Raw genomic sequence first — 288358 nt, 5'->3', positions numbered from 1 at the left:
TTGTGGGTTAATGTGTCATCCGAACCAAGGCACTATGTGCACGTGAACTGAAATGTCTTGCAACAGGCTGCTCCAGTTTTTTTGTGAAGAATCGCAGATTTGTGGTTACAGAATCTTGTTCTTACGTCCATTGTAGTTTTCCCTACATATTGCATATGCCATCCTCCTCCTCCTCCTTTTTCTTTTTCTTCTTTTTCTTTTTTTACATTCACTTAAATAAACCACATTAGTGGAAGTGAATGTTACCAACTGACTAAGCAATAACCTTTGTTATAAACAGTGCTCCTGAAAAAGGTGGTTTCTTAGAGGTAACTGCTGGTAATGCAATGCACTGATTTACATTGGTGTGATCCTGTGTTGCAAATACCTTGTTTAAGTGCAGCTTTAACTAACAATTTATGCAATTTCGGTGGTTTTCTGAATGTGATGCATGGTGGAGAATTAAAAGCTCTCTCTATGTATTCCTTTATCCATTTGTGTCTTTAACATAATGCCATTACAACCAACATACATCTAGAAAATGTTGATTGTTCAAATTCAGTTATGATGAAAGTGATTTTTAAAAGCCCTGGCACACTCCTAGCATATTAATATATATTACTGTCATTGAGGCAAAACCCCTCAGCTAAACATTTCTGTGTACGTTTACTCAAAAGTAATTCCTCCTGATTTATATGGGGCTTATTCCTGAGTAAGTGGGTAAAAGATGGCAGCCTCAATTCAATAAATCTTATATTCCGGCTTGATTACTGTGCATTTAAGTAACATGTGTAGCTCTGTTCTCTCTCTCATTCTCTCTCTCTCTCCCTCCCCCTCTCTGTATGTGTGCCACCCCATCTCTGTGTGCTACAGGAAATTAGGATAGGGTGGCCATGCATTCATTTTACAGAGGACAGTCCTCTATTTTGAAAGCCTGTCTGTGGGCAGTCCTGTATTTGGAGTTGTTATCCATTTGAAGGGCTGTCCAGTCAAAATCCAGCTGAAAAAGAAAACAAAGCCAAGAACCATAAGAAGGCTGAGCAGAGACTTTGACATCATCTATCCACTGTTAACAGCACCTGGACAGCAGACTGAGCAAGCACACAGGTTACCTGGTCACAGTCTTCCCCACTATGGGGGGATGGATTGTATTTCTATGTAAATTATAGATGTTACTTCTAAATGTGGATATATACATATACATTTGCAAGGGATTCAAATGAGTCCAGATTTCTATCTATCTGGCCTGCAGATTCCACAGCAGACTGACTTTTTCTGAGTGACACAGATTCCAAGGACTTGCAGACTGGTTTTACACTTTTTGGAAGGGATTTGCGTTAATTCATATCAGCGCAAGTGCGCATTAGCGCTAATACACACTTTTTTACCTGCTAATGTGGATCGGTTCATTTGTGCAAGTGCACATTAGCACTAAAGCACACTTGTGCTACCTCAAATTAGTGCCAATGTGTATTAGCACAAGAAGAATGCGATTCTGGCAAAAGAAAATCCAATTCCACCGATGAGTAGATGATACAACAAGACACCTTTCAAGCTGCAAAGCTCAGTTGGAACAGACTTAACAACATCTACACATCCCTACTGACAATACATAGTGATGGTGAGGAGCTTCCAATGTAAACAAACAACTTTCTTCCCCCTGAGCTTGATCCTTGAGAAGAAGTCTGCATGCAATAACAATGTACTTAGTGCACTTTCCAGAAAGGTGTGGCGCCTACTTTGATGGATGTCTAGACTCTCCCTTTAACTCTGAACTCTTTTTCAGGGACTTTTCTCACCCCCACCCCCTGTCTGTTATTTTCTTTTCTTTTCAGATAGACAATTTTGTAGTAAACAAAACTGCCTTTCCTGGGTTTCAGTTACAAAGAAAATGGGGTTCATGAACTCTGACAACTTGAGCACGTTCGCCAAAAGAAACATGATTTTCTGGCTTTGGAAACTTCGTGATGAACACAGATAGACACCAAACATGTAGAGAGAGCAGGGTCTTCCTCCCACACAGGTTCCCTCAAAAGCAGCCAAAAGAACTGTCAGTCTTCCCCCGAGGCTGTGGTATTCAATGGGTGCTGCAACGAGGATGAGAAAGCAATGTGTAAGCGGTAAGGAATTTATCTCAATTAGGAATGAGCTAAATGTTCTTCTACAAACCTTCTCAGTCAGCAGGAGGGAGGTTTGGGGGAGAACGTTTTTGTGAAACTGTCACATGGCTGTTATTAATACAATTCATAGAATAGGGTTGGAGGGGGCCTACAAGGCCATCGAGTCCAACCCCCAATTAATAAAGTAACAATTAATAAAATAATAATAATAATAATAATAATAATAATAATAATAATAATAATAATAATTTTCATAATCGACATCTGCTACTACCACCACCATGCATTTTATGACACTTTGAGCTTCTGGGTGCCCTAAGGGTTGGCAGGCACCATCTACCCCCAAGCTGTCCCTAGAGCAGAGGGGCTGAAACTCAGGCTCAGAGACCAAATTCGGCCCTCTGAGATGCCCCAGATAGTCATGCCTCCTTCCCATAGCCCCACCCCTTCCCTTGACCACCAATCATTTGGTGGTTTACTGGCTTTTTCCTTCCCCCACCCCATTCTAAAAGGTTGGGATGCTTCCCCTAATGCTTAATTAGTAAGACCTGTATGGTAAAAGTTAGGATGTTGGAGAAATCCATTTGAGTGATGCAGTTCAATGAGATTTCCTAGACTTGACCCCCCTCCCTGGACTCCATTTCAATTCCTGCTGTGGCACCCATCTCTGTCTGCAGCTAGGTGGGCTAGTACATGGATTTTCTGGGAATTTTGTGCAGGGTGGGGAGGTGCTGCAACCTGTGCCAATTTCTGAGCAATTTGCGCCAATTGTGGCTGGATTTGCATAATTTGCACAAATTCGGCTGTAATTTCTCAAATTCATTTGTAATTTGCACAAATTTGGCCATAATCTGTGGGAATGGCTCAGAAATTTGCAAAATCGCAGAACTTTATATGTGTGTGTGTGTGTGTGTGTGTTCAAAAAGGTTCCTGGAGTTTGGAGAACAGCCTACAGATTGGCTTGCAGATGGAAAGCAAGTCATGCATGCTGCGGAACTCCATCTAACCAAAGAAGTATTGGACGTCCCAGTGACAGACATTCCTCACTAAAACAAACTGGAATTTCTTTTGTATTTGAGTCTTGCCTCCTTTGCCCCTCCTCATTTGTCTTTTCCCCTGCCCAGCACTGGAATGTGGCCCCTGAGAGTCTCTGTGAAATGGAATCGGGCCCTCAAGCTGAAAGAGGTTCAACACCGCTACCCTAGAGCGAAAATAGGAAGAAAAGCCCTTTGTTGGATTGTCTTCATGGCAATGCTACATGATGGCATCATTACGATGCCATTAAGCATGAAGGCAGAGCATCCCGCTCTCTTTCCTGGGAATTCTGGGGGGAAAGAATAAGGCCCAACAGTTGCCAGGACTCCCAGGAGTGCCATCGGTGCTGGTGGTATGTGCCAAAAAGGGCAACTAAAATGATCAAGGGGCTGGAGCAACTCCCCTATGGGGGAAGATTATAACACCTGGGATTGTTTAGCTTGGGTGGTGGGAGGTGAGTAAGAGGAAACACGATAGAGGTGTGCAAAGTTATGCATGGTGTGGAGAATATGGCTAAGGAAACATTTTTCTCCCTCTCTCAGAATACTAGAACCCAATAGGGTCATTCCCATGAAGGAGATTGGTGGGAGATTCAGGACAGATAAAGGGAGGCATTTCTTCACAGAGTGCATAGTTAAACTATGCACTTGGCTACCACAAGACTCAATGATAGTCACTAATTTGGGTTGCTTTAAAAGGGGGACTGGATAAATTCATGGAGGAGAAGGCTATCAATGGTTGCTAGTCCTGATGGCTATGTGCTACCTCCAGTATCAGAGGCAGTATGCCTATATACACCAGTTGCTGGGGAACATGGGTGGGAGGGTGCTGTTGCACTCATATCTGGCTTGTGGGTTTCCCATTGGGGCAGCTGGCTGGCCACTGTGTAAACAGAATGCTGGACGAGATGGACCCTTGGTCTGATCCAGCACAGCTCCTCTTCTGTTCTTATGTGATCATTTTCCCAGGTTTTCCCAAATTGCCAAAATGCCAGCCCACCCCACACCACCATTTTTTTCAGCATGAGAAATTATGTTTGTTTGTCATAATTGGATTAGATGCTAGAGTCACAACACTACATTTCCTCCTCTCCCTCTCCTTTCTCCCCAACTTGGTGTTTTCCTTATATGGAGAGCTTGTGGATAAATGTATCCACTTTTGGAGACACACTGCCTGGGCCTTTGTGTCCTCTGGGCCTGGAATCTTCAGTAGTGTTCAGATCTGGACTACTTCACAGGAACCCTGCTTCCATTTGGACATCTCCTGAATCCATCTGAATCAGCCTGATTCAGTTCTGAATTCAGGATGTGTCCAAATCCACAACATGCCCCTACTTGAAAGTATGGGAACACCCGCTGAAGTTTCAGAAATCAGAAAGGTGGCTTAATAATTGGGGTGAGGCTTCAGTGTGCTACACAAAGCTTCTCACATCTTCACATGAGTAACAAATCCAGGATTAATTATACAGTCTAGAAGACAAAAAGTGGAATGAACAAAGCAACAATAAGATACATTATGCAAGTCCATTTGCATGATTTAGACAAGATGGAGAATGCAGCTTTTCTTGGCACAGGATATGGTTTACCTGGATACATTAAAAAAAAAAGTCATAAAGCCCAGCTCTCCCTGTGTATGCTTGTAGATGCAGCTTTGAAATCACCTGAAACTGATCTTCTTTACCGACCTTCAAGTCATTTTTAAACTCCAGTAGCTCCTGTCAAAAATTCCACTCTGTTATCTCTACCTCTTGCCTCAAGTTTCATGAAACATCATAGCTAGCTTTACTACTATGAAACAGAATGTAAGCAGAGTTAGGGCTGGTGTCAAGGGTAGGCACCTCAAGGGTCAGGCACACAGGGCAGCAGGGAGAAAGGGGAGGGAGAGGGAAAACATAGAAACCCAAATTCATTTGAATCCATTGTGGATTTCTCCAACATTCCTAGGAGCAGATGTCACTGCCTGCTCACTCACTAGCTCTCTGCCTGTCAAGCAAGTAAGGGGTAGAGATGAGGAGAAAGAGAATGAGGCATAAGAGCAGTGGGTAGTAATGCTGGTGAGAAGGTACACTCACTGAGAGAGGGAGCCATTGAGGGCATCTTGCCCAAAGGTCCTCAGAAACTTGGATCTGGCACTGGGCGGAGTACCAACATGGAAGAATGGAAGACATTTTGATCTGTGGAGATGAGGACAGTAAAAGCTTTCTTCTGCCATGTTAAATATTTGTTATTTTATTATTTGTTTTTTAAAAAACAACAACAACAAGGTCACATCCTGCTTTTCCATATTGAACACCCAAGGCAACTACCAACAGTAATCACAACATTACAAGAGAAGGGTTGTAAAGTGGCAGAACCTGTTATAATAATGTGTCTGCTCTTGTGTTATGGGTGGACCAAGGGCAACAGTCTTAGGTAAACCAGGAGCCACGGGACAAACCACAAGTCAGAACCAAAGACCAAGTCAGGGTGGAAGGGCAAAGTAGGAGACAGGAGCAAGGAGTGAGCCAGAAATCTGGTTCAAAGAATGACCAAGGATACAGGAACATACCAGAGCTGAAGACCATGTTGCTTAAGCAAGGCTTGACTAGAACAGGAAACCCTTTATACCTCTTCCTCTCCAGAAGAATCGAGTAGCCTGGCCAACCTGGGTTGGTGGAGTCAATCTCGGGCCTGAAGGTACTTCACCGAGAAGGCTGCCACCTGCAGTTCAGCAGTTCACCATATGGGGCAGCCACACACAGACCCAACAGCTCTTGACATGCTGCCAACTGCCTTTCCATCAGGCGTTGCCAGAGTGTGGAAGGTGAGAGAGAACAGACCAATCAGCAAGCACATCGAAATTGCTGCTGCAGCAGGATAAAATACAGAAGGTTTCCTACAAGCAAATAGCCCCAGTTTAACATGGTTACATTTATTTGCGTAATTCATTTTGTAACAGCCTGTGCACTAGGGATGTGCATCAGATGAAGCCTGAACTCTGAGATGAACCAAGCCCCTTCAGAAAATTTCTGGTGCTCCCAGAGGTGAATCAGACTTTCCTATGAAGCCACCAGAACAAAAGCTGGCCCAGAACAAGGCTTTGTTAATGTGGCATACTGAGATTTCCAGACATCTTGCCTTTTCTTCAAATGGTGTCTTTTGGTTTCCTTTCTCTAAAATTCTGATAAGCAGGGGAGGAGGGAGAGAGGGAGTGCAGTTGAGTGACTGATGGGTCCATTTTCTAATCCTAGGCCATGTTTTATCGGGGGCTCTCCAATCACTCTGCTTTGGTGGAGGGCAAGGATGGGACCATGAGAGGGCCATTCTTCCAATGCTGCCAGGTTTAAACTGGTTTTCAATCATCATAGCAACTTAGCCCCTGCTTCTATCCTTCTGGAGGTTCATAGTTTTTTTACGGATGTCATGGTGTCTGGCTGGGGCTCAAGACCTGGCGAGAAATTGCCAGCTTGTCCCCCAAGTTGGGCAAGCAGAGAGATCCCCGATCCATCGCAAGCTGCAAAATGGTGGCTTGGCCTTTTACATAAAGGATGATTTTACGCAAATGGTGGCTGTAAAGTGACCATTTACACAAGATTACTGGTGTTTTACGCCTGTGATCTTGCATAAATGGCCGCTTTACAGCCGCCATTTGTGTAAAATCAGCCTTTATTGAAATGGCCAAGCTGCCATTTTTATGCAAAATGACAGCTCAGCAAGGGATTGGGAAGCTGCACAGCATTCACTGGGCACTCATGGACCACCTGGTGACTTGCTGCACATGGCAAGCAGGGGTGGCTGGCCGGCAGGGGTCCGGCAAGCAGCACGCAACTGGGGAAATGTATTTATTTATTATTTATTTGTTTCATTTCTATACCATCCAAGAGCTGAAGCTGTCTGGGCAGTTCACAAAAATTAAAACCACAGAGTGCAGCATAAAACAATATAAAATATGAAAGCTTAAAACCACAATATAAGAATACAACCAGAACGAAACCTAGCAGCAATGCAGAGATTTGAAATACAGATTTAAAACATCAGAGCTAAAAGATTAGGAAGCTAAAATGCCAAAATACTGGGAGAATAAAAAGGTCTTCTCCTAGAGCCAGATGGAGTACAATGTAGGTGCCAGGCTAAACATGAGTTTGCCCATCACTAAGGTTTCTTGCCTGGGGACACCTCTAAGATGTGTGACATTTGCATACAAATCCCCCCCCAAAAGAAAACCCAAGTGGGAAGCAAATCACCCCTCACAAAAAAGGATTGAGGACTCTCTTTCCATATGAACCACTGCACCTATCCTTCTGAAACTTTGCAGTTTTCTTACTTAGGGACACTCAACCCCCTTCCTCCTTCCTACCCCCTCTCCCTCCTCATCAGCTTCTAGAGCAACACAAGCAAAAGACACTAATTTTGGAGACTTACAAACAAAGTCTTGTGCAGGGACTGGCTTTGCTTCTGGTCTCTTCAGAGGGAAGCCTGCTTTGCTTCAGAAAGCACAACAAATACTCCAAAAGGGCTCAATCCAGCTCAGGCTTTGGCTGAAACCAATGCACATCCCAAATTAAGACTACAGTCCTGACCACACTTACTTGGAGGTAAATCCTGCCGAAATCAACGTGACGAGCAGTGCAATCCTATATATACACATATAGATTCAGAAGGAAGTTCCCATTGAATTGGGTATGTGTTTGCGTAGGATTGCAGCCTAAGCAACTTCGACTAACTGGCTAGGCATTTATAGGGCAGGGAGAGATGGGAGGGTTTTATTTGTTTTTTAAAAAAATCAAAACAGAAACAAAACTTCAAAAGCTGTTTAAATGCTTCCTGCATTTTAATCAAGTGCTCTTCCTTACAAGGAACAATTTAAAAAAATCCTACCAAGTCTGAAAAAGGTGTTCCTGCAGTAGCACGTTTGTTGTTGTTACTTTTTCTTTCTTTTTTTTAACCAATGGCTGCTTGAGATGTTAAATCTACTTCTATGGAAAGTTGCTTTAAAAAAGAAAAGAAAAAAGCAATCAGCATTGAAACTGCTGTTGAAGCGGTAGGGATTTCTGAGAGTTTTGTTTGATTTGTGTGTGTTTTATAAGAATGTATCAAATTGCCAAATGTCTTCCTAAATGGGACAGAAAAAACTTGACATTTTAAGAGCACAATCCTATGGGATGTGCCCCCTGGGTACTCTTAAACTTTCAAGCTCAGAGGCTTATGAGTAGCCAATGCAGAGTGGGAAGTGCGTATTTTAGCTAGACGGGCGATTTTGCTTGTCTAGCAGAGGTTTCAGGGAGTGGGGAAAGGAGGCTGGGGAGAGCTGGGAAAACCTTGTACCACCACATCCCCATTCTCCGCCCCTCCTCTCCCCCAGAATGCCCCTATTCAGCCCCTACATGCTCACATTTGCAAACTCATAGCAGCAGGGTGAGGGTGTAAGGAAGGGTGCAAGGAACACGTTTTCTTGTCACTGAGCTCAGAACCGGGAAACTGAAATATCCTGTGTCTCCCCACCCCCACCCCCACCCCCCAACACTGTCTAGGACACATAGGATGCTCTCCCCAAAAGTGAATGTCAGAGGAGGCATAATTTTCAAATTCCTCCATCCAGGCAGAGGGCTTTGAGAGACCAGCTCTTCCAAGTCTGGCTTTGAATCCCTGCGTATTCAACCATGTTGCTACTGCCTCCACTTTTTGTCTGTCTGTGTGCTTGTTTATTTGTTTGTCTGGTTGGTTTTGAGGTTACTTGTCTTTAACAGCTATATGGCAGGCAGATACAGCGTAGACTTCTCCATGCTGGAAATGACTGTGCCTCCAGAATTTAGCCAGTGCAGATGGATGAGATTTCATTGGCTAAGAACTTACTAAAAGAACAGTTTTAGTACTTGATTCTGCAACTGGTTTTAATTTGGCTTTGTGTTGTTGTACTGGTTTTATTCTTTGCTGCTGAATTTGTGTTGGTTTTATCCTGCATTATTTTTTGCTTGCTTGCTTGCTTGTTGAAATGTCTGTACTTTTTTTTTTTTTTTTTTTACTGTATGGCACACCACCCAGAGCACTTCAGTTATTGGGCAGTTTAAAAGTACAGCAAATAAATAAAATCCACCAATTTCTGCATCAGTGGGATGGAAAGAAGAGTTGGAAGTAGGAGAAAGTGAAACTGACAGATCTCTCCATCCCTACTTGGAAGTTGGAACTTGTTGGCTCTCGTTCTGGTAACCCCCCAAAAGGTGGCAAGCAAAGGGGCCCTGACTCCGTCATATGTTTTGGCGGTTCCAACTCCCTTCTGTCCTCTTTCCAAAGCACCAGGGGGAGAGAAGAGGAAGTTAGAGATGGCAGCTTTTTCAAAGGCTTTAGTGGATATCAATTCATTAATGAATTAAATGGGAGAGAAAGCGAATGAGGGTGTGGGGCAGGGTGCAGAGAAGTGCTGCCTGGGGAAAAAAAAATATCACTGCCATCTTCATTAAAATCAAGTCCTAACAAGCAACAGCTTTGGTGCAGGGTGAGAACCGCATAGGAATGTGATGTGTATGCATTACAAAGCAGTCCTGAATGACTTTCACCACCCTCCTGACCTTTCTGGTTTCGTGCAATGCAGAACAAACAAATGTGGGGCATTGTGTGGGACAAACTACACATTACTGTGAATGTGTGGTCACTGATGTCCTGTATCTCTTCCCTGCATCACCTGGCAAGGTAGAACCATGGGCGGCCCTGCGCAATCGTAGCTTCTAGACTTTACCATTTAGATTTGAGAAACTTTAAGTGCCTGTAGTGTCTTGGAATCAGTGCCAGGCCCATGTCATGGAGGGTCCTTGGGCAAGACACCCACAATAGGACTTCTCCCTTGGTGAGTCTCCCTTCCCACTTCCAATGTCACCAGCTCCTATTGCTCCTCTTTCTCACCCTTGCTCCCACGTACTTGCTTTACTGGCAGAGAGCCCATGAGCCAGTAGGCAGGGGCATCTCCCAATCCTCCTTCTCACCACAAGTATTGCCTTGGCCAGAGGGAGAGGCAGATGAACAAGCAGGTTGTAATGGTGAGGAGGAAAGACAGATCCCGGGGACTCTTGTCAGTAGGTCCTTGCTGGGCCGTAGGCCCATGGCAGGTGCCCCAAAATGCTTAACATTGACACTGGCCCTGGTTGGAATGGCTGGTTTTATATATTGTTTGTTAATTTATTTGAACTACATTCATTCATTCATTCATTCATTCATTTCTATACCACCCAATAGCCAAAGCTCTGTTATATACCACTTCCTATCCTAAGATCTCTACACGCTTTACATAAAAAAAAAATACACAAACCATAGAGATGTGCATCACTTCAGTGCCTAATCCAAATCTCAAAGTGAATCAGGGTGCTTTGGGAGTGCCTTGGTGTGATCAGAAGCAAATCAGACAAGCACCAAGGTGCTCCAAAGCGAAGCGAGTCACCGACAAAGCGCCTCCATCCGCCTTGGAGATTTGGAGCTATTCTGATACCTTCTGAAGCCCAGACAGCCTGTCTCCAAAATGTATCAACTTGAGAAAAGTCAGGGAGGGGAGAGGAGAAGGGAGGGAGGGAAAAGGGGAGAGGAGGAGGGGAAGGGAGTGAGCTTTGGTAAATGGCAACTCTAGTTGCCAAAATAGGTCTGAAAATAACCCAGCGGTCTCCAATCAGTGACAGCGGTGGGAGAGATGGGGGAGGATACTGTATATATTGGAGAAAAAAGCCTGTGTTTGTTCATTGCAAGAGACAGAGATCTGATGGTGTTATTTGGCTAGATCTGTGGTGTGTGTGTGTGTGTGCGCGTTAGGGATGTCAGAGAAATCCGCTGCAGATTCAAATGAGGCTGGATTCTTTAGTATCTGAGAGGCTGAGAGGTTGCCACATTTCATGTATATATCGTGAAAAAAGAAAAAAATATGGCTGTTTCTATTTTCCCATGCAAGTCAATGGGAAAACATCACATTAGAATGATTCGGATATCTGAATCTTGCTTTGAATCCAAATCTGAAGCAAAGTGGATGGGGTCCAAATCAGTCTAAAACAAAGTGGGACTGCTTCAGAAGGTTCAAAGCGGCATCCGAAGCAAAGCGGAGTTTCTGTGCACAGCCCTAATTTAAACTGGATGACATGCACTGGCAGAAGTGGACTTCCCTGTCCCCTCCTTCCCACAGGACCCCCTCCAGTCTCCTGAAAATGCGACACAGCATCAGGAGATCCTGATGAATGGGGTGAACTGTAGTGTGTATGGGGAGGAGGTATCCCCAAAAAATTAGTGGAGGGGTCTTCCATGTGTAGAACCCTTCTTCTCAGGGAAGGTCCCTTCTTCTCACTGAAGGCAGATCCTGGATCCAACCCACTATGTCCTGCATTGATGATCATTTGTGTACTGTGTTCTCATGGTTTTTCTTCTTTTAATGTCATGTAATCCTCCCAAGGAGCTTGTTGTTGGGCAGATTAAACATATACTGAATAAATATAAATAAATAGCCACTGATAACTGCTTAAGCTCCTGTACCTGTTTGGAGAGACCTGTGGGTCTGACAGGTGGCCATTAGGTATAGTGGCCATGTGTCCTGTTTTACAGAAGATAGTCCTATCTTTGAAGGGCTGTCAGAGGATGGTTGCCTATTAGCTACTGAGCCATGTTCAAGGTTCTGTTGTTGACATACAAAGCCCTAAACAACTTGGGACCGGGGAACTAAGCAAAGCACCTTCCACTATATACACTCAGCTGATCTTTAAGATCCTATAGATTGAAGGCTTCCTCCAATACACCCATGCCATGACCCCAACCTGTCCCCTTCTCACCTCACCTGATGTCAGAGCTCCAATGTTGGTGAGGTGGGTAATGCAGACATTTCTGGAGAGTCTGGGAGGGACCCAAATCTGGAGCTCTTCCTCCAAACTCCGAGGGGGGAATCAGCTATATCCTATGGCCATAGGATTGCACTGAAAATATAAGTATTGGTAATTATATTGTGATGGAGAAGTCATTTATGATGAGCTTTCTTTTTCTCCCCTTCTGTCTTCTCATTTTATTTTAGTTTCTGTAAGTTATATTGAAAATGAATATTGAAAAATAAAGTAAAGGAAGACATATTAAATATTGGGAATATTATTTCCTATCCTTTTTCTCGTGATCCTTGCATGGTATTAACCTTTTTTCACGTGTGCCACGCACAGGGCCAACTGTATTTTGAGTCTGGGCTGTTCTGCAATGAGTTCTACTAGGGATGGACAGATCCATCAATTCTGGATTCCCTCGGTGTCTCAGTCTCTTTTTTTGCCCTGTGTTGTATGCTCCCTCGAGGGGACCCATGGGAATATGTAAGCCACTTGAGGTCTTTGGAGGATGAACATCCCATAAATGTCATTCTTCATCATCATCATCATCATCATCATGCATGGTGATGATGAAAGAATGTTTGGATCCCTTCCAACAGTCTGGAAAACTATTTCACATCTACAGTACCTAGCGGTAAGGATGAGTGAGAAATTTGTTTGGTTCTCATTTCAGTGTGAACTTATCAAATTCACACTTCCTGAACCTAGACATAAAATGCTGTTCTGTACTTTTCAGAAGTCTCTGATGCAGCTTGAACAAATAGATTTTTTTTTAAAAAAAAATTAAAATGCATACACTTGAACCAGTGCATACGAAAAAAGAAGAAGTGTATCTTCAGGAAAATGTGCACAAATACACATGTATTCAAAAGTGCACTTTATTCCATGGAAACATACAAAAAAATGTACATTTGTACATAAGTTGGGAAATGTGTGTTAAAAGACATGTGGGTTTTTATGCAGACCTAATAATAATAATCCCATTCCATTGTGGAAACAGGAAGGAACAAACTGAGAAGAAGGAATATGAGAATCTGAGTGAAACTGAGCTTGACAGATTTCTCCATCCCTACCTACCACTAATAATTTTCAGAGGTCTATTTGTTTCTGCCTTGAGCAATTACTGGGTGCAGCACCCAGATGAAGAGGTGCCATTAGGCTCATCAGAAAGGTGAGAAAATTGAAGAGTCAAACCAGATTGCCTCCAGGGACAATTCTGCAGGTTTCCAGAGCCAGAGTCTGGCACTTTCACAATAATACAATGTACTTGCCTGTGACTGCAGGAGGAATTGCTGGTCATGAACATTCAGCTTTCCACTCAGCAACATGAGATTAGCAATAATAATTGCCCCACCCTTGCAAAGTGCTTTGTAAATCTGTGTATTAAGGAGTTGTTGGGAGATATGAGCGGTTAGCCTTTCATTATGCCTTGACATGTCAGAGGGTGGAATGAAGTTGCCTCTTTGCATATGCAAGAACACTCATCTGGAAGATGGATGAATATGTTTGGACTGACTCCATCAGGTGCATGCAGAAAGAAAGTAACTGCACTCTGGGACTCAGAACCGGTGAAGTCAAGGGTGCTTGTCTCAAACAAAAGGTAGATTATGGAAGCCATCAGGAAGGCTTCTTTTTAGTCAGGGCCACCAAACTAGAAGGGATGGACTGTCTTTAAATATGCCCAAATCACAGGGGGGGAGGGGTCAGCTTTTAAAGCACGGGTGGGGAACCTCAGCCCTGTGGGCTTAATCCGGCACACCTAGAATCCAAATCTGTCTTTCTGAGGTTCTCCAAATGGCCACACCCCCTTTCCTTGTTCACACTCCTTTCCCCCAACCACGGATTGTTTGGTAGCTCCCCAGCTTTTCTGTACACAGTAGGGATAGACAAATCGGTCAATTTTGTTTTCTCTCAGTTTCTCATCCCCCTCCCACAATCTTAAGTTCAGTTTGTTTCAGACTTTGAGCTTCTCCAGTCTTGAATTCAGTTTGTCCCAAAAAATTGCCAAAAGAGCAAAAAGGTTTGCATGAGAATTCGTAAGTGCTTTTGTGCATATTGTCCTCATGCATGCATGTTTTTGGCAAGTAATTTTCCTAATATAGAGCAAAGTCTCCAACATTTTGGGGCTCAGAAGCACATTTGGCATTTTGAAAAGGCACCCTGGACAAATTAGGTGCTGTAGGGGTGGGGACAGTGATTGGCCTTCCCTTATCTCTCTGTTTTCGTTCGTTCATTCGTTCATTCGTTCCTTCCTTCTTTCCTTCCTTCCTTCCTTCCTTCCTTCCATTTTACTGGCTCCTCTCTCTCTCTGACTCTTCCTTCCTTCTCTCTGCCCCCCACTCTCTCCCCCTCTTCTCTGCCCCCAGCCCCAACTCCTCTTTACTTTTCTCTCTTTCTCTGGCTCTCCTTCCTTCCATCCATCCATCCATCCCCCTCTCTCTCTCTCCTTTCTCTCTGACCCTTCCTTCCTTCCTTCCTTCCTTCCTTCCTTCTCTCTGCTCTCCCTCTCTCACTCTTCTCCCCCAACCCCTGACTCCTCTTCTCTCTCTTTCTCTGGCTCCCCTCCCTCCCTCCCTCCCTCCCTCCCTCCCTCCCTCCCTTTCATCCATCTTTCCATCCATCCATACATCCATCTCTGGTTCCCCCCCCCATCAAAGCCAATGGACAAATTGCTCCATTGGTTTTAATAGGGAGAGGACCCCCTCCCCCCAATAAGAATCAGCTGGAGGGGAGTGAAGGTCACAGAAAGAGAGAGAGAGAGAGTGAGAGAGAGAGACACCTGTTGCCCCAGGAGTCATTGATGGGGGGGGGTGGACTTTGTTCCCCCTCCAGCCGTTTTTCAGCTGGGGGTATCTTTGGACTGTAGAACTCCTTTGCAAAACTGGGAGAAATGCAAAATTTGATGGATAACTGATTTTTTCTTCTCAAAGTGGTTCAAAGTTATGAAATTAGATAAGTTCACATTAAAGTTGAGAACTAAATTAATTTCTCCCGCATCCTTCAAACACACACACACACACCAAAGAGCAGCAGTACATAGCGTAATACCCAATTTATTAAGGATCACCATGACCACAATCCTAGGCATAGATATCTGGGAGTAAGCTCCATTGAAGTCAATGGTGCTTACCTCTCTGACTGCAGAGATTCAACTTGTAAAACACATTGACCATCATCAAAAGATCTTCAGCTGACTGAAATGTAACCTTTTTCACTTCTAATCAGAAATTCAAACAGCCTTGCACAGAACTGTTACTCCTTAAACCGCTAGCATGAAGTAGGAATGCCGTCAAATAAAAGGAAAGTAATTTCCAGCTTCCACTTGTTTCCCTCATTCTTGGACTTCCTCTGCACTAATATCACACACACACACACACACACACAGTAAAACTTGAAAGCCTCATTATCCCCTCATTCACTATCCCCAGTTAGGAAGTCCGATCAGTTACCCTGATGCTCCAGCAGATGGTATCACCACTTGTGCTCTGAATAAAACATCAGATCCAGATTTAGACATCTTGAGAGTAGACATGGGGTAGGCAACAAAGCCCCAGGGTTACCAATGCAGCCCTGGACATCTTCCTTGGTGCCTAACAAAGTGCCCTACCCCTCCCAGCTAAAAAACAAACAAACAGATTTTCCTCCCCTCATCTGGGACTGATGTGAAATCATGTTCTGTTGGTGCTGAAAACTATGGGTTCATAGGAATTCCTTAGAGTGCTGGGGCTCAGGCCCCCACCTCTGCCTTGTACTCAGACTTCTGGGCAGGTGACTTGTATTTTGCCATGCCTCCTATGACAGCCAAAACCCAGGACAGTTTCTCAAATTGCCAAATGTGCCCACAAACCAAAAAGGTTGGGTACCCCTAGAGTAACCCATGGAAATCAATGGGAATAAAATTAGTCATTATTAGTCAGAGCCTGCGCTTCGAGGTTGGGAGAACTGACCTTCACCCCCTCCCACGCTGCCTCATAGGCAGCATGGAATGGCCCCATGCCCCGTGCTCAGAAGAGGAGCACGGAGCAGCAAAAATGGGAGGTTCCTGGGGGATTGCCAGGGTGGGGAAGTCAGAAATCCAGTATGACATGTCCAACATGTCATCTGGCCACCATTTTCCATGCTCCGAAATCGGTTGTCTAGCCACAAATGCAGGGCTGCTGAAGCATAAAGGGGACAATCTCCTCCACGCTTCTCCTGCCCTGCATTGGATAGGCGGTCACACTCACCTCTGAGTTCGGAGGCGGCCGCTTATCCCAGTAGGATTGCTCCCTTAAGTCCTATTGTTTTCATTGGGTCTACTTTTAAGTATGACTAAATTTGCATTAAGTATGACTAAATTTGCAGTAGGGCCACGGTGGCTTAGTGGTTAAGACACTGAACTGCAGACTGGAAGGTCGGCAGGACAGCAGTTGGAGACCTGAGTGCTGCGTGACAGAGTGAGCTCCCATCTTCAGTCCCAGCTCCTGCCAACCTAGCAGTTCGAAAGCAAGAAATTGCAAGTAGATAAATAGGTACCTCCTCGGCGGGAAAGGTAACAGCGTTCCGTGCACCTCGGTGTTCAGTCATGCCAGCCACATGACCACAGAAGCGTCTTCGGACAGCACTGGCTCTTCGGCTTAGAAACGGGGATGAGCACCGCACCCTAGAGTCGGACACGACTGGTTGAGGACACCTTTACCTTTACCTTTACCTTTAAATTTGCATCCAACCTACAGTCCAGTCTGTGAGCTGTTCTCCCCTATGTTGCTTCTCTACTACATGGCTGGTCTATAAGTTGTTCTTGTTGCTTGCCTTTGCACAACAAAAAAGCCCTAAACCAGGAAAGAGCAGAATTAAATATGATACATCATTTTAGACTGGGGCTAAGATGACCGTGCATGTGTGTGTGTGTTTGTGAAGAGGTTGCTTTGTTTGTTGTTTAGGAGAAGGGAGAAGTGACAATTTTAAGCACAATTCATCTGCCCTATATACATAATTTAAGACAAAATGGGGCTTCTCATGTGACCCCTTCAGTAGCTGCTTTAATACTCCTTGGCTAGGTTCTGCATCTCCAAGAACAAAGCAAGCTTGAATAAATCCACTTCAGATCACCATACGACACACATCTATTTTCTCTTGCATTGCACTCATCTGGGTATTTCTGGAGCTGACATAAATGGATGTCCTTCTCATAATTGTGTTTACTAGCTATAAGCACCAATGAGCAAGGTAGAAAATGACATCAGAAAAGGTCCAAAACTAATATTATCTAGTAAGAATTCTGACAGGCAAAGAACAATCCTGCTGGTTTCTCCACTAGATGGCACTAGTTAGCACCTGCAAGGGAGAAGCGCAAGTTTGACATGTGAATAACACAAAATATACAGCACTTAATACACATGTTTTAACTGTCCTGACTTTCTGCTCCCTCTCCCTATTTTTGCCTTTTTGTGGATTCTCTAAGAAAAGAGCAAAGAAAGCCATGTTAGTACATGAGGGAGAAAAACCCAGAATTTGGGCACTACCACCAAGAGAAGAAAACCTGTCTCTGGTAGACATCTACCTAACTTCGGAAGGTGGGGGAACTTTGAGAAGGGCCTCCAATAATACCTCATTTGACTACGGATCTCGTAAGCAGGGCCGGCCCTACCGTTAGGCAGAGTGAGGCAGTCACCTCAGGTGGCAATACACTGTCCCACCATCAGTGGTGAAGACAGATTCATCTCCCAGTCCAGTTGGCTTTTTGTACATGGAATGAGAGGGCCGACCTCTTCTTCACCTCAGGCAGCAAAATATCTTGGGCCAGCCCTGCTTACAGTGGAGGCTGGCCGCTCTGATATCAGTGGGGTGGTGAATCTGCTCTGGGTTTCACTCAGAACTAGTCAGCACTCTAAAGGCTATCAAGGTGCCATAAGAAAGTAAATGGTCCTTCAGATACCCTGGCTTCTTGGCCTTATCTACAAGAAGAGAAAAGGGTCATCCCCCACCCCTGCAATAAATATATAAGCAATTCATATAAGAAGTGGAATAAAGTCTAAAGACTTCCCAATCAGATAGTGTAATTTCTAGGCAGGAGGGAGACCTGGCACCAAAACTGTATTATTGCTTCTCCAGCCAGTGGTGCAGCTATGGTTGGACCTTGGGGTGGAACTCCAAGACACCACAGCCCCCTCTCCTCCCATAAATAGACACCCAGAAAGTGGAAGGTACAGAAGCAAACTGCATTTTATCTCTGTCATCATGATGGTCCTTTTGATTTAAATGAGTTTAAAAATGCAAAACTGCTCATGCTCAGAGTACTTTTTTTATTTATTTAATCAGAGTTTGCAAACAGTTTTGATGTTATTGTTCTAACTAGGAATTTTGTAAAAAAAAAAATCCATTCCATCTGCATTTCACAGATTGTCAGGTGCCTTTCGTTGGGTCATCTACTCATGGATGGAATTAGACTCCTGCCCCCCAATTTCCTGAATTTGCACAAATTCACACTTACAAAAATGTGCAAATCCCCCCATGCACCCCCTCAATATGCATTTTCATGTGTTGGCCTATGGGGGAAATGCACATTTTCAGCCTTTTTAAAAAAAAATCTATGACTAAATGTGTGTAAAATTCCAGAAAGTTTTTTTTTAAAAAAAATGGTTTGCAAGTCCATGGAATCCATGTGTTTCCAGAAAAGCTGATCCATTGCAGAATCCATGGGTTGAATTCACAGAAATCCAAACTCATTTGATTCAATTGTGGATTCCTCCAACATCCCTAGTTCTAACATATCAGGACACAGTTTCAACACATGGAATGGCAGCTGGAGGGGAGGAAAATAGACATATTAGCTGTGTGCTTCACAACTGAAGTAATACACATGGCTGCCTAAAGGGGGGCCCCATCAGACCATGAGGTCCAGGTCTAAAATCCCCTAGGAGCATCACTGCCTCTAGCTTGTGCACCCGTCAAAAAAAAGAAAGAAAAGAAAAGTAGTCAACCTCAGAAGAGCTAAAGTTTTCACAAGAATTAGGAAAGCCTATGGCACATCATCTGCAAAAATTGGAAATGGTTCCATCGATCGGGGTTTAGAAGACCCAGTTTGGGCCTGTGTTTATTCACCTCAAAATGGGGGGCCTCCAGTGTTTGATCACCAAGCCTGACCCCTCCTCCCACTTTGCCCTCAGCCCCCACTGCAGTTCCTTCCCTAATTAATTTTCTGAAGAAGCTGGAGTCTGCCTCAAGTGGCTGTCTAGGGTGACCTCGTCTTCGTAGAAAGTGGCCCTCTTGTGAGTCCAGAGCCAGAATAATGGACCTGGCATTCTTAAGCAATTTCCGCTTTACAAATAGCCTCTTCTCCATGAGGAAGAGAAAATGAAAACACAGCCTTGGGAGCTCTTAGTCATCCAGGGTCTGCGCTTTCCTCTCCTTTGTTGCAAGAAGACCTGCCCGCCACTCAGTACTTCTGTTCCTCTCATCTAATTAGCTGCTGTCTGTTCAAAGGAAGCTTTCCTATTCCCTCCTCCTCCTCCTTTTTTTGTTTATTTTTTGTTTGTTTTTTTGTTCCCTACCATCAGTACTTCAGTTTCAGACTATACTGGATATAATTTAGGGACTGGAGCACAAAAGCAGACAGCAGGGCAGAGGATAAACCTCCATGAGAAGAAAAGTGAGGACCTTAAATTGTGGTCAAGGCACCCAACTAAGGGTGGGGATATTTGGAAGCTTTGGCATGGCCCAGATTCTCAAACATGCAAATACAGCAGAGGGAGAGGATTGGCTGACTGGCTACTGATGTCACAGCAGCCCTTAGCACTGCATTCTGAGAGCCCTTTTCCTTCCTGCTGTTCCTAGGGGAGTGGGGCATTTGTGGGGCATTCGCAGGAATGGGAGGAGCTGGAGACCTTCAGGCCTTCCTCTGCTATGCTACATAGTACTAAAGGTTTCAAGTTTGGAGCTGTCTACCAGCCCCATACCTGAGCCTTTTATAGCCTCAGCATGGGTGGAACAATTGGGCAAGAAACACAGATGGATCCTAATATGGAAGAGATGGCTCTCAAAACTATAATATGATCAGTGGTGTGGCAGTGAACTTTGAAGTGCAGGAGCTCATCTAGACAACCTCCATAGCTACATCACCAGGAAGAGTCCACTGTCACATTCCCAGGACATATATATTTATAACCTGCTTTTCTATCATTTATATTCAAAGGGGTTAAAAGCACCATCATAAAACACAGGCATCCAAAACAATGACTGCAATCCTATGCATATTTACGTGCTAGTAAGCTGCATGGAACTGGGTGGTGCTTACCTCTGACTGAAGAGGTCCAGCTTGTGAAACACATGGAGCTTCAACAGAAGATCTTCAGCCAGCTGAAATGCAACCTTTAGCTTTCACTTAGAAGTGCAAACAGTCTTGCAAATAAGTGCTACCATTGAAACTGCTAGCATGAAGTAAGAACACCATCAAAGACTGGATGGTCTTATAGGCCCCTTCCAATTCCACTATTCCATGATTCTATGATTCGAAGGAAAAGAAAGGATTGTTTGGCCTCTGCTTGACTATTGTTAAACTAGCAATGATAATGATAATGATAGAAATCCTTGTTATCACCTCATTCACTTGGCAGGGCAAAGAAGGTCCTTCAGGTAGTCTGCCGCTTTGGCACATGACATCACTGCTTCTGCTCTGAAAAAAATCCCAGCACTGCATTCCCTTGCATTCCCGCTCCACTACATCACTGAATAGGATACAAACAAGGTACATTCCACATTACAGCAAAGACGTTGGACATGTTCAGCATAAATGGGCCACCAGAGGACTGACCTCTATTTTGAAGGCATCCTGTATTTGAAGGACTGTCCAGTCTAAGTCTGGTTGAGAGATAAAGAAACATCACCTGTGGTGTATAGTACACTGCAGTTTGGCACATGCAGGGCAGTCCGGAAAGTTTTTTTTTTTTTTTGGTATGGGGTTGATGTACTTCTTGATCATCCCAGAGTGCAGGACATGGAAGAATGGGCTCAAGTGACAGGAAGCCAGATTCCAGCTGAACATCAGGAAATACGACCTGACTGTTAGAGCAATATGACAATGGAACCAATGACCTAGGGAGGTGGTGGGCTCTCCCACACTGGAGGCATTCAGGATGAGGCTGGACAGCTACTTGTCAGGGATGCTTTGACCTGGATTCCTGCATTGAGCAGGGGGTTGGACTCAGCCTTATGGGCCCCTTCCAACCCTACTATTGTATGATTCTATGAAAACAAAAAGCTAGGCCTTGCAATTTGATGGCAGCATCTGGATCGCAAACTGAGCAAGACACACAGGTCACCTGGTCACCATCTTCCACACTATGTTGAGATGTACTGTATATCTATCTAAATTGTAATAACCATTTCTAAATTGCATCTAGGCAAATAAATTAGCATATGCAAATGTTATGCAAATCAGTTTCCTGTTTTGTCCTCTCTTCGGGAGATTCATACATGGCCACCCTAATCAGGAGTGATTTTTTGTGTTTGTGGTAAGGAAGTGCACGCCATTCAGTTCTGGGACTCAAAACAAATTCCAGCACTCAGAAGTCCTTAATTCTAAGTGCATGTCTTTTATACCAGGCTCTAGTTGGTAGATCTTGGAGTACCAGTAAGACATACAGTAGATCCCTCAAACTTGACATCTGCCCACCCCGATGTGGAGATTTGTATCTGGCCTGAATCCTGTTGCCATTGTCAACTTTCTTTGATGTGCATATCTATATATATCTATATTGCAGGGAAAGCACAATTAAGCCAGATGTCAGACTTCAGCTATTTTTTTAAAAGTCCAGCATTATAGCAAGCTATGCTATAATTTTATTGATGGCTTGTTTGTACACTTTTAATTTCACCCACTGCTTTCTATTCTTTTGTTTTGGGAAAGTGGAATATTCATGATAAATGAATAAATCCAAAATTGAGTGCTGAGAGAAATAAATTAAATAATTCAAGACTCCTGGGCAGTGTCAGCTCCAGGGGTTATTGGGGGTGGGGTGGGGTGGGGTGGGGTGGGGGTGTCCCACCTTGCCACAGTCACCACTGCCCATTTGCTTGCCCCCCTCCCTATGGCCCCAATCTGCACAACTGCCCCCAAAGGGAGAGCAGGAGGCAAATGGAAACTGACGCTCCTTTTCCTTGTTTTGGTCACTACTTGAATGCTTGGAGAAGGCCAGTGAATAAGTAGCGACAGCAAGGAGGAGCAGGGCCAGAATGTCTTGGTAATTGGCCCCCTGCCAGAGTGTGTGGGCCTCAGCAGGTGCCCAATGATGCTGACCTCTGACGCTGGTCATGCTGCCGGCATCCCTGCATGATCAGCTGCTCCAATTAGCCTCTGTCCAGTTATCCTCTGTTGGGGGAAGCAATCCTTCTTCTGCTTCTGTACATCAGGGGGAAATGGACTATTCAGTCACTCCTGGTGGTGAGTGCAGTCCTCTCACAGGAACATACAAAGCTACTGAGTTCCCCATCCAGCCCCAAGCTTCTTCTGCTAGTTATCAGAGATAAGAGAGTATTTAACGGCATTGAATACTCGACGTGCATAGAAGCTGTTGCATGGAATTGAGCGGTGTTCTTGCACTGCAGGCGTGGAAGCTGTTGGAGACATGGAAGCCATTGCATGGAATTGAGCCATGTGCTTGCAGGCATGAAATGTGACCCTCAAGAAGTCCTCCAAGATGGAATTTAGCCCTTGGCTTGAGAAATGTTAGTCATCCCTGCTATAAATAAGTCAAATGATACATCAATAGAATGATAGATCAACATCTCCCCTTATTTTATTTATTTTAAACTGTGGAGGAGGGAGAAAAAGGAAAGGAAAAGAAAGAAAAGGTAATGAAAAAAAGCTGTTCTGTTAGGTCCACTTCTTCACCACAACAAGGACATATGCTGGATGCTCATTATCAGAGTTGATAGGAGCCACTGGAAAAAGCAGATACGCCTTCACAATTTCTGACACTTCTTCTTCGTGTGTTGCACCATTCGGGGGGCGGGGGGGATAAAATGATCTGGACTCTGGATAGCACATTAAGCAATGTAAGGAATGGCTCCCTTTCCCCGACTTGAGGCCCCCTGTCAATTCAAATCAGAAGCCAACACCCAGTGCATTACGAGTGGGGAGCTGGATATATCTCAAGCTAATCTCTCAACTTCCGGACAAATTGCTGGCCATCGTGGCGTCGCGAATTCCCCCAAAGCCCTCTCAGAAAGAGCCCCTTGAAAGGTTTGTGGGCAATCCTTCTGCTTGGCAGCATAACTTCCCCTCCCTGAAATCACCACTTCCCCTCTGGAAGAATTAACATGAAATGTTGAGGAGTTTAACCCTTTTAGCTGTCTTGTAGTAGCTTCTAAAGCCTTCCAAATTACCTCTGCAGACATAAAGGGGGGGGGAGGGAGAAAAAAAAAGCCTACACAGTGATCTTGCCAAGGGCTGGGAAATAGGCCTCCTACTCTGTAAAGCAGTGGAGTTTCCTTTTGCGCTCCCCCCTCCACAAACAATTCTCAGTTCTTAATGAGAGCATGTCCCTGCTTAGATAGAACAATGGGACTTTCTGGTGAATAGCCAAGGCAAAGACAGTTGGAAAAAAAGTAGGACAACTGCTTCCCTTTCTAATTTCAACAGTCCTATCTTTGATCAGACAAATCTGGAGTATGGCTATTTCTCTCCTACCTCAATTATTTATCTCAACTTATCACAGGCATTTAAAGGAAGGTAGAACTGGCTTCTGTTTTAATTGAAATCGCTATTTAATTGATAGTGTAGGGAGAAATCCGCAACAGATTCAAATGAATTCAGATTTCTATGAATCCAATCTGCAGATTCCACAGCAGACTGGCTTTTTTTCTGAGTTCTGTGGATTCTGCGGACTTGCAGACCAGTCTTTTGTGGGAGTGGGGTGGGGGTGCGGTTTGCACAAGGGCACATTTGCACAAATGCACACTTTCAAATGCAAACACAGGTTTGAGAAATTGCAAAATATTCCTGAGACTTTTGCTCCTACTTGTGTTCATGTTCAGGGATGGAACGGGGCATGTTTACATGATTTGCAAACAGGAAAGAACAATCTCACACATCCCTAAGAAAAATCTGATTCTACTATCAATGTGCAGACAATGGAACAAAAGACACTTGCCAGTCCACAGACAGAATGGATTTAACAAAATCTGTGCATCCCTAATATAGTGACACCAGTGCACACGCTCCTTTACAAAGGATCACAAAGAGGGGGACGGGGGTGGGGGAGAAAGAGAGAGAGAGAAGGACCTTACAATCTAAAATTGAACACTGTCATAAACAATGAAGGATGGTAACAGAACTTACTTGCAAGTAATTTGGCTTAGGAAGATTGCAAACATTGTGGTACAAATAGGGATGTACCAACTGTCCAAAATCCACTCCATCTGTGGATGTACCAACTGTGGATGTACCATCTGTGGATGTACCAACTGTCCAAAATCCACTCCATCTGTGTTTTACAGAGTGTCAGACACCTTCTGTTCCACCATCCATTCACAGATGGATGTGATTTTTTCCCATCATGCAGAAAAAGTTGCAAATAATTATGTAAGAGCTTTCATAATGATTTACATGATTTGCCTTAGTATGTAACATTTAGCATATTGTCCCCCATTTCAGTCAACTTTTCCAGAGCAGAATCTTGTGTATTTCCCTATGAATAAATATACATAGATTTCAGGAAAGTAAAACAAAAAACAAAAAACTGCAAGGCCAAGGACTCCACGCACCCTGAGAGGGTCATGCCACAGTGGATTCCATAGGTTGGATTTGTAGAAATCCGAGCTCATTTTTGTCCATCTCAAATTTCTTCAGCACCCCTAGGTACAAGTTCAGAGAGAGAGAGAGAGAGAGAACGACCTTACAATCTAAAATTGAACACTGTCATAAACAATGAAGGATGGTAATGGAACTTACTTGCAAGTAATTTGGCTTAGGAAGATTGCAAACATTGTGGTACAAATAGGGATGTACCAACTGTCCAAAATCTACTCCGTGTTTTACAGATTGTCAGACACCTTTTGTTCCGCTATCCAATCACAGATGGATGCGATTTTTTTCCCGTCATGTGGAAAAAGACACAAGTAATTATGTAAGAGCTTTCATAACAATTTACATAATTTCCCTTTGTATGTTACATTTAGCATATTGTCCCCCGTTTCAGTCAACTTTTCCAGAGCAGAATTGTGTGCATTTTCATATGAATACATCAATTTCAGGAAAGTAAAAAAAAAAAAAAAAATACAATCTGAAAGTCCACAGACTCCATGCACCTTGAGAAGATCACATTGCGGTGGATTCCATGGTTGGATTTATAGACATCCGAGCTCATTTTAGTCTGTCTCAAATTTCTCCAGCATCCCTAGGTACAAGTTCAGAGAGAGAGAGAGAGAGAGAAACTACTCTGAGCATGTGCACGTTTGCATTCCACATTCATTTAAATCAGGACTACAGAAAGAAAATGGAGTTGGCTTCTGCTGCCCTAATGCTTAACACATTTTCTTGGGAACAAACACCATTATGTTGCAGAAAAGGCTAAGATATATTTTAAATTTAAACAGAATATAATGAGAAAGAGTGCTGTGGTGAGTAGCATCAGCTTCTGTGGGCCTTGGCATGCCAGGGCCTGTTTGCCACTGCTCCCATCATCTGATCTTCTCAGGGCGGGGTGCGTGGGCTGTTCTCTTGTTTTCACCACGCAGAGCATGGAGTGCATATAGCAAAGGGGATATCCGTAAGGAAGCATCTGGGCATGGACTGCCCTTGCTAGATTGGGTGTGAGAGGTGGGGGGAGGTCTGGAGTCTGGATTACATCAACTACTTTGGGCAATCTTCAATGACCAATCACTTAGATTAACTGTTCCAATTGCTGTTTTGTTATATATATAATTTGCAGTTTACTTTGTGTATTGCTTATCGAAAAGGATGGGAAGGCTGGTGTCAAGAGTGGGCATGGTCAGGCCCACACCCCAGCAGGGTCCTGCTGACAAGAGCCCCCTGGAGTTGCTCCTCCTCTTCTCCATTGCATCCTACGTGTTCACCTGCCTCTTCCTGTGGCCCAGACAATGGTGGTGGAGAGGAGGAGGAGCAGGAGATGCCACGGCCCGCTTGCTCCCTGGCTCTCTGCCCATCAAGCAAGCAAGCGATAGCAATGATGAGAAAGAGAATGAGGAGCAATAGCAGCTGGTGGCAATTGCGGTGAGAAGGTAGACTCACCGAAGGAGGCGGGGCATTGAGGGTGTCTTCCTCAAGAGCCCTCCTTCCAACATAACCATGAGAAACACAGCTATGCCTGCTCCATCTCTCTTTGCCCTCCCTTTCTCCTGGTCCTTATGTGCAGAAAAGATAAATATTGCACTCATGTCCTGCTTGTGGGCTTCCCAAGGGCAGCAGGGTGGCCACTGTGTGAACAGAATGCTGGACTAGATGGACCCTTGGTCTGATCCAACATGACCCTTCTTATATTCTTATATTATGCCATTGCCACTGGATCTGATATTGCAGGAGTCAGGACCAGTGCCATGGATAAAACATAGTTCATCCAGCTTACTTTGGCTGAGCGTGGTGGAAGGCCTTCATTATTAGGATTTATGGCCTCATCTAAGACCCACTGAGTTTTCTAGTATTATTAAGTGATTTCCCCACTCCCCCTCCCCAGTGATATCAGTCATTTCTTGTGAAAGGATGAGAAGGAGGAAAGGTTATTCAAAATTGGGCAAATGTAACAGATGGCTTTGCTAAACAACAAGCAAGCCACTGTTATTTTAGATGATATTGCATTATCTCAACAGTGGATCCCAAGTGCCTGAAATCCAATTTATTTGGGGTGAGCTGATTTGTGGAGCTGGTTTATTTAGAGTGCAATCTTATGATTCCTTAGACAGAAACAAATCCTACAACTCCCAGCATGCCTCAACCAGCCATGCTGGCTGGGGGATGCTGGGAGTTGTAAGACTTTATTCTGTCTAAACATGCGTAGGATTGAGCCCTTGCTTATTTTAAGTATTTTTATCCCATGCCTCAGCCAAGAAGCCTCCTGGAGTGGCTTACATATAATCAGTGAATAAAACAGTCCCTGCCTGCAGGCTTACAATCTAAAGGAAGGCACAACCCACAAGGGAAAAGGCATGGGGAGGAAAGAGGAAAAACTGAAGTAGGCTGGTGGAATGGCCTCGTGTTGACTCTCATCTCCCTCAATAAAGTGTGCTGCTGCTGGTAGATGTTATTCTGGTCTAATTCTGCAGAGCTAAATTATACTGAAACAATATAATTATTCAAAGGGCTGGATGATTGCCTGGCAAGCCACTCTTCAAGAAATACCCAGGAATAAACATTATTTTGGCAGGGGGTGTCTTGTCTTGTTGTATTACACCCATTGTTGCTGGCTCCTTATCTTAACCTATGTAGCACTTTTCAAGAATTTGAGAGGCGCCGTGGTTGCAGCCTGCCTGGAAGATGCACTCTCTGCCCAGGCACTCTGCATGTGCTCAGAGGCTGGTTGTTCTTGTTGTTTTCACGTATTCTAAAGATGACTTTTGGCAGAGGATGAGATGGCTAGATAGCATCACTGATGCAGTGAATATGGACTTGAGCACGCTCCTGGAGAGAGCGCAAGACAGGAAGGCCTGGCATGCTATGGTCCATGGGGTCACGAAGAGTCGGACACGACTCAACAACAACAACAACAACAACAAAGATGACTTTGAAATTAGGTTCTGAGGCTCACTGTGTAGTTCAAATTAAAGACTCTCCACCCACCCATGACTCTCCACCAGCATGTATGGTAGAAAGAGAATCCACAGATGTTGCCAGGTTAATTTCCTATTTGTAGCATTTACACACCATGACCACCAGATGGCAGTATAAGAACAGTTTGCATGTGAAAACACACAAAACACAACTCGCCCATGAACTGGTACCTCTTGCTTGGCGCCTGTCCCGTCTTCGTGCAGGTACGTTGATTTATTTCCTCTGCAAAGAGCATTGAGATCTCCGTGAACCTTGGTTGCAGACTCTGAGAGGTACAATCCATTATTCTATGACCTGATTTATGGGGCAGGGGGATTGTCAGTGCCATATATGGCTTTGGAGTGGCATAGTCTCTGAAGTGAGTCTCACGGATCCCCAGTAGCTCCATCTTGATCCAGATGGAAAAGACATTGAGGCCAGAATCCTTCTTCCACTGACTTGGGATAGTACGCCCAATTAAACTCAATGGTACTTCCTTCTGCATAGATGAGTATAGAATTACACTGTCATTTCGTGTAAGCAAGTTGGCTGGAAATATGCCTTCTAGAACAGTTGCCCAAAATCCAAATTTGGATCTTCCGACAGTGGTGGTAAATCTACTCTTACTCAACTTCCTCCCTCTCTTCAACTCGCCTCTCTCAAGATATAGATCATGTTCCCCAGCCTGTTGCCTTCCTGATATGTTAAACTACAACTCCCATCATGACTGGCCAACACAGCTAGTGGTTGGGGATGATGGAACCTGTAGTACACAATGTCTGGAGGGTGCCACATTGGGCAAGTGTGAGGAACATTTGGCCCTCCAGAAGTTGTTGGACTCCAATCCCGATCATCTCCAGTCAGCATGACTCAGATCTTCAGGAATTAGGGGAGCTGGAGTCCAAGAACACCTGAAGGGTCACAGGTTCCCCACTGCTAACAGTTGGGTAAGGTTGGTCTAGACTGTAACTCCTTTGGGGCAGAGATCTGTCCTTGGCTTATATTATTCTGTAACAGGTCACCTACACTGGATGAATAAGAACAATAGAACTCCTTCATTGAGTTGATTATTCAGTTCAACTAATCATTGCTAAACATTTTGATCAACTAAAAAAGTGGGCTTGATTCATCAATAAACAGGTTTTTCAAAAGATTTCAATTACTTTTAAATAGAACATCAATAAACCTATCAGTGGACACTTTAACCTCCCCGGATATACAACTAGGGGCTTCAGGGCGGCAGTTCTAAAGAAATTGAAATCAGGGGCTTACTTGGAACATGTGACTGCAGAACAAGAGATAAGAAAGAAATTTGATTGTGTTAATCGGGGACTCAGCGGGGAGTATGGTTTCTATGCACATTGTAAAGATTCTTAAGGTGCAATCTTATGCATGTTTAGGCAGAAAAAGGCCCTATCTCCCAGCATGGGAGTCAGAGGCCTTTTTTTGTCTAAACATGAACCCTTAGTGCTTTGTAATGGTGGCTTTAAGAGAATAGGATGCTTCCTGCAGATCTACCTGTTTAACTGTCTTTTCAGACTCAAAGCCTCCATTTCCACTTACCACATCTAATGAAGAGGGCTGTAACTCATGAACACTCATGCTAAGTTATTAAACTACCTGAACAACTGAAACAGTCTATATTTGTGCTACACCTTGAGTTTTTAAACAGAAGTATTTCTAAACACTATGGCTCTACTAGGGAAGTACCATCTTACCTTTGTGATAAAGAAGGGAGAACACCTCTTCCAAAATACTGCCTACAACTGTGCATGTTTGCATCATCTTAATTAATAAATAAATACATATTTTTGTTTTTATTCTAGAGTTCTTGTTTTCTCATATGCACATTTTATTAGATTTAGGTTGCAATCCAATACATCACATGTGGGCAATTTGTGGGATATATATAGCCCTTGGAGGCCTTCACTGTAGCCTCCACAGATGCTCAAGCTACCCCCTTGCCAATTTCCCCAACATCATCACCAATTTTTGCTGCCTCCCCTTGTAAATCACACTCATGCTGTTTGGTGGCCTCCCCAAGATGGGGCAGATGGCTCACAGGGAATGTTATACAGACATGATGTAACTCATACATAGTCACCTGGGAATAAGTCCCATTGAACTCAATGGGAATAGCTTCTAAGTAGATATGCATAGGATTGCAGTCAATTGATTAATTCATAAATCTACTAGGGCTGCATTCCTATACGTAAATTCCTGGGAGTAACTCCATGGGACTTACTTCTGAGTAGTCATGTATTGGACTGTGCTACTGTCATCAAGGGTTGGATCCAGATTTTTGCTGAAACAACTTTGCTGTCTGAAATGAAATGCTCTACCTCCTCCTTTCTTATACAGAGAGACAGGAGACCCTCTGAATGGGGTGAGCTGTGATGTTTGGGGGAAGAGAAGGGATCCCCAAAAGGAGGCAGAGAGACCTTATGTGAGCAAACCCTTCCACTTGCAGAAGATCCCTTTATCTCACAGAAGGCAGATCCTGGATCCAACCATATATGATGAATCAACTATAATTTATTTGGGCTCCGATTCTATGCTCACCTACCTGGGAGTAAGCCTCATTGAAGTAAATGGGATTTACTTCTGAAGAGACATGCATAGGATTGTGCTGTGAACCAGGTGAGAATGGCAACAGCATGATAATTACAATAACAAAAACAGGCAACACCAATGCTAAAATGCATATATATATATATATATATATATATATATATGGTGAGTAATGCATCTATAACCATATCCCAACTTCTCACTCACCACAGTGCACGTATAAGCAGTTACACTTGACAAGCTAGTGTTATAGAGTGGCAAATACCACCAGGGATCTTGGGGAAATCCGCAACAGAACCAAATGAGTTTAGATTTCTATGGATCCGACCCACAGATTCTGGAGCAGACCGGCTTTCCCAAGTCACACAGATTCCATGGACTTGCAGACCAGATATTTCACTTTTGAGAATTTTATGCAAATTTAATCATAGAAAAATACACAAATTTAAAACAAAACAAACAAAAAACACCAGCCGAAAATGTGCATTTTCTCCTACAGGCTAAAGCGGGAAAATGCACATGGGGGGGGATTTGTGCATTTGGGGGGGGGGATTTGGGCATTTTCATAAGTGTTAATTTGTGCAAATATAGGGATGTCAGAGAAATATGTAATGAAACCAAATGAGTTTGGATTTTCTTGAATCAACCCATAGATCCTGCAGTGGACCAGCTTTTCTCCTGACAGGTGGATTCTGCTAATTTCCAGAACAGTTTTCTAACTTCCCTGAATTTTGCATAAATTTCCTCATAGAAAAACATGCCAAGTAAAACAAAAACAAAAACGGCCAAATATTTGCATTTGACACATAAGCTAAAGCATGAAAATGCACAGTTTGGGGGAATTGGAGCATTTTCACAAGTGCGAATTTGCACAACTTCAGGAACAAAACAAAAATCCAATTCCAGTGATGGGCAGATGATGGAACAAAAGGCTGCTGACAATCTGCAGACGGAATGTATTTTACACAATCCATACGTCCCTATGCAAATATGAATTTGAACAAAGTTGGGAAACTGGAAAAGAAAAATCTGATTCCACCAATGAGTGGATGATGGAATGAAAGGCACCTGACAATCTGTGAAATGCAGACAGAATGGATTTTACGGAATCTATACATGCCTAAGTAGCACTTGCCTGGGCTGCTTCCTCTGCTTTCTGGCTGGAAATTGCTATGATTTTCCTCACTGCTTCCCTGGAGGACAATGCCAACAACCAACATAACCAATGCACATGGTAGAAAGTCCCCTCTTGCTACCATAAACAGTCAAGTGTATTTGCTCAGAAAGCATGCTAAAGAAGGGTGGGGCAGGATTCTAGCCAAAGCTTAATCCCAGAGGTAAACAATTAACCAGCCTGTGCAGCCAGTTGGGAGAGGAGGAGGAGGAGACAAAAGCACCAGGAGATGTCAGTGCTGAGGAAGGGCTGGAGAGCTGTTCTAAAGAAAGAGTTGGAGGCTAAAGCCCAAGAGGGAGTTGAGGCTTTTGAGTCCTTGCCAGCAAAATAGCTTGAGCTAGAATGAAATATATGAGGATAGGTAAACAAGAGGAGTGGTGTGGGATATGCAAGAGGAAGGGAGAAACAGGGCATGCATCAATGGTAGGCACATGGGCGAGATAATGTCATGGCCACTCTCACAAAATGGTTGCCATTGGGGTGGGCTTGCCCATTCATAAAATGGCTGCCATGAGAGGCATGGACAGTCACAAAACATTCATTTCCCAGAAGGCAAACTGGTGAGACTCTAAGAAAAGTGGCATGCCCAAGAATCAAAGTATGTGGCAGAGCATTGGATCTGAACTCCAAAGCAGCCAAAAAAATCTATTTTGAACCCAAATAAAGATGGTAATGGAGGGCAGAAGAATTTCACTTTGCAACATGCCAGCCACCCAAATTATAAAAAAGGCTTAAGAAATAAAATAAAATTAGGAGGGGCACGAAGCCAAGTGCAATGTCAGTGGGCATTAGTACCATGTTGGAGACCCCAGAACTAATGCAAACACTTGGTTCCAGTTGATGGATCCCTCCAGGACCTAGTACAAACAAAACGAAGTTGATCTAGCAACCCTGGTCTGCCCATTCATGATGTAGAAGGTATTATTATTGTGGAAGGAAGGAAGGAAGACTTTAAAGCATGCTGCATACATGTATACTATAATTGCTAGGATATATAACTGTTATGATACAGTCATAATATATGTTTGTGTAAATTCATACACAATGTGGCCCCATATTTATCCAATACTGCAGTTGCCTCATTTTAGACTCTGGACTTAATTGTCTTAGGGCACAATCCTATGCATGTTTAGACAGTAAAAAAAGTCCTACAAGTCCCAGGATCCCCCAGCCAGCATGGCTGGCTGGGGGATGCTGGGAGTTGTAGGGCTTTTTCTCTGCCTAAACTTGCATAGGATTGCACTTTTATTTTGCTTGCTTCAACATGTGATAAGCCAGCCCTGCTGCACTTGCCCCCCCCCCTGCTTATTTTGCTGACTTGGGCCCTGGGCTTCTGCCCCCAAATCCAGTCCTGTTGGCACCATCACAGCTGATCCTTTCTACCTTAGACTTGTTTGCACACAGGATGATTTCTAAATCACAGCGAAGCTAAAATAGGTTGTGTTGATGATGTGAAAGTATTGGCAAATCAAGGATGTGGTTGTGGACTAGTTTGTATATAGCACCCTTCCCCAGCCTGGTGCCCCAGCCAGCCTAGCTAATGTCAGGAATCCTGCAGATGATGTATCCAACACATCTGGGAGGTACCAGGTTGGGAAAGCTTATGTGCATAGTTATGGTGTGTGTGCATGCACACGCTTGTCGGGGGTGGGATGCTGTTGTTTTGTTCCACTTCTGAGTGAAATCCAGATCTGTTACAATCCTTGGGAACCGCTTTACCCACTGGAGACTGGTGGCTCCAATTTCAGTGGAGCTGTGAATCCATTCTGGGTTTCAGTCAGAACCAGCCAGGACTCTGAGGAGCTATCCAAGGTGCTGACCCTATCCCCAAAATAGCTTCAGCACCTTGGATAGCCCCTTTAGAGTTCTAACTGGTTCTGACTGAAACCCAGCATGGATTCACAGCCCCAACGAAATCGGAGCCACCATCCTCCCCCGACTTTCCCTCTTGTCCAGACTGACTCCCAGTCAAACACCCATTCCCTTCAAGGAATCGCAAAACCTATCAAACGCCAGACAGCACCATAAACTAGCAACAGCCTCCCTTCCAATCCACATTTACCGACCCAAAAGTTCAATTGATGCTCCTGCTGCGATCCTGCACACACTTACTAGGAATTCCTTTCCATGGAATTCAACAAGTCTTACTTCCGAGGAGGAAGCTATTTAGGATGTAGTCAGAATCACGGGCCTAATTATTGCATTTTAGGCTAGATTCTAATAATCACGCTAAAGCTGGAATCCTATGCACATTTACTTAGGAGTAAAGCCCGACTGCAAGCAATGGTGCTTACATAGGAGTAAAGGTGCACAGGATCGTGTTTCCCGGCTCCAATCGATGCACATTTACTTGGAAGTAAGCGCCGGTGGGTTCCCCCAACGCTGGTCTCCTGTCACTGAGAGAAGCTCTCCATCGTTTGGGACAGATGCTCTGACCTTCAAGTCCTATTTCTTGACTGACAGTTTTGGGCCGAAATAGATAACGCGGTGAGAGGGATGCTGACGTGAGGGTGTCAATGCAGGGCTGTAAAAAGGTGGGTTTGGTCTGCCCGGTGTCCGTGGTACGTCTCTCCCCACCCCCTCCCCAGGTTCGGACTGGCAAAGTTCTGCCCACACAAAAATAAATAAATACATAAAAATGTACGTCTGGACGCACCCTCAGCACGTTGGAAAGAAGCGGGGTAGGGATGCCGGAGGGATGGTTGAATGAATTCGGAGAAGGTGGGCTAGAGAGGACTCCAAACAGCGCTAGAGATGGGATTAACAATATCCCAGAGAAACCACAGTCAAGAGATTTCAGTGGCTCGTTGATCCAGAATCGTCGGAAAGAAAGCCGGGGATTTCAAACCAGGCACAGCAACGCGGGGGAAAGGAATGTCTTGGTACCCCGCACGCAATGTATTTGGGAATCGCATTCTGTAGCGACCATCGTTAGGACGCACAGAGCGCTCTGAAGCGAGGTTAGTCCGAAGTCAATCCTGCCAAGTTCAACAGGGCTTACTCCGAAGTAAGACTTATTTGGGTTTGCCCGGCTCCAGTCCTTGGATCTGTGTATTTACTGGGAACTGGAAGCAAGCTCTGTGGGTTTCAATACTCCCCCGGGATGAAAAAAGAGAGAGAGAGAGAGAGAGATTGTGTCCCACTGAATTCCGGTGCAAATTACTTCCCAAGAAGCTGCGATGGTTTACGGGGGTTGTTACGAAGAAACCGCAGATAAGGTCACTTGTTAGCACATAATATATGATAAGCGAAGAGACTTGCTCCCAAGTAAGACTATTCAACGTCAACCCGACCCTCTGCGCCTTTAGGAAGAAGTACCCCCCTCCCCCCGCCGCCAGCCCCGCTCGCGCTGAGTTCAATGGGTCTACTTCCCAAGTAAGTGTGCTGAGGACTGGAGCCCGAATCAATGTTTTTTGGATTTGTGTGTGTGTGTTTGTTTTAATGGCGTGCAGTCGTCGCCTGCAAAACCACAACTTCGATTCAGTCTTTCCATAAAGCCCCTACCGCAGAGATCGATTGGAAAATGGAAACTTCCATAGCGTTGCGGTCCTGTACACAGTTACTCAGGAGTAAACCTTATTGAACACAGTGCAACTTACTTCTGAGTAAATCTGGATAGGATTGTACTTTTAGCCTTCAATCCTGTACACACGGAGGAGTAAGTCCCAGGGCACACAATAGGCCTTACTTCTGAGTATTACTTACCCCATTACTTACTCCTTCCTTAAGGAGGAAAAAAGGTGGGATATAAATGTAATAAATACATACATACATAATATAGGCTTGCAGTCTTCGTGAACGTGCAAATACGTTTTACGTTTTGAAATAACACTGCTAAAGAGCCTATCTTAACACGGTACTCCCCTATCCACTCTGGGCCAAAACCGACGTGCTTGAAACCTGGGTCTAGCAACAGCAGCTGCATCTCTATATCATTCTTAGATAGGTAGATATGAAAGACAGAAAGACTAACAACAGAGTGTTAGAATGTATATATTTTAAGCTAAACGTTTTGGCTTCTGCCCTCATCAGTCGCTGTGCTGTTTAATACATTTATATATATATATATATATATATATATATATATATAATCAGAGCATATTAGAATGTTTCGGAGCTGAACGGGAATTAGTTTCAACCATCCTCCCTGCCTTCAAAGGCCTGTTGGGAGGATCTCGTCCTTGTAATAAAAACAGCCCCTCTACCAAATAAACAAATAAACCTGCAAACAAAACTCAGACACACAAACACAAAACACGCAGGTATCTTGCCCTGCACGTGCCTGTGTGTGTGTGTGAAATTCTTTAAATAAATAAACTATCGATGTAGCTTGTCGAAAGGCTGGAAAGCATGTCCCACCCCCGCCACAAACGGGATTTAACTTGGCAGGGAGAGGGTAAGAGTCTCACTTTGTAGCTCAGAGGCTGTTTGGATAATTTAGCCTGAATTCAGAGACCGGCCGGTGTGATTTTTCTTCCTATTTAGGGGACAGAGTTCAGCACGTTGGACAGCTCCTTTAGAGTTCTGGCTGGTTCTGACTGAAACTCAGAATGGATTCACAGCCCCACCGAAATCGGAGCCACCAGCCTCCGATGGGTTCCTTGGAAGGGGGTGGGGAGGGGGCTATAAATGCAAGTCATCAATAAATATATAGTCCAAAAAATCTGGAGACCACCAGGATGGGGAAGGCTAGGCTAAAAGAAGCCAAGCAAAACCCCTTGACGTCAGGGATGAATTCCTTCCATATGAATAGCTCTAGCTTACACCCCTGCAGTCCCATTTGCCCTTTCGCTTCCTCACGCAGGATAATTCTAAATTATCCGTGGAGATCGAGCGTCCCTGACATCACAGGTTCTTCAGATCTGCCCCCACTCCCCGGTCCCCTACGCTGAGGCCTGCTTTGGGAGCTCTCTCAATGGCAGCAAGAAAGGGATGGCACTCTGCCCATGCGTAATGGCGCCGGCTTCACTGCTGAGCCAAAGCACAGAACTCCTCTTCCCGCTTGAGCAACCTTTTATTTGGGCCCCCATTAAATATTTCTGCTCTCGCCCGAGGTTTTGGGAGAGCTTGTCCCATTTCCGGATATAACAGGCCAAATTGGTCTCTGGAACAGACGATCCTCCAAGCACTGGCCACGTTTACATACTGCTGTAATGTGGCAGAACCAAAAGGTCTACCCGTTTTATACAGCGATCGATTGATTGACTGATTGATTGACTCCATGGGAGGACGACCTGCCTCCACTCCCTCACGATCCGGAGAGTTGTTTGTTGTTGTTGTTGTTTTTGTTGTTGCTGTTTTCCTTTCTTTGATTAAACATGCCTCGCACGTCTTAAGCGGCAATTTATAAACAGTTGACTAAAATTAGGAGCTTTCATAAGTGCTGAACGCTATCCCCCAAAGTGGGTTCAGCACCGTAGATAGCTCCTTTAGAGTTCCGGCGGGTTCTGATTGAAACTAGAATGGATTCACAGCCCCACTGAGATCAGAGCCGCCAGCCTCTACTGGCTATACCACTGTGTGTGTGTGTGTGTGTGTGTGTGTGTATTCGGGGGAGGATTATTCCACGTGTGAATGCCTCGGGTGGGGGAAGCTTCCAATGCATACGGGGAAATTGCCAGGTTCCACTCTGTTGTCTGATATACACACCCATACAACCTTCTGCAGCTGGAGTGCAGGACACACTTCCCATTGAGCATAATGATACAGTCGGGGGTGGGGGGGTTACTCCGTCATTCTGCCATACAGGTATGTAGTTGAATAGGATGCACCAGAAGGGGAAGGAACGGTGAACATTATCCAGACAAACTAAACACACATATACATTGGGCAAGATCTCCATTGATTTCCGTGGGGGCGTTAAATACAATGGGAGCTTAAAAATCACTCCCATTGAAATCAATGGGACGACCAAGTGCTAAACTCTGAAAAGTGCTCTCTCCTCGCGTTCATGCTCTCTCTCTCTCTGTCTCTGTCTCTGTCTCTCACACACAGGCACGCACGCACGCAGTCTCCAGTATGTCCTTCTCTCTCTCTCTCTCTCTCTCTCTCTCTCTCACACACACACACACACACACACACACACAGAGTCTCCGGTATGTCCTTCCTTTATATTATACTTTAAAAACACAAAACACACAGCAATTCGGTAAATTATGATATTAGCAAATAACTCACCCGCAAAATATACCCCCTAAACTTTTCCCGGATACCGATGTAGTGGTGACAAAGGAGACCTCCGCGGTCTTTTGAGCTGTCACGCGCCAGGGTCGACACAGTGTCTCTTCCGCGGCAGCCCCGCTTCCCCTCCCAATCAGACAGACTGGTTCAATACCTAAGCAGAGAGCGTTTCCAACAGTCTTGGGAGAGACCCGTCCATCTCCGCACGTCTAGGCACAGATACAAATTCGGAGAACTTTCCCATCGGCCCGGGAGGATGTTCTGGCCGAGGCAGGGTTGAACTTCGGTGCTTCAAACTGTAGAAATCTACTACGGTGAAATCTTTGTCGGCCCTCTCCTTCTTCTTCTCCTTCTCCTTCTCCTTCTTCTTCAGTGTTTGAAAGAGGTGAGTGGTGGAGGTGCCCTCACTGTAAAGTGCTGAACTTAAAAGACCACAATGAGGAAAACAAGGCAAAGGGGTCATGTTCAAAGATAAACGTGGAACCTGTGTAATATATACAGTGTATATAGACGACCAAAATACCTCCAAGTGAAGTTGATTCGTTTGCTTGTTTAATCCATATCTGAGCTGCCTTTCAAGTCTTCCCAAGGTGGCTTGCGGCATTAAAGCATATTAATGCAGCCACCACATTAATAATAATCATGTTACATATATTAAATAAAACCAGTTTCAATTAAAAGGTAGTCCCTATTCGATCGTGTGTATGCATGCGCCTTGAAAGTGGTAAGGAGGCTTCTAAAACACACACAGAACAACTACGACTACTATTACTCCTACAACTTCAGGTCCAGTTGCATGGAAGACTGCGTGGTAGATTTTGTGGTACAATGTGAAACTGTGAAGGCTGTGCTGGCCAGGTGTCACAGCTAAAAAAAGGATTGGAACATATCCAGGTACCTGGCTTGGGTTGCCCAAATAACGTGCACTTCTGACATCCCATATACCTAATGACAAAGTCCAAAACCATCCCAAGGGTGCATAAAACTACTAAATGTGACCTGGGCTTGCTAGTGGTGGCTCCACATGGCACAATGGCCAGATTGGAGTCCACCTGAGAAGAGCCTTCAGTGTGGTGGCCCCCTTCCTTTGGAACTCCCTGCCCCTGGAAGTCAGGCAGGCACCAACACTGTGTTGTTTCCTGCCTCCTGAAAACAGCACTGTTCCAGGAGGCATTCCTTAACTGACCAGCCACAGTTTCTATTGGCATGCTGTTTTTTGTTTGTTTTGTTTTTTTTAAGCATAATTTTAATATGGTGCTTGAACCCTTTAATTCTTTTACTGTTTTATCTTTTGTGTTCACCACTCCAAAATCTGTTTTAGATATGTAGCGGTATACAAATATCATAAATCAATAAAATAAAATAATAAATAAATAAAATTTAAGAGAATCTTTGGGGGGTTCATAATTTTAGGGGAGGTGGGAGCGGGATGCGGAGCAGAATCAGTGCCACTCCTGCTTAGAGATAATGACTGAAAATATTGAGGGGGCCCTTCCCTGAGGGAACCATCCAAATGCCACCCAAAATGTCCTGAAGGCAGAAGACCGAAGTCAAGGAAAGAATTGTCACTATTTCTGGAAGCTGGTTGTACCCTGGGCCATGTGATTCTTCTTTCCTCCTTCACTTGAGAAAGAAGATTAGACAGACAGACAGACAGACAGACAGTGCAACCACTACCCATTTCTTCAAGGAAAACAGACTTTAAAAAGTTCTAATGCAATTAGAAACCTATAAAAGTAGAAAACTGGAAAGCCCAGCTGAAGCTTGTAAGGAGAACGAAGGTGGCAGGGTTAAAACACAGTAGCCCCATGCTACTGACTGATGTCTTTAAAAAAAAAAAAGGAAAAGAAAAAGACAATATCCCCCTGCTATTATCAAGACTGAAACGTTTGTTTGCTCTTTTGCTTGTGATGACTGAAAGCACACTTTCCTGGGAGCAAGTCTCATCCAGCATAGTGGGACTTCTAAGTAAACGCTGTGATGCACCCTGAGCTGATTTCCTATTGAATGAGATGTGTGGCCCAAATTTCATGCATCTTTCTCTAGAAGTCAGCACAACTGAGATCAGTGGAACAGACTCCCCAATAAGCATGCCCAAAGCATGTACAGGATCACAGCCACAATTGCTATTATATTATTATTATTATTATTATTATTATTATTCCTAAAATAATTAACCTTAAATTTTATTTTTCATAAAAATGGATTTGATTTGGTATGATGAGCTGCTTAGTTGTAATTATTTATCTGGTTTTCTTGACCTTACTAGACTGAGTATTATTTGGGTTGAGTGTTATTGCTTGTTTAACGGTTCATGTTGTTTATTAATTTCTGTTTTGTGGCTTTAAAATGATTATGTATTGCAAATACATACGTTGGAGCAACCTTGTGAGGAACTGACCCTTAAGGGCAGCTTATAAACAGTACAAATAAATGATTATGGTTGATAACTATTTATCTGTTACTGTTCTCCCCTATTTGATTACGTTTGGTTAATGTTGTATTATTTCCTGGTGTTTTGTTGCTTGTACTCCACTTTGGGATTATTTTATAGTGAAAAGCAAGAATTTTATAGTGAAAAGCAAGAATTTTATTTATGATGATGATTCATGATGATGATGCACATGGTACTTTACAGCATAGTAAGCATAATATAAGGGGGAAGGAGAAGGAGTCGTCTCTGGACAGTGGAGATATTTGGACAGTGGAGGAGACACCATATGGAGAGAGGAAGGACGCATGGAGTGAATGAAGTTAGATGTACTTAACTTTCATTTCATTTCAGGATAAGGACTGAGGTCTCAGGCTTGTGACAAAGATGGGTGCTTGACATGAATTTGAAGGGGCGGGGGAAGGAGAGAGAGAGAGAGAGAGAGAACACCTGTGGGAGTGAGTTCCAAGCATCTGGGGCAGTGAAGGAATGAGGAAGGCTAGAGTAGGATCTCAGAAGCAGCTGACTTCCAACTAACCAAGGTCATCAGTCAGCACAGAAATCAGTGACAAAGCCCAGAGCACATCCCCTCACCCTTTAAGCCTGCAACCACACGCCCAGTCACTCGGAATAGAGCCTCATCGAGCAAGGTGTGGCTGTTTTGTGAGTCAATGTGAGCTGCCGATGTCACTTCTGTGCCGCCAAAAACATGGGAATCTTCTTGTTGTTCAGTCGTCAAGTCGTGTCCGACTCTTCGTGACCCCATGGACCGTAGCACGCCAGGCCTTCCTGTCCTCCGCAATCTCCCGGAGTGTGAATCTTGCGGAACCTTAAAAGATGAACACGTTTGTTCGTGCCATAAGCTTTCACGGTCCAGAGCGAGCCCTCTTCGGATGCATCTCACCCGTTGAGCTGCTTGGTCCTGGAAATCGTCATGTTACCATCACTCCGTTTGTCTTTCCAATGTCACACGACACGACTCGGGTTGGGAATTAGCCCCTTTCGGAGCAGGCAGCCGTAGCGATTAGTTTGCACCCGGCGGAAAGAAAGGAGGCTCTGTTTGGGCCCTTTTCCTTCCGGCCTGGGTCGATAGGTGGCGCTGCGTCCCCGCCGAATGTCCGGATATTTCTGGCCGCGGTTGGGGGAGCTTCGCCCATGCTTGGAGATCCATAAAACCATCGGGGATATCAACCGAGGCGCCAGGTGAGTAATAGACAGGATAATCCACGGCGATTGCCCGCTGTTTACCTCCCCCGACAAGCGGCACAAGAGTTACTCATTAACGTAACTCTATATGTATATAGACTTTCTCTCTCTCTCTCTTTCTCTCTAAAACATTAACTCCAGTAGCCATTTCCCAAACAGCACCAAGGCTGATTATACCGAGTCTGTATCGAGGTGCGTGTGTGTGTCGAGTCGACGCAAGAGGACGGAAATTTCATTTTTACAAATAAGATACTCAAGACGGACATCAACCCGGGAGTAACTTGGGCGGCCAGGTCTCTCTTTCCTCGGCAGACAGGAAAGTCGATGGGGGGGGGGGGATTTGGCGGCCTCCCTCAACCACGCAGCTTCAGATTTTTCCATAGCCTTTGTATGCCTGTGTTATAATCCAACAGGCATCTTTATTCAATATCATCTAAAGATCAGCTCCTCCTGTTCGCATAAAAGCTATCTAGACAGACCTAAAATCCTGTTCCTGGAGATGCTGTTAGTTGATTTTAAGACTCTGGACTTAAAATGGTAGCAGTACTTGTGCGTGTGTGTTGGGGGGGTGCTCTTTTAATGGCAATGTGTATCATTACTTCACTTCCTTATAAATGTGGTACACCAACCCTTGATGCATTTGGGGGGCCCTTGCTGCTCATTCCGGTTAGTAGAAGTGCTGGACTTCCTCCAGATAGACGTATCGGTGCCCTCAGGTCAGGATTTTGGTCCTGCCCTAAGGGCACCGCTACCTGTTCCCTACAGCAGAAGATAGATCAGGATCCACTGGTAGATCTCTGTGTGATTTCCAGTAGATCTGCAAGTTTCTAACTTGTTTAACAATAACAACAACAACATGACCTACTCACCCCTCCCACCCCAACTAAGGCTGCTGGATAACTTGAATTAAGTTTGGAATAACCTGGAGTGGACTTTTGTGTGAAAGGCCTGTGAGCTCAGTTCAGTACAAAAACACACTGATAGGCTCAGAGGCACCCTTTTCTTTCATTCAAAATACATGTCCTTTGCTCTGGTGGTTGGTGGATCTTGGAGTTCTAGTAAAAAAGAACAAAATGACAATTCCAGAGGGTAACCATGTTTGTCTATTGTAGCCAAAACAAGGCACCTTAAAGATTAACCCATTTATTCTGGCATAAGCTTTTGTGGACAATGGTCCACTTTGTTGGATGCATGGAGTTTTACTGAGAGTACATATTGGGGGTGGGGGGGTTGCAAGCAGTGACCTCGTTGACCACATCGGATAAAGTGGTCTATGGTCCACCAAAGCTTACTGCAGAATAAATTGGTTAGTTTTTTACAGTGTCATAAAACTAGTTGTTCTTGTTCTTGTTCTAACAAGAAGGTCGATCTGACAAGAGCGAAGTCTGCCAAATCCACCCTACAGTATATTGTCAATTAAAAGTGTGGCTGTGTTGGGGAAGGAGGCCAGGAGAGAGAGAATACCATCTTTAGAGTTCTGGGGGCCTAGTTGTCACTAAAGTGGTAAATGTCTGACTGTACCATTATCAGAGGGCAGGTGTGTGTGGGGTGGAGGCGGGGAGTCCAGGGCATGGTCTGAAGGTGGCCACCTTGAGGCGGCCACCTTGCTGAAGCTAAGCAGATTTGGGTCTGGTCAGTGCTTGGAGGGGAGACTACCTGGGAACTACATGTAGCCACCTTGAGTTCCATGATGGAAGAAAGGTGGGATATTAAATAAATAAATAAATAAATAAATGCGCCTACCTCAGAAACATTTTCCTGCATGTCCTGAAGGGCTCCCACACTCCTCTCTTCTTTCGTTCATGCCAGGGGATTTAATACAGACACTGATAGGCAAGAGAATACGAATTTGTTTTTGTTGGTACAGAAGACCATTCAAGTCATATGAGCTCGCACCAGATTCAGAAGTTATGCATTCCACAGACCCAAGTGCAACACCACAGAGTGCATCTGGCTGGCACACATTAACCATTTTGAGAGATAGCTACCAGAAGGTTTGCCAGATTAATCTGTGACAGGAAAACATGGGAAGAATGCTTGTGTCACTTTTAAAGGCTATTACATTTGTATAAATCTGTTCCTTTTTAAACTGCAGCAAGACTCTCTCTCTCCCCACCCCCTTCCTTCCTTCCTTCCTTCCTTCCTTCCTTCTAAATTGATGTGTTTTTGCTCTTCTCATGAGGCTGCAGTCTTACATCTTAATAATGCCTTCCTCTAAAGACTTACTTGAGAATTGCTCCTATGGAAATCAAGGGATTTACCTCTCTGAGTAAACCTCCTTAGGCTCCCCAACTTCACGTCTCACAGAGCGGCCAACTACCTTGAGATTTCCTAACTTTGGAGGGTATTACAGGCAGCCCTGTTCATTCTTCAGGGTTTGGGGTTTTTTTAATAGCTGGATTGTTTCATATTGTTACCTTATGGTAGCTGTGTTTTAATGGATGTAATATGCTTTATGGTGGGTTCATAAGCCACCTTGAAAGCTGGCTTGGTTTAAAAGATAGGGTATCAAACTGAATCAGAAATGAGAGTGAAACGAGAATCAGAGATTCTGGGGCTCCTCCGAAAAGAAAACATGATGGGCAAATCCCATCTCTCTCTCTCTCACACACACACACACACACAATTTTGAAAAGAGATTTAGTTTACTTTGGGGGGGGGGAACTAGGGTACTATCCAATGTTAGTCCTACATAGTACTCCTATTGAAATGAATTACACTCAAGTTAGTCACCATGAACTTAAGTCCCATTCATTTCAATGGTACACAGGACAAACATTGGATACTATCCTAGTTTCCCTACTCTAACCTAGTCTTATGTAGAGCAGTCCTATTGAAATTAATGAGACTTAAGGTAGTCACCATTAACTTAAGTCCCATTCATGTCAATGGTGTGTAGGACTAACATTGGATACTATCCTAGTTTCCCTACTCTAATCTAGTCCTACATAGAGTAGACCTATTGAAATGAAAGATTTAAATTAGTCACGATTATTTTAAGTCATATTCATTTCAGGGATGCGTAGGACTAACATTGGATACGATCCTAGTTTCCCTACCCTAACCTAGTCTTATGTAGAGTAGTCCTATTGAAATGAATGAGATTTAAGGTAGTCACTATTAACTTAAGTCCCATTCATGTTGATGGTGTGTAGGACTAACGTTGGATACTATCCTAGTTTCCCTACTCTAAGCTAGTCCTACATAGAGCAGACCTATTGAAATGAAAGATTTAAATTAGTCATGATTATTTTAAGTCGTATTCATTTCAGGGATGCGTAGGACTAACATTGGATACGATCCTAGTTTCCCTACCCTAACCTAGTCTTATGTAGAGTAGTCCTATTGAAATGAATGAGATTTAAGGTAGTCACTATTAACTTAAGTCCCATTCATGTTGATGGTGTGTAGGACTAACGTTGGATACTATCCTAGTTTCCCTACTCTAAGCTAGTCCTACCTAGAGTGGACCTATTGAAATGAATGAGATTTAAATTAGCCACAATTATTTTAAGTCGTATTCATTTCAATGGTGCGTAGGACTAAGATTGGATACTATCCCTGATTTCCAAGTATATATCCGTTTGAATTCTTAAAACATGCCGGCACACACACAAGTCGCGGTGGGTGTGTTTGCCATATTCCACACCACCCTTCGTTTCCTCAGAGGAGGTTGTGTTTCGGTTAGCGTCTTCCTTGCCGTAGGTAAGAGCAGGCGAGAAAGCGATCAGACTTACCGTTAAAGGCTCCCTAAATGTCCACGGAACCTCTTCAAGGGACGCCCTCCGGTTGTTAGGAGGGTGAGAGCCGCCGTTCGCCACAAGTCAAGAGAGTAAGAACTCAGGCAGAGTTATACCACCTGGGGTCCTGGCTGTTCCATCTCCATTAACAGCACGATCCCATGCACGTCTACTCGGAAGAAAGCCCCGTTGAGCCCCATGGAATTTACTCCCAAGCAAATGTGTACAAGATTGTGCCCTTAGTGAAGCAACGTCCCTCATTAGGAAAGCAGAGATTAATAATTGGATTGGATCTGAGGGTGGGGGCAACGACTGTGCCTTCTGGCAGAAGGTTTTGACTGGATGATTGCAGTTTGAGCTCTAACCCTACTTTGAGCGGGTGGGGAGGTACTCAGGATTTGGCTACCGAAATATCTTCTCTCTAGTTCCTTGTTTTAGTACACATGTGGAGAACTTCCAGAAATTGAGGGCACTCCTGCCCGGAGTGATGGCCTACAAATAATTTAAATACATGAAATAAATCACACACACACACACGCCAGTCCCAGCCAACATAGGGAAGGTCAGGAAAAATGGGAGTTGTAGCCAACAACATCTGGACTGCACTTTTTAATCTGAGATTAGCCCTGTTTCTTTGAATAGTGGTGTGTGTGTGTGTGTGTGTGTGTGTGTGTGAGAGAGAGAGAGATATACATCTATGTTGAATGGGTCTGTGACTATATAATTAAAACTGGACTGAATAGACGCTCCACGCCCCGATGCGAATATCTCCCACATCTGCTACGGGCGTCAATTTGAATTAACAACAAAGAATCTTGCAGCACTATAAAGACTAATAATAAATGCATTCATCTTTAAGGCGGCAGAAGACTCTTGTGCTTGCTACAACAGACCTGCCCGTTTAGAAATCGTTACTTTGGAATTAATTCATATCCTTCACCGTGCAGCGCGATCTTAAACCTGTTTACTTCTAAGTAAATCCAGCTGCCGTACAATGGGATTGACTCCCTAATAAGTGAAGTTAGGACTGCACCCTTAAACCGGGAGTGCAGCAGAGTTGTTTTCTTGGCACTTAGGGAAGTAAAAGTCCCCAAGACTGAAGCCACAGACTGCGCTCCTGTACACACTTCCCTCGGAGAAAGTCCCATTGAATTCAATGAGGCATACTTCTGACTGGACAGGTACAGGATTGCTCTGCTAAAACTATCTTTTGGAGCCGTTTTCCTTAGTGTACACACACACACCACACACACATCTATCCCGAGGCTATCTTGACGGGATCCAGTCTCTCTCCTCTTCCTCCTTGAAACTTGAGAGGATCAATAATCCAATCAAATAGAAACTCTTATTGCTTTTAAATCATTATTTTTAATGACAAGATGTTTTCAGCCACTACTCTGAAAAACACAAAACTCCCAGAATCTCCTTTCCTCAAAACACAAAACTCCCAGAATCCCCTTTCCTCAAAACACAAAACTCCCAGAATCCCCCTCCTCAAGAGGGCTCGCAAAACCCGTCAAGAGATCTCTCGGACAGGGGCTGTTAATTGAGATTTTGCTGTATATATTCAACTTTCACCAGCCCGACCGGTGTTTATCTCCAAGTGACACAATTCAGGGAGGAGGGGACGGGCGCGGGGAGGGCAATACAACACAGGATAGAGGCGGGAAGTGAACTTTTATAATATTTACAGCTGGCTCAGGTTGAATCGCATCGGTGAGGACGCGGAGAGAGAAAGAGAGGGAGACTTCGAGCTGGTTCTAAAAACAACCATTTATCAAGGCGGGTTGCTGACTGCCTAGCGTGGTTGCAGAGCGACCGTCTTGAAAGCTCTTATCTGCCCGTCCATTCACGATCTGACCTTCAAAGCCTTTGCCGAGAGTAACTTAGAAGAAGGCGGCCGGTTACTCAATAATGAATTTTCCCTGTGCTCTCTCATCGGTGGCCGTCTGGCATTCTATAAATATTTTCCCCCCAAATCATAATTGCAGGCGACTTGAAGGAGGATACCGGATAAAGTCTGAAGCTTGGTTGATTTTTGTTCGCCACTAGATTTTTTAGATAAATAAATGAATAAATAAATACATTTCTCCACTGGTTAGCAACTGGCCCCCTATTAGTTATTTTTAAGGTGTGTCCCCCACTCCTTTCATTTATTGTATAAGCCCTTTTAGATGTGTAGACAAGACAATGAAACCAGAGGAGGCAAATAGATGACTTTACATTCAAACTTACTTATTTTCCAATCCTCTATCTGCCCCGCCCCTCACGGGTGGGGAAAGGAAACCTGCCATCCTGTGCCAAGGGTGTGGGGAGAGCAAGTTCCACTTGAGAATGTGCAATGCAATCCCATATAGGTCTACTCAGAAGTAAGTCCCATTGTGTCAAATGGGGCTTATCTCTTCCCCACCCCCCAAATAAGGGTGTATATGATTGCAGTCTTACTATCTACATCTGTGTGGAAAGGCTTGTACTCCACGTGGTATTCATTTCAGTCAAACTAGCTTCCAAGTAAGAGGGCTAATCCAGCTGAGGAACCCACCCCCTGTCTAAATTCACCTTTCAAATGCATTTTAAAAAGACCTTCAAATGGGCTTTTGAGTAGAGAAGGAACATCTCCGATAAAGGAAGCATCTATTGAAGAAAGCATTATCTTCCGAGTGAGAAGACAAAAATATGGGGGAGGGGATTACTTATGGATCCTCTCTACAGATCCCCTTTCCACTAAGTTTACATTTCTGAAAGAAGGTTGGCCCTGCAAGAAATCGCTGTGAATTGCATTTGTCACACCAAACCTGGAGAAGTTCTTCTCAAGGTATATCACGTGAGGCAGGATGATATTTCAATAAAAAAATATATTGAAATGTTAATGATCTTTAAATGCTTTCCCCCCTGTCTTGGGGGTGAGAATTATGGGAGGGGACACTTTAACAATTACTATAGTGTGCGTGTGTAATAAAATATATATTGTGTGTTTTATACACACACACACGCGCGCACACACACACACACACACACTCACTAAGGCCTTCATATTTTCTTTGGACCAGCTCTCTCACCCCAACCCCCAGACTCTGAAGTCCTGAAAATATGGGCTTACTCCAAGTAAAGACAACATTTAGCACAAGGGTAATAAAAACTCATGGGGGGGGGGTATTGGCATACTGGGGGTGGTGGTGGAAATTGGGCAAAAAGCCAGTGTTTTTCTTTTTACAAACCCACTTCAGAAGAGTGTTGGTATTTAATTAACATTTATTTAACCATTTCTACCAATGGTGTTAGCACTTTAGAATAACGGAGAGTCCAACAATAATACTATCATACAACCCTTTTATCCATGTTGCTCCCCCCACCCCCTCAAAAATAACCCAACCCAAATCACTTTTTTTTTCCTGATGCCTCGGTGAACCAGAATAAAACATTGCAGTTGTAAACACTATCTTTTTTCCCTGATGGATTTTTGCTTCCTTTGTAAGTTATAATTCTTTTCGAATGATCCTGATTTTGAAATGAAAATGACTTAAAAACCAGAAAGGAGACAGCTGCAGTGCTTATTTACAGACATATGTACAATATCAATAAATTAAATTTTAATTTCGAGTATTCATATACCACTTATTTACAAGTTATCCATTAATTACATAAATACTTTATCAATAGTGTCCACTTTTTTTCTCCTTCACCTTATTACGTTTATAAACCTTGTTATTGCATAAACAGTAAAAGAAACGGGGAAATGGGGGGGGGGACAAGGAAGTTACGGACCTTTTAAAAAAATCCCCCTCTCCCTCTTCTAACTACATTTTGAATTGTTGCTACCGGAAGGAGTGGAGAATAAAAGAGAGGAGGGTTGAAAAAGGTGTTCCTTGGATCGTAAGCAAGCATTAAAAAATAAAAAAACCCTTCCAAAAGATGAGTTAGAATGGAACATGCAAAACAGCCCTAACGCGGCTGAGAGACATCACACGAGTCTAAACGGGGCACACCCTCCCTTAACAAAGCTTGACAAGGGCAGCGGTCAGTCGTTGTTGTTTTGATGTTTTAATGAACTGATATGCAAAAAGTCATTTCTCCGTGAGAGAAGAAAGAAAATGCGATCACTTCTCTGTCTTCTTCTCGTTTTTCTCCCTTTGTTGCGTATACAGGGGTAGGTAGGAACAAAAGAAAAGGGGGAAAGCCAACAGGAAAAAACCTTGTCGCCTTTCCAGGATCCTCTCTCCCACCCTACCCCCTCCAGTGGACACCACAGTCTGGGCAATAGCAGCTTCCAACCGCCCCCCCTGTCCAGTTACCCCCCCCCCTTTTTTCTCTCCCACGCCCAGGACAGCTTTGGCTGATCAGACAAGCCAGAGGTGGGAGAGAAAGGCAGTGGTGAGTTCTAGCAAGTGGTCAGAAATCGGGGCGGGGTGGGATTGGGATCCCCATCCCAGAGGAAGGACAGTGAGGGAAGCCCCCCCCCACTCCCTAGGGAGACCCACTCCTTGCTCTGTCCTGTTTGGATTCCAGTCCACTCACTAAGCGTTGGATGTTTTGCAGCTCGCTGGTGGAGGATTCCTTGTCGGAGCAGAGTTTGGGGGACAGCGAGACCACCGAGCCGGAGGAGAGAGTGGAAGAGCGGCTGTTGAGTTCCGAGCTGGAGTCCAAGGCCCCCGAGGCCGGGCTGGAAGCCAGGGCTCCCGCTTTGCCCTCCGCTCCGCTGACCATGGAGGGCAAGCCGGTGATCAGGCTGCTGCTGTCCGGTAAGGGCACCGGGATGGAATAGGGGCTGTAACGCAGTCGCGGGCGCACGGCGCTGAGAAAGGGGTGTCGGTGCACTGAGCTGCTGGCTGCCGTGGAGGCGGCCGCAGCGGCGGCCATGTAAGTGTACGGGTAAGGGAAGAGGCTTCCGAAGGGAGACATGGCCAAGCCCTGAAAGAGAAGCAGTGGTCAGTGAACATCCGGAGCTGCCTGGAAAGAGGGGCCTGGTTTGGTTCGCACGAGGTTAAGAGGGGCCGCAATCCAACGCAAGTCCTACTTAGAGTAGACCCATTGAAATGAATGGAAGCCAAGTTTACTCATGACTAGCCTAAGTTCAGTTCATTCCAGTGGGTCTCCTCTAAGTAGGCCTTCCGTTGGATTCTACGCAAGAATACGTCGGGGGGCGACGCGCGCCAGGCAAACCACTTGGCGAGGCGCTCCGCCGGGGACCCGGAGAGTGCGCGCGCACCCGGATCCACGTGGAAGGCAGAACCAGCCCGGAGAGCTTCCCCACAGAGACGCCTTTCCCTGCCAAGGCCCGTCTCTCTCTCTCTCTCTCTCTCTCTCTCTCCCTCCCCCTCCCCCATTCCCTGGCGCTGGGACCCGCACCTGAAAGCCGAGGGCCCCGAGCCAAGCTGTGGCTACATTTAGATCCCTTTTCAATCATTCGTCTCTCAAGGTGATGAGCACCACCCGCTGCCATTCCAACCGCGGGAGTCAACACCTCTAGAGGAAGGGGGGGGGCGGGGAGAGCGCGCTTCTGTCTCTTCCAAAACACGAGCCAGAAAAAGAAAATATTGGCGTGACTCTGGGCAGCCAAACTCGAAGCTTTTAAGTGTAGGCAGAGTGACTGGCCTGTGCAATCCTAGACACGTCTATTCAGAAGAAAGCCCCCTTGACTTGGATGGGACTGACTCCCAGGTAACTGCGCGAAGTATTGCCGCCTTCGGAAGCTATCCTGCCCTGTGTCACGTTTCCCAGAGATTCGCGATAAAGGATGTTGATGGAAGTTTGCGGACTTTCTCTCTCTCTCTCTCTCTCTTTCACACACACGCACACACACACACACACAGAGAATTCAACACCCAGCAGAAGCTTAATAAGTCTGAGCAGAAATAGTCGAGTCACAATGTGGCCAGTGGTTGCCCACTCCTGGTCTAGTACCTAAGCTTATGGGAAGGACCTATTTGAGCCATGAGGTGGAATGAAAATCGGAGTGTCATGGGACATCAAAGCAAACTGATCTTCGATTTATGCCTCCGCTCCAAGGAAACCAAAGAGGGAATCCAACTTCAGGTCCCGAAATACTGATCACCCCGCCCCTCCCCCGCGCCCCCTGTTCTCTCTCATATTTGTAATGGAAAAGCCAGGGACAGACAGACAAAGAAACAAACGCGCTCCCTCATTGAATCGCTTGGGGAGATGGGTGGGAAGGGGAGAACACCGCAGTCCCAGGGGAAGTCCCTAAGCTCGAAAAGACGCACTCAGCTCCTGCTTCGGGGAGGCGAGGGGAGGAAGCCCCCTCCCCGATAACTCACCTGCGAGGCCAGGACGTGCTGCTGAAGGTGGAAGGGCAAAGCAGCCGCCGCCGCCGCAGCTCCGGATAATCCCTGCGCTGCCGCCGTGGCCATCACCGTGTTATCCAGCCCGGTGACTCCTGCCGACGCCCCCGAGACGGTGGCCAGCAGAGGGCCCATGCCGGCCATGCTGGTGAAGGCGCCGCCCATGGCGAACTGGCTGGGGTGGAGGAGCAAGGGGTGTCCGTTGCCCAGCGGGTTGAAGAACTGCTGGCCCGCCAGGCCGTGGGGGAAAGTCAGGTTGGCCAGATGGCTCTGGGCCAGGTGCCCGGCACTGTCCGTTTGCACCGTCAGCGGCGCGAAGGGCTCCTTGGCCCGAGAGTCGTCCCGCGGGGGGCTTTTGACCTCTTCCCCGCCCAGGCTTCGGGTGCTGGAGGAGATGGCGGCCGGGCTGTGCCTGGAGTCCGCGGGGGGCTTGGAGACGCTGCTCCTGCTGCTGGCCGAGTCCGGAGGGAAAAGCTGCGCCTTCGCGGGGCTGCTCTTCTCCCGCGGCTCTCCCCCTCCAGCCGCCGAGAAGCTGCTGTTAGCGGCCGTGGTGGTGGTGGTGGTGGTGATTTTGCCAGCGTCGCCGGCCTCCGAGGGGTCCTCTTTGCTTTCTGAGTCGCTTTCTCCATCGCTGGGGCACAAATCTGGAAGAGGGGGAGAAGACCCGGTTGAGCAGCAATTTCTGATTGGGGAGAGGGGCGTGCGGAAAGGCAGACTGGACGCCTAGTAGACCTGGACTGTTCCCCTTGCCCTCTGCAAACGTGGGGTTTTAAGAAGCCACCGCTTTGAGTTAAAGCTCGCTTCGTTTGCGGGGCCAAATGAATGAGGAACGACTGAATATGCGCGCGCGCACACCCCTACCGGGCTTCTGTTTGACCTGGAATACGTACGCACCTTTTAAATTATTATTATTATTATTGGTATTATTACTACGAGTAGTACTACATTTATATGGCATCTTTTCCCCCTCTTGCAGGAAACTCAAGGCGGCTCGCATGTCCCTCTTCCTCTCCATTTGATCCTTGCAGATTAAGCTGAGAGTTAGTGACCGGCCCAGTCACCCAGTGAGCTTCTTGGCCGAGTGGGGACTAGAACCCGGATCTCCCCTGTCCTATGCTAAAGACTGCAGCCGAGTTCACGCTGAGGTGTTAGATCTGTGTCTCTGAGCTGTTGGGCTTCATTCCGCACATAGGGTTCACTTGATTGAGCATTGGGCTGTACAAAACGTGTGTGTGTGTGTGTGGGGGGGGTCCTTTCACATAGAAAACTAGCAGGGGAAACTTCAGAGTTAGTCCACACATTTCCTGTGGGAAGGGATTCCCCCCCCCCATTGAACATTCCAGCAAGTGTGCCACCTTAGAACGTAGAGAGGCAGGCAACCTAGAACCCTCAAAGATTGTGGGACTACCGCTCCCATAAGCCCCAGCTGGCATGGGATGAAGGATGTTGTAGTCCAAAAAATCAGGAGGGCATCAGTTTGCCTGCTCTATCCCAGTAAGTGAACCAAACTCATTTCTGGTCTTGAAGGTTTCCTTATTTCCTTAATCCATGACAAACTTGCAGTTGAAGTGAGGAAAGTCTGGAGTGCAGAGGGGAGAACATAATCCCAGGTTTTATTTATCCTCTCTGCTCTTGGAACAGCTCTCCAATGCAAGAAAAGTTAAGATTAGGAACTGGCTTCTCTCTAGCCTTGGACACAGTATTTGCTACACACACACACACACCCAAAGTTCAAGCTTTAAAAAAACTGAGGGTGTCAAATAAAATATACATTCCTTCTGCCAACAAGCCTGCAAAGTCCAGGGATGCAGGTCCCTTAAGTCAAGGTCCCTTATGCCTGCAATCCTATCCTCATCTACCTGAAAGTGAGTCCCATTGAACTCACTGGAGTGAACTTCTGGGTAGACATATATAGGGTCCCCCACTGTATGCTGCTTAACTTCCAAATATGAAAGAAAGAAAGAAAGATTAATTTGACCCAGGATTTACCTGTGTTCTGCCTGTTCTCCTTTGCATCCAGGTGGGATTTGAGGAGGAGAAAAAAGGCAAGTTTGGAAAGATCCCCCCCCCCAATAATACATTCCAATATGAATATTAAATAGAGTGGTTGCAGCTTTGAACTTTTGCCCCGTGGTCTGTCTTTGCTCCCCTGCCTCAGTCAGTGCTGGCTGACTTTGTTCAAACCACATATGAAATATAGATACAGGGCGGAAAGGAGTTGGAAGGGGGTGGGAAGTGGGATTATAATGTCTGGAGAGTTTTCAAGCAGATCCGTTTTCAAAATTGGGGTTGTGGGGAGAAGGGGAGGGAGGGAGGGAGGGAGGTTGGTTACATTTCTCCCCTCCAGTAAGAGGCTGATTCCCAGCCAAACTCCTTTGGACTCAAAGAGGATGGGAAAGGTAATAACCCAGAAGGAGAGTTAGGAAGGGCAAGGAAGAGAGCCCCCTTGTACCGGAAAGGAGAGAGAGGGGTGAAACACCTCACCTTTAAGATTAGAGGTGCCCACAGCAGACACAGCAGGGGACGTTGACTGGGCAAAGCATTTAAACGCTGTCTGTTCACTCGAAGACTCGTCAGAAGTCCCGTTTTCCTTTTTTTGCCTCTCATCATAAACTCTCATGGACTGGAGGGTCAGCTGTTTTCTGGAGGAAGATGGTGGATTAAAACTCCAGCAGGGCAGGAAGAGTGGGAAATTCTCTCATTTTCTCTGTCTGTCTGTCTGTCTCTCTCTCTCTCTCTCTCTCTCACACACACACACACATACACAGCGAATTCCCATCCACAATACTTCTAAAAAATCGAATCAACTGGCATGTGAACCCCGTTGACAGAAACCAATGGATTCGGTCCATTTGGACCTAAATGTAATGGAGATGGGGAGGCACAAAAACCCAGTAGGGCTTACTTTCAAGTAAACATGCCTGGGATCGTGCTTCACATATAGTTAGGATCGAGGCCTTAAGGTTCAGTGGCTGGGCCACTCTGCTGACATGGAACCAAAGTTCCCAGGGGGATCTCCACAGAGTTTATGTGCAAGTAGGTGTACTTAAGATCCCGGCTGTGGGGAACAATTGATAATCCATTTACTCAAGAAGAGGCCCGTAAAGATCAAGAGGACTGCTGGGGAGACCCCAGGTCTTAAGGCTTCCGTATAGTTTCGTTCAGTGGAAATGAGGGTTATTGATGGTTCCAGTTTTTGAGTCTGGCATTGGGTTCATGGTTACGCTTCTAGAATTGGGATGGGATGATACTTTGAAATCAGTTGAGCCCCTTTTCAAGCAAAAGTGTTTAGGAAGCAACTTTGAACTTGAATGAGTTGTGATCAGAGATACTCAAGGACACACACCCAACCGAGTTTCACATAGAGATGAGGTCTAGAAAACTCAAAAACTATGAAGACGCATCAAATCAAGCAATTGAAACTGAGGCTGATAATCATCTCACAGTCTGGAAAAAGCTAAAAAAAAAATCTGGGTCTTGGATGATGTGTAGAAGGCACTTTTTAATTGGGGGAGGGGGTAGAGAAAGCATTTCCAAAGCGATTCGCTGTTTAAAATGCATGATATATCTGGTTCCTTAATGGCTGCTAGGAAATCGTTGGTGTTGCTTGAACATCTTTAGAGAGAAATGTCTCTCTCATAGACTGAGTTTAGAGTTTACTACTGCTATGGACTAGATTGCTTCTCACTCTCTAGCTGGTGTCATTCCTCTCCCCCCAGCCCCGCCCTAAAAGTTTTCTGTACTGTAACTAAATAAAATGTTGGGCACAACCCAGCCAAAGTGAAGCATTAGGTCTTTAAACTGGAGACGATAAACTCATACTTGGATCTTTCCCATTTAAAAACAGGGGACTAAAAAGGACTTAACGCTGGTTGGGTCCTACCTACTACTTTTTCCTTGAAAAGAATGTTCTGCTCGAAACACAGAAACAGTCGCATTGGAAAGGTAGCCTATGAAAGAAATACTTCCCTCCCTGTATATGTATTATGCAAAGATGGGGCGGGGTAGCTGTATCAAAAGCCGGTAGATGCCTGTTTTCTCCTGCACTCATACCATTCTTGCTTACTACAGCATGTTAAAGGCCGCCACATTTATCAGGTTCATGCAATGACTTAGAAGATCAGGCTGAATAATTACTCCTCTATTTTTTTGTGCACATTTCTCTTTTCTCCAGTTGCAAGAAGATAGCCTAAGTTTTGCCCTTGTCTTTGGGAGAGATTTCGCCTTTGGATGCCACTGAACACAGCTTTGTGCATTTGCAACTTAATAATAATAATAATAATAATAATAATAATAATAATAATCCCAGTTTCCAATCAGGTAGCACTACTCCCTGCCCCATCACCCCACAATTGGGTGTTTGGAGGAGCGGATTAGAAGGGGAAAGGGTGTGTGTGTGTGTGTGTGTGTGTGTGTAACTGACCTCTGGACAGGCCTTACAGGACGAGCATTGCAAAACCAGACCAAAGCATATAGGAAATTGGACACACTCTTACCTTTTCTCTCGCCTCCCATTCCCTGTGTCCCGAAAGCCTTTGGCAAAAGGGTTGTTGTCAATTTTTAATTGGGTTATCTATTTAAATAGAAAGAAAGAGAAAGTAAAAAAAAAAAAAGAAAAGAAAAAAGGAAGAGTAGGGAATGTTGTGGAAGCCCATCCTAACTTCAAGCAAAGCAGCCTAGTGTAATGGTTAGCAATGAGGTTTAAATCCAAATTGCGGGAGTGGGGGACATGGGACGACCTTGATCCACCACTACCCATCTCCCCGTGTGACCTACCTCACAGAGTTATTGTAAAGGGGTAAAGGAGTGGGGGGGGACCCTGAAGGAGCTCCCTTGCAGAAGGCTGGGATAAAACTCAAACAAACAAACAAATTTCCAATCTCCTGGCCTTCTAAATTCAGGAGAGAAGCCAGAGGGTAGTTGTCCTGCCTAAGTCTCTCTACACCTCAAGGAAGGAGAGCTAGGAAAGCGGCAGCGGTAGATCTGGTTCCTTCCAGTAGGCTACGTTTGGATTGTGTCCCGAAGACTTATCTGGAAAGCCCCACGGAAACACCCCTTCAAAAGACTCACTTCGGAGCTCGGCTTGGCGGAGGTCAAGTCCTAGGGTCCTCCAGGCTCGGGTGTGCCTGGCACCCTCCGCGGCAGTGCAGTTATTTCACTACTCCTCGGCAGGGGCTAGTCAATTACAACGCGCTCCCTTCACTACCCGCCCCCCTCCGGCCCTCAGCCTAGGAATGAATGGAACGCGCGGCCCTGCTGTCCATTAAAGTTATGCTTCAGTTTAAACTCTTTACCTGCCATAATTAAACCGCAAAGGAATGGTGGTCACCCGCTTGCTATAATAAAATACTTTATGTAATTACCTTGCACAGTGTGCGTGCCTGTGTGTGTGCGTGCGTGTGTGCGTAAGGCTAGAGTTTAGCTGAGAATATACCCTGTGCAAACATGACAGGCCATTTGCTGGCTCTCCCAGCCTGTTGCGAGCTTTTAAGAGAACGCCGGAAAACATCCGCGCTCGGCATTTTTATTATTTTTTTTGCCTCGTTTTCAAGTCGGCATGGGCACAATCTAGACCCAGTCGAGCACGTCCGAGTTCCATAGAAATCACCGGATGGGTTAGGGAGAGTCAGGCTGTAATCCCAGAGACGCTTAACCGGGAGGGAGTTCCTCTGCACTCAATGGGACTTCTGAGAAGACAAGCACCGGCTTGCGTTGTTAAGCACGTTCCCAGTTCTGAAAGCAGGGCGCCTTGAAACAAACTGCCCAACTCTGGCTGGATCTAACCCGACCTTTTCTATTAGAGTTGTTGGGTAGCCAGATCACCCTCTTTCTTTCCTTCCTTCCTTCCTTCCTTCCTTCCTTCCCAGTTTAGGCTGCAATCCTATGCGCATTCAGTTTGGAGGGAGCCCCACTGAAAGAATGGGACTTACAGTCGAGTGAATCCGCAGAGGATTGGGAGCTGCCTGTCTCTTTTTCCAGAGAGGACAGCCAGTGCGCACATTTGGGGCGCTGGGTAGCTGTGCTGGTGGTTTCCTCCTCCATAGAAAGAGTTACCTTTCTTTCTCAGTTGCCCTATTCTGCCGAGTCGTTTGGATTGGGCAGGAATCTGTTTTCCAAGTGGTGAAAGAAATCGGGAGAACAGGAGCCAACCTGTCTGTTGGGGATCCAGCGCAGGCCTCCTCTGGGGGGGTCAACCCTCATCACCTTCGGTTCGCACCGAAAGCGCTTAAGGGAGCCGAGGGGTCCGCCCAGGTGAGCGCAGGAATGAGGGTTCTCTGACCTTTTGCAAGGAGATCGTTTGAGATCCATGTGAGGGCACGAGGGGGCCCTTTGGGTTCGACTAGGGCGCCCCCCTTTTTTACACGCCATTTCAAGGCAATCGGGTAAGTGGGGTTCTCCTTGTCACGGGACAAACACCCCCAGAGAAAAGGCTCCCGGGAGACCAGCACGAAGCCAAGACAACCACGCTTCCTGAGATTATTCCAGAACTCTAGTAGGGCCAAGCCAGGTTTCCCTTCCTCTCCCGTCTGGCTCATAGCAGGCCTTGATTTCCCGAAGAGTGCGCCAAAGCCCCAGAGTGCAGCAAGGAAGATCCACAAAGGGAGAGACCTCATCAGCGCCCCCCCACACACACACGCCGCCGCCGCCTCTGCTTCCAAAACCTGCAAAGTTGCCTGCCAATTTCCACCTCGATCCCTCGCACAGACGTGAGACACATCGATTTCAACGGAGCTAAACTGTCTAATAAACTGGGCCAGGAAGATTACGGCCTCTCTCTCTCTCTCTCTCTCTCACACACACACACACAGTATAGTACACATGGGGTTTCCACCTTGCAAGGTTGCCAAAGGTTCACACAAACCACGGCTCTGGACGTGTGCAATCCAGACTTCATCGGACTAATTTACAGCGAGAAAGTAAAATAAAATCAGCCAAGCTAGGGTGAGTCTCTGGGGTCCTTCGTCTTGAATTCATTACCATAAATTCAGCATGCGCCAAGCTCCTAGTTATACCACTTTGGTGGGCAGTCTCCAACCCACAGCAGTGAACATGATAATTGGGGAAGGGGTATTTTAATATAATGATGATGATGATAATCCCCCCCCCCTCTCTCCAGGATTGGCTCAGTCTTTCCTATGAACCCCTGTTAGATTGGATTCTGCGATACAAGGATATTTTTCTCCCCCTCCCCAAACTATTAATAAAAAGACTGCAATATAAAAAAAGGGGTGGGGGGGGGATAATACGAAACAGATTTTCGTTGGGTCGGGTTGCCAATGTCGTTTCAAGGGGTGAAATAACTTCTGCTTACTTACATACATATGTACACAAAAATGCAACATCGAATCTCCCCCTCCTCTTCCCAGTAATACAACCCCCCCCCCGCCGCCTCTTAATGAGCTTTCTCTGGATAGATGGAATAGCCCCTATCTGAAGGAAATCTCCCTCTATCCCCCCCCCCCCACATCAAGGCGCAATCCTGTGTATGTTTAGACAGGAAAAATAAAAGTCCTACGGCTCCCAGCATCCCCCATCCAGCCATGCTGGCTGGGATATGCTGGGAGCTGTAGGACGTTTTTCGGACTAAACCGGCCTAGGATTGCGCCCTTAACTTTATTTTGTTAAGGCTTGGGAGAAAGCACAAAAGGAAAGGGGGAGGGGAAGAGAAGACAAGGCCCCAAAGTTGGGATTTTTCGAAGCCAGTCACGCCGAATCAAAGCGTTATCTGAGGCTCAACTAATCCCCCCCCCCTTAAATACACTGCCCATAATCCCCTTACCTTATCGTTCTGGTATGCGGTAACAGCGATGAATTCGGTCTCCGGAAAAACGTAAGTGCGGAAGGTACTATAAGGCAGTTTGAGGATGTCGTTGGCTCGGACAATGTGGAACCGAGGCTGGTATTTGTGCATGGAGTTCAAGATGGTCTGCCGGGGTGGGATGGATGGAGGAAAAGAATGAGAGACAGAAGCAACATGAGACTGGCTGAAATGGAAACAACAAAGAGGAAGCTGGATCGGATCGGGACACCAAACTCCCCCCCCCCCCTTCCGTGCTGTCGCTGCTACGGTTATGAAACCATGGCTTGGGGATATTTTCCGTTTATAAGAACCCCCGCCCCCGAAGAAAAAACGACGACCCACCGTACACCCATCAGCGGAGATCGACATTAAACCTGTTGCGATGGTGGATATGATGGCGAGAGAGTTTCGCATCGAGCACCATCCGGGCCAGGAAAATCCGGAGGCCTTTCAGGAAGTCCCGCGACGACCAGCAAAGGCCGGTCAGTAAAACGAGGGATCTCCCTGTGTCGATCTCCCGCCTCCCCCGCACCTTTTTCCTTCCAAGGAAACTGCCGCCAGGAGTAATGACCTCATTCCGGCACTTCAACTGGCGAGCTGTTGGCTTGGAAAAGTTAACTTTTCGATCAGTTCATCGAGACGGCGCTTGTGAAATGAGCTAGTAAAACACATACAGACACACACACACACACACACACACTGCAAGGAGGCCTGAGTGAAAAGAGAGGCTTGGAGGACAGTATGTGCGTGTGTTTGTGCGCGTGAGAAATCGGCCGAAATCCAAACAGTTTATCTTCATTGGGCTCCTTAGTCCCGAGATTTTTTGAGGGGGAGGGGATATTTCCTGCCACCCCTTCTACTCCTCATCTTCTACTCTCCCCACCCCACCCCTCCTGCGTCTCATTTACACACATTGTTTTCTGCCATTTGCAATTTTCTAACAGATTTTTAGGCTTGCGGGCTATATACTCGATTTTCCTCCTGAACCGCCCCCCCCCCAATCAACGACCTGAAGCCCAGCGCGAAAGAGTAGCTCAAGGAGGTGGCCATAGAATGGCAGAAGAAGGGTATCTCTGAGCACATGCTGGGCCCAGAAGTTGCCCCACCCATTGTATCAGAACTAGAGACACAGCAATCTTTTCCCTGAACAAATCTGGTCCTTCCCGAGGGATGGGCCTGTTTAGTCTGCTGCAACAACAACAACAAAGGAAGAAAAATAAAAGTTTTGTGGCACCTTAAAAGACCAATTTTAAAGAATAAATGGCTTAACCTTTAAGGTGCTACACATCTACTCCTCTCCACCCCTCTGCGCTTTCCTGATTTCAGGGTGCCTAATTTAGGAGGGGGGAGGGGAGGATTTTTTGTTGTTGTTGTCGTTGGGATTGTTAAACGAGGGGGAGCTAGGAAACCTTTTGGATCTACTGCAAGTTACCTGGAGTTCTACCACTTCCCCATTTATCTTCTGCCTGCCCTTGATCTAGCTCTAACTTTATTTCTTCATAGAAAAGTTCCTCAATCAGGTCCTAGGTCACTGGAGGTCGACCATTCTTGATCCCCCCCCTTTATTTCTTTTTTTCTCCTCTGTCCACATTTTAAATTGAATTTTGTTCTTCCCAGTTTATACATGAATCCCTTCAAGAGCCACTGATTTTTGGAAGATTGCTAATTGGATTTGTAGCCTAGGAAAAGGCTACCTATAAATGCCTCCCCCATTCTCTCCCCACTCCCCACATAAATGTGTGTTTTCCCCACACAAGGAAACCAATTATGATATTTTAGCAGGTCGCCCTAAGTGCCAGGGTATGAGATCATTCCTCCAACACCACCTCTCCTGTTAAAATCTGGAGTTTATAAAAATCGGACGTCAAGGTTTTGAGGGCCTTTGCAACATTCACAGCATATAAGTCTGGCCGGAATACCCGTCCCCCATGCAGTCTCTGCAACATACTTGAGGTTCAATCTAAACCTTTCCTAATTTTCAAATATATATATTTAAAGTGTGTGTTTGTGTGTAGGGGGAGGGATTTAAAGAAAGCCCCATTAATTAAATTGAAAGCACTTACAAATCCGTGTTTGTCCGAAATATTATTAGTCAGTTTAAGTTTGTGGAAAGTCACGACTTTAGACATCCATTGTTCGCCTGTTGCCGGACTATCCGGATGGATATACATTCTCTTTGGCATTTCAGGGTCAGCCTTGCCAGCCACCATCCACCGGGAATTGTGGAATTTATATCTACAATCATCAGCCGCCACAATATCCATCAGTAAAATGTATTTGGCCTTTTTATCCAGCCCCGTGCACCTCACTTTAAAGGGTGGAAACATTCTCCTGGAGATAGACAGGCAGAATACAAACAAACAAAGATAAGATTTTAATATGTGTATATATATTTGAGAGAAAATAGTCATAGGGTACGATTCTGCGGTTTATTCCTGTGCAAAGGAGCCCACCCTCTCCCCGCAAAACAAAACAAAAACACAAGTTCTCGCCTTCGAAACAGTGTCAAATTCTCTCAGTTTGGTTTCTTTGTACACAAAGGGGACAAAGACTTAGTGGAATACTACTAATAATAATAATATAGGCCATTGTGTTGGGGATGAGATATAGGGGAGAGCAGATTCATAGTATTGCATTCAGTAATATTCAAAGTCCACCAATAATGAGACTTAGGAAAATACTGAAAAACGCCCCCTCCCCTCTCTAAAGCTTCCTTAAGTTGATTTCCAAATTGCAAGAATGAGTGATTTTGTTATATCGACCTGCTGACTTCCAGAAATCCTTCTCAGTAGTTACCACAAGAAATGAGAAAGCAATTAGCCACTGCTCTCTGGGCTCTTCTTGAAAAACTTTGGCCACAGATCTAAAGTCTCCCCTAACTACTGCTGAACATTCAGGTGCACCTTTTAAAAAATAAATAAATGCAATAAAATGCAATTTATAACCTGCCATGAATGGCAAATGTGACTGTCTCAGAACCTGAGGAACGTTTCTCAGGTGTATATTTTCGTAACACCCCCACCCACCTTTAAATCACACAACAACTGTGTGTTAGGTTGAAATAATGACAAATGATAATTCAATTTCTAATTGTAGGCCCGTGGTTTAGGGAAAATATACCCTGCCATATAGTTCTTAAATACGTTCCCCCTGTAAGTAAAGCTTGCAAACTTTTACGGGGAGCAAAAACCTTTGCAAACACTGCGTATTATTATTATTATTATTATTACCATCGCAAAGAGCATAACGAAGGTTTTATAGTGTTCCGCAAAGTGTGGACTCCTAAAAGGGCCTATATCTTGTTGAGGCGATCTGAAATCATGGATTAAAACACCTGAATCCTAAACGTGTTTATTAGAAAGTAAAGTGTGTCTCCACCCCATCCCCCTTAGGGGGAGGGAGAGGGGGTGTTCAATTCTGCTTAAGAATGCAGTTAAACAGGGCGATCCCTAAACAGATTTCCTTGGCAAGAAATAGCCTAGATCTGTTTCTGGGCAGGCAAGGATTCGAGGCAAAGCAGGGGGTGGCGATGGTTGGGTTGAGTAGCCTGCAGCCTTGATTTTCAACGCATGCACGTTTTCCTTGGAAGTAAACCCACTCATTTCAGTGGGACTGACTCCCTAGAAAAATGTGCAGAAGATTACAGACACCGCTGGGTGGTATGCAATGTTAGTCTAACTTAAATCCCATTCATTTCGATGGGTCTGCTCCAATCGGGACTCGCACTGGATACCAATACAACCCATCTCTGTGAAGGGAATGAGCTGTTCATCGGTTGCATTTTATATTCAAACATTTCCGGGGGGGGGGGGGGGGAGAGAGAGAGAGAGAGAGAGAGAGATCTGTAAGATAACACTCAGGCATATGTAATGCACGCTGCAGCCATTTCACACCAATAAAGGTGTGTGCGTGCGTGTATCCTAGACGCATATTTACTTTTCATATGGAAAAGGGAAAAATATTTGGAAAGCTGAAGTTATCAGCAGCTGATGTGTGCTTGCAAACCATCGGCCTCTGAAGAACAATGGCAATTGGGTGTCTGTATATGCATCCTAGGCACTATATACGCACACAACACACACACATGCTTTGCACATATTACATACACACACACACACACGCTTTGCACATATTACATACACACACACGCACACACGCTTTGCACATATTACATACACACACACGCACACACGCTTTGCACATATTACATACACACACACACACACGCTTTGCACATATTACACACACACACATGCTTTGCACATATTACATACACACACGCACACACATGCTTTGCACATATTACACACACACGCGCGCACACACGCTTTGCACATATTACACACACACACGCACACACTTGCCTTGGACTTGCAAGAGGGCATCAGCTTATAACTTCAGCTCGCTGAATTTCCCCCCCTCAATTCCATATGAAACACCGCCCCCCCCCCCGCAGGGGCACTTTTGGCCTGTTTGGAAATCCGCTGAAGAAGAAGAAGAAGAAGAAAATGGGGGCCTGGGAGGGACAGCAGCAGTCGCTCTTACCTTCCCGACTTGGTGATCACCATTTCGGTCCCCCTTTTGTGGAACTGTTCCCAGAGCTCCTTGGCTTCCAGGTGGACTTTGGGGTCGTCGTCCACCTCTTCCTCCGGCTCCAGGGTCTTCAGAGGCCGGAGGTGAGCGGCGGCTTGGTGTCCCAAGGAGGAGAAAGGGATGCCCGAGTCGGCCGCCCCGACTAATTGATCCATGATCGGTTTGGCCAGAGCGCCCGGCAGCGAGAGAGCCGCCGCCCCGTTGGGGGGCAAAGCCAGGGCCGGGAAAAACGGCGGCTGGTGTCCTCCTAACACGGCACTCATGGCAAAGTCCGGTGCCCGATGAGGTAGGAACGGGTGGTAAGCCATGCCTGCCCCAGAAATCACGGGCTCTCTCATGGAGATGTTCATCCGAAAAACGGCTGTCCTCTTCCAGCGGCCTGAACAGTCCCGGATTTCTGGAGCGGCCCTTTAACAGCTCATCTTCGGGTCGAGCGATTCACGGAAGGAGCGGAGGAGGAGGAGGAGGAGGAGGGAGGAGGAAGGCGGAAAAAGGAGACGAGCGACCAGAGCAGGGGGTGTCGAGCGTGACATACGCAGTCACCAGAGAGTCCACACGCCCGAGTCCAAGGTAGGAGGCATGATCGCGCGCTGCTTCTTTTCTCCCCACCCCTCACCCCACGGGTGGAAGCTTTCGCTATCGATTTATTTATTTATTTGTTTTTAAAAAGGGGGAAATGGAATATATATATATATATATATATATATATGGAAGGGATCGCTAATCTTTCGCCCCTGTTTCTGCGGAAAGGAGATGGAGGAGAGACGGGAAGGTGGCGAATTCAGTCTCGCAGGTAGGTAGGTGGTGGCGGCGGCGGGACCTTCTCTCTCGGCTGGTTTCTTTTGTTGCAGACGTTGAAAGCCGTAGATGTGGGGTTTGGGGGGTGTTCGTTCGGTTTCCTCCCTCCTCCTTAAGGCTCCTCGCCTTTTTTGTTTTTATTTTATCATTATTATTTTCAACAGCCAAGTTGCTGAGCTGGAGGGGGGTGTGCGCGCGCGCGTGGGCAGAGAGAGGGAAGGGGGAAGCAAAAGTATGAATCAGAACAGTCTCTCGTTCTAATCAGGCTCCTCTCGAGTAGCAGCAGCCAAAAGTTGTAGCGAAATGTGGCTTCCGTTCCTCCCCCCCCCCCCCCGCGCTCCCTCTCCCTCTCCCAGCTCGCCTTTGCCAAAGTTTGGATTCCAGCAAAGCGTCTCCTCGCTTCGTCGTCGTCTTCCTCCCTTCTTTTTCTTCAAGGCTTTAAAAACAAACAAAACAGCCGGAAAAAAAAATAAAAATAAAAATGAATAAATACGAATAAATACGAATCAAAGACGACGATTTGGAAGCCAGGGACGCCTCTCGACTCTCTCAGCTCCTGGAAGGGAAGAGGGCGACAGAGGGGGCAAGAGAGAGAGAAGGAACGAGAGAGGGAGAGGGAAAGCGGCGCTCGGCTCGGCGAATCCCCGGTGTGAGTGTGTATGTATATGTGTGTCTGAGCTTGGCTGCCTCCCTGCGCCGGATTGTATGGATGTGTTGCGGAGTTGCAGGGCAGCTGCGGCATTCTTGATTGGCTCTTTGACGCGTCCGGACCAATTGTGTGGCTCCATAGGCGTGGTTTTGACAGGTCGAGCGGAGGGGGACAGAGGCGAGTTATAAAAAGAAGGTGTCGGAAATTGTAACGCTGCAGCAAAGCATCCCCACCGCTCGGTGCCGTGCGAATATGTCAACATGATCAAGAGGCGAGGGAGGGGAGGGGAGGCGAGGGAGGGAGGGAGGGAGGAGTCGCAGCCACTGGGGAGGCGAGAGGGAGAGACAGAGCCAGCAAGAGAGGGAGAGACAGAGCCGCCTCTAGGGGGCTGAGGAGAGACGAATTGGCCCACAACGAAGCCAGCTCCAACGCGCCAGGAAACTGAGGAGAGGGGGCGGGGGAGTCCCCCTCCCCCCCTCCCCCTGCTCAAACTGACCCAGCTTTGGGACATTTTCAATTTGGACTTATCATCAGCTTTACTCGGCTAGGTTTCTATTTCATCGTCTTCTCTCTTTCTCTCCCCCCCCCCCCGCCCTCTGAGAATAATATGCCGTGTGTGTGTGTGTGTGTGTGTGTGTTGGTTAGGGGTGTATGAGGTTCAAGTTTTGGTGTGCGTGTGTGTGGGGGGGATCCGCGGTCCCAGCGCGCGCACCCCCCCCCACGCGTGTCCAGAACAACTGTCGCCTCCCCCCGACCCCGAGTTTCCAAATTTCTCTCCCCTGCAACAAGGAACGCCTGGAGAGGTTTGGGGTCGGTCCGCTTCCCCGGGTACCACCAACTCCACGCCCCCACGCAGTCACACAGACATACACACGCGTACACCCACCCACCCACGCACACTGACCCTCGATGCGGTGGGATCGCTGCCATGTTCACACGCACACGCGTTACTTTCGGCCCTTCGTGAGTATATATGCATGCACACACACACACACACACACACACACATATATATATATTGCTACATTTTTATCAACTCGGAGCCCGCGGTGGTCCCCCTTAAATGCGGAAGGGCTTGTTTTTCTTCGCTCTTTCTCTTAAAGAGGCGCTTTGAACGCCTTTATAAAGTGATAGATAGCAGAGGAGACTGGAGCGGGTTGCATGAGATACAGAGAAGGATGGATAGACAGATGCATAGATAGGCACTCACGCTTTAGGTGAGTGACAAAAGCCAGCATTAAATACTTGATAGGTATCAAGGGATTGATGGCATCTCCTCTGGAATTTGCAAGCATCCACACACCCAGGGTTACGGTTCTGTCACACTTTTCGAAACAGGCTGATGGATGGGTCTGGACTGAAGGAATCTCTCCTCCCCCCTTCCCTCCGTCTCTCTCCGAGCCCCCCCCCCATTTCACTTCACCCTCCCTCCTCCAAGCTGCTGAGCTGCCTCCCTTATCTTTTCGTCACTTGGCTGGCGGCGGGGGGGAGGCGTTGTCGCAACTTGCTGGGTAAAGGGCGACTTAGTGGGGTTTTGTAAGGCTATCTCTCTGCGCGATCTCCTTTATGACCCGCCTGGGGCCTAGCGTCTCCTTCCTTCACCCTTCCCTTTTCTTTCTTTCTTTCTTTCTTTCTTTCTTTCTTTCTCTCTCTCTCTCTCCCCCCCCCCCCTTTTCTTTAATCGTCTCTGGGATCGGCGCTGCCTCCTCTGCCGTTTGTCCGCTTCTTCCGTTGTTTGTTTGGAGCGTTTGAAAGGCAAACTGTGAAATCCCACTTTCTGAACTGACCTCGTTGTTGTCGTCGTCTGTGTCTTCGGAGGGGAGGGGAGGGGAGGGGAGGGGAGGGGAGGGGGGGACCAAGAGAGCGAGAGGGAGAGAGAGGTGTGTGTGTGTGTGTGTGTGTGTTTGGGTGTTGTTGTTTCCCTCCTCGACTTCAGAGCCTAGAGCGATTACTCAGCACGCTGGCGCCGAATGGGTTACTTTCTTCATCCCAGCTCCCTTCTCACACCTCCTTTTTCCTGGGGGTGTTCACGGAAAGAACGGGAAGTTAGGTTTTCGGGGCGCTGGGCTTGTTGAGGCCTGGGAAAGGGGGAGCTTTGAGATGGGAAAGAGAGAGAGGCTGTGTGCGAAAGTACAAAGCAGAGTGGTCCTGTACTCTTTCGTGTCTTGCTTTTCCCGAGGGTGGGGGGTGGGGACACACGAGCTCCAAATCGGTCTCCCCCACCCCAAGAAAAACCATCAGACCCGGTCGCCCCTCCTTGATCTCCTCCCACCGCCTACTTCTCTCCTGTCTGCCGGGATTATCTTAGGGATCCGGATCCGGTCTGATCTGCCTTGAAGTTGGCAGTTCGCTAGGGAGGCATGTTTTCTTTTGGGAGATGCAACGCACATGTGGAAACCATCTCTGTGCGCACCGCCGGTTGCGTGGGCACGAGCACGCGCGCGGAGCGTGGGGATGTCCTTCCGTGGTCTCTGGGCTCTTTCTTGGATGCTTAACTACACGGGAGCCAATGGGGGCCGAAAGACGCAGGAAATGATGGATGCAATGCTAAACTTGAGGGGCGGGGTATACCCGCGCATCTGTGTGCGGAGGATGGGGTGGGTTGGACGACAGATAGACTCACTGGTGCAGCTGAGAGAGAGAGAGAGAGATGAACTTACAGACTGATATTCACAGATACAGAGAAGATAATTTATACATATATGTGAGACACTGAGAGGAAAGAGAGGGCGAGAGTAACACACACACACACACACACCCACGCGTACACACACCACACAGAGACACACATAGACACAAAACACAACATAGAGACACAGAGAAATTCACACACACACACACACACACCACAGACAGGTAATCTCTCTCACACACATATATATTGACTGTGTGTGTGTGTGTGTGTGTGTGTGTGGAGAGAGAGAGAGAGAGAGAAAGAGATTGAGATTCTCATGGATACAAGTAGAGAGAATTCCAAATGGGCAGTGGAAAACTGTGGGAGGCACTTTTTTATGTATGTACACAGTTAATAGAAGATACGGGTGCAGAATACGATTGATTTAGGAATTGGATGTATTATTTCTCTCCGTTGACACAACTCTGTCTCTTTGTTTATGTGCGGGGAGATGGGAAAAGTGTGTGTGTGTGGGGGGGGGGGGCGAAGTGAACCCTGAACTGGAAGAGAAGGGGGGATCTATGTGTGGGGGTCTGTGGGGCAATAATGGCTCTTAGTCTGGGAGTGAGCATGGCAGGTTATGGTTATGAAACACTCGTGGATATCAGGGACATTTCCTGTAAAGGAAAACGTGCTACAATTACGCCTGGGAACTGTGTGTGTGTGGGGGGGGGGGGCAAACGGAATCATGTAAATCCGGTTGCATTATCGACCCCCCCCCCTTCCTAAGAATGATAAAAGGGATTGTGTGTTGGGAGACAGGCAAACAATTTGTATATGTGGAGTTGGGACGTGGGGGAGGAGGGAGTCGGCTTTGGGTGGCGAATGTGATAGAGATAGGAGCGGAACATCTAACGCGATTAGCTCTTCTAACATTGCATTTTTCGAAGTGCATGGCTAAGAGCGATTGGCGCCAGGGGTGGGAGTGGAATTCTTGTAGGGAAGCAGCGTCTAGGATCTCTTGCATTCAGCAAAATCTCTCCTCTTCCTTCTCGGGCTAGGTCCCCTTGAAAGGAGCCAGGGAAAGGGCGGCGGGCGGCGGGCGCGGGCGGGTGGGGTGGTTGAAAGAGTGTAGGCGAAAGGGTCACGGGAGCTGGAAGAAATAAAGGGCTCCAGGGACAGACACGCGTTTTCACGACCCCCAAAGACCAGGGCCCCTGGACGCGAGTCTCTGAGAGACTCGCAGCCCAATCCCCAATACATATTTTACTAGGAAGTAAGGCTAGTTGTCTTCAGTGGGGCTTACTTCCAGGTAAGAGCATCTTGGACTGCAGCCTCAGTTTCCTTGACTCTAGTTGGGAGAAGGGGTGTGTGTGTGTGTGTGTGTGTGTGTCTGCTAGGGAAGGACAGGCGCATATGGATAGAGAGGCGTCCTTATGTATTTGTGTGGACGTCGGAGGAATACTTGATTGATTCTAGGGGATTTTTCCTCTCCCCTTCGCTTCGGGACACGAAACCCGGAAGAAGGAGAGGCGGGGAATAAAGTATAGTGAGAAAGCCCCTCTTCTCTCCCCTTGGTTTGTGAGTTTAACTTGGCAGAGGCCTTCTGAATCAACCGCTAAGAGCTGAAACCTGTCTGTCGCTTTCTCTGTGTGTATGTGTGCGCGTGACAGAGAGAAAGAGAGAGAGAGAGAGAGAGCGAGCGAGGCAGTCAAGAGAAGGGTCTCTGGAGGGTCTCCGGTTCTTCTTAGCTCGAAAGACTGTATACCATGTGTTTTTCGTCTTGTGGCCCCTTAAAGACGAAGAAGCTTATTATGGCACAAGTTTCAAGAAAGTTCATCGGATGCAGTAGTTCATGGGACTACACCACCCAGTGAACTGGGTCCTTGCCCATGAACGCCTAGGCCATCATGAATGTATTAGTTTCTTAAGGTGTCACAAGACCCTTTATAGTTTATTGCTGAGACGGACTTGACAGGCCTACGGCATGTGTTGACAATGTAGAATACCCCCCCCTACACACACACACACACACACACACACACACACAAATACCCCTTCTGAAAAGTTCAGAGAATTAAAGAGGGTAGGGGGAAAGTCGGACTCAGTTTGGGGGAAGTGTCATTTTAAGATTTCAGGTTTCAAAGGAGGGGGCTTAACTGGGGGGGGGGGATAATGTAATAGGATTTGGAGGCTGCTCGTAGAATAAACGCCTGTGGTGCTGAGGAACTATATATCTATATAGAAAGGCGGGGGGTGGGGGGAGGATGGAGAGAATCCTGCAGTGAAATGTTCGGATTTTGACGACGGTTCACAAGTTAGATCACAAGATAGATCGCATCCCCTGTGGTTTTGATGTTGCAGTCCCTTCGGCCAGGAGCGAAGGAGGGATCAGCCATCACTGGAACCAAAACATAAAAAATAAAAAAAATCAGTAATTTAATCCCACTCCGTGAAGATTCACACCCTCCCCCGCCCACCCACTCCCACAAGCACACTGTTTTCAAAACTCTCTTGTGCCCATATATATTCGTTTATTCCTGCCAACTCAGTGCACTGTTCGATGCATCTGGCAAACTAGGCTCCAGCCCAAGAAAACCTGTGTCCCAATACATTCCGTAGCTTGGTCTTTCTTTCTTTCGGATGGCATAACAAGCCATTGTTCGTTTGTTTTTTCGGACCAAAGCCCAACACCTGACTCAAAGCATGTCCACTCAGAAATAATATTCCCACTGAGTCCAATGGAACTTATACCCCAGTAATATTACTTCGGTTGCAATCCTTTTGGAAACTTACTTGGAAGTAAATCTCAAAAAAAGTGGAGTTTCCTACTAAATAAGACGGCTTGGGCTGTGTAAGACTCTACTGGAAAAGAAACTCCCGGGCGGCTAACCGTGTTAGTTTGTTTTGCAACAACAACAGCAAACACAAGGGACATTGTAGCACCTTAATCACACACGCTTTCCGGAACTGCAGTCCATTTCATCAGAAACCTATGCCATAATAAATGCCTTACGTCTTTCAGGTACTACAAAGGTCCTAGTTGTTTTTGCTTGGAAGATAATGCCAACGAACCCAATGAGATTTACTCTCGAGGAAACATGTATATAATGGGGTGAAAAACCACTCCCCCCTCTGGAATGTGTCAATGTCTGCTAGAGATGTTATCTCTTGTCTGATTTTCTTCTGTTTCTATTATATTGGAGGGAAGGAAAGAAGGAAAGGGGGAGAGAGGCGGGGGAAGAGAGGAGAAAGAGAAGACAGCTAGTTAGAGAGAAAGGGGAAGAGGAAGAGGGAGAGGGAGAGAAACAGAGAAAGAAAGGAAGAATAGAGAGAAAGGAAGAAAGAGAGAGAAAAGGGAGAGAGAAGAAGAGAGAGAGAGAGAAAGGTAGAGAGAAAAGGGGGAGAGAGAGAAAGAGAGAGAGGAGAATGAGAGAGAAGGGGAGACAGAGAAAAAGGAAGGCAGCTAGTTAGAGAGAAAGAGGAAGAGAAAGAAAGAAAGATTATATAGAGAGAAAGGAAGAAAGAAAAGGGAGAGAAAGAAAAAAAAAGAGAGAGAGAGAGAGAGAGAGAGAGAAAGGTAGCGAGAAAAGTGTGGGGGGGAGTCTTTTGATATACCAACAGGTTCTTCCTGTCCCTCCCCACCCCCTCACCTTTCGGGCCCCTATAGTTCAAACTCCAAAATGTTTACGGATTATGCCTTCCAATCTGAGCCACTTGCTAATGGTGAGCAAACTTCCGCCAATTTTGATTGACCTCCCAGACTAAGCCCCCTGGAGACTCGTATTCTGAAGGGAGGGTGCACTAATCTAGGATCAAAAGCGGGAAGGTGCGAACGCTCTTTGTGTCTCTTCGCCAGCCTCATCCACCCCACCCCCCTGCGTGTGATAAATCTACACTGGCGCCGACTGAGTGTTGGATGATTAATTTGCAAGCAAACAACAACAACAAAAAAGGTAGAGGGGTGGGGGGAGGGAAGCCCGATGGCCAGGCTATCTCTTAGTTAAATATTGGCCAACGCTTGAAGCTTCTTGTTAGCCCTTTGCTGGCTGGCTGGCTGGCTGGCTGGAGATTTACGAAGGAATCAGATCAACACATCTAAAGAAGGGTAAGGAGACGGGGGGGGTGTCGGGAGGGGCCGAGAGAGGGGGAGACAAGAGAGTGAGAGAGATAAGGGTGGGTTTCCCTCGCTCGCCTGCATGTTTGCTTGATTTGGACTCTCCAGCCAAGCCTGATAGACTCCATCCCCTCTTCAAAGGGCCATTCAAAGCCTTTTCTCTCAGCTTGCAAAAGTGGCCAGCCGGAGGGCTGATTCTTTAAACTCAAAGGCAAGGGTGGGGTTAAAACGTCTGGGCCAGCCCTAAAACGTGCACCCCCGCTAGATACCGCCAATCGTCAGGTAAGCCACGGGGGCTCGTTTCTGTCTAGCGCAGCCTTCTCTAACCTGGTGCCCTCCAGTTGTGAGGGAATGCAACTCCCAACACCCCCATCCAGCTGCTGGGGTTTGTAGTCTAACACACCTGGAGGGGACCAGGTTAGGGAAGGCTGCTTCAGAAGCCTGGCACCCTATTGGGACAGCAGGAGATTTTCAGGGTCTCTCCCCCCGCCTTCTGTGAAGGAAAGCCTGCCCTTAAGAACATAACATGCTGGATCAGACCGAGGGCCCATCTAGTCCAGCATTCTGTTCACACAGTGGCCAACCAGCTGTCGACCAGGAACCCACAAGCATGGCATGAGTGCAAGAGCATCCTCCTGCCCATGTTCCCCAGCAACTGGTGTACATGGTCCCACTGCCCTTGGTATTGGAGGTAGCACATAGCCATCAGGACTGGTAGCTATTTTGTTTGTTTGTTTATTAAATTGATTAATCGCCCTGCCACTCTGGGCAATGTACAGCAATAGAACAGTTTAAAACAATGAAATTCTGCATTAAAAACATCATATTTCTAAAAATACCCTAACCCACCCCAAATGCCTGCCTGAACAACCACTTTTTTAATGTGCTGCCAAAGCTCATTAAAAAGGGGGCATGGTGGAGTTCCCTAGGGAGGGAGTTCCACAGAGTGGGAGCCACCACAGAGAAGGCCCTCTCCCTCATCCTCACCAGCCTAGCTGTCTTGGCTGATGAGACAGAGAGAAGGCCATCCAAGGCTGATCTTGTTAAGTAGCCTGTCTGGTGTTGCGGGAGGTGATCCTTAAGCTATTGATAACCTTTTCCTCCAAGGATTTGTCCAACCCCTTTTAAAGCCATCCAAATGGGTGGCAATCACTGCATCCCGTGGTAGTGAATTCCATAGTTTAACTATGTGCTGTGTGGAAGAAGTGCATGCCCTTCGAGGACCCACTCTCTTCTTGGGACAAAGGACTTTTGTCCTCTAAGAGGTTCACCTTCCGATTTGGGGCTGGGCCTGGGGCTGCATGGAGTGCTTCTTCCAATGTGCGTGCTGACACTGAGCGAGCCATGCAAGCTGGGCTGGAGGCTGTGCTGCTCCATCCAGTCGATGGAAGTCATCAGGGTGGGGAAGCCAGAAGTGGTGTCTCACTGATGTCATCAGACAGGTGCTAACAGTCCTCCACTGACAGAAGCGTAAGAAGCTCATACCGAGCCAAAGCATGGACTCCCTTAGCTCAGTACTGTGTCTGTGCTGATGGCCAGAAGCTCTCCCAGATTTCAGTCCTCTCCCACCTGGAGGTACCAAAGATCAAACCTAGGGTCTTCTGAATGCAAAGCTCTATCATTGAGCTATGGCCTCTGCCGATGTCTTGGTCAACTATATGTCTTACTACATCTCTAAAGGTGCGATCCTATGCATGTTTAGACAGAAAAAAATCCTGCAACTCCCACAGTTCCCCAGCTGGCCATGTTGGTTGGGGCTTGCTGGGAGTTGTAGGACCTTTTTCAGTCTAAACATGCATAGGATTGCACCTTGAATCTATACACACCCCCACATCTGACGTATGAGTATAGACTTCCCCCCCCTTCCCCCCCCAGCTAAATGTGGCTATTGACCTTGTGCAGGATGAGGGCTGAGACAGATGATCTCTATGTTACCTAGTGCAGTTGAGCCAGCTAGAGGGTACACCCTCCAATTACAAAGTGACCTTCTAATCTATGCGATGCCTTTGGTTCAATAGCGTTTGGCTGGAGAACTGATTTGTGTGTGGGATGTGTGTGTTGTTGTCCTGTGTTCAGAAGGGGTATTGGATGATCTGGTCTGTATCTGTATGAGGCTTCTTTGTGAGCTGTGTTTGTGTTGAAGATGAAGTAGTAAAGTCTCCATAGACTGGACCTGATATTCACAGCAGTAGCAGTAGAAAACAGTAACAGTACAACCAATAATATTGCTACTATTACTATTACAGAAGCAGCAGAAAAATAGTAACAATACTCAATGGTATTTCTAGTACTACTATTGCTGCGTTTGGGAACATGCCTCACATTATCTCTTTATTCTCTTTATCTATTCTATTTTAAAAGTGTAAACTTCAAACAACCCATGTATTGTTCCTTCAATATCTAGGAGCAAGTCCTGGGTCTTTAGCATCGCTGTAGTTTGCATTGTAGGCACTTGTGTGCTCAGGGTTTTTTTGGAGGGGGGTTGTTTTTTCCAGCTCATGCTAACCCTAAAGGCACATTGGAGATTCTCACTTGATATTGTGTGCATTTCTGAAACTTTTTAATGCCAGCAAATGCCCACACCACCCATATACTTAAACACACGTGCATGCTAATGTATCTGGAGTATTGGTTAATAGCTTCCAGGGCAGAACCTGTGCTCTCAGGGGGGGGGGGAGTGGGCTTGAACCCCAGAACTCTTCCTTGGAGAGACAGTGTAGTCAAGAAGATACATATGTGGCATCAAGTCTTACCTTTGCCACTGGAAATCCACCATCTCTTAGCCCCCAAGTTCCCTATTTTCTATTGCAACAGCCTGCTTGGCAGGGTCTTCCAAAGAGTGACAAACAGAAAACAGGAGGGACACACCCAAACTGAAGGCAATGCAAAAAGAGAAAGTATTCTCAAAGGTGCCAAAGGGAAACTTCCTCAGGGGCAATTGTATACAATGCAAATGTTGAAAACAGGTTAAGCCAGATTACAAAGATGACAACTGTCCTTCATACACCAAGTCCCTTGGGTATGAACATACTGGGTTCAAATAAAATAGATTCCCTTTGGCACCCTTGAGAATATGTTTTGTTTTGTTGAAAGAGTTACCCACACTGCAGATTGTAAAGCACGTTGTACATGTGGAACACAATGACTGTCTTGCTGGATGAGTCCAAGGTCTAATTGTAATTGAATAAAGGAGCTATGCTATGCAGGTTTAGACAGAAAAAAACAGTCCTACAAGTTGTTTATTTAAGGGGCAATGCTATGTAAGTTTAGACAGAAAAAAAGTCCTACAAATTGTAGGATGTTTTTTTCTGTTTAAACCTGCATAGCATTGCCCCTTAAACAAATAAATCAGAGGTGGGGAAACTGTGGCCTTACAGATGTGTTGGACTCCAGCTCCCATCAGCCCCAGCCAGCATGGCCAATGGTCAGGGGTGGTGGATGGGAGTTGGAGCCAACAACATCAGGAGGTCACAGGCTCCTCTGCCCTGAAATAAATATTAACCCAGTATTCTGTTTCCAACAGCAGTCAGCCAGGTGCCCCTGGAAAACTCACAAACAGGGTGTGAAAGTGCTGACCAGCCCTTGACTTTTCTCCCTAGAATCTAGTACTTAGAGATATACTACCTCTGCATATAGAGGTTTCATTAGTGCTCATGCCTAGTTGCCGTGGATAGGCCTATCCTCCATGAATTTATAAAATATATATAAACTACTGACCTCATGACATCTTGTGGCAGTGAACTTGAGAAGTTAACTAATTCCTAGGGCATTCATTGGTGTTCTTTAAAGTGCTTATGGCAAATTGTACAGTATAAATTAAACTCTGCTTATAAGTTTTATTGTATTTGGATGCTTCACATGTACATGGGGACTTCATATATATCAGGGTAGCCATTTCTCTGTGTGTGTGTGTGTGTGTGTGTGTGTGTGTAGCTATATAATTTAAATAGTAAATGTATTTAACATCCTACCCTTAAGTTTGAAAAGTCCCAGGGCAGCTTACAATAAAACAAACTGTGAAGCAATTTTATTAGACGTGTATATCTAGGATGTTTGAAGATGTACTAGTAAAATTGTAAAGTATGAACCGACACACACAGTTGTTGCAAAGCTAGGACTCAGAGCTTCATTCAGCCAGATTGGTTTGACAGTGTCAAATTTAACCTTGAACCAAAGCTCAGGCTTCTTGTGGTGGGATGCTTGAAACCAGGTTGGAGAAGGCTGATACAAACACAGTAAACCACACACACACACACACACACACACTCACACTCTCAAGCATATAGAGTTTTTTTTTTTTTTAATGTATTGATATCAGCCTTCCCCAATCTGGTTCCCTTGTGATGGTTGGACTACAGCTCCCATCATTCTCAGGCAGCAGGTCCTATGGTGGTTCTGAGACTTGTAGTCCAAACACATCTGGAAGGAACAGGTTGGTTTATATCCTGGCTTTCCACTGCAGTGCAAAAGGCAAGTGTTACATCATGACAAGGTGCACAGTTGCCACGGCCCCCTATTTTATCCTCACAACAGCCCTGTGAGGTAGGTTAGGCTGGCCCAAGACCACCTAGTGAGCTTCATGGCTGATTGGGGATTTGATCCTGGGTCTCCACTGACAGTAATCACTATATACCCCCACTGGCTCTCTCCATCTTGGGTCTTTGCCCTGCCCAAGGCAATGCCACTGGCATTGCAGATGATATTGATGATGATGTCGTGGATGTCTGGGGGCATTTATATAGTGTTTTTGACTGTTTGAAATGTCTCAGGTACCTTGTAATCCTTATCATAGGAACAACCCTGTGAGCTAGGCTGCTCTCAATATCCTTATACTGAGACAATATTCTTTTACTATTGTATGTGTGTTTTTCATTGTTTTTAATGTATTTGTTTTAACTATGGCTTTTTTTGTTGGTTTGTTTTTAAATGGTTATTATTGTGAGCAGCCTTGTGCACCATTTCCTTGCTGGAAAGGCGGGGTCTAAATCTAATAAATAAAGAAGTGTGCCGATGAGGAGTTGAGGCTGTCCAAGAACCGTTTTCTGAGCTGCGATTCGAACTGGCGACTACCCAGAAACGACAGGTCCCTCTTTTCGGCTAGCTCAGCTCATGCTGAACTTTATAGCTCCTTTCCTCTCCGCTATAGCAGGCAGCGTTGTTTATCTACAATGCTCTGGAGGTAGGTGAGGATGGCTTTGGCATCTTCGCCCGTAAATATTCCAGGCGTGTGTGTGTGAGGTCCGGCGAGCAGGCAATTGCACACTTTCTCCAACTTTCACCCGCCTCGTTCGCAGGGCTAACGGGGGGGGGGGGGTTACTAAGTGGCCGCCCGTGTTGATACAAGGACATCCTCCTTCCTCGCCCCCAAACGCTTCAGCTGTTCATTAAAGAAAGTTCCTGTGGGGAGGCAGTCAATAAGCTCTCTCTCGGACCACATAACGCTTCTCCACTTCGGAGGAACTGGGGGATTTATTATTTTTATTGATTTGATTTGCACCCCGCTTTTCTACCAAGAAAAATGGTCCTCCAGGCGACTGACCTCAGGAGGCCAACAGGTCTCTTCTCCGCGCCCGGTTTTGACACTCGTCCTTCCTTCCGGCTTTGAAGGGATCCCCGCACCGCCATCTCCACGGGGATCGGTCGTAGCCACACTACATGAGTCTCCTGGCTTTGCAAATGTTAAAGAAGGGATCGGTTGGCAAAACTCGGAAGGCACGGTCTAGATTCGCCTCCTCCACTGACCAAGATTAGCAAACCGCAGCTGCAAAGGGCGAATTTCCAGGCTGCAACATCATCATTAATTTCTATTCTATTTCTATGAGCTCTCTGTTAGCCCCTTGTTCTGTTAAACGTTCCGTTAACGTTTTGTTAACGTTTTGTTAACGTTAACGTTCTGTTAACGTTTCTGTTAACGTTCTGTTAAACGTTTTGATAAGCTGAAGCTGTTGTTGTTGATGATACATTTATTTAGGGCGCAATCCTATACATGTTTGGAAAAAAGACAGAAACAATGCTGGGTGTTGTAGGACTCTCTCTCTCTCTCTCTCTCTCTCTCTCTCTCTCTCTCTCTCTCTCTCTCTCTCTCTCTCAACATGGATAGCATTGCGATCTTCATTTATACCCCGCCTTTCTGTCAAAGATTGGCGCTCAATGTGGCTAACAAGACAATCCGAGTTAAAACAAAAGAATGGCGCTGATTAATCTTCGGTTTACCTGTTTTAAAATCGGAGTACTTGCACAAACTGTGGGGTCTGGGAAGAGGTACCGTTGAAAAAGAGCCATTCCTTTAAAGAAAACAATGGTCCCCTCTTTAGAACTACTGCTTTCCTCCTATGCAAATTGAACCAGATTGTTGATTATATTTATTCCCCCTCCCCTTCCTTCAACGAACTCACGGTGGCTTCCAAGGTTCCCTCCCGATCCTGTGAGGGAGGTTAGGCACCCATGGCTGAGCCAGGATTTGAACCTGGACCTTCCTAATCCTAGTCTGACATCCTAACCCAGCTTTCCCTAACCTATGTCCCACCACTGAGGGGAAATGAGAACTAATATCCTAGCCAGTGGCTGAGATGTCTCCAGCCCTTTTAGATGTTGTCTTTCCAATAGATTCACAAAGGGGGGGGGGTCTTTTTCACATCCCCTCCCCCCGAAGCTGCCAGTCGTGGATACCAGGGTTGTTGCAAGGTTTACTGAGATCATGAGGATTATCCAAGTTGCATAAAAGTAAATGTCAGCCAGGAGAGAAGAACAATCCATATTAAGGTGATACCTTTATTAGGCCAACCAAAAGGATACCAAAAATGTGCAAGCTTTTGAGATCCCGAGATCCCTTTATCTGGCAAGATGGCTTACTCCCAGCAGCCCTAGACGGGCTCCAGGTGAAACCTGAAACCATCACATCACCAGGCAGAATTTTATTTGAATGTCTGCAGACTTTTCCTCCCCAGTCTCAAGGACCTTTCTTCCATTCCACCTCAAGATTGTTATCATGTAGATACCATGATTTCAACATCAAGCCAGCCTTGAGTTTTTTCCCCCTCTCCCCCAACAACCTACTTTTTTGTAATGTTTTGCCTGATTAAGAGATCTGGTGAACTCGAGAGCTTGCACATTTTGTGACCTTTTGGCTAGCATAGTAAAGGTATTATACTAATATGGATTTTGAGATCATGAGGAATGCTTTGAACACTCCAGAACACTATGTGAAAATTTTTCTAACATAAGTATCATGGACAACTGAATTTCTCTGTTAGGGCTGGACAGAAGGTAGATCTGGATCTACTGGATGATTTGCTGTGGAATGAGGGAGGGTTGATATTTCTCTGTTGTTTAACAATACCAGCAACAAAATCACACACACACACACACACACACACACACACCACAAACTAAATTAGACTGCAGAAATTAAGAAAGGTTGGAGTAACCAGGACTGGATTTTTGTGTGGAGGAACTATGAGTTTCATTCAGTTCTGGTACTCGATGATGATGAAGATGATGATATACAATGACAAATTCCTGGACTCAGAATTCTTTTAAGTGTATATCTTTTGCACCAGGCTCTTCTTGGTGGATCTGTGGAGGGGTGTGTATGTTCATTCTAGTAAAATCAACAGCAAAGTAGACCCTGCAACCCTGTGCTAAGAATTCAGTAGCTGCAACCCATGGCTACACTCTGAGATTAGGTTGAAAGGGAGATCACATTTTAGTAGCCTCCTACAATCTTTGAGCAGTGAGACCTCAAGGTATAAAAAGTTTCATGTAGTCTGAAAAGACACATGAACTATATACATATGAAGTCATCTAGCCCACCACTGGGCCTTTTCCAAGTCACAGTTTTATGGGCGCTGCTGGGGATGACAGGTGCTGTTCCTTGGCCTTGGGACAGGCAATAAGAGGAGCTGCTGCCTGGGTGAAGGAAGCCAGCTAGGCCACACATCTTCTCTTGCATTCTCTCTCTCTCTCTCTCTCTCTCTCTCTCTCACACACACACACACACACACACACACACCTTTCTTGCAAGGAACTCAAGGCAAGGAAACCTTAATCCACACAACAACCCCTTAAAGGAGGTAGGTTAGGCAGAGAGAGAGAGAGAGAGAGAGAGACCCACAGAGAACCTCTAGGATGTGTGGGGATTTGCAACTAGGTGTCCCCACTCCTGAATCCAGGAACTGCCTTCTGTGAGAGGAAGGAGGAATATATATCTCCTATATTGAGGAGGAGAAGGGCTCTGTTTCCAGAAGGTCCTTCCACCCCTGTACACCATAACTCACCCCATTCAGTAGGGTCTCCATACTCTCTGTGCAGCATTCTCGGGGGTGATGGTGGAAGGGCTGCCATGGGAAGGAGGGAACATTTGCTTCCAACAGTACAGTTGAATCAGCGTAAAGCTGGAGCCACACACCCTGGTCTGTAACTATACTACACCATATACCAGGGGTGGGCAGAAAGATCTCCAGATGTTTTGCACTTCAATGTCCAGTGTTCCTGACCATTGGCCATGCTTTCAGGGGCTTCTGGGAGTTGAAGTCCCAAACATCTGGCCACCTTCCTTCTGCCCACTCCTTCCATATATTGTATACTATACACAGGAACTATCTTGGTCTGTACTAATAACTCACACTGAGGCAGGAATATGAAGCTGAGGTTGGAATATGGCTCCTTATCATATTTGTACCCCAGTAGTGGCCCAAGACCTTTTGTTGCCTGGGGCAAATTACAAGACGGTGCCCCCCATCCCATTCCATGTACCAAAGCCAACTGGACTGGCAGATGGATCTGTCTTCAACACTGATAATGGGACAGTATGGTCCACTGCCCCTGAAGGCTGCAGGCTAACTTAGAGGGCACAGAGCAGGAGCTATGACCCACAGGTCTCTCCTCCAACACCTTGCTGCCACCTCCTAGCATCTGCCATCTAAGGTGACTGCTTCACTCTGGCTAATGTTAGGGCCAGCCCTCCTCTGCCCCATTCTCTCCCTTCCCTATCTAGTTTAGCTCTTTGGATTACATGTATTAGGAACTTATAGTGATTTTGAATCTAAATTTGGAAGGAGAAGGGGGTGGAAGCAAGATTTAGAGTTATACCCAGAACCAATCTCTCTCTCTCTCTCTCTCTCTCTCTCTCTCTCTCTCACTCACACACACACACACACACACACACTTGTGTGCTCTTTTTTTCAGAGATTCTGACTGATGTAGACACCTGTTAATTCAGTTCAAAGGCATAAGAAACAACTGGCCTGGGCTACCAGGGACAGGGACACTGTAGGCCCAATGGGGTCGTGGAGCCAGGGCTGGCAAGTATGCAGTATTGACACTTTTTTTTTTTTTTAATTAGCAGGGACACTGATGTCATCTTTCACCCCACCCCCTCAGAATCTGCTGTTCCCTCTGAGTTTAGCTACAATCCTCACAGTCTCTGGAGGGGAGGGGAGGGGAGGGGAGTGAATTTTCCCAGCACCAACCAATCTTTTGCTCTCTTTTATAATGCAAAATATGTGGGGCTGGCTTGGTCTTGAATGGGCAGTTAAGACCCATTGGCTTTAGAAAGACCCAAAGACCCACTTCTGGTGGAGCCAAAACTGATAGAACTGGTTTGTTGATATGGATCAATGCAGCTGCCTGGATTTTTAGGGTCTCCTTAAGGGTGGGCTGTGGAGATTGCTACGATGGGCATCTGTACTGCCAAATTTACCACTACACCACTGTGTAGGTGCTATTGACCTGAAGACCCACTTCTGGTGGAGGCAAAAACTGATAGAACTGGTTTGTTGATATGAATCAATGCAGCTGCCTGGATTATTAGGGTCTCCTTAAGGGTGGGTGACTGCTTAAGGGAGATTGCTACGATGGGCATCTGTACTGCCAAATTTACCACTACACCACTGTGTAGGCGCTATTAGGTCTATGCAGCATTTGGCTAAGAACTTTCCCATTGTTACAATGCTGTCTCAAGCTCTCCTGCTCAAGTCCCATTTGTGTGACTGGGGTGGATGATCCAGTAGCCATGGCCTTTTACGATGTCTGTCTACCTGTATAGATCTATACTTGCCGTGCCTCTACTATTCTCTACTACTACTACCCCTCTTCTTAGGGTTATACCCCTCATCCTAGCAGGTTAAATGCAACCATTTGGGTTTGAGAGTGATGTGTCTCCCAGTGATATAAATGAGATGTGAAGCAATGGGGTCTGAAGGAAGCAGTGGAGGCTGGTGGCTGGAAGGAAGGGAACAATCCTTCTCCTGTACAAGGCCAATGGCCCTGACACTTGCACAGGCTCCCATTGATTTCCATGAGAGCTCAGCCACTAAATTATGAGACAGGTGCCTTATTAAGGCAGGGCTGGGGAGCCTCAGGCCTGGGGTCCAATCCAGCTGTCTGGTGTTCCACAGATGGACATACCCTTTCCCCTGGCCCCATCCCCTTTCCTCCAACCACAAGCCATTGGGTGGTTTTCCAGCTTTTGAGTAAATCACCCCCCCCAATTCTAAAAGGTTGAAATGCCTCTCTTTAGACTTAGTTAGTAAGAGAATTAAGTATGTTTTGATATTTTGGCTCCTTTTCCTTCCTCCTGGCCACCTCTGGAATGCAGCCCCTAGGAGCTTCTCCAAAATTGAATTCAGCTCTCAGATGGAAAGAGCCCCCCCACACACACACACACTGTAGTAAGGGTACCACATAAACATCTGTGTTTAACTACTTATTAGATACCCCTTAATACAAGTTTAACCAACCTGCTCAACTCTTAATGGGTGGATTTCTTAGTTCAGGTTCATGTGAACAAGATTCATGGGATTCCAAGGTAAGTTTCCTGCACATGGATTATAGTGATCTTGGGGGTAAGAAAACTGACCTGCTTTAGAAGGCCGTTGGAAGGATCACAACGATAACAGATATGATTTATAGAACATTTGAACAATTTATATTTATATTTCATTTATTATTCCATTTATGTCCTGCCTTTCGTCCTCTGGCAAGTGAGCCAAGGCTGCTTACCTGGCCTTCCTCCTCTCCATTTCATCCTCACAACAACCCTGTGAGGTAGGTTAGGCTGAGAGTTAGTGACTGGCCCAAGGTCACCCATGGCAGAGAGGGGACTAGAACCCTGGTCTCCCAAGTCCCAAGTCCCAATCCAACACTCTAATCACTACACAAAGCGAGCTCCCTTATAGTGTTATATAATGCTGATCATGCAAATGCAGCTTGCAAGGAGATAACTTTTCTTGGAGTCTGTGAAATACTGGGAGGTGAGGGGACTCCTAGTGTGGTTTCCACCCCATCTCCTTCTGATGGTTAATTCTGAAGAAGAGTTTCTTGGATCTCTGAAGCTGACCTCTAATATTTGTCCAAGAAAAGTTGTTCTGTTCCTTTGCTCTACTTTGCTCAGTGTGGAATGAGTCGAATTGATGGATAATCCCATCCACATCCCAGCAGAATCCTATAGAACTCAGAAATAAATCCCACATTGATTTCAGTGAAGTTTAACACACACCCCAGCCCCTGAAGTGAGAGAGTCTTGCAGTCCAGGTGGGTTAAACTAAAGAACATTTCATTCCTTTTAAGTCTGTGGAATGGAGAAGACACAGTCATCCTGGGAAATTCTCTTGGGCAAGCAAGCCCTAGAGCAATGGATAGGATTTGTTTGCACAAGGTCATTACATTCTCATTTAGGAAAGCTTTTGTTCACAGATTCCAATGCCCCCATTGTAATTGTATCAAGCATATAAGCTTATAGGGTGAAATCCAACATAAGTCCTAATTAGACTAACTCAAGTCCCATTCATTTCAATGGGTCTACTCTAAGTTGGACTTATGTTGGATTTTACTCACATAGTCCTCCTTGAGTTTGTCCTCACAATAACCCTGTGAGGTAGGTTAGGCCGAGAGTCAGTAACTGGCCCAAAGTCACCCAGTGAGCTTCATGGGCGCTAGAACCTGGATTTCCGGAATCCCAGTCCCACTCTGACCACTTCACCACCCTGGCTCTCGTGTGTGTGTGTGTGTGTGTGTGTGTATAGATAGATAATGATAGATAGATTCTTCTTTGTATGTTCTTACAGTATTTAGACACCTTCACGGAGAATAGATCTGAAATCACCACTGTCAGCTACCAGCCAGGATAGATTAATGGAGCCTCATCTTCAGGAGCAGGTATCTTTGAACCCCAGATGCTGCTGGGAGGTGTTCCCGTCATACCCCGCTTGTGGGCGGGCTGGAGGTATCTAGCTGACCCCGGCTGGGAAACGGAGAGATTCAAAACTGAATCTGTCCCAGCACTTCCCGACCACTCCCCCTGCTGGTACGGTCTTAAGCTTGGGATTGCAGGCGTCAGAAACTCTCGTTGGTCGCCCCCTCTGCCTATGCTCCCTGACATTCGTTTTACTACTCCCTTGTTTCTGTTCCTCTACCAAGAAAAAGAAAACACGTGTGTGTGAGCGCGCGCCTCTCCTGTTTAAAAAGCGATCCTGCTTTCCTGTACTGTAACCTACATTTCCACGTCCTTCGACATTGTCTCTGAATTACTGATCTCGACAATTTAGTTCAGCACTCAGAATATTTCGTGTGCGCGAGAGGGAAGTAGTCTAGCGGGGCTGGCGTGGCATTATTTTTAGCCTATAGACCCGGCATTGGCGCCAGACGCTTCAGAAACCCCATAAACCATCGTAAACTATTGCACATATAATCCCTGTGCATCGCCTTCTCTCGCGCGCTCTCCCCCTCGCCTTGTTCCAAGCATGGCCCATGTCAATAACAATAAAATCTGAATACATTCTTGCCTCTTCCTTGTAATCATCCGCCTACGTTGATAGACAGGCTTGATACTGGATAGTTTTATAATCTTCTTTTGAATCGGATGGCTTTGTGCCTGGGCAGTTGAACTCCCTAGCCTTAATATATACTGCTATTTGCAAAGCGTGAGCCCCACACACTACACTCACACCAGTTTGATATTTCCTTGGGGTGCAGTCCAACCAGAGTTTGTGTATTTGTTTATTTACTACATTTCTATCCCGCCCAATAGCCAAAACTTTCTGGGTGATTCACAAAAGTTAAGTCACGTCAATGGGACAGAGAGCTTGACCCTCTCATTGAAATCAGTGAGGCAATTAAGCAGTCTTGTGCACACTTCTGTCTAAATCTCAGTCACCTCCTTGGGACTTACTTCAGTCGGTTGAACTGACATAGGATTCGGCTGTAAAATCCTGAACTTTTGGCTACTTATCCAGTCTTACTTTTCTTCTTCTTCTGGGACTGCAAAACGCAAGCCTGTTCCCCAACCCTAAACACATTTTCTTGAAACCAAGGGCTAAGTGAAATCAGTGGGATTGACTGCAAAGTAAAACTATGTAGGATCAGGATTAAACACAGTTTATGCCTCTCAGTGCAATCATTACGTTGCAATCTCTGCTGATACAATGCAATGGGGATTGGTCAAATGGGGTGGGGTGGGAGAACCAAAAAGGAAACAAACATTCCCCAACAACTTTTAAAAAAAGATGTATTAATTTATTACATTTATATCCCACCTTTTTTCCTCCTTAAGGAACCCAAGGTGGCATACATTAACCTTCTCCTCTCCATTTTATCCTCACACCAATAAACCTGTGAGGTAGGTTCTGCTTCCATGCTTCCATGGCCGAGTGGGGACTAGAACCCAGATCTCCGGATTCCCAGTCCAACACTCTAGCCACTACACACTGGCTCTCAGAAAACAGATTACGAAACTTCACTGAAGTCTAAACTCACATTTTGGGTCACATAGAAGTGGGAAATGATGTTATGATGAGGGGGAGGATGACCCAACCAAGACAAAACCTGGATGTAAGGTTCCATTTAGGGAAGTGAAAACCCTTCTCCTTATATTTTAGATCCCATACGATTGATATCTCAGAACACCTCCCTTTCTTCTTCTTCTCTGGTTAGTAACTAGAGGCCTACATGCCAGGTGTGCATATCAAATGCACAAATCCCTTTTATTTTCTCTACCCTATATACCTTCCTGCATGGAGGGGCCATAGCTCAGTGTGACAGAGCACATGGTTTGCATGTAGAAAGTCCCAGGTTCAATCCCCGGCTTCTCCGAGGAAAGAAAAAACCGTGCCTGAAAGCTTGGAGAGCTGCTGCCAGTCAGTGTTGACAATACTGGGCTAGACGGGCCAATGGTCTGACACAGTGTAAGGCAGCTTCCTGTGTTCCTATCTCAGTGGTCTCCCATTTAGTGGACCGATCAAACCCATTCCCTGCTAGCATGAGTAACAGCTGCAACCTCAGATATTCTCAGGCTGTTCAGTGTTATAATCAATCCCTTTTCTTGGAAGTGTGTGTGTGTGTGTGTGTGTAAAAGAGGGGGGGCACACGCTATTTGGTGATACCATCCACCTATCTATCCTCATCACAATGCAATTGGATCTGCTAGCTGTTGTTTTCAACCGTTCTGTTGATGTTTCCCTCCCTCCCTCTCTCTCTCTCTCTGTTTTGATTATTGCTTTGTATTTTACATGGTATTTTGCAGTTCACCGCCTTGAGCACAATTGGGCAGAATGGTGGGATAATAAACTTCACAAACCAGTAAATAAACCAGTGTCTGTCTACCTGTGCCTAGTAATCTCAATGCTCTTAAATGATCACTGCTTGTGTGCAATTTAATCTTGAATATATACTAGGGATGGGTCTTTACCGCCTTGCTTTGAATTTTGCCCCACATCCTACCCCTGAAAGCTGTCTTTGGGACCTCTATTTAAAACTCAAATGTAAGAGCGCGGGCGGGCAAGTCTGGACTCCCCACAAGATGAACCTCCGATCCCAAACGCTTAAGGGGGCGGGGATTCCATCTCTTTGCACCCAGCGTGGATCCAGAGGTAAAAAAAGAAGATCGGGGTTGCTTGCTGCGGCTCGCCTCTTTCCCCCAGCGCAGATTCTCGTAGACCCGGTACAACAAGGTCGACCAGATTTCGCACGGCAGAGAGCAAAGCCACGTCTTATCGCCTCTCACTATCGGGCAATGTTTCCTCGTTAGCCTGCCAGCATGGTCGTTCCCAGCCTCCCTTCCCTTGAAGATGACAAGTCAAGGAGCTGAAATGCGATTCTCTTCTTACATGTGTCTTGCAGGACAACACACACACACACACACGCATACAGAAGAAAATGATTGCAATCAGGAGCTGAGACAGCGGTTGGGAAACGGGAAGAGAGGCCGTTCCTCTTCGCTTTCAGCAGTGCCACCTTCACCTGAAGGAAGCCAGACAAAGCGGGTATTGGCTCCCCTGCTCGGATCAGCTGTCAGCCCTTGTCGATGTTTTCAGGTATGCCAGTTTCGACTGGCCGCTGCTAAGCAATTAATTGATACCTCTGGGGGGAGGAATGCCATTTATTTATCTATTTAGGGCGCAATCCTACGCATGTCTAGAAGGAAAAAAGTCGTACAACTCCCAGCATCCCCCAGCCAGCCAAATCTGAAGTCCTCTGGGCTGGGCGGTGTACAAGAGGTTAAAAACACTGGATACCAACATTAAAACAAACCAAGCTAAAAACAGGGCAGAAAGAACCAAGAGAGGTTCTGCTACTGGGCAGTGTAGAAATAAATAAATAAATTCAAAATAAACCAGCGGCAGAGAATAAAACAGTTCCAGCACCTACAACGAACTAAAACCAGTAGCAGAGTAAAGTACTAAAAGTACTTTTAAAAAAAGTTCTTAAAATGGCTAGGATAATGAAGATGAGGATGACAACTTCAGGTGGCACCAGAAAGACCATGAGGTGGAGAGCCTTTCTGGAGAGAGCATTCCACAAACAGGTGCTACCACTGAAAAGGCCCTCTCTCTTGTAGCCACCTGCCTCGCCTCATTTGGTGCGGGGACTTGGAAGAGGTCCTCAGATGATGATCTTAATTCCAGGGTGGGTGAATATGGGAGGCAATCGGTCCTTCACGTACCCTGGTGTTAAGCTATACACACGCGCACACACTGGTATGAAGAAGGGCAGGAGAGGAGACCTATGTAGCTGGAGAGGAATGCGGTTCTGACTGGGACTTGGGGGAGGTCAGATTTGAGAGACGGGGGAGGGGGGCCTGCTGTCAATAGAAGGGGAAAAAATGATAGGCAGGCGCGGGATGGAGTCTTCCAGCTCCGCTGAACTAACGCCCATCTTGTAGCCAGAGACACGTTTTCTCAATTTGAGCTCGGTATCTATTACCTTATTGGGTTTCAATTAAAGAGACAAAAGGCATGAGCTGGAAAGAGGATGGACGGAAGAGAAAAAGAAAGGAAAGAAAGAAAGAAAGAGAAAGATGTTAGATCGCCAAGGCCGCTGAAGCCAAGTTCTTCCCTTTGCCAAAGACACGTGAAATGGACGTGTCGCGGAGGCCGGGTGAGCATCTCTCTAACGGTGAAGAATGGGAAAAGCGAGCAGGGAGACGACGCGGCAGTTCAGGGCCTGAGTGATCGACCATTGATGGAGCCCGGCCAAACCTTGTCAATTACAGATTGGGGTACAGATGATGTCCTTTCACCCAGATTTGAAACGGAACGTCACTTTCAAAAACAGAAGTCCCCCTCCGCCCACTCATACATGCGCGCGCGCGGGGGCGCGATCTCTCTCCCCCCCCTTTTTTCCTCTCTGAGTTTTCTCTCACCCTTTCCCGGCGTGAAATAAGTTCTGTTCATGGAAGTCTTCCTTTTCTAACTGTCGTCCAGGGTCGATCTGTTGTGAACCTCCCTCCCCCCATCCCCTCACGAAGCCTATCTACGCATCTTCAAGCTGGGAAGCCCTAACCGACTTACAGAAGAGTTAATTTGAGTCTCTCTTTTTCTCTCTCTCCCGGCCCCAACCTCGTAAAAACCAAAAACAAATCCAGTCTTCCAAAGTGTATATATTTTCAAAGCACTCTCATAATTTTTAGATCGGAGGTTTACAGTCTAGTTACAGAAAGGAAAAGGTCTAGCATAGGAGGAGATAAAGTCGGGGAATACGCAAAGCTGTTTTGAATTAAAGCGTTTAACTTCCACAGCCACAAACTCGACGGAGTTGGTTTCCAAACATTTACATCTATATCTAAAGATTAGAAGTGCAGTTTCTCGTATTAAAAGGGCAGAACCCCCGCACTTTCTCTCTCTCTCTCTCTCTCTCTCTCTGTCACACACACACACACACACACACACCGAGAGACATGGTGTACACTTTTCACTTACATGCTACTAAATAAAGGTCAGCTGCTCGTTTGCACCACCGATTTCGCCGAGATTTTGTCCCTGAGCCTCAAATGTCTCATTTAGAGCGTATCTGGTTACGTTGGTCCGACTTTCTTAAAGGACTGTTTTGTTTTGTTTTTCTCAAAAGATAAAATAAAATAAGTAGCGTTTGAGGGTCCTGACTGCATTACTGTTAGCTGGGGGTGGGCGCGGAGAAGGAAGCATTTCATAAAACAACGGGAGGGGGGAATCCGGATTACGTTTTGTCAGGAAAGAATGCAAAAATAATTAAAGAAGCTGAAAAGAAGAGAAAGCATGTTGGATAGCAGACGTGGATCGTACACGGCCCAGCCCTATGCATATGACCCCCATTATATTCAATGGGGGTTCCTCTCAAATAAGTGCGCACGGAGTTCTACCCACCCCCCTATTTTATTTCACATACTGGTACCCTGAATGAAGACAAAGACTGTTGTTGCGTGTGTTTGGGGGCATCGCCCTTTAAAACAACAACACTCAGCTTCTAGAATTAAATGAAGAAGAGCTGAATCGCAGTCTCCAATATGGACGATTCTGTCGTGCTATACTAGTCCCGGGAGTTTGGGGTTCGGGCTGCTATTGAGCGCCACGATCCTAGGGCCCAGTTTCATGGGAATGAGTATATTTGGACCCAATGGGACTTCGTTCCGAATCAATACACCAAAACTGGGGCTTAGGTAAACGAGCAGTTTGTGGAGGTATTTCCGGTAAGCGCAAAAAAGCCTCGAACGGAAGAAACGCATGTTTACCCGAGACTCCCCCCGCCCGTCCCTTCCATCGCTTCTCCTCGTCTTTCCTCTGGAGGCTGGGAGAAGGAGATGATTTTGGGGATCCTTGTCGGCCGGTTCCTGTCCTGGCTCAGAGTTGTTGTTGTTTTTTTTGCAAGCGGGAGCCTATCCCGGGGCGAAACAAACGAGTGTGGCTCGGAAAGAAATCCAAACCCTACAACGCGGCAACAAGTGGCCACAGGCTTTGCAGATTTCAAAATCACTGACTCCAGGTCTTTGGGGGTGCTGATCCACCATAGCCCGATCCTCTGGCTCTCATACTCGGAAGTAAGTCCGAGTTCAACGGCGCTTACTCCCAAGTAAGGGCGCAGAGAGGTTGGCTTTGCTCCAGAATTACCCCCCCCCAAAAAAAAAAAACCCTTTCCACTTCTTTCCTGCGGTCTTATAGAACTTCTGTGGTTTGATGTACTCGGAAGGAAGTCCCAAAATATCGTCTCTGGTTTACTCTGAATAAAGAAATAAAATACGCTCTCGCTGTCCTCATCGAAGGCTGTTAACACGACCTCAAGAAAACGTCGTTTAAGCATATCCATGTTCATCTCCATTTTTAAAATCAATGGGTATCTCTCCAGAGGACGTGATAAACATGGTGCATTTATTGCATACACACGGTATACTTGATATACTGTGGCGAGTTCAGCTCTCTGTGTAGGAAGCCTTGCCCCTCGGAAGCAAATCCATCGAGAAACTCCAGCACAAAACCCGTGGGAATAAGAATAAGAATACTGGGATGGATAAAGGATTCCGCCGGGAGATATTCCCAGACCGGTGGATAGCTAAAACATAATCTTTAATAAGATTATGTAATGCCCTTTACGTTATTCCTTGTAAGGCCAACAATCCCGAAACACGACACGTGTTGTTTTAAAGGCAAGAAAGAAACGCGCGCGTTAATTCTCTCTTCTGCAGTCTCTTTGAGCAATTGAAGTCGAAGAAGTTCGAACGCGATTTGCACACCAGTTGAACACACACACACGGAAGTCAACTGATCTTAAACTTCAGCTCCGCTAGTAGTCTGCTCCTAGCTGCGTCCACCTTTCGGTGAAAACGTAAAATAAAGCTACCATCCTTACTGAAGAGTAACCCCCATTGAAATCAATGTGATTTGCTTCTGGAACAACAAGGGTTCTACTCCCCTTCATTTCAAAGGAATTCAATCCCCCATTTCTATAGCTGTCAGTCCGGTGGTAGCTTCTTCTCAGGGAAGCGCTGGGTAAAATCCAACGTAAGTCCTACTTAGAGTAGACCCATTGATATAAATGAAGCGGAAGTCAGTCATGACTTACTTAAGTCCCATTTATATTAATGGGTCTAGTCTAAGTAGGACTATTGTGGGATTTTACCCTCTGGTTTATAGGAGTTTCTCCCCCAGCCCCTTCGTGAATGAAGCCCTTTTTTTCCTCCAAAAAGCAGGCACTTCCTTTTATTTTGAATGTCTTTCATTCCTTTCCTTTCACAGGGAAAGAGGCAGTGACACTATTCGTTCTAGGATTAATAGGACTTGTGCCGCAGTCCTATACTTATCTGGGGTGTAAACTCCCTTGAACATGGTGGGACTTACTCCTGAGTAGACAGGTATAGGACTGAGCGGCTAACTCAAGGCAGGAGTGGAAAGGATCAACCCAGGCAGCAGCAGCAACCCCGCTGACTTGAAAGCCCCCCTTTTAATTCAATTTGCAAAATGCCTTCTAATTTCGCTCCGTCTAGAGGAGATGTGGTTTGCATTTTTGGCCCCGCGCGGCTTGTCTCGTTGGCTGCTAGGGCCAAGGGAAATAATGGCGAAGGACCCACTTAATGGGAATCCTCGAAACCGCCCCCCCCCCCCAGTACCCCAAGCACGTCGCAGGCCATTATGCTGCCTGTGGTAATTACCGTCCGGGTAAGGTTCAGTGCAGCAGGGAGACTCGGTTCCTGCCTTCGGATTTTTTTCATTTTTTTTCATTTTTTATTGTTATTTTTTTTGCAGGAGGGGTGTTGGGAACATTTATTAAACCCAGATGATCCTTCGGGTTCGGGCCATAAGGAAAAGATTTACAATTAAGCCAATTGGAACCGAAATACAGTCATCTTTGCAACGCAGGTGTAAATAATGTTTCCTTCAAGGCACGGGGGCGTTCAGGTGCCCCTTGCTTTTGAACCCCCCCCCTTCCCCTTTTGGCTGACCTGATCTAATGATGGGGGAAGCAATTCCACCTTTGGAACGTGTTGCTCGACGGGACGTCTCAGATACGATTCTCACACACCTGTATAGGATTCCTCCAGTCTCACTCACACATTAAACCCTAAGTAGTTCCAGCCGGACTCCTAAACATGCATGTTTTTGGACACAGCCCCGTGGGTTTCAAGGGGACTTACTTCCACGTAAGTGTGCTTAGGTATTATTATTATTATTATTATTATTATTAATAATAATTATTTTATACCGCCTTCAATGTGCATGGTGCCTGATAAAGTCCAAGAGGGTGGTTCTCTGCCCCGAGGGGGCTCATCATTTAAAATTCGATATCGGGAGACAAGACAGAACAAGGGGTGGACAAGACAGAACAAGGGGTGGGAAATCGAGGCAGCGTGGAACTTGAAAAGTATAAATGTATTTGAATCCCACCCACTTTAGCTTCGTTACTGTAGGATTTGGGAACTTAAAAGGTTGAAGGGAGTAAAAAGGGGGGAATCACTCAAATTCCGGGTTAAGCATTTATTTTCTCACCCTCTCCACCCCCGTCCCCGTCTTCAAGGTTAGTTCTACAAATTTCCGTTCCTAGCTCATTTCCAACTGAGCTGGATTGGAAATAATTAAGGTTCTTTCCAAAATCCCTAAGAGGAAGCCCAATTTGAACTCCGTGGGAATCACCCCCACACAAGCACGCACGCACAGGATTGCATTTGTAAGTAAGGCTACCACCTTGCGTGCCTTGACTCCGGAATAAGCCCCAACACCGAATGCGGACCGGACAGGCATAGGGGTCGGGTCGAATGCCATAAATCACAGCGCGGAACCTTAAATGCAGCGACTTGGGAACAACCCGTATCGATTCCGGCGGCGCAGCTCCCTTAGGAAGTCAGCCAAGGTTCTAAATGGCTTGCGTTGGCAGCAGGAATCGTAACCGTCAAAGTAACTTTTATGTATTGCATGTCTATCTTGAGCTTAACCGGGTGGATTACGTTGTATCCTCACTACAGCCCTGTGAGGTAGGCTATGGGAGGGGAGGGGGAGAGCTTGTGTGTGTGAGTACTCCAAGCTCACTCTGAACACCGCAGATCACCCGTAAGGCGAAAGAATTTTAGGCAGAAGGACAGGGAGGAGATCCGAACTCACGACAAGTGGTCAGCAACCCATCCATGTCTACCACGTTGTAAGCAACCCGAGGAGGCTGCCCCACGCCGACACGAGCACGTTCAATCCGCACTTACATCTGCGGATGCGCTTGAAATAATACAAGACACCCCCCGCCCCGAACCCATCTCCTTTTTCTTTCTCATACTGCTTGGTCTTTTGGCGTCACACACACCCGCCTCGCTTCTTAGAACCCCCCCCCCCGGGGGTTGGGGGGGGGGACCTGCAAGCTTTGTTTTGCACGGGAAGTCTTCAACCTTCCCCGGCTCTCGTTCCGAATTCGAGGACTTCTCTTGCCAAGTGAAGCCACTGAGGGTTTGAAGAACTGGAGACTGGCTGAGAAGCAGGCACGGAATCGGAGCCAACTGAGCTTTATTCTTCGTCTGGGAACCGGGGGCCAGGAAGAGGGGTGAGTTGGGCGTACGAAGAGGCCACCCCAGAGAATGCCATGGAGAAAGCAAGAAACCCTGGAGCGCGGTAACAAGTCCACATCGGCCACGCGCCGTAGCGGATGTGAGTCGGTTCTGGGGCCCATTGAAATCAAGGCCGCACACGCCAGTTTACACCCACAGGCTTTGACTTAATCAGGTTGCAGCTTGGGAGGAGGCTAGGCCTAACAGGAGTCGTTGGGAGAATTTCGGAATGGCAGGTATGGGACACACGCTCCCCCATCCCCTCGCTCTTTCTTTTAATCGCCAAGCAAAAATGAGAGGCGCTGGTCTTGACGAGTCCGTCTCTGAGGCCGTCATAATTTCACCCTGTGCACCCTTACCCGAGAGTAAGTCCAACTGAACACAGTTGACTCTACTCCTGAGTAAACACGCAGGTGATTGCAGTGTATAACACCACAGCCAATCTTTCCCCCGAAAAGTCTCCAAGGGACAGTTTGGGGCTCCTCGAACTAGGCTGGGATCGGGCCGGCCTTCCTTCCTTCCTTCCTTCGGAAACTAGAAGCAGGATCGATTTTATTTCCCGCAGGGCGCTCTTTAAACGGCGGGAAATAAATGTCCCGAGAAAGGAAGCCACCAACCAAGCAAGGGCTTTTCTCGGTTCTTGGAAGCACGGGGTGCATCCACGGACAGTTATATTTCTTCTTCGCTTGAAATCATCTTCTCCCTGCATAAGTCAGGAGTGTGTAAGCAGAATTTCCGCTCTTAAGTGTGGAGCATCCAGTCCAAGTTGAGCACTGTCCCGTCCCTCTGATTTCAAGGGGCGGGGGGGGGGAGGGAATTAAGCATGACCTTAATTCTCCCTTGTGGAAAGGAGAGGCTTTAAAAAGGGCCTCATTTCTGCTGGAGCGTGACCTTCATTTCTACCTGCCGATCTGCCCGCAAATACTAATAAGCAAACGGTGGGTTATTGTGGTCCCCTTCTTCCCACGTTCCTTTTGGATGAGGCCCCCCCCCCGCCCCCGGCTTAGAGAGCTTGACTAATCGCCATCTTTGGGTGTGGAGAAAGGATTTCTTTCCCAGCCTGGTGAGACTCGCTAATGATCACGACTGGCTTTTGGCGTCTCTCTCCCCCCCCCCCGCCCGCCCCCGTGACATGGCTGCGTGTGAGTGAGTGTGAATGAGAGAAAGAGATGTCCAGGGACTAACACTCAGATTCCTGTCTCCCATCCACTTGTGGCAGACAATCTCCCCCCCCCACACACACACACACAAACAGGTACTTTTGCTCCACTGCTTCCAAGTGCCACATGTGGTCTTCTCCTCTAGTCCTCCGGCAATCTCAGTAGAATAGTGAGCACCTACCTGCCCTGGCCTCTGCCCCACCAGACCCGGCTGCCACTGGGACTAAACTAGATGGCTTCGTGGTCTCCATCTGAGTTCTTTGATTCTCTAGACCAGCCTTCCTCAGCATGGTGCCCTCTAGATGTTTTGAGCTGCAGTTCCCATCCGCCCTTGCCAGCATGGCCAAGGATCATGCATGATGGGAGTTGAAGTCAAAAACACCTGGAAAGCGCTGGGTTGGGGAAAGCTGCTCTAGACCCAAATTGGGATAGATACAGACATGCACAGTGTAGATACAGGTACCCGTTGGGGACAGCCAGGGAGCCATCCCTTCCTCTGCGTTTCAGACCACTTGTGATTATTCTGTAGAACTTCGACCCGAGTTAATGGTATAAAAAGTAAGCACGGTTAGTTGCATGCAAATGCACTGCTCTCTCCCCCCTCCCCCTGCCATGAAATAACCCAGAGCGGGCCTTTCAGCTTTGCTGCCCCCTTCATCTAAGGCTACAACCCTATGCATGTTTAGACAGCAAAAAAAAAGTCCTATAACTCCCAACATGCTCCAGCCAAGGTAGGACTTTTTTTCCCCTACCTAAACATGCGTAGGGTTGAGCCCTACATCTCTCTTGTTCTCCTGTTGCCCCCACTGTGGAAATCTAAAGGGTTGCCCCTGCGAACAGCCAGAAATGGTCAGAATCCAGCTTCATTCAAGGCCATAGGAATTACACCTGGATTAGTTCTCTCAAGGACTTTGCAGTGGACCTCAGTGATTTATTTATTTATTTATTACATTTACAGTGGGTAGTGGACTCACAGGGATGGAGTGCCCGCCGTACTTCTTCTTAGCAGGGATTCTGTCATCATCTGACACCAGCCCCCCCCCCCAAGACTTCCCTGCTCCCGCTGTGCTTATCTGCAATCCTCACAGCAGCTGGGGGTGGGGGGATAGACTTCCCCAGCAACAATATCCTATTCCTTGCTGTAATGTAAAGTATGGTGTGTGGGGGGTCAGTCTTGAACGGGCAATTAAGAAGATCCATTAGAAAGTCTAAAGAGCTACTCCTAGCTGTCTGTAGTTTCGGACTCTCCTCAGGAGTGTGGCTATGGAGATTGCCATGATGGGTGACTCCACTTCAAATTTTACCGTGATGCCACTGTACATTTATAACTTGCTTTCTCCTCCAAGGAGCCCAATTGGGCGTACATGGCTCCCCTCCTCTCCATTTGATCCTCACGATGAACCTGTGAGGTATCGCAGGCTGAGAGCCAGTGACAGGCCCAAAGTCACCCAGCACACTTGGTGGCCGAGTGGGGACTAGAACCCGGGTCTCTCCCCAGGTCCCTATCCAACACTCTAACCACCATACCACATTGCTATGGATCAAGATGCAACATTCTCAGTGCTGTCCTAAGCACCTTGTTTGTACATGTTAAGCTCTGGAGAAGACAACCACCCAAAACGGGGCCATGCTAGCTCTGCAAACCAGAACAATGCTGTTTTTCATTCTAACGTACTCATTCTAACGTACTTTAAACCACACAGGCACAGCATGAATAACTAATGTCAGAGCTTTGGGTTTGTACGAGGTTTTATTTATTTATTTATTTATTATCCCTGGGCCTTGGAACCACTCATGTATAAGAACATAAGAAGAGCCATGCTGGATCAGACCAAGAGTCCATAAATACATAATTCTGCATTAATAGAAGCATAGCTTCCAAATCCTGGGAAGTACTAGTTCCCCTCTACTCAGCACTGGTTAGGCCTCATCTGGAGTACTATGTCCAGTTCTGGGCACCACACTTTAAGAAGGATGCAGACTAGCTGGAGAGGGTTCAGAGGAGGGCAATGAAGATGATCATGGGACTGGAAACAAAGCCCTATGAGGAGAGACTGCAAGAACTGGGCATGTTTAGCCTTGAAGAGAAGACGGAGGAGAGATATGATAGCGCTCTTCCAGTACTTGAAAGGTTGTCACAGAGAGGAAGGCCAGGATCTCTTCTCGATCATCCCACGGTGCAGGACACAGAATAATGGGCTTAAGTTACAGGAAGCCACATTCCAGCTGAACATCAGGAGAAACTTCCTGACTGTTAGAGCAATACAACAATGGACCCAATTCCCTAGGGACGTAGTGGGCTCTCCCACACTGGAGGTATTCAAGATGAGGCTGGACAGCCATCTGTCAGGGATGCTGTGACTTGGATTCCTGCATTGAGCAGGGGGCTGGACTCGATGGTCTTGTAGGCCCCTTCCAACCCGACTATTCTATGATTCTATGTTCTTATTTTCTTAGAGCAATATGACAATGGAACCAATTACCCAGGGAGGTGGTGCGCTCTCCCAAACTGGAGGCATTCAAGATGAAGCTGGATAGCCACTTGTCAGGGATTCTCTGATTTGGATTCCTGCATTGAGCAGGGGGTTGGACTCGATGGTCTTGTAGGCCCCTTCCAACCCTACTATTCTATGATTCTATAAATAAACACATCCAGAAATAAATCCAAAGGAGATCAGTGGGGCTTCTTTCCACATAACCTATAGAATTCTAGCATTAGACTGAATGGTATGCTTATGTACACCAGTTTCTGGAGAACCTGTGTGGGAAGGTGCTGTTGCACCCATTTCTTGCTAGTGTGTTTCACTTGGCCACTGTGTGAACAGGATGCTGGACTAGATGGACCCTTGGTTTCATCCAGCATGGCTCTTCTTACGTTCTCATCCGTGGGTGGGTGGGTGGGTGGAGGGAAACCCAGAAGAAACTGAAGCTCTGATGTAAGCTTCTCATGCTGCATGTGTGTGGTTTAAAGTACATTCGATTGAGAAGCTGGATTGCAGAGGTTGCGTGCCCTCTTTCTGGGCGGTTATCTTCGCCAGAGTCTAACATGTACAAACACTCCAACAAGCCCTGGAACACTACAAAGCCTCGGAAAATCCGGAGGAGCCCACATAAAAGCCGAGCTAAGTAGGAAGTGGTGTAAAAAGCCTTGTCGTTGACTTTGCCGGGCCTCCCAGATGTTCTGCATAAAAAAAGGGGGGGAGTGCCCGTCTTTAAAGGGGGAGGGGGGAGAGAGAGAGAAGCGAACGCTGAACGCTGTGTGAACCGGCGGGGAGGCGGTGGGCACAGATGTTGCAGTGGGCAGTAGTCCTAGGAACAGCAGCAGCGGCGCGAGGGACGACTTTGGGTCTTAGCTCATTGCTCTGCCGATCTCAGCATCTGCAGAGAACTTTCTCCCTGCTCAGACAGGGATAGATAGCTATCTCGTTAGATTCCCCCCCTTGGGAATTTCATCTCTGGCCGCTGGAGGGCGCCACAGTGGCCGGAGAATGGGCTTTAAAAGACGCAACGAAGCCCTTTTCTTCCCACGTTCCTGGCCCCGAAAAGCGTGACTAATAATCGTAGTATTAACCCTCAGGATCTGCCACGTGGCCAATCGTCCCATCCGAGCAGGAAACCTTTGGTTAGAATTAAAGAGGGGCACCCCGAGTTTGTTGAGCAATCCTGTGCGGGGCGGAGGAGGTCCGACAGGAGCCTCCTTCGTGCGTGTGAAAAGCGTGCAAAGAACTGTGGCGGGGGTGGAGTTCGAGGGGGATGGGGTGGGGGAGGCTATCAGCCAAGGGCTCCCGATTGATCCAAGGTGGAGTAGGGAGTTCTCCCCCGAGGAGTGTTTTAGTTCAGAATACAATAAAAGGTGCATTGACGGTGGGGTCCTAGGTAGGTGAGAAGTAGACCCCACTGAGTTCGATGGGGCTTAGGTGTAGGATTGCAGTCTGAATGCATAACAGATCTATATAGGAATTTATAGGAAGCTGCCTTATCCTGAGTCAATCCATTCCTCCAGCTAAGCCCAGAATAGTTGACACTGACCGGCAGCGGCTCCCTAGGGTTTTCTGGCGGGATTCTTTCCTAGCCCTACCTGGAGAGGCAGGGACTGAATCTGGAATCTTCTGCATGCAAGGCTATGACCACTCCTCAATCCACATCTATATTTCACTGCACCAATCCATGCAGTTCTATGAATTAGACGAGGGATATTTTGGACTTGAATTCCCAAAAGCCCTTGCCAGCATGGCCAGTTTTTAGGAATGCTGGGAGTTGAAGTCCAAAACATCTGGAAATCCACTTTTTGCCCACCTCTGAATTAGACAGCAAATCTATGCACCAGTACACACACACACACACACACACTTATTACATTTTTGCTCCAAGGAACCCAAGAACCCAAATGGTCCTCCTGTCCATTTTATCCTCACAACAACCCTGTAAGGTGGGTTAGGCTGAGAGTCAGTGACTGGCCCAAAGTCACCCAGTGAGCTTCATGGCCGAGTGGGGACTAGAACCGGCATTTCCTGGATCCCAGTCCAATACTCTAACCACTAGACAACACCGCTCTATCTTACCACTTACTTAGCGGTAACCCTGTTGAACTCAGTCTGACTTACCTTCGGAAGAATCTATTAAAAATGCGGATTGTCTTATGATCAGGCTGAGAGTTTATTACCAACGAGCACCCTGACGGGGTAGCATCAGCGGGCGTGGAGGAATAAATCCCATCGGTTTCAATGGAGCGCACGGGCTTACCCCTGTCGAGTGGAAACAAACGGGCGTCAAAAGTACTTTCATTCCCCTTTGGCTGGAAGGAGAGCACTTGCCCACTGTAGCCAAATCGTATTCCCATGCTATTTCTAAGGAAGTTGGGCTGGGGAAAAAAGGCTCTTTATCAGCTTGATCAGAGGTGGGAAAATGTCTGTCCCAATAGATGGAAGAGCTCAGCTGAGCTAACAAGAGATGCTGAGTTCCCCCCGCCCCCCGTGCCGTTCCCTCATATCAGGGGTCTGCAGAAGCTAGATCAGGATTTGCTACAGCTTTCCCTAGCCTGATTTCCTGGGAGCTCTCCAGAGGATTTGCAATAGATCAGCATGAGTTTCTGGCTCTCGGTGGTTTAACAACGGAAACGTTCCCATCAGACTATCAGCCAGAACCCCCGATCTGCCTATAACTCAGGTGGAGATTTGTACTTGCATGTGAAAATCATCCCAGTGTATCAGTAGCTGATAGGTAACTGTCTCCTTTTTCCTGAACCATCATTCTGCACCAGGCTCTTCTCCTCTTTCGTGCCACTCTTTTGCATCGGACATCGGTTGGTGGAACTTAGGAGTTCTAGTGTTAAAAATAAACCCCAAACAAGCTAACCAACCAGGTGGCCTGAGGCTGAAGTCTGCCTCATCTCACTTGCCATTCTACCATTTTTGTTGTTGTTGTTGTTTTGTTGTTGTTGTTGTTCTGGTGTCTTTCTGATTGGTGGGGGACCTGGGTCCTGTCGACAACATTACCTCCTCAGGGTCCGCATCCCGGCAGTGGGCCGGGCTGTAGCTAAAGTGGGTGGAGTTTGCAAAGTGGGTGGGGTTTGAAACTAGGCGGAGGTCCGCATGCGCCCTGAGATAGAAGTTGTCTCTTTGTGTGTGCCCCCCCTCCCCACACACGCACGCACAACACCTCACCCACATAACTAAGAAAACAATAATGAAAATGATGATGATAATAAATAAAACACCTGAAAAAATGCAATCCCAATTATAATATTTATTATGGTTATTGATATCCCACCGTTCCTCCAAGACATTCAAGGCAGCGAACGTGGTTCTTCCTCTCCGATGTTATCCTCACAACAACCCTGTGAGGAGAGTTAGGTGAAGTTAGATGGCAGGTGATAAACTATCCCTACTAGGCTTCGTGGCTGGGGGGCGGGGGGGAGGATTTCAACCTCTCCCTCCCAGCTCAGTCATAGTTCAACCCCCTGGTAGCCGCTATACAACACACCACACCGGCTTTCCACATAAAAAGCAGCAATTAGTTTTGAGCCTAACACAGTCCAAGAGTCGAAACGTGCAATGTAAAGATACTCCTCCGCAAGTTGGTTCTGACATGCATGTTGTTACTACTTGGAGAGCTGCATGTATGAATCAGCCCCCACAACTCTAACACCAGCGTCAGCAATTCCCTTTCACTCCACGTCTCCATACATGCAAGATGTTTCAATGGAGAGAGACAGACAGACGATAGGTTGCTTGGAAGGATTTCCATTATGGCAGCAGCTGGTGGTTAGGACGAGTACGTCAACTCTTCTGCTACCAACAACATCAAGCTGAGATTGCACCTTGTCTGTAGAAATAATACATTTCCAGAAGCTCCCTGCAACCGCCCCCCCCCCTCAACCCAACCCAACCCAACCCAACCCAACCCAACCCACGCTTCATGGCAGGAAATGTAACTGGGAAACAAGTGTCTGCCCATTTGTTTAATGCTCATTTAGCCAAATTGACCGGCCGGATCTGAATCCACCAGCAAGCTGGCGTTTACAAAACAGATTCAATGTCAATGCAATTTTCTAATCTCCTGCCCTACCAGAGGGTCCCCCCGCGTCCTTCTTCCTTCTTCTCTTCTTCTTCCCCCAATTAGATTGCAACTTGCGAAACAGATACAAACGGAAGAGCTTTGAACATTTTTTTAAAAAGCTTTCTTTCTCTTCACATTCTTTTCAGCGTTCTCCCTCCGTTCATGGCAAAACCCTTTCTTCTTCAAGTTCATTTCACTTGATCGATGGGAGAGGTCATTTGGTCCATAATTAGGTCAATAAAATCAATGTTTATTCCTCTGATGGGCCTGAAAGCTAATAAATTCTTCTCTTGGATTTGTTGGCCGGGATGGTTTAAAAAGACCCTCCCTTCCCCTTTCTAACCCCCCCTCCCCCGCTTTGTAACTAATGCAAAAATAACGGACTACAGAGCTTACCGGCGATTTCTCCCAGTTATACATAGAGCATTGGGTTGGATCCAGATTAAGTTAGTCACATGGTGGTCCCATTCGAATCAATGGGACTTAGTTTTGTCATGACTCATTGATTTCAATGGGACTCAAGCGTGACTAATCGTGCAATCCTATACTTGTCTACTTAGACGTCCCATTAAGTTCCATGGGGCTTACTCCCAGGTAAATGGGTATAGGATTGCAGCCAAACTTAGCTTCCATCGTCTAGGCGCTTACCTGAGAGGAAGTGCCATTGGGTTGGATCCGGACATAGTCGTCCTTGTGGTAACTCATATCCCATTGATTTTTACTGGGTCTACTCTAAGAACGATTAAGTCTGGATCCAACCCACTGAACGTAGTGGGACTTAACTTCTGAGTATTCGCGTATTGGGTTGTACTATTGAGTTACACTCCCATACAGGCTTACTTGGAACTAAGGCTCGTTGAACTCAATAGGGCTAACTTTTGAGTACACTGCGGAGAATTGTTCAGTTAGTCCCGATCCAACTCCGTCTATTTATTTCGTCTTGGCAACGGACATTAAACCCGAAAGTGCAAACTATTTCAAGATATTCCGATCTCATAATTGCTTATAGATAACTTCCCCCCAGACCTTTTATACTCTCTCATCTCATTCTAAACGTCCTTAAAACAAGCAAGCAAACAAACAAAAAATGTAAAACCCCACCCAAAACAAATCCCAGCTTTTTAGGAGACTCCAGTGAGAGAGGAGGATATTGGGAATTACAAAAAGCTCATTAACTTTTAGAAAGAGTTCTTGCGGAGGCTTTGGGAGGGGGCGGGGTGGAGCAACAGATTTTTCACGCAGGCGAAAGGAAACACACATCCACACTCACCCCCCCCCCTCCTAACACGATCAATATGGGGGAGGGGGGAGAATCTTAACAAAGGTTTCGAGTGGTCTAAAGACCTCTGACATATATTGCAGATTAATTGGGCCTCGTGAGAAGGAGGGAGGTTAATTAGTCCAGAAATGAATTAAACTAAACAGTTCGCTGGAATTGTCTCCGGCTCCGAGTTCGTTAGGAGGGATCGGAGGATCAGCTTTTGTGAGGGACAAACTGGAGGCGACTAGCGTGGTGCGGGCCCGACACGGTGGGTTTTGTGAACTGGCGACAGTTCTGGTCCCTGGGGAAAGAGAGAAAAAACTCGAAGGGGACCCGGCGCGGCGAGGGAGTCTCATTATCTCATGTCCGATTGCATCCTTGGTTGAAAGCACTTAATCAAGAGTGGCACACACAGTGTCCCCCCCCCACACACACACACAAACACACGTGAGCGCGCATCCCCCCCCTTCTGCTTCACTCCCTCCAACCTCTTGCAAAGTCAAATGTTTACTGGAAGTAACTTCCAGTGTTGCTTGCTCCCAAGTAAATGAAGAAAGCAATGCAGCTCTGTCATCTTTAGGGGGTTGAACTCGATGGCCTTGTAGGCCCCTTCCAACCCTACAATTCTATGATTCTGTGATCTTTGTTCAGTCGTTCAGTCGTGTCCGACTCTTCGTGACCCCGTGGATCATAGCACGCCAGGCCTTCCTGTCCTCCCCACTCTCCCGGAGTGTGCTCAAGTTCATATTCATTGCATCTGTGATGCTATCTAGCCATCTCATCCTCTGCCGCCCCCTTCTCCTTTTGCCTTCAGTCTTTCCAAGCATCAAGGTCTTTTCCAGGGAGTTTTCTCTTCGCGTTAAGTGGCCAAAATATTTGAGCTTCAGCTTCAGTATCTGTCCTTCCAATGAGCAGTCAGGGTTGATTTCCTTTAGGATTGACTGTCATCTAGCTATCTGTTTATCTATCTGTCCATCTATCTCTCGTCTGTCTGCCTGTTTGTCTAAACAACCAAGAGTCCTGTAGCATCTTAAAGACTGAAGACATTTTATTATGGTACAAGCTTTCATGAAATGGGCTCTAGTCTGCAAAAGCTTATGCCCCAGTAACATTTGGGAATGTTACAGCTGTGGAATAAGTATCTATCTATCTATCTATCTATCATCTGTCTATCATCTATCCTTGTAGAAGTGAGTGGGGGAGATGTCTAGGTGAAGACATAATTGGTGGTTTATGTGGATACGGTGGATGGAACATTTTTACTCGGGAGAGGGGTGTCACACTATGGAAACTGATTAGCAGTAGTTTGAGGTAGAAAGGGAAAGGAAAGCATAATGCACAACTGATGCACAGAATTCACAGCCACAAGCCCTGGTGATAGCCACCAGGTTAGATGACTTCCAAAAGGGATTAGACAAATCCAGCTGTCAATGGCTATTAGCCAAGAAGGCTGTTTGCCCATTGAACACCAGTTGGTGGGGAACAATAATGAGGGAGGGCTTTTGCATTCATGCCCTGTGTGTGGACATCCAAGAGGCACCTAGGACTGGATCGACCCTTGGTCTGATCCAGAAGGCTCCATTTATTTAACTATTTATCTAAATATTTGATTGACTAAAAGGTGCCTGTGGTTAATCATGCATGAGCACATGCATATATATATATATATATATATATATATATATAGTATATATTTAAGTTGTGTGTGCATGTGTGTTTTAAAGTAGATAACTTAGAAGGTCTATCTAGTTATCTTGCTATCTGGAAGACAGAATATCTCACCAAAGAGAGTGCATGGCCTGACAGATAGTTGCATGGTTTAAAAACAAAATATGTTTTCCTTTCTTTAGAACAATTTGTTCTCACGTGTAAACCTATGTAGATTTAACTGATCATTCCACGAAAGCCCACAGCTATGCACGTCTACATAATAGATGCAGCTAAATTCAGTGGGGCTTACTCCCATGTAAGTGGGTCAAGGATTGTAGCCTAAGACTTCTTTAATTGGGTGTCAGTCCTAACAAATCGTGTTTATAAATCGCCTTTTCCCCAGCGGGATCCAAGACGATGGATAACCATAAAATGTCAAACAACTTCCTTTTAAAATAACCAAAATCTATCTTTAAACCGATCCTGTTTTTTATAGGCTCCCAGGAACTGCAAAATAAGGGACAGGGAAGTTAGCCTTTTTTCTCTTCCCCAGATTAACTAACAGCCCGATTTACACGCTACTGCAATATTTATATCCGGATCTGAGCATCCCCCCGCCCCCCGCTTTTTGGTCTCTCCGACTGAATCCACTGCAATCAAATCAGCCGCTTCCGAGTAATGTGTTTAGCATCGGCTTATCCGGATTGGCTTTAAACCGATTTAGGCAGCGATCTCATTTGAAGGAATGACTCGGTTCGATTTCAGCCATACGGGTTCGCTCAGTGGAGGCCGGTGGCTCCGATTTCAGTGGGGCTGTGAATCCACTCTGGCTTTCGGCCAGAACCAGCCAGAACTCCAGAGGAGCTATCTGAGGTGCTAAACCCCATCCTCAAAATAGGCTCAGCATCTTGAATAGCTCCTTTAGAGTTCTGGCTGGTTTTGACTGAAATCCAGGGTAGATCCACCTCCCCACCGAAAGCGGAGCGTTCAGCCTCCACTAGATATTAGTAATGTAAACTGCTTTGGAAAGTCTCCTGTCCTGAAAGGCGGCCTAGTAATATTTTAAAGAAATAAATGCAATTTTGATGAGCTCAGGCAAGGGTGTATAGGATTACAGGTGACTTCACTCATGTGCCATGAATCTCATGCATGTTTACTCAGAACGAAGTTCCACTGCGTTAGACGAAGCTTTCACATACGTAAGCAGCAACTTCATGCAACTGGTGAAAGGGGCACTAAAGCTTATGCCACAATAAACCCTTTCATCTTGAAGGCACCGCATGAGCCTTTGCTGAGGCCGGTGGAGGCTGGGAGCTTGGATTTCAGTGGGGCTGTGAATCCAATCCTGGATTTCAATCAGAACCAGCCAGAACTCTAAAGGAGCTACATGAGGTGCTGAACCCCTTCCTCAACTTAGGCTCAGCACCTTGGGTAGTTCCTTTAGAGTTCTGGCTGGTTCTGACTGAAATCCAGGATGGATTCACAGCTCCACGAAAAGCAGAGCCACCAGCCTCCATTGGATATTACTAATGTAAGCTGTGGCAAAAGGAGAAGGGGACAGCAGAGGATGAGATGGCTAGATAGCATCACTGATGCAATGAATATGGACTTGAGCATGCTCCGGGAGGGAGCGCAGTACAGGAAGGCCTGGCGTGCCATGGTCTATGGGGTCACGAAGAGTCGGACACGACTGAATGACTGAACAACAACAACAACAAATGTAAGCTGCCTTGGGAAGTCTCCAGAAAGGCGGCTTAGAAAAGAAATAAATACAATTGTGATGAGTCCAGGCAATGGTTTATGGGATCGTAGCTAAAAAAATTCTAAGCCGCCAGCTTTCACTGGCTGCAGCAAAAGCAGTCCCTTCAAGATGCAAAGGGCTGGATGCGCCTGATCTCATCTGATCTCAGAAGCTAAGCAGGGTCAGCCCTGGTTAGTACTTGGATGGGAGACCGCCTGGGAATCAGGCTTCCCGCGCTGAACAGGGGGTTGGACTCAATGGTCTTGTAGGCCCCTTCCAACCCTATGAAACTATGATTCTATAAAGAGATTTATTGTGGCGTAAGCTTAGTGCCCCTTTCACCAGTTGCATGAAATGTCCGCCTGCTGCCACTTATGGATGAGATAGCCTCGTTTAACACAGTGGAACTTTGTTCTGAGTAAACATGCATAAGATTCTGCCACACACATGTTGGCACATGAGTGAAGTCAGCTGTGACCCTATACACCCTTGCCTGGACTCATTGAAATTTTATTTATTTCTTTAAAATATTTCTAGGCTGCCTTTCTAGACAGGAGACTTCCCAAGGCAGCTTACATTACTCATATCCAGTGGAGGCTGGCGGTTCTGCTTTCACTGGGGCCGTGGATCCACTCTGGATCTCAGTCAGAACCAGCCAGAACTCTAAAAGAGCTATCCAAGGTGCTGAGCCTATTTTGAGGACAGGGTTCTGCACCTCAGATAGCCCCTTTAGAGTTCTGGCTGCTTCTGACTGAAACCACAAATGGAGTTATAGCCTCACCAAAGTCTAAACTGCAATGGAGTTACAGCCCCACTAGATGCGGCAAAAGGCAGCAAAAGGTCCTGCGGGGCCTTCAAGATGAAGAGATTTATTGTGGCATAAGCTTTAGTTCCCCTTTCACCAGTTGCATGAAGTGTTATCCACAGTTGGCAGGTGCGTGTGTAGAAGGGAAGGGGGAGTGAGATGGACAATGCCAAATGGTGTAAATGGCCATGATGTGTCAAAAGCATGGTCTGTGACAATTCTATGTAAAGTTTCAGAGAAATGAAGTAGTCTTTCACAACAGCAGTAACTGAGAACAAGGCAACTGGTACAGCTTTGCCATGTTAATTAACACCCTAAGGTAGGACCAGGAAGCTGTAGGCTTGTCGCTTTCACGACCCTCTGCCCCAGAAGCAAGATCACATTGGCAAGTGACTCCAGTGGAGGCTGGTAGCTCCAATTTCAGTGGGGCTGTGCATTTTATTTATTTCTTTAAAATATTTCTAGTCCACCTTTCCAGACAGGAGATTTCCCAAGGCAGCCTACATTGCTAATATCCAGTGGAAGCTGGTGGCTCTGCTTTTGGTGGGGCAGTGTATCCATCCTGGATTTCAGTCAGAAGCAGCCAGAACTCTAAAGAAACTATCCAAGGTGCTGAACCTATTTTGAGGATAGGTGCAGCACCTTAGATAGCTCCTTTAGAGTTCTGGCTCATTCTGTCTGAAACCTAGAATGGAATTATAGCCCCACTGAAATAAGAGCCACCAGCCACCGCTGCTAAAATCCCAATAAAATCCAGAGGGTTGTGGTATTAGTCTATTGCAGCAAATACAAGGAAGAGTCTTGTGGTAGCTTAAAGACTAACACATTTATTATGGCATAAGCTTTCATGGACTCTAGATGTGTTCATCTTTAAGGTTCCACAAGACTCCGTTGTTTTCATCCCAGCAAGAGTTACTTTTGGGTAAACATGCATAGAATTGGGCTGCATGTTGAGGATCCAGAAGCTGAAACTTTCAGTAACAAAAAAAACAAACCAAACCAAAAGACCAGAGATGAGAAGAAAGCAAGGCCACAATCCTACCCATCACATTTACTTGGGTGTAAGTAAGTGCCATTGCACTCAGTGGGACTTACTTCTGCAAAAAACATGTATAGGGATCATTCTATAAATACCCTGAAGGTAAGGACAAGGCATTTGGTAAAAGGTGCCAGTTTCCTAATTAGAATTCATTTGCAAATTTGATGCTGTCAGTCTTGGGCTTAATAGAAACTGGGAGTGGCTCCTTCCTTTAGTTGTCTGTCTATGGAGGCCTGTGCTATTCAGCTTGTGTTTCTAGTAATTTCTCACTTGCTAGCAATGGCTAACACAAACTCTTTGTTGTTGTTCAGTCGTTCAGTCGTGTCCGACTCTTCGTGACCCCATGGACCATAGCACGCCAGGCCTTCCTGTCCTGCGCTCTCTCCCGGAGCGTGCTCAAGTTCATATTCATTGCATCGGTGATGCTATCTAGCCATCTCATCCTCTGCCGTCCCCTTCTCCTTTTGCCTTCAGTCTTTCCCAGCATCAGGGTCTTTTCCAGGGAGTTTTCTCTTCGCATTAGGTGGCCAAAATATTGGAGCTTCAGCTTCAGTATCTGTCCTTCCAATGAGCACTCAGGGTTGATTTCCTTTAGGATGGACTGATTTGACCTCCTTGCAGTCCAGGGGACTCGTAAGAGTCTTCTCCAGCACCACAGTTCGAAAGCATCAATTCTTCGGTGCTCGGCCTTCCTTATAGTCCAGCTCTCACAGCCATACATTACTACTGGGAAAACCATAGCTTTGATTAGACGGAACTTTGTCGGCAAGGTGATGTCTCTGCTTCTTACTATGCTGTCTAGGTTGGCCATAGCTTTCCTCCCAAGGAGCAAGCGTCTTTTAATTTCATGGCTACAGTCACCGTCTGCGGTGATCTTGGAGCCCAAGAAAGTAAAATCTGTCACTGCTTCCATTTCTTCCCCTTCTATATGCCAGGAAGTGATAGGGCCAGATGACATGATCTTAGTTTTTTTAATGTTGAGTTTCAAACCAGCTTTTGCACTCTCCTCTTTCACCCTCAACAAGAGGCTCTTGAGATCCTCTTCGCTTTCTGCCATTTGGGTGGTATCGTCTGCATATCGGAGGTTGTTGATAATTCTCCCGGCAATCTTAATTCCAACCTCTGATTCATCCAACCCGGCATTTCTCATGATGTACTCTGCATATAAGTTAAATAAGCAGGGTGACAATATGCAGCCTTGTCGTACTCCTTTCCCAATTTTGAACCAATCGGTTGTTCCATCTCTGGTTCTTACTGTTGCTTCTTGACCCTCGTACAGGTTTCTCAGGAGACAGGTAAGGTGGTCTGGTACTCCCATCACTTTCAGAATTTGCCACAGTTTGTTGTGATCCACACAATCAAAGGCTTTAGCGTAGTCAATGAAGCAGAAATAGACGTTTTTCTGGAATTCTCTTGCTTTCTCCATGATGCAGCGAATGTTGGCGATTTGATCTCTAGTTCCTCTGCCTCTTCGAAACCCAGCTTGTACTTCCGGTAGTTCTCGGTTCACATACTGCTGAAGCCTAGCTTGTAGGATTTTGAGCATCACCTTGCTGGCATGTGAAATGAGCGCAATTGTGCGGTAGTTTGAACACTCTTTGGCGTTGCCCTTCTTTGGAATTGGAATGTAAACTGACCTTTTCCAGTCTTGAGGCCACTGTTGAGTGTTCCAGATTTGTTGGCATATTGAATGCAGCACTTTAACAGCATCATCTTTTAGGATTTTAAATAGCTCGGCTGGAATACTGTCATCTCCGCTAGCTTTGTTACTAATGCTTCCTAAGGCCCACTTGACTTCACTCTCTAGGATGTCCGGCTCAAGTTCAGTGACCGCACTATCTTGGCTATCAGGGACATTCAGATCTTTCCTATATAGTTCTTCTGTGTATTCTTTCCACCTCTTCTTAATCTCATCTGCTTCTGTTAGGTCCCTGCCTTCTTTGTCCTTAATCATGCCCATCTTTGCACAAAACGTTCCCTTGAGATCTCCAATTTTCTTGAAGAGATCTCTAGTCTTTCCAATTCTGTTGTTTTCCTCGATTTCTTTGCATTGTTCATTTAAGAAGGCCTTCTTGTCTCTCCTTGCTATTCTCTGGAACTCTGCATTCAGTTGGGTATATCTTCCCCTTTCTCCTTTGCTTTTCGCTTCCCTTCTTTCGTGAGCTACTTGTAAAGCCTCATCAGACAGCCACTTGGCTTTCTTGCATTTCTTTTTCTTTGGGACGGATTTCGTTGCTGCCTCCTGAACAATGTTACGGACCTCCGTCCATAGTTCCTCAGGCACTCTGTCTATCAGGTCTAATCCCTGAAATCTATTCCTCACCTCCACTGTATATTCATCAGGGATATGATTTAGGTAATACCTGAAAGGTTTAGTGGTTTTCCCTACGTTCTTCAATTTAAGCCGAAATTTTGCAAGAAGCAGCTCATGATCTGAGCCACAGTCAGCTCCAGGTCTTGTTTTTACTGACTGTATGGAGCTTCTCCATCTTTGGCTGCAAAGGACATAATCAATCTGATTTCGATATTGACCATCTGGTGATGTCCATGTGTAGAGTCGCCTCTTGTGCTGTTGGAAAAGACTGTTTGCTATGATCAGCATGTTCTCTTGGCAAAACTCTATTAGCTTTTGTCCTGCTTCATTTTGTACACCAAGGCCATGCCTGCCTGTTATCCCGGTGATTTCTTGACTTCCTACTTTAGCATTCCAATCCCCTATGATGAAGAGGACATCTTTTTTTGGTGTTAGTTCTAGAAGGTGTTGTAGGTCTTCATAGAACCGATCAACCTCAGCTTCTTTGGCCTCAGTGGTTGGGGCATAGACTTGAATTATTGTGATGTTGAATGGTTTGCCTTGGATTCGTACTGAGATCAGTACTGAGATACTGAGAACACAAACTCTATCTGGATCTAATAGCAGAGTCAACTTGCTTTGTAATTTGTACTTGGCATAGCAATGTGACAGGCTTCTGTCTTGCCTGCTGGTCTCATTCTGTATTTTTTTTAAAAACCCTTTCCTTGTGCTACAATTTTGTGAAACCAAGTGTGTGAAACCAAAAGTATGTGAAACAATTATGTGGATGTTTGTTTGTTTGTTTGTTTATTGATTGATTTCAGATGCAGTTGTGGAAGAATGCATTTCTAAATGTGACACCATGATATTGGATCAATTGGATCTTCTTCTTTTAAAATTACAGCACTGAAATAAAACTGAGGATAATCCAGCCAAAGTTAATCACTTCCAAGACCCACTGATTGTAACAGGATAGATTGAAGCACCTCCCACTGAAACCAACAGGACTGTATAAAAGTTCTTAACTTGCACAGTCTTAACTTTGAGAGCCAGTGTGGCGGTGTGATTAGAATGCTGCACTTGGAACTCAGCAGGTCATGTTTCTAGTGGCCACTCAGTGATGAAGTTCACTAAGGGCATAATCCTATGCATGTTTAGACAGAGAAAAGGCCTACAACTCCCAGCATTCCAGGTATGCTGGGAATTGTAGGCCTTTTCTCTGTCTAAACATGCATAAGATTGTGCCCTAAGTGACTTTGGGCCAGTCACTGACTCTCAGTTGTGAAGATAAAAAGGAGAGGAGAAAGATCATGCACATCACCTTGGGCTTTTGAATATTCAAGCGATGACTGTGCCTTGTTGTGTCATCCAAAACAGGGAGGATGGGTTGCTGGCATGGTAAACAAACCACCCAGAATTGATGGGATATTTTAGGATTGTGGGTGGTTTGTTAACCACACCAACAGCCCATCCTCACTGGGTTTGGATGACACATCATGGCTTAAATATTCAAAACCACTGCCTGCAGGCACTGCACAGGGCTACTTGATAGTGTGAACCAACCCACACAGTGGAGGAAAGAAGAATGTGATGACCAAGAGACCACTGGACTTTTGATATGGGTCTTCGTTTTTGTTGCAGGAGTTGAGAGAGTATTTCACAGCAGACTCAGAGGTCAGGGGCAGGAGGGTTGGAAGCAGAGTGAACATTATTGTTGCTTACAAGCCAGAGGACAAGCTGATGAAAGAAGAGAAGCTGGAGATTTAAGAGTTTTGATAACTCCCATCATGATTGAGGAGGTCAGCAATGTCCCTGACATACCCCATCAACAAGCAGCTCAGGAAAAGCTACCGATGAGCTCAAACCAATCCTGCAGTTCAGTAATTTTAGACCCTGAATATAATGGTCTTAGAAGGCCCTTCTCTTTAAATGGTAATATGTATTACTTCTCAAGTCTATGCCCCAACCACTGATGCCAAAGAAGCTGAGGTTGATCAGTTCTATAAAGACCTACAACACCTTCTAGAACTAACACCAAAAAAAGATGTCCTCTTCATATAGGGGATTGGAATGTCAAAGCAGGAAGTCAATAGGAAGTCAAGAAATCACCAGGATAACAGCAAGCATGGCCTTGGTGTACAAAATGAAGCAGGACAAAGGCTAATAGAGTTTTGCCAAGAGAACATGCTGATCATAGCAAACAGTCTTTTCCAACAGCACAAGAGGCGACTCTACACATGGACATCACCAGATGGTCAATATCGAAATCAGATTGATTATGTACTTTGCAGCCAAAGATGGAGAAGCTCTATACAGTCAGTAAAAACAAGACCTGGGGCTGACTGTGGCTCAGATCATGAGCTTCTTATCACAAAATTTCGGCTGAAATTGAAGAACATAGGGAAAACCACTAAACCATTCAGGTATGACCTAAATCATATCCCTTATGAATATGCAGTGGAGGTGAGGAATAGATTTAAGGGATTAGACCTGATAGACAGAGTGCCTGAGGAACTATGGACGGAGGTCCGTAACATTGTTCAGGAGGCAGCAACTCAATCCATCCCATGAAAACAATAGAATGGGAAAGACAAGAGATCTTTTCAAGAAAATCGGAGATATCAAGGGAACGTTTTGTGCAAAGACGGGCATGATAAAGGACAAAGAAGGCAGGGACCTAACAGAAGCAGAAGAGATTAAGAAGAGGTGGAAAGAATATACAGAAGAACTATACAGGAAAGATCTTAATGTCCCTGATAGCCATGAGAGTGTGGTCACTGAACTTGAGCCAGACATCCTCGAGAGTGAAGTCAAGTGGGCCTTAGCAAGCATTACTAACAACAAAGCTAGCGGAGATGACAATATTCCTGCTGAGCTATTTAAAATCCTAAAAGATGATGCTGTTAAAGTGCTGCACTCAATATGCCAACAAATTTGGAACACTCAACAGTGGCCACAAGACTGGAAAAGGTCAGCTTACATTCCAATTCCAAAGAAGGGCAATGCCAAAGAGGTTCAAACTACCCTACAATTGTGCTCATTTCACATGCCAGCAAGGTGATGCTCAAAATCCTACAAGCTAGGCTTCAGCAGTATGTGAACCGAGAACTACCGGAAGTACAAGTGGGGTTTTGAAGAGGCAGAGGAACTAGAGATCAGATAGCCAACATTCGCTGGTTCATGGAGAAAGCAAGAGAATTCCAGAAAAATGCCTATTTCTGCTTCATTGACTACGCTAAAGCCTTTGATTGTGTGGATCACAACAAACTGTGGCAAATTCTGAAAGAGATGGGAGTACCAGACCACCTTACCTGTCTCCTGAGAAACCTGTACAAGGGTCAAGAAGCAACAGTAAGAACCAGACATGGAACAACCAATTGGTTCAAAATTGGGAAAGGAGTATGACAAGGCTGTATATTGTCACCCTGCTTATTTAATTTATATGTAGAGTACATCATGAGAAACGCCAGGTTGGATGAATCACAGGTTGGAATTAAGATTGCCGGGAGAATTATCAACAACCTCAGATAGAACCCTAATGGCAGATGATACCACCCTAATGGCAGAAAGCGAAGAGGATTGAAAGAGCCTCTTGTTGAGGGTGAAAGTGGAGAGTGCAAAAGCTGGTTTGAAACTCAACATTAAAAAAACTAAAATCATGGCATCTGGCCCCATCACTTCCTGGCAAATAGAAGGGGAAGAAATGGAAGCAGTGATAGATTTTATTTTCTTGGGCTCCAAGATCACCACAGATGGTGACCGTAGCCATGAAATTAAAAGACACTTGCTCCTTGGGAGGAAAGCTATGGCACACCTAGACAGCATAATAAGAAGCAGAGACATCACCTTGCCGACAAAGGTTCATATAATCAAAGCAATGGTTTTCCCAGTAGCAACGTATGGCTGTAAGAGCTGGACTATAAGGAAGGCTGAGCGCTGAAGAATTGATGCTTTCCAAGTCTGGTGCTGGAGAAGACTCTTTTGAGTTCCCTGGACTGCAAGGAGGTCAAATCAGTCAATCCTAAAGGAAATCAACCCTGAGTGCTCATTGGAAGGACAGATACTGAAGCTGAAGCTCAAATACTTTGGCCACCTAATGCGAAGAGAAAAGTCCCTGGAAAAGACCCTGATGCTGGGAAAGACTGAAGGCAAAAGGAGAAGGGGACGGTAGAGGATAAGATGGCTAGATAGCATCACCGATGCAATGAATATGGAGTTGAGCACACTCTGGGAGAGAGCGCAGGACAGGAATGCCTGGCGTGCTATGGTCCATGGGGTCACGAAGAGTCGGACACGACTGAATGACTGAACAACAACAACAACAAATGTATTACTTCACTTACTTCAAAATGTGGTAAGCAGACCTGTCATGTTGGTCTCTGTGTATGTGTTCTTGCTCATTCTGCTGAGTGGAACCCCAGACCTCTGGCCCAAAGTCCTTCCCTGGTGGCACCACTGGCTTAACCAGTGAAGCAACCCGTCATAGACCATCTTCTGGACCAAAGAATGACTGGTTGGTTGGCTACCCATGCACTCCACTCCACTAGTACGACCTCACAAACAGGGATGTTGCTAGGCCTGGGCCCATATATTTACCAGGACCCCAGATCTATTTGCCAGAACCAGTGGAGGCTGGTGGCTCTAATTTATTTGTTTATTTATTATGTTTATATCCCACTTTTTTTCCTCCTTAAGAACCCAGGGTTGTGTACAAGATCCTCCTCCTCTCCATTTTATCCTTACAACAACAACCCTGTGAGGTAGGCTGTGCTGAGAGTCTGCGACTGGCCCAAAGTCACCCAGTGAGCTTCCATGGCCGAGTGGGGACTAGAACCTGGATCTCCCGACTCCCAGTCCAACACTCTCTCCACTACACCACACTGGCTCTGTAAAGAATAAAGAGTTAAAACAATGTCAGTGGGGTGGTGAATCTACTCTGGTTTTCAGTCAGAATCACTCAGGACTCTAAAAGAGCTATCCAAGGTGAGAAGGTTTTGGTTTTGACTGAAACCCAGAGCAGATTCAGTGCTCCACTGACATTGGAGCCACCAGCCTCCACTGGCCAGAACCTTCCATTCCACTGGTGCCAATGGGGGGGGGGAGAGTCCCCCCCCCAAAGCTTAGGGAGCAATCCTATGGCCCCTAGACATTGTCTGAGGGGCCATAGGATAGCAGGGACCCCCCCTCCAAGATAGGAGATAGTGCTCTGACCTTGGAAGGGGGAGTCAGAGATCTGATGCCCACCCCTCCCCCCTTACAGCCAGCATGGAAAGAACTGCACTGCCTCCTGAGGTTGGAAAAGCAACTTCAGAGAGGGGGAAAGGGAGCATTTCAATGGGCGGGGAGGGGAGGAGACCTGAGAGACCAGGATACAAGCTATCCTAAGCCACTTCCAGCCTCCTTTCCTCCCTCTTGGAAGTGCCATTAGGAGGGCAAAAAAGCCCATCTAGCAAAAAATGTAGGGTGGGAGGACAGGGAGGCGAATATCAACTTTGCCACTCCTCCCAGCCTGCATTGGGTGATCAGAAACCTTCCAGTTCAAAGACTTCTGATTCTTGAAGATGATGCAAGAGGTCACTTTCAAGGCAGATTGCAGCTAGGGAGGGAAGGGATACCCCCCCCCCCATTCCACCCTGCATGGCAATTAATTTTTTGGGGGGGGGTTCCATTGGCTTGGGATGATGTGGGAAAGCTGCAAATTAATTGAAGATTTTATTGGAAATTATTTGGATGAGAAATGGATTCTCTCTCCTGTGAAACTAAATAAACCCTAATGATTGTTTCTACATTTGCATATAGAGATATAAATTAGCATATGCAGATTTGTGTCCCATGGGCCTGGGCCTGAAATCTTATAAGTACCTTGCAATACTCCTGCTTCCACACCGTATGAATCCGGCCACCAATGCCTCTTATCAGTTGAGAACCATCCTAGCACACTGATCCTGACAGAGAAAGGGGGCACCCACAAAAATATGGCAGAAAAGTATTGCAAGGAATCAAACCATAACAAAGGTCCTACTGTGCAATTATCTCCCCACTGAGGTCCGCCTAGTGCCAATTTTGTCATCTTTTCAGTGCCAGCTTAAGACTGTCCTCTCCTCCCAGGCATTTGATGGCATATTATGGGATTTTAATGTCAGTTGTTTTATCAGGTGCTGGTATCTCATTGTACCTGTTTTAGCAGGTTACATTGTTTTTAAATTTTGTTTTTATATTACGTTCTGTAATTTTTGTGAACTGCCCAGAGAGTTCTGGCTATTGGGTAGTATGGAAATAAAATGAATGAATGAATGAATAAAATTAATAATAGTAAAATTAAAATTATTACTATTACTATTATTATTATTACTATAATAATAATAACAACCTTCCCCCTCACCTCTTTCTGGAAAGGCCTTTGAACAAAGACCAATAGCCAGACAGCGACAGACCCAAAATTTACACCTCTTCACATTCTTCCATGACTCAACTTATGTTAAGGAAGCAGCATAGAGATGACCTGGAGGATATATGACCAGGTCCTCCTAGGCTATTGATTGGTCAGTTTGAATTTTCACTTTCTGAGAGCTGCCCATCAGCCCCATAGAAACATCTGTATTGTGCAAGCTTGTCTTTGCCTTTCGACTGGTGGGCAAAGAGTCAAGGTAAAACTCTTCCATGCTCTGGAAGAACAGGAGAACACTGCCTTTGATGAGTTACTCTTCTGATGAACGTTTAGTAAGTTAGTTTGGTGTTTTATTTCATTTTAAAAGCAACTATTTCTCAAGTCCTCTCTACTTGGTTCTTTAATAAATATGTTGGATTGGAAACTGATTCTCTTGTCTACCCGTGCGATGGACTGTTTGGTGAACACACTAACCAGGTTGTTAAGGAGTTTAAAGGAAGTTCTGAGAAGGTACCCTATCCTCCTCCATATATGAAATCCATAAGCCTGTCTTCTCCTGTGGGCAGGATAGTAAACAGACATGGGAGTGGAGGGCAGTGCTACCTCTGAGGAATATAGGCAAAAAGTTATCTTGCTGCCTGTCCTACCTTGCAGGGTGGAGGTGCAGACATACCAGTTTGTCAGAAGGATCTGTTTCATGTGGGATCATTTTTCACACCATGTCATGAAGAAATTTATTACGGTGTGCACAATCATTGCGGGAGACATGTAGGGCTGGGATGGGAAATGGGTAGTACAAAAGTGAGGACCACATCAATGCACAGACACTGGTCAGTGCACCACCCCAGTTCCTCCCCAATACCAGCTGTGGTCTCATCCTCACCAGTGGCATGACTGCTGTGGTGCACTCTGCCATGCCCCAATCTTCACTGTCCATACAATGGAGCAGCTGACACTTCACAAGTTCATTGCAAAGAGGGACATGCAGGACCCCACTGACACTCGGGCATGGAAACATAAGCAGGGTATGACAGAGGTCATTGCCACATCCGTGCAGCCCTTCTTCCTGATGTAGATTCTAGGGAGTTCATTAAAGAATGTGTGCCATAATGGGGGCAGTGGTGTAGCGGCGCCAGGGCTCGCAGGAATGCAGCCCTGGTACTATTTGATTAGCAGGACACTGCCACCACATGCCACCCCACTCAGAATTCCCCATTCCTTCTGAACTTAGCTGCAATCCTCGCAGTAGCTAGGGGGAAATTGATTTTCCCAGTTCCTGTTGTCATGAAAAGTATTTTAGGATGGCTTGGTCTTGAATGGATAATTAAGACCGATCAGCTTTACAAAAGACCTGCTCCTGGTGGCATGAAAACTGGTTTGTTGCTATGTGTCAGGGTGGACACTGAGTGCATAGAATCCCAGAGTAGTTCTGATTCTGAGGAAGAGGAGTCGCTCCTGGGAGAGGAGCGCGCTCCTCTTTCCCAGGGCCAACAGCTGATGGAGATTCCTCCCACCGGCATTCCTAGCTTAGATAGCAGTCCTGGGAGTGACAGAGCGCGGGAAGCAGACTTGATGGACGTGCGACGCCGACGCAGAGAGCGGCACCAAATGGAGGGCGCAGAAAGGAGGCATAGTGCCTGGTTGGCACGCAAACAATGGCTGCGCCCAGAGGATCCAAGGGAAAAGGGGAGGGACTCTCCCTAGTCCTTAAGTTCAGGGGTCTGCCAGTAATTTATTTATTTTATTTATTTATTATTAAATTTATTAATCGCCCATCTGGCTGGTCACCCAGCCACTCTGGGTGATGTACAACATACAATAAAACAGTTTAAAACAATAAAATTATACAATAAAAACATTTTCTAAAATACCCTAACCCACCCCAAATGCCTGCCTGAACAACCACATTTTTAATGCACGACGGAAGCTCATTAAAGAGGGGGCATGACAGAGTTCCCTAGGGAGGGAGTTCCACAGAGTGGGGGCCACCACAGAAAAGGCCCTCTCCCTCGTCCCCACCAGTCTAGCTGTCCTGGCTGATGGGACAGAGAGGAGGCCATCCGAGGCTGATCTTGTTAAGCAGCCTGTCTGGTGCTGCTGGAGGCGCTCCTTAAGATAGGCTGGGCCAGAACCACATAGGGTTTTAAAGGTCAAAACCAACACCTTGAATTTGGCCCAGAAAACAACTGGTAACCAGTGCAACTCCTTCAGCACTGGAGTGATGTGATCTCACCAGCGGCTGCCTTTAATCAGGCGAGCCGCCGCATTCTGTACCAGCTGCAGTTTCTGAACCATCTTCAAGGGTAACCCCACATAGAGTGCATTACAGTAGTCTAAACGAGAGGAGACCAGGGCATGTACTACCGATGGGAGCAGATGGTTGGGAAGGAAGGGGCGCGGCCGCCATATCAGATGGAGTTGATACAGCACTGTCCGTCTCACAGCTGACACCTGAGCCTCCATGGACAGCTGGGAGTCCAAAATGACCCCCAGGCTGCGGACCTGGTCTTTCAAGGGTAGCCGTACCCCATTCAACACCAGGTCAACATCCCCTAGCCTCCTCTTGTCTCCCACCAAAAGTACCTCGGTCTTGTCAGGGTTCAGCTTCAGCCTATTCCTCCCCATCCAGCCACTCACTGTCTCCAGACATTTGGACAGGGATTCTACGGCCAACCTTGGTGAAGATTTGAATGAGAGGTAAAGCTGCATGTCATCCACATATTGATGACACTGCACCCCAAACCTCCTGATGATAGCCCCCAGCGGCTTCACATAGATGTTAAATAGCATCGGGGAGAGGATGGAACCCTGGAGCACCCCACAAGTAACTGGCCACGGGTCCGAAACCTCCTCTCCCAGTGCTACCCTCTGGTACCTACCGGAGAGGAAGGACCGGAACCACCGCAATACGGTGTCTCCAATGCCCAGCCCCTCCAGGCGGTCCAGGAGGATACCGTGGTCAACGGTATCAAAAGCCGCTGAGAGGTCGAGGAGAACAAGGAAGGAGCATTCACCCCTATCCAGAGCCCTCCTCATATCATCTACCAAGGCGACCAAGGCTGTTTCTGTCCCATGCCCAAGCCTGAAGCCCAACTGAAATGGGTCTAGATAACCAGTTTCTTCCAAGTGTGCCTTCAACTGCACCGCCACCACCCGCTCAATCACCTTGCCCAAAAATGGCAGATTTGAGACTGGGCGAAAGTTGTTCAGAACTTGAGGATCCAAGGAGGGCTTCTTTAAGAGCGGTCTTATCACTGCCTCCTTGAGGGCTGATGGCATCACTCCCTCTTCAAGGGAGGCGTTCACCACTGCCTTGATCCCCTCACCCAGTCTCTCTCTGCAGCCCATAATGAGCCAAGATGGGCAAGGATCAAGTAAGCAGGTGGTCGGCCGTACAGATGAAAGCACCTTGTCCACTTCATCAGGAGGAAGAAGCTGGAACCGATCCCACAAAACCGGTTTGCCACAGGCCGCCTCTTGCTCACTAACTGTATCCACAGCGTGCAGAGTAACACACCTAATCTGATCAATTTTATCTGCAAAGTGCCTTGCCAAGGCCTCACAGGAGGCCTTAGAATGTTCCAGTGGTTCCGGAGCCACAGGACTGACCAGGCTCCGGACCACTTGGAACAGCCTCCTGGGACAGCACTCTGCAGATGCGATAGAGGCAGCATAATATTCCTTTTTTGCTGCCTTCACCACCATGTGATAGGCTGAAGATACAGCTCTGGCCCGTGTCTGATCGTCTTTGGAGCGAGACTTCCGCCACTGGCGCTCTAGCTGTCTCACCTCCTGTTTCATAGCTCGTAACCATGGATTGAACCATGGTGCAGTCCGAGCCCTGTTCAGGGGGAGAGGGCATTTCGGAGCCACCTGATCTAATGCCCCAGTGATTACGGCATTCCAGCCACCTACCAGGGTCTCGAATGAGTGGCCATTGGCGTGCCCCAGAGAATCCCCAAGCGCATTCAGGAATCCATTTGGATCCATAAGACACCTGGGGCGGACCATTTTAATGGGTCCTCCACCCCTGCGGAGGGGTTGTGGAACCGAGAAGTCCAACGTCACCAGATAGTGATCTGACCATGACAAGGGGGTGGTGGATATACCCCCGACTTCCAGATCACTCCCCGCTTCTCCAGAAACAAACACAAGGTCTAGTGCATGACCGGCTACATGGGTGGGCCCAGTTAGAATATGGTGCAGCTCCCAGGAGGCCATGGTCTCCATGAAGTCCCGAGGTGCTCCTGTGAGGATGGCCTCCAAATGTACGTTGAAGTCCCCCAACACCAGTAAGTTAGGGGACTGTACACGCACATCAGAGACCACCTCAAGCACCTCGGCCAGGGAGTCAGTCGTGTAGCGGGGTGGACGGTACACGAGCAGAATCCCCAGACTGCCCTTCGGGCCCAACCTCCACTACATGCACTCAGCAACCTTGGTCTCCCAGAGAGGGGGTCTCGTGAAGACCAAGGACTCTCGGTAGATAACAGCCACTCCCCCTCCCCGATCCCCAGCCCTCGGCTGCTGTGCATACAAAAATCCAGCTGGACTCATGGCTGCAAGGGTTGGAGCAGCAGCCTCGGCCAGCCAGGTCTCCGTAATACATGCCAGGTCTGCACCCTCATCCAGGATCATGTCATGGATGAGGGAGGTTTTCTGGGTAACAGACCTGGCATTGCAGAGCAGCAAACGAAGGCCAGAAGATGGGGTCACACCTCCCCCAACCATCCTTTGGCTCTGGACAGGCCCGGAGCAGGGGACAGATACTACACATCTCTCCCTCGTTCCCCTTACCTGGCATGGCCTGCCCCTAGCGCTCCGCCAGCACCTGCTGCCCAGCCTCGGTATGTTCTGGCTCTCAACACTCCCCCCACTGCCTCCATCAAGTGGACACATGCCCCTTCGCTCCCGCCTATCAAGCAGGCTACCCACCCCTAAAAGCACAACAAAATTCCCCAGGAAAAAAAAACAAAACAAAACAGAACAAACAAAAAAACAATTAAAAATCCCCTTAAAAATAATGCCAGGCAGGAGTCCACAGGGAAGGCCTGGTGGTGGTGGTGGAGGCGGTGGCGGTGGCAGTGGCAGCAGCAGCAGCAGCAGCAGCAGCAGCAGCAGGCCCGCCTCTTCCCCGGTGGTGGTGGTGGCCTCTCCTGCAGGCCCTGGCTCTCCCAGGCCACCTCAGCCAGCCAGCTTATGTAGCCCCTCCAGGGAGGGGCAGGTGGAGCAGCACAGCTGGCTGGGTAATTCCCTTTCAAACGGGGACCAACTGTTCCAACTTAGGGCAGAGGTACTCTGCTGCTCAGATCTAGTTGCTACCTGTAGAGTTGTTAAGTTGTAAAAGAAGAATAAAGCTTTGAAAGGAATCCCTTTGTCTGTGTCTGGACTTGGCTACTGGATTAGACTGAGAGAGGCCTCCAAGGAGCCCTTGACACTATGGAACCACACAGCTGCCTGCATTTTCAGCCTCTCCTTGGGAGCCTGGGTGTGGGGGCTGTCATGATGAGCACCTGGCTGTCAAAATGTACTACTACACCACCGAGTGGAAAATACCGAGAAGTAACTTCTTCATCGACTCAGCAGTTCTAATTTTTTCAGCAAGCATCAGAGATGCTCTACGAGCAATTGCAGGGGCGCATCATTGGACTGGTGCATTTGACAACACCCGGAAGCAGGAAGACTGAGATGCCAAGTCCAGGATGGTATGTCTGTGACTGTCCCACTGGCTAATATGCAGCACCAGTGGTGGCTGGTGCCCACTTGGGTTGGTGGCACAGTGGGCAGGCCAAATGCTCAATATTCTACGGAAATTGCTAGAGGAGAAGATGCACATGTGTGGCACTCAGAGGTTGTGTGCTGTGCATTGGAGAAAATGTACCTGGTTGTGGGGGTATCTCTCTGCCACAATTGGGTGGGGGGCAGATGGGGGGGTCTATTTTGCTGAGTCTATTTTGAGGATGGACATGGGATTACACACACACACACACACACACACACACACAAGGTTTAACAGTTAGGTCTTTAGCTCCTTTGGGTCTGTGCTCACACAGACAATGGGCTCACATAGATAAGAGAGAGAGAGAGGGAGAGGGAGAGGGAGGGAGGGACAGAAGAAACAGATAGAAAGAAAGATGAAAGACATCTAAAATGAACAAATATCCTAGAGGGGACCAAAGAACAAAATCGGATAAGTAAATGGAGGAATGAGCGTACTGACTTGAGTATTTTAACAAAGGAAGAAATGGCCACTGGAAATACTCTCCCTCATATAGTTTGGAGGACAATGAACAGGATGAGGGTGGGGGTACCAAGGTGTAAGATGAATTTATTTAAGTGGGAGTTGCTGGTTGATGGCAATACATTATGTGAATGTGGAGAAACCCAAGACCCAGCGCATCTGATGGTGTGTCGATTACTGCCGGAGTCTGTACTGTTGACAATCTACAGCAAGCTAATGACAAAGCGGTGGCGGTGTCTACATTTTGGCAGAGCAAAGTTTGATCTGGACATGAAATAAATAAATGAATCTAAAATGAAGAAAATAGAACTGAATGAACAAAAGATAAATAAAAGGAAGTAAACAAATGAACAGTGCGATCCAATACATGTCTACTCACAAGTAAGTCCCATTGAGTTTAATGGGGGCTTACTCCCAGGTAAGTGTGGATAGTATGACTAACCTAAGAGGATAGGTGGATGGATGGAGAAAAAAGCAAAAAGAGGAAAGTGTAAAGGAGGATTAAATAATACACGTGGACTGAAGGAAAATAAGTTGGTGAGCAGATGGATGAAGAAACTAAAGTGTAGGATTTTTTAAAGTACAGTTCAATGTCAAGCTGCCTTCCTTGCTGATCTGTCACTTAACATGCCTATCCAGTTATCTGGCTCAACATTAATGCATCAATTAAATCACAATTTAGTAGCATCAAGCTCTGCTCCCTGAGCGCTTTTCTCTTACACTCGGGGGGTGGGGGTAATGGTTTCTAAACAGGATCAAACATCTGATGCTGACAAGGTAGAAGATAAGTTGAAGTTAATTAGGGTTTGCTCTGGCCGCATTAAGGGTTGCTTTACCCTGGTTTATTGGGGGGGGGGGTGAGGGGAGAAGCATCTGGTCAGATCATCCTTGTTGACTTTGGTGAATGGGTTCCCCTCCTGGGCTTCCAGGGCAAGAAAGATTAAAGTGAATTTAGAGGGAAAGTTCATTTACCTGTTAATTCACCTATCCAGAAAAGAATAGCCTCCCAGTAGGTGCACCTTTCCTGGAAGAGACATTTGAAGTGTTTTATCTTGACACTGGTTTGTCTGTTGGTTTGTAATGGAGTTTCCTATATATATGAATCATGAACTCAGTTTTCCGAGTGCCAACCCATAGTATGTATGCAGCCCAAACTGGCACTATTCACACATAAGAAAGAGGAATCAGCTGCCATAGGGCAATTCAAAGGTTTGCACACACAACACAACACAACCCCCACCCCCAACCCCTCAAACCCAATGAGGATTAACTGTGTTCAGTAGACACTGAATGCTGGCTGACTGGAAGGCGGGCAGGGAAAACCAGGTGGCAGGGGCAATGGAATGGGATACCTGGGAAGTGGGCATGGCTGGCAGAGGGAATGGAATGGAATATCAGCAAAGTGAGCATGGCTGGTGTGTAGTGACTGATGTGTCAGAACATTGATCTATCTAGCCTAGTATTGTCTACACTGACTCTCTGGGGATTCAGACAGGGTTCTTTCCCAGTCCTTCCTGGAGATCCCAGGGATTGATGCCGGGACCTTTTGCACGCAAAAGAAGATGGCTCCAGTGGAGGCTGGTGGCTCTAATGTCAGTGGGGTGGTGAATCTGCTCTGGGCTTCAGTCAGAACCAGTCAGAACTCTAAAGGAGCTGTCCAAGGTGCTATCCACTGATGGACTATACATCTCAGTTCTGGCCCCTCCACATGCTTTAGATTGGAGGTTGCTATTTATTTATTTATTTATTTATTTATTGCATTTCTATACTGCCTTTCTGGAACCAGCCAGGGCAGTTTACCAAAAAAACCCAGAAAGCAAAAATGATGAACAAATATAAACACAGTAAAAATATTAAAAACAAAATTAAACACTGTAACATTTCTTTTAAAGCTAAATTAAAATGAGGAGCTAGGGTCACAATTTCTCCCCCCCCCCTCTCTCTCTCTCACACACACACACTCACACACACACACACACACCAGTCCTATTTACAACTAGGCAGTTTGGCTGCCATCCACTGTATAAGCCCCACTGAATCTAATTCAACTTGCTTCCAAGGGAACATGCATACAAATGGGCTGCATACCTTACTGGTTCAAGCTGCAATCCTGTACACACACTTCCCTTGAAGTAGACCCTGTTGAACTCAAGGGCACTTATTTCTGAATAGACACATATAGGATTCCACTGGTATTTCCATCCAAATAAGGTGCGTGCTTGTGTGTGTGTGTGTGTGTGTGTGTGAAGAACATGTTCTTGGCCACGGGTGGGCAGACTCCAGGCTTGCAGGATCTACTTTTTTTTTCTTATTTTTTAATTTTACTTGAACCCAGAGACCTTCCAATCAGAGCCTGGTGCAAAAGACAGAGAAATGAATGAAAGAATTCTGAGCTCAGGAATTGTTTTTGAGTATCAGAACTGAATACAGCTCGCAGTCCTTCCCCCCCAAATCCACTCCGGGTTACCCCAGGCTTTCTTCATTTGAGCAGCCTAATTTAGGGAGAGCGTGGGTCATTCTGTTGCTTCTATTTTTACAAGTCAGAAGCTCCTGCCAATCTACTCCAAATCGCCCAGTGATCTACCCAGTGGTGCATATCGGGGTGGACATTGGGGACAAACTCCTTGCCCCCACACCCCGGGTGAGGGGCAATTGATCACCCAGACAGTGAGAACTGATGAGAGCAGCAGAAGCAAACTCCATTGTATTCCTGTAATCATGATGGTGCTATGATGTAACAGAGTTTAAAATGCAAAACTGCACATGCTTAGATGGTGATGGAGATTTAACTATTGGCAAATAGTAGTTCTTTTTCCTCTTCGCCTTCCATATCAGGAATCTTAAAGCAGTTGTAAAGCAGTTGGGGGTGGGCAAAGAGAAATCTTGGTGGTGTGCTCCACAACTGAAGTAACATAGAAGGCCATCTAAAGTCCCCCTCCCTCCCCCAGACCATTAAGTCCAGGGTCTAAAATTATCTAGGTGTACTACTGGAATGCCCAGTATATCCAGACAAAGTTAGCTTTCGGCCACCCATGTTCTAAGCAAAACACCGAGGTTACAGCTCTGTGCATGTTAGATAGAAAAGAAGTCTTCTAATTCCCAGTATGTCCCAGCGAGCATGACTAGCTAGAGGGATGCTGGGAGTTGTATGACTTTTTTCAGTCTAAACATACATAGGATCACACCCTTAATGCTTAACATTGAGGTATCCCCCCCGCTGCCCCCCCACCATAATTTTGTGGAGAATGGTGGGGGGGTTGGGGGGGAGGAAAAAAACACCCAGAGTGCTTATGCAGAAGAGACAAGAGAGCTGAAATTACATTTATTTGCTTTGCTTTAACAAACAGCTGACAGGGGTTGACTTTAAGGTACACCATAAAAACCCATCCAGCGGAGGTTTCTTCTTTTTTTAAAAAAAAAAGGAGGAGGAAAAAAAGGACAAAATGCCTGCTGGGTTTATTTGCTCTCTGAGTAATAAATGTGTGCCCTTCAGGTGAGGAGGTGCTGGAAGAGTGGAATGTCAGGAGAGATTTACACCTGTCCCTTATAGCTGAAATTGACAACCCTTATAGCCTACAGAAATGACCAACTGGAGACATGTAGTCTAGGCTAAAGCAGCAGGTTAGCTTGAAGAACAGCTCAGAAGCAAAGGGAGATTACCCAAACTGATACACACGGTATCAGAAGTGCCCCCTGTTCCCCTCCGATAGACCCTCCTTTGAAACCATCGGAGTCACGCCATCAATTGAGCTCTTACACCTCTCACCAGAGAGCCACACCTGGGGGAAACTGTTTTCCTTGCTGCTTCTTACCCCCACCCCCACCCGCCAGCTCTGGACATTGAGAGGCGGGGAGAAAGCCTTCCCTCTCCAACTTTGCTGACAGATGTTATCCAGATGCCCCAGGAATCCAGCCTAGTGAAGTTGCCTTCCTCATTGGGGGGCGGTGGTGGGGGTGGAAAGATGAATGCATTCCTATCTCCCTAAGGGTCTGTTGCCACCCCCTGCAGCCTGCTGAAACCCGCCTATCTTGTTGCCTTCTCCTCTGAAGACTCTTGGAGCCACAGGCCACTCAGCTCCAGGATGGAAGAGCTCACATGACTCTCTCCAGGCTTTGACACCCAAGAGGGCCCTCGAGAGTCAGCAAATGCCAGCAATCAGATGATGAGAGAGATCAGTGTAAATCTCTGGCCAGCAACATCACCAGAATAGATCTTCACAACTCAGTGCTGCTAGCCGTTAAGGCGGCAGCCCTGTACGCACGCGCACACACACACACACACACACACACACGTCTCTGTGGAAGGCAGTGAAATTTACTTTGGAGCAATTTCCAGATCAATAGCTTGTTAATGCCTTGTAGTAAACACAGCAATGAGTCCTGTGGCACCTTCAGGAGTAACACCTTTATGATGGCACTAGCAAACGGACCTGGTTTCGCCCAGGCAGGAATAGCCCTTAGATGAATATAGTGAAGTCAGCAAGCAACTTTACACAGTTGTCAGAGTTGGATATACTGTGTCTGCCTTGCCTGTTGGCTCCCCTAAGCAGGGCCTGTGCCATGGTGCATCTCTATAACCCTCTGAAGAGGAGGTCCCCTAACTCCATTCTCCTTGAGGGGGGCTTGCAGTACAGCAGTGGGTGGGCTGCAGGTGTATAACTGTGTTTCTGGGCCTACAAATCTCCCCTGGCTTCAAACTGAATTGAGTGAAAAACTATGCACTAGTCTGCCCATAGTGACTGAACATTCATGTATTTACTTATTTATTTAATTTCTACATTGCCCAATAGCCAAAGCTCTCTGGGCGGTTCACAAAAATGAAAACCACAAAGTACAACTTCAAACAATATAAAATACGAAAGCTTAAAACTACAATATACAAGTACACCCAGAATAAAACCTAGCAGCAATGCAGGGATTTAAAAATACAGCTTTAAAACAGCAGAGCTGTTCTGTAGACTAGAGTTCAAAAATGCTATGAGAATAAAAAAGGTCTTCACCGGGTGCTGAAAGGAGTACAATATAGGTGCCAGGCAAACCTCTCTAGGGAGCTCGTTCCACAGCCGGGGTGCGACAGCAGAAAAGGCCCTCTTCCAGGTAGCCACCCACCTCACTTCCTTTGGCAGGGGCTCCCAGAGAAGGAGCCCTGAAGATGGACTTAGGGTCTAGGCAAGTATGTATGGGAGGAGGTGATCTTTCAGATAACCTGGCCCAAGCTGTTTAAAATAAATAAAGGCTCTATTATAAACAATTATTTCTGAGGATGGCAAGGAACTGCAGTGGTCATACTAACAGTAAGCTAGTAAGATAATAGACTAGCTGTGGATGCTGCCTGAACAAGAGCCTTCAGACTATATGCACACGACAGCCCCCTTGCAGTTTATTCATTATTACAACAGCTACACTCCTTTGCTGGGAAATGTACCAGAGGAAGGTTTGGCAAGATTTATAAATTGGTTTAAATACTGTAGCATCCTATGCTGGTAATTGTGCTGAATGTGTTATATACCATGTGTCTGTATATGTATGTTTGGGGCATCCCTTTTATACACTAGCCCATGTCCTTTGTACTAGACCACTGAGGAAGACTGTACATTGAAATGTGTTTGGTTCATTCGGCATTGGGTATCTTTGGTACAGTTAGACCTTTACAACACAACCACACAGTATTCTCTCTGATTGTTTTGATGTATATTTTTTTAACTACATAGATAAAAAAAAACCCTTAACAGATTTTGCTCTATACATATTTATTATCACCAACCCAGTTGTTTTGCTGCAGACAGACAGACATCCTCTTTTATTGTTATAGATAAGCTTTCATAGATGGGTGCACAAAGTGTGTTCCTCCCTTGGCAGGTAACTTGTGATGCATTGGACAAAGCTTACTTTCCCAAGACTTAGGCAAGCTTTTGTGGCTCTTCGTTTTCAAACTATGCCAACAGCAACGATTGATGGCAGATATTCTCAAATTCCTCTGGCTCCATGTTGGTGTATTTGTGATGCTGCAGAGAGCGGAGGACAGGAAGGTCTGGCGTGCTATGGCCCATGGGGTCATGAAGAGTCGGACATGACTTAACAACTGAACAACAACAGAGACTGAAGATCTACCACTTTATTTGGTCTCCTGTCCTTTATGCTCTGAACCAAGGTCTAAATCTCTAGGTTTTATTTGGTCTTATCTGTACTGTAACACTGCTCCAGAGAAGTTTTTCCATCTTTTGTCTGATACAGATTCCTCCGTAACTCCCAAGGTCTCTCTCTTTGCTTTGGCAGCATCGGAAATGCATGCAAAATTCATTTCTGACATCGTAGTTGACTGTTTTGGGGATGCCTTGTTTTAATGGTCTTTTCGCTGTTTTAATTCTCAGATCGTAATTATTCATTTAAATGTGGAAGTAGTATATTTTCAATGAATTTTAAATCACATACTGTGAATATATTTTAGTTTTAACCACTTTAGATTTTGACCTGATGTTGCATCTTTCCTAATATGTTTTGATTGTTTACTGGTTTTGTATATATGAATGGCCTATGGCCCGCTACTAAATAAATGGAAATGGCATCGGATGAAATGGAGTCTAGTCCACAAAACCTTATGCCATTAATGACTCTTCAACAGTATAATCCTAGTCCTGTGGACTCACGGAAGGAAGTCCTGTTTAGTTCTAGGACACTTACTCTCAGATAAGGATTGGAGCCTTAGTCTTTATGTAAGAGGTGTGGCTCTTTCAGCCCTGGGACCAAATTCCATTTTGGAGAAGCTTGGGGGTGGGGTGGGGCACATTCCAGTGGTGGGTGGGGCCAAAGGCACAGAGGGTGGAGCCAAAGGCAAAAGGGGGCATGGCCAAAATACCAGCATCTTTTTTGCTTAAAGCTGTTACTGCCAGTAACGAAGGCTTTGGAGAGGCGTTTCAACCTTTTGGAATGGGGAAAAATCTGCACAAAAGCCAGGAAACCACCCAAGTATCAGAGGTTGGAGGAAGTGGGTGGGGCCAGAGGAAGGGGGCATGGCCATCTGGAAACCCTGGAGGGCCAGATTTGGACCGCAGATGGGGGCCTCAAGACTCTCTGTTGCTTTTTACTTTTGAGTAGACATGCGTAGGATTGCTCTCTAAGGAGACCAAACCATGATGTCCTGTGCATATTTTCTCAGAAGAAAGCCCCGTTGTGTTCAGTGAGGCTTACTCCCAAGTAAGTACATATAGGATTGTGGGTTGCCAGTTCTAAATTAGTCTTGCTATGCACTTTACAGGATGATCTTAGACACTCTACTATTTCTCAGCCGCTTTCCTCCATCACTCTGCAATATGAGGACAATAACATGAACTTAAGTACTTTACTGGGCTGTTGCAAGGATTTACTTAAATGATATTTTAATTAATGTATTTAATACTTAATATTGAATTTCAGGCTACTTAACATCACGAGGTGGCTCATAACACAATCAGTGACAAATAACAATATACTAAAATCCCAGATGATTAAAACAATAAAATACCAACAACAGATCAGGAAATAAAAATGAGCAGCAGCAGCAGCAGATGAAAACAGTCATTAAAGTATCAGAATATTATTCCAATGTGGAGTGGAGCAAGAAAGTCTTTAAGATGTTCCTTAAGGAAAACAAAGAAGGGACTATGCATATTTTCCTGGGAAAGATATTCCAGAGATTTGGGGCCATTACAGAAAAGGCTGTGGCCCTGGCATTTGCCAAACTATCAGCTTTCATCATTGTACCAGAAAGCCAATGCCAATCCATGGGCAGTTTCATATAGGCATGGGCAGTCCTTCAGACTGAAGGTTCTAAACCACAATATGGATACTAAATACTATTTGAAAGTTGAAAGAACCCATCTTGGATGTCCTGAATGCCATTCACATTATGGCTCTTGAGATAAGACAACTAGGAATATGCAGTTGTGGGGCACACCAAATAGCAGTTTTGCCAATCTCTGACCCCACCACTGTGCTTTAACAGTTGTTAGGTAAGCAGTACTTCAAGAGGTTAAGCTTTTCCTTGACTGTACCTGAAACACATGATGAGAAATGCTTGATTCAGAAGCCCTGCACAGAAAAAAATAAGTAATTTTCATACGCTAGTATATTTATATAGGTATTTTTAAATTTTATTTTTATTGTGAAATTCAGCAAATGAAAGGAAGGAAGGAAGGAAGGAAGGAGAAGAAGAAGAAGAAGAAGAAGAAGAAGAAGAAGAAGAAGAAGAAGAGCTACACACCCAGAGAGATTTGTATATATATCAATGAATACATATGAAATGCATCTATATGAAAACACAACTTTCTAGCAATTATACATGTCTCAACAAAAGTGGACCAGATATCCAAATAAGTATCCATTTGAAGGTGGAATCTAAATGCCATCCATTCAAATACTGAAAGTGTTGTAAGGTCATTCATCCCTTCTTTTATAGGAGGTGAGTGTTTATCCTTCAAATGTTGCAATATCAGTTTTTAGCTATTAAACAGGCATGGCAAATCCATTTACACTGAGCATTTGTCAATTCCCAATAAGCAGGTAGAGTATTTATATAGGTACAGATCAGATGTCACAATGACTTCAGTAAATGACCAAATCTTATCCTCATTTCCACTGCTTACTAGCACTTGGCAGCAAGGGGTAAAATACCAGGAAATTCCAATGCCAGAAGCATGTTTTTGTTTGTTTGTTTGATTGTTTATACATTTCCCATCAAGCTGCCTCAACTCTTAAGAATAACTGGTAATTCTCAACATTCACTGTTAATGTTGTTGTAACATTAAGCAGAATACGGAGACAATCTAGATAGAAATATTTGTGCATAGAATAGACTTCTGCAATCCTAATTATTAGGGCTGTGCACCGCTTCAGTCTGAAGCCCGAATAACAAGACAAAGCGGGCTGATTCAGAGGTGCCTTGTCTTGTTACAAAGCAGATCAGAACAGCACAGAGGCACCCCAAACCAAAGCGGGCCACCTACGAGGCACTTGGGTCCACTTTGTATATTCATAGCTCTTCTTATGCCTTCTGAGCAGCCCAGACAGACTGTCTCCAAAATGTATCAACTTCTGAGAGATCATGCAGAGGGGGAGGAGGAGGGAGGGGGGGAAGACACGGAGGTGCCAAATGTACCAATTTGAGAGAGATCCAGCCACCAGGAGGGGCAGAAGATGAGGAGGGAGGGGGAAAGGGCAATGGAGGAGGAGGAGGAGGAGGGAGTGAGCTTTGCTATGAGTCAGCCTCCATTTGCTCATTGTGAGAGAGGTGGTGTTCCTGGACAAGAGAGGACTAGAAGCTAGAGTAGTGGTTTCCAAAGTAGGGCACACACACCCGGGGGGGGGGGACAAGATGATCCATTGCAGTGTGCCAGCTGCCTGATAATTGAGCAGCCTCCCACTGCCATGATGAGCTGCCATTGTGTGCACTGGTGGTGGTGGTGGGTGGCAGCAGGATGGGACAGGAGGTGAGAGGGAAGCTCCGTGGCATTGCTTTCTCAGCGCCAGTCTTATCTTGCCAAAGGAGAGAGGGAAGGAGATTAACCCTTCCCACTCTCCTTTGGCAGAACAAAGCCAAGAAGAAAGCATGTGCTATGACAGCTATGCTAGTGTCTTCCCACCTCCCCTTCTGTAATAGGTTTACCAATCATTCTTGTTTGTTCATTTAAAAATCCAGAAAATTTCACTGTAGTTACTTATCTTCCCCCCACACACACACCTTTTCAATTCTCTCTCAACCACTAGCTTGCCCTTAATTTGATTCTATCTATCTATCTATCTATCCATCCATCCATCCATCTATCCATCCATCCATCCATCCATCCATCCATCCATCCATCCATCTATCTATCTATCTATCTATCTATCTATCTATCTATCTATCTATCTCTTTCCCTTCCCTTCCCTTCCCTTCCCTTCCCTTCCCTTCCCTTCCCTTCCCTTCCCTTCCCTTCCCTTCCCTTGTTCTTGGCTTCCCTCCACCTCCCCTTCTCAATTCCTGTGTTCCTTTCCTTCCCATTTTTTATCTCTTTTCCCTAAAAAATAAATAAATAAAAACAACAAAACAACAAAAACCTCTTTTTCTTCTGTTAGGATTATCATTAGTCCCCACCACCCTTTGTTTGTAATTTAGTGTTTGCGTTTCTTTTGCTCGTGTGTGAGCATGTGCATGCATGCATGCTTGTGTGTGTGCTTGTGCTCTGTGGACAAGCAAACAGTGTGTGTCAAAGGAGTACACAGAGTCCACACTTCCAAAAGCAGTGGGCAAAGGACTACACACATTAACAACCATCATTTAAATAATATAATACTACACTGTGTGTAGCAAAGCCAGCCAGCCTGATATGAGGCGTCTTTGGGGTCTTGGCAGGGGCAGAGGTGGGCAAGGTGCTACTGTGCCCTCCTGGCAGGGTTACTGTGTAGCTTTCTGCCTCTGTCAGTCCAGCAGACAACTGTTGTTGCTCTTCATTCAAGTCAATGTGCCCACCTGGCAGGGTTGCTGTCTGTGTTTGCTTCCTGCCTACCAGCCAGTGATTTCCCAGGCAATTCAGCCAAAGAGACTCTGAGGTTATTGACTGTGAATAGGAAAGTAGTACTATTTGCACTTCAAAGACACCTGCAGCAGAATTTAGGGATAGTGACCTCCTCACCACTTCAGCACCTAACTTGATCATCCCTTTATGAACTTTGGTTTGAGTTTCTGAAAACAACACATTTTACCTGCACCTTGCACAAAAACTAGTGGGCCAAACTGTCTGAGATTTGGCAGGTAGGATGCCCTCCAGGGGGGCTGAGAGGGGCCCAGATTTCAAGCACTTCTGTGGAAAGAGTGAAAAGTTATAGTTCTTGGCTTTGAGAGTTTTATGGAAAAAATCAAATTCCACCCACTCCTAACACAAAAACCACTCATCTAAACTGTCTGAAATTTGACAGGTGGAGTCCCTCCAGGGGGGACTGAGAGTTTTGAAAAAGTTATGGCTGTTTGTGTTTTCCCATGCAAGTCAATGGGGAAATGCCCCAGGCGAGTGATCTGTATATCCGAATCTCACTTCAGATCCGGATCCGAGTCAAAGTGGAGGGAGTCCGAAGCAGTCCAAAGCAGAGCGGGCTCAATTTGGAAGATCCAAAGCAGAACGGGGGGTCTGTGCACAGCCCTAATAATTATTACTATTGGCAAGAATTCAGCCTGGGCCAGGTCTACACACCCATGTCATATCGATATGATCCCATCATGGTGACGCTATATCCCTTTTGCACATTTATACCTCCTAGCACACACAATGATATCTGTTGTGGTATTTTGGATAATATGGAATAAAAGTGGGAAATAGCACTAGAAAAGCAGTATGCAGAATGCAGAATGTGCACCAACATTTATCAATGTGCTTCGATACTGACAAAAAGCACTGGTGTAGAATTAGCCCTGGGCTACTTGCCTGTGTGTGGTTCTTGCATCTCTGTGCATATGTGGCTGGATCACAGCTAACAAACAACTACAACTCTTTAAAAACATAGTTCAAACGAAGTCAACTAATTTTTTAAAAAAACCCTCTTCAGTACTCAAAAAAGCAATCTGAAAGAAGCCAGTGGCAGATTTAGGGCACGATCCTAACTAGATAGGCAGCTGCCTCTGAACTCGGAGGTGACCGCCTATCCTAAGTAAGGCAGGAGAGGCACGGGGGGGCGGGATCGTTCCCTCTGCATCTCTCCTGCCTTGCTATTTTTCGCTAGACAGACGTTTTTGGCTGTCTAGCGGCAGGGGACCTGACCAGGAGAGGAAGCTGCCATACAACACATCCAATGTGTCATATGAGCAGCTCTGCTCTCTCTGCCCCAGAACACCCCCCTGGAACGCCCCTTTTCAGTCACTCCATGCTTGTCTTCCGAGCATGGAGGATGGGGCTTCTTTGCGCTGCCTCTGAGGCAGCATGGACAAGAGGGGGAGTTCAGATTTCTGGGAACCAACCTCAGAGCGTGGGTTCCGAGGTTGGTTCCCAGAAAACAGCATATTCTATGGCCCTCTAGACAGTGTCTAGAGAGCCATAGGATAGCTCCCTTACTAAAATAATCTCATGAAGACCATTAGAAAGAGACGGATCGTCAAAGCCTTTGTGAAGGGAAGAAGTGACAGGGCCAGATGAGAGGGAGTTCCATAAAGCCCCCTGAAGTCTTAACATCCTAACAGCCTCAGCAGGGATTGCTTCTCCCCTGATTCCACCTGTGGGCAGGAGTGATTTCTAGGGATGGTGGAGAATTCTGCCATGGACTCCAATGAGTTCTAAAGAATCCTGCCCCTCGGAGTCTGTGGCGGAACGGACCACTCACCTCTGCCACCCCGTGAAGTTCATCCAGGATGGACCCTACCTGCTGCCGGCCGGGTCCGGGCCCATCTGCTCAGTCCGCAGCCATCTGCTGCCGGTCTGTGGACGCAAATAGCATCCAGCGTAGCAGACACCATTTGCGTCCCTGCTTTTTGCCGTGATAGGCTACGTAAATCTTTACATAGCCTATCACGGCAAAGAGCAGGGATGCAAATGGCATCTGCTATGCCATTTGCATCCCTGCTCTTTGCCGTGATAGGCTACATAAATCTTTACATAGCCTATCATGGCAAAGAGCAGGGATGCAAATGGCGTCCACTACGCCGGATGCCATTTGCATCCACAGTCTGGCAGTGGATGGACCTGGCCGGCGGCTCTGTGGACTCACCGTGGAGTGGAGCTGGCCGGGGAGAATTCCAGGGGGAGGAATGGATCACCTCCCCCCTCCACAGACCCCCCAGCGGACTGGTGAGAGGGGTTCGTACACCCCTAGTGATTTCTGGAACAGCACAGGGTAAGCTGCCAACATGGCAAGATTCATGATGTTAGGAATCCAGGAATCCAGAGAGAGAGAGGCATCCTGATGATTTCTCCAAGTGCTGCACGTCTGAGGAGCCCTGACTGTATTACGGATCCTGACTGTCCATGCTATAAAGATAAGCAGATAGTTCTAGCCTCTATGCTAGAGTCATCCGAATAGTGCCTCCATCCCAGGAATGTAAAGACCACTTGCCAGTTCTTGGTCTATGTGCTAATCGTAATCCAAGAAGATACCAGCTGACCTAGTTTGTATTAAGATATAGAGCTATACACACAAAGAATTATTGGAATAAGGAAGGAGAAGTGTAGGCAAAGCACACATGCAACAGGTGTGAGAATACAATGTAGGAGGGAAAGATTACACCTTTAATCCCTGGGCACTCCCACAGGTATATTTTATTGGCTTCGCTTGAGGAAACGTGTTTTGTAATGTGATGGAATCACTAAATGATCGTAGCTGAACTGCTGCATGCCTGCATGTGACTTACAGGGCTCACCTTGTGTTAACTTCTCTTAACCATACCTTTTTGTAGCACCAGCCCTGGATCTACCTTCTGCCCACCTCTATTTTAGATTGTAAGCTCCTTGGGTCAGGAACACCTCTTCATTCTGAGTGGCTTTCAGTAATACATGGAGTATACAGATATTTCTCTCACTTTTGAGTAATCAGACCCACTGTCCCACATATCTGAGGTTTTCTAACATCAGATGGAACTCAAAAGCATGAAAGCTTTCTAGCTAAGTGCCATGGGTGTGGCTATTTGCACTTCTAATGTCAGAAGTGAAATGTTGATTAGCTCCAAGAAGAGAGATAATCATCTCTTGCATGGTTCCAAACAGCAGATGAGATTTCATTTGTATGCTTACCACCCTTTCCCACTCCTATCTTGATCTGATATTACTGTGCTGTTCACTCTTAGATGACAGGCTGAAATTAAGCAGGTGTAGCCAGTGCTAGCTCCAAATTCTTGATGGCCCTTGAGCAAGACACCCTCAACATGCCCCCCCCCCCAAGTGAATCTACCTTCTCACTGGTATTGTCAACAGCTGCTGTTGCTCTTCATCCTCTTTCTCATCACTGCTACCACTTGCTTGCTTGGTAAGCAACAGAGCCAATGAGCAAGCAGGCAGTGGCATCTGCTCCTCCTCCTTCTCACTACCTCCATTGTCAGGGCCAGAGCAAGAAGCAGGTGAAGAAGCAGGTTGCAATGGTGAAGAGGAGAATCAACTCCACAGTGGCTCTTGAGAGTGGGACTCTGTTGGGGCATGGGCCTTTGGCAGGTTCCTGACCATATCTTCTCTTAACACCAGCCCTGGATCTGCCTTCTGCCCACCCCTATTTTAGACTGTAAACTCCTGGGGGCAGGAACACACCTTCTTTTTGTTATGTTGCAAAGTGCCATGGGCTTTGATGGTGTAAACTATCACAACAACAACAACAAAATGGAGTGTTGAATATGTCCATGCAATGATGAAGAGGAGGAGCAACTCTAGGGGTTTCCTGTCAGTAGGCCCCTACTGGAGTGTGGGTCCTTGGCAAGTGCCCAAACATGCCTACCTTTGACGCCAACTCTGGGTGTAGCTTTTTGTAGCATGTGCACAGGAGCCTTGCTGAATCAGATCATCATCCAGCACCTTATTTCTCATAATGGCCAGTCAGATGCTTCTGGGAAGCCCACAGCAGGGCAACAAGACAACCTTTGTCCCTCACTTCCCTCCAGCAAGGAGGGATATATCATGGACCAGGTCCCTCAACCATCATCATCAGAGGATCCCAACTCTTTGTCCTCCTAGGAGACTCCAGAGTTAATAGTTCCAGGAGATGACTTGGCCACAGAAAGGTATTACAAGGCTTCCACATCCCCAGGATCCAGTTCACCAGAAAGACCCCAGAGGATGTGACATCACCATCCTCCTGAAGGGGGGATATAGAGAAGTATTTTCTCATTGAGGCAAAGGTCATAAAGGTCCACCATAGAGGCTTAACTGTGTTTAACACTGGCTTGCATTGTATTGATGAACCAAAGTCTCCTTTGAGGCCTAGAAGTAGAAAAGCTGTTTTCTTGTCAAATGCTGTTTGTGGCCTAAAATTGCTAGTATACAAGGTCAAGTGGAAAAGGGGTGGCTGTGGGTTCTTTTCATCCCATGTCCGCAACAGTTTGCATTATTATTTTTTAAAGGTTTGTAGAGAAATATGTATGCATTTTCATGTGCATTTCTTGGAATGCATGCATTTTTGGATGTAATTTCCCCCCCAAAACACATTTTTCAAAGCAATTTCCCCATACATCCTTTTCACTGATATATGCAGTTTTCTGCATCTTTTTTTGACTGGATAACTGCATCATGAAACATAAAGAAGTGAAAATACCAAAGGGCAACTGCATCTCAGTTCACGTGTTGGTTCAGGGAGTGCAGACTAGGTAGGCTGAAATTCAAATGCAAACTAAATGAATTACTCTGCTATCCTTAGGAAAAGCCCTCTCAAGGCGGCTTCCAAAACTTCCAAAACAAACTGACAGACAAAAACACAATCAACTCACATACCAAAAAATAAATAAAAGCCAGTTTAAAATCCTAAACATACCTTCCAGTAAAACCTAATCTAGCTCTTCAAGGCTGAAAGCTTTCCCAGATGGTGCTGCAACATCTAGATTCATCATCTAATCAACAACCTGATGATCCTCGGTTCAAGATGCAACTGTAATCAAGGCATTTTTCTTTGTAATTAGTTGTAAGTAATTATATCAAGATTCCTTTGTGCAATGCTATATTTAAGTTGTCCATTATCTCTTAAAAGTGTAGAGCTTCTTTCTGTATCATAAAAGGCCGAGAAGTCGGGGCATCTTCAGAATGTAGGTAATCAACTAGTCCTGAGTTAGCTCCCTCACCTGGGATGCTAATAGGGATTTACAGACTGCATCAAATCCATTCCATCTGTGTTTCGCAGTTTGTCAGGCACATTTTGTTCCATCGTCCACTCAAGGACAGATGCATTTTTTTTATTTGTTATGTGGGAAAAGATGCAAATAATTACATAAGAGGTTTCGTAACAATGTACATAACTTACCATAGTACATAACATTTAGCCTATTGTCCCCCATTCCATTCAACATTTCCTCAGCAGAAACTTGCGGATTTCCTACAAATAAATATGTGTACATTTCAGGAAAGTAAAAATAAAATAAAATCCAGAAGTCCACAGACTCCGGCGAGCCTGAGGGGGTCACTCTGCAGTGGATTCTGCAGGTCATATTCTAAGAAATTGGAGCTCATTTTAGTCCATCTTGAATTCTTCCAACATCCCTAGATGCTACTTTCCAAGTAGCCCTTCTGTGTCTCTGTGCAGTGTTTCCTGACACCAAGCATGCAGTCTTTAGGTTCCAAGGGGTTCCAATACAGCTGTAATCTCTAGTTACGGCTAGGGTTTCCAATGTGGTGCCCAGGGACACCAACATACTCACAAACATTTCTCTTGTCACCCACCAGGTTCCCTGCTCTACTGATTTTTTTTTGCTTCTTCATATATGTATGTGTATGTGTGTGTCTGCACGTGCACATACACACACACGTACATATATATTAATGGGGAGGCTGGCATGTTGCAAAGCAAAGGGTGACCCTTCAGCACCATCTTTATTTGGGTTCAAAACAGTGGTTTTGTGTTTTAGAGCTCAGACCCCCACCTCTGCCTTGTACTTAGAGTCTTGAGCAAGTGACTTTTCTTTTAACTTCACTAATTTGCCTTCTGGGAAATGTGTGCTTTGTGACCAGCCATTCCTATCATGGCAGCCATTTTATGAATGGGCAAGCCCCTCCTATGGCAGCCATTTTGTGAGAGCACCCATGACACCCTCTCAACATTTCAGATGTGCCCACCAGACCACAAAGGTTGGGGAACCTCCCGCCCTGGCCCTCATTGTCAAAACTAGATTCAGCAGGAGTGACATTTTCCCCATGAATGCTTTTCTTAGCCATCCAATTGTCTCATCTCTAACTATTCTGAATGCCTATGTTGGTAAATAGGGCATTTATTTATTTATTTGTGTGTGTGTGTGTGTCCTTCGTCTCTCCCAAATTGAGTGAATTTAGCCACTAGCTTGCTTACTTGTCATCCTAACTGAAGGCAACAACATCTTACTTTCTCTGTGCATGGTTGTTGTCTGGTTTTTGTGTTTTTTAAATCCACTATATTAACTGTCTTCTCTGTAGCTATCTCTCTGTTTGGCCTCTGTGAGTAGTTGCTCAATCCATTTTACAATATACAAAGCAACCTAACTGTGATGCCAAGCCAAGACTTGATTCTGTGATCAAGCCAGTGTTACACCTTCAGTATTATGCTGTGCAGGGCTCCAGTGATGGCAGCCAATATCTTTATGCAGTATTTGATATACTTCAGTGTGAATAAAAATATCCTAGTTGCAATAAGCAGACTATTTCCTAATGGCAACCATCATTTTTTAAATTTATTTATTACATTTATATCTTACGCTTCCTCTAAGGATCCAAGATGGGACACACAATTCTTCCCACCCCAATTCTCTTTTATCCCCAAAGCAACTCCTGTGAGATGATCCTTAATGCAAAGCAAAATTAATGATGTTGACACAATTAATAATATCTAGATTTTTTTTTAAAAAATAACAAGGTGCGGGGTGCGGGAGACAAACTTGTCTGTTGTCAAAATGATAGTTTGCGATTGTACTGGAACCTCAATAAGAAATAAGGAAGAACATTCAGGATGCAATCCTATACATGTTTAGACAGAAAAAACAAAAAAACCCCAACAGCCTACTATTCCCAGCATGCCCCAGTCTGTGTAAACATGCATAGGATTGCATCCTAAGAGAGACATCCTATGCCCCCTAGACAGCATGCAGATCCTTCCAGAGACAGAGCTCCAACCACAGAGGAGGAGATCCAATTGTAGAGCTTCCCAGTGGTGTAGTGGAAAATTTAGAAGTGCAGGAGCTCCTCATGGCAATCCCCATAGCCACACCCCCAAAGAGAGTCCAAATGTTCAGAGTGCTGTGTTGATCCATATCAACAAAGCAGGTACAACAGTTTTCATCTCCACCAGAAGCAGGTCTTTTGTGAAGCAAATGGGTCTTCACTGCCCATTCAAGTCCAAGCCACCCCAAAATGCTTTACTTTACAACAGGGAGCAATATACTATTGTGGGGAAAATTCATTTCCCCCCATCTAGGGTTGCTAGAGAAATTCAAGATGGACCAAAATGAGCTCAGGTTTCTAAGAATCCAACCTGTGGAATCCACTGTGGAGTGCCCCCCTCAGGCTGTGCAGAGTTCGGGGACTTTCGGATTTTTTTTTTAAAAAAACTTTCCTAAAATTTACGCATATTTATTCGTAGGAAAATGTGCATGTTTCTGCTGAGGAAAACAGCAGTTGAATCGAATGGGGGACAATACGCTAAATGTTACGTACTGAGGTAAATTATATAAATTGTTACGAAACCTGTTACACAATTATTTGTGTATTTTTCTGCATGATGAAAAAAAATTGCATCCTTCTGTGAGCTGGATGATGGAACAAAGGCACCTGAAGATCCATGAAACACAGATAGAGTGGATTTCGCACAACCCATACATCCCTACCCTCAGCTACTGCGAGGATTGTAGCTAAACATGGGGGGAGGAGATAGGTATTCTAAGGGCCGGGGTGGCAGATGATGTCAGCATCCTTGATAATAATAACAATAACAACAACAATAATAGGTGCTGTGTCCCTGTGAACCCTGGCTCCAATTCACCACTGGAACTTTCACCTCCCTCACCCCTTCAGCCACTGCAAAAAGCTCCATACCAGCTCCTTCCCCTAAGATCAGCGTTGCAATCTCAGGAGGGGGAGGAAATTGGCATTTTGGGGTGGGGTTGGCACAGTGTGCATGGAGGACATAGATCTGCCAAATCCACAAGTTTCTCAGCCTTCATCCCCACCCACAGCAAGGTGGGAGAGGGTTTCATCACACAGAGCTTTTATCCTGCAATTGAAATTGCTCCTTCACGGAAGTTTGTAGGCTCTTTACATGACGCCATGACCCTCCTGCACTAAATGCCCTTTGTTCCGTTTGTAAATAGATTGCAGTTCATGAGCTATCAAATTACCCCATTGTGTTCCGCTTGAATTCCCTCCATGAAAAGAGGAAAAGGGGGAAGAAGAGGAGCGAGATCAATGAAAGATAATGGAAGACTCAGATACCAGGAGAAGGAGGGGGGAAGGAGGCACATGTAAAGGGAGTCTCAGTCTAACTTGAAATCAATTTAAGGAGGAACGGGAGGTGAAAACACCTCTGTCATTCCTCCCACCCTGCATGGCTCATGCCAGCAGAGCTTTGGATGGATGGAGGGCTCTGAGATTGGATCCTTCCATCTAATGGGCATCAGTCATGTAGGACCGCACTCTAAGAGAAAGGGAATATTTAAATATGAGGCGGGGGGGGGGGATCAAACTGCCTCTGGAAGACATTCTGTTAACTACCCCTTTTTCAAAAGTATCTTTACAAGAATTGCATGAGATTATAACAGGGTATGGCCAAATAGCTGGCTACCAAAAAAAGATAAAACTGGAATAAATATAGATAAAAGATCATTAAAACACACACACACACACACCCCAGATAGACATTGATACTGGCCGCATTTGGAAAGACACACTAATAAGATAGGAATAATGGTGGATAAGAATGTGAATGGTTTATATAAAAGCAATGATGAAGTATTATGTAAAGAGGGGTGATTATCTGTAGGGCAATATAATAAATTAAATCAAGCCTTCTTTAAGAGCATCAGCTGTGACAATGCTATTGATTCCCAAAATTATTATTCTCTGCTTCAACTCTTGCTAATAAAATTGAAGGACAGCCAGATCCAAAAAGTGACAAGGGTTAGTGGTGAAATATATGGGAAAAAGTAAAAGCCCACCAATCACGTCGTTACTTATTCAGGATGATGAAAGGAGAGAAGGGCCATTCTGTTTTATATACACCGGATAATAGATTGTCTGGACTGATAACTCTCAGGAATATTCGGTACGTGTAATTGGATTAGAAATCTACCAGTCCATAAGAAACTAAGCTCTATTTCCCCTAGTCAAAGATTTATAAACTTCTATTAGAGTGCAAATATGAGTTTGAGCAAATAAGGGAATATATGGTTAAATGGGTTCAAGATGTTGGAGATAATATACCTGTGCATCCAAGGGATTTTTTTTCTTTTTCTTTTTTGGAAAACTGGGCATTGTTTCTCTTTGAACATGGATGGAAGAGAAAAATTGTTTCAAGATGATGACTAGATGGTATATTACCCCACATATGCTAAGTAAGATAAATAAGAATCATAACCCCAATTGCTAGAGGAGGAGGAGGAGGAGGAGGAGGAGGAGGAGGAGGAGGAGGCGGAGGAGGAGGAGGAGGAGGAGGAGGAGGAGGAGAAGAAGAAGAAGAAGAAGAAGAAGAAGAAGAAGAAGAAGAAGAAGAAGAAGAAGAAGAAGAAGAAGAAGAAGAAGAAGTTATTTCACTTATGGCAGAAATATTGGCTAGAAAAGTATTCCCAGTCCTTACTCAAGTCTGCCAGTGACAAATTAGCAAGAGAATCTCAGGGATTACTACAAGGGATCTTGGAGAAATCTGCAACAGATTCAAGAGAGTTCAGATTTCTATGAATACAACCTGAGGATTCTGCAGCTGACTAGCTTTTTCTGAGTCACACGGACTCAATGGACTTGTTGGTTGGTTTTGTTTTTAATACTTTTGGGGGGATTTGTGCAGATTCACACTTGCACTAATGTCAGTTAGTGCTGATGTGCATCAGTGCCAATGGTTCAAAATTCTTGTACATCCCTAACAAAAATCTGATTCCATCAGATGATGGAATGAAAGATGCCTGGAATGAAAGATGCCTGGAATGAAAGATGCCAGATGGAATGGATTTAACAAAATCCATACATCCCTAGTTATCACCAGGAGAGCATTTGCCTTCTTCCATCCCTAAAGCTGCATGGCCCAGCTTCTCCTACTGGCCATGTGTTGTAACTGCAGGTACCTCTGCCTAGGAACTGGGGCAGAGTTCAGGCTGAAACATGATGCAAACTCATGCAAGCAGTTGTCACAGGGTCACACTAGGTATGATGGCAGCATCCACATTCCTTTAATTATATGTCTGCCTCATTCATGGAAAAAGTCAAGATGGGGTCCAATGTTAACATCAAGAGGTGAATGGGGGTGAATGGAGTTGATCCTTGCCTCCTCAATTGGCATACCGCCCAGTGCTCCATTGTCCCAAACCCTTTTCTATCAGCTGGCCTCACTTCTGGTTTTGGAAGCAGTGTGTGTGTGTGTGTGTGTGTGTGTGTGTGAGGAACAGAGTTCAGGCATGGACCATGGAGAGGTACGGGGAGAGGGTTTGGCTACACTCACCCACATGCCTTTTGTGACATCAACATCAAATCCCCTACTTCTCCCACACCACTCTGTATAAATGAGGATAGGGATGTCAGAGAAATCTTTAATGGGTTCGAATGAGTCTGGATTTGTGTCTGAGTTCAGGCAACGGAACATGGAGAGGTAAGGGGAGAGGGTTTGGCTACACTCACCCTCATGCCTTTTGTGACATCAACATCAAATCCCTTACCTCTCCCACACCACTCTGTATATGAATGGAGATAGGGATGTCAGAGAAATCCAAATGGATTCAAATGAGTTTGGATTTGTGTCTGAGTTCAGGCAACGGAACATGGAGAGGTACGGGGAGAGGGTTTAGCTACACTCACCCACATGCCTTTTGTGACATCAACATCAAATCCCCTACCTCTCCCACACCACTCTATATAAATGGGGATAGGGTTGTCAGAAAAATCCAAATGGATTCAAATGAATCTGGATTTCTATGAAGTCACCCTGTGGATGCTGCAGCAGACTAGCTTTCTCTGAGTTACTTGGGTTCCATCGACTTGCTGACTGTTCCCCACCCTGCTTTTGTGGGGGATTTCCACATTAATTCACATTAACTAACACCAATGAGCACATTTGGGCAAGTGGTCCTTAGCACTAATGTGAGTTAGCACAAGTAGAATGAAATTCTATTAAAAAAATTCTGATCCTACCGATGAGCAGATGATGGAAGGAATGATGCCTGACACTCCGTGAAACAAAGACGGAACAGATCTATCCGAGTTCGCACATCCCTAAATGGGAAAAATGTATGATAAACCAAACATGCATCACATGATTTGCAGTGGCCCAGGTACAAGGCTTTTACTGAGGTGAGAATGAACTCCACCTTGATCTGGTGCTCTGGAATATTTCTTGTGGGTGGGACTAGAGCCTTCTGATGTAATTAGCTCTGTGTCCATTCTCACTGTACTAATAAATTCATGAGGTGGGAAACTAAAATCGGATGAGGTTGGGCCAAATGATGACATCATGACATGCCCCCTGATGATGACATGCCCCCTGATGTAATTTGGTCCTTGGTCAATGCAGTGGGTGGATACTCCCATAGGGTGAAGATGCAGGATAAATGAAGCTGAGCCTTCGTATGTAATTCTCTGTCCAGATGTTGATTGTGCATGGCATGTGGCACATGAAGGGATGAGAGTCAACAGCTGAGTGCACAGCAACAGCTCCCCCTGGGAAATCCCCTTCTTAGCTCTGATCTGTGATCAGAGCTAAAAAGGAGGTTCATCTCTCTGCCTCCACCACCCCAACCAATGGCAGCCTTCAGGCCAGGTGGTGGGGTTTGGGGAGAGAAGTGAGCGGGGCCCACAGAGGGAGCCCATGCCTCTATGAGCCAGAGGGAGAACCTCCATGGGCCAGATTTGGTCTTCTGGCTGGAGGTTCCCCACCCCTGCTTTAAATACTTGAGCACTGTTTGATCATATTTGACCAGTCCATTGACTAAAGATTATTTTGACCAGGCAAATGACAACCCTGCCCAGGGGAACGACGATTGCTCTTTCCCTGCCTCTTTGCCATGTATTGAGCAGCAGAACAAGACGACCACACAAAACTATCAACAGGTACTATCGTTCGTATTTTCATATTTACTGTCTGTTCCTTCTTTGCTTCACTTACATCTTTCTCCCCCCCCCAAGCCACTGATGGATTTTTTAAAAAAAATATTATTACAGTTATATCCCACCTTTCTTCCATTGTGAAACACAGGGTGGCTACCTGATATTCCCAAGTGGTCTCCCCTCCAAGCACTGACAAGGCTCAGACCTGCATAGCTTCACCAAGGTGGCTGCCTCATGTTCCTTCAGACCATGTCCTAGGCAATTCAAATTCCTTGTTGTTCATGCCCCTTGGAATGCAGTGGAGCTCCCCCAGCTGAGGAGACACTATGCTACCTCTACCTGGCTCTTCAGACCTGCAGGCAGCTCTCTGTCCATCTCTTCAAGTCACTTATATAATGGAGGGAGGCAGCCCTGGAATTTTGACCTGTGTCTGTCTCAGGAGCTACCAGGGTTAGAACGTCAACTTGGTATGCATCTGTCCCTTGTGGCAAGCTATCATGGTTACAGCTTAGAATGTCTTTGTGGCAGTGAAGTACTATCAATTCAGAACTGGCCCATGCAAGCTGGCCATTGGGAGCTGCTGGACAGGAAGATCTATAAGGGCTTCCTGTTTTGGCTGGGATTTTGCTTGGTTCTGGTATGTTGCTCTGCATCCATTTTCTCTGAATCTTTCACATCTGACAGATGCCTACAGCTTCGCCTAGGCAGTCTGCCTCTATGGATGGGCCAGCGCTGCTATGAATCTCCAACACAAGCACATTTGCACAGCTACAGCAGGCTGAAATATCTCCTATTGTGGGGTGGGGGGACAGCTTTCTCTCTCACCAAAAAGATGATAAAGGGCAATGATGGAGGTTCAGAGGATGGCAACAAAGGAGAGGGCCTTCTCAGTGGTGGCTCCCTGACTGTGGGTTGCTCTCCCCACTGAGGTCCTCCTGGTGCCAACATTGTCATCTTTCCATACCAGGTCAATACTTTCCTCTAATCCCAGGCATATGGTAGTGCTCTTCAACATTTTTTTTATTAACAAGTTGGATGAGGAGGTGCATGGAATGCTTATCAGATTTACAGATGACACAAAATTGGGTGGGATAGCTAATACCCCAGAAGACAGAAACAAAATTCAAAGTGATCTTGATAGTCTGGAGTGCTGGGCAGAAAACAACATTTAATAGGGAAAAATGCCAAGTTCTGCACCTAGGAAAAAGAAACCAAATGTTACAGGATGGGAGATACTTGGCTCAACAATACTACAAGGGAGAAGGATCTTGGAATTGTTGTCGATCACAAGCTGAATATGAGCCAACAATGTGAAGTGGCTGCAAAAAAGGCAAATGCTCTTTTGGGCTGCATTAATAGAAGTAAAGCTTGCAAATCATGTGAAGTACTAGTTCCCCTCTAATCAGCATTGGTTAGGCCTCAAGTACTGTGTCCAGTTCTGGGCACTGAACTTTAAGAAGGATGCAGACAAACTGGAAAACGGTTCAGAGGAGGGCAACAAAGATGATCAGGGGACTGGAAACAAATCTCTATGAGGAGACACTGAGAGAACTGGGCATGTTTAGCCTGGAGAAGAGAAGACTGAGGGGAGATATGATAGCGCTCTTCAAGTACTTGAAAGGTTGTCACAGAGAGGAAGGCCAGGATCTCTTCTCCATCACCCCAGAGTGCAGGACACGGAATAATGGGCTCAAGTTACAGGAAGGCAGATTCGGGTTGAACATCAAGAAAAACATCCTGACTGTTAGAGCAATATGACAATGGAACCAGTGACCTAGGGAGGTGGTGGGCTCTCCCACACTGGAGGCATTCAAGAGGAAGCTGCACAGCCAACTGTCAGGGATGCTTTGACTTGGATTCCTGCACTGAGCAGGGGGTTGGACTCAATGGTCTTATCGGCCCCTTCCAACCCTGCCATTCTATGATTCTATGGCAAGGTTCTTCTTGCTGCTGTTGTTGTTGTTGTTTTAATAGGTCCTGCGATTTGTTCTGCCGATTGTGTAAAATTGATGCATATGTTTGTATATGGATGGCTTTATATTATGTTACTATATTGTGTTTTTATGGTTTTAATCTGTGTAAACCACCCAGAGAGCTTTGGCTATTGAACTGTATAGAAAAGTAATAAATGAAATGAGCATGCAAGGGTTCCTCTCAATTTGAGTGAGTTTCAGATGTAGTGCAAAAGACATGATTCCGAAGTATCTGGATGATCAAAAAAGATGGGTTTTTCTGTGCTCACAGTGAGCAGACTGGGAAAGATGTTTAAGTCCTGTCCTTGAAACACTCCATAAAGCCAGAAGATCCTCTTTCAGAAAGAAAAGTCCATGGAAGGAATTGCTTTCACGGAGGAAAAAAAAAAGTGTTAGTTTTCCCACAGGCATGGATGTATGCGAGAGAAACACGTGTGCCATTTAGCACTCCCCCCCACAACCACCATAGCCTGAATGCTCCTGAGAAAATGAGTGACAGCTAAATTGGCCAGCAGCCCCCCCTTCTCCCCACCCTGTACTCTTTCATTGCCAGTTTGCTCCACAAGCAGGTGTTTTTCACACCTAGCAAATATTTCCCTCCCCCAAGTGTTAACAGGGGAAATCAAACCATTCCCTTTGAGCCTGGAATTTTGATGGGCGCAGGGGAAGGTGTCAGGACGCCTTGCTTTGGAGGGGGCGTGTGACATCTTTCGGCAGAAGCATCCATCATTTCTCAGTTGAGAAGAGGGCCTATAAAACATGCTCCCCTGTGCCTGTTATTACTCAGTCAATTCAAAGGTGTCTGTTGTGTGTTTTTTTAATAGGCCCTTAGCGATCACGCATGCATCTCCTCATCTATCATCTTGCCATGACGTCTTGCCTTGATGTGAAGGGATCTTGAGTGAGGTGGCTAAATGGTGACTGACAAAGGAAGGCTGAACCAGGAAATGCTTTCCCATCTCAGGCCTAGTTCACACAAACATCAGATGAATGTTCCTGGAAAGATTTATTTCAGGCTTCAGGTGGGTCATGGGATCATAGAACAATAGTGCTTTAAGCTGGAATGGACTTTGGAGTAGATCTACTCCAAGCTCCTACTCAGTCCAGGGGCTACAGTGCAGGATACAACTATACTTGAAGGCATGGGCAGAAGATAGATCTTCAGATGTTTTGAGCTACAACTCCCAGAAGCTCCTGCCACCACGAACAATGGCCAGGAATGCTGGGAGTTGAAGTCCAAAACATCTGGAGAGCTACCTTCTGCCAACCCCTTAACTACAGAATCCCTGACAGATGGCTCTTCAGCCTTTGCCTGAATACCTCCAGACAAGCAGAGGCGATCAGCTCCCAAGGCAGTCAGCTCCACTGTCAAACTGCTCTTGCCATTAAGAATTTCTCGTAATGGTTAGCCAAACCTGTTTCCTTGTAAATTCCACCCAGTAGGTCTATTTAGAGCTGTGCACAAATGGTCTCTTGAAATTCTCCACCCATTTTGTGGGCAGGGGCAATTTCACCAAATTTCTCCAGGAGGGGGAGAAATTCTCAACCATTTCTCACAGGTAGGGCTCACCACTGGCAGCACAGCTCCACTCTCTCTCTCTTTTTCCCCTAAAGGGTTGTTGTGCTGCCATTGAAAGTGGCAAGAGCATCAGTTGTGTTGGCCGGCTGACCCCCATTTTGCATCTACCACAATGAAGGCGTGAGGGTGGCAGTGTTGTGTCAGGGAAGAGGTGGAGTTAGTGCCATGTCAAAATCTGTCCTCCAGTTTCCTGAAAGTTTTCTTCCCCCATGAAAGAGGCTTCCATTTTTCTGCTTCGTTCTCAGGGTGTTTAATAATATATTTTGAAGTGTGTGTTTTTTAGCTTGCCCAATTGCTGTGAGGCAGCCAAGGGTGCTGTGTGTGTGTTTTCTTGTACTTACACATCTCTCCATAGCTCTGTAGCCTCCCAGGCTGCCCGCACTTCCTGATCTGAAAGAGCCTCATAGGAGGAATGATCTCATGATTTAATGGGCTTTAATTGAAATGTGGGTAGCTGAGGTTGCTACTGGCTGCTGGAGAGAGGATTGTACAATGGAAGGTAGGACACTTGTGCTCACTCCTTGGCCACCTCCTAAGAAACGTAAGCAGAAGAAGCCTGAACCCAACCCATGAGAATTTCTCTAGATTTTTCTTCTCCTTTAAATGTCTTTTTGGAAGCAATTTCTTTTCTATCAAACTGAATGAGAATGGTTAAAAAAAAGGAGGATAAATGTTCAGCACAGCACTAGGTCTATTCACTTCCAAGTCCAATTACAGCTCATGGTGCTTAAAGCCCTAAATGGCTGAGGACCCAAATACCTGAAGAAGCATCTGTGTCAAATCAGTTCTGTTCCTGAGACCAAATTTCTGGGCTAACCATGTGCTCAGAAGGACCATGATCCTTAATTCTAAGCATACGGAAGTCATCCTGCATCACAATTTATATGTGGCTCCAGCTGGTGGATCTCAAGGTTCTTGTAAAAAAACAAAGGAGAACTGTGAAGCCTGGAGTCTGCTCATCTGTGCCCTTTACCAACCTGCCCATATCCTAAGATCTTCAGCAGAGGCTCTTTCCAGGTTTCTTTGTCATGGGCAGTTGTTGTTCAGAAACTAGGCAGAGGCCCTTCTCGGTGGTCGCACTCTGTCTCTGGTATATCCTCCCCACTGAAGCATGACTGGCATTGAAACTTCTATCATTTCGAAGGCTAAAATTTACTTATTTGCCCAGGCATTTTAAAGTGTGATGTTGGTTTGATCTTCATGTTCTTTTGCTTACCACCCTGGTATCTTAGGGATGAAGGGTATGTTAAGAATTCTGCAGCCCTCTGCAACAGAGAACGCTCCTGCTCCATCTCCAAATAATAAATCCCCTCCACATAGAAAGCTAGATGTCGGGAATAAGAGTTCTAGCTCAGCCATCACCCTGATATGCCAACTGTGCAGGGAATTTTCTCGTACACTCCACCATTTATCAGGAACAGCCTTTACAATGAAAACGGTTCCTAGCTAGTAATTGCTGCTATGTATGTCTTCTGGAAAAGACTTGTTAAAATGGTGTTGGCGAGAATTGCTATAGTTTCTGTTCTTCCGTGTTCCCAATATCCCTCCTCAATATCTCTACAAGTTAAATCTTTGTGGGTGGTGGTGGATCCATTTTTTCCCCCTCTAATGCATATGCATTGTAAACACACACACCTTAACTAAGGTGCCATATGCTTCACAGCCTGTCATTTTGCATACAGGGGAAACTCATTTGGAACTGTTGATTGATCATAGGACAATTAGGTTTTTCTAGATTATCTTGGACCTCATTTCTACTTTCTACTTGTATCTACTTCCAGTTTCATTGTAGAATTGAGCTCCAAGCACATAAGAAGCATTTCCTTTTCTGATTTTCTGCTATATAACCTCTAGGTGGCACTGTGGAATAGCAGAACAGTGCGATTACACAAGAGGAAATAACTCTTTCTTTCGCTTTCACAGTTAAATGCCACATTTCCCCTGCTCTAATGAAACTCACAAAAGTGCTCTTTAGATATAGAAAACAAACTGGAGAGTCATGTTATCCTCTATGATGAGCACACGATGAATGCCTCATGTAGAAAAGCCCTATGTATGCTGTCATTAGATCGATCATGGAAGAAAGACAGGATGACATCCTCTTTATTTCTAGTGCTCAGGCTGGGCATGCCATTGCATATGTTGACAAAATGGCACCACCTATGCAAAAAGGCAGGTATCTTGGGAACCCTGAGGTTTGTTGAAGTACAAACAAAGTTTAGAAAAGAACCCTAAGGGGTGAGGACCCCTAAAACAGCATAATGAGGCCAGACTCTTAGCTCATCTAGCCCAGTGACTGGCAGCAGCTCTCTGTAGTCAGAGGCTGAATGAAGTTTTCCCCATTACCCACTCCTCCAGATTTTTTTTTTAAAGTGGAGATTTGGGGTTTAGACCTAGGACCTTCTTCTTCTGCACTCAAAACATGTTCTCTACCACTAATTGATGATCCCTCCTGCTTCTCTGCCTGCTGACTTTACCTGTGGACAAGACTCTCTTTCTCTCTTTCCTCACCTTGTATCAATTTCCTAGACACCCATCCTGTAAGGACATGGGGTGGGGGGAGTAGGACCACACATTTCCACAGGAAATGGAAATGGGGAAGAACTGGGCAGGGTGGAAGCAGAACAGGAGTGAGGATAAAGATGCCCTGCTTGCACAGTATTCTGAAGGCATCACAGAACTTTTTCAGAGGGTGCAGTCCTTGGTGCCTGCTATGGGGCAGTGCCTTGATTTAATGGCTGGGTTCACGCAACACAGCAACCCACATTCAAGTGTTAGTAGGGGTTGAGTGTGTGCTGTCATTGAACTGTGGGTTGTTGCTGAAACGTGGGTTGTTGTGTCCTGTGAACTCAGCCATGCTAACAAACCATGGTTTGTTAACCACAAACAACCCACAAAGAGAACCCATGTTTTGTTATTGGGTTGTGAATCGTGGGTTGTCATTTGCTTAACAAACCATGGTTTGTTAGTGCAGTTGGGTTCACACAACACAAGAACCCACTGTTCAATAACAATCCATGATTCAATGGCAACCCGCACTCAGCCCATACTCAGCCTTGGGTGTGGGCTGTTGTGTTGTGTGAGCATGCTCAGTGGAATTTCAAGTGCCAGATAGATATTGATTAATTAATGCATTTATAGGTGACCTTTCTACCAAGGCACCCAAGGAGGATGACATTTTAAAACCTGAAAACAGCCTTCCCCCAACCAGGCACCTTCCAAATGTGTTGGACTCCTCCTCCTATAATCCCCATTGGCTGTGCTGGCAGGGGATGGTGGGCATTGCAGTCCTAACAGTTCTCTAACAGCTGCCCCAATAGTTCTCTCAGGCTTATTAATGGACTTCTCAGAAGCTGACAGCCTGAGCTGAGGGCATTGTTAGCCATGGTCTATGGGACCTCAAATCCATTTCCCAGAGCCCCACATGTCCATTGGTACAGACAGATTTTCCCCCCTTGTGAATTGCTCCATGCAGGGGGCAATTCACAAGGGGGATTGCAGCCTGGGAGGGAAGGGTTAACCCCCCCCCCTTCCCACATGCCCTACCCCAATCCCTGAATGGAAATTAAGCTTAGAAAAAAAAATTAAATTGGTGCCCAAAGGGGGTGTTTTCTAAACTTAACTGCCATTCAGGGCAGCGGAATTTCTGTGGGGGGGGGATCACAGTGGGGGAGGGAAGAGTTAAGCCTCCCCTTCCTGCACTGTGCCCCACAAGCCCCCCTCCTCTTTGCATGGCAATTAAGCTTAGAGAAAGGCCTTCCACTGATGTCAATGGAAAGATTAGGCCCCAATATATGTTAAGTGCCTAGCATTGCCCCTGGCCTGAGCTTCTTCATTCCTCACTTGTTACATTGGCCTCCCAAAGGACCCCACTGTTGTGTCAAGTGCCAACTCAATTGTGCTCTGCCTAGAGACGTCGGACAAATCCACAAGATAATCAAATGAGTTTGGATTTCTATGAATCTGACTGGTGGATTCCACAGTGGACCAGTTTTTCCCAAGTTGCACAGGTTCTGCAAACTTGCAGACCATTTTTTTAAAAAAAACTTTCTGGACTCTTATGCAAATTTAATGTTAGAGAAATACTCAAAATTAAAAATAAAGAAATAAAAAATAACTAGCCAAAAATGTGTATTTTCCCCATAGGCTAAAGCTTGAAAATGCACATGTGGGGGCAGGGCATTTTGGCAAGTGCAAATTTGCAAGAATGCAAATTTGGGCAAATTTGGGAAACTGGAAAAAATCCAATTCCACTAATGAGCGGACAATGGAGCAAAAGGCACCTGGCATTCTGAGAAATGCAGACACAATGGAGTTTACAAAATCTCTAGATCCCTAACTCTGTCTCAGCCATACACCTCTGTAGAGGTGCCAGGGTGCCCATGCCTTTGGGCAAACCATTTCCCTCCTAGCAATTCATGTTCCTCACTTGCAAAACGGGCATTGTGGAGAATGCTTTGAACTCCTGAGATGAAAGTTGCTAGCATGAGCTTAAATAAAATTAGTTCCCTTCTGCAGGTGAATTAATAATCTGGGTTTAAGGACACAAACTTCAAATAAAGACTGGCATGCAGCAGGCAATCCATTAACCCAATGTTTAATTGCAATGGCAATTACTTTAATAATTATATAGATGTAGCCTGGATATGAAGTTCTGCTCTGAGAATTCCATAATCAGACTTGCAAGTGGAGTGTGTGTGTGCGTGTGTCTGTGTGTGTGTGTGATGTTTAGGAGTGATCCTCTATGTAAAGAAATCTTCCTGCAAGAAAAAAGCTAGTACAGCAGAAAGAGTCCTGAACTGGAGCATTTCCCCCCTGTGTGCTAGGTTTCTCCAAGAAGGGAGCTGGTGTTTCTTTTCTTTTTTTGGCGGGGGGAGGTGTTAAATTTCCATCACCCACTGTCTGAATTGATACAATCTACCCTACCACCTCATTCTGCTGTGTGTATAAACGGCGCCTTGTAGAATAGTTGTTTAGTTCTTCTTCTTCTTCTTCTTCTTCTTCTTCTTCTTCTTCTTCTTCTTCTTCTTCTTCTTCCCATCCCACCATCCATCAATCTGATGTACCCTGGTGTCATGACAAGGAATGTATTTGCCATTTCATCAGCTGAAACGCCTAATGATCAGCAGATCAGAATCACTCTCTGTCTGGAATCTTTCTACTGAACAAATTCCAAATGGAGTCCAATTCCTGTTTCCCCATTATTTATAGTACCACGTAAATAACTGAATTTTCATTGGGTAGTCCAGGGAATGATCTTCTACTAAATTGTTTCATTTTGGCTAATGTTTGTCCTCTGGCTAGCTCTGATTTATCATTACAGCCATTGATATTTTGGCTGCCTTGGAACTTAATTTCTGTTATTTGAAGGGGGAGGGGGAGGAATTAAAAGCCATCCATGGGCAAACTGAAAGAAAAGAAAAGATTGCTGAAGATATTAACATGCTGGTTTCAAAAAAGTGTGTGTGAGGGGGTCTGTTTTTGAAATGAAGCACAGAACATACACACAATGATTATTGGTACCCTTAAAAATGGACCAACCCACAATACTTAGTTGTTTAAGTATTTCATCAGTCAATTGATACCCTACCTTTCTCTCAGGAAATGAGACTCAAGGCAACTACTTCCATGACGGTGAATCAAAGGACAGTATATTTAAGAAAAGTTACACGGAATGAGAGGAAGGAGCAGGTTGTATGATGAAAGAATTGGTAAAACCATGCCTTTTCTAGATATGACTGGACAGGGCTCCCGATCCACTACCCTTCTGATGTAGCAGCTTCTGCAACCCTGGGATCACTCCCTAGAGTGACCAACACCCCGTGGTCCCCCCTCCCCCTGTCTCTTAATACTAGAACTCAGAGGTAGTGGTGATGGGGAGTTCATCCAATGAAACTTGTTGGAAGGAGATTCAGGACAGACAAAAGGAAGTCCCTTCTTTACACGCTGCCCAATTAACTTACAGAACTCACTGCTCCAAGATGTGGTGAGGATCGCTAAAGTAGTGGGCTTTAAATGGGAGATTTAAACACATTCATGGAGGAAAAGTCTATCAATGGCTACTAAGTGTGATGATCACACACACACATCTGTCTGTCTGTCTGTCTATCTATCTATCTATCTATCTATCTATCTATCTATCTACCTACCTACCTCCTCCAGGTTCAGAAGTGATAGGCCTCTGAGTATCAGCCAGTGGAGGATAACAATAGGCGAAAGCTATTGCCATCAGGTTGTGCTTCTGGTTTCCTGACAGGCTTCTGGTTGGGCACTGTGGTAAACCACAGCAGGACTTTCCTTATGTTCTTAAGTAGTGCCTTTGCAGTTTGCCTAATCACTGCAGAATGTGTAGACCAGCCTATCTCAATCTGGTGTCTTCAAGATGTATTAGACTAAAACTCCCATCATCAGCAGATACCTCCAGACCCTCATCTCCAGCTGACATGTGGCTTAACTTAATTTCCCCTCTTTGCCTTTGCCTGTCTCCATCCCATTCCCATGTAGTCTCACTGTTGAAATGCAGATTTTAAGCTATCATTTTTAGTTATGTAATATAAAGATCATATGTATTCATGATGCTATAAAAGTTAATAGCAAGGTATAGTTTGGCCTGCACTTCTCATTCCATGGAGCTTAGGATGAGTTGAGACATGCATGTTCATCACTTGAGGACCAGCAAATTACTTGCAGTTCTGAAGGAGCCATCACTGATCAAACACCATAGATAGAGCATTTGTATCACCTTACATCACCCAAATGATTTCAGTGAAGGCAGTTCATATTTCAGCCATACTCACCATCAAAAAGCTTGCATAATAATTAGTGATGAATCACTTGTCCACTTCACGCTGCTCCATTCCTCCATGTCACTATATACAGCCCTGGAAGCTTTGCCAAAGGGCAGTGTGTGTGTGTGTGTGTGTAATCACAAGCTGATGTGATCCTGTTTGGCAAAATACAAATAAAGTGAAATTTATTTATTTATTACATTTTTATTCCACCCAATAGCTGAAGCTCTCTGGGTGGTTCACAGCAATTAAAAAATACAAGACAATAAAATACAGAAAATACAATACAATATAGAAATGTAGAAGTCTAAAACTACAAAATAACAACAACAACCACCACCACCACCACCACCAAACAGAAGCTAGCAGCAGTACAAAAATGTAAAATACAGTACAAGATATTTTTTTTTATTTTTCCCTAAAACTAAAATGCCTAGGAGAATAAAAAAGGTCTTCACATGGTGCCAAAACACTTATGTAGAATACCAATACTAATAAAGTGGTGTAATGGATAGAGTGTCAGATTTTGACCTGAAACTCTAGGTTTAAACCCCTGCTCAGCCACAAAGGTCCCTTGCAGTTCTGGCTCCAGGTTTTTGAGGGCCCTGAGGCGAGACACCTTCGGTGGCCCCCTTCCTCTATGGGTCTGCCTTCTCACTTAGCTGCCCTTTCTCCTCCCCCTCCTTCTCATCATTGCAACTGATTGCTTGCTTGACAGGCAAAGAGTCAGTGAATAAGTCAGTAGCAGCATCTGTTGGTCCTCCTTCTCACAGCCACCATTGTCTGGGCCAGAGTGAGAGACAGGCGAACAAAACAGTTGCAATGGTGACAGGGAGAAACAACTCTTTGGAGCTCTTGTCAGTGGGTCCCTGCTGGGGTGTGGACCCTTGACAGGTGCCCAACCATGCCTACCCTTCATGCTGGTCCTGTTCCCTTGACTAGTCACTACCTTTCAGGTTAACCTGAGCTCTTTGAAGGAAAGGAAGGATTGTCCTGCTCTGACCAGGGCAACCTCAGCCCTGGAGCAAACTGTGGGCAAATCCATTCAGCAAAGACGGGCGGAGATGAGAAGCACAGTAGTACAAGTGAAGAAGAAGGGCAGTCCAAAAGGGTGTGTGAGGCAGAGCCAATGTCAAACACAATAAACAGTTCAAATCAAGCACAATTCAAGGAACGTGATCTTGTCAGGACTCCAGAGGTCAGAAGCATGGTAGATCAGTCCAAAGAAGAAGCATGTTAGATCAGTCCAAAGAAGAAGCATGGTAGATCAGTCCAAAGAAGAAGCAAGGTTAGGAAAACTAGGTTGCAAGGTAATGGGACCTGAAGTAAATATGTTGTTCCAGCAACCAGCAGGTCTCAGCTGGAGCTTACATAGTCAAGTCTCCCAGCCCACAAACAGGTACAATTTCAAGCCATTAGTCCTGGCTTCAGCATCTCCCCACTTCCAAGGAGAGCCTTGCTCTTGAGTAGATCTTTAATCTTGAGAAGCCTGGTTGCTGAGGGTCTTGAGACACATAGGTTGCCTACAAATGGCAACCTATGCCTCTCTACCTTCTGGTGCTGGTTCACTGTAGATGCTTGGCCTCCTCCTCTGCTCCATGGGTGAGGTACAGCCCTCAGGGACCCCATCCTGGGTTTCCTCAAGGTCCACCATTGGTGAAGGGGCTGAAGTAGCTTCTGCACAGCTGCTGGAGATGCCTAGGGTATCTCTAGAGTCAGGGGTTCCCACAGGGTCTTTAGGTTCTACAATGTCAGGGTCTTCATCTAAAGAATCATCCTGGCCTGGATCTGGCATGACAAGGATGCACATGAAATACTACTACTACTGCTACTACTACTATTACTACTACTGGAATGATAATGGTCCCAGGGCATGGTCTGAAGGAACATGAGGCAGCCACCTTGCTGAAGCTAAGCAGGACTTGGGTCCGGTTGCTGGTTGGAAGGGAGACCACCTGGGGAGTAGCCACCTTGATTGCCATAATGGAAGAAAGGTGGGGGTATACATGAAATAAACAAATAAAGAAAGAAATGATGATGATAATGATAATGGAATCATAATAATGACACTGTGTTTGAGTACTTCCTTCATGAACAACAATCACAGACAATTGCACTTTTCCACAATGATGTGGGATTAGAGGAAAAAGGCTTTGGGGGTATATCTTCTAGGCAGGCTTCAACTCCAGCACCTCTCTTCCTAGATTTTTTTTTTATTTTTTTAAGATGTCTGAGATGTTCTTACTTCACTGTAAATGGATTACAGATTGCACAGACCACTGATATCGATAACTGCCTGCCAGTGCCTTTGATTCTCCATCTGTGCATGACCAAGCTAATCCCCATGTTGTGAAATAAACTCCATGTGTCTCTCTCACTTTTGGGGTAGGGATTACTCCAGGTTAGGGGGTTAATGCCCTCGCCTTGCTTGAAAGTGTCCTGTGGATTATCCACTTATTAAAAGGATTGTCTCCCAAACAGCAGAGTGTCACTCCTTGATGCTCTTCTTGTTGTTAACGCCAGAGCAGAGAAATTTGCATGCATTGAAAGTGCTCTGATTTATGTCAAGCCTCCTTCACCTTTCACCTATCACTGACCCCATTTGGTTTCCCAGCAATGACTGAAGTGAAAGGGTGGCTTCACCATATCTACCCCTCACCAACTCTCACATGATGTGGGCTTGCACACAGATGTGTTCAACACTCTGTGTTGTGGTGGTTTTGGTTGTTGTGGTTGTGGTTGTTATAGTTGTTGTGATATTTTACACCATTGATGTGTGTTGCCCTTTGTAAAGTAATGAACAGAAGGTGTGTTTCTGCCCCAAGGAGCTTACAATCTAAAACAGGGGTGGGAAGAAAGTAGATCCAGGACCTGTGTTAAGGGCAGGTATGGTCGGGCATCTGCCGAGGGCCCACACCCCAGCATAGGCCCACTGACAAAAGCCCCCTGGAGTTGCTCCTCCTCTTCACAATTGCAGAGCCCTGCTGGATCAGACCAAGGGTCCATCTAGTCCAGCATTCTGTTCACACAGTGGCCAACCAGCTGTCGGCCAGGAACCCACAAGCAGGGCATAAGCACAACAGCACCCTCCCACCCATGTTCCCCAGCAACTGGCGTACATAGGCTCACTACCTCTGGTACTGGAGGTAGCATGTAGCCGGAAAGACTGGTAGCCATTGCTAGCCTTTTCCTCCAAGAATTTGTCTAACCTTCTCTTAAATGGTTTTGAACGGCTTTAAAAAGTGGGCCCAGAAAATGGTGGTGGTGAGAAGGAGGTACTCTTCAAGTCCTTGAGAGGTTGCCACAGAGAGGAAGGCCAAGATCTCTTCTTGATCATCCCATAGTGCAGGACATGGAATAATGGGCTCAAGTGACAGGAAGTCAGATTCTGGCTGAACATCAGGAAAAACTTCCTGACTGTGTTAGAGCAATATGCCAATGGAACCCATGACCTAGGGAGGTGGTGGGCTCTCCCACACTGGAGGCAGTCAAGATGAGGCTGGACTTGTCAGGGATGCTTTGACTTGGATTCCTGCACTGAGCAGGGGGTTGGACTCGATGGTCTTATAGGCCCCTTCCAACCCTACTATTCTATGATTCTAGGATTCCATGATTCTATGACGACGAGCAGACACCACTGCCTAGTGTCTTGCCAAGGGCCCTCAAAAATCTGGAACTGGCACTGGACATAGGGGAGGGATGGGGAAAGTGTGAATCTCCAGATGTTAATGGGCTACAGCTGCATCGCACAGAAAACTGCACCTTTTTTTTCTTCTGATATTGGGCAGGGGTAGTCCCCTCCTATGGGGATATTGTGCCTGCAGATATCATCCAGTTCTGACAAAGATTTTTTTAAAAAAGTTACAGCTTTTTAAAAACATTTCCCATGATAGTCAAGTTCCCTTGGTTTTCTGAACCTTGACTCAGGTTCGGTACCGAGTCAAAGTGAAGAGACCCTGAATCAGTCTGAGCAAAAACAGACCATTTTCCAAAGCACCAAATCAGGGGTGGAGTCAAATGGGAACCACTGAGTTGGAGGGGCCCTTAAGAACACAAGAAGAGGTTTGTTGGGTTAGACCAAAGCTCACTTTAGTCCATTATTCTGTTCACACAGTGGCTGAGCCAGCTCCTTGTGGAAAACACAGAAATAGGACATGAGTGCAATAGTACCCTCCTACTCATATTCCTCACCAACTGGTGTACACAGGCATAGTGCTGCTGATACTGGAGGTAGCATATGGCCATCAGGATTAGTAGCCATTGAGAGCCTTCCCCAGGAATTTGTCTTGATCCTCTTTTAAAGCCATCCAAATTGGTGGCCATCACTACATCTTTTGGAAGTGGATTCCATAGCTTAACTATGCACTGTGTGAAGGAGTCCTTCCTTTTCTCTGTCCTGAATCTCCCACAGATCAGCTTTATGGGATGACCCCCTTGGGTTCTAGTATTATGAGAGAGGGAGAAAAATGTCTCCCTATCTACTTTCTCCACCCCATATATAATTTTATACACCTCTCTCATGTCTCCTCTTACCTTTTTTCTAAGCTGGCATTGTGGTCCAATCTCCTGGTCCATTCAGGAAATCCAAAGGTAAATCATGCCCTGCAGATGGTTGTTCTCCCTGAAGGACCCTGGTGCTGGAGAGCCCACTAATCCTTACGCAATTGATTCCATTATCAAACTGTTTTTACCATCAAGAAGTTTCTCTTCACCTTCAACTGAAACCTATCATCCTGTAATTTAAGCCCATTAAGGGCACAGTCCTATGGGGATAGCCGGCTGCCTCTGAACTCAGAGGTGGCTGATTATCCAATGCAGGGCAGTTGGAGTGCGGAGAGGACTTCTTCTCTATGTTCCAGCTGCCCTACATTTGCAGCTAGTAGAAGGTCAATATCAGCTGTCTAACCAGAGCGCCTCGGAGCAGGAGATGAGCGGGGGAGGCTGGATGGTGCATAGGAAGTGTCATACCAGTGCTTCTGTGGTCCCCTCCCCTTCCTGCCCCCAGGACCCCCCCCCCCCTTTGGCCCATTGCTCTTGCAAGCACAAAACCCGGGACAAACTGTGCCTCCTACAAGGTGGCGGGGGAGTTGGTGGGGAGTGAGATTTCTGGGAACTGAGCTCAGAGCATCGGCTCAGAGCTCGGTTCCCATAAATCAAAAAATCCTATGGCCATCCAGACACTGTCTCACGGCCATTGGATTGTGCCCTAAATCTAAATTTGCCCTTTGGGGCAGTGGTGAACATGCCTTTGCCCTCTTCTGTGTGGTGGCCTTTCAGGTATTTGAAGTGTGATATCATGTTAGCCCTCAGTGTTCTCCTCTCTGGGCTAAACATACATACCACTGGCGTCTTTATAGACTTCCTTTAAACCCATTCAGATTTGTCTATATCCTTCTTAAAGTGCAGGGCCCAGAAGTAAGGATGCCTGAGAATTTTGTTCCTGTTCAAAAATCCTGCAAACATGTCCCGTTTGCCCCGTCGTGATAGCCAACGTAGGGGGAAGCCACCCTAAGGGAGGGACATCCTGCGAAGCTAGTCTGACTGTGAAGTTCTTGCCCAGACTGCTGGCAACTTTCCTAACTTCCACTTTGTATCCTCTACTGATATTCATAGATGTGTGGATTAGTTGGTCCACTGAAGTCTGAGAGTTTCCTAGAACTTGCATTTGTAATGAAGCTATTCATTAACCAATAAAGTAGTGCTGGCCTGGAGCTATGTTTCCTGGAGTGTGTTGATGGCGAAGGAAGAGGATGGAGGAACATGACAGCCATTTTGTGATGCTGCCCAGGACAGTTTCTTAAATTGCCAAATGTGCCCAGAACCCCAAAAAGGTTGCCAATCCCCATTTTAAGGGTTGTATTTTTGTAGGAAGTTTATTTTAATTGTTGTAGCTCATTACTTTCATGTTTTATAAGCCACCTTAAGTCAGGAAATAGATATAGATCAATAGTAAAAATATTTAATTTTGGCCAGACAGTGCCTTGCCCATCTTGGGTGGGTTGGGAAGAACAGGAATAGTCAAGCAATCATTCTCATAAACTGTATCTGTGCTTTATAAAAGGATTTCAAATTATGGTAGGTCCGTATTAGTCAGGAGTGAAAGAAATTGTAATAGAGATTTTGTCTGCGGAATGCAGAGGCTTAAATTCCTGTGATCCTGAAACCCACCTTGTGACGTGATGTGCTCTAGTTAGACCCGTGTACAACCTTGCATACATTCTAATGAGACTCACACACTCACTTATAAGGAATCTTTAGACACTGGCAATAGAGCATCTATGGCTAAGAAGGAGATTCCCACCCAAAGAGATTCACACTCAGACACTGTTGGAGAAGATAACACCACAAGGGCACATTTATTAGGGTCTGCAAAGATTCAAATGCACAAGCTGGTCTTGGGGGAATTAGTTGAACAAATGGATTTAACACTTAAGACCAGTTGGGGATGCTCCAGCCTTCACCAAGCTAGGCTTTGGTGGGGAAATTAGACGCATTGGCAGCACACCCTTGGAGGGGTGAGGCGCCTAGTGATTTCAGCAGCATGGCCCCACACCTCTGGGAAGAAGGGGATTTGGGACTGCCCCATCCTAAGGCTTCTTATTAGGGATGGGTGGATTCTCTACCTGTCGTTCCACAGGGGAATCCGCCTGCGGGGGCAGGTGATCCGTCCCTCCCCCCGGAATCCGTCCAGGCCGGCTCCGTTCTGCATCGATCCTGCAGAGCTGGTCACCAGCTCCACATCGCTGGCGAATTTTGTCAATACAGGTAGCTGGCAGCCATTGCCATGGCGTATCTCTGTATACGTAAGTCTCCGGATGCAAATGGCATAGTGGGCACCATTTGCTGCCATAAAGCTGGTAGATTAGCCTAAATGCAGCTGTAAATGGCTGCATTTAGGCTAATCTACCAGCTTTACAGCCGCAAATAGCACCCACTACACCGTGTCTGGAGACTTACTTATACAGAGATATGGCATGGCAGAGGCAGCCAGCTGTATCAACTTTTGCCAGTGATACGGAGCAGGCGGCCGGCTTTGCAGGATCGACGTCAAGAGGGATCCGACCTAGATGGATTCCGCAGGGAGGCGGGGGTGAGTGGTCCGTTCTGCCATGGACTCCGGGGGGGGGGGATTCTTTAGAATCCGGCCTCATTGGAGTCCGTGGCAGAATTCTCCGCCATCCCTACTTCTTGTGCAGTTCAGAGAAAGGCAGTGACATCATAACTCTGATGAGCCAGGCACTGTTCATAGGAAATAGTGCTACTTGCTATGGGATAAAGACTGAGTTGGCCCTTCATCTCGTACAGGGAAAAGAAGGTGCTTGGGGATGATGGCTGTATTTGCCAGAAGCAAAAGTCCTACTTACTATCTCTTATTCTTTTAACAAAAGATGTCCTTGCATGTTAATGACAATCTTAAAGACAGGAGTCATGGCTGGAGTTCAACAAGAGAAGCACTTTGCAGGTGGTTGGTTGCAGGTGATTGACCAGGTAACTTAGCAGATATCGCTCTTGCTATCCAGCACGTTCATGTTTTGCTGAATTTTGACGCCCACCATTGCCTTTGGGGAATGCATTTTAAGAAATCCATTAGAAACTGAATGGCTTGATCTAGTCTTGCATGATGCTCTCAACCCCGTTCCTGCGCCTTTCTCCCACCTTTGCTGAGGCTGGGGATGAAGATGCCTGGCTTTGTGGCTGTGTCTCAAAATGCAGTCACTACTGTTCACTCAAAAGACAGCTACTTCATAACAACCCTCTCTAGGAGATGTTTTATACTTCTGAAACATCTGGAGGGCACCAGGTTGGGGGAGGCTGCTGTACGCAAAATGCTACTCAGAAGCAGGTTAACTCAGAAGTAAAGCCAACTGCTTTCAATGGGGCTTAATCCCAAGTGAGCATGGCTAGGACTGGTGTGGTAAAACAAGCATTCCATAGATGTGAATGGGGCTTGTTGTTGTTCAGTCATTCAGTTGTGTCCCACTCTTCATGACCCCATGGACCATAGCAAGCCAGGCCTTCCTGTCCTGAACTCTCTCCCGGAGTGTGCTCAAGTTCATATTCATTGCATTGGTGGTGCTATCTAGCCGTCTCATCCTCTGCCATCCCCTTCTCCTTTTGCCTGCCATCTTTCCCAGCATCTGGGTCATTTCCAGGGACTTTTCTCTTTGCATTAGGTGGCCAAAATATTTGAGCTTCAGCTTCAGTATCTGCACTTCCAATGAGCACTCAGGGTTGATTTCCTTTAGGATTGACTGATTTGACCTCCTTGCAGTCCAGGGGACTCGTAAGAGTCTTCTCCAGCACCACACTTCGAAAGCATCGATTCTTCAGCGCTCAGCCTTCCTTATAGTCCGGCTTTCACAGCCATACGTTGCTACTGGGAAAACCATAGCTTTGATTAGACGAACCTTTGTCGGCAAGGTGATGTCTCTGCTTCTTACTATGCTGTCTAGGTTTGCCATAGATTTCCTCCCAAGGAGCAAGCGTCTTCTAATTTCATGGCTACAGTCACCGTCTGTGGTGATCTTGGAGCCCAAGAAAATAACATCTGTCACTGCTTCCATTTCTTCCCCTTCTCTATGCCAGGAAGTGATGGGGCCAGATGCCATGATCTTCGTTTTTTTAATGTTGAGTTTCAAACCAGCTTTTGCACTCTCCTCTTTCACCCTCAACAAGAGGCTCTTGAGGTCCTCTTCGCTTTCTACCATTAGGGTGGTGTCGTCTGCGTATCTGAGGTTGTTGATAATTCTCCCAGCAATCTTAATTCCGACCTGTGATTCATCCAACCCAGTGAATGGGGCTTAATTCTAACTAAATATGTGGAGGATCCCATTGATAGAAGCTGAGTAGAATTTTGCTGCAGCAAAGTGAAGAGGGGGAAGTATATTCCTCCATCGTTGTCGTCATCATTATCATCGTCATCATCACCATTGAATTCATTCTGTCATCTGAAATCATGTCCCAGCCTGGTTGGGAATTCATTCTTTCCTACCTATGGGGCAGAGACCTAGCAGTTGATCCACCACTTGGGCCTATCCAGGTGGTCTGTGTTGGTGCTTCTCACTATGGTGGGACTTCCACGAACATCTTCAGAGAAATGCTGCTTTTGTAGCACAGCAGGAGTAATGGATTAAGGAGGCACCTTCACGGGAACTTTCATTTGCAACTCAAGATCCAGAGTGTGTGCAGTGGGGATGCAACATGGCCCTCCAGATGTTTGGGCTACAATTCTGGTCAGTCCTAGCCAGCATAGGTTTCACAGTCTATCTGTCTCATGTCTTCCCAACCTTCATCAATTTCCCTTCTGATCAAACATCTCTCTCAGAAGAACGTTTAATTCAAATCCAATTCATATAGATCAGGGTGGACAACTTGTGGCTCTCCAGATATTGTTGGACTGCAAGCCCCATCATCCTTCATTCTTGGCTATGCTGGCTAGGGCTCATGGGAGTTGCAGGCCAAAAATATCCAGGGGGCCACACGTTGCCCATCCCTGATTTAGATGGAGGAGGGTTAAGCATGTGGTAGCCTCTTAAAACATGCTTCATTTTGACTGGATCATGTGCAATGATCCTCATTAAGAACATAAAAAGAGCCATGCTGGATCAGATCAAGATCGGACTATGCTGGATCAGACCAACATAAGAGCCATGCTGGATCAGACCAGCATAAGAAGAGCCATGCTGGATCAGAACTGATTTAGATGGAGGAGGGTTAAGCATGTGGTTGTCTCTTAAAAAATGCTAAATTTTGATTGGATCATGCCTATTGAGCCACATTAAGAACATAAGAGGAGCCATGTTGGATCAGACCAAGCATCCATGTTGCCCAGCTAGGTTTTGTTCACACAGTGGCCAACCAGTGGGAAACCCATTCATAGGACATTACATGATACATGTAATGTATTGGTTTTATTCTGCACTGGTTTTACTCTTCCTTTAAATGTTTTTATTTCATGTTTTTAATGTCAGTGGTTTTAATGTTTTAATGCCACCCAGAGGACTTTGCTTATTGGGTGGTTTAAAAGTACAATAAGTAATTAAATTAAATTAAATACATATTAAGGCTCAGCTCCTATGTACATAAGGAACAAGTCTCATAGAAATAAGTGGGATTTACTTATGAATAACAATTTCTTTTTCTTTTCTTTTCTTTTCTTTTCTTTGTTGCCTTCCTTTCTTTTTACTATTCTTACTTGGCAAAAAGAAAGATTTGGGAGCTATGAAGAATTTGGTTCAATCTCCACATGATCTGAGATGGGGTGGGAGTAAAAGAATATTCAAAAGAAAGGACGAGAAGGAAAGAAGGAAGGAAGACATTTATTCATAAGTAAATCCCATTTATTTCTATGAGACTTATTCACTATGAAAGTAGTTCAGACTTAATATGTATTTAATCCATCCACTCAAAAGAAAGCCACACAACCGATGAAGGAGATACTTTATTCATCCATCCTTTCTTTTATATCTAAAAATAAAGATACTCTAATTTAATTTATTGTCATCCCTGTTCCTCTTAAATTTGCTTCACCTTCCATTCATATTTTTGGAGGGTGGGGCTTGGGAAGATTCTCTCTGATGTGAATGTTTCTCTTTCTCTGGCATTTAGTCAGAATCTCTTCTCTCTTCCACAGGGTTCAAACCAATATCACTTTGATATATTTAATATGAGTCATGTTCTGCAATATGGGTAATGGTTGAGTTGGTCTGAAAGGAGGTGATGGAGCCTCCCCCCAGCCCTGTGTCAATGCTACATGGGGCTCTGATTGAATTGCTGGAACTTCTCTCGGCTTTGGAGTCGCCCTTGGCCTTTTCCCCATGTCCTTGGGATGCTTGTAAATTTCATTCAAAGGCTGGCTGGGGCTTCCAGTCCCTCGAAGTCCCGGCTGGCAAGGCTGCCATATTTTACAGACAGATCACTGAGGCTTACAGACAGCCAGTCGATGCCTTCGCAGGACGACAATGAATCACGGTTGGATCCAAAGCAAGTTGCCCTGCAATGAATGAGACTTATTTCCAGTAAATACTTTTCTTTCTTTTTTTTAATTTACTATACCTCACTGGCTGATTGCAGCGATGGAACTAGGCAATTTTAAACCCTGGACATTCAATGCAATCTTTGCATGTAGACTCAGATGCACTTTATTTACTCCCAGGTAATTGCGTATAGGACTGTAGCTTCAATGCTCTTATCCCCCCACCTGCCCCTATAGATGGTCATGCATATTATTTCAGTTGTGAAGCACATGACTATCATTTCTCTTTCTCCCCACTCCGACCACCTTCCATTCTTTAAAACTACTTCTACATTCCTGATATGATAGAACAACAATGAAACAGTTTGCCAACCCTGGTTAAAAAATAATAATACTCTAAGTATGTGCAATTTTGCATTTTAAACTCACTTGAATCCTAGCACCAGCATGATTACAAGAATAAAATGGAATGTGCTTCTGCTACCCTGATGCCCTATCACCAGCCATTCTTTGGGGGTAATTTGGGGAACCCCTGGGCTGCGGTCCCAAGGACTTTGGTCCTCTAACCTCTGGAGGAAGGCAGATCCTAGATACAGCACAGAATGCACAGCCTATGGAACTGCAGTTGGTTGATTTGCATCCCATAATAAGCTCTGGGAAAACCCAGATTACCTATCTCCAAGACTAGTAGAAATGTCACCTTCAACATGGCCAAGCATTCTCTTGAGTTAAAAGGGTTGTATTTGTGCATTGTGAAAAACAAATGTTTTTAAAAACGGATCTTTCCTCAAGAATCTAATAGAATCATGGAATCATAGAATCATAGAATAGTAGGGTTGGAAGGCGCCTACAAGACCATGGAGTCCAACCCCCTGCTTAATGCAGGAATCCAAGTCAGGGCATCCCCGACAGATGGCTGTCCAGCCTCATCTTGAATGCCTCCAGTGTGGGAGAGCCCACCTCCTCCCTAGATAACTGGTTCCGTTGTCATATTGCTCTAACAGTCAGGACGTTTTTCCTCATGTTCAGCCAGAATCTGGCTTCCTGTCACTTGAGCCCATGATTCCATGTCCTGCACTCTGAGAAGAGATCTTGCCCTTCCTCTCTGTGACAACCTTTCAAGTACTTGAAGAGTGCTATCATATCTCCCCTCAGTCTTCTCTTCTCAAGGCTAAACATTCCCAGTTAGTTCAGTCTCTCTTCATAGGGCTTTGTTTTCAGTCCCCTGATCATCTTTGTTGCCCTCCTCTGAACCCTCTCCAGTTTGTCTGCATCCTGCTTAAAGTGTGGTGCCCAGAACTGGACACAGTACTCCAGATGAGGCCTAGCCAGGGCTGAGTAGGGGGGGAACTAGTACTTCACATGATTTTGAAGCTGTACTTCTATTAATGCAGCCCAAAAGAGCATTTGCTTTTTTGCAGCCACATCACATTGTTGGCTCATATTCAGCTTGTGATTGACAGCAATTCCAAGATCCTTCTCAGTTGTAGTATTGTTGAGCCAAGTATCTCCCATCTTGTAACTGTGCATTTCATTTCTTTTTCCTAGGTGCAGAACATGGCATGTATCCCTATTAAATTGCATTCTGTTGTTTTCTGCCCAGTGCTCCAGCCTATCAAGATCACTTTGAATTTTGTTTCTGTCTTCCAGGGTATTAGCTATCCCACCCAATTTTGTGTCATCTGCAAATTTGATCAGCATTCCCTGCACTTTCTCCTCCAAGTCATTAATGAAAATGTTGAAGAGCACTGGGCCCAGGACTGAGCCCTGCGGTACCCCACTCATTACCTCTACCCAGTTTGAGAAGATCCCATTGATAAGCACTCTTTGAGTCCGATTTTGTAGCCAACTGTGGATCCACCAGATCGTTGTTTCTTCTAGCCCACTTTTAGCTAGTTTGCTCATCAGCATATCATGGGGCACTTTGTTGAAAGCTTCGCTGAAGTCAAGATATATTATATCCACAGCATTCCCACAGTCCACAAGGGAGGTTACCTGATCAAAAAATGAGATCAGATTCAGCTCTCAGGATTTGTTCTTGACAAATCCATGTTGGCTTTGCGTAACACTGCATTGTTTTCAAGGTGCTTACAGACTGATTGCTTTATAATCTGCTCCACAATATTCCCAGGGATTGATGTCAGACTGACTGGTCTTTAGTTCCCTGATTCTTCCTTTTTCCTTTTTTGAAGGCAGGGATGACATTAGCCCTCCTCCAGTCATCTGGCAGTTCACCCGTCCTCCGTGATTTCTCAAAGATAATAGACAGCCGTTCTGAGAGTTCTTCTGCCAGTTCCTTTATTACTCTAGGATGCAGTTCATCTTGCCCTGGAGATTTGAACTCATTTGAGGTATCTAGGTATTCCTTGACCATATGCCTATCAATCTCAAGCTGCAGTCTTGCCCCTTCAGCCTGTACTTTGCCTTTGCCGGGGTGGGGGTGGGTGGGTCATATAGACCCTCTTTTGGGAGAAGACTGAGCTGAAGCAAGAATTGAGCACTTCTGCCTTTTCTTTGTCATCTGTTATTATTTTGCCATCCTTATTTAACAGTTGACCCACCATTTCTTTCCTATTGTCTTTTATGATGCATGTATCTGAAGAAAGCCTTTTTGTTGCTTTTAGCATCCCTCGCTAACCTCAGCTCGTTCTCAGCTTTAGCCTTCCTGATGCCATCCCTGCAATTCTGTGCTACCTGCCTGTACTCTTCCTTTGTAGCTTGGCCTTCCTTCCACTGCCTTTATGTGTCCTGTTTGTTTGTTTGTTTGTTTGTTTTCAGGTCATCTCTAAGCTTTTTGTGAAGCCACATTGTCTTCTTCTGTTGTCTTCCACCATTTTTCTTGTTGGAATTGTCTGTAATTGTGCCTTTAGAATTTTTCTTTTTTTAAAGTTGCCACCCATCTTCAACTCCTTTTCTCATTAGAGTCACTTGCCATGGGATCTTACTTATCATTGTTCTGAGTTTATTAAAATTGGCTTTCCTAAAATCTAGGGTACATATTTGGCTACACTTGGCTTTTGCTTCCTTTAGAACCAAGAACTCAAGTATAACATGGTCACTTTCCCCCAGAGTTCCCCTAACCGCTACTAAGTCATCTCTGTTGATTAGGATCAAGTCAAGGATAGCCTATCCTGTAGTTCCTTCCTCCACATTCTGTAGGAGGAAGTTATCAGCAACACAAGTCAGGAATTTCCTGGAGGGGCCATGTTTTGCAGAATTTGTCTCCCAACAAATATCGGGGAAATTGAAGTCCCCCATTACTACTACATCATGCTTCCTTGAAACACTGGCAATTTGCTTTTCAAAAGTTTCATCCTCATCTTCTCCTTGATTGGGTGGTTGGTAGTACAGTCTGACCACCATGTTCCTTTTATTCTTTGCTCCATTTATTTTAACCCAGATGCTCTCAATAGGGCTACCAAGCTCCCTCTGCTGTATTTCTGTGCAGAGATATCTATTTTGAACAAATAGTGTGACTCCAACTTCCTTTCTGTTCCTTCTGTTCTTTTTAACAAGTTTTATCCTTCAGTTGCTGTATTCCAGTCATGGGAGTCATCCCACCAAGTTTCAGTTACATCTTTGTTGTTGTTCAGTCGTTAAGTCATGTCCGACTCTTCATGACCCCATGGACCATAGCACGCCAGGCCTTCCTGTCCTCCGCTCTCTCCCGGAGTGTGCTCAAGTTCATATTCATTGCATTGGTGATGCTATCTAGCCATCTCATCCTCTGCCATCCCCTTCTCCTTTTGCCTTCAATCTTTCCCAGCATCAGGGTCTTTTCCAGGGAGTTTTCTCTTCGCATTAGGTAGCCAAAATATTTGAGCTTCAGCTTCAGTATCTGTCCTTCCAATGAGCATTCAGGGTTGATTTCCTTTAGGATTGACTGATTTGACCTCCTTGCAGTCCAGGGGACTCGTAAGAGTCTTCTCCAGCACCACAGTTCGAAGGCGTCAGTTCTTCGATGCTCAGCCTTCCTTATAGTCCAGCTCTCACAGCCATACGTTGCTACTGGGAAAACCATAGCTATGATTAGACGGACTTTTGTTGGCAAGGTGATGTCTCTGCTTCTTACTATGCTGTCTAGGTTTGCTATAGCTTTCCTCCCAAGGAGCAAGCGTCTTCTAATTTCATGGCTACAGTCACCATCTGCAGTGATCTTGGAGCCCAAGAAAATAAAATCTGTCACTGCTTCCATTTCTTCCCCTTCTCTATGCCAGGAAGTGATGGGGCCAGATGCCATGATCTTCGTTTTTTTAATGTTGAGTTTCAAACCAGCTTTTGCACTCTCCTCTTTCACCCTCAACAAGAGGCTCTTGAGATCCTCTTCGCTTTCTACCATTAGGGTGGTGTCGTCTGCGTATCTGAGGTTGTTGATAATTCTCCTGGCAATCATAATTCTGACCTGTGATTCATCCAACCTGGCGTTTCTCATGATATATTCTGCATATAAATTAAATAAGCAGGGTGACAATATACAGCCTTGTCATACTCCTTTCCCAATTTTGAACTAATCGGTTGTTCCATGTCCAGTTCTTACTGTTGCTTCTTTTCCCTCGTACAGGTTTCTCAGGAGGCAGGTAAGGTGGTCTGGTACTCCCATCACTTTAAGAATTTGCCACAGTTTCTTGTGATCCACATAATCAAAGGCTTTAGCGTAGTCAATGAAGCAGAAATAGACGTTTTTCTGGAATTCTCTTGCTTTCTGCATGATCCAGCGAATGTTGGCGATTTGATCTCTAGTTCCTCTGCCTCTTCGAAACCCAGCTTGTACTTCCGGTAGTTCTCGGTTCACATACTGCTGAAGCCTAGCTTGTAGGATTTTGAGTATCACCTTGCTGGCATGTGAAATGGGTGCAATTGTACGGTAGTTTGAACACTCTTTGGCCTTGCCCTTCTTTGGGATTGGAATGTAAACTGACTTTTTCCAGTCTTGCGGCCACTGTTGAGTGTTCCAAATTTGTTGGCATATTGAGTGCAGCACTTTAACAGCATTATCTTTTAGGATTTTAAATAGCTCAGCAGGAATACTGTCATCTCCGCTAGCTTTGTTGTTAGTAATGCTTCCTAAGGCCCACTTGACTTCACTCTCTAGGATGTCTGGCTCAAGTTCAGTGACTGCACAATCATGGCTATCAGGGACATTAAGACCTTTCCTGTATAGTTCTTCTGTGTATTCTTTCCACCTCTTCTTAATCTCATCTGCTTCTGTTAGGTGCCTGCCTTCTTTGTCCTTTATCATGCCCATCTTTGCACAAAACGTTCCCTTGAGATCTCTGATTTTCTTGAAAAGATTTCTAGTCTTTCCCATTCTATTGTTTTCCTCGATTTGTTTGCATTGTTCATTTAAGAAGGCCTTCTTGTCTCTCCTTGCTATTCTCTGGAAATCTGCATTCATTTGGATATATCTTCCCCTTTCTCCCTTGCTTTTCGCTTCCCTTCTTTCCTCAACTACTTGTAAAGCCTCATCAGACAGCCACTTTGCTTTCTTGCATTTCTTTTCCCTTGGGATGGATTGAGTTGCTGCCTCTTGAACAATGTTACGGACCCCCGTCCATAGTTCCTCAGGCACTCTGTCTATCAGGTCTAATCCCTTAAATCTATTCTTCACCTCCACTGTATATTCATAAGGGATATGATTTAGGTCATACCTGAATGGCTTAGTGGTTTTCCCTACGATTAGTTCGCTGATTCCCAAGATGTTGATGTTCAATCTTGCCATCTCATGTTTGACCACCTCCAGCTTACCTTGATTCATTGATCTTACATTCCAATTCCTAAACAATATTGTTCTTTACAGCATTGGACTTTCTTTTCACCACCAGACACATCCACAGCTGAGTGTCCTTTCGGCTTTGGCCCAGCCACTTCACTCTTTCTGGCGCTACTTGGAAATTCCCTCTGCTCTTCATCTATCAAGTCATAATTTCCCTCCTGTATTAAGAGTTCAAGTTTGTTCTGATTGTTTCCCATACTCTGGGCATTAGTGTATAGACATTGAAGACTATGTGCTTTATAGTCTGGCTTTCTTCCTACATGTTTTTGAAGACTATTATTGGGTGCTATTAGAGCTGTTCTCTCTGTGGTGGTGCATGAGCCTTTGTCCATTGTTACCCCCAACTTTATGTCTCCCTCCCCCATAGGATTCAGTTTAAAGCCCTCCTGATGAAGTTCTTCATGCTGTGGCCAAACACATTCTTCCCAGCCCTTGTGAGGTGCAACTCACCAACAGTCCATCTTCCAGGAAGTATAGCCTGTGGTCCCAGAATCCAAATCTCTCATGTCGGCACCACCTTTGTAGCCAGTCATTCACCTGGAGTATTTTTCTTTCCCTTTCTGTCTCTCTTCTAACTACTGGAAGGATGGATGAGAAAACTATCTGGGCCCCAAAGTTCTTGAGTTTCCCTCCCAAAGCTTCAAAATCTGACATGATTTTTTTTTCATAGCTCCACTTGGCGGTATCATTTGTTCCCACATGGATGAGAAGAAAGGGATACCTGTCAGTGGGCTTTATGAGTGTAGGTGACCCTTCTGTCACGTCTCTAATCCGTCCTTCCAGGAGACAGCATACCTGGCGAGTCCACAGGTCTTTGTGACAGACTTGGGTTTCGATCCCACACAGCAAGGAGTCTCCCACAACTACTACTCTTCTCTTCCTGTTGTTGTAGGCCTGGGTTTCATTGCCTCTGCTTGACTGACCATCAGCCTCTTGCTTGCTCTCATGCAGGGTCCCCTGTAATTCTTCCTCTGTGGGCTGTCCTCCAGTCTCATCCTCAAGTACCTGGAAATGGTTCCATAGCTCCACTGCTTCCACTGGTGCAGGATGGCTTCTAGTTCTTCTGCTCCTAATTGTCACCCGTTACCAAGGAGTATCCTCTACTTCATTTTTCCTCACCTCAGCTTGGTGTTGCTCTTCTAGCTTCTGTACTTCACTTTGCTGCTGTAGTTCCACCGTTCTGTCTAAGAACTCTTCGTCTTCTCTTATTCCCTGGAGGGTTGACATTCACCACTCCAGTCCTTACCTTTTCTTCCAACAGTGTAATTAACTTGCACTTCTTGTATGTGTAGGCCATGTTGACCTCAGGCAAGAAAACAAACATTGCACACACCTTGCAGGTCACTACCACTGGGGAGTCTTTTCCTTCCATAGTCTCTATTCCCTTTATGTTTCTAGTTTTCTGATTGTACTGGGATAGCCTGTGGTTTGTCCTCGAATCACTGGAGGTTAACAGCAGAGTCCCACTGGTATGGAAGTGTGTGTTACAAGAAAAAGAAATTTTAAAATTTTAAAATTTCTAATTTCTAATTAGAAATTTCTAAATTTCTAAAAAAAGAAAAAGAAATTTTAAAAATGAGGCGGGTGGCTACTAGGAGGAGGGCTTTTTCTGCTGTGGCACCCCAGCTCTGGAATGAGCTCCCTAGTGAGGTTTGCCTGGCACCTACATTGTATTCCTTTCGGCGTCAGGTGAAGACCTTTTTATTTTCCCAGGCATTTTAGCTTTCTAAATTTTTAGCTTTGCTGTTTTAAATCTGTATTTTAAACTCCTGCACTGCTGCTAGGTGTAATTGTGGTTGTATTGTTATATTGTGGTTTTAATGTTCTATATATTTTAAATTGTTTTATTGTGTGTTGTTTGGTTTTAATTTTTGTGAACTGCCCAGAGAGGTTCGGCTATTGGGTGGTATAGAAATGAAATATAGAAATATAAATATATATAAATATAAATAAAAAAATGTTAGGGACTTCCCCCTTGACCTCCCCTGCCAAACTCTTGTTTACTCTTGTATTGGCCCCAGGAGCATAACCAAGTCATTTATAGTATTAGAGGGGCCTAGAGATCCTCAATGCTTGCCTAAATTCATTATTGGTGCAATTTCCTTGTTTGTATGTATTGTAAGCCTCTGAGCATGTTAAGATGAGTCAGAAGTCCGATATCAAGATCTGCTTGGGAAATGAAGCTATGTGTTTATGCTGAGCTGCAGGTGGCTGGGCTGGGAACCAAGCAATTCTAGTCTATGATGGGAATGAATGCGAGGGGTGCTTGCTGCTGTTGTGCTGCCTTATTGCTAACATGTATGGTGTAAAACCCATTTGACCCAATGGCTCATGGTTCAGAGAAGCTGTCTGATCCAACCATCGGGTACACCTGTGTGCTGTAAGTTACCCAATAAAGTCTCCTTGTAAGTAAACCTTTGAATCTGATTTATCACTATCTTGGCACCTCTAACCTAAGAGTTCAACGCCCATGGCCAGGACAACACAACTCTCCCTGTTCGCTCTCTCTGTTCGCTCGCTCTCTGGGAGCTTGCTTGCTTGTATAGCCCCTAGACCAGCTGGAGCAGCTTCCTTTGCTCTGCTCAACTAGGAGATAGAAAACAGACTGAAACTCCCCACCCACACAGCTGCTGGGAGTACTCAGGCCAGGCCTCTTCAATTCAAGTTTATTACAATGTATAAAAATTGTTATATATAGTTGTGGGGTGGTTCTTTTCAGGATATGCACGTTTCTGTTTAAAGAATGTTAAGCATGTTTTCTGTATTGTACTTTCAACTTCCCCTGGAGAAAGGGGGGTAAACATATCAGGTGTGGCTACTTTTTGTCCTGGTTTTTAATTTACAGCTGGTTTTTGATCCTCAGCATTTTTGTTAGATTACAGAGGAAACTTACCAGAGGTTATGTTCATGGTCCATACCTGCCAGCAGGGGCATTGCTAGATATGTAAAAGAAACAGGGCCCAGGCCTATAGCCACAAGTTTGCATAAATCTGCATGTGCTGATCAATAGTTATATATGGAAATTTAGAAATAAGTACTCAGATTTAAATTTCACAGGAGGAAAAGGCAGCCAACTAATTTCTCATACAAATCATCTCAAGTAAAATATATTCTTCAGTTCATTTGTACCCATACTCCAATCATCCCAAACCAATGGGGGAAAAAAGGTCTTTTTCTCAGCTGAATTGCCATGCACAGAAAGGCACAGTTTGCACGTAACAAGAAGCCACCATGGGTGAATTTCTCTGCAGGGCTTCTTGTCCCAGTAGTGCCTGCCGTTTTGAATACTCAGGGGGTGGTAAGGGCACAGCTTAGCTTCTTGTTACATGCGAAGCCGGCAAGGGTGGGTTGCTGGGATGGTTGACAAGACAAGCCACCCACAACCCTAAAACAGCCCATGGGTTCTGGGTGGCTTGTCAACCACCCCAACAACCCACCCTTGCCAGGTTTACACATAATGAGAAGCTGCAGCAGTGAGGGCTTGGACCGCCACTCTGACATCTGCAGGCACCACAACCCACTGGATCGTGTGAACCAGGACAAAGAGCTGGGGGGTAGTTGCAGCATGTAGGAAGGGGAGAGTAAATCCTTCCCTCTCCAATGCCATCTTTCTTGAAAATTGATCCTTAAGTGGCAATTAAGCTGAGGCAAGCCGTGAGGGGGGGGGGGGAGAGACTTCCATTAACACCAGTGGTTACTCAGGGTTCTGTAGAATAGATCCAGGGCCCTGGGAAATAGTGACACCCCTGCCTGCCAGGTTCTCCAGCCCTGCCTTAATAACACAAGGATGGCCCATGGCAGTGCTTTGGCTAAGTAGTTTGGATAAGGCCAGGTCTGGGCACCATGCAGTCTAGAATCCCGCTTGTGAAATATAAGTAAAGGTGGAGGGCTTGCGATGAGGAAAAACAACCTCCTACACACACACACACACACACACACACACATACAGCAGAGCACAGCACATGTCTCATATCTCCCTCCCCCTCCATGGCTGGAAAGAAGGTATTTTTGTCCATATTATGTGTTGGAAAGGCAAAGCCAGGATACATAACTTGGAAATTATAAAAGGAAGTAAATCCATCAAAGTAAATCCTTTGGGGAATACAATTAGGCGTGGGGACAGGGCAGTGGGGGCTGGAGGCAGGGGGAGGCTGCTGCTACACAAAGGCGCCCAGACTGGAAACCTGCACCACCGTTGAGTGATGATGTGCAGGCGAGTTGGCTGCAGTCGCGTGGAGTGTGTGTGTGTGTGTGTGTAAAAAAGGATGGGCCAGCCTAAGACGGGGATGGAAATCAACAAATGTGATTTGTTGGAGGCTCTAGAAAGGCAGCCAAATCGATGTAAACTCAGTTGGGCTTGTGAGGGATTTGAAAAGGGTTGAATCTTCCTCCTGCATGCATCAGAAGCACCCTCAGCACCTCACCTACCACTTCTAAGGATGTAAAACCAACCTTCCTTCCTTCTTTCTCCTTTTCTGCCTTCCTTTCTTCATTCCTTCCTGTCCTTCCTTCATTCGTTTCTTTTTTCCCTTTTCCTTTACTTCCCTTCCTTCCCTCTTTTCCCTCTTTTCCCTCTTTTCCCTCCCTCCCTCCCTCCCTCCCTCTCCCCCTCTCCCCCTTCCCTCCCTCCCTCCCTCCCTCCCTCCTTCCTTCCTTCCTTCCTCTTTCTTTCTTTCTTTCTTTCTTTCTTTCTTTCTTTCTTCCTTTTTCTCTTCCTTCCTTCCTTCCTTCCTTCCTTCCTTCCTTCCTGTCCTTTTCTTTTTCCTTTCCTTTCCTTCCTCCCCTCTCCTCCCCTCACTCCCCTCATCTCCCCTCACTGTCTCTCTCTTCCTCCCTTCCTTCCTCCTTTCCTTTCCTTTCCTTTCCTTTCCTTTCCTTTCTCTGTTCCTTCCTTCCTTCATATCAAATCTAACTGCCAGCTACATTGTGTGCCATCCAACCAAAGCTTTTTGTGAAATCCCATTGATTTCAGTGGGAGACATTAAAGCACTGCACTTAGGTGAACCAAGCACACACCACTGGGGGAATAAAAGTTACTGTAACCAGTCCTTAACTTTGAGCTGGACCATGCCCTCCTTAATGGGGTGATCTGGAAATACTTCCTTCAGAGTTGTGAAGATTGGTCACAGTTATTTGCAAGTACTGAGTCCCAGTATTGGGGGAAAGGTGGGATATTAAATAATAATAATAATAATAATAATAATAATAATGGAAAGGGAGAAACATCTGTTTTGGCCCTATCAGTGGTGATCTTAGGTAAATGTAGACTCTGGATAAATGTCTTATCCCCACCCCCTTTAGATTAGAGATGGGGGACCTATGGCCCATGGGCCAATTTGGCCCACCAGGCTGGGCCATCCAGCCCACAGGGCCCAAGGTGAGGCCCCTCCCTTAAGCTCCTCCCCCTTTCCATATCCCTGCCCCTGAAGACTAGCAGGGAGGGAAAACCCTGCTCTCATCTCAGATGAATGATTAGTGATAAGAGCAGGGATTCACCTTAGTACACTTCTTGTCCTCCCAGTCATGTGTCCCAATTGAAGCTGGAGGAGCTGGAGCTGGGTGGGGACCAAATGGTGCTGGGGGTGTGGCCCTACCCACTGGCATCAGGGGCATAGCCCCACCCCTGACATCATTTAGCCCATTGACGATTGTATGGAGGTTCTTTCACCACCCCCCAGTGAATTCCCTATCCCTGTTTCAGATCATTATGTGTATTATTTCACTTACTTCAAAGCACGGTCAGTCCAATCTGCGGCATTTGCGGCCCTCCTGCTCATTTTGCTGAGTGGGTCCCTGGACTTCTGCCCCAAAGTCCTACCCTCAATGGCCCCACTGCAATGACTCTGGATGAAACAGCCGTAAATGAAGAACGGATATAGGGTCAGTATTCTCGGCGCCAACATTGTCCCAAATTACATCTCATTTACATTCCTTCTGGTAGATAGATGGCTTAGGCAAACGTTTCAGAAAATGAGAAGTTCAGAGATCTCCCCCCTGCCAAAAAAGCCTCCCCTTCACAGTCAGAGTATCCCACTTCTGTATTTTAGTCTTTCCAGTAGTGTCATATCCTGTCTTCATGTCACTGATAAGGGCTGCTAGTGGGAGGGGAATGCACTTTGTATGTTGTCAAAGGCCTGTTTAATCTGGAATATTATTGCTTCACTATTTCCAGGGTGGAGGCCTGGCATCCAAAGCAGTTTTCCCAAACCAGTTGAGAATCTTTTCTGTGAGCAAAAACTTAAATGTAGAGCAGAAAAAGAAATGGGTTCAACTTGAGCATACCAATGCAGTCATATATGTGACCTAGAATTCCTAAAGCTAGTCAATTCTTTGGCTTTAAACCTATCTGGAGTCAATCCCTTGGAAACAGTGTAAAAAACAGATTAAAATAGATTAGGGCCAGGACAGCCTCTCTCTCTCTCTCTCTCTCTCTCTCTCTCTTTCTTTCTTTCTTTCTTTCTTTCTTTCATCTCTATCAATCTATCAGTCTATAACTACCAAAAACGGTGGGATGTGTTTGTTAGAGACACTTGAGAACAATATTACAGAGTTGAAACCCTTCCAATAGTATAATATTGAAACCCTTTCAATAATAGCACTATTATTCATACTAGTATTAGCATTAATTGTACTATTATTAACCCCTTACCACCCAGAAGCCATTAATTGCCTGGAAGGCCAATCCCCAAACTAGCCAAACCAACCAAAGTCACCAGTCTCACATGGCTAGGTGGAACAGATGAACTAAGCCACAAAATGTCCACAGAGACCATTTGCTGGTACCCATTCCAGGCTATAAACTGTATTCCAGAAAATGCCATGGAAGCCAGTCAGATTCACTAGTTAGACTAGGCAGACATGCTTAGAGAGCAACGTTGCAGTAAGCCACAAAATGCCCACAGATTCCATAAGAACATAAAAAGAGCCCTGCTGGATCAGACCAAGGATCGATCTAGGCCAGAATTCTGCTCACCCAGTGGCCAACCAGCTGTCTATGGGAAACCCACAAGTAAGACATGTGTACAATAGCACCCCCTCTTCCTCTATCCTTTCTGTGCAATAATCCATATTCCAGAAAAATGAACCCAGAATGCCAACATCTGAGCTAGCCAAACTAACCAAATTTAGTTAAGTTAACTAACCAATTGTGCTCATTTCACATGCCAGCAAGGTTATGCTCAAAATCCTACAAGCTAGGCTTCAGCAGTATGTGAACCGAGAACTACCGGAAGTACAAGCTGGGTTCCGAAGAGGCAGAGGAACTAGAGATCAAATCGCCAACATTCGCTGGACCATGGAGAAAGCAAGAAAATTCCAGAAAAATATCTATTTCTGCTTCATTGACTATGCTAAAGCCTTTGATTGTGTGGATCACAACAAACTCTGGCAAATTCTTAAAGAGATGGGAGTACCAGACCACCTTGCCTGTCTCCTGAGAAACCTGTATGAGGGTCAAGAAGCAACAGTAAGAACCAGACATGGAACAACCAATTGGTTCAAAATTGGGAAAGGAGTATGACAAGGCTGTATATTGTCGCGCTGCTTATATGCAGAGTACATCATGAGAAACGCCAGGTTGGATGAATCACAGGTCGGAATTAAGATTGCTGGGAGAATTATCAACAACCTCAGATATGCAGATGATACCACCCTAATGGCAGAAATCAAAGAGGATCTAAAGAGCCTCCTGTTGAGGGTGAAAGTGGAGAGTGCAAAAGCTGGTTTGAAACTCAACATTAAAAAAACTAAGATCATGGCATCTGGCCCCATCACTTCCTGGCATAGAGAAGGGGAAGAAATGGAAGCAATGATGACAGATTTTATTTTCTTGGGCTCCAAGATCACCACAGACGGTGACTGTAGCCATGAAATTAAAAGACGCTTGCTCCTTGGGAGGAAAGCTATGGCAAACCTAGACAGCATAGTAAGAAGCAGAGACATCACCTTGCCGACAAAGGTCTGTACAATCAAAGCTATGGTTTTCCCAATAGTAACATATGGCTGTGAGAGCTGGACTATAAGGAAGGCTGAGCACCGAAGAATCAATGCTTTCGAACTGTGGTGCTGGAGAAGACTCTTATGAGTCCCCTGGACTGCAAGGAGGTCAAATCAGTCAATCCTAAAGGAAATCACCCCTGACTGCTCATTGGAAGGACAGATCCTGAAGCTGAAGCTCAAATATTTTGGCCACCTAATGCAAAGAGAAAACTCACTGGAAAAGTCCCTGATGCTGGGAAAGATTGAAGGCAAAAGGAGAAGGGGATGGCAGAGGATGAGATGGCTAGATAGCATCACCGATACAATGAATATGAACTTGAGCACACTCCTGGAGAGAGCGTAGGACAGGAAGGCCTGGCGTGCTATGGTCCATGGGGTCACGAAGAGTCGGACACGACTAAATGACTGAACAACAACAACAAGCCCCATTCACATCTATGGAATGCTTGTTTTACCACACCAGTCCTAGCCATGCTCCCTTGGGATTAAGCCCCATTGAAAGCAGTTGGCTTTACTTCTGAGTTAACCTGCTTCTGAGTAGCACTTTGCGTACAGCAGCCTTCCCCAACCTGGTGCCCTCCAGATGTTTCGGAAGTATAAAACATCTCCTAGAGAGGGTTGTTACGAAGTAGCTGTCTTCTGAGTGAACAGTACTGACTCCATTTTGAGACACAGCCGCAAAGCCAGGCATCTTCATCCCCAGCCTCAGCAAAGGTGGGAGAAAGGCGCAGGAATGGGGTTGAGAGCATCATGCAAGACTAGATCAAGCCATTCAGTTTCTAATGGACTTCACCTGTCACCAAAGGCAATGGTGGGGGTCAAAATTCAGCAAAACATGAATGAGCTGGATAGACTTAACAACTGAACAACAACAAATAACTAACCACACATGACTAGATAAGATTGATGCAATAAGCCACAAAGCTTCCACTGCCCTAGAAACTTGTGGCTGAAAGGTGGCTAAAATGATGAAGATGATGATTTTAAACAAATCAGGGGAGGCATCCGATAGTCTGAGCAAAGAATGAGATGAAGTCGTTTGCAGTGGAGTGTGGGATAGAGACAAGAGGAACTGAGTTGTGACAAGGGTAGACAAATACAAGATCTGGAGAAGTTCTATTTCACTACTCTCAGGCATTTGACAGTATATAATAAGGTTTTAAATGGGTCCTGGGATTTACTGCTGATGGTTTCCAGTTGTTATATTGATGTATGTTGGTTTTATAGTATGTTATTATAATATATTTGGGTCTTTTAAATCTTTGTAAACTGCCCAGAGAGCTATTGGATGGTATAGAAATAATAATAATTATTATAACAACAACAACAAAAGCAGCAGCAACAAACAAGAATTTTTACAAGGATTCGTTTTGCTTCATTTCGGTTAGTTGGGCTCAATTGAAGGTTCACATATTGGGCCGTTTTCCAGAATATGGACTATTGCCCAGAACAGCTATTGGACCAGAGTTTCTGTGGATGTTTTGTGGATTATTTCATCACTCCCTTCCCTGGTCATGTGAGACTGGTGAATTTTATTGGTTTGGGTCACTTCCTGGCGTTTCAGAAATTTCCCTAAAATGTAGGGATGTACGAAAATCACATACCTGTTCGCGGATTATGCTGATGGTGGGGGGGGAGGTGTTCCGTCCCTCCCCCAGGAATCCTGGTCGGGGGGGAGGCACTCCGTACCTCCCCCCCGGAATCCTCCTTGGCCGGCTGTGCTCTGCTGCGGCTCCGCGGAGCAGCCGGCCAGGCCCAGCCTGGCCAGAGCCATCCGCAGCCGGTTTTCCGGCCGCAGAGGGCTCTGGGGAAAAACAAAACAAAACTGTGTACGCAAATGGCGGCGGCTACGGCCGCCGCCATTTGCGTTCCTTATTTTTGACATCTTAATCTATGTAAATATTTACGTAGACTAAGATGGCGAAAATAAGGGGAACGCAAATAGCTGAGCGGACGCTATGCTATTTGCGTTCCCCTTATTTTCACCACTAAGACGGCCGAAAATAAGAAACGCAAATGGCGGTGGCCGTAGCCGCCGCCATTTGCCTATGCCTTTTTATTTTATTTTTTTTACCCAGTCGTTTTAGGCTACGTAAAAAGTTACGTAGCCTATCACGTGGGTGTAAAAAAAAAAACAAAGCCCTGCAAATGGCGGCGGCGGCAGCCGGTCAGAAGACCAGCCGCCGCCGCCGCCCGGAAGATCCGCCCCAGGTAAGTCTCGTCCCGGGGGGATCCGCGGGGGGGGGGCGGGGGGGGCAGGCCGTTCCACCACAGATTTCTGGGGGCTGAATGCACTGGCATTCGGCCTCCCCGAGATCCGTGGCGGAATTCTCTGCCATCCCTACTAAAATGCCATTTAATGCCCAGAGTGGGTACCAGAACATGGTTTCTGTGGACGGTTTGTGACTTATTCAATCACTCCCATCCTGACATCTGTAATGGGTGAATTTGGTTTGGCTCACGTAGGAGTTGGCATTCCGCACCATTCTATTCTGTTCCAGATGGCTTCTGCATAATATTGGAAGTATAATATTGGAAGGGTTTCAGTTCTAAAATATTGTTCTCAAGTGTTTCAGGCACATTCCACTTGTTTTTAGGGCACCCATTTTTGTTCATAAATGGGCTGTGGCTTCTTCCATTTTGGCTTTTCCACTATCCCAATGCCTTTTTACTATGGGCTTTCACACGGAGCTTTTATCCTGCAACTGAAATTGCTCCTTCACAGAAGTTTACGGATTCATTACATCACACCATGACCCTCCGGGGCATCTCCTGCGCTAAATGCCCTTTGTTCCCTTCTTAAATAGATCACAGATAATGAGCTATCAAATGACCCCATTGTGTTCCGCTTCAGTTTCCTCCGTGAAAAAAGTTAAAGTGGCAAGAAGACGAGCGAGATCAATGAAAGAGAATGGAAGACTTAGATATGGGGAGAAGAAGGGGGGAAGGGGAGGGGGAAAGGAAGCACATGAAAAAGGGAGTGGTTGTGATCCTGCATTTAAAATGGAAGCAGAAAGCCCCATTTTAAATGCAGGATTTTAGGCAGGTATAGAGATGCCCTGTGTCTGAATTACGGTGGATCTAGTGACTTGAGGAGGTTGTTGCTAATTCCCCTCCATTTCCAGGTTGTTTTATCCTCTCAGATAATTCACCATCTAGGAAAAATAAGCAAGTTTTAGGCTACAGTCCTATACTCAATTACCTGAGTGTAAGTCCCATTGAACTTAATAGGACTGAATAGACACATATAAGACTGCACTGCACATCCCATCCATTTCAGTGGGAGTTATTTAAATACCACTTTAAGTTACCACTTCAGTCTCTCCTGGTTGGTTTGTTGGTTTGTTTGTTTTGAGGAGGTGGGGAAGGTCATCAATGGGACTTCAATAGAACACTTCAGATGGATCTTGTAGAAGCAAAACCAATGAAGATGATGCAGTATTGGTTAAAAGTCAGAAAAAGCTGTGAAGGGTGCTCAGGTCCACAAACTATTTGGAATGTGTGCGTACAGTGAAGCAGTTGTAACATGTTTTGTATTTGGGGTGGACAGGGAACTCCTGTTTTCTATTTCAATTGAATGCACTTCAGTGCAAAATGTCTAGTATCCTTGAGCCAGTGCTCAAATTAGATGGAGAAAGTAGTAGAGAACATCTGTGCGACTCGCATCTCCTCTGTACTGCTCCACTTTTAGCCCAATCAATACAATCATGTCCCCGTAGCTGTCTAGGAACAGTAGCTAATGCGGATGTGGTCACAGAGGAAGCAGGGGGCCAAAGAGTGAAGAGTATTCCATTAATTACGACACCAATAAAGGAGTTCCACCCCTTGAATGTCCAGCAATACTGCTGGGTCTCAACCCTTCCCAGCTTGCTCCAGTGCCAGGGTCTTGTCAAGTTTGGATCTTCTTTGGCTCAGGTTTTGCAGCCCTCAGATCTGTGTTGACATAGTCCTCTTATGCCAGGGAAGAAGGTGCTGGCTGTCTTATCAGGACAGTTTTACCTGACGACTGTAGGGATGGGAGAGATTTATTGGCGAGGGCAAACAAGATTCACAGCTGACAGAAATTCATTAGAAACTTTGATCTGAAAAAGGAGGAGGAGGAGGAAGTTGTCCCCTGAAACCAACTGCTGGAGGGGTGGGGGCGAACAAGTGCACTCCAGAGTTTCACAACAAGGTGTGCTGGCAATGAATTCACCTTGTCTGTGATAGAACACATTCAACAATCTAGGCAGGCTATTTATGGAGAGAGAGAGAGAGGGGATGTTAATTTGATTAACTCACAGCATAACTTAACTCAGGGATGGGCAAGAAGTAGATCTCCAGATGTTTTGGACTTCAGTTCCAAACATTCCTGGCCATTAGGAATAACTTACAGTAACTAACTAAGGCTGCAGTCCTATGCATGTTTAGACAGAGGAAAGTCCTACAACTCCCAGCATTCCTCAGAGCACTGGGAGTTGTAGGACTTGTCTCTATCAAAACATGCATAGGATTGTGCCCTAACTAACTAAATAACTAATGGTGCAGTCCTATACATATTTAGACAGAAAAAGGCCAGAATGGCTGGCTGGCGCAGGCTGGGAGTTGTAGGACTTTTTTTCTATCTAAACATGCATAGGACTGTGCCCTAACCAACTAATGAATTACTCAATTCTAGCCTTCTGGGAATGCATGCCACACTTTTAAAGCAAATTCCACTAGCAACCATCCACTTTTTGTTGCAATGAATCCTGCAAGGGAACAGAATAATCATTTCCTCTATTTGTCTTGGAAAACTGGGCTGCTAAAATCATCTGCAAAGTAAACCTGGTAAGGATAGGATGATCTAGCCCAAATCAAGCATCTTTCAAGCTGGAACCCTATAAACTCACTTACTAGGGAATAAATCCCTTAAAGCATAGAAGGACTGATTTTCTGAGTAATTCCTCTTAGCAACGTGCTTCAGGTCTCCTTGATTCCAAGTGCAGGAGAGCGGGGAGATGAACTATGTAATCCTGTACTCACAGGGTTGGGAGTTCAGTTAAATCCCCACTGGAATGATATTGAAGGGTGCTCAACTTTGGCTGGACGGTGCCTTCAGTGCAATGCTAAGGAAGTTTACTCAGAACTAAGTCCCATTCAGGGGGACAAAGAAAGAGCACTTACTCAGAAGTAAAGGTTGAGTAAGCTTTAGTAAGAGGTCACTGTGGTAATTTCCTGCCTGCCTGCTTTTCTCTATGGCAATTATCTTTCTTTCTTTCTTTCTTTTTCTTTCTTTCTTTCTTTCTTTCTTTCTCTTCCTATCTTTCTGTCACTCATTTTTATTTCCTCCTTCCTTCCTGCTGCTTTCACCCTCCTGTCTCTCTCTCTCATCCACCTTCCTTCCTTCCTTCCTTCTCGCTTGACTGCCTTCCTGCCTTTCTCCATGGCAACTTTCTTTCTTTCTTTCTTTCTTTCTTTCTTTCTTTCTTTCTTTCTCTCTCTCTCTCTCTCTCAGTCTGTCTCGTCATTCATTCATATTGCCTACTTCCTATCTTCTGCTTTCTTTCTGCCTACTTCCATTCTTCTGTCTCTGTCAACCATCCTCATTCCTTCCTTCTTTTCTCCATGGTAAATTTCTTTCTTTCTTTCTTTCTTTCTTTCTTTCTTTCTTTCTTTCTTTCTTTCTTTCGTCACCCATACACGTGGCTTTCTCCATCCACTTTTCCCCTTGGCAATTTCTTTCCTTCTGTTCTGACTCTCTGCCATCCATCCTCAAGGCTCCCTCCCTCCCTCCCTCCCTTCTCCTGGATGGAGGACTGAAATGGACTCATCTCCTTCAAACAGAACTTCTCCATTTCCTTCCCCCACCTTCCATTCACCCTTCTCTTTGCTTCCATTAGAAAGAAAAAAAAGGAGTCCTTCTTTCCAAAGAACCTTGTTTAAAACAACATGCCTCATCACCACTACCACTACCATATTGGTGCAGCCTTCTTACCCAACCAGGAGAATTAGACTCGATCTATCTCCCAGCAAAGTGGAAATACCTCATTTGGATTTTCATGGAGTGATCTCTAAGTACTTCAGCATCACTTGGAAATGAGAATGAATTGAAAATGGCCCTCAGCACCACCCCATTCCTTGTCCCCCTTCTCCTATGCAGAGTACAGGCTGGGGACACACACACACACACACATACAGAGAGAGAGAGAGAGAGAGAGAGAGAGAGAGAAGAATGCCTCAAAATGGTATAGAATAGAATTAAATATATTATATATTACATTTATATTTTAATTAGATGATAGATAGATAGATAGATAGATAGATAGATAGATAGAAAAGTCCAGTATACTTTTACCGATACTTTCCCAAGAGCATGATAATTAAATTATTTGAATATTTCTAATAAGGAATCATGTGTTGTTAAAGTTATATTGGTGTGCATGTGTGAACAATTTTGAAGCTTGCCTGCCTGCCTGCCTGCCTGCCTGCCTGCCTGCCTGCCTTCCTTCCTTCCTTGCTTTCAGAGTAAAATCTCAATATCTGGTTACACATCAGAGAGGTGTCATCTTTCAACATATATATCCCAAGGCAACTAATAACGATGACGATAAAAACACAAGAAAAACATTTTAACAACAAATTTTTTAAAAGGCAAAAGCAGCGAGAGAGGAGGAGGAGGAGGAAAGGCAAACTCCATGTTAGGCATAATTAGAAAAGGGATTGAGGATAAAACTGCCAACATCACACTGTGCCTACACAAATCTATGGTGCGACCACACTTGGAATAAGGTGCAGAAAAGGGCAACTAAAATGATCAAGGGGCTGGAGCATCTCTCCTTTGAGAGAAAGTTACAACAGCTGGGATTGTTCAGCTTGGAAAAAAGGATTCTGAACTTCTTCAGAACTTTAAAAGGGGATTAGACAAATTCCTAGAGGAAAAGGCTATCAATGGCTACTAGTCCCGATGGCTATGTGCTACCTCCAGTACCAGAGGCAGGGAGCCTATTTACACCAGTTGCTGGGGAACATGGGCGGGAGGGTGCTGTTGCACTCATGCCCTGCTTGTGGGTTCCCAGTCGACAGCTGGTTGGCCACTGTACGAACAGAATGCTGGACTAGATGGACCCTTGGTCTGATCCAGCAGGGCTCTTCCTATGTTCTGAGGAGGTGGGGGAGGAGCCAACTAGCTACCAATAGTGGCCACAGTAAAATATATGAAGATGAACTCTAAACAAAAAGTCAAGGCAGCTCCAGGGGCCAAAGGACTTAGCCAATTGATGGTGCAAGCCAGAGCTAGTAAAACCGAAGGGAGATTTTGCTTAGGGTTCAATGTGGGCATAGTAGATATGTTCCACAGTAGTACCTTGGTTACTCTGTTACAATTTTATTTTAGCCTTTACTTCCATTTTAAACTTTAAAAATGTTAAACTTTTTAAAGTGCATCTTATGTTATATTTAATGGTTTTAATGGCTGTGAACCACCCACAGAGCTTCAGCTATTGTGAGGTATACAAATGTAATAAATAAATAAATAGTATATCAAACACATTTTTAAAAAGCCTTATACATACTATATTGTGGCAGAAGCTTTAGCGGACAAGAGCCTATTTATTACTTTTACATCTCACCGTGTTCCAACCTTCCACCTACATTTCTCCTCACAATGCCCCCATGGAGTAGGTTAGGCTGAGAGGTAGTGACTAGCCCAAGGTCACCTAATAAGCTTCACAGCTAAATGGCAATTTCAGCCTGACTCTCTCCAGTCCTAATTCCTTATTAAAGAAACCTCAGGGTTCATAGATACTACAAAGCGGCTTTATGGTGGCTCAGATAATTAATCTATCTAGTCTAGGGGTGGGAAAGGTGTGGCCCTCAAGATGTTTTGGGACTCCAACTCCCATCATCTCCAGCCAGCATAGCCAATAGTCCGGGATGGTGGGAGCTGGAGTCTGGATTAATTATGGGAGGCTCCCAAAGGGTTTGGGGAGGTATTATTTCCTAGCCTTATTGTCTGAGTTCCTTAAAAAAAAAAAAAGGGAAAAAAAGTGGAGGTGCTGCAGGGTAGACCTAAGACCTTCTGAAGAAGGATCCCTCCAGGAAATAAAGCCAGACTGCTCACTTGAGGGAATGATATTAAAGGCAAAACTGAAGTACTTTGGCCACATAATGAGAAGACAGGATACCCTGGAGAAGATGCTGATGCTAGGGAAAGTGGAAGGCAAAAAGAAGAGGGGCTGACCAAGGGCAAGATGGATGGATGATATTCTGGAGGTGACGGACTCGACCTTGGGGGAGCTGGGGGTGGTGACGGCCGACAGGAAGCTCTGGTGTGGGCTGGTCCATGAAGTCACGAAGAGTCGGAAGCGACTGACCGAATAAAAAACAACAAAAAATGGACCTTAGATCCTTTTCATAAAAGATGGAGATGCCAGAGAGACTGAATTTTGGACCTTCTACAAAAGGAACTGTGAGAGATTAGTAAGGACTGGATCGTCTCTTCCGACATCCAGTTGTTTTTCTTCCAGCTCATTGAAAACATGTCTATTTCTACTTGTATTTGATTAACCTGTTGCTTGGTAAATTTCATGATGACTTACATTGAGTTGAAGAAAAATCTCCTGGAGATACTGATGATCTTGTAGCACTCCCTTCCAATTTACACCCCCCCCCATTTTCCACAGCTCCCTCCCATATTTTCCCATACCCCTCCTTTAAAGAAACAGACAATTGAACCTAAGTATGCTGTAATTATATTATAGTATTATGCTATCGCCCTCAAAGCAGAAGGGCAGCCTTGTTAGCCTCTTAGCAGAAAGAAAGAACAAAGAGTGTTGTGGCATCTTAACAGTTAATAAAATTTATGATGACATGTGCTTATGTGGAGTAAAGTTAATTTTGTCATTAATTTCTCATTTCAAATTTAGTATGCTCTAGTTTCTCATGTTCTTGGGGACCACTTCTAATGATGAAGACACCACCCTGACACTGCCTGAAATTGTATCCATGCACTATTTATATAACTGTTTCATGTATACTTGGAAACATGACCTCACAACACAGTTGTCCTCCAGCATATCATCACCAAAAGTCCCCGTAGGCTTCTTGTGGAGCCATGGAGAAAAATCACATGGTGTGGGCTGATTCGTGTGACAAATCGACACACACAAAATGTTCTGTCTGACAGTCATACGGTGAGTAGTGATCCTCAGTGAAGTTTCCCAAAGTCTATTTGTGGTGTCTGTATCGCCTGGCGTTCCAGTTTGTCTGAAATGTAGGACAACAGCCTGTATCACCAATTGCATTGGGTCAATTATTGTATCATTTTAGGGGTAGGTAACATGTGGCCGCGGTGGGGCCATGGTGGCTTAGTGGTTAAGACGCTGAACTGCAGACTGGAAGGTCAGCAGGACAGCGGTTCGAGACCCGAGTGCCGCGTGACGGAGTGAGCTCCCGTCTTCAGTCCCAGCTTCTGCCAACCTAGCAGTTCGAAAGCAAGAAATTGCAAGTAGATAAATAGGTACCGCCTCGGCGGGAAAGGTAACAGCGTTCTGTGCACCTCAGTGTTCAGTCATGCCGGCCACATGACCACGGAAGCGTTTTCGGACAGTGCTGGCTCTTCTGCTTAGAAATGGAGATGAGCACCACACCCTAGAGTCGGACACGAGATATGTTAGAGATATGTTAGAGGTGAAGAAAATTATGCATGGTGTGGAAAAGTGGGTAGGGAGACATTTTTCTCCTTCTCTCATACTACTAGAACCCGGGCTCATGCCATTGGTGGGAGATTAAGGACAGATAAAAGGAAGGACTTCTTCACACAGCGCATAGTTAAAGTATGGAATTCCCTTCCACAATATGGAGGGATGGCCACCAATTTGGATGGCTTTAAAAGGGGATTGGATAAATTCCTGGAGGAAAAGGCATCCATGGCTGCTATTCCTGATGGCTATGTGCTACCTCCAGTATCAGAGGCAGTGTGTCTATGTACACCAGTTGCTGGGGAACATGGGTGGGAGGGTGCTGTTTCACTCATGCCCTGCTCGTGGGTTTCCCATTTGGGCAGTTGGTTGGCCACTGTGTGAACAGAATGCTGGCCTAGATGGACCCTTGGTCTGCTCCAGCATGGCTCTTCTTCTGTTCTTAAAACATCTGAGAGAATAAGGTCTTCACCTGGTGCTGAAAAGACCACAATGTAGGCACCAAGAAACCTTTGGGGAGATTGTTCCATAACTGGGGTGCCACCATCAAAAAGGCCCTGTCCTTAGTAACCACCTGCCTTACTTAATTTGGGTAAGGGGCATCTGTAGCAGGGCCTCTGAAGATGTTTTGTTTTGTTTTTGTTTTGTTTTTAGGTCTGGGCAGTTATATATGGGAGGAGACAATCTTTCAGGTAACTTGGCCCCAAGCCATTTAGTGCTTTAAAATGTAAATCCAGCACTTTGAATTGAGCCCTGAAATGGACTGAGGCCTGCCATACCACATGCAAATAAAAACAATAAAATGATTGTCTCCAACTTCCATTGTTGGAGACAATTGTTGGAGACAATTCCATTGTTGGAGACAAAAAGGGGGGTAAATTAAATGAATTGAAAAAAAATTCTTTCTTTATTTCTTTTAATGAATAGTTGTAATGAGGACAGAAAAGGGAATGAATGTCCTCTCTTTGATAATTCAAATGTTTTTTCCCACAGTTCCTACATTTAGGGCCTTTAATTTTCATGGTTGTCCAGGATTTGGCCAGCATGACACCACTCTGATTATGTGTATACATACACACACACATGCATACATAGACACAGACACAGACACACACACACACACGAAATAGAGAGAGGGAGAGAATGACCTACAAGCTTTTCTGAACCCTCTACCCCCCAAATATCTTAAGAATCTTACATTAAACCAGGCCCCTTCTGTGAAAATGATCCTTCTTTTGCCGGAATCCAACTTTTGATCTAATTTGTTGCCCCATCCAACTGACTTAAAACGTAAAGCGGGGTGTTCAATTGACATCAATCATGGCTCTGTCTGGGGAGGCATGGGGATAGAATATCAGAGAGGTGACCAAGCATGCCACATGATTCAAATCAACTCAGCATTGATTAATTGGGTTCAGTCAGAGTTTCTGGATCATAACAACTGTTGTTCTCCTTCACATAACATCAACAGGCCCTTGAAAGGGAGGGTATCCATTTCTTATTCTGCCCCATCTAGGCATGTGGTTACATCAAGACAATCATTTTGTATTAAACCTTAAAGGCTGGATGAATTTTAGACAAACTCAATTTGCTCAAGATGGCCCAAAGGGTGATTAGACAAGGTTGGCTCCTTTCCTTCATCAAGGATTCTTCATACAATCAAAGCGATGTTTTGACATATGGAAAAGATGGGTGTGTTGTGGAGATGGAGATGGCGGCGGGGGGGGGGGGAGCTATTGAAGATGAGTTTTGAAAATGTAACAGAGAAGGGAAACCATTTGGGAGGTTCAACTATGCATGAAACAATATTGCAATGCAACATAAATCTCTTTTGAGGAAAGAATCACTAGCTACCGACATGAAGCAGAGAGAGGGTGAGATCCTTTTTTTTAAAAAAAAATGTTTCTACCAAGTTTAGTGGTGACTGGCAAGGTGTTTTATATAATCAGGAGGTCCTAGATAGCTATCAAGAGCCTCCCAGTGGTACAACTAGTTTTCTCAAGCTACTAAGTTTATTTATTTATTTATTTTATTAAATTTCTTAATCGCCCATGTGGCTGGTCACCTGGCTAATCTGGGTGATGTACAGCAGTACAGTTTAAAACAGTAAAATTATACAGTAAAACATTGTTTAAAAATACCCTAACCCACCCCAAATGTCTGCCTGAACAACCACGTTTTCAATGCGCAGTGGAAGCTCATTAAAGAGGGGGCATGGCGGAGTTCCCTAGGGAGGGATTCCACAGATTGAGGGCCACCGCAGAGAAGGCCCTCTCCCTCATCCTCACCAGCCTAGCTGTCCTGGCTGATGGGACAGAGAGAAGACTATCCAAGGCTGATCTTGTTGAGCGGTCGGTCTGGTGTTGCTGGAGGTGCTCCTTGAGATAGCTGGGCTAGAACCATATAGGGTTTTAAAGGTCAAAACAAACACCTTGAATTTGGCTCGGAAAACAACTGGTAAGTTGGTATGTAGCATTTGAGAAATGGATAGCTCTTTAGCTGCTGCAGTCAATGACTAAGTTGTTATCTTCCCAGAACTGCCAGCTAAGTGGAGCCTCTCTCCACCCCCAAATGTAGAATTGGCAGGGCCGGCCCTACCATAAGGCAGAGTGAGGCAATTGCCTCAGGCAGCAAATTTTGGGTGTCAAAAAAGGGCAGCAAATGGTTATTTATTAATTAATTACATTTCTTAATCGTCCATCTGGCTGGTCACTCAGCCACTCTGGGTGATGTACAGCAATACAAACCATTTTAAAACAATTAAATTCTACATTAAAACATCATATTTCTAAAAATACCCTAACCCACACCAAAAGCCTGCCTGAACAACCACATTTTAATGTGTGGTGAAAGTTCATTAAAGAGGGGGCATGGCAGAGTTCCCTAGGGAGGGAGTTCCACAGAGTGGGGGCCACCACAGAGAAGGCCCTCTCCCTCATCCTCACCAGTCTAGCTGTCCTGGCTGATGGGACCGAGAGAAGGCCATCCGAGGCTGATCTTTTTGAGTGGCCTGTCTGGTGTTGCTGGAGGTGCTCTTTAAGATAGGCTGGGCCGGAACCATATAGGGTTTTAAAGGTCAAAACCAACACCTTGAATTTGGCCTGGAAAACAACTGGTAACCAGTGCAACTCCTTCAGCACCGGACTGATGTGATCACACCGGCCGCTGCCTTTAATCAGGCGAGCTGCAGCATTCTGTACAAGCTGCAGCTTTCGAACCATCTTCAAGGGTAACTCCATGTAAAGCACATTACAGTAGTGTAGACGAGAGGAGACCAGGGCATGTATTACCGATGGGAGCAGATGGTTGGGAAGGTAGGGGTGCAGATGGTTGGGAAGGTAGGGGTGCAGCCGCAGTATCAGATGGAGTTGGTACAGTGCTGTCCAGCTCACAGCTGACACTTGAGCCCCATGGACAGCTGGGAGTCCAAAATGACCCCCAGGCTGCGGACCTGGTCTTTCAAGGGTAGCCGTACCCCATTCAACACCAGGTCAACATCCCCCAACCTCCTCTTGTCTCCCACCAAAAGTACCTCGGTCTTGTCAGGGTTCAGCTTTAGCTTATTCTTCCCCATGCAGCCTTGGGTTATTTACCTTGTTGTTGTTGTATTTCTACTGCCATGGAGGGGGAAAGGTGCTTATGACAATTTCTGCCACATGCACCAAAATAATTCAGCTAACTTTGGGTACTATACATCTGGACTTGGGAGGGTGGGTGGAGCGGGGTCATCATTTGCTGTTCTGCCTCAGGCAGCAAAATGTCTTGGACTGGCTCTGGAAATTAAAGCAGGAAAGGGAGTTGGAGTATGGTATTCAGATGAGATTAAGCCCAGGAAGTGTTCATGCTGATTTTAGTAACTGTATATTAACTACATTTATATTTTGACTTTTCCCCAAGAAACTCAGGGTGGTATACATGCCCCCCCCCAATGCTTTTTATCATGGCTAGATCTAAATTGGACCTTCCTTGCAGTTTATTTATTTATTTATTACATTTCTGCCCCACCTTTCTTCCATCATGGAACTCAAGGCAGCTACATCTGGTTCCCAGGTGGTCTCTCCTCCAAGCACTGACCAGACCCAGACCTGCTTAGTGTCAGGATTGATTCTGAGCGCAGGGAGATAGTTAGCAGCTCAGATTCAGAAGAGGAACAGCCAGAACCGGGGGATGCATTTTCCCAAGCCAGTTCAGATATGGGTAGGCATGCTTCTCAGGTTGCTAACGACCAGATGGCTGGTCCTGAAGCCCCCCTTTGCCCCCCTCTTTGAGAAGCTGGGAGGAGGACGAGGAGGAGAGTGGGGGGCTGTGACCTAAGAGATGCTAGACTGAGGTGCAGAGCTAAGAGGGAAATGTCAGGGGCTGAGCTCAGACGGTTGACCTGGTTAGCGCTGCATGAGGGGCGACATAGGGAAGCATCCCTGGAAGGGTGGGACGTCCCTCCCTAAGTGAGTCTAGCCAGCAAGCCTCACTTCCAACTGCAGGCAATGTCGATGTTCCCATTTGAATCCCCTGGAGGCATTCCTTTGTGGCCTGAGAGTCTTCGAGGATTTGCATCTGTCATGAACCTGTTGATAATGAATTAAAGGCCTGAGACTGAAGCCTCTCTATTTGTGTGTGTGAGTGCATAAGCAAAGACAGGGCCCAAGGGAAACGTGACATTTAGCTTCAGCAAGGTGGCTGCCTCATGTGCCTTCAGACTGTGCCCTGGGTCTGTTGTGTGTATCTCTTCCCATCCATCCATCCATCCATCCATCCATCCATTCTATCCATTAATCCATTCTATCCATTCTTCTCATCTATCCATTCATCCATTCATCTATCTGTCTAATATTTCTGTATCTCCCCAAAACAGGTTCAAGAGGCTGCAAGTTTGAGCAGAGGGACCCATGGGGAGGGAGGTGGGCACTGCTGGAAGAAGAAAAAAGTTAAGCAGCTGTCCCATTTCCCATTGCTCCAGTCATTTGTGCTGAACATGTGAAGATCTGTGACCTAGCCAGGGATATACAATGCCTCATATCGAGATGAACACAGGACAACCCATGGCAGTGCTAACCCCTTGAGATGATCTCAGGGAAGTGGGACTCCAGTGTCAGGGTCCTCTGCTCTCTCCTGGGCTCCCACTTTTAGCTGCAATGTTCAAAAATGACTTATACCAGGAAAAAAACGCTTGTAAAAAATGTGTCTACTCAGCAAAAATACACACAAAACTTCAGAAATATCATAGAATCAGAATCATAGAATAGTAGGGTTGGAAGGGGCCTACAAGGCCATTGAGTCCAACCCCCTGCTCAGTGCAGGAATCCAAGTCAGAGCATCACCCCCCGCCCCGAAACACAGACACATTTTCATGCAAAAGATTTAAACAAAATTCTCTAAATTAAGATTGAACCAAATTGAACACTGGAGAAATGCTCAGTATTCAAGATGAACTGAACTTAAGATTGGAAAAATGATGGAGTGAGAGAAATGGAAATTGGAAGATTAATCCACCCCTAGCTGAGACATGGGTAAATGGGGTGAACTAGGTCCACAGTCATTTAAACTTATAAACAAGATCTGCAGAGGAAGCTATCTCATAAAAGTTCTGGCAGGCAATAAGCCAGCTAGTTATTTGGGTGAGCCTGGCCCTGGCAGGGGGACAGGTGGCCATTTTCCCCACCCCTTCCCTAAGCCATACCTGTTCAGGTGAGCAGGGGGCCTTCCTAAGTCTCTTAAGAACATCAGAACATAAGAAGAGCCCTGCTGGATCAGACCAAGGGTCCATCTAGTCCAGCATTCCGTTCACACAGTGGCCAACCAGATGTCGACCAGGAACCCACAAGCAGGGCATGAGTGCAACAGCACCCTCCTGCCCATGTTCCCCAGCAACTGGTGCACATAGGCTCACTGTCTCTGGCACTGGAGGGAGCACATAGCCATCAAGACTATGTATGTATGTATGTATTTGTTATATTTATTTATATTTCTTTATATCCTGCCTATTTCCCAATACTGGGCCTCAAGGCGGCCTTACAATGTTAACACTTCTACAAATAAAACCTATGAATAGAAATATAAATCTAGCTGTACAAAAGTTAAAAATATAATTAAATCATCAATATTAAAATTGTAAAAATATTAAAACATTAAAAGACAACCACCACAACAAAAATAATATCCATACGTCACAAGACTAGGATCCATTGGTAGCCTTCTCCTCCAGGAATTTGTCCAATCCCCTTTTAAAGCTATCCAAATTGGTGGCCCTCACTACACCCTGTGGTAGCGAGTTCCATAGCTTAACAGCATGCTGTGTGAAGAAGTCCTTCCTTTGACCTGTCCTGAATCTCCCACTGATCAGCTTCATGGGATGACCCCATTGAGTTCTAGTGTTATGAGAGAGGGAGAAAAATGTTTCCCTGTCCACATTCTCCACTGCATCAGTAATTTTGTACACCTCTATCATGTCTCCTCCTTTTTTTCCAAGCTAAACAATCCACTTGTCATGAGCTACTTCCTCTGGGTCACGACAATTCTAAGTTGGGGAAAGAGGTTAGCCCCCAGAGTGATCTGTATCCTGCACAGCCAGCCTCAGGAATCGCTATTTGCCCTAAAGGTGCCACAGGGCCGGGCCAGCCCAAGACATTTTACAGCCTGAAGCAAAGGGCAAGATGGCGCCCAGTCCACATACAGAAGCTGACTGGACTGGCAGCTGACTCTTACTTCAACAGTGGTAACAGGGCAGCATCCTCCACCACACTAGGGGCAGAGGCTAGTTTAGGAGCGCAGGAAGGTTATGAGGCACACTCAGCTCCATCCTCCAACAGAAGAGGCACAGAGTTTGTGAGGAACAGCCTGGAGGCTACCGGTGCTGCCCCCCCCAGCATTTGCCAACTAAGGTGGTTGCTTCACTCTGCCTAACGGTAGGGCCAGCCCTGCCACAGGGTGCTCACCACATATAGCCCCTTCCTTATAAATTCCCACACATCCTTGCATGCTCCCTGGCTGATTGTGGGAAACAGACCTAGCTGGGGTCCCCAATATGAAGAAAATGGGGATATAATGTGGAAGAGGAAATACATACAACCATGGATCTTCATTATAGCTGAACCAGAACCAGAATGGATCTTCCTTCCCTCCGCTGAGGGTACAGTTATTGTACTGTTGTACTATTGTACTATTATTGTATAGTTCTGACAGCATCTTCCCATGAAATCTAAAGCTGCCCTCTCTCTCTCGATCTCTCTGTATGTGTGTGCATGTGTGTGTGACCCCTCCCTCCCAAATCCCGCTACTTGATCCGAAAGGTTTTCTAATAAAATAGGGATGTAACTCTATCTGTAGTAAGTGCAGCAAATGTTCAATGGGTGACGTGTAATTAATAACAGAAATCTTTCTCTCTTATTAAATTGGGGGGACCCTCTAGCCTTTCACCTCCGTAAAAAGTATCTTTAGTTTTATGATGGCAACGGACAAAATTACTGTGTGAACCTATGTGTGTGTGCGTGCTTGTGTCTGTCTGCAAATGTTCTCATAACTTGGGCTGGGACTGGTTTTGTGGTAGTGGCTGGTTTTGTTTTTGTTTAAACTGCCCGTAGTATGGAAGATGTCCCCCAGATGAACTCAATCAGGATATGAAAGCGATCGTATCCATTCGAGTCAAGATCCTGTCTATATATTTTAGTGTAACTGCATCTATTTACATACAAACAGACCATGAGGGGAAGAGACGGAGAGTGTGAGCAGTTGTGCAAGAGAGAGAGAGAGAGAGAGAGGAAAAGATGTACTCAGTCTAATGAAATGCCAAGCATATCTTATATCTTTTATTTCTATATATTTAAATATTTATAAGCCACCAAGGGAGTGAACAAAACACAAGTATAAACAAATTTGTAAAGTATAATAATATATTATAATAAAACTGTAAAACACACCAATACATTCAACTATAATTCAGCCTATATATATATAGATATATATGTGTGTGTGTGTGTGTAATATATATACACACACATATATATACACATACACACACACACACATATATATATATGCACACAGAGAGAGAGAGAGAGAGAGAGAGAGAGAGAGAGAGAGATTGGTGTAAAGTGGCACAACAGCAAAGCAACAAGGAAGCTTTGGAACCACTGTGGATGCAGCCAGTCTTAAGATAAAATGTGAATAGATAGATGATAGACAGATGATAGACAGAGGAGAGAGAGATCTACACAGAGAGAGAGAGCAAAGCAAGATTAAAAAAATGGTAAACTATGCTACAGAAGACATGCTTTCCTACAACAATTAATCCTGTGTTAGAAGTAGTGATGGGTGAACCTACCCTTATGAATTATGTATTTCCTAGGAAAGTAACAGATTCAGCTGTGCTAACTTGGATGAAAGTTCTCCTTTCATCCAAGTTCTCATTTTGTGTATACAGGTTTTTGTGCATGCACAATATCAAAGTGCAGCTTGGGACCTGTAGTTTTGGGATCACTTAATGCATCATGACTCCATGAATCACCATGCTATGTATTCCTTCCTGACTGGTTGTTTCCACCTGGCCTTCCTAAGCAATGCAGGGAAAGGGTTAAACCAACCAACCCAGCACGTGCACAGAAATGATATAGTTCAGATGCAGACCGCACATGCTCCGGAGCTCGCAAGCTATTCCAAAAAAAATCCTGAATCTGTAAGACTCAGTGATCCAAGCTCGCTGCAAAGGTGAGCATTACGAACACACCACTTTCAACCAACAAGCCAACTCCTTATGAAATTTGGCAGCATTGCTAATTAGAAGCCATTCCAGCTGTGGATACTCTTCTCACTGGGTGGCATCCATGCTAACAATCAAGAATGCTGTAATTAAGGCCGTGAAAGAGGTTCCACTTTCTACTGTGTCGATTTGTGCATGCATGTGGCAAGGTGGTGGTGGTTCACGCATGTCTTGGAGTCCATGGTGCCCCTTCCAGCCTGGAAGAACTCTAAATCAGATCACATTCATTTTGGGGATGGGGGAATTTTGCACCAAGGAAGTCAAAATGTGAGCCCCCCCCCCCCCGAAAGCTTTGGCTATTTATTGGGCAATACAGAAATGTGATAGATAGATGGATGGATGGATGGATGGATGGATGGATGGATGGATGGATAGACAGAATCTGCAAGATGAATAAGTTATGCTAATTGCATCAACATGTATTTCCTTTATTCTGCATGTCTTACTCTTTCCTTTATTCTGCATGCCTTACTCTTTCCCCGAGAGCTGCAGGAAGGGACAAAGCTCTCTGGAGAACACCAGTGCCCTGTTTCATCCACTGCAGTTCAACTCAGCTCAGCTTCCATTTGACTTTTGTGATCACAGCAAACATTCAGTCCCCTCTTCATTCACCCCCCCTCCTCTTTCATGCAAGCTGAAATCTTCAGGATGCTGAACCACTGGGGCGGGGGGTGTCAAATGAGGGAGGGGGCCTTGAAGGTTAGGTATCGTCGAAGGCGAAACTGCAAGCAGTTCGTGCCAAGCCAGGCCACTAACATAATGGAATACCAGTTTTGGACCATATCTAAGAGAACATTGAGCAGGGCCGGCCCTACCATTAAGCAGGAGGAGGCAGTTGCCTCAGGCGGCGGATACAGGGAGGCAGCAGCAAGGTGTTCAAGGGGAGAACAGCCAGTGAGCCTTGCAGCCTACTCTGCACCTGCTAAGTCAGCCTGCTGCCTTCATGGAGAATGGTGTCCCATCATTAGTGTTGAAGACAGATGCATCGGTCAGTCCAGTCAGCTTTTGTATATGGAATGGGATGGGGCACCATCTTGTCCTTTGCCTCAGGCAGCAAAATATCTTGGGCTGGCCCTGGCATTGAAGATCCTGAGTGTTTCTACTACAGATTTAGTTTGTGTTCATTCTGCACTGGGGCGGCCTCAACACTGCCTGGGGACCGAGGGATTAGGATACTGAGGACTACAGGAATACAATGTCATTTCATTCTATTTATTACCTTTCTACACCTCCTCGTAGCTAGAGCTGTCTGGGTGGTTCACAAAGATGAAAATCTTTAAAAAATGCATTATCAAAACCATTTAATACAAATATATAAACAGACAACACACAGAGAGACACACATATATCTAAAACAATTTTAAACAATTAACAATAAGAACAATCCCAGACCTGATTAAAAACTCATGATACACCGCCGAATGCCTGAGAGAAGAAGATGGTCTTAACCTGGTACTGAAAAGATAACAGTGTTGGTGCCAGGTGGGCCTTGTCGGGAAGACCATTTCATAATTTGGGGGGCTACCACTGAGAAAGCCCTCTCCCTTGTTGCCACCTTCTGAGCCTCCCTTGGAAGAGTTACCTGGAGGAAAGCCTTAGATGATGAACATAGTGTATGAGCAGGTTCATGCCAGGAGAGGTGCTTCATCAGGTAGTTTGCTTCTGCTGCCTTGCTGCCCTCATCACCTGCTGCTCTCTGGGAGGTTACTTTTCTCCAAGGGCAGGGAGGCCCTGCACACCCATGGATCTGGCCCCAAGGTCCAACCCTACCTGGATTGCTGGACTTATGACAGGGAAGAGAACATGTTTGCAGCTGAAATGGGTCATACACTTCAAAATTGTGGGATCTGAGGGGGTGGAACTCATGAGATCACATCTCAACACCTGGTAGGTTGACCCTGACATTGTGGCTGGGTAATGCTCGCCCCCTGACAGATAAGATTAGTGTATCCTGCACCACTTTCACTCCTGTTGATCTCTTCTGTTAACCAATAAAGTTGTGGCTAGGGATGTACGGACTGTGTAAAATCTGTTCCATCTGTGGTTCACGGATTGTCAGGCACCTTTTGTTCTGACATCTGCCCGTTGACGGAATGGGATTTTTCCATTTCCAAATTGGCTCAAATTCACAATTGCATGCATGTGCATTTGCGCAACTTCACATGTTTGGAAATGTACCAGTCCCCAGACAATGCGCATTTTGACCGGGTTTCCCCCCCTCCTCTTTAATTTAGCATATTTTTCAACAGACAAAATTTGTGCAAAATTCAGGAAAGTTGGGAATTTGTTCCACCAGTCTGTGGAATCCACCTGACAGGGGGGAAAACTGGTCTGCTGTGGAATCTGTTGGTCAGATTCATAAAAATCTGAACTCATTTGGTTCCATTGCAGATTTCTCTGACATCCCTAATTGGGGCACCAGCTGAACCCATACCTTCATGTCTGCCTCTTGATTTCTTGGTATGGTTGCAAGTGAACAAAATGTTTTTCATTCATTTCAGCTGAAAAAAAAAATCACAACTGGAGAATACAGCCATCATAAGAAGCCCTCCTCTGAGGGATATTGGCAGCAAGGAAGAGGGACTTCTCATTGACCCCCCCCCATGGAATGATTTCCCAATGAGGCCTGCATTCTCATCTTTTCAGTGCCAGGTTAAGACCTTCTTCTACTCCCAGACATTTGACAGGATATGGTAAGTGTTTTCATGGGCCCTTGGACTTCCTGCTGATGGTTTAAAATAGTTATATTTTTGGAAATTGGTTTTATATTATGTTATTATATTGTATAGGTTGATTCTGTTTAAAGCAGCTTTTTAATCTCCCCCTCAAATTTGCATAAATAAATTCATAGACGAAACAGAAAGTTAGATGAAGAGCAATGCATAATTCACAAATATTACTATCATGAATATGTAACTTTTAAGGCTTTAAGAAAAGACGTAAATATATTACATTCTGTAAATTGTTATGCAAATTCTGTACTTCTGTAACTTGCAAATGTATTCATGTAATTTTCTGAGCAAGGGGGAAAAACCCCCCTCAAATTCATGGGTTTGTGAACAATGGACCTCAAAACTCCATCCAATCCACAGAACGCATGCAGAATGGATTAAATACAATCCAAACATCCCTATTTATAATACATCAATCCAGGCTCAGTACGAAGGTGAGTATTAAGGTGAGTTTTGACCAATGATCCAACTAACTGGGGCAACCAAGATGATCAGGGGACTGGAAACAAAGCCCTGTGAGGAGGCCTGAAAGAAGTGGGCATGTTTAGCCTGGAGAAGGGAAGACTGAAGGGAGATGTGATAGCGCCCTTCAAGTACTTGAAAGGTTGTCACAGAAAGGAAGGCCAGGATCTCTTCTCGATCATCCCAGAATGCAGGACATGGAATAATAGGCTCAAGTGGCAGGAAGCCAGATTCCGGCTGAACATCAGGAAAAACTTCCTGACTTTTAGAGCAATACGACAATGGAACCAATTACCTGGGGAGGTGGTGGGCTCTCCCAAACTGGAGGCATTCAAGACGAGGCTGGACAGCCATCTGTCGGGGATGCTTTGGCCTGGATTCCTGCATTGAGCAGGGGGTTGGACTTGATGTTCTTGTAGGCCCCTTCCAACCCTACTATTCTATGATTCTATAATTATGAAATTTGGCAGAATAACTACTATTGAGCATACTGTGTTCTGACTGGGCTGCTTCTTTAGTGTTGTGGGAGAGAAGGTTCCTCCGTAGCGCCCCCCCCCCCAGTTATTCCTACTTCTGCAAACCTTGGGGCTTTCCTAAGTATGCTGATACTGCCCTCTTGTTTCTCAGTGGCCCATTTTTGCTGCAACCTTGTTGGCGCTTACCACTTGTGCTTGCTATTGGGGGGAGCAATACCATTTTTTAGCAGCTGAAAGCATAAAGAAATGCAAGCCACCACAAGTAGTCATAATTGGAAACAATTATCAATTAAGCCAGGAGCATTGTAGCATCAGCAGTTTGCAATTTTAGCTTACAAGGAGGGACTGCTCACAATCCTCACCTCCCATTTTACTTACCCCAAAGAGACTCAATGTAAATCAAGTCTTTTCACAACTGTTTATGGTATTGCTCTGGATTCTTTGTAGCTAACATTTCATGTACAGCATTACAAGGAGGTGATTCCTTCAAACCTTTGGGTTAATGGAACCCATACCTGACCCCTAATCCAGGAGCTTTGAATTCTGTTATTTGTGTTGGCTGTGGAGGTGCTGTGGCAAAGCCTACACATCTAGGGTCAGGGAAGTTGCTTTTGATCATCGTCATCAGGGCTGTGAACCAGAGGTCATGAATTTTCCACCGATCTACTATATCTGTTTGACAGTGGCAAATGCAACTGATGTATACAGTGAGGCTTTTCCGTCTACTTGTTTTTCAATGAATTGCCTCATTGGCTTGCAATCAATTTCATTCATTCATTCATTCATTCATTCATTCCAGTATTATATCCCATCTTTCAGGGCAACATCTTCCCAAGGTGGCTTACATAGCATAAAATATTTAAAACATAAAGCAAGGTTGGGAAAAGTACAAGTATACTATAAAAATGTGATAGATAGATAGATAGATAGATAGATAGATAGATGATAGATAGATAGATAGATAGATGACATTATTAAAATTATAATTAAAAAAACCCTCAAGGGGAGCCCCCCTTCCCCCCCAACCCCCCCCCATGAACTGAGCATGCTCAGTGGGCACAGAATGCTGGTGGCAATTGTGGGAATGGAATGGAGTATCCGGGAAGAGGTCCCACTTGTATATGTATAATTTACCTACCTGGATTCTATTACTATTTTAGATGAGCATACAAAGGCAAAACTTTCCACACCTCCATTTAACAACAACAACAACATCCAGAGGTTTTGATTCTGAGTACATAATACAGAGACATCATAGAATATGGTTGTTACAGATTGTCACCCACCCATGTCAGGGAGAATTCCATTTCAATGTAGTGGAGATAAAGTGGGGATAAGGTATTTATTTGTTTTAAAGGAGGGGTACAGTCCCCACAGATGCAGGAAAATATCCAGGCATGTCAAGAGACACCCCTGGGAAATACCAAACATGTGACAACTGAATGCACAGTTGGGTCACTAGCCATTACGCACGCAGGAAGTTTCAAACATGGGTTTGTTCAAACATGGTGGTCAGTGTCAGGGTGGACACTGAGCCCATAGAATCCCAGAGTAGTTCTGATTCTGAGGAAGAGGAGTTGCTCCTGGGAGAGGAGCGCACTGCTCTTTCCCAGGGCCAACAGCTGACGGAGATTCCTCCCACCAGCATTCCTAGCTTAGATAGCAGTCCTGGGAGTGACAGAGCGTGGGAAGCAGACTTGATGGACGCGCGACACCGACGCAGAGAGCGGTGCCAAATGGAGGGCGCAGAAAGGAGGCATAGTGCCCGGTTGGCGCACAAACAACGGCTGCGCCCAGAGGATCCAAGAGAAAAGGGGAGGGACTCTCCCTAGTCCTTAAGTTCAGGGGTCTGCCAGTAATTCCCTTTCAAACGGGGACCAACTGTTCTAACGTAGGGCATAGGTACTCTGCTGCTCATATCTAGTTGCTAACAGTAGAGCTGTTAAGTTGTAAAAGAGGAATAAAGCTTTGAAAAAAATCCCTTTGTCTGTGTCTGGACTTGGCTACTGGATTAGACTGAGAGAGGCCTCCAAGGAGCCCTTGACAGCCAGATTGGTTCCCACTCTCTGTTTTATCTAAGTATTGCATACTGAAGAGACCTGGCTGTAGGTTGATTTAACCTTCCTCCAAACTGGCACCCTCCAAATGGGTTGGACCACAACTCCCATTATCCCCAGCCAGCATGGCCAATGGAATTGCTGGGGATGATGGGAGCTGTATGCCACGATATCTGGAGGGCGCCCGGTCGGGGGAAGCTGGTATCATTCTACCATAGACACGTCATGAAAGAGCTGCTACTTTTTTAAAGCCCCGAAGTCCCAGGAAAATAAGGGAAATTCCCAGACACAGACCAGGATCTGTTAAGTTCTTTTGGACAGGGTCAGTGGCTGGAATGCGCACCCAGGGGGATTTCTGAGTCCACCTTGCTCCCCAGTCCTTTCATTCTGTGTCACAAAAGTGTTCTGAAATGCCTATCAGTTTTAAAAGTGGGTTGTTGGGCAGCATGAACATAAGAAGAGCCCTGCAGGATCAGATGAAAGGCCCGTCTGTGGTGTCTTGTTATTCCAGAAATACAAATCCAAGCCTATTTGAGTGCATGGATCTAGCTGTGTGTTCTTGCTGATTTTGGAATCCGACCAATCAGTTTATCAAGGAATGAACGTGCAGTTTCTACTCATTCGTTTCAAGGGCTGTGGGCATTTTTTTTCTTCAATAAAGTCAAGATCTGGAGATATTTAGAGCTGAAAGAAATAATTTCAGAGATCCTAAACCAAATATTCCAGTTTCGGTGCTCAGATTTTGAATACACAATTTCAACTGCAGTAAAATAAAATAAAAATGTGCATATGGCATATGAAACATCAACTCAGAAGAAAAATGCACTAGACTTTGGTATCCTCTTCATGGTCTTTGCAGGCCTCGGGAGACCAGAGGGCTTTGTGATACCTGTGCCTGCCCAAACTTTAAAAATGTTCCTCATTCCCGCCTGTCCTACTTGCAGGATTTTCCAGCATATACCTTTATGATCTATATCTTTTCTTCAACCTTCTCCTAGCTTATACTGCCCAATAGCCAAAGCTCTTTGGATGGTTCACAACAATTCAAACCATAAAATGCAACACGATAAAATACAATATGAATGTTTAAAAGTTTGAAAATATCATACAAAATAAAATAAAATAAACCAAAATCAAACCTAGCAGCAGTGTGAAGTTTTCAAATGCAGGGACAAATTTAAAGCAACTGAAACTGAAAAACTAACATGCCTAGGAAAATAAGAAGTTCTCACCTGGCACCGAAAAAAGCACAACATAGACCCCTCTGGCCTCTCTGGGAAGCTCATTGCAAAACCAGGGTGCCACAACAGAAAAGTCCTTCTTCTTGGTAGCCTTAGCGACCCTTCCTTTGGCAGGGGCTCCCAGAAAATGACCACTAAAGTCAATCTTAAGGTCTGGGTAGGTATATATGGGTAGAGGCAATCCTTCAGGAAACCTGGTGCCAAGCCATTTAGGGCTTTGAATGTTAATACTAGCACTTCACCCCTTATCCCTTCATCCCTTCCCCGGCCCCTCTCTCTTTCTTCATGATGTCACCACTTACTGATGGAGACATGACTAAGACATAACAACACAAGAAGAGCCATGTTAGATCAGACCAAGGTCCATCTAGTCCAGCATTCTGTTCACACTGTGGCCAACCAGCTGCCCATGGGAAACCTACTGTAGGACATGAGTGCAACAGCACCCTCCTGCCCATGTTCCCCAACAACTGATGTACATAGGCACATTGCCTCCGAAACTGGAGGTAGCATATAGCCATCAGGACTACTAGACACAAGACAGGATTCTTGTTTCCACATGGAGGAAATAACCAGGAAGAAAGACAAATGCAACAACAATGCTCTTGTGATGTAAGCAATCATAAGTGAAGAATGAAAGAACATGATCAAACAAAGGCTTCTGAATAATGTAACCAGGCAGTCTCAGTCCTGCCAAAGAAAACAAAAGCATTAAGAATCTTCATTCAAAAAATAAAATAAATGCAGATTTGTGCAATTGGCATCTGTAATGTGTGCAAATCTCTACTTGCGCACATTATGGCTGAGACAAATGCAAAACAAAACAAAATGTAAGAAGTCCCTGGAATTCGGGGGAAACCTGTAGCTTGGCTAGCAAATGCAAGCTGAGTTGGGCATGCTATGGAAGTGTGGCGAGCCCCCAAAGGGCCAGATTTCCTGGTGACGGACACCCCTTAGCTCCAATGGGCGACCAAGGATAATTTTGTCCTGAAACCAGGCCTTGAAACTAGGGAAGTACGGATTGTATAAAATCCTTCTGTCTGTGTTTTGCAGATTGTCAGGCACCTCTCGTTCCAACATCTGCCCATCACCGGAACCATTTTTTTTTCTGTTTCCAACTTTGCACAAATGCAGATTTGAGCAAAACATACAGTTGTGCAAATCTGCATGTGTGGAAATGCACAAATTCCCCCCAAATGTGCATTTTCATGCTTTAGCCTATGGGGAAATGCACGTTTGTGATGAGGTTTTTATGTATTTTGCAAATTTTCAATGACGAAATTTGCGCAAAATTCAGGGAAGTTTGGAAAACCGGTCCTCACGTCCGCAGAATCCACCCAATGGGGAAGAGTTGGTTTGCTGCAGAATCCGTGGGTTAGACTCATAAAAATCCGAACTCTTTTGGTTCCATTGCAGTTTCTCCGACATCCCCACCCACAGCGGCACATGAATGAAGGAAACAGCTCTCGTCCACTGTCCACACCCCACACTGCAGGAACTGGTGTTGTGCTAAGAATCAGGGCAGGCAAACTGTTCTGTTATTTATGGTCTATTAGCTGGAGGGGAAATTGATGTCCTGTCGCTACTCTGAATGTACTACTGCTGCAAATGATCCTTTTTGCACACTTGAAAAATGATACAGGTCTGACAAAATAATCTGCTCAAATCTCTCTCTCTCTCTCTCTCTCACACACACACACACACCCGTCGCCTCACTCCTTCCTTTCTGTTCTTTCCTTCAGTCATTTCTTTTTTTAAAAAAAGAGGGGGGGAAGCTTTGACTATAGATCTCCAAATATTTTAATTGAAAAAATTTACTTCCCCCCCGTGTTCCCACAGATAAATAGCCTCCCCCACTTTGCTGCATACTGACAGGTCTGATCTCCTCCAGAGACTCCAGTGGGAAAAAACGCCATACCCTGAATGAACTTTCGAACTTTACCCTTCAACTCTGGGAGATTCGTTATTCTCAGCACTCCATCAACAAGTGGTGGTTGGCCATATGAAAAGTAGATGAACACACATAGACACACACATGACTCTGAGCCTCGTCATTGGAAATGGCAGGTTGTCCTGCTTCAGTGGGCCCAGCAAAATACAACGACCACAACAACAAAAAACAAACAAACAAACAACAACAACAAACAACAACAACAACAACGGACGTCAAACTGTACATGGGCATGGTCAGCCTACTCATGGTGGATGAGTTCCACCAGTAACAGCAACAGTCTGACATCTGCTTGGCTACTTGATTGAGTTACAGTAATAAATGCTCGTGAATTTCCGGAGTGTTTTGCTGCTCTGTTGCTAGCGTTTCCCTTAGAAATGGGAGTTGCGGTGTGTCTCTTCGTGTAGATTCTACAGCACAGGCTTCTAATTCTAATTTGCTAGCAAAAAACAAACACCTTCACCACCACCCTGATTAGTTCTCTCTCTCTCTCTCTCTTTCTCCACACACACACACACACACAGTGTGTATGTATGTTGTTGTTGTTTATCCGGTCAGTCGCTTCCGACTCTTTGTGACTTCATGGACCAGCCCACGCCTGAGCTTCCTGTTGGCCGTCGCCACCCCCAGCTCCCCCAAGGTCGAGTCCATACCTCCAGAATATCATCCATCCACCTTGCCCTTGGTCGGCCCCTCTTCCTTTATTTCTAATCCAAATGTTTTTTTTTCTGGCTGTTAGATTTAGAAGAACAAAAGCATCAAGTATTTCATATGGGATAGAATTATTAGAGCTGCGCGCAAGCGAACTCTCAAAATCCCCCACCCTAGCTGTGGGCAGAGAAATTGGGGGGGGAAGAACTTCACTGAATACCTCCAGGGGGAGGAGATATTCTCAAACACTTTCTCAGAGGGTTTTCACCATGGGCCGGGATTGTAGTACAGTTTCTTTTTTTCTTTTTCTTATGGGTTAGAATTATTAGAGCTGCGTGCAAGCGAACTCTGAAATTTCCCCATTCCAGTTGTGGGCAGAGAAATTGGGGGGAAGAACTTCACTGAATACCTCCAGTGGGAGGAGATATTCTCAAACACTTACTCAGAGGTTCACCATGGGCCGGGATTGTAGCACAGTTTATAGAATCATAGAATCATAGAATAGTAGGGCTGGAAGGGGCCTACAAGGCCATCGAGTCCAACCCCCTGCTCAGTGCAGGAATCCAGGTCAGAGCATCCCTGACAGATGGCTGTCCAGCCTCGTCTTGAACGCCTCCAGTGTGGGAGAGCCCACCACCTCTCTAGGGAATTGGTTCCAATGTCGTATTGCTCTAACAGTCAGGAAGTTTTTCCTGATGTTCAGCGGGAATCTGGCTTCCTGTCACTTGAGCCCATTATTCTGTGTCCTGCACTCTGAGATGATCAAGAAGAGATCCTGGCCTTCCTCTCTGTGAACTTTCAAGTACTTGAAGAGCGCTATCATATCTCCCCTCAGTCTTCTCTTCTCAAGGCTAAACATGCCCAGTTCTTTCAGCCTCTCTTCATAGGACTTTGTTTCCAGTCCCCTGATCATCTTTGTTGCCCTCCTTTGAACCCTCTCCAGTTGGTCTGCATCCTGCTTAAAGTGTGGTGTCCAGAACTGGACACAGTACTCCAGATGAGGCCTAACCAGTGCTGAGTAGAGGGGAACTAGTACTTCCCGGGATTTGGAAGCTATGCTTCTATTAATGCAGCCCAAAAGAGCATTTGCCTCATATTCAGCTTGTGATCGACAACAATTCCAAGATCCTTCTCACTTGTAGTGTTGTTGAGCCATGTGTCCCCCATCTTGTAACTGTGCATTTGGTTTCTTTTTCCTAGGTGCAGAACTTGGCATTTATCCCTATTAAATGTCATTCTGTTGTTTTCTGCCCAGCGCTCCAGTCTATCCAGATCACTTTGAATTTTGTTTTTGTCTTCCAGAGTATTAGCTATCCCGCCCAATTTTGTGTCATCTGCAAATTTGATCAGCATTCCCTGCACCTCCTCCTCCAAGTCATTAATAAAAATATAGAAGAACGCTGGGCCCAGGACTGAGCCCTCTCCCCAGTTTGAGAAGGCCCCATTGATAAGCACTGTTTGAGTCCGATTCTGTAGCCAACTGTGGATCCACCGGATCGTTGTTTCATCTAGCCCACTTTGAGCTAGTTTGCTCATCAGGATATCATGGGGCACTTTGTCAAAAGCTTTGCTGAAGTCAAGGTATATGGTGTCTACAGCATTCCCACGGTCCACAAGGGAGGTTACTTGATCAAAAAATGCGATCAGATTTGTCTGGCAGGACTTGTTTTTGACAAATCCATGTTCTTCTTTCAAAAGCTTCTTCTTTTCTTTTTCTTATGGGATAGAGTTATTAGAGCTGCACGCAAGCAGACTCTCCAAATTCTCCACTTTAGTTGTGGGCAGAGAAATTGCGGGGACAACTTCACTGAATATCTCCAGTGGGAGGAGATATTCTCAAACACTTTCTTACAGGGTTCACCATGGGCCGGGGTTGTAGCACAGCTTCTGCTTTCTTTTTCTTTTCTCCCCCGCCCCTTTTTGTGTGTGCTGCCATGGAAAGCAGCAGGAGCAGACATTGCATTGGCATCTTAGCCTCCATTTTGCATCCTTCACAATTCAGGCGTGTGTGTGTGTGTGGGGGGGGCTGTAGTGTCTAGCTTTAGGAAAGAGGCGGAGCTAGTGCTGTCTGAAAACTTATCCAATTTCCTGAAAGTTTTCTTTCCCCACGAAAGGAGCTTCAGCTATGGTGCTTCATCCTCAGGGTGTTTTTACAATCTATTTAGAATTTATTTTGGTAGTGTTTTTTGAGCTCACCTAAACACTAGGTGGTTGAGGGTACTGGGTGTGTTTTACCATTCCATGACACATCTTCCCATTGCTCTGCAGCATCCCTGGCTGCCTGCACTTCCTGATCTGAAAAAAGCCCTACGCCTACAGGGGGGAATTATCCTGGGCTTCAATTGAGATGTGGGAAGCCAAGGAGGCTACAAGCTACTTGAGAGACGAGTGTACAATGAAAAACAGGACCCTCGTGGATACTCCCCGGCCCCCTCATAAGTAAGGTAAGTACAAGAACCCCAAACTCAGCTCAGGAGAATTTCTGCAAAATGTGCTTCTCCTTTCCATACCTTTTCAGAAGCAATCTTTTCTATCAAGCTGAACGGCAATGCTCGGGGAGGGAGGGGGAATTCAGCACAGCACTAATTATAAAATGTGACTGCTGTAAGATGGATAGACAAGACTTAAGACTGAATTTCTTTAAAAGTGTTATTGTCCTACAAAGCCCTAAACAGCTTGGAACCAGGATATCTAGCAAACCGCCTTCTCTTATATAAACCCAGCCAGCCTTTCATATCTTCAGACGAGGCCTTGCTGGTTGTTCCACCACCAGCACAGCATCACCACATAATACCTCGATGATGGGTAAGGATGGTGCGGGCATCCAACTGGGTCCAGAAGTCCATGAGACTCCCCCCCACATTTGCCCCCCAGAATCCAGCTCTCCCCCCCCACCGAGCCATGTGAGAGGCTGGAACTTCCAGGACCCATCTGCTCACACCCAGCAGCTGCCCATCCTGCTTTCAAGCCACCATCTTTTATGCAGGTGGGCCTCTGTATTTCCATAGATTTACTGTTGAGCACAATAGCAGCAATACAGGGCCATTTCCACAACATTAGAGGCCTCTAATGTTGTGAAAATGGCCCTGTATGGCCATCACTGGTGCAACAGTAAATATGAAAATGTAAAGCCCCAATTTGCGTGAAAGATGGCGATGCGCGTGGAGGAGTGGGCAGCTGTGGCATGCTCCCAGATAGCTCTCCGAGCCCTCCAGAGGCTCACACAGCCTGGCTCGTGTGGGCGAGAAGCAGCGACGGCTGCTTGAGTGCCCGCCGAGCACAGACTCTGGTGAGTCCGTCCATCCTAATGGCAGGTCTTCTCATCTTCCTCCATGCAGTTCAGGAGGCAGATAATATGGCATGTTTCAAACACCTCCTGAAAATGCACTCGTTCACCCAGGCTTTCTCTGGCTTGTAATTAAGATACCCTGGAGAAGATGCTGATGCTAGGGAAAGTGGAAGGCAAAAGGAAGAGGGGCCGACGAGGGCAAGACGGATGGATGATATTCTGGAGGTGACGGACTCGACCTTGGGAGAGCTGGGGGTGGTGATGGCCGACAGGAAGCTCTGGCGTGGACTGGTCCATGAAGTCACGAAGAGTTGGAAGCGACTGAGCGAATAAACATCAACAATCATGGGTTGCTCCATCTTACTACTCCTTGCAATGTTTTGTATTGTTAATGTAATTAGAATTGTTGTTTTTTAATCGTGTACTTGGAATGTGGTTTTTAATATTTATATGTGAACCACTTAGGGATTTTTAAAAAAATATTAACCTGTATATAAATATTGCTAATAAAGAAATAAAAACAGTCAGATTGAACTTATTCACTGATAACGGGGAAACTTTGTGGGGGCAGGGGATGAAGAACCCGAGCTGGAGGAATAGCCAAATCAAAAGCCCTACTGGGCTTATGCTGGCAGAAGGTGGGGGACATTTTTCCCCATTTGTCCCCTAATTTTGTTAGCGCCCCCTTCCCAATTCTAATTTCCGTTAATTCCAATGGGAGGGGAAATAAGTATACTGTTTTAAGTATATGGAATATACTGTTAGTGTATGGAGGCTGTTTAGATGTGGTGCGTTATATAAATCTTGTACATAAAAATCAATCAATCAATCAATATACCAGCTCAAGGAATGGCATACGTCTGCCCTGTTCTGGGGGCATGCTGGTGATGGGGGTGAGGGTTGATATGAATTCCCCCCTAATCCATTCCTGCACCCGAGTGCTCCTTTTTTGCAGTTACCATCATCAGGGTACCAACAGCAGAGCAGAAAAGGAGGCAGAGGTTCCCATGGCTACAATACGGAGGCTTACAAGCAAAAATCTCATTCTCTGCCCTCCAGCCTCCCATTCTACTTTGCTAGAAACTCTAGGCTGCCCTCCCAAGGACCACAGGATTGCAACCTACGTGGGATTACAGCCTATGAAGGTTTGAGGCCTACAGAGGCAAAGGGGGGGGGGGAGTTCAGGCTTAGAGGCCTGGAGTTTTCTGTTGGGAGGGGATAACCCTGAGGAATAGTTTCATTTCTCTGGTTGGATGTCAGTTTCATTTCTCCACCTAAATTTCATTTCTTCAGGTTTGAAGCTGTACTTTCAGTATAAAGAGAGCGAGAGAGCCAGTAAGATAAAGACCAGGCTGCAGCCAGAGCAAGAGAGAGACAGTCAGAGCCTGAAGTGAGAGCAGAGCCTGAAGAGTGAGATGGAAGAAGCAGCCTAGAAAAGTCTAAGGACAGCTAGGGTAAAGGAACAGCTGCTGAAAATGTGCATTTCCCCCATAGGCTAAAGCATGAAAATGTGCCTTTGGGGGGATTTGTGCATTTTGTGGGGGGATTCATGCATTTCCGCAAGTGTGAATTTGTGCAAATTCAGAAAATGGGGGGAAAAAACCCGATTCCATCAGTGAGCAGACAATGGAACAAAAAGGTACCTGACAATCCACAAAACACAGATGCAACATAGAATCCTAGAGTCATAGAATAGTAGGGCTGGAAGGGGCCTATAAGACAATCGAGTCCAACCCTCTGCTCAGTGCAGGGATCCAAGTCAGAGCATCCCTGACAGATGGCTGTCCAGCCTCGTCTTGAAGGCCTCCAGTGTGGGAGAGCCCACCACCTCCCTAGGTAATTGATTCCATTGTCATACTGCTCTAACAGTCAGGAATTTTTTCCTGATGTTCAGCCGGAATCTGGCTTCCTGTAGCTTGAGCCCATTATTCCGTGTTCTGCACTCTGGGATGATCGAGAAGAGATGCTGGCCTTCCTCTCTGTGACAACTTTCAAGACAACCTTTCAACGGATTTTATAATATCCATACATCCCTAATCCAGCTCCATCCTCCTTGCCAAGACAGGCACAGACCAATCCCTCTGTGCTTCTCTCTGCACAGAGAAAGGGACTTAGCAGCCTGGTTCAGTCCACCTTCACTTTTTCCCAGTTGGAGGAGAAGAGCAGGGAGCAAAGCTGGCTCAGGACTCAGCCAGTTCCAAGAGGTGATGGATGAGTCTGCAGCTGGCTTGGCTCCTCCCTTGCTTTTCCCAATTGGGGAAGGTATGTGAGGAGCAAAGCAGACTGAGATGCAGCCTTAAGGGATGCTCTTCAAGTCCATGGCATAGTCGCCCCCACCCTTCTCCCTTCCTGGAGGGGATGGGGCCTTGCCTGAAGTCCCACAGGCCGGATGGGTTGGCTTGGTGGGTCAGATTCAGCCCATGGGCCAAAGGTTCCCCATCCTGGTCTAAAAAGAGGTATCTTTTCCCATGTGAGTGTGAACAGGAATATCTCTGTAAAACTGGTGCCTGCCATCTTCAGTTTATATAAAGACTTGTAGAAAAATAATTATCATTAGTTTGTTTTAAAACCGTTGCCCACTTCATCAGGGATGCCTTTTTAGTCAATTAAAAATGTTTTCTATTGATCAGTGTAACTTGTTTTAAATGGATTAATGTTATTGATTAATCAATGAAAGGTTGCAGCACTCCTAGTACCACTCGTGCAATGCTTTACATTTCCTGACAGATTTGATCTTAAATTAGAGAAAGGAATTTGTGATGCTTGGAGAAGGAATAACATTAGTCCCTTCAGGCTGCGATCCTATGCACTTACCTCAGAGTAAGTTCCATTGAGCTCAATAGGATTTACTCCTGAATAGACATGCATGGGCTTGCATTGCTGACAATTGACTTTCCAGTGGAGAAGCTGAGACTTCCCATATGACAAGAGAAGAAAAACACACTGGAGAAGATGCCGATTGTTCACTTCTTCCAGATTCACAGCTTTTGGCACAAAGCAACCAGATTATTAACACAAGTGTCAAGAAAACAGACTCACTTTGAAGACCTAATCCAAACCATTCAAGCAGACATGAAAGGCCTCGATCTTAACAATGTACCATATGCAGACAACAGCACTCAATAGTACGTTAAGCTATAAGACATGCTGGGAAACGTATTCTGTTGCGCCCATGGACAGAAAAAAACAGACATTTGGAATGGTCTGCCATTTGGGAATGGCCCCTCTGCACAACCTACAAAGAACACAACTTGAACATCTTATCATATTGGTCATATATTCCTCTCCCGATGGTCAGAACATACCTTTCAGAACAGCTGAGGACTCTGCTGCCATGATGGATACCAACAGAACAGAGCCTACTTGCTTTTATCCTTAATAATTTCCTTCTTTTTCTTTTAATTATTATTATTAGTAGTAGTAGTATTTTGAGACTATGATTAGTAGTATTCTTGGTTGGTTGATTTTAGCTTTACCATTATATGTTAGTTGAAAAGCATTTTATGGCTAGGGGAGAATAATTGTATGCCTGTTTTCTTGCTATAAGTCTGAGGTTATGTTATTGAAATAAGATGGATTACCTACGCTGTACTGAATTGTAATATTGGCAATGGTATAATATTTTAAGTAGAGTGATACTTGAAGTTTATGTGTAAGGGAGTTTAAATATAACCCCTTAATGTAACTTTTTTTTTTTTAAAAAAAATACTTTTTCTTGTTCCCTTTGTTTTCCTGTTCTTTCTCCGTTTTCCTTCTCCTTCCTTTTTATTTTTCGTTGTTGTTGTTTTGGTTGTTGCTGTGTCCTCCAAAGAATACTGTAATGTTGGAAATTGTAGATTTCCATTTATAAAGATAAAAAAGTAGAATAAAAAGTATTGTGGGGGGGAAAAGAATGGAGCCTACTTGCCTATGTCAATTAAATGTGCAGTAATACTCAGCTCTAGTTTGGGGAACTCTCGTGCAATGGCACATGCCCTATGTCTCTGTACGATGGTTTGGTTGGTTGTGCATCATGAGCCCTGCTGCCATGGGCCCTAATTTGCCACTGGGACATAGAGAAGGAGGCATCAGCTGCTTTGGTGGGATCAGTAGCAGCAGCAGTCTCACCTGCTGCAGGGGGGTCATCGCTCAGTGCTAGAACACCTGCTTTGCATGCATACAGTCCCAGGTTCACTCCCCACCAACTCTAGTTAAGGGATCAGGTAGGAAGTGGTGGGAAACACCCCTGTTTGAAAACCTGGAGAACTGCCGCCAGCCGAAGAAGACAGTATAGGGGTAGATCATCCCAGAATGCAGGACACGGAATAATGTGCTCAAGTTGCAGGGAGCCAGATTCCAGCTGAACGTCAGGAAAAACCTCCTCACTGTTAGAGCAATATGACAATGGAACCCATTCCCTAGGGAGGTGGTGGGCTCTCCCACACTGGAGGCATTCAAGATGAGGCTAGACAGCCATCTGTCAGGGATGCTCTGACTTGGATTCCTGCACTAAGCAGGGGTTGGACTCGATGGTCTTATAGGCCCCTTCCAACCCTGCTATTCTATGATTCTATGTTCTTATTTTCTTAGAGCAATACGATAATGGAACCCATGACCTAGGGAGGTGGAGGGCTCTCCCACACTGGAGGCATTCAAGATGAAGCTGGACAGCCACTTGTCAGGGATGCTCTGACTTGGATTCCTGCAGTAAGCAGGGGTTGGACTCGATGGTCTTATAGGCCCCTTCCAACCCTGCTTTTCTATGATTCTATGATCAAGAAATATCTGACCTAGATGACAGCCCTCTATGTTCCAATGGTCACTTACCTGAGCCAGTTTCCAGGTAACATCCTTATGAACAGGAGCACATTTTCTGTAGAACTGGAGAGAATAGCATTACTAGGGATGGATGTCAGAGAAATCCGCAACAGATTCAAAGGAGTTTGGATTTCTATGACTTTGCAGAGGACCAGCTTTTTCTGAGTCACATGGATTCTGTAGACTTGGAAACTGTTCACCCCCCCCCCCTGGGGGGGGGGAGATATCTGCAAATTCACATGTTCGCTAAAGTACATTAGTACTAATTCACACTTGCACTAATGCACATTAGCACAAGTACACATTAGCGCTAATATACATTTGCACAAATGGAATGAAATTCCCATACATCCTGAAAAAAATCCAATTCTGTCAATCAGTGGATGATGGAATGAAAGACGCCTGACAATCTGTGAAATACAAACAGAACAAGTTTAACAAAATCCATACATCCCTACTCATTTTGCCCCTGAATGACTATTTTTTTGGTCTGCTAATGTTTGAAAAAAGGAGAACATTTGGTTCAGCCCTTTATATTTGTCTTTCACATTCTTCTCTCCCCCCCCTTTTCAACAGGGGGGGGGAATACCTGGCCAAACATGCTCAGAAAGCCATGCAGTTGGCATGCCAGGTGAAACAAAGGCCAGCTTGTGCATTCTTCATTCCCCAAAGGATTTTGCCTGTTGCTGCAGAGGGAACCACTGAAAGTGGAGGAAAGTCCTGTAAACCATCCAAGCATCCTTCTCAGCTGGTCAGCACGTTTAAACTGGGAGACATCTGTTCTTAACTCCTTCAGAGGAGATGAGGTGGGGGTGGGGGAATGCAAGGAAAAGTATGAGAATTGTCCCACCTAATACCAAGTTAAAATATTGCGGTGATACGCAGAGCTGCAGAAGACAGCTGCTTCATCTAATGATGGGCCGTGCATTGATCAATGCTCCATGCCCTCCCTCCCTCCTCTTTTCGGCCTCCACTTCTTTTTTTTAACTTTCCAGGTCCTAGCCAGGCATGTAGATTTATGATGTGTTTTGCATTTTGAACACCCTTGGATCACATTTGGGTGATGAAAACTTGATAGGTCTGTAGATAGGAAAAGGAGCAGCGGGGGTGGGGGGTGGAAATGCATTTTTTTTCCTGGTTGGAGAGTGTAATGAATAAAGTATTATATTCTTCTCTCTTTCTCCCTCTCCCTCCCCCCACCCCCCATCACACACACACATACACACAGAGACATGTACACTATGGCTTTCCCCTATGGTGTTCAGCTTTAGTTTGCAATCATAAAGCGCATTCAGAAACACAGCACCAGCGACCACAGCTTTACCCCGGCCCACATCCTTAACAAGACCGCAAGGAATATGAAAAACTAATCACAGTCACATAAGCAGCACTTGGTAATAGAATCTGTGTGGACTTGGAAAGTACCATCAGCGCATGTTCCTGGCCTGTTTTAAAGCCTCAGCTTTCGGCCTTAACAGCTGCTCTAATAAACTTCCCAGAAAGTATTAGATTCACAGGGGAGTGTGTGTGTGTGTGTGTGTGTACAGTGTATTACTAACAGCCTGAGCAGAAACTGAATGGAAAAGATATATCAACTGAACCAACCTGAGATACATGCTTTGCCTAATAAAGAAGGACTGCAATTGGTTCTCTTGATGTGGCTGGAATGAAAAGCAAGACTTTAAAAATGGACCCTTCTGTTCATTTTTTCCTTTCTCCCCTCTCCCCTTCTTTCCAAAATAGTCCATTGCCTTGCATTGAAACCCCTGCTGCATAGACTTCCTTTAAGGACACAATGGGATGCAACAGTAGACATGGGGCTACCACAGAAAACAAAATAGGATCCCTTCGACCAGGGAGCCCACAGGTCAGTAAAGCCAACAGACAGAGGGAGTTGAAATTGACAGAGCAATGTGAATGAATCAGCCACGCTTCAGGCTGTGCACCTCCCTTTTATTCCATTGCTTTGTTTTGTCAGCTGAAGAACCTACAAATGGCAGAGACGTTTTGTGAGCTGGTGACTCTCCCTTAATTAGTTTCTGAGCAATTTAGAAAAGGACCGTGTTAATGACAGAGAGGGTTTTATTAGTGGGGAGGGTTCTGTTATACCCTGTCTATTCATATCTCTATCTAAACCCATTTCCAAATGCTTTTCCCACTCTCACATGTCCAAGAAAGAGATTCCAGGATGGGGGTTCTGCAGGTAGGTGCAGATGTGATTCCAGGCCCATACCAAAAGAAAAAAAGAAGTCGGGGGGGGGGGTTGGAGGGACTCAGGCCATGAGTCACTTAAACTGAACTTCAAGGGTTAATATGTACCTGAGTCAGGTGAGAGGGGTCCCTGGGAGATCATATTTTCCGTGTCTCCTCCCCCTCCTCTCCTATTCTTCTTCCTCCTTCCTCCTGCAAGGGCTGCTGACCATGGGGCTGACCTCAGCCAGCTTGAGATGTAAGCTGGTCATATCCCCAGTAAAGTCTGTTCCTAACCCACCGCTCGAGTGTGTTTTGTCTACATCCGTGGCTACTGACGGGGGGGGGGGGGCGGGGGGCTGATTCAGACTTCAGCGGTGAGGGACTACAAGGATGAGGAAAGTCTGCAGGTTACAGATTGTCCCATCTGTTTAGAGTGATTTAACTGCGTCACTTCTTATTGAACCATTAGGCCGAAGAAATGGCACCTGAAAAGAAACAAAATGTCTCCATGTGGAGAGCTCCCATTCTGGATTCCAGCCAGCCCTTGCCCCTTTTCCAGGATACTCCATTTCCATTCCCACTCCCAGTGGTTTGCCACCCAGCCCCCAACATTGTATGCCCATGGAGTCCTCACTGAGTCCTCACTGAATTGTCCCTGGTTCCTCCACTAAAGATGCTCCATACATACTTCTGCATTGATTTAGGGGTGGGAGGGACCACACACACACACAAAGGATGGGGCCACAGGTAGCTCACACCCTGTATTAGGGTATGGAAATGTGATGAAAATCTGTGTCCTATTTGGCCCTCTTTTTTTTGGCCAGGAACGTCCTGGTTGTTGTTGTTGTTTGTTTGTGTGTGTGTGTGTGTGTGTGTGTGTTTTGGCAATGCATAATGTCACCATCCCAAACACTTTGAGCCAGTCACTGTCTCTAACCCTAGCCTACCTCAAAGGGTTGTTGTGAGGATAAATGGGGGGGGGGAAGAACCACATCTGCTTTAAAATTCTTGAAGGAAAGGTGGGATATTTATTATTTATTATTACATTAATATCCCACTTTTTTTTCCCTTTTGCAAGGAACCCATGTTGGCTTACATGGCCCTCCTCTTCTCCATTTTATCCCGACAACAGCCCTTTGAGGTAGGTTAGCCTGAGCGTCAGCGAGTGGCCCAAAGTCACCCCGTGAGCTTCATGGGCGAGTGGGGACTAGACCCCGGATCTCCCAAGTCCCACCCAACCACACTGGCTCTCACCACCCTGGATCAGAAAGTGACAAATGCCTTCCCTCTACATAGCTACGCCCTGTCCTAAGGTATGTATAAAATCTCCAGCAAGCAGATCTCCTTGATTTTTCATTTATGTCCATCCAGCGTTCCTCCCTTGCAGAGTTGGCAACGCCATGCTGCAGCAGGGCAGTTTGTGCGTGTGTGTCTTTTCTCTTCCAGGACGAGGGCCCTACCGCTGCCTGTGCTTGGGCATCTTCTGTGCTTGGCTGCCCTCCCAAAGCAGTGCCAAAGACCCCCGTTACTTTCCGAATAACAACACCTCCTGGTTCTCAGCAGCTCCGCTGACTCCTACGCCTTCAAGAGCTGGAATTTCCTGCCTGCGCCGTGGTGTGGTTTTGAGTGCTTTGGGGCTGCAGACGAGTTCTTTAATCTCTCGCCAGCTGGGCCCATGCGTTAGCATGGAAGGCAAGAAGGCTGCTCTTTTGCCAGAAATCTCACCAGCGGGCGGAACAGCTCTTTCTCCCCCCACCCCACCCCACCCCACCCCACCCCACCCGCCCGCTGCTTCTCCTCCTTCTCTTCCTAAAGACCAGTGAAATAAAATATAATGTGTCTGCCCTTCCTCTCCTCCCAGCAGGGAAATGGAGCAGGCCGGCCCAGACCTTCAGTTGTTATCGACACAGTAGCGTGGCTGCAGCTAAGGCTGTAGCTGGAAGGGGCACTAGGTCTGGTCTCATGAGCCCCCAGACCTATTCCACAGAGCCCTGAATGTACATTTGTGCCAATAGAAGGACTCCTCCAACCTCTACATAATTGCCACGTGGGGGGCGATTTTCAAAAGGATTGCAGCTAGGGAAGAAACTCAGCAATAGTCATCGTCATCCCCATGCATGGGAATTAAGTTTGGAAAAACAAACAAGCAAACATTGGTTTGAGCTGATCTGGGGAAGGGTGCAAATTAACATCAGAATTTATTTTATGTTGTTATCAAAAGCCTGGCTTTGCTTCCTGTGACATCTAAATAAATCCTTCTCATTATTTCTAAATTTGCAGATATAGATATAAATTAGCCCATGCAGATTTGAGGCCTATGGCCCCGGGCCCAGGATCTTTTAAGTGCCTAGCAACTCCCCCGGTAGCCGGACAAGCACAGAATAACTCACCCACAGCCTCCGCCTAAGGTAGGGTTAGGTAACCCGGGGCAACATCCAACCTAAGTCCTACTCAGAGTAGACCTATTAAAGTGAATGGAACTTCAGTTAGTTCTGATCTGACCCCCATTGCCCTCCCAATGTTTCAGACTCCAGCTCCCATAAGCCCTTGCACTGCCAGCATGCCCAGTGGTCAGGGAATTGGGAAGCTGGAGTTCAAGACATCCAGAGGGCACCAGATTACCTACCCCTTGCCCAATGCAATAAGACCGTTAATTAGGACGGATCAGAGATTCCAGGGAAGCGAAGAGGGCCTTTTACAGAGGATCAGTGAGGATGTTCCAGAAAGCTGTTCCCCTTTTTGTCACTGATGATGATGTTGTTGTTTCTTCTTGCTTGTTACTGTGCTACCATTTCTGTAGCTCGGTGTTGCCAGATTAGCTGTATGGAATCATCATCTCAGTGTAGGGCTGAACTGACACCTGCCCCCACCCCCGCAAATTGCTGGTTCTCCCATTTTACCCCCCCACACACACACACACAACAGGGATTGTGATTTTTGTGGCTGGTGGCACAGAATGTTTCAAGGAATGGGGTGTGTAGGGTTGCCATGGGTCTTCTTTTTAGGGATGTACGAAAGTGACTTACCTTTCGCAGATTATGTTGATGGTCATGGGGGAGGCGCTCTGTCCCTCCCCCCGGAATCCTCGCCAGCTGGCTGTGCTCCGCAGGGATTCTGCGGAGCCGCCGGCCGGCTCCGCCAGCAGCCAGACATCCGGCCGCTGGCTAGCAGGGATGCAAATGGCAGTGGCTGTAGCCGCCGCCGTTTGCATCCCTGTAGTCAGCTGTGATAGGCTACGTAAATCTTTATGTAGCCTATCACGTCTGACTTAAAAAAAAATGCGCGTACGCAAATGGCGGCGGCTACGGCCGCCACCATTTGCATTCTTTATTTTGGCCCGTCTTAGTCTATGTAAATATTTACGTAGACTAAGACGGGCCAAAATAAAGAACACAAATGGCAGCGGCTGTAGCCGCCGCTATTTGCATACGCGCGTGTGTGTTTTTTAAAGTCAGAAGTGATAGGCTACGTAAAGATTTACGTAGCCTATCATGTTTTTTTTTTTTTTAACCTAGCCGTGATAGGCTACGTAAATCTTTACGTAGCCTATCACATCTTTTTTTTTTTTTTTTTACACGGGAGATGGCGGTGACGGCAGCCGGAGCCGCCGCCACCTGGAAGATCCGCCCCAGGTAAGTCTCGTCCCGGGGGGATCTGCAGGGGGTGGCGGGGGGGTGGCAGGCCATTCCGCCACAGATTTCGGGGGGCTGAATGCGCTGGCATTCGGCCTCCCCGAGATCCATGGCGGAATTCTCTGACATCCCTACTTCTTTTACAGAGGAACGTCCTGAGCTGTTGTCTGTTTGGAAGGCATTCTGTATTCCAGGCGTGGGAAACCTCTTCAGTCTGAGGGCCACATTCAGTTTTGGCTAAGCTCTCGGGGGCTGCACCCCAGTAGTGTGTGGGGCCAAAGACAAAAGGGGCGGGGCCAAAATACCAGCATATCGTAGCTTAAATCTGTTACTGCCACGAACTAAGACTTAGGAGAGATGTTTCAACCTTTTAGAATGGGGGAATCCAAAAGCCAGTTTTCCTGAACAAAATCCAGGAGACCACCCAAAGACTGGTGACTGGGGGAAAGGTGGCTGGGGTGAGGGTAAGGGGCTGTTGCTAGGGGGAACTCCAGAGAGCCAAATTAGGATCCCAGGAGGGACAGATCCCCCCGGTCTGAGATTCCCCCTGCTCTATTTGAAGGGCTGGCCAGTTCAAAGGGGTGTTTCCACAGCATCAGGTTATTTTGCTGGCCATTTTGTTGCAGTTTTTCCATGGTCAGATCTGCTCCTTTTCCAGCCCACATGGGTTTTCAAACTCCTGGATTATGGGCAGTGTAGCCTGCGGCTCCGTGTTGGTTACACACACTTCATTGCAAATTATTTTGCTGGTTGCTGGGTGGAGTCTGGGTGGAGTCTCCTCCACTCATCCTTGTCCCACCTCCTCCTCGAGCACAGTCCCACCTCCATCCACCCATTCTCCTCCACTCCTTTTACCACACCCTTCCCAAGGTGTCCACCACCTTCCTGACTTAAAAAAATATATTAAAATTTAATAAGGCCTTTAAAGCACAATAGCGTAATATCAACGGCAAGAAATGACGTTAAGGCGCTATTGCGCATTTGCAACATTGAAACCAATAAGTCCAGTATAAAGATAAACAACCATCAGATGGAAGCACTGGGCCATGGACCTGCCCATCAGGAGCACCTGGCCACAGGCTTCCACAATATGGTGAAAAGTACTGTACATTGACTTAAATTATAAAAAGTATTTCTAAATTTGCACCAATACATACACATTAGCATACGCAATTTGTTGTGCTAATCAGAGTCCCCGTTGGTCCTCTTTTTGGGGGTGATTTGCAATTGGCCACCCCGGTTACTGCAGTGGTACAGTTTGGCAATTTTAGACTCTGGATCTAGGGGTCTTAGAGCCCTCACTATAGCTGCATGTTAGGTAGTAATGTGCAGGGCTGACACCAGATTTTGTGGGCCTTTGAGGAACAGAGCATCCTTGAGGGCCCTTTAGTGGCATTATCCCTTCCATTTTTAAAAGCCCTGCTTTTTGTTTTGTTTTTTTGTCTCCCCCCACTTTTCATTCACTCTCCTTTAAAAAAACAAAAACAAGTCCTGGCCTGATGGAGCACTGGCTTTCCATGGTGGAGTCTTCCTCTTTTTCTTCTCCCCCCCCCCCATTTTCACTTTTATGTTTGTGTATTTATTTAAATGGAGGTGACGGGCTCGACCTTGGGGGAGCTGGGGGTGGCGACGGCCGACAGGAAGCTCTGGCGTGGGCTGGTCCATGAAGTCATGAAGAGTCGGAAGAGACTGACTGAATAAGCAACAACAACAATTTATTTAAAGTATTTTTATCCCATTCCTCAGCTAAAAAAGGCTCCCAGAGTGGCTTACATATAACCAGTAAATAAGACAGTCCCTGGCCACAGACGTACAATCTAAAAAGACATGACACACAAGGAAAAAAGAATGGGGCAGGAAGAGGAGATAACATTAAATTTAAGTTGTATGTTTAAAAACTAGCACCTGTTTGGGGGGATAGCTCCCCCAATTCTTTTCTGTTTCCTTTTTAGGACCCCCCCCCCCAAAACACACACCCTCTTGCTGTTTTTCAGCCATGGTAGCAGCAAGCTGCTATGTTTCACCCCCAGAATGCCTCTGGAATGATGCTAGCAATGTGATGGAAACATTCCCGGGGCAAAACACTGCGGCCCCCCACAAAACAGGCAACATTTTTTTTTTGTGGTGTAGTGAATGTAAGAACATAAGAAGAGTCCTGCTGGATCACGCCAAAGGGCTACCATGTCCATGTCATCCTCAGGCCACACGACTTGAAATGGATCCCACAAAATTGGGAAGATGGTGGCGTCAGATGCCTCAGCTGGATCTGCTCTAACACCAATGCCCAGCTCATCACGGAGACAAGTGCTGTTGTCCTTTTTAGAAAGGGAGTTGACTCATTCTGGACTGTATGAGTTGGGTTGTAGGTTGACAATTGCATTTATGACTGCTTCAGCACAGGAGTCCCCGCATGTCATAAAGTAGCACATCAGGCAGAAACGTTTTGGGCAGGGATGGGCAACTTCAGGAGGTCCAGAGGCCATTTTGTCCCATAGACACCCCTTCCCATGGGATGTACCCCCCCACACACACACACACCTGTTGTGCTGGAAAAGATAACAATAAAAATGGCATTTGGAACAGCTATGGAACACCCGAAGAGTCAAATTTAGCCTTTTTTTTAAAGCTAATTTTGATGCCTTTGGTGCTTTTTTTTTTTTTTTTGGTGCATTAAAAATGTGATGTGTGTGTGTGTGTGTGTGTTTACAATTTTGGGGAGCAGCAGCTGCTGCATGTGGCCTGCAAACCCACCTCCCGTTTGGGGTCTTCTTCTCCATGATACGTACTATATGCAGAACACATTTACCTGGGGTGGGGGAACAGTTCGAAAATATAATCCATGCATGCAATCAAATGTGGTATCTCATTCTGCATAATATGTTCACTGCTCAGTGAACAGAGAGGCAACCCCCCCCCCGCCCCATCCGTTTTCTTCTTTACAGAAAATGGGAATTGAACAAGCAAAGAGCAAGTCAAGGAAACAAAGAGCTAAAGGCTGAATGACGATGAAAATTGCCACTGTCTGGAAATTCCAATTATTTATTTTTTGCTTAGAGAAGCAACTAGCTTTTGAATATGTTTGTTAAGCAGCTGTCATTAAGACTGAAAGAGATGTCTCAGTAACGGGACAATTGTCATTTTTACATCCCCGTTCCTCCCAGCCATTTGTCTTTTCCACTTTGTTAGCTGATCATGCCGTATGACTGGAGCCTTCAGAAATAAACGAGTTCTACATCCCCGCTTTCATTCCAGCTTTCACATGTGGTTCTGACTACTTCCATGGGACCAAGGGAGTATTTTTAGCCTCCTTTTGTATGTACCAAAATGTTTTCAATCAGCAAAATAATTATGATGCTAGGAAATCCTTATGTAAAATGAAAAGTCAGTTGGTCAAGAAGAGTGCATTCTCAGAGGAAAACGCGGAAGCTGCCCTTATCAAGCACCGGATTGACAAAGCATTAAACAAAAGCCCAACACACAAAATGGAAAACATATTTGTGAAGAAAGAAATGGCAGCCACAGGAAAACTGATGGCATATCAATACACTCACAAGGAATGGAAGTGCTGCATTTTTAGACTCTTAAAAAAAAACACCACCTCTTACTGTTGTAATTCTTCTCATTGAATGAATGCTTTTGAACGGGCAAAGAACTTCACGTACATTATTGTACGACAAACTTGGAAGGTAGATCAGTGTGGTTGCCATTTCCATATTGGAAATGGGTGTGTGTGACTTAGGAAGAGGATAGGTTGTCTTAGGCCACCTAGGGAGTTCATGGCATTGGCAAGATTTGAACGAGGGACTTTCTAATTCATAGCTGTGCCCAAACTAGACATGACCCCATTCACGTGAATTCTGTGAACAACTTTTTGAAAATGGTGTGTGTGTGTGTGTGTGTGTGTGTGATCGAGATTGGGACTCTGGTAGGGGTAGTGGGGCTTTCACCTTTTGCCCCCTCTGCAGTCATGATCTGGAACCCCCCCCCCCACTCCTCTGCCTGATACTTGCATTGGACAATAAGTCTCCATTGGCTCAAATGGAAGCTTCCCTTCTAATGCAAATAGCCAGTGTGGGTAGAATGCCGGAGAAATCCACAATGGAATCGAATGAGTTCAGATTTTGATGAATCTGACCAGCAGATTCCACAGCAGATCAGCTTTCCCCCTGGTGGGCAGATTCTGCGGGCTTTGCAAACCATTTCTCCAACTTTCCTGATTTTGTGCAAATTTAATCAGAAAAATATGCAAAAATGGGAGAATTGGCACCTTCTGCATGCACAAATTTGTGCAACTGTGCAGTTGTGCAAATTCAGGAACTAAAAAAAATTCCAATTCCGCCAGTGGGCAGATGACAGAATGAAAGGCGCCTGACAATCCACAAAACACAGATGGAATGGATTTTACACTACTTGTATATCCCCAAGTGTGGAGGCCTGATCTAGTTCAAGACTTCAGCACAGGGCAAAGGGTTAAAGTCCCCCTACCACTCCCTGCCACAGCCCTTATCTGATTCACCCCTTCTCCATGCCTGCTATTCAAAAGACCAACTGGCACAATTGCTGATTGCATGAATGACAGCATGCATACTTGGTTCCTCAGTCTCTCAGGTACTATGCCAGACCAGGGACGGACTAGGGGAATGGTGTTCTAACTGTGTCTTGAGAAAACCCAAAGTTATTCAGATGCATATCTATGGTTCCTCAGACATGCTTCTCTGCAAAACTAGCCCTATCCCTTTCAAAGACTGCCATAGAAAAATAAAAACAGATGTCTGTCTGTCTGTCTGTCTCATCCATAGCCTAAAACAGGGTAAAAAAAATCATGCTTTTTACAACACCTACAAATCTACAAATACTTTGTACTTCTTCTGAGGCACAGTGCATACCCCTCCTCTTCCCCCCAAGATGACAAACTGTTTCCAAAAAGACGCTGTATAAATGGAGAAATTTGATAACAAACTAACCCCCATATAAGTCTATGGGGGTGGGGGAACACACGCACACACATACAACAGACAGTACCTGTCAAACTGCTGGTGGTCACTCATCAAACTTTACACTCCAATACATAAGCCATTTCTTGCCCTTTCTACCTCAAAATTGGCATGGGCCATCTTCGAACCCACCTCTCTTCCACTGCCAAGTTTCAGATCAATCAATTGAGCTGTTTTCTCAGTATAAACCATTCAGTCTACTCCTCTCCCTCACCCCACCCCATTTCTGGTTATTATGGCAGAATGAGATTCAGCTTCACAAAAGGCCGCAACTGTGGCCCTATAATTTAAAATGAAGATTACAAGTATGCTTGGATTATTTGGACACTTTCCCAAATGGGGTGAATGAGACTTGCTCAAGTTCACAGCTTGAGTGAGACTGAGAAGTTCCCCGTGGATTGAGCTGTAGCTTCTGTCATGATTGGAAGCGAAGGGGGAGAAGCTTTGAACTGTGACCTGTTCATGTCTTGAAGGCTCAAAGGGCAGAAGAAGGCAAGGGAGAACAGCTCAAATGAGTGTTTTATTGCAACCTATCTCATGATCGCAGGGGGAAATAGTTGGTTGTGAAAGGTTTGAGGTTAGTCTTTTGGAAGGTGTCAACGACTTCCCCAGGTGTTTCCCCATCCAAGTATCCTTTCCTGCACAGTTGGCTGCCCAACTGGGGGACTCTCCCAATGCAAGGGGAATTCCCCAGCAGCAAAGTCCGCCTTGTTCTACCAGTTCCTTTGCATGCCACAAGATTAGCAGGACAAGGTCCCAAGTCACTTGCTTCCCTCACCTTCTATCCCTTATTTTCTTGATAAGTCATTTGTTCATCCATGTATGCACAAGGCCTATTTCTGTTGTTCTCTATACCAGGGGTCCCCAACCCCCAGGCTGCGGACCAGTACCAGTCCGTGGCCTGTTAGGAACCGGTCCGTGGGGGTCTGCAGGGGGGAGGCAATCCATCCCTCCCCCCGGAATCCTTGCTGGCCCCGGCTGGCTCTGCTCCACAGCGAGTCTGTGGAGCTGCCGGCTGGCTCTGGCCGCTGGCGGACCTCCGGCTGCTGGGACGCAAATGGCGTCCCTGTTCTTCAGGTAATAAGCTATGTAAATCTTTACGTAGCCTATTAGTGCAAAGAACAGGGACATAAATGGCATAGCAGGCGCCATCTGCGTCCATGTTTTTTGCAGTAATAGGCTACATAAAGATTTACGTAGCCTATTACTTGAAGAACAGGGACGCAAATGGCGTCGGCTATGCTGGACGCCATTTGTGTCCACAGTCCAGGTGCAGTGTCCACAGTCTGGGCACAGCTACCCCCCCGCCACCCCGAAATCCCCCCAGGGCAGACCCAGACCAGCCGCCGCCAGGTAGGTTCCATCCCAGGGGGATTTCAGGGGGTGGCAGGGGGGTAGTCCATGAAACCGGTCCCTGGTGCCAAAAAGGTTGGGGACTGCTGCTCTATACAGCATTAATCATTAGAGATGATACATGGAGCAAGGGACTGGATGCGCCTGATCTCGTCTGATCTTGGCAGCTAAGCAGGGTCAGCCCTGGTTAGTACTTGGCTGGGAGACTGCCTGAGAATCAGGCTTCCTGCACTGAACAGGGGGTTGGACTTGATGGTCTTGCCCCTTCCAACCCTACGATTCTATGATTCTATGATTCTATGATTCTATGGTCAATAATTAATACTGAGGAAATGGCCATCAAAGGGTTGGCACGTTTGCAATCTGCAGCATTGCCCAATTGACCATTCAGAGCTTGGAATGTTCAGACATGTAAATAGGGGACAGGGCAGAGGGAGAGGAGTTCCTTACCACTTAGTGGAACGAGGGCATTTGAGGGGTGGGAACCTGAAGCAAAATTTCATGGATTCCCTTAAACTAAGGATGTATGAACTCACCTCCATCCGGGTTCTCCGGATGCCCATCCTGCTCCTGATCTCCAGTCCCTGGACCACACTTGAGCTCCTCCCATGCTCAGCAAGCATCCCACACTCACCCCAGTGGCCTCATCGAGCTCCTCAGTCGCCTTTAAAAAAATTAAATAAATGGCAATCGCAAAAATACGCATGTCTTTGTATGCATGAAAATGCGCATTTTGCGAATGCGCATATTCTCATGTGTGAAATGTGCATTTTTGTGAAGGTGCATATTAGTGTGTGTGCAAAATGCATTTTTTTTAAAAAATGAGTATTTTCTCACATACGTGAATATGTGCATTCGCAAAATGCGCATTTTCACATATGCGGATATGTGCATTCGCAAACAATTATTTCTCAAAAAATGGTGACTGCGAAGCTCAACGAGGCCACTGGGGTGAGTGCAGGCCATTCATCGAGTGCAGGCAAGGGGCGAGCTGGAGCAGGGGCCTGGTGAGTGGGGCTCGGGGGTGCGGGCAAGGGTGGTTCCGCCGGGTTTACCAACTAAATCAGGTGCCCGCGCCATCCCTACCCTAAACATAGTCTATTACACTCCCTTCCCTCTCTGCATTCTTGTTCCTCTTCTGCCCATGCTGGGGATGTACGAAAGTCACTTACCTGTTTGTGGATTATGTTGATGTTGGGGGGGAGGCATTCCGTCCCTCCCCCCAGAATCCTCGCCGGGGGGGAGGCGCTCCGTTCCTCCCCCCCGGAATCCTCCGCGGCCGGCTGTGCTCTGCAGCAGCTCCGTGGAGCAGCCGGCCAGGCCCAGCCAGGCCAGAGCCGTCTGCAGCCGGATTTCCAGCCATGGAGGGCTCTGGGTAAAAAAACAAACAAACAACCGCATATGCAAATGGCGGCAGCTATGGCCGCTGCCATTTGCTTTCCTTATTTTTGCCCTCTTAATCTACATAAATATTTACGTAGACTATGATGGCGAAAATAAAGGGGAAAGCAAATAGTGTAGTGGGCGCTATTTGTGTCCCTTTTTGATTCCCCGTTTTAGCCTACATAAATATTTACGTAGGCTAAAACGGGGAATCAAAAAGGGACACAAATAGCACCCGCTACGCTATTTACGTTCCCCTTTATTTTCGCCGTCATAGTCTACATAAATATTTACGTAGATTAAGAGGGCAAAAATAAGGAACGCAAATGGCTGCGGCCGTAGCCGCCGCCATTTGCATACGTGGTTTTGTTTTGTTTTTAACCCACCCAGCCATGATAGGCTACGTAAAGATTTATGTAGCCTATCACGTTGTTGTTGTTTTTTTTTAAACCTAGTCATGACTGGCTACATAAATCTTTACGTAGCCTATCACGTCTTTCTTTTTCTTTTCTTTTCTTTTTTTTTTACAAGAGTGGAAATGGTGGCGGCGGCAGCCAATCAGAAGACCAGCCGCCGCAGCTGCTGCTGCCGAAGCCGCTGCCGGAGCTGCTGCTGCTGCCCAGAAGATCCACTCCAGGTGAGTCTCGTCCTGGGGGGGATCCGTGGGGGGGCGGGGGGCAGGCCGTTCCGCCACGGAGTTCAGGGGGCCGAATGCACTGGCATTCGGCCTCACCGTGATCTGTGGTGGAATTCTCTGCCATCCCTAAGTAGAAGGAAGACAGACCTGTGTGTTGGCAGGCATCTGGAATGTTCTGACAGGCAGTGCCAGCTCTAGGTTGTGGAGGGCTCTTGGGCAAGGCACCCTCTGTAGACCCCCTCCCCTCCCTCAGTGGGTCTAGCTTCATTACTACCATTGTTGCCAGCTCCTCCTCCTCCTCTTCCTCCTCCTCTTCCCCATCATGGTGATATCACCTTTTTGCTTGTCAGGCAGAAAGCCAATGCAAATATCTGGTGGCATCTATTGCTCCTTCACACCACCACCATTGTCTGGGACAGAGCAAGAGGAACTTGAATGAGTAGTGGGAACAGGAGAAGGAAGTCCGGGGTGGGGGTCTCTTGTCAGTAGGCCCCCTGTTGGGTTATTGGCCCTTGGTGGGTGTGTGACCATACCGGCCTTTGATGGCACTGCTTACAGAGATGTGCGAAATGCCCCCATCCCTTTAGGAACAGTAAAGAGAAGCCTTGCTCAAAAGATAGTCATTGTGATGACAGCAGCCAACAGACCAATCCACTCCCTCTGCCCTCCTCCCTATTTGCATGTTTGGGGATGGGGATGGCATGGAAATATGGCCATAAAAGTGATGCTGTAAAGGAGTGGCTGAGATATAGCCAGCCCCAATATCTCTTACTGCCTGGGTCTTGACTTGAAAGTGGGTCTGCCACAGCTGAGGCAGCTGCATTACCTGGGAACTGAGGATTGTATGCTCCAGCCTGCTTGTGCTCCTCCTTTATTTCTTAGATCATGTGGACTAGAAACTTCAGCAGTAGCAGCAGAAAAGGAGGAGGCAGGGGAGATTTGCATGAAGCTCAATTCAGCACCCAGTGCTGCCTTTTGAGAATTAGCACAGCAGGGGTAGTCAACCTGGTGCCTTCAAGCTGTTTTGACTACAGCTCCCATTATCTTCAAACAGCGTGACCAATAGTCAGAGATTATGGGAGCTGCAGTTTAAAACATGTGGAAGGCACTGAGTTGCTTACCCCTTTAGTATGATATTGCAGCTAGCATGTTGGACTTAGATAGGGGAGCCCTGGGTTCAAAACTCTGTTCAGCTGTAAAACTGATAGGGACTTTGAACTAGTGACTCAACCTGACCTACCTCACAGGGTTAGTCTGAGGATCAAAGTGGGGGTAAATGTTATCCTGAGCTCCTTGGAAAACAGGCAGGATCACAACGTAATAAAGAAATGCACGTTCTGGTTTTCTGTAGCACTCAGACAAGCCTGACACCTCAACTAGATAGAAAGACTTCTTCCTGGCCCGCTGGCCCTGGGCCAGTCAAGAATGTTGTTAACCCCCTTGGCTAGCTGGCTTCTATAGCTTGCCCCAGACACAGCAGGTAATACTCCAATAGCCAAATTCGAAAAGACATCCATGTTTTGTATCTCCCAAAGCCATGAAGTTTTTGCCACTAAAATGCAGCTCTTCCATAACTTTGCCGCCGGCCTTACTGCTATCCGTGTTCATCGAAGGCCCGCTCTATAAGGGGGAAATGGTGAGCTCAGTAACAACAAAACCAGTCTAGTTCAGAAAGAGTTTCCTAGAACTTTGGTCCCTCTTTTTCACCCCGAGATGAGATAAAGTCGTTCATTGTTTGGCTTGGCTGCCTATAAACTCATGCTGCCGACAGCCGGCTTTGATCACAGGGCTATCAGAATGCTGACCCTTGACAACGAACCCACTCCCTCCTCTTTCACAGTGCTGCCAGACCAATCTCTGTTATAAAAACTGGATTGTGCAGGGCTTCTTGTTTTTTTTCTTGCTGGGGGTGGGGGCAGCAAACCCAAATTCCACCCCCCCCCCAGTCATTTGAAGCTCTCCTCCTAATTAGCCTGCAAATTAGATTTGAGAGCTCAGCCAGTCCGCCTTTTCTGCAAATGAGCAGAAAGAGAGGCCATTTCCCCAAACTTGGTCACTGTATACAACAAGGAACTGAGATGATTCTGGACCAGACTCAGGGCTGAAAAGTGGCTTATCGGTGTTTTGAACAGAATAAAATAAAGAGCGCATATTTCATTTTCTGAAATGCATACATGGTCTTTTCTCCCTCTCCCTCATTTTTATCTTCACAACCACCCTGTGAGGTAGGTTCGTGAGTGGGCAATGATCACCCCATAAGCTTCATGACAAAGTGGGGATTTGAACCTGTGTCTCCCCAATCCAAATCCATCTCTCTAACCACTGCACCATACTGCATCATCAGTGTGCCTTGGGACCAAAGGAAAGAATGCAGAGTGAAAACTGTGGCAAACTGTGCATGAGTATGTGCAAGAGTATGATGTTACAGAAATCTAACATGAAGAAGGAGGATTGCTTAGTGCCACACTACATACAAGATCAGGTAACTTTGACTACCAAAGTTCATGGATAAATTTGGATGGAAGAACAATTGCTACCAGTGTGGGGTAGTGGTGAGAGTGTTGGGCTGGGAGCTGGGAGATCCGGGTTCTAGTCCCCACTCGGCCATGAAGCTCCATGGGTGACATTGGGCCAGTCGCAGACTCTTAGCCCAACCTACATCACAGGGCTGTTGTTGCGAGGATAAAATGGAGGGGAGGAGGATAACGTAAGCTGCCTTGGGTTCCTTGCAAGAGGAAAAAAGGCAGGATATAAATGCAATAAATAAATAAAAATAAATAAATAAATAAATATTCAAGGTGCATTTTTGTTTGTTTGTTTTTAATCATGGGCCAAATAAAGTTGCCTTTAGGGTTGCATAGATCTGGCCCATACACTACTATTCACAATCCCTGCTGAAAGATTTTACCTGGGTGCATGGGTCGGGGAGAATTAGCAAGCAAAATTACATGAACAGACACATATACACTCAAAGTCAAGTACAAAAGCTTAAAGGTTGTGCGCGCGCACTTGTGCGTGTGCTTGCTGTGATATTGTTTTAGGGATGAGCGGAGAAAGTAATGCTTCTCTGAGGAAGAAAACATCCTGGAACAATCTGACAAAACCCAAGTTTGCAGAATGACTTAGAACATGGGTATATATTATCAGTGATGTTGGTAAGCACATGTTTTTCTCGTTAAAAACTTGCTCAGTATATGAAACAGCCCAGGGAAACCGTAAATAAGACAGCACAAAGCTACTTCAGGGTGATGTTGACATGACGGATCACCCCTCCACCCCGCCCCCATGTACCCTGTTGTCAATGGGGCTTTTATTTGTAATCATCTTGCTATGTTGTCCTTACAACCACAGTTGTCTGTGTTGAGCAGAGAGCAGGAGTGAGTTCCCTATTTTCCATCATGTTCCTTGTGCATGGGGGTGGGAGGGGGCAGGGGTAGAGCAGAGTGTCTTAAGGGACAGTCTCTTAAGGGCATCCTTCTGTGGATAAATTTGTGTGTTGTGTTTCTATTGGTTACGGCACAATATCCCTTGTAAGTTGAAATGGCGAGGGCTTATTAAATTTGTGGAAAATGATATTGATTCACAAGAAAAGATTACGCAAGCAGGAGGACACATGAGGGGTGGGGAGGGAGTCTGTGTGACTTGCAAGCAGAATAGGAGAAATTAAGTGTACATCCAGGGAGCAGATTCAAATATGATGTGGGTTTTGACTCCCCCTCCTCACTTCCCTGAATGGCAAAATGGTAGCAGGGGGAAAGCCTCTGTAACAGGGGTGGGCAACCTGTTATACCTAATTTCAAAAGGCTGTTGTTGTCAGTAACCAGCTCAGACCTTTGGCTAGAATAATCTGTCCCTCCTCTGGTAACTTGCTGGGTAGGAGAGTGTGGCAGAGAGAGAAAGAGGGAGTGTGTGTGTGAGCAAAAGGATGTGTCATAAAAAGAGAAAGGGGTGTAAAAAAGAGAGAGAAAAGGGGGTGCTGGAAAGAGAGGGGGGAGTGTCAAAAGAAAGAAGGAAGTGTCAGAAGGAGAACGAGAAGGGAGTGTCAGAAAAAGAGAAAATTGGGAGTCAGAAAGAGAGGGAAAATGAGGTTGCTGGAAAGAGAAGGGGGCAGTGTCAGAAAAAGAGAAAGAAGTATCAGAAAAGGAGAGAGAGCAAAGGAGTTGGCAGAAAAAGTGCGGGGGGGAGAGGGGTGGCAGAAAAAGGCAGATAAAAGAGGGGACTTCAGCCACTTTTTTCTCCAGCCCCAGCCACCACTGACATGTTCCCAATCTACCACCAGAATGCACCCCCTGACAGATTACCCCTGAGGAATGTGCTTCTCGATGGGAAAAAAAATAAAAGGTTCCCCAGCTCTGCTCTGTAAGGACAATTTCCTTGTGAGCCTGATGGCATTTTAGTAACAGAAGTTTATTTATTGACAAATATACAGTGGGGGTGGGCATTGGGGAGCAGGAAGTCACCCAGACAAGATGCTAGTGTTTAAACAGCATTGGTTCCACCCGCACAACACAATATATGCACCATGACATACACTTGGAATCTCCCCAGGCAACTGCCAGACCTCAGCCATTTCTCCTTTGCTAGCTCAAATGCCAGGCTTTTCCTCACCAGCCCCTACCCAGGCAGATGGGTTGTGTAATAGCTAGTCACCACCACCCATCAAAGCTACTGAGCAACCCTCTTCTATCCATTGAACTAAACAAGGAACTAAAGGTGAGGCGGAGGGTGGGGGGGGGGAGAATCATTTTACATAACCAAAGATCCTTGCAAAAGTATATCTCAGGACTGGTGTGCTAACCTAGTAGGGCAGGAGTGGGCAATACATACACACACACACACACACACCCGCATGGGCTGCACACACCCTTATCCCACCACTCCCAAACAGCTTCCACCACGTTATCAAATTTCCATTGGTGGTGGCAAGAAAAAGATGCGTTTCCACTTTAAAATAAGGTGTCCCAGGGCTCCTGAGAGCACAGTGCTGCATTAAAACATAGGCACATCAGAAGCTATGTACCTTATACTGAGTCAGACCTTTGGTCCATGTAGCCCAGTATGGTCAACACTGACTGGCAGGGGCTCTCCAGGCTTTCAGGCAGGGTTTTTTTCCTGTCTTACCTGGATATGTGCAGGGACCTTCTACATGCAAGGCACCTGCTCTACCACTGAGGTACACCCCCCTCTGGGATCGTAGCTCAGGATGGGGAGGACAGGCTGGTGTTGGTCTGATAAGTCCTGGCAAGGCGCAGGGCCCCAGCAGCCACTAAGGATACCGTGTGCTGATCCTGATCCTGAGAATGAACCATATTTATGAGCTGCACAGCACACAGTTTTCAAGCACCAGCTTCTGCTGGACTTTGGAACTTTTGAAGGATCAATATGAAATGAAGGATCTTGCTTATCTATGAGCATGTCCTCACTGACATTCAAGATATGTCTGGACTAGGGCTGGGTGAAATTTTAGTTTCAGCTCAACTTTGATATAAAAATAAATAAATACCCAAATTCACTCAGTTCTCTATATTCAGCACAAAAAGAAGTGGAGATTTTTTATTATTACTTTTTAAAACAAATGTGGGAGAAACAAAACTGGGCAGATTCATTTCTGCACAGGCCCAGGGCTAGCTCTTAAGGGAGCAATCCTATGGGGATAGTTGGCTGCCTCTGAACTGAGAGGTGACCACCTATCCAATGCATGGCAGGTGGAGCGTGGAGGGAATCTTCTCCTCCGCAATCTGGCTGCCCTGCATTCACGACTAGACAGCTGATTTCGGCTGTCTAGCCACAGGGCTTTGGAGTGGAGGGGGAGCTGGAAGATGCATTGGAAGCGTTGTAACGGCACTTCTGAACTCCTCACCCCTCCCTGACCCTGGGAACGCCCACTTTTGCCCCACTCCATGCTGCTCTTCCAAGCGTGGAGCCTGGGGATGATCCGCAGCGCCTACGAAGCAGCAGGGGAGGGGGGAGGGAGGCGCAGGCTTCAAGGTCAGTTCCCGAAAATAGAACAATCCTGTGGCCTTCTAGCTGCTGTCTAGCGGCCATAGGATCACACCCTTAAAGTCTGGATCTGAAACCCTGTGTATTCCACCATGTTAGTGCTTTTTTTCTAGGGATGTACAAAATCCCCCTTACCTGGCTCCACCGGGTTCCGCTGGGGGTGGGAGGCGCTCCGTCCCTCCCCCCAGAATCCTTGCCGGCCGGCTCTGCTCCGCGGGGATTCCGCAGAGCCACCAGCCAGCTCCGCCAGCAGCCGGACATCCGGCCGTTGGCTAGCAGGCATGCAAATGGCGGCAGCCGTAGCCGCCGCCATTTGTGTCCCTGTAGTCAGCCGTGATAGGCTACGTAAAGACTTAACTAGCCTATCACGTCTGGCTTTAAAAAAACACCAAACAAACGCGCGTACGCAAATGGTGGCGGCTACCGCCGCCGCCATTTGCGTTCCTTATTTTTGGCCGTCTTAGTCTAGGTAAATATTTACATAGACTAAGACGGTGAAAATAAGGGGGAACACAAATAGCGTCTGCTATGCTATTTGCGTCCCCATTATTTTCGCTGTCTTAGTCTACATAAATATTTACGTAGACTAAGATGGCCAAAAATAAGGAACTCAAATGGCGGTGGCGGCAGTCGGTTGGAAGACCAGCCGCCGCAGCCGCCGCCACCCGGAAGATCCACCCCAGGTAAGTCTCGTCCCGGGGGGGATCCGCAGGGGGGCGGGGGGGTGGCGGGCTGTTCTGCCACAGATTTTGGGGGGCCGAATGCACTGGCATTCAGCCTCACTGAGATCCATGGCGGAATTCACTGACATCCCTATTTTTCCCCCCGTCTAACGCGCGCCTGATCTTTTACAGCTATATGGCAGACATGTGCATCATGGTCCTTGTCATACTGATAATAGTTATACTTATTGAACTTGGCTGTTGCAAATGGGTGAGCATTTGTTTAGGTTCATTTTTGAAAAGAATTTATGAACATTTGCAAAGTTCTTCACATTCAGGAGAGAAAGCATTTGAGATTTAAAGAATTCAAATGCAGGAGAAAGTGAAATGGATAGGTTCTCCCATCCCTAGTCTGGGGACACCCTTAATCTATCCCTGAATGATGCAGCATACATATCCATCCTTTGAGAGCTTGGGGGAAGGAAATTCCATGACTTAATTGGTCAAGGGCTTCCATTGCCCAGCTTTTTGTACAGCATTTCCTGATGTTTCCATTGTTTTCAAACCTATGCAATTCCTAATGATTTAGGCAGCTTTTCTAATGTTGTATTTTTTTTCTTTAGTAAAGAAGGTGGGACTCTTCTCCCATTTACTACAAATGGACATACATTCAAAGAGGAACATCTTCTTTTTCTGCTGCAAGATGAGCTCCACTTTTCCCCTCACAAACTTTGCTGTTGTGATGATGCATTAGGGGCGTTGGAGAAATCTGCAACAAATTCAGATCAGTTCAGATTTCTATGAATACAGCCTGCAGATTCCACCGTGGACAGGGTTTTACTGAGTTGCATGGATTCCAGGGATTTGCGGACTGGTTTTTCACTTTTGAGGTGTATTTGCACTAATTCGTATTAATTAATGTGTATTAGCGCATTTGTGCAAGTGCACATTAACACTAATGGGAATTCGTGCCAATGGGAATTAGCACAAGTAGAATGAAATTCTGGTTAAACAACAACAACACACACATCTGTTCCATCTGTGTTTCATGGATTATCAGGCACCTTTCATTCCATTGTCTGCTCATTGATGGAACTGGATTTTTTAAAACAGAATTTCATTCTACTTGCACTAATTTGCATTAGTGCTGACTAGCACTAAGGATGCATGGAGCATGTAAAATCTGATACACCTGTGTTTCAAGGGTTGTCAGGCACCTTTTGTCCCCTCATCCACCCATTGACAGAATCGGATTTTTTTAAAAATTCTGAATTCGTGCAAATCCACATTTGCACAAATTCACATGTGCAAAAATTCCCAGTTCTCCCCAAATGTGCATTTTCATGCTTTGGTTTATGAGGGAAATGCACATTTTTGGCTGGTGTGTGTGTGTGTGTGTGTGTGTGTGTGTTTCTATGGATGAATATTTGGGAAAGTTGGAAAAATGTTCCGCAAGTCAGGGGAACCTGCTGGTTGGATTCATAAAAATCCAAACTCATTTGGTTCTGTTGTGGATTTCTCTGGCATCCCTAATTATCGCTAATGCACACTTGTACAAAATGCATGGATTTGCGTTACTTAATGCAAATTAGGGCTAATGTGCATTAGCGCAGACGCAAACTAGTACAAATCCACCCCACTCCCCATGAAAAACCAGCCTGCAAGTCTGTGGAATTCGCACAACTTAGAAAAAGCTGGTCCAGTGCAGAATTGGATTCATAGAAATCTAAGCTCATCTGAATCCCCTGCAGATTTCTCTGACTCCCTATGTACTGGTCACTTCTTCCCCAAAGCTTCCATAAGTTAATTGTGCATAGTGCAAAACAGTACTTGTATTTGTCCATTCATTGTGCCAGTTTTACTAGGGTCTAGTGGACTCTTTGGTCTAGTGTTTTGAAAGACGAGCTCTCTCTGTCTGCTTTCGCCATACTATGCATAATGTTATAAACCTCTATCATGTGGTCACTTAGTCATAGAGAAGGACAGAGGTGGACAAGAACAACCTGTTAAATTGAGTGGGCTCAATACATATGGCTGCATCCAGACTTGCTTGGAGGAGACACACTGAAATCAATGTGACTGAAGTTAGGCATGACTAACTTGTCCCACTGATTTCACTGGGTATAAGCATGATTAAGGGTGGATCTGACCCATTGTCTTTGAAATCACACCGGACATCATAGTGGACCAAGGGGTTTAGTTGTCAGCTTCACCTGAAGGTCAGAAGCACCTCTTCATGGTCCCAATTCCATCGAGTTCTATTTACATAGCTCTTGGACAGGAACTCTTCACAAATGGCCTTTGATCTCTGAAATCCTTGCTCTGTTTCCATGGCAATGGCTGTAGGCAGCACAATTATGAATGAACTCTATTGTGCGCCACTCACTCACACACCCCTTCACCAAATCACTGGTATTTATTCATGGGAGCAGGAGCTGTGCATTTGGCTACCTTGACAGAGAAACATACAGGGCTCATTTATTTGTTCATCTATCTCTACGTTTGTTTGTTTGTTTTAATTGCCTATGCTACCTTTAAATGCAAACATCCAAAGTGATGCGCAAAGACACTCCCAATCAAAAGGAGAGCTTAAAATGCAAATGGCCATGAGATTCATTGTGGTGTAGCGGTTAGAGTGTTAGACTAGGACTGATGAGTCACAGGTTCTAGTCCCCACTCTGCTATGAAGCTCACTTGGCGACTTTGGGCCAGTCACTGATTCACAGCCTAACCTACCTCACAGGGTTGTTGTGAGAATAAAATGGAGAGAAAGAGGATCAAGTATTCTCCCTTGGTCTCCTTGGAAGAAAGGTGGGGTATAAATGCAACAATTAATTAATTAATTAAAACAAACAAACAAACAAACAAACAAACATGAACAGACAGCGTGTCTCTTCCAGTATGAACCTACCCATATACCACACTCATCATCTAAGGCCCTCTTCCAGGTGCCTCCTCCGAAGCAGGCTCGGAAGGTGGCAACAGTGGAGAGGGCCTTCTCAGTGGTGGCCCCCCCAATTATGAAATGATCTCCTCAGTGAGGCCTGCCTGGTCCCAACAATGATATCTTTTTGCCACCAACTTAAGACTTTCCTCTGCTCTCAAGCATTTGGCAGCATATGATAAGGGTGTGTGTGTGTGTATATATATATATATATACATATACACACACACACATATACACACACATACTGTATATATATAGTGTGTGTGTGTTGTCTGTTTATATGTTTCTAAAAGGTAAAGGTAAAGATAAAGGTGTCCCCAACCAGTCGTGTCCGACTCTAGGGTGTGGTGCTCATCTCCATTTCTAAGCCGAAGAGCCAGCGCTGTCCGAAGATGCTTCCGTGGTCATATGGCTGGCATGACTGAACACCAAGGTGCACGGAACGCTGTTACCTTTCCTGCCAAAGCGGTACCTATTTATCTACTTGCAATTTCTTGCTTTTGAACTGCTAGGTTGGCAGGAGCTGGGACTGAAGACGGGAGCTCACTCCGTCACGCAGCACTCGGGTCTCCAACTGCTGTCCTGCCGACCTTCCAGTCCAGTGTCTTAACCACTAAGCCACCGCGGCCCCTTATATGTTTGTACATAACCCATTTTTATATTATGTACAGTACAATATTGTATTTTTAAGGTTAAACTTTGTGAGCCACCCAGAGATCTTTGGCTATTGGGTGGTATAATAATGTAATTGTTCCATGAAAGCAAGCAAGTGATTCTCACTTAATGACAAGCATGTTCATGTTGGGATCCACTCCTCTTATCATCTTCATGTCTTGAATGGTGCAGAGAAAGTGGATAGGAAGACATTTTTGTCCCTCTCTCATAATACTAGAGCCTGGGGTCATCCCATGAAGCTGACTGGTGGGAGATTCAGGACAGATAAAAGGAAAGATTTCTTCAAACATTGCATAGGTAAAGTATGAATTCACTTCCACAAGACATCACAATGGCTCTGAAAGGGGGTTAGACAAATTCCTGGAGGAGAAGGCTATCAATGGCTACTAGTCCTGATGGCTCTGTGCCACCTCCAGTGGCTATCAGAGGTAGTGAGCCTATGTACACCAGTTGCTGGGGAACATGGGTGGGAGGGTGCTGTTGCACTCCTGTCCTGCTTGTGGGTTTCCTGTGGGGAACAGATTGGCCACTGTGTGAACAGAATGCTGGACTAGATGGACCCTTGGTTTGAGCCAGCATGGCTCTTACGTTCTTATGGGAGCTCCTAGAGCAGGGGTGGACCATATATGGCCCCCACTGACCCCCATTGAAACCTCACTGCCCCTGCCATTCCCTATGCCCCCCACTTTTTAAAAAGGCACCTGTTGCAGCTATGAAGTGCCCAGACAGACACATTTAGCTTATTTACAAGGTAATTTTTGCCCTTTTGGTGCTTCAAAGCCACCACAGACCACCAAAAGTGTTAAATTTAGCTTGCAAACAAACATCTGTAGCCTTCCAGATGTGGTTGAACTCCATTACCTATCAGCCCCAGACAGCATGGCCACAAGTCAGAGACGATGGGAGGTGTACTCCAGCCACATCAGGAATGCCATTGGTTCCCCAATACCTTGAAGCACCTGGCTGGCGTCAGTTAGGAAATGGACCTGATCAATCCTGGTTCTTCTTTTGGATCATTTATTTTCCATTCCATATCTTTTTGGGAATCCTGTACAGCAGGAGTGCACAACCCTTTTTGCCCTCAAGATCCACATTGGGTGGTGCCAGGGGACCATGCAAGCATGCGTGTACATGCAAAGACATGCCTAGGCAACAATACACCATGTGTGCAAGTCAGGGGATGGGGGCAGAAGGATGGCCACCCTCTCCTGTCTACATGTGGAGATCCCTTCTGGTGAACAATGTGCAAAGGGAGCTGGAGTTTCTTGTTCAGTGTAATCTGAATTCCACAAGACAGACCAAGACTTGAAAAGTCCAGGCCGTGCAAGCATATGCTACCAAAATTTTGTTATCAGAGGGGCCAAAGCTCAGTGGTGGGGTCTTAGAGAAATCTGTAACAGATTCAAATAACTTCAGATTTCTATGAATCTAACCTGAGGATTCCTCAGTGGACTGACTTCTTTCCGAGATTTTCCAGACTTGAGGATCAGCTTTTAACTCTTGGGAGGGGGCTGCACATAGGGATGGGAGAACCCACACCCATCTGGGTTCTCCGGGCGCTTGCCCAGCCCCTGCCCCCGCTTGCTGGTCCCTGGACCATGCTTGAGCCCCTCCCAAATTTGATGAACAGCCCACACTCACCCTGGTGGCCTACTCAAACTCCGCAGTCACCATTTTTTGAGAAATAAAATGGCGATCGCAAAAATGTGCATATTTGTGCATGCGTGAAAATGTGCATTTTTGTGAACGTGCATATCTGTGTATGTGCAAAATGTGCATTTGTTCAAAAATGCACATTTTCATGCATACACAAATGTGTGGGCCATGCGCCAAGCACAGGCAGGGGGTGAGCAGGGACAGGGGCTCAGTTAGCGGGGCTGGGGGGGGGCGGGAAGGAGTGGTTCTGCTGGATTCCTGGATGGAATCGGGTGCCTGCGCCATCCCTAGTTGCACAAGTGCACATAATGCAAATGTGCACTTGTGCCAATTTGCATCACCACTAATGCACACGTGCACAAGTGCGCAATAATGCCAACGCACATTTGCAAACAGAAATGAAATTCTCATACATCCCTAAAAAAAAGTCCATTTCCATCAATGAGTGGACAATGGAACGAAAGATGCCTGACAATCCGTAAAACACAGACAGAATGGATTTAATAAAATCTATACAGCCCTATGTGGAGCACGCGTGTGGCGTGCAGAAGGTCTCTGGTTCAATCCTCAGTCTCTCCAGCTAGGACTAGGAAAGAATGCTGTCCGAAACCTCTGGAAAGCCTCTGCCAGTCAGTGTTGGGGATACTGGGCCAGATGGACCAAGCGTCTGACTCAATACAAGGATGCTTCCTATATTCCTATGGTGTGTTAATTGAAGTGTTCCCCAGTTTTTAGGGAAGAGCTGTTACTCAGTGATAGAGCATATGCTTTGCATGCAGAAGGACAAAGGTTCAGTCCCCAGCAACTGCACACAGGGCTAGGAAAATATCCTGCCTGAAAGCCTGGAAAGCTGCTGCTAGTTACTGTCAACAATACTGGGCTAGATGGACCATAGATGGACCAAGAGTCTTACTCGCTATTACGCAGTTCCCTACGTCTTTATTGTTCCCAGTGGTGCGTTTAGGTAATTTCAATCGACTTGGGGCACAATCCTATGTATGTTTAGCACTGCTGGCTGAGGAAATGGTGGGAGCTGTAGGACGTTTTGTCTGTCTAAACATGCATAGGATTGCGCCTTTAGTGTTCTTATGGGACACCCGCTTTTAGGTGGCCATGTGCGTTACTCCCACTGTGAAACACACTCCTAACCTTTCATCTTCCTCCCCTGTCTCCAAGCACCTTCCATGCTTTAGAACTGCTTCTACATTTCTGATACGTTAGAACAGCAACAGAACCGTCTGCCAGCCCTGATTCATGCATTTATTTTACACAGACTTGTAGCACTCAGAGCACGTGCAGTTTTGCAGTTTAAACTCAGTGAAATCAAGCAGGAGCAGCATGATTTCAACAGGAATGCAATGCTGTTTACTTCTGTGGTCCTGCTGCCCTCAGCCATTGCTCTCTGAATGGTATTGGGGGTGGGGGCTGAGCTGTGCGTCTCTGGACTTCAGCCCCAACGTTCCCGCCCTAGCTGCACCGCTGTGCATTCCTATGTCCTCTTCCCAGTGCCATGAGACGGTTTGCTGTTCTTGACAGAGAAAACAGGCTGGCCTGTGAAAACTGATGAGAAACCAAACGGCACAAGAACCCATTGACTTTCGCCAGCTGATGGCACACCACTAAATAGAGATAAATGAGGAATGAAAAAGGGAGCTGGGATTTGTGCTGAGGACGGTAGGGGAATGGATGGAGGAGGATTGGGGGAGCAGGGGCGGGGGAGCTGTTTCATGCAATGTGGCTTCATGACCTAGCAGTCAAAGCTCCTGAACAGGAACAGAAGGGCCATTCAGGACAAAACTAGATTGTATCTCGGGGCACCAAGGACACTAGTAAGAGGAAAGTTTTGACAGGTGAAATGACCTTAATATAATTAGCCTTCTTCCTCTAAATAATGGTATATTCTTCACGTTGGTCTCCCCCCCCCCACCTCCCTGTAATGCAATCCGGCAGACTGGGCAACTCATTTGCTAATGCTTCCTTTCCAGCTGGAATGCGCTTACCTATACTCCCTGCCCCCCCCCCAGCAGCCCAATTCCCCCCATCATGCACAGATGCACTTTTTGCACCAATAGACAGACATATATAGATATTGCCATTGATCTCTCTGCCACCGTCTGTGTGTTTTGTTCGCGAAGAGGCTGAAAAGGCACTGCCCCTCCCTTCCCCATAATAGAATGATGTGTCCTGGAAGCCAAATCTCCCCTGATGAACAATCAGACACAAATGTCAATAACAATTAGATTGTCTTGGGGAACCAGTCACTTAGGACTCCAGCAGGCTGTCTGCGGCGCTCCAACTGAAGTCCTCAGATCTGCAAATCAGGTTTGGCATCAGCAATGAAAAGACATCAAATATAATAGCATTAAGAGGCTGATGGGAGAATAGGAGCAAACGCCCCAGCCCACTCCCTGCAAATAATGTGCATGGGAGGGGTGGGTTCTGGTGTGTGTGTGTGTGTGTGTGTGTGTTCAACTTTCGCCACCAGCAAACATTCTGGGAAGCTGTATGGAAGGAGATGAAAGGGGAAACGGGGACATTCCGCCAGCCCTGCTGAAGGAGTACTTAATTTTTTTTCCTTTTCCCTCCCCACCCCCTTTTCCTCATATGTCATGTCTTTTTTAGACTGTAATCCTGAGGGCAGGGATAGTCTCGCTTTACTGATTGTAAACTGCTCCGGGAGGCTTTTTGGCTGAGGAGAGGATAGAAATACTCTAAATATATAAATAAATCATGGCATGGGAGGTGTACCATCAAGCAGTTGATGTTTAATTGTGAAAATCAAAGGTGCAGGGACATCAAACATGTTCCAAGACTGAACACTCCCTGATCAGAAACAAGGTTTCTTCATTCCAGCACCTCAAACCCCAGCCTGTATATTGTGTATGTTTCCAAGTATGTGCAAGACATAACCTCCTAGGAGGCAGGATTTGGCCAGACCACATCCAGTTGATAGCCCTGTTCATATTCATTCTCACTGAAGCCTTTATCTTTAATTCCAGGTGTGTAGGGAACTGATTGTAATTACTCAGCACTGAATGGAAGACACACGTTCTGGGTAACTTTTTTAAAAAACTATTATTTTGCTAGTTCCAGCAGTGAGCCAAAGTGTCACTCAGGTTTTGAGATTAATTTTACAAGTGAACTGTTCAATGTATTATTATTATGTTTTTGCATTTTCCATGTCTAGAATGACATTCAAAATCTTTTATCGGCTTAAATGTACGTTTGATTTTTTTAATGGTTCACTCCCACCTTCTGTCTTGTCTACACACACTTAGGCCTGATTCAGATGTAACGCTTAAACTATTAGAGGAATAAACCTGTTTGAGCCTTGGTATTAAGCACTCCCCATTCTCCCCTCCTCTGTCATGTGCTAAAAGCAAAGGTCTGCAATCCCGCTTCTTGATTTAAACGAATCGCAATTTGTTGTTACTTTCAAATGCATCCAGACTGTGTTTAGGTTAAACTGTGGTTTCTTGAAACCATGATTCCTGATCTTGATTCATTTCAATAAGCCATTGTTTAAACTAACCACAGTTTCCCAGTTCACATGTAACAACAGACTGAGATTAGCTTAAACCAGGAAGTGGGTACTTCCATTCTCCTCCTCTAGGAACCTTGGTAGAGGCTTTACTGAGCCAGTTCATTGGTCCATCTTGCTGAGTACTGTCTATGCTAAAGCTGGGGAACTTCAGGCCCAGGGTCCAATTCTGGCCGTACAAGATTCCCAGATGACCACACACCTGTCCCTTGGCCGTCCTGCTTTCTAGGGATGTACCAGCTCCCCACTGTCTGGTCTGGGGGGGGGGGTCAATGGAGGGGCAATTTGGGCTGCTCAGGGGAAAACTCCGGAGCCCAGCTGCATTCTCCAGAGTTGGCAGATCAGCTCTCCAGCTCCCTATAAGATGGAAGGCACTAATGGCAACTGCCATTAGCCTATTGAGGGAAAAATACAGCCATAAATAGCATATTGTATGCCATTTGCAGCCACAAAGTACTGACTTTGACCTAAATTGCAGCTGTTTATGGCTGTATTCAGGTAAAAAGAAAGTGCTTTACAGCTGCAAATGGAGTACAATACTCCATTTATAGCTGTAACTTTCCTGCGATAAGCGAATGGCAGCCGTCATTAGTGTATCGTGTCTTATAGGGAGCTGGAGAGCCACCCCGTAGGGACTCTTCTGGACCGCTGTGGACTCCAGAGTCCAGATTCTTTGGAATCCAGCCTCATTTGAGTCCCTGGCAGAATTCTCCAGCATCCTTACGGTGTTCTCCCACGAACTGATGGCTTAGTGGCTTCCCCACTTTTCTGTGGTCCCCCCCTCCCCGCCCATTCTAAAAGGTTGAAATGCTTCTCCTAAGGCTAAGTTACCAACAAAAAGAGCATTAAGCTACAGTATGCTGAATATATATATATATATATGTACACACACACACACAGATATATATATATATATATATATATAGAGAGAGAGAGAGAGAGAGAGAGAGATGGGCTGTGCAGGGAGCCCCCAATCTGACTCGGAAGCTGTTTTGCGGCTTCCGAGGCGTGCCCGATCTGGCTCGGGCAGATTCAGGGGGGCTCTGACCCGCTGTCAGGGTTGGATTGGAGCCCAGAGAGCCCCAAAGCAGTTCTGATTCTGAGGAAGAGATAGAAACCACGGGAGAGGAAACTGCACGCTGCTCAGAGGAGCAGCCGAGGGGAGAGTCCCTCCCGCTACACGTTCCTGAGAGTGATAGTGACCCTGGCAGGGAGAGGGAGGCGCAACAGCAGTTTCTGGATGCAAGGCGCCGGCGCAGCATCAAGCAAGAGATGGCGGGGGCTGAGAGGAAGCGCTCAGCCCGCTTGGCGCAACGGCAACAGTCGTGCCCCAATGCCCCATGGGTAAGGGGTGGACTCTCTCCTCCTAGCCCATAAGTCCAGAGGTTTCCCACCTTCCCCTCCAAACAGAGATCAACTGATTCCTAAGGCTAGAACCCCCGAGTAGGCAGCTCTCTTAAGTCTCACTCGTAGGATCAAGTAATTAGCATCTGTAAGTGTCATTAGGTTGAACGGGAATAAAGCCTTGGAAAAGAGCCCTATTGTCTGCGCGTTGATTCTGGCTACCTGAGGATTTCAGAAGGCAGCAGGGGAGACCTCTCGACACCCGCCTCAGCCCTGAACCCAAAGCAGGTCCCCCCCATGCCCCCATGCAACCCCCCAGTTCCTTACCTGGGCCTCCACCTCCTCCTCTGCTGCCGCTGCCTTCTCCATTGCGCCACCTTCGCCGCCGTCATCTTCACCACCCGCCACTGCCCTCTGCCATCTTCTGAGGCCTGGACTCGCAGTGACTCTTATTGCAGGGAGTTGCCATTTTAAAAATACCAACTTCCTTGAACTTCCAGGAGGTTGCCATTTTAAAAATGGCGTCTCCCTGGAAGAAGAGGCATCCAGGCCCCAGGAGGCAGTGGGGTGGCGGGGTGTCATGGCAGCGGCAGCAGAGGCGGAGGCGGTGCGGTGGCAGTGAGGAGAAGGCAGCTCAGGTAAGGACCTGGAGGTGCTGGGGGGGCTGGGCTGGGCCGTATCACCGGTGATCCAGAGCCGAAGGCCGGCACTGCAGGATTGGAGCAGAGCCGGCCAAAGAGGATTCCAGGGGAAGGGACAGATCGCCTCCCCCCGAGGGCAGATTCCCCCCTGGAGCAGCAGGTACAGGTAGGGAATCTGCCCATCCCTACTCACGCTACATTCAGGAACACTTATGCCTTGTATGTATCTATGTAGATATGTATGTATATGCATGTATATCCATACATTCATTCCATTTATGTCTCATGACGGCATGCCCTTCAAAGGTTCCTAGGGCAATAGTAAATGTGCATAGGGATTGTGGTCTTTAAAAAAAAACCCCACCTGTATTATTCAGGTCTATTCAGAAACAAGTTCTACTTATTTCAACAGGACTTATTCCCACATGTTCATAGGACTGTATCCTTTACCTTTGGCTCAAATCAAAAACTGATTTGTTTGTTTTTAAATGAAACTGTTTAATTGGGCTTGATACATCTCTTTGTGTGTTATTTCCAAACTCTCAACTGCGCAAATAAATAAGTGAAGCAGTGAAGGGACCCTAAGTTGTAGGTGTGTGTGTGTGTCTTCCCCTGCCCTGCTCCAAAATTATAAATATGCAGTGGAAGGAAGAATGCCCAATCTAATTAAGTCCAGTTGAGAAATATGGAGACAGGACTCTCCCAATGGGAATGCTCTGGGTTAAAGAGGTTAAAAAGAGGAATGTTCTGCCTAATAAGAGAAGCTCAGTGCTATAGACCCACTTTCTCCATCCAGCATTTGAGGCAAATTAGTTGATGGGGTTAAAGAGCTATGGAAGGGAGAGTGGCGGCCATGAAGGGAAGGGCAGAAGGAGTGTTGAGCTTACATGTCTATTATCATTTGCCCACCTCTGGAATATGGATCAAGAGGAGCAATTAACGAAGAAACAAAACAAACCCTGAAATCTGCTCTATGATTAGCAGGGGAAAGGGAAGTTGGCCATGCTTTGTTTATGTTTTATGGTGTCAAGAATTATTTTGGGAATAACTGTAATAAGATTGATTTCTTTCACTGGAATGGGAACATTCAAAAATAATGCAATAAGCTCAACTCCGATAAAGATAACATAACAAGCTTCCTTATCGTGAATGAGACTTCGGATGTATCCAGTTCAAGAGCTGTTTACTTTGACTGGTCCTTTCCCGAGTCTTGAGTGAACCCTGCTTCATGAGAGATCTTCCCTGAGATCTTTTCAGTCTTGAGTGAAGGTCTTGTTCAGCCATGCTTCCTGAGATCTGCCATGCCAGGGATTGAATCTGAGATTTTCTACATGGAATTAATGTCCTTTGAAATATGGAGCTTTGGTTTCCACCACCACCACCCCTCCAGGTCAGGAAAAGGCAACCTAGTGCCCTCTGTCACCTCTAGCCAACATGGCCAATGGTTGAGGATTATGGGGGTTGTAGGCAAAAAATGGATGGATGAATCCGTTAATTTTATTTTCTCCCAGTTTCTCTTTTTTCCCCAGACTTAAGTACCGTTCATCACTTCTTCTTCTCCTTCTCCTTCTCCTTCTTCTTCTTCTTGTTAGCAATAAGCTAACTGGAAAGCTGTTATCCTTCATGCTTCTCAGAATTCTGTGATGCAGTTCTTCAAAGGGGGGGGGGATAAAAATGCATATATTAGAGAAACCTGCCAACAAAGATGTGCACAATAGTTTTTAAAATATATGTATTAAAATATTCTTCAAAAATGGATAACAGCATTCCAGTTAGCATATTGATTTTTATTGTTTATTTTTTGTAAATGCAACTTTGGTAAGTCCTTCTCATAATATGAACTGTAAAAAATTCTCCCTCATCTCTAGTAGAGATACCAGCTAAGACCTGAACAAAGTCCTCAGAAATGTAAGCAGTAATTGGTAAACTGGACTATGTACCAGAGGTGCCTTGTCTGTATATGTCTTCCAGAGGTGTCCTACCTGTTAGAGAGGTCACTGAAGATTCATGGTGTTGTTATCATAAAAACAATTCATTGTTATCTATCTATCATCTGTCCGTCCGTCTATCTATCTATCTATCTATCTATCTATTGAATCATCTATCTCTGTTGTATCTATATCTCTGTCTGTCTGTCGATCTATCATCTATCATCTGTCTATCTTTTTATCGTCTTATTCTTAACCCCAATGTTCCAGTATGTAATAAAATTATATCATCTGAAGGTGGGGATTGAGGGGAGAAATCAGTGCAAATCACTGGCCCATTCCTTCTGTGTGCCATATTGTTCAGTTTCTCTCTGTACATGAAATGTTCAAGGCCTTAGCAGCCATCTTCTAGTGTCAGGAGCTGTTTGATTTTTTTCCTCTCCTCCCCAGTAATGGGCAGGCACAATCCTTGTTGTTATGAAAAGCCTGAAAATCTAATTTTCACATTCTTTGTTAGGCACATCTATTATAAGATTGAAAGAAACATTGTTACATTTTTTATATTTGGTTTGTTTACGCGTTGAGCTTAAGTGGAGGCAAGCAGCATATGCATTCCAACCAAGCCGTTGATCTGCTACCTCACATCAACACTCCACAAAGAGAAAGATACCTGAACCTAGGGGTGTACGAAAGTCACTTACCTTTTTGAAGGGTGACATTCGCGGTGGGGGGGAGGCGCTCTGTCCCTCCCCCCGAAATTCTCCCCGGTCGGCTCTGCGGCAACTCCGTCGAGCCACCGGCCGGGTCCGCCCGCAGCTGGACATCCAGCCGAGGGGCAGCCTGCACACAGACGCAAATGGCGGCCACCATTGCCACCGCCATTTGCGTCCCTGTCTTTTGCCGTGATAGGCTACGTAAATATTTACGTAGCCTATCACGGCAAAAGACAGGGGTGCAAATGGCATAGTAGCCACCATTTGCGCCCTTGTCTTTTGCCGTAATAGGCTACGTAAATATTTACGTAGCCTATTACGGCAAAAGACAAGGGCGCAAATCACGGCAAAAAAAAGGGAACGCAAATGGCGGCCCTGCGTTAGCTGTGATAGGCTACGTTAGTATTTACGTAGCCTATCACGCCAATAATGAGGAAGTGAATGGCAGCCGCAGACGGCACCGGTGCGAACGGCACCGGGTAAGTGTCCCTTTTCGCATGCCTTTCATGGGGTGGGGGGGCGGGGGGCTTTGTTCCGCCACGGATTTCGGGGGGCCGAATGCACTGGCATTCGGCCTCACCGAGATCCGTGGTGGAATTCTCTGACATCCCTACCTGAACCCTCAATATGCACCCAACATTCAGGTAACTTGCAGTACTCCCATTGTGTGTCCCGTCTCAAAACTGCTGTTCCTTCAAAAGGACAGATAATGGGATGGTTCTCTCCATGCTTTATGTATCTATGTGTCTTTCTGCCTTCTCCCTTGCCACTGATTTCACTCTATTTCCCCTCTCAGCTCAGCTTTCAAGGTTCCCCCTCTCTTCTCAACAGTCAATCAGTATTCAGTGGGCACTGAGCATGCTCAGCCCTCACTGGGCTATTTTTGCATCCCCCCCCCAAGGTGTGTGTGTGTGTGTGTGTGTGTATCTCCAAACATCAGGTTACCCTAAGTCTGCGGATACCTCCCTCTTGTGCAAATGTGGAGCAGTTTTCATAGAATCACAGAGCTGAAAGTGATCACAGAGGCCATCTAGTCTAACTCCCGGCTCAGTGTAGGAATCTTGCAACTCAGCATCTCTGAGAGTTGGCTGTCCAGCTTCTGCTTAAATACATCTAGCGAAGGAGACCCCACCACCTCCTGAAGCAGTCTGTTCCACCACCGAACAGCTCTTACTGTTATATGTCCCCCCCTAGTGATTAGCCAAAATCTGCTTCCCTGGAATGTCCACCCATTGGTTCTAGTCATATCCTATACAAACATGAGCACTCAAAGACGTGGATCAGTATTAGTATATAGATTAAATCTTTAACTTCCCTTCCCTCCAAGGAGCTCAGGATGACACACAAGATGAGGGATGTAAGAGAAATCTGCAACAGAGTGCAACAGAGTTTCAAATGAGTTCATATTTCTATGAATCTGATGCAGGGATTCCACTGCGGACCGGGTTTTCCTGAGTCGCACAGATTCTGTGGACTTGCAGACTGTTGTTGTTTAACTTTCTGGAATTTTAAACAAATTCAGTTATGGAAAAATATGTAAAATTAAAACAACAACAAAAACACCAGCCTAAAATGTGCATTTCCCCCATAGGCTAAAGCATGACAATGCACACTGGGGAGGGGGATTTGAACATTGGGGGGGGGTATTTGCACATTTTCACAAGTATGAATTTTGCAAATGCAAATTTGCACAAATTTGGGAAATCAGAAACAATATGATTCCGTCAATGAGCGGACAACGGAACAAAAGGCGCCTGGCAATCTGCAAAAGTCATACAGAATGGACTTTACAAAATCTGCATATCCCTACACACGATCTACCCCCCCTCTTTGTCTCAAACAACCCTGTCAGGTAGGTTAAGCTGAAAGATTGTCCCAAGGTCAGCACCCAGTGAGAGCTTCATGGCTGGGTCCAAGTCCAATACTCTATCTGCTTCAGCAGGGGTGGGCAGAAGGTAGTTCTCCAGACTTCAGCTCCCAGAAGGGAGCTGTGCCCATTTACTTCCAAGTAAGTGGGTACAGGATCGCAGCCTAGCGGGCTGGCACTCCTTAGGAGGAAGGCTCCTAAATCAGAGAGCTCCATCTAGCCTAAGCCTGACTGGGCAAGCCAGGAGGAATGATGGAGGAGTTTCCATCTTACTTCTTACTTTACCTCTTTGCATGTTTAGAGAGATGAGCCTCTGACCCTGTCTAGCTGACTTACCTCTTTATGGGTGGGCACAGGAATGTAGAGGCTTGTGGATTCAGTGGATCCATAGCCTCTCCTCCCCTGTCCCATCCTCCCCCAAGGTTGCAGCAGTGACCTCAGGAAAGGAGTCACTGTGGAGCTTTCTACGATGGCTGGGCGGGGAGGAAATCCAAACAGAGAGTCCCCCACCACCACCGCACACACCCACACACAAGGTCATTGCTTTGTCTGTGGCCTCAAGGGGGGATCCACAATATCCTACACCCCCAGGGACACCCTCCCAGGGATCATAAGATTACATTCAAAAGCTAGCAAGGCAGAAGCCCCTCCCATTGCTCAGAAGAGTGAACTGCCTGTACAAAAGCAGTAAACCCATTCCCTAAAATTAGGACCATCTGGATGCATCCTGACAGGACACGGATGACTCCCGTCCTGTGCCAGATTCATGCCAGCGATGAGTCTTTTGGAAGTGGTCATTGCAATCAGCCATGGTGATCAAAGGTTTCCATTCATCTGGATCACTGCTCTTGCCCAAGGAAGAAAATTAGCTGGAAGCGTCTCTTTCCCCATTGCTCTGAAATGATGTAGTCATTATTGCTAAAACTTTTTCCATCTTGGTGTGTGTGTGTGTGTGTGTGTGCGCGCGCGCGGGGTGGGGTGGGGGAGGGAAATGCATACCACATGACTTCCAACGAGAAGCTGGGCCAGTTTACAAATTCAGTCTGTTAATAGCTTTGTAAACATTTATTCAGGGTGACAGCTGACAGCAACATGTGGCATTAATTAGGAGACTCAGCAATGTCACATATTAAGAGCTAACTTAAATCTGAATTAGCTGGGTTTGCCGAGACTAAACACCCATGGGGCTGGCGCTCGGATCTAATACATTATGATTCATTTGACGCTAGGGGCCCATGGGTCTCTTTCTCAATACACTGGGGGCGGGGGAGAGAATGGAATCATTCCATCAGCATTGAATCCCACAGGGTACGGTGGTGCAGAGTATGGAAGCTGACAGCGGAAGAGGGCACGGAGAAATCACTAGTGCCTTTGGGAACAGGGCACCTTAGGCCATGGGCCAAAAAAAGCCCTTCTTCCAAAATTCCCTGTGGCACTTTGATATGTCCCTATGAACACCCCCACCCTGTCTTTTTTGATCCACCATGACACACACGTGTGTGTGTGTGTGTGTGTATGTGTGTGAGAGAGGTGGGGAGAGAGAGAGAGAGAGAGAGAGAAAGAGAGGGAGGGAGGGAGGGAGGGAGGGAGGGAGGGAGAAAGAAAATGAGAGAGAGAGAGAGAGAGAGAGAGAGAGAGAGAGAGAGAGAGAGACGGTGTGGTGTAATGGGAGGAACAACCATCCCCAACCTGGTGCCTGCAGACATTTTGGACTACAACTCCCAGCATCCCTGACCACTGGCCATGTTGGCTGAGAATGATGGGAGGTGTAGTCCAACACATCTGGCAGGTTCAGGTTGTGGAAGGATGGCTAAGAATGTTAGACTAGGATCAGAGTCCAAATCCCCATTGAGCCATGAATTATGGATCTCTCTCTCACCCTATATTATCACAAGGTTGCTGTAAGGATAAAGTGGAGGGGAGAGTCACTTATTCTGCTTATATTGTAGGTTTAGGATGCTTCCAGACAGAGGGCTCCTATTGATAACATTGTGGCATTGTGCAGCTATTCCATCTTCTTTCCGTAACAGATTATTTTTTGGTAAGAAAGACAGACAGACAGACAGACAGACATGGTGAGAAAACCTAGGAGGGCTACAAATTGAAGATGTTATCATCTGTCTGCTTTGGACCAGTTCTGGTGCTTCCACAGGTGAAGTGGACTTCCTTCTGAAGCCAACAGAACCAAATCTGAGTCTGCATGAAGCTTTGCGCCCACCTTTTGCAGACAGCTTGCCTGCAAAAATAATAGCATCTTTTAAGGTTTTGTTTCTCTGAAAATGCCCAGGCTGGGGGAGAGGGTGGAGGCAGGAGCTGGGTTGAATGACTCACATCTCCACCTTTTAATCATAGGGCATGTTTTATCAGGGGCTCTCCAATCACTGTGTTTTGGAGGAGGGATTGTGAGTCTCATAAAATTGTTTGTTTCTCAGTCTTCCTGTACTCTTTGTTAGTTGATCTTTCTGTGGAAGCAAAACATTGAAAGGGCTTCAGAGAAGGATGGAACCCAGGCTGAAAATGGTTCTGCACCCTTGCACTACCCTATTCACATTAAACCACACTTTTCAGTCTGTAGTGCAGTAATATCCATAGTTGGGAAACCAGCCCCACCATGTCATTGTATGTGTGGTCCTATTAACCATCCAGTGCAAAGGACATTTTTTATCATCGTGTTTGGCGGGGGAGATGAAAAAGTTCAGGGCTTCCTTTGAAGAAGAAGAATGAGGAAGCAAGCAAGGGATAACAGAATGTTTTTCTCATTCTTAAACAAACCACCTGCCTCTTAAGGTCTTCAGAATCCCATTAGAAGCTTTTATTCCTTGACGTGCAGGAAGCATTTGGAGGGGTGAATGAGCTGCAGGGAAAGTGCAGTGTGTGGGGTGAAGGTAGGAGGTAATGGCCTCTGGAAAGTCTTAATTTCACTATCGCCTACACACAATTGCACCAATAATGGCACTGGATGTAAACAGGGTTTCGGTGATTGCCAGAGAGATACGACAGGATAGCAAGTTGGGAAAAAATGGGGGCAGTATTTGGAAACCACAACATGGGGATCGTTTTGTGCCCCTTTCTCCTGACCCCCCCTCTATAAACACAATGACAAACATCAAACCATCTATTCATTGATTAAAAGCAAAGGAGACTTGGCAGGCCTTTGCACTCCATGGGTAGGCTGACCATATACGTACTGTTTTAAATGGGACAGTACTGTTTTTTTCATATTTCCCAAACGTCCCGTTGTTTTAATATAAATGTCAATTTTGTCCTGTTTTTAATTTTTTGTAAAAAAAACTTATGTGTATCATAAGGCTCTATGCTAATCAATGCATGCAGTAAAAATACTAGTGTGATGAAAGAGGAAGGTCCATTTACTTTATCCAGCCAGGGCCAGGCTTCTTGAGCTAGCAATGATCAGACACCACACCCTTGCTTGTCTGCAGTGGTGGGGAATTCAAGGGGCAGTGGATAAGCCCCATTCAGTGTGTGGGAGCCAGGAGGGTGAGTCTTACTGGTATTTCTACCATCATTCCGCCCATAGAGATTCTTTTGCTAATAAAACTTTTGTTATTGTCTTACTTTTTCATGAATATGGAATATTACATAACCCCGTCCTGTTTTTGTCATCCCAATATCCCGTTTTTGTCTCAAGGAAATATGGTCAGCCTATCCATGGGATACATGGTAACTCCCCTAATGGGCTTTTAGTTTTGGTCTGGATTGTTTCCCTTCCCTTCAGCGGAAAGGCCTGAGCCCCAGGTAGTCTTATAAATTACTGCAGTTTGCTCTACATGGGGCTGCCCTTGAAGACAGTTCAGAAGCTGCAGCTTGTGCAAAATGCGGTGGCCAGACTAATAACAAGGACAAGAAGGTCCGAATATATAACAGCAATTCTGGCCTGTTTGCACTGGCTGGTTGTATGTTTCTGAGCCTGGACATTTTGACCTGCCTCAGCTCGGGACCACAATACCTGATGGAATGCCTCCTCTGGCATGAACCTACCTAGACACTATACTGATCATCTCAGGCTCTTTTCCAGTTGCCTCCTCCGAGGGTGGCTTGGGAGGTGGCAAAAAAGGCCACCCAGTTATGGAATTAAATCCCCAGCAAGGCTCAACTGGTGCCAACATTGGGGTTTTTTTGGCACCAGGTTAAGACCTTCCTGTACTCCAAGGTATTTGGCAGGTCATGGGATGTTGCTTGGATATATATGGGTGCATGTGAGTCTGCTCTCTGTTTGTATGTTTGTTGTTAATGTCAAGTTTAGGGATGTAGGAAACTGACTTACCTTTCCGCGGATTATGCTGATGCTGGGGGGGAGGCGTTCCGTCCCTCCCCCGGAATCCTGGCCAGGGGGGGAGGTGCTCCGTTCCTCCCCCCTGGAATACTGGCTGGCCAGCTCTGCTCCGCAGGTATTCTGCGGAGCCGCCAGCCGGCTCCGCCAGCAGCCAGAGATCCGGCCGCTGGCTAGCAGGGATGCAAATGGCGGCAGCCATAGCTGCCGCCGTTTGCGTCCCTGCAGTCAGCCGTGATAGGCTACGTAAATGTTTACGTAGCCTATCACGGCTGAGTTAAAAAAAAAACACAAACAAACGCGCGTACGCAAATGGTGGTGGCCATGGCCGCCGCCATTTGCGTTCTTTATTTTGGCACGTCTTAGTCTACGTAAACATTTACGTAGACTAAGACGGTGAAAATAAGGGGAACGCAAATAGCGTAGATGCTACGCTATTTGCGTTCCCCTTATTTTCGCCGTCTTAGTCTATGTAAATGTTTAGTAGACTAAGACATGCCAAAATAAGGAATGCAAATGGCGGCGGCCATGGCCACCGCCATTTGCGTATGTGCGTTTTTTGTTTTTTTAAAGTCAGCCGTGATAGGCTACGTAAACATTTACGTAGCCTATCACGGTGTTTTTTTAAAATCTAGCCGTGATAGGCTACGTAAATCTTTACATAGCCTATCACGTGTTTTTTTTTAAAAAAACTGGAAATGGTGGTGGCAGCAGGTAAGTCCCAAGGTAAGTCCCAAGGTAAGTCCCGTCCCGCGGGGGGGCGGGGGGGTGGGCCGTTCCACCACCAATTTCGGGGGGCCGAATGCGCTGGCATTCGGCCTCCCCGAGATCCGTGGCAGAACTTTCGTACATCCCTAATCAAGATTGACTCTGGGCGCAGGGAGATAGTTAGCAGCTCAGGTTCAGAAGAGGAGTAGGGATGTACGAAACACCTACCTGGCTCCGCGCCGGGCAATCCGCGGAGGGGGGGAGGTGCTCCGTCCCTCCCCCTGGAATCCTTGACAGGGGGGGAGGCAATCCGGTCCTTCCCCCCGGAATCCTGCCCAGCCGGCTCCGCTCTGCGGCCAAGCCACAGAGCCTCTGGCCGCCTGCAGCTGGACATCCAGCTGCTGGGCAGCCCTTCAGGGATGCAAATGGTGGCTGTCATAGCCACCACCATTTGCGACCCTGTATTGAGCCATGATAGGCTACATAAATATTTATGTAGCCTATCACGGTAGGGGGAAAAACACCAGCGTACGCAAACGGAGGTAGCCGCCGCCATTTGCGTACGCTGGGTTTTTTCCCCCCACTGCCATGATAGGCTACGTAAATACTTATGTAGCCTATCACGGCCTCTGCAGGGACGGAAATGGCATCTCTGCATTAGCTGTGATAGGCTACGTAAGTATTTACTTGCTTCACAGCTATGAAGAGGAGGAAGCGAATGGTGGCCGCAGGATGGCCGCCATTCGCAAAGCAGCACTGACGGGAGCAGGTAAGTGCTCTGTTTCACGTGCCTTTTGTGGGTTGGGGGAGGCGGGCACTTCGTCCTGCATGCCTTTCATGGGTTGGGGGGATGGGGGCTTTGTTCCGCGACAGATTTCGGGGGGCTGAATGCACTGGCATTCGGCCTCACTGAGATCTGTCATGGAATTCTCTGACATCCCTAAAGAGGAGCCTCCAGAACTCAGGGAGGCTTTTTCACAAGCCAGTTCAGATATGGGTCGGCGTGCTTCTCAGGTTACCAACTCCCAGATGGCCAGGCATGAAGCTTCCCCCTCATCCCCCTCTGTGAGAAGCAGTGAGCAGGAGGAGGGGGGTTTGAGGACTGTGACCTAAGAAATGTGAGACAGCAATGCAGAGCTAAGAGGGAAGCATCAGGGGCGGAGCTTAGGCAGTCAAACCAGTTAGCGATGCATGAGGCTACTCAGGGAAGCATCACGTGAGGGGCGGGACCTCCCTCCCTAAGTTAGCCTAGACAGAGAGCCGCCCTTTCAAACTGCAGGCAACTTTCGCTGATCCCATTTGAGTCCCATGGAGGCATTCCTTTGTAGCCTGAGAGTCCTCGAGGATTTGCATCTGTAATGAACCTGTGAATGATGAATTATAGGTGTGAGACTGAAGCCTCTCCTTCTGTGTGTTTGTGAGTGCTTAAGGAAAGAGTGGGCCAAGGGAATCATGACAGTTAAACTGTTTTTATAATATGCACAATACTGTATTTTGTACATTTTAAAAAAAATCTTTGTAACCCCCCGCCCCCACCAGAGAGCTTTGGCTATTGGGTGGTTCAGAAATGTAATAAATGAAATGAAATAAAGACCAGGCCCAATGACCACCATCAGCCAAGAAGCTATTTAGCTACAACTTTAATGGGAGACATTAAGGATTATCACTATCCCATTAATCTTCTCCCTCCTCCTCCTTCTCCATAGATGCTAGCACATCTCAAGTATGCACATGTGAAATGCTTTGTTGGGATTTCAGATATGAAAAAGTGAACTGAGATTTTGAATTCAAAATGTCAGATGTTGAGTAGCTTGGGGGATGTAGGGGACCAGCGGTTGACCAGTTATGACTATTTGGGAATATTAGTTTCTGCTCTAAAATCTCTGCATCTCCATTTTACAAAGTCTGTAAAAAGTGAAGGCATAAATAGGTGTGAATGCACTTTAACTGCTTCGAATGGCTGAGGCCTCAGCCTTAATACTACCCTAGAAGTAGAAAGGCAGCCAAGGTACCATAATGACATGGTATTATTATATTTAAGGGATCCCATTAAAATTCTGTTTACAAGCTGAATGTGCCAAATCCAAGGAACTAATGATTAGAAACAAAGTGATATGATCTCTTTTATGATCCGGTGAGTCATACCGTGTAATGCACTGGTGGAGAGTAAATAACACAAACCTCTGACTTAGCTGGAGCCTGATATGTTGTGTTCAAAATCCCAGGTTCTTTAACCACTAGAGGCCTCTCAAGTGTGATTCATCATAAAGCAAGAGTCATATTATGTATCTCTTTCAACCCACTTCTCTTCTCTTGCTTCTTAGGTAAATGAGTGTCACGTTCCTTCATCCTCTCCCTGCATAGTCAACACACTCCAGGAAACAAGACTTCGAGCTACACTATTTATTAGTAAACAACTAGCTTCTTTACAAATGCAGATTCTAGGAAACTCTCGGACTGCATAGAACCAGCTAATCCACACAGCTATGAATATCAATAGAGGAGATGAAGTGGAAGTTAGAGAAGTTGCCAGCAGTCTGGGCAAGAACTTCTTGGCCAGACTTGCTTCTCAGGGATGCCCCTCCCTTAGGGTGGCCCCCTCCTATGCTGGCTTTCATGAGCGGCCAACCTGGCGGAGCATCTGAACCCTGCCCCTAACATTTTCCGCTTTGCTCTCTGACTGACCCTAACATCCCTCAAGTCATGCCCCTTGCCCTCTCCCTCCGAAACTTGAGTTCTGACAGTGGAGAAACAGGGGAGCAGTTCAGCCTGGGCCATCTGTGTGTCAAGGTCTTGGAAAGAAAGTCTCGCCATATCTGGGCTCACTAGGGAGGGTGCCTCCCTCTGTTCTGGCTGTCCCCGTTCTGATTCCGAATCTGAGCTGCCAGATGTCTCCACATGCTCAGATTCATTCTTGACAATGAGTGATTCGTACATCGATTGAACAAGGGTGCGTTTGGTTTAGAATGGGTCCTCGCTTGATCATTTTGTGTCAAAGTAGAAGATTGGAAGAGGTCTACTGATGGTATGAAAAAAATGTAATAAAAACAAATCAAGAATCCTTGTTTTTGCCAGTGGTTGTTGCTTTCCCCCCATCCCTTGAACTGACAATGAAATCTGAGGTTAAGAAAAGTTATGGGTTGTTATCTGTGCATAATCTATGACTTCAAATGATTAAGCACATGGATTGATGCTTATGACCAAATTATTTTGTCATAGTTCTCAGATGTAAGAGCATAAGAAAAGCCAGTCTGAATCAGACGAGAGGTCCATCTAGTCCAGCATTCTGTTTGCACAGTGATGAACCAGATGGCTGAGGAAAGCCCATAACTAGGACATGAGTGCAATAGCACTCTCCAGCTCCTGTTCCTTAGCAACTAGTATACAGAAGCTGTGAAGGTTTGAGGCCTACAGAGGCAAGGAAAGGAAAAAGGTCAGGCCTAGAAGCCTGGAGTGTTTTTGTAAGGAGGGTGTATCTCTGAGAGGAGTCATTTCATTTCCCCAATTAATTTTCATTTCTTCAGGTTTGAAGCAATGCGTTCAGTTTTGAGAGAGGAGGGTTTATAAAGAGAGTGAGAGAGCCAGTAAGAGCAGAGTTGGGGAGACCAGAGTCTGAAGAGGGAGCAGGAAGAAGCAGCCAGGGGAAGTCTAAATACAGCTAGGGTAAAGGAACATGCGTTTTGCAACTTTTATTTTCTCTTAATGTCTTCTGTATCACTCAGCTCCATTGTTTAAAAATCTTTAGTTGTGATTTGCTTGCTTTAATTTCCCAGTAAACTGTTGTGGTTGAACCCTGTGTCTGGAGGGTTAATCACCCCACCTCTACAGCCTAAACCCCACGTAACTGGAAAGGGGACAGTAAAAGAAGAAAGGTGGGACTCATAAGGAGGCAAGAGATCTTTAAGGAGTTGCTCAGGGGGTCCAGGTCATAAGGAGAACCCTGACAGAGGCATTCTGTCTCTGATACTGATGGCTGTATATAGCCATCATGACTAGTAGCCATCGAGAGTCTCATCCACCATGGATTTGCCTTCCCTCATAGGTGTTTTAAGATTATTAGGGGAGGAGCAGGTTGGTAGGGGAGAAGCTGCTGTTTCAGGTATCCTGGTTCCAAGTTGTTTAGGGCTTTGTACACTTTTGGAACTCTCTTCCTCAGCAAATATAAGTGGCCCCATCTGTGAAAACTTTAAGGAACAACTTAAAAACACTGTTCTTTCAGCCTGCTTTTTATTCATTGCAACTGTTTGTTTGTTTTAGTTGCTGATGATGATTTTTAACTGCTACTGCCCATTTTTAAGTTGGTATGATGAGGTTTAATTGGATGCATTATTACTGAATTTTAGGATGCTTTGTGCGCGCCCTTGAAAGAGCAGTTGTATCCTGAAAGGTGATATAACAGTGCAGTCCTACATGGAGTCTGGCATATGGGGGCCATCCTAAGCAGTGGGGGCTAGTGGCCCCAATGTCAGTGGGGCCGTATATCTGTTCTGGGTTTCCCCAAAACCTTGAATAGCTCCTTTAGAGTTCTGACTGGTTCTGACTGAAACCCAGAGTGGGGCTACTTCAGCAAAGGGGCTTTCAGCCCATGAGACCCAAGGCTTCCCCTCCCCTACTCCTTTCTACCACCAGCGGAGAATCTCCTCCATCACATCCAAACTCTGTTAATCAAGTAATAATTAAATCATTATTTCTTTTTTAATCAGGTAGAAATAATAATAAATGTGACCTCTATGACATGTGTTTATAGCTTCTTCTTCTTCTTCTTCTTCTTCTTCTTCTTCTTCTTCTTCTTCTTCTTCTTCTAGAATCATAGAATAGTAGGGTTGGAAGGGGCCTACAAGGCCATCGAGTCCAACCCCCTGCTCAATGCAGGAATCCAAGTCAGAGCATCCCTGACAGATGGCTGTCCAGCCTCGTCTTGAACGCCTCCAGTGTGGGAGAGCCCTCCACCTCCCTAGGTCATTGGTTCCATTGCCGTATTGCTTTAACAGTCAGGGAGTTTCTCCTGATGTTCAGCCAGAATCTGGCTTCCTGTAACTTGAGTCCATGATTCCGTGTCCTGAACTCTGGGATGACGAAGAAGAGATCCTGGCCTTCCTGTCTGTGACAACCTTTCGAGTACTTGAAGAGCGCTATCCTATCTCCCCTCAGTCTTCTTTTCTCAAGGCTAAACATGCCCAGTTCTTTCAGTCTGTCTTCATAGGGCATTGTTTCCAGTCCCCTGATCATCTTTGTTGCCCTCCTCTGAACTCTCTCCAGTTTGTTTGCATCCTTCTTAAAATGTGGTGCCCAGAACTGGACACAGTACTCCAGATGAGGCCTAACCAGTGCTGAGTTCTTCTTCTTCTTCTTCTTCTTCTTCTTCTTCTTCTTCTTCTTCTTCTTCTGCTTCTGCTGCTGCTGCTGCTTAGGCGCCAAGCTGGATACCTGAGTGAATGATCAGTGGATCAAATGCTACACTTTCGAAAAGGCTTTGAAAGAATAATGAACCTTTGTTTCATTCTTCTCCCCCTCATTATGCATTATTATGTGCACAATGGATATGTCTCAGATTTTTACAGTCCAATTTAGAAGGCCTTTTTGGAAACTTCATCTTCCTGTTCGGTTTATTTGACCACATATGTGGCCATGTGACTCTGAGTAATTTAAAAGTAAGACACAAGTCCGTAAAAGAAATAAATAAATAAAAGCAGACTACTTTTTTTCCCCCTCCCCTTACATATATAACCTCATTTTACAGTTATTTGACTATTTCTGTAAAATGAAAGATATTACATCAGCAGATTTGCTTTCTGGATTTTTAACTATTGATAGATTCTAATGATAGGCCACAGCCCTCAGTTCGATTCAGAATTGGCTCAGTATTTGACATTTACAAGATCTATCAGAGAACTCTCAGGTAAAAAGCTTCCCTTCCTCCAAACATTGTTCTCTGGCTCATACACCAGTGTGGGAATCATAGAATAATAGGGTTGGAAAGGGCCTACAAGGCCATCGAGTCCAACCCCCACTGTGGTGTATTGGTTGGACCTGGACTCAGGAGATCTGGGTTCTGGAGCTTTTCTACATTACACTTTTAACCAGCCAATTTACCAAGGCCTCTGCTTCTGGATTCTTTTTGGTCTTAAGCTCATCTCCTTTACACATGCCCCCCCCCGGGGCATTCCTTTCTCAGCCTTTCTATATGTTCCATTACACAACCACTAGGTGCTGCTGTGGTATCATGGAATTGCATGAATACACTAGTATTTCATGCCATCATTCACAAAAGTACCAGACTTTCCACATCAGGAAAAACAACAACACCCCTGCTATAATGGTCGCAAAGCATGGGAGAGGCCCTTGAGGATGACAGCATAATGTATAGGGATGTTAGAGAATTCTGCCACGGATCTCGGTGAGAATGCACTGGCATTCGGCCCCCCCAACTCTGTGGCGGAACAGCCTGCCCCCCGCCCCCCCACAGATCCCCCCCAGGACGAGACTTACCTGGGGCATATGTTCCAGGTGGCGGCGGCTCCAGCGGCGGCGGCGGCAGCTGGTCTTCCGACCGGCTGCCAGCGCCGCCATTTGCAGTCTTGTCTTGTTAAAAAAAAAAAAAGACGTGATAGGCTACGGAAAGATTTACGCAGCCTATCATGGCTGGGTTAAAAACAAAAAAACAAACAAACCACGTACGCAAATGGCGGCTACGGCCGCTGCCGCCATTTGCGTTCCTTATTTTTGGCCATCTTAGTCTACATAAATATCTACGTAGTCTATGACAGCGAAAATAAAGGGGAATGCAAATAGCGTAGCAGGTGCTATTTGCGTCCCTTTTTGATTCGCTGTTTTAGCCTACGTAAATATTTACGTAGGCTAAAACGGTGAATCAAAAAGGGACGCAAATAGCTCCCGCTACGCTATTTGCATTCCCCTTTATTTTCACCGTCATAGTCTACGTAAATATTCACGTAGACTAAGATGGCCAAAAATAAGGAACGCAAATGGCGGTGGCCGTAGCTGCCGCCATTTGCGTATGCGGTTTTTTGTTTTTTTTCTTTCCCAGAGCCCTCCGCGGCCGGAAATCCAGCTGCGGACGGCTCTGGCCTGGGCTGGGCCTAGCATAGCCGGCCGTGGAGGATTCCGGGGGGAGGAACGGATTGCCTCCCCCCCCGTCGAGGATTCCGGGGGGAGGGACGGAACGCCTCCCCCCCTCCATCAACATAATCCACGGAAAGGTAAGTGACTTTCGTACATCCCTAATCATGTAAAGCACCCACAAACTACCATGAGCACGCAATAAATGTCCAATGTAGAAAGGCTCCTAGGTCCCACTCAGCCATGAAGCTCACTGGGAGACTTTGGGCCAGTCACTTACTCTCAGCCTAACCTACCTCACAGGGTTGTTGTGAGAATAAAATGGAGAGGAGGAGGCCTTTGTAAGCCATCTTGGGGCAGTATCCAATGGTAGTCCTACCCAGAATAGGCCCATTAACTTCTGTGTAGGAGTGTCATTGGATATTGCCTTTGGGTTCCTCACAAGTGGAAAAACATGGTGGGATAATGATGATGACGATGGTGCATATATGCTGAGGATTCTGCATGCACGCACTTGATTGTATTAACACCTGAAAATGGTAGCATTCCATCACACACACCCTCCCAAAAGCACCCACATAAGAACATAAGAAGAGCCATGCTGGATCAGAATAAAGGTCTATCTAGTGCAGCATCCTATTTCTGACAGCGGTCAACCAGATGCCCTGGAAAGCTCACAAGTAGGGCATGAGTGCAACAGCACCCCCCTGCTCATGTTCCCCAGCAACTGGTATTCAGAGGTATACTGCCTCTGATCTTGGAGGCAGCATATAGCCATCAGGGCTAGTAGCCACTGATAGCTTTATCTTCCATGAATTTGTCTAATTCCCTTTTAAAGCTGCCTAAACTGGTGGCCATCACCACATCCTGTAGAGGCAAATGCCATAGTTTAACCATGTGCTGGGTGAAGAAGGCACCAAAAAAGGGGTTTCAACCAGGATGAAACAGCAGCAAGAAACGATCAAGAGAAGTGATTACTTAGCAACCGAAAGGCTCTTTACCTGAATGGTTATGTAGTTTGGCAGTGATGACTGAGAACACCTCAAGATGTCCCGCTAAGAGAAATCACTCGAAGTGAAGGAAAACACTTCTGCACTTACATCCACAAAGCATCTGGCTTTGTAGTCCATATAGCTTCAAAGCCATAGACGAGAGAAAGCAGCCTCTTAAGGTTGACCACTGACCAGCTCCATGTCTGCAGTATCTCAATGTGCATTACGAGCATGAGATCAGCTTCTTGGAGAGGTAATGTTCAATTTATAATGCATCCAGGTTTTATGAGCTGGACGCACTCATATGGGGCCAGTGCAAGGTATTTTGCTGCCAGAGGTAGAGCAGGAAATGGTGCTCCCTCGCCAAGTCAAGGTGCTTCATACCAACTGTCAAGTTATTCTGGCACCTGAGGCAGAAAATCTGACAAGCTCCCTGTAAGCAATGAAACGATGACAACAACACAGTGGCCCGAGGCTGCTGTCTCAATCTGCCTTATGGTGGGGCCGGCCCTGCACTCGTATTCTGAATTGGGAACTTCATTAACATCACAGGCAGAGCAAGCCTAACATCGTGGGGAGATCCATGGTGAAGGAACCACCAGTTCTGAAGCATTGTTGGTTTGTGCCGGCCAGGGCCAAAGTTGGTGAGGGTCTGTTTCCCCTGCTACTTTCCCCCTCCAATTGTTTGTGGGAGAATAGTAGCCACTGATAGCCTTATCTTCCATGAATTTGCCGAATCTCACTTTTAAAGTTGTCCAAGTTGCTGGTCATCACTACATCCAGTGGCAGACATTATACCTATCACAAAGAATACTGAGTTGTATAGTGCTTTAGATTATTGAGTGCACATTCTGTCAGTAACAGGCACCCCCAAAGGCTAGACAGCCCACCACCAAGAGCCACAACAACAGCAATAACAAAAACACCACCAGAAACAAAAAGGGGGCAGTAATTTAGCAGAGGGCCTTCTCTGTGGTGACACCCTAATTAGGCTATTCTCTCTGCAGTGAGGTCTTCCTGGCTGGCACTGTCTTGGTTGCCCTTTTGGGACCAGACAAAGACTTTTCTATTTTCTCAAGCCTTTTAGACATCGTTTTAATCCCACCAATTGTTTTTATAGGGCTTTTGAGATAGTTCTGCTTTTTAGCTCTGGGATACACACACACACACACACACACACACACACGCACACACACAGAAGGATGGTATAAAATACCTATTATATAAGAAATAAATAATAACAAAAATAGGACTGCATAACAAAAATGGTGACTGGTTAAACAGGAACAGTTAGAGCATATGCTTTTAAAGTGCAATCCTATATACACTTACTTACAAGTAAGTGTCATGAAGTTCAATGGGGCTTACTCCAAGGTAAGTAGATAAAGAATTGCAACCTTATTGATGTCTTTGTCTTCTTCGTCTTTAATGGAAAGTGCTCTAAGCACTAATTGATGAGAGATATGATATAAGTGTGAACATAGTTGACATCACAAATTCTATATGGATTCAGACTCCCATTCCAAACAGATTTTCTTTCCCCCCCAGTTTCCTTAGCAGGAGCTGGCCTCTGCTTTCCAGGATGTGCAATCTATGGATCAACCAGTTGCCTGCTGGGAGGAAATTTGCAAGGCCATTTCTGGTTTTCTGAGCCATGCAATACTCCTTTGTCCCTTTTGGGCTGTTTGTGTCAACAGTTACATTTCACATCCTCCTCCTTCGGGGCACTTTCCCTTTGGCAGAACAGAGATAGTAGAATATCTGTGAGACCAGCAATAGAAAGTACAACCATGGGGCATGTCAACATGCAGTCTCCTGGCTTCACATCATGTTTGGGTTGCTTTCATGGTTGCCTAGAATGCATCTAGACAATACTGTGGATTATGATGTGAAAACTGAATGTCCACTTCTATCTATCTATCTATCTATCTATCTATCTACCTTCTATCTATCATCTAAAATTATTTTTACCTGCCTTTAAGGATAGAACCTTTCTGAAAAGGCTAGAACATTTGAAAATTCTCCATTTCCCACTTTTGAACCACGAGGTCATAGAATCATAGAACCATAGAATAATAGGGTTGGAAGGGGCCTACAAGGCCATCGAGTCCAACTCCCTGCTCAGTGCAGGACTCTAAGTCAGTCAGAGCATCTATGCAGAATATGGACATAGTCATCTTTTTAAGATGTAAGTTCAAGTCAAAATCTAAATAAAATCTAAAATTATAGGTTTTTGTTTTTGATGCAAAACACCTGCATTTAGAAAATGGTCAACATCAGTATACCTGGCATAACTTTTATTTTTCTGGGTGCTGAGATTTTTAAGTATGGATACCCCACCCCATCCCCTCAGCTTGAAGATTGGCCAATGAGAACCTGCTCCTGGATTCCATCATCTGGAGTGGTAAGACTATCGTCACTCAAGAACAGATACTTTCCTGTAGTGGCTGCAGAGTTCTAGAATGTGTTGCCCTGAGAACCCTGTGGATGTTCTGCCCCAATCAATTTTTGAAGGTGGATGAAAAATGTGTTTGTCTCTCAACTGGGAAAGAGTTGAAGATTATATATATATATGGTTTTATGTAGATTTAAGTAACTGTTTATCGTGTGTGTGTGTATGAAAGATAGACTAACAAAAGAGTAATTTCAAAATATATGTAGAGCTAAATGTTTCAGCTTCTGCCCCCATCAATAACTTGTAATGTTAAATAGATGCCAAGAGTGGCAATTTAGAATGCTGGGAAATAAAAATTTCTAAAGAGGTATGAGTGGTATAAAGCTTATGAATTGTCCTCCAGGTTAAGGCCATTATATGGACTAAGTCTTCATGGGTCTGTAGATCCAGAAAGGTCAGTTTGGTTTTTCAGTTGTAGTGTTAACTTATTTTAAATTACAAAGATAGAAAACATGAATCATTCACTATATAAGTGAACTATAAAAGGTTAAAGTATCATGAACAAAATATAACAGAATGTACCTACTCTCTCTATAAATATGCTAAATATAGGTTCAGATCCAAACCTAGTCATACCTAGAGTAGGTCCACTGGAATTAATGGGACAAGTTAATCATAACCTACTTAAGTCCTACTGATGTCAATGGGTCTCCTCTAAGTAGGACTAAGTCTGGATCCAACTCATAAGTTATACCTCTTTCATAACTTATAAAAAGCCTTATATAAATTTATGTCCACGTTAAATTTCAGTCTCATAAAAAATAAATGGATTACAGCATCTCTCAATGTTTTCTTGTCTTTGTCTTCCATCACATAGATATAAAATTTTTGTGGGTTTTGTCATTGAGGCCAAATTCCAAGTCTTATTAAACTACTCCTTCACCATGGGTACAGTAGACAAATGCCATTTAGAAGCTATTAACATTTTTGCTGGCATTATTAAGTTCCACTGCTTATGCTGCTTTTAATTGGATTCATTTTGTATATGCACTTTTAAAAAACTTCTTTGTAAATCATCTTGCGAACATTTTGGTTGAAAGGCAGCCTAGAAATATTGCAAATCAATTAAATGAGATAAAATCCATGCTGAGGTTCTGAATATTGTTGATGTTAAAATATTTCATATTTAGGTCTGGATCAGATATCTGCACTTTTTGTCTCTCAGTGCTATTGATCACATATTCAACTTATCATTCTGTCTCCCCTTTTGCCACTATTCATTTATTCATTTATTTAATTTTTATCTCATTCCCTCACCCCACCCCAGGCATTCAAGATGCCATACATGGTCCTCTACCCTAGAGATAGGCAACCATTTGGGGCTGTGGGCACATTTTGCAATTTGAGAAACTGTCCTGGGTGCCACCACAAAATGGCTGCCATGGGAGTCCTAGTAAAGGACATGTAACTTGCCTCAAAGACTGGTTGGAGCTCCAGCACATGATATTCCTTTGAACCCAGAGTTTTCAGCACCCAAAAGAAAGCTATTTCACAGTAATCCTAGCTGCTGGTAAGAAAAAAAGGGAGTTGTTTGTTTTTTAAAGTGGGAGGGTAGGGCACCTTGGTGAGTGCCAAGAAAGGTCTGGGGGTAAATTGGTGCCCATGGGATCTACATTGCCTAATTCTGCTCTACCCCATTTTATCCTCACAATGATCCTTTGAAGTAGGTTAGGCTGAGAGAGAGACAGAGAGAGAAAGATCAGCCCAGGGTCACCTAGTAAGCTTCATGGCTGAGTGGAGATTTGAACTCAGGTCTCCTCCATCCTAGTTTAACGCTCTAACCACTGCACCAAATTTTAAGCTCCTTTGGTACAGGTGGGTACAGAGATCTCTGCCTCCCCCATTTATTTATTTCTGTTTGTTTTACGCTGAAACACGCTGGGTACAGAGGACATTCTATTATTCTATCAATAATTATTGTAATAGCTGCAGGATGCAGTCTTATGTACACTTACCTTGAAATAAGTGTCACTGTACTCAAGGGAACTTATGTCTGAGTCGACATGTTTAGGATTGTGCTGTTAATGTATTCTCCTCAATGTCCTTCAATATCTGTTTGTACTTTAGAATTATTTTTGGCCAAAAAGATCTCCAAGAAAACATTACCTTGTAAAAGTTGCCCAATAAAACCCTGCTTTGATATTAGTTGCCCGCTTTCCTCTCCTTTTGAATTACATCTGAGCATTCATTGGGTGTTTGGAATCCATGCCTTTTAAAAATTAGACTGTAAAGTTTTCAAACATATCTGAGCAGTTTAATGAGGGTGGGGTGGAGGACAGGAGCTAAAATTACTATCCTCCCCACCGTCTTCCATTTTAACCAACATTCCATGTGTGAATCCGGTGAATTGATGAAGTACCTGAAGACAGAATTAAGTGTGTAAATTCTACATCCAGAACTTTGCAAATTTGCTTTCTTTGCTCCCTCTTTTTCTCCCTTTCCCTTTCTCATTCCTTCTCTTTTCTTTTGCTTCCATAAAGCAAAAGAAACAGCTGCTGGAATGCATCTTGGCAGGAAGAACAAATGCAGGCAAAAAGCTTTATTGGCTGTTTCCTTCGAAGGGGGTTTTGCAGGCCAAGCTCATATATTTACTAATGCTTGTAGTACTAAGGATGACCTCAGACCAAAGTAGCCCAGGCTAAATTCTACTCTGGATTCTTTTGCCTTTCACTTTATATGTTGGTGGGATATCAACAAAGCCAGACAGAAAGACTTTCCTTGCTTGGCTGGGCAGGGGTGGTTGGGGGAGAGATCTTGGAATCTGAACTTGTATAACAGATGCAAGTTCAGATACAATAACAGATTCAAACACAGTCTAGGATTAGGTCTGCTAACCAGCCAGTATGTGTTTTATGTTAGGTACTAGTACACAGATCTGCAAAGCCAATATAATTTGGATTTGGGTAGGCCTTGTCCATAACATTCTGGGGCCAAAGTATGTTAAGGACCACTTTCTCCCATATGAACCTACCAACCATCTTCAGCGGCTTTGCTTTATATGCTGGTGTGTGGTGTGTCCCCATGCAGACAAGGCCTTCTCAGTGGTGGTGCCTTGGTTCTACAATTCCCTCCCAAGGAAGGCTTGCCTAGCTCCTTCACTCATTTATTTCTTTAAAATCCCAATGCAATTTACAAGATAAAATCATGATAAAACACAATAAAACCAATCGTTAAAACAACAATGAAAACAATAACATTTCATTAGTAACCAGGGGAAGCTGACAATGTTAGCTGTAGGCATGTATGGATTGTGTAAAATCTGCTCTGTCTGTATTCCGTGGATTGTCAGCCACCTTTGGTTCCATTGTTCATTCACAGATTAATTTGATTTTTTTGTGCATGCAGAAAAATATGCAAATAATTCCATAAAAGGGCTCATAACAATTTACATAATTTACCTTAGTACGTAACATTTTGAGTATTGTCCCCCATTCCATTCAGCTTTCCCCCATGTATATTTACCAGCCTCAGCAGAAGTGTGTGCTTTTTCATATGAATAAACACGCATAAATGTCTGGCTGGGTCCAGGAGGTTGTAAATTCCTCCTTGAGAGAGGGAGTGGTGCCTGCCGCTTTAAAAGAGGCAGTAATTAGACCACTCCTGAAAAAGCCTAACCTGGACCCAGAGGATGTTAATAATTATAGGCCAATGGCCAACATCCCCTTCCTGGGCAAGGTGCTTGAGCGGGTGGTTGTAGGACAGCTCCAGGCACTGTTGAATGAAACGGATTATCTAGATCCATTTCAATCGGGCTTCAGGCCTGGTTTTGGAACGGAAACTGCCTTGGTCGCCCTGTGGGATGACCTCTGCTGGGAGAGGGACAGGGGGAGTGTGACCCTGTTGATTCTCCTGGACCTCTCAGCGGCTTTCGATACCATCGACCATGGTATCCTTCTGGATAGGTTGTCCGGGTTGGGAGTTGGAGGCACTGCACTACAGTGGTTCCGCTCCTACTTGGATGGCCGATTCCAGAAGGTGGTGCTGGGGGATTATTGCTCTGTGACTTGCCATCAAAACATACCTACATCTCATCATTCATGTGTTCCTTTTTAATTTGTTACCTTGTTCTCCTGCACTTCCTATAAGGAGCTCACTCCGGTATACACAGTTCCCCCTCATCCACATTCTTCTCACATTGACCCTGGAAGTAGGTTAGGCTGGGAGAGAGTGATTTGCCCAAAGTCACCCAGTGAGCTTTACAGCTGGAGTGGCAATTTGACACTGGGTCTCGCTGGTCCTAGCCCAACACTCTAACCACTACCCTACACTGGCACTTTTCCTTGGAAGGCTTAGACTGGCTCAATAGACTCTCATCTAGGCTTAGCTTCAAGAAGGATCCTGACTTGGTGCCCTCTGTAGTTATTCATTAATCTTCTTTGTACCCTGCCTTTCTACCCCCCAAAACGGCACTCAAGGCAGCTTACAGAACCAATTAAAAGTGGCTAAAACTATGCATTAAAATACAACAAAAACATAAAAGAAAACATATTAAAAACAGCACATAACCCACTAGATGCATTTACTGGTTAAAGGCCTTCTTAAATAAAGCAGTCTTTGCTTGCAGATGGAAGGACATCAAAGAGGGAGCACACCTAGTCTCCATTGGGAGGGAGCTCCATAAACTGGGAGTGGCCACCAGGAAGACCCTTTCTAATGTCACCACCGAACATGCTTCTGAAGGCAGCAGTCTTGAAAGAAGGGCTTCTCCAGAAGATCTTAAGGACTGGGCAGGTTTGTATGGGAGAAGGTGGTCTTTCAGGTAGCCTATAGTTCAGTAATACCGTCATTTCATTTCCATAGAAATAAGGCAGCCGGGAGGGGGAGGGGATCACAGCCAAGTGTCCACCCATGTCTACTCACTCCCCCCCCCATTGGAAATCTCCTTTGACTTTTGCAATAGTTACCCTTGACTATTAAACATTAATAGGGTGCTATTGCACACGTGTCCTGCTTGTGGTCTCCTGGTTGACAGCTGGTTGGCCACCATGTGAACAGAATGTTGATGGACCCTTGGTCTGATCCAGCAGGGCTCTTCTTATGTTCTTAATACACCAGGACATTCGATCATGGAGGGTAAGGCTCTCAGTGGCTACTAGCCATGATGGCTCTATCTTACCTCCAGTATCAGAGGAAGTATGCTAGCTGCTGGGAATGCTCGCAAGAGGATGCTGTTGCACTCATGTGCTGCCTGTGGGCTTCTTGTGGGCATCTGGTTGGCCACTGTAGGAACAAAACACTGAACTAGGTATGCCTTTGGTCTGTCCTAGGCATGGGTGAAAAGTTCAGTTCAGTTCAGTTTTGATAAAAAAAATTACCAAACTTTGCAATGTTCTCCATATTCAGGACAAAAGGAAATGGAGATATAAAAGAACAACAACAGCAACACAAATGTGGGAGAAAACAAAACTGACAGATTCAACCATCCAGGCCCAGGGCTTTTAGTGCTTCACTCTTAGAAATCCCGATTTGAATCCCTGTGTGAAGGTTTGAGGCCTACAGAGGCAAAGGAGGGGGAGGTCAGGCTTAGAGGCCTGGATTTTTTTGTTGGGACAGGATAACTGTGAGAAGAGTAGTTTCATTTCTTCAGGACTGAAGCAATACTTTCGGTTTTGAGGGAGGGGGTCTATACAGAGAGGAAGAGCGCTGGTAAGAGTTAGAAAGACCAGGCTGCAGCAGAGCATGAGCGAGACAGCCAGAGCCTGAAGTGAGAGCAGAGTCTGAAGAGTGAGGATGAAGAAGCAGCCTAGAAAAGTCTAAGGACAGCTAGGGTAAAGAAACTTGCATTTTGCAAGTTTTCTTTCTTTTAAGGTATTTTGTATCACTCAGCCCTATTGTATAAATAACTTTAGTTGTAATTTGTTTGCTTTAAATCTATTAGTAAACTGTTGTGGTTAAATCCTGTGTCTAGTCACCCTGTGTCTACAGCCCAATCCCCATGTTACTGAGAAGGGGAAGTTTAAAAGAAGGAAGGTGGGACTCTTAGGGAGGCAAGAGATCCTTAAGGGGTTGTTCAGGCTGTGCTGGTCATAACTGGAACCTTGACACCCTGTGTATTCAATTATGTTAGTCGGGCTTAATTAGGGTTGCCACCTCTCTATTTCTTTTTCTGATAGGGTTCTTATGTTCAGCAGCTATACAGACAGGTACATCATGGTCTCTTCCATCCTTGGAATATGTGTATCTATTGAATGTGGCCAGTATAGATGGGTGAAAATTTTGTTTCAGTTCATTTTTGACAAGAATTTACCAAAATTTGTGAAATGTGTATTCGGGGAAGAAAGAACTTGAGATGATGAAGATGATGATGATGATTCAGGAGAACCTGAAAATGACAGGTTTGCACATCGCTAGTTTGATCTAGCATGGCTCTTCTTATGATCCTTTTGCTCTGCAAATGCCCAGGTGTGATCCAAACATTCACTCCACAGAGATGGTTATAAATGGCATCTTGAATTCTCAGCCTCTCCCCGATCCTTCTGTCTCCACCATTCTCATTGTTTCTTCAGCAGGATGTTGGCTTTGCTATGAGTTACATCAAGTCATCTGTCAAAACTATAGAAATGGTTAATACAGTCATAAAAACACAGTGGAAGAGAAAGCGGTGGAGTGGCGGAGAGGGAGGTTTGGAACAATGTGCTATTTTGAAATTATATGCCAAAGTGAAGGTGGCCAGGGAGATTAACTGTGCCCCAAAGCTGTGTCTATTTCAGCCAAAAATGGAGTATTTTTTTTTTTTTTTACAAAGAATACAGTAGTTTGATTATGAAGAATCTACAAGGCAGTGGAAAGTTCAGTTCTTTGGGCATGAACTGCGAGATATGGAAGGACTGAAAGAAATGGAATTGGGCAGGGGGCCCAACCTTTTTGGGCTGGTGGGCACATTTGGAGCTTTGAGAGAGTGTCATGGGCACACTCGCAAAATGGTTGCCAGGACAGGGCTTGGCATGGCAGCCATGGTGTCATGGTGAATATATCTCTGTCTACTTAATCATATAGTCTAATAGTGATCACAGTGCTCTGAGTGCAAGGGCTGGCACCAGGGATTGGCATCATAGGTGACGGACCTGACCTTGGGGAAGCTGGGGGTGGCGACGGCTGACAGGAAGCTCTGGCACGGGCTGGTCCATGAAGTCACAAAGAGTAGGAAGCAACTGAGCAAATAAACAACAACTATTTGTATTGTTTTATTGTGTGCTCTTTGGTTTTAATTTTTGTGAACCGCCCAGAGAGCTCCGGCTATTGGGCAGCATAGACATGAAATAAATAAATAAATAAATAAATAAAAAATAATTGGGCATCTGATGAGGCCCTTGCCCCTGGCAGGGGCCCACTACCAAACCCCAGAACCCCCTGACCCTTGGTCTTAAAGGGGTCGTAATTGCCCTTTCAGGTAAGGATGCACAGACTATGTTAAATTTGCTACGTCAGTGTTTCATGGATTGTCAGGTGCCTTTTGTTCCATCATCCGCTCACAGACAGATGCATTTTTTTTTTGGTCATGTTGAAAAATACATGAATAATTATGTAACAGGTTTTGTAACCATTTACATAATTTATTTTAGTACATAACCGTTAGTATATTGTCACCCATCCCATTGAACTTTTCCTCAGCAGAAACCTGCCTACTTTCCTACAAATAAATATGCGTAAATTTCAGGAAAGTTTTTTTAAAAAATAATAAGCTGGAAGTCCACAGACTCCCTGCTGCCTGAGGGGGTCGCTCCACAGCAGGTTCCGCAGGTCAGGTTCTTAGAAACCCATCTCATTTCAGTCTGTCTCGAATTTCTCCAGCATCCCTGCTTTCAGGACCAACCCACCAAAATGCTTGGCATTTACAACAGCAACAACAATATACTGTTGCTGGGAATAAAATGCCTTCTCCCCCAGCTACTGTGGGGATTGCAGCTAAGCTCAGAGCAAAAAGGATGGGTGTGGCAGATAATGTCAGCATTGCTGCTGATACAAAAGTGCTGATGGTGAGTCTTTGTGAGCCTGCTTCCATGACATCGCTACTGGTATGAGCACCGGGGCCCACTGGCTCTAGGGCTGCTCGCCACACCAGCCTTTCTTCGTATTTTCTAAGGTGTTTTACAGTCGGGGGGTAGCCAGTAGGACCATAGCGTGTGTGTGTGTGTGTGTGTATGGAGGGTCATCCCGTTTGCAAGCCTTTCAAGGACAAAATTGTGAATATCTGTTTGAAAAAATGGGGGGGCAGAGAAAATTTAGGGGGGCTCTCCTCCCTCCAGCCCACGCCTGGCTACAGGCCCAATGGCCAACCAGGCATGTACATAACATGTATAAATGCTCAGGTTATTGTTTTTGTTTTTAAGATACATTATCTTTTTCTACAAACACACAGTATTTATTTCAAAATAAACATGTCTAGCCCAATCCCCACGTTACTGGGAAGAGCCAGTGTGGTGTAGTGGCAAGAGTGTTGGACTGGCAGCTGGGAGATCCGGGTTCTAGTCCCCACTCGGCCATGGAAGCTCACTGGGTGACTTTGGGCCTGTCACACACTCTCAGCCTGACCCACTTCACAGGGTTGTTGTTGTGAGGATAAAACGGAGAGGAGGAGGAGGAGGAGAATGTCTGCTGCCTTGGGTTCCTTGCAAGAGGAAAAAAGGCAGGATATAAATGCAATAAATAAACAAACAAACAAACAAACAAATAAGGGGAAGTTTAAAAGAAGGAAGGTGGGACTCTCAGCAGAAGAAGCAAACTCTGTATTAAAGAAAACTGGCACCCCGGTTGTGGAAAGAACTTCCCAGAGAGGCTTACCTGGCACCTGTGCTGTGCTCTATTTCGTGCCAGGCAAAGACCTTTTTTTCCTTTTCCCAGGCATTTTCGTCTTTTCCGTTTCTGCTTTAAAACTGGTATTGTATGTTATAGCTTTGCACTTCAGCTAGGTACTATTTGGTTATTATTTTTATACTGTAGTTTTATACTTTTAGAATTTTATATTGCATTTTATCATCTTGTATTTTTTTGGACTGAATTGATGTGAACGGCCCAGAGAGCTTTGGCTATTGGGTGGTATAGAAATAAAATAAAATTTATTTCTTTGGTTACAAGGTAGCATTTGCAGGGGAATCAGTGTGTAGGGGAGGGGTAAAGCTTCCTACCAGTTGTCCCCTGTAAGTGACCATTGTCCCAGCATTCACGTCATCTTGGCAAACCGGGGTTCAGAAATAGGCATTTGACACAAAAACATCTAGTTCAGCCCAAAAGCAACTAAACCCAAGGTGCATCCCTACCAAAAATGTAGGGATGTACGAAAGTCACTTACCTGTACCGAAATTTGATTCGCGGTGGGGGGGAGGCGCTCCGTCCCTCCCCCTGAAATTCTGTCCAGGGGGGGAGGCGCTCCGTCCCTCCACCCTCAAATCCTGGCTGGCCGGGCTGCAAATGGCAGCGGCCGTAGCTGCCGCCGTTTGTGTCCCTGCAGTCAGCCGTGATAGGCTACGTAAATGTTTACGTAGCCTATCACGGCTGAGTAAAAAAACAAAACAAAACACCGCACGTATGCAAATGGTGGCGCCCATGGGCACCGCCATTTGCGTTCCTTATTTTGGCACGTCTAGTCCACATAAAAATTTACGTAGACTAAGACGGCGAAAATAAGGGGAACGCAAATAGCGTAGACGCTACGCTATTTGCGTTCCCCTTATTTTCGCCGTAGTCTACGTAAATGTTTACGTAGACTAGACGTGCCAAAATAAGGAATGCAAATGGCAGTGCCCATGGGCGCCACCATTTGTGTACGCGTGGTTTTTTTGTTTTTTGTTTTACTCAGCCGTGATAGGCTACGTAAACATTTACGTAGCCTATCACGGTATTTTTTTAAAATCTAGCCGTGATAGGTTACATAAATCTTTACGTAGCCTATCACTTTTGTTGTTGTTGTTGTTGTTTTTACTGGAAATGGCGGTGGCAGCAGCCGGTCGGAAGACCAGCCGCCGCCGCCGCACCGCCACCAGAGCCACCGCCACCAGGAGGATTTGCCCAAGGTAAGTCCCGTCCCGGGAGGGGGGGCGGGGGGGCAGACCGTTTCGCCACCAATTTCGGGGGGCCGAATGCACTGGCATTTGGCCTCCCTGAGATTCGTGGCGAAATTCTCTGACATCCCTACAAAAATGCCATTATACGGATGGACATATATGTCAGTTTTGTTTTGCTTTCTCCCATTCAAACCTTTGAAATCTCAACTTCTTTCTCTCCCTTTTATGAAGAAATCTGCAAATTTTGGTTAAAAAAGGGGCGGGGTAAGAATGACATTCTTACCCATCTGCACTGGCCAAATTCAACAGGTTACACAGATTCCCAGCATGAAGAGGACATGTTGTACTCGCCTGCTGTGTAGCTGTTAAAATTTATTTATTTATTTATTTATTTATTTATTTATTTATTTATTTTTGAAATGTATAAGCTGTCTTTCATCCACGGGATCCTAGGGCAGCGTAAACAACACCAAAGAAAAAAGGCCGGACAGGTCCAATTAAAAACAACAGCATAAAATTACGCACTAAAAGCAAACTGAACATTGATAACTCTTCAACCAGCAATCAAAACAGCAATCAATGCAATTTAAAAATAACTTACTTTTTTATTATTACAGAATTCTAAAATGTTCAAATGCTAAAATGTTAATATGTCTGGGCAAAAAAGACACATTTTAATTTGGTAGCCAAAGGAGAGCAAAGCTGATACCAACTGGCTGTTAAAGAGGAGGAGTCTGTCAAAAAAAGAAAAGAAAAAAGGAATTGAAAATCCTCATTCAGCACCACAGAATCTGGATTCTGGATTCTGCCTGAATGGATGAATCTGTCAGTTTTTCTTTCTCCCACATTCAATTGTTTAAAGTAAATCTCTTTTTTTTGTCCTGTTTATGAAGAAATTTGAGAATGCTGGCATGTTCTTATCCAAAAATGAACTGAATGAAATTATCATCCAACTCTAGATATCAGCGGAGCCAAAAAGAAAGAAAGAGGGTGTTGTCTCATGTGTTCAGCTTTCCGCTCAAGCTCAGCGGGGTTGTGCTCACCTCAGATTGGGCACTCTAGTGCGTTGTGCGGGGGTGCTCACTTTTTTCATGCACCTCCACCGAGCTAGTTGCCCCATCACTGTCACAAAACGAGGCCACAGGGGGGAGCAAAGCAAGAGAGAGGAACATGATACATCTGTCAGAGCACAGATGAAAAGACGAAGAAAAAAGATCCAGTCAAAGCAACAGAAGCTCCGGTCAGAGTGGGTGTGAAGCAAACCACTTCCAACTGGTGATGAATGGTACAAGCAAGATAAATCAGGCACATCAACATGTAAAGAGGGATAATTACTTTTCTGCAGTGAGCAAGTCACTCCCAGGACACACTGAGCCCACTTCTGATAGCATCAAATCCGCATGTGATATTCCTCTCAAACAGCTTCTCACAGGAGTCCTCTTTTGAAACTGTTCTGCTGAAATATATCAACTTGCCAAGTCTGTTAAAGTCTCTCAGGGGAAAGTGAAATGCTTCTCCACAGTGTTCTGAGTGTTACCATTTGTAATGTCTGATTTGTGTCTTGCATAGGGCTGGTTTGGTTTGCCCAGTGCCCACTATAAATGGCAGTGAAGCAGTGCGAGTACATGGAAGACATACATCACATGTAGGGGTGTACAAAGTACTTACCCCATTCTGGTTCGGGACATCTGCAGGCGATCCGGTCCTTCCTCCAAAATCCTCCCCAGCTGGCTCTACTCCACGGGGAGTCCAGCCGCTGCTGGTCTGCGCATGCAAATGGCGTCTGGCGTAGGGGACGCCATTTGCGTCCCTGCCGTTGGCCATGATTGGCTACATAAATATTTAGGTAGCCAATCACGGCCAACGGCAGGGATGCAAATGGCGTCTGCTATGCCATTTGCATCCCTGCTCTTTGTCGTGATAGGCTACCTAAATATTTACATAGCCAATCATGGCCAACGGCAGGGACGCAAATGGCGTCCCCTACGCCGGATGCCATTTTGTTCTGCAGTCCAGCAGTGGAATGAAGATGGCGAACTGGACCAGCTGCCGTCAGGGAGGTTCCTTCCTGGGGGGGATTTCGCGGGTGGCAGGGGGTAGTCCATTCCACCACGGACTCAGGGGGGGGGGGCGGATTCCAAAGAATCCAGCCGCATTGGAATCTGTGGCAGATTTCTCCGCCATCCCTAATCGCATGGTGGGATAGTGTGCAGGGTGAGGTCTGTGTTTTCTACAACTTGTAGCAGCTGCCCCTTGTTCATTTTCCAGGTTAAAATGACAGAGAGCTTCGGCTATTGGGTGGTATAGAAATTAAATCAATCAATCAATCAATCATTTTTCCTGTCAACTTTTAGTAGTGCATCCTCTCAAGTCTCATGGTGTTTTCCACCCCCAGCTCCTGTGGGTTGTCTTATCCAAGTCTCTGCTTGGAAACTTCATTGATCAAATTTGCCCAGTTTCCCTTTTGTGGCAGTTATCACCCACCTGCATAGGATTTAGACAATGACTGAATTCCTTCTGTTGCTATGACCTAAAAAAAAAAAAGATATTGCAGAGCTGGAAAAAGTACAGAAAAGGGCAACTCAAATGATCAAGGGGCTGGAGCAACTCCCCTATGAGAGAAGGTTACGACAGCTGGGATTGTTTAGCTTGGAAAAAAGGAGGCTAAGGGAAGACATGATAGAAGTGTACAAAATTATGAATGGTGTGGAGAATGTGGATAGGGAAACATTTCTCTCCCTCTCTCTCATAGGGCTCCTTCACACTAAGCTTTTATCCTGTGATTGAGATTGTTCCTTCAAGGAAGTTTGCGGGCTCTTTGCATGACGCCGTGACCCTCCAGGGCCTCTCCTGCACTAAATGCCCTTTGTTCCATTTTTAAATAGATCACAGATAATGAGCTATCACATAACCCTGTTGTGTTCTGGTTCAGTTTCCTCCACGAAAAGAGTAAAAGTGACAAGAAAAGGAGCTAGATCAATGAAAGATAATGGAAGACTCAGATATGGGGAGAAGGAGGAGGGAGGGGTGGGGGAAAAAGAAGCATATGAAAAAGGGAGTTGTTGTGATCCTGCATTTAAAATGGAAGCAGAAAGCCCCTTTTTAAATGCAGGATTTTAGGCTGGTGCAGAGATGCCCATAAAATTAAAACCCAATGGGGTCATCCCATGAAGCTGATGGGTGGGAGATTCAGGACAGATGAAAGGAAGGACTTCTTCACACAGCGCATGGTTAAACTATGGAACTCGCTACCACAAGATGTAGTGATGGACACCAGTTTGGATGGCTTTAAAAGGGAGTTGGACAAATTGATGGCTATATGCTACCTCCAGGATCAAAGGCAGTATGCCTATGTGCAACAGTTACTGGGGACATGGATGGGAGGGTGCTGTTGCGCTCATGCTTACTTCTGAGTAGATATGCCAAGGCATCTCCTTTTTAACCTGGCCCCTCCTACTTTTTGATCCAAGCCCACCCCCTTTGTATGTGTACCCCGCAACCCAAACTGGTTGCCTAGCATCAAAGTTTGGAGGGGGATTGCTCCATTCCACCATGGACTCCGTGGGGCCGAATTCACTGGAATTCGGCCTCACTGGAGTCGGTGGCGGAATTCTCCGCCATCCCTAGTTTTTGCTGCCTCTGCAAGTGGCAGTGACTGTGAGCAGCTTAGCCACTATTTTGTGTCTTCCACAAATGCCCCAAGCCTAGCATCATTCCAAAGTGTTGTCAGGGGAAATGGAAGCTACCAACATAAAAATAACTTCAAAAATGGTACGGGGGGGGGGATTCGGCCAAGTGATCTTCTTTTTCTTGGACAGGGGTAGGATGAGTAAAGAGACATCTCAGAATTTTTCTCAGAAAAAAATATTTTTTTCTGAGAAATTTCAGCTCAGCTGTAATTGGTACACTGCAGAGCTGTAGTTAAATGCCCATGAGATTCCTTGCCTACATGGGAATGGATCCAGCTTGGTGCTTACGTCCTGTCAGAGACTCCACAGCTAGATGCACATACTAGAGCTGTGCACGAATGGCCTCTCAAAATTCCCCAGCCTATTTGTGGGCAGAAAAATGGGGGGGGGGATTTCACCAAATTTCTCTTAGAGGAGGAGAAATTCTCCAACATTTTATCACAGATAGAGCTCACCATGGGCAGGGTGTGTAGCGCAGCTTCTTTCTTTTTTCCTCAGGATTTTTGGTTTATTGCACTGCTCCTGCAAGAGGCAACCGCATCAACTGTTAAGGCTTCCACTGTTTTGAGGCAGAATTTTGATTTCTTTGGGTGCTATTTTTGAGCTTACCTAAGCACTGCGAGGTGGCCAAGGGTGCTGTGTGTGTGTTTCTCTCTCTGCTACACTTCTTTCCATGGCTCTGCAGCCTCCTAGACCACCTGAAAAAGCCCCATGGGAGGAATGGCCTACTGATCTCTTCCTCACGATGGCTTTAGCTGAAGTGCAGGAAGCCAAGGAGGCTACAGGCTGCCACAGAGATTATTGTACAATAACAGACTGGACACTCATGCACACTCCTCAGCCACCTCATAAGTAAGGTAAGCACAAGAACCCCCAAACCAACCCATGAGAATTTCTCCGAAATTTCTCCTCCTTTGAATTTTTTCTCAAAAGCGATTTCTTTTTTTTCTCGAATTGAATGAGAATGGTCGGGGGGAAAAGATGGGAGAAATTTTAGGCACAGCACTACACAAACGTCATGAGATATTATAGCCACGATATATGCCATGCTGGGCTCCATGCAGCAGGGGGTGGAGAACTTCAGTCCTGGAGCTCACATCCAGCCTTCTGAGGTTCCCCAGATGGCCACACCCACCTCCACTCACCTCACCCCCTTCCTCCCAGCCACGAATCATTTGGTGGTTACCTGGCTTTTGTGCAGTCTTTCTCCATTCTTAAATGTTGAAATGCCTCTCCTATGGCTTAGTAACTGACAGTAAAAGCGTTAAGCTACAAAATGCTGGGGTTTCGGTTCCTTAATTTTTTTGTATCCTGGGCCCCAACCCCTTCGTCTTTGGCCCCACCCACCACTGAAATGTACTGCATAGGAGTGTCTATAACATTAAACAGGCCCAGGTCTATAACAGGCCCTTGGGCTGATAGAGATTCCCCACCTATGCCTTGGAAGAAGAGTACCGTGTCCAATTTTAATTAATAATAATTATTTTCCATAAATACTTGTAAGTAGGGCTGTGCATCACTTTCGCCTGAAGCCTGAGCTCCGAGTGGAAGCGGGGTGCTTCTGGGAACTTCAGGCCACCGTCAAAGTGACACAAAGTGAGTTAGGTCACTCTGAAGTGCTTTGGCGCACTTCAGCATGATCTGGAAGCCCAGCCGCACTGATGCCACTCAGCCCCCAGCCCCCGCCTCCTCTGGACACATGCCAGTAGCTGTCTTTTTGTTCTGGGGCAGGGGAGCCATTTTTAAAATGGCAACCCCTGTATTTCTGGAAATAGAACCTGCAGGATCTATTTCCTGAAATTGAGGGAGTTGCCATTTTAAAAATGGCTCCCCCCCGAACCACAAGATGGCTGGCAATGTGCATCCAGAGGGTCCAGCCAGGTAAGGAGCTGGAGACTGGGTGGTGTGTCGGGGGGTGGGGTGAAGTGGGATTCAGATGTCCGAATCTTGCTTCAGCTCCGGAGGCTAAAGCAGGGCAGAGGCCATGCACAGCCCTACCTGTAAGCCAATACAATTTGTTTCAATTTAACCTGTATATGCTTTCCCATTCTTATTACATTGCCCCCCCCCCTTCGATTGCAAATCTTCCACAAAAATTTCAAATGTGGAAAAATGAACTTACTGGTGCATTTCTCTCACCTTCATGTATTTATTTATTGCTGCTGCTGCCATCTTGTTTCTGGGTTTGGGTCAAGATGATCCCCCATAAACTCTAAAATGTTCTTGATCTATCAAAACCTTGTGAATTAATATTATTCCTTTCATCTCCCTTTGTGGAATAGGATGGCAAAAACCACAGGATTGTAATTTGTCATTTTTGATGGTTGGTGGTGGTTGTTTTTCTCCCAGTGGTCGCCTCAGCCCTATCTAATCTAGAGACTGCTTCCCGTGTTTGTTCTCAAGCATTCATACTGCAGAAATGATAACAATCAGCACACAGCATTGGGCCAGAATGGTAGGAAATGGTACCCAGTAATCATGAAGGTGGGAGACAAGGGAGTGTATAGCGCCCTTCAGAGAAGTTGGCATAGTTCCTCTTGTTCTTCCCATCCTTAAAAATAAATCAGAGCATCTAAACACAGATGGGCTAAATCTAAAATTAAGTAACTTGTTTTCACACTCATTTCCTTCCATCTTCCCTCTACTACTTTGAGCTATAGATAGGAATTGCAGCATTCTTCCCACACCTCTTCATTTTTATTTGGGTGTACTTCATGGATCAGACCTCTGTCATTAGAAAGGAATAGCTATGGATAGGTTCCTAGCAGGTGGGTTCTGAAGAACACGTAGCCCCCTTCAGTATTTCTCCATATAAAGAAGGTACACGCTAGGGCTGTATGAGAATTTTGTTTCAGTCTGCAAATCACTCAAAAATGCCCTATTGGCAACCCTGAATGGGAGCACATTTTCCCTGACAATGTTTGCACATTCCTGAACATGTGTTCGAGTTTACAAAATGTGTCCTTGAAATATGCGCAATTTCCTCAAAATGCACAACTTCCTCAAAATGCACACATTTTAAATCACCCATGCTTTAGTCTATGGGGGGAAATTGTGCAAATTTTTGGGGGGAGGGTTGCAACTTACTTACTTACTTACTTACTTTATTTATTTATTTATTTATTTGCAGCATTTCTATACTGCTCCACATGAAGACAGATTCTGAGTGAGGAGACGTAGCCAGTGTGGAGATAACTGTGCCAGTTATGAGTGGGAGGGGGAAGGGAATGTGGTTTCTGGGAAATGAGGTCCGAACTCTGGCTTTGACCTCGATTCCCAGAAACTGAGTCTTGTGGACCTCTAGACAGTGTCTAGTGGCCATAGGATTACTTCCCAGAACTCTTCCTTTCCCTTTTGCTTTCTCTTTCAGAGAGAGAGAGAGAGAGATACACACACACACACACACCGTCCTGAGATCTTTGGGTAAAATCCAACGTAAGTCCTACTTAAAGCAGACCAATTGAAATGAACAGGACTTAAGTTTGTTATGATTATTTATTTATTTATTTATTTATTTCTACACTGCCCAATAGCCAAAGCTCTCTGGGCAGTTCACAAAAATTAAAACCAAATGGCACACAATAAAACAATTTAAATTATATTGCGGTTTTAATGTTCTATATGTTTTAAATTGTTTTATTGTGTGCCACAATAAAACCTAGCAGCAGTGCAGGAATTTAAAATACAGATTTAAAACAGCAAAGCTAAAAGTCTAGAAAGCTAAAATTCTAAAATGCCTGGGAAAATAAAAAGGTCTTCACCTGGCACCAAAAGGAATACAATGTAGGTGCCAGGCGAACCTCACTAGGGAGCTCATTCCAGAGCCGGGGTGCCACAGCAGAAAAAGTCCTCCTCCTAGCAGCCACCCGCCTCACTTCCTTTGCCAGGGGCTCATGGAGAAGGGCCGCTGAGGATGATCTTAAGGTCCGGGCAGGCTCATCTGGGAGGAGGCGATCCTTCAGATAACCTGGCCCCAAGCCATTAAGGGCTTTAAATGTTAATTCCAACTTAAGTCCCATTCATTTCAATGGGTCTTCTCTAAGTAGGACTTATGTTGGATTGTACCCTTTGTCTCTTTTCTTCTACAGTTGTTTTGGATGTTCTGTAGTTTCGTCTGACCCTGGCAGTGGGACTGTGCCACTGCCCTACCCCACCCCCATGTGTGTGTCTCTGGCCCTGTCATCTGGGTGGCTGTGTGTAGATGCAAACCAGGGGTGTTGCTAGGTGAGCCCCGAGTGTCCACTGAGGCCAGTAGAAGGTGTTTTTCTCAGCTTAATTGCCATGCAGGGGACAAGTTCCCCTGCAGGGGATTACAGCTGGGGATGGAAGGGTTAACTCTCCCCTGCCCACATACTTCAGCATCCCCCCCGCCCCAATCATTCCCTGTGTGGGAGTTAAGTTGATGGGGGATCTTTGTCCATTGGGTTGGGATGATCTGGGAAGGGTCCAAATCAACTGAATAATTTATTTATTTGTTGAGATAATTTGGATAATTAACTTTAAAAAAGAGCAATGTTCAGTGACATGAAAGACCTTTTCAAATACTCTTTACCAGTTAATCATTCCTATAACAGCAAGCCCAGGTGGCTGAGTGTCAACAGGACTGGAAGTAAAATTGAGAAGCAAAAGCATATTCAAGAACTGGGAGGGTATGAAGAAGTAGAAAACTTTTTTTCCACTTTAAGCAAAGGGGGCACCTCTGCAAAAATACCCCATTCCAATGAGGGCTGACCATGTTAAATGTCCTAGGAGCCACATAATTTTGAGTGTCAGCTGAAAAAGAAGAACGGAAAATCAGAGGGAGGGGTACTGCTTAAGCCCCTTACAGCTTATATCATCCTATCCCAACCAGATCCCATCATTCTCAGCCAGCATGGACAATGGCCTGGAACCCTGACCAGGGAACAGGGTTCCTTATAGGAGGTGAGAGTACAGGTTGCACCTAGGGATGATGGAGGAATCCATTTGGGGGGGTGGAGCTTTCCTTGGTTGCCCACCCCAGACTTGTGCTTTTTTGTGCAACTTCCATTATTTCCATATGCAGGTAATGGTCCCAATGAATTGTGGTTAAAGGAAAACACATCATTACTTTTTTTTTCTTTTTTAATGAAACCAATTCTAAACCTAACCAACACAGGAACTCAACTCATCCAGCAAGATGCTAGTTGGCTGCATCACAAATACTAATATATTTATAGGTTGTTTCTCTCTCCCCAGCCCTCAAAAGAAATGTGATGAACTCCCATTTTGAGCTGGTCATGGGTAACTGGGAGAGCTGTGAATTGCAAGAGACATTCCCCCACCCCACCCCTCAGATACCATCCCAATACACCCAGCAACAAATAGATGGCCATCCACTTCTAGTGTTTCCCTTCCAAAATAAGCACTTACTTCAGAGTTCCAGCTGTACATCTTGATGTACCTTCAGACATGGCCATGGCTTCTAAAAGTAACATGAGAAGCAGTCCTAATTGAAAGCAAGATCCAAAAAGCAACAAGTAGGAAATGGTGGAGGGAAACCAACCATGTCAGTGGGAAAATTGTATCCCACATGGTTACACGGGTGATAAATAGCTTGAGGGAATCCTCTGAAAGGAAATATCCCTTTGTGAAATTAAAGAATTGCTTCTCCATTTGGACATCCTTGTTAAGTGCTCTGTGTGTCCTGTACTCCCTGCTTCCCTCAAGTAGTTCGATGTTCCAGATATGGTGTCTGTTTTCTTCAAAGGGGAGAACACTGGGGGTTTGTGGCATTTCTGTCACCTAAATTGCATGGCATTGGTGGTAGTGAGGCTTCTGACACTGCTGAGCTGGGCTGATGACACACAGTGCTTAGCTGCTCAGGGAGCTGAACAGCTTGAAGCCCAGTTACTGTGAGGGAACGGAAAATTGTCAGTTTGATTCAGAGTACAACTCCCACTGGGGCAGGCTGAGGTCTGGGAAGAGCGTCCAGCATACAGGGAGAGCCATGAGTCAAGGGGACTGAAGGATGGATGCTCCCACCCCACGGCGTCGTGAATGGACTGAGAAAGCAGAACTTGAAAGGAGGGTTGGTGCAACCACGTTGAAACTCTTTCAGACCAAGGGCCAAATTCCATTTTGGAGAAGCTCTTTGGGTGGGGGGTGGGGTCCAGTGGTGAGAAAGGATGAAGCCAAAAGGGACAAGGATCAAAATCC

At 45.7% G+C, this 288358-nt stretch overlaps 1 protein-coding gene and 1 long non-coding RNA gene across 2 annotated transcripts; one reads left to right on the top strand and one right to left on the bottom strand.

Moving 5' to 3' along the window:
- Positions 1-48219: 48219 nt before the first annotated feature.
- Positions 48220-64646, bottom strand: TBX3 (T-box transcription factor 3). The gene is made up of 7 exons (XM_084820473.1): positions 63630-64646; positions 61148-61415; positions 59064-59210; positions 55780-55856; positions 53768-53925; positions 51260-51927; positions 48220-49892 (listed from the first exon to the last, which is right to left on the bottom strand). The coding sequence occupies exons 1-7, from the start codon at positions 64025-64027 to the stop codon at positions 49449-49451; spliced, it is 2160 nt and encodes a 719-aa protein (XP_084676599.1). The 5' UTR covers positions 64028-64646; the 3' UTR covers positions 48220-49448.
- Positions 64185-212539, top strand: LOC146336178 (uncharacterized). The gene is made up of 4 exons (XR_014785809.1): positions 64185-64247; positions 201645-201836; positions 210982-211157; positions 212137-212539. It is a non-coding gene; the product is annotated as an uncharacterized LOC146336178 (long non-coding RNA).
- Positions 212540-288358: the final 75819 nt, after the last annotated feature.

This window comes from Heloderma suspectum, chromosome 13 (assembly GCF_057233095.1).
Source record: "Heloderma suspectum isolate Gila_16-S chromosome 13, 16-S_ref, whole genome shotgun sequence".
Taxonomy (NCBI): domain Eukaryota; kingdom Metazoa; phylum Chordata; class Lepidosauria; order Squamata; family Helodermatidae; genus Heloderma; species Heloderma suspectum.
The sequence above is the reverse complement of the archived record's forward strand: the minus strand, read 5'-3'. Positions and strand labels throughout refer to the sequence as shown.

Bases quoted from the DNA above. Each gene is read 5' to 3' on its own strand.
- TBX3 (XM_084820473.1), bottom strand. From the start codon at position 64,027: ATGAACATCTCCATGAGAGAGCCCGTGATTTCTGGGGCAGGCATGGCT. The intron at 59,211-61,147 runs GTAAGTGCTTTC...CCACCCCGGCAG, and splicing joins TTTCGGACAAACACGGATTT to ACCATCTTGAACTCCATGCA. The intron at 55,857-59,063 runs GTAAGGGGATTA...CTATTTAAATAG, and splicing joins CCGCATACCAGAACGATAAG to ATAACCCAATTAAAAATTGA.